The 268792-nt window shown below is 37.5% G+C and overlaps 15 protein-coding genes and 1 long non-coding RNA gene across 30 annotated transcripts; 7 read left to right on the top strand and 9 right to left on the bottom strand.

The window, feature by feature from the left end:
• Positions 1-16102: 16102 nt before the first annotated feature.
• Positions 16103-27796, bottom strand: Bsh (brain-specific homeobox). The gene is made up of 3 exons (XM_076786133.1): positions 27457-27796; positions 24541-24793; positions 16103-16602 (listed from the first exon to the last, which is right to left on the bottom strand). Exons 1-3 carry the CDS (start codon positions 27793-27795, stop codon positions 16352-16354), a joined length of 843 nt encoding a protein of 280 aa, XP_076642248.1. The 5' UTR covers position 27796; the 3' UTR covers positions 16103-16351.
• A 6610-nt stretch (positions 27797-34406) lies between these two features.
• On the bottom strand, positions 34407-42615 carry LOC143353578 (podocan-like protein 1). Of its 2 annotated transcripts, none has more exons than XM_076787019.1 (7): positions 42424-42615; positions 39050-39276; positions 38598-38869; positions 37804-38063; positions 36864-37155; positions 36604-36771; positions 34407-35959 (listed from the first exon to the last, which is right to left on the bottom strand). In XM_076787019.1, the coding sequence occupies exons 2-7, from the start codon at positions 39231-39233 to the stop codon at positions 35633-35635; spliced, it is 1503 nt and encodes a 500-aa protein (XP_076643134.1). In that variant the 5' UTR covers positions 39234-39276; positions 42424-42615; the 3' UTR covers positions 34407-35632. The 2 variants fall into 2 exon arrangements, with proteins under 2 accessions (XP_076643134.1, XP_076643135.1); XM_076787020.1 differs by lacking the exon at positions 42424-42615 and adding an exon at positions 39358-39545.
• On the top strand, positions 40331-76065 carry LOC143353580 (homeobox protein PKNOX2). Of its 6 annotated transcripts, XR_013082168.1 has the most exons (9): positions 40331-40775; positions 54158-54261; positions 55216-55522; positions 56446-56646; positions 58090-58384; positions 59628-59827; positions 60846-61204; positions 73104-73243; positions 75898-76065. XR_013082168.1 is itself a non-coding variant. In XM_076787026.1 (8 exons), the coding sequence occupies exons 2-7, from the start codon at positions 54239-54241 to the stop codon at positions 61167-61169; spliced, it is 1350 nt and encodes a 449-aa protein (XP_076643141.1). In that variant the 5' UTR covers positions 40331-40775; positions 54158-54238; the 3' UTR covers positions 61170-61204; positions 70041-70168. The 6 variants fall into 6 exon arrangements, 5 of the variants coding, with proteins under 5 accessions (XP_076643141.1, XP_076643140.1, XP_076643142.1 ...); XM_076787026.1 differs by lacking the exons at positions 73104-73243; positions 75898-76065 and adding an exon at positions 70041-70168; XM_076787025.1 differs by lacking the exons at positions 73104-73243; positions 75898-76065 and adding an exon at positions 64151-66628.
• Nct (Nicastrin) lies at positions 66793-71450 on the bottom strand. Its single transcript, XM_076787001.1, has 8 exons — positions 71266-71450; positions 70895-70993; positions 70428-70765; positions 69948-70344; positions 69326-69722; positions 68805-69250; positions 68371-68563; positions 66793-68280 (listed from the first exon to the last, which is right to left on the bottom strand). The coding sequence occupies exons 1-8, from the start codon at positions 71327-71329 to the stop codon at positions 68262-68264; spliced, it is 1953 nt and encodes a 650-aa protein (XP_076643116.1). The 5' UTR covers positions 71330-71450; the 3' UTR covers positions 66793-68261.
• A 2966-nt stretch (positions 76066-79031) lies between the features above and the next one.
• On the top strand, positions 79032-85789 carry LOC143353587 (F-box/LRR-repeat protein 3). Its single transcript, XM_076787035.1, has 5 exons — positions 79032-79097; positions 82021-82210; positions 82488-82707; positions 83738-83983; positions 84897-85789. Exons 1-5 carry the CDS (start codon positions 79047-79049, stop codon positions 85066-85068), a joined length of 879 nt encoding a protein of 292 aa, XP_076643150.1. The 5' UTR covers positions 79032-79046; the 3' UTR covers positions 85069-85789.
• On the bottom strand, positions 85560-90705 carry LOC143353585 (transmembrane protein 185B). Its single transcript, XM_076787033.1, has 6 exons — positions 90467-90705; positions 89498-89843; positions 88773-89072; positions 88572-88695; positions 88267-88491; positions 85560-88154 (listed from the first exon to the last, which is right to left on the bottom strand). The coding sequence occupies exons 1-5, from the start codon at positions 90502-90504 to the stop codon at positions 88280-88282; spliced, it is 1020 nt and encodes a 339-aa protein (XP_076643148.1). The 5' UTR covers positions 90505-90705; the 3' UTR covers positions 85560-88154; positions 88267-88279.
• Positions 90706-91538: 833 nt separating this feature from the next.
• On the top strand, positions 91539-93610 carry Rps3a (ribosomal protein S3A). Its single transcript, XM_076787036.1, has 5 exons — positions 91539-91675; positions 92169-92272; positions 92560-92882; positions 93155-93316; positions 93402-93610. The coding sequence occupies exons 1-5, from the start codon at positions 91614-91616 to the stop codon at positions 93552-93554; spliced, it is 804 nt and encodes a 267-aa protein (XP_076643151.1). The 5' UTR covers positions 91539-91613; the 3' UTR covers positions 93555-93610.
• An 83-nt stretch (positions 93611-93693) lies between these two features.
• LOC143353574 (putative fatty acyl-CoA reductase CG5065) lies at positions 93694-263874 on the bottom strand. Its single transcript, XM_076787010.1, has 10 exons — positions 263864-263874; positions 105154-105196; positions 100486-100719; positions 95598-95761; positions 95382-95517; positions 95059-95258; positions 94723-94975; positions 94454-94644; positions 94099-94356; positions 93694-94007 (listed from the first exon to the last, which is right to left on the bottom strand). Exons 3-10 carry the CDS (start codon positions 100717-100719, stop codon positions 93872-93874), a joined length of 1572 nt encoding a protein of 523 aa, XP_076643125.1. The 5' UTR covers positions 105154-105196; positions 263864-263874; the 3' UTR covers positions 93694-93871.
• LOC143353577 (putative fatty acyl-CoA reductase CG5065) lies at positions 112666-128244 on the bottom strand. Of its 2 annotated transcripts, none has more exons than XM_076787016.1 (7): positions 127687-128244; positions 124726-124934; positions 117469-117708; positions 116759-117023; positions 115017-115319; positions 113992-114199; positions 112666-113886 (listed from the first exon to the last, which is right to left on the bottom strand). In XM_076787016.1, exons 2-7 carry the CDS (start codon positions 124921-124923, stop codon positions 113583-113585), a joined length of 1518 nt encoding a protein of 505 aa, XP_076643131.1. In that variant the 5' UTR covers positions 124924-124934; positions 127687-128244; the 3' UTR covers positions 112666-113582. The 2 variants fall into 2 exon arrangements, with proteins under 2 accessions (XP_076643131.1, XP_076643132.1); XM_076787017.1 differs by having other exon boundaries at positions 127691-128244.
• On the top strand, positions 133760-138070 carry Iswi (nucleosome-remodeling ATPase imitation SWI). Its single transcript, XM_076786967.1, has one exon. It carries the CDS (start codon positions 134146-134148, stop codon positions 137176-137178), a length of 3033 nt encoding a protein of 1010 aa, XP_076643082.1. The 5' UTR covers positions 133760-134145; the 3' UTR covers positions 137179-138070.
• On the bottom strand, positions 142711-146099 carry LOC143353557 (CUE domain-containing protein 2-A). 2 transcript variants are annotated; one of them, XM_076786968.1, is made up of 5 exons: positions 145738-145895; positions 144721-144810; positions 144281-144617; positions 143956-144129; positions 142711-143246 (listed from the first exon to the last, which is right to left on the bottom strand). In XM_076786968.1, the coding sequence occupies exons 2-5, from the start codon at positions 144807-144809 to the stop codon at positions 142986-142988; spliced, it is 861 nt and encodes a 286-aa protein (XP_076643083.1). In that variant the 5' UTR covers position 144810; positions 145738-145895; the 3' UTR covers positions 142711-142985. The 2 variants fall into 2 exon arrangements, with proteins under 2 accessions (XP_076643083.1, XP_076643084.1); XM_076786969.1 differs by lacking the exon at positions 142711-143246 and adding an exon at positions 143390-143824 and having other exon boundaries at positions 145738-146099.
• LOC143353572 (uncharacterized) lies at positions 148168-164090 on the bottom strand. 3 transcript variants are annotated; one of them, XM_076787006.1, is made up of 6 exons: positions 163960-164090; positions 163295-163547; positions 163118-163222; positions 149944-150206; positions 149506-149856; positions 148168-149351 (listed from the first exon to the last, which is right to left on the bottom strand). In XM_076787006.1, exons 1-6 carry the CDS (start codon positions 164074-164076, stop codon positions 148734-148736), a joined length of 1707 nt encoding a protein of 568 aa, XP_076643121.1. In that variant the 5' UTR covers positions 164077-164090; the 3' UTR covers positions 148168-148733. The 3 variants fall into 3 exon arrangements, with proteins under 3 accessions (XP_076643121.1, XP_076643120.1, XP_076643119.1); XM_076787005.1 differs by lacking the exons at positions 163118-163222; positions 163295-163547; positions 163960-164090 and adding exons at positions 153586-154190; positions 161083-161210 and having other exon boundaries at positions 148170-149351; XM_076787004.1 differs by lacking the exons at positions 163118-163222; positions 163295-163547; positions 163960-164090 and adding an exon at positions 153586-154305 and having other exon boundaries at positions 148170-149351.
• LOC143353599 (uncharacterized) lies at positions 164055-165700 on the top strand. The gene is made up of 3 exons (XR_013082171.1): positions 164055-164182; positions 165393-165465; positions 165584-165700. It is a non-coding gene; the product is annotated as an uncharacterized LOC143353599 (long non-coding RNA).
• LOC143353575 (putative fatty acyl-CoA reductase CG5065) lies at positions 186390-253220 on the bottom strand. 4 transcript variants are annotated; one of them, XM_076787012.1, is made up of 7 exons: positions 253084-253220; positions 234053-234141; positions 196433-197229; positions 193626-193874; positions 193003-193352; positions 190411-191007; positions 186390-189771 (listed from the first exon to the last, which is right to left on the bottom strand). In XM_076787012.1, exons 3-7 carry the CDS (start codon positions 196643-196645, stop codon positions 189630-189632), a joined length of 1551 nt encoding a protein of 516 aa, XP_076643127.1. In that variant the 5' UTR covers positions 196646-197229; positions 234053-234141; positions 253084-253220; the 3' UTR covers positions 186390-189629. The 4 variants fall into 4 exon arrangements, with proteins under 4 accessions (XP_076643127.1, XP_076643126.1, XP_076643129.1 ...); XM_076787011.1 differs by lacking the exons at positions 234053-234141; positions 253084-253220 and adding exons at positions 224808-224848; positions 226353-226523; XM_076787014.1 differs by lacking the exons at positions 234053-234141; positions 253084-253220 and adding an exon at positions 226353-226523.
• LOC143353576 (putative fatty acyl-CoA reductase CG8306) lies at positions 258011-260732 on the top strand. Its single transcript, XM_076787015.1, has 7 exons — positions 258011-258354; positions 258896-259147; positions 259264-259513; positions 259601-259793; positions 259873-260112; positions 260225-260482; positions 260565-260732. The coding sequence occupies exons 1-7, from the start codon at positions 258163-258165 to the stop codon at positions 260701-260703; spliced, it is 1524 nt and encodes a 507-aa protein (XP_076643130.1). The 5' UTR covers positions 258011-258162; the 3' UTR covers positions 260704-260732.
• On the top strand, positions 261343-264348 carry LOC143353579 (uncharacterized). 2 transcript variants are annotated; one of them, XM_076787021.1, is made up of 9 exons: positions 261343-261804; positions 261889-261978; positions 262181-262316; positions 262408-262632; positions 262719-262865; positions 262939-263047; positions 263120-263278; positions 263359-263579; positions 263698-264348. In XM_076787021.1, the coding sequence occupies exons 1-9, from the start codon at positions 261710-261712 to the stop codon at positions 263971-263973; spliced, it is 1458 nt and encodes a 485-aa protein (XP_076643136.1). In that variant the 5' UTR covers positions 261343-261709; the 3' UTR covers positions 263974-264348. The 2 variants fall into 2 exon arrangements, with proteins under 2 accessions (XP_076643136.1, XP_076643137.1); XM_076787022.1 differs by having other exon boundaries at positions 261347-261804; positions 263359-263598; positions 263729-264348.
• The last annotated feature ends 4444 nt before the right edge of the window (positions 264349-268792 follow it).

Here is a 268792-nt window from a genome sequence, read left to right as displayed (position 1 = left end):
TATAGTTATTTTTAAAGCATAATGAATATTAAAAAAGAGATATATAACATATATATTAACTGATTTTAATGAAAAAAATTTAATATCTTTTAGTATTCTTTATTATGCTTCAGGGTCCCTTACCCTATAAGGTTTTTATGAACAACTGAAATGTGAAATCCAGCAGACTCGACCTGCACAACAATTATTTATTTTTGTGAGTCTGCAGACATCGAAATCCGACGATCCTGTTTTCAGATCACCCTGTACACAGTGTCGAAACATTCGCGATCTAATATTTTGCGTATTTTTTTAAACTGCAATAACAAGGTAGTGTAAACCGAAAGGAACGACCAATTACAGACACATTACTTGAGCTCTTCAAGGTATTTAAAAGTGATTAGGAGACTGTGGATTTTATGACGGATACAATTAGTACAAAAATAGCATCAACAAATTTATTTCGAAACATTTCTCACATATTCCATAAACTGATAGAGAATGATGAAAAACAGAAACAACTATCATTCAAGTAGCAATCTTAATTTCATCTTAAGTATCAAATTTGAAAAAACGTAGTGGTTTTATTACACGTTCTAGTAAGTATTCGGGCATTTATTAAAATAAACTAATGATTTAAAATTTAAATTCGATGTGTCAGGCGTTTTTTTTTTTTAAATTGCTATCGTCGAATGTTATGTTCAACATCTTTTTTTACTTATTAATAAAGTGCGAAATTGCAATTAATCGTATAATCTCTAGCCGTAAATGGCGTCTTGTTAACCACAATTATGTGCGCTCGCAATTAGTCAAAACTTAATTTTTCGAATCAGAACATACTTATACTTGCAAACTTATTTATGTTGCAACTCAATATTTATCGGTGCGTTTAATACATGCTGGTTACACTTGATAGAAACTCGAATGAAGTTTAACGCAAACTTAGTTTCGTCGACCGCCTAATGAATTTAAGAATTAGTTAACATTTTTGCTTAATTCCATTTTCATAGGTTCTCTATAAAAATGTAAATTTCTGTATAAGAATCCGCAGTCTGATTAGCAGACTGTGGGTTTTATGCATTACGACAAGAATCAGTAGATGAAATACAAAAAACATTAGAAAGATTGAAAATAGTTCAAAATATATTGTTTTTAACATCTTCGAATTATTTGAGAAAGGAGGTACATATTTGGCTTCCGTTCCGTGCAATCGATACAGATAATTTTTATTTTGCATAAAGATCCGCAGTCTGTCTAATCAGTTGCCGCCGTTTCTATCGAAATGTTTAGTAGAGCGAACCGAATGTACGTTCTTCGAGCGTTCATGAAAGGAGCAAAGAGAAAAACAAAAAAGTACGAAGATAATGTTTTTTAATAAAATGTTGATTGAGAAATGGTTACGAGTGAGAAGCGTCGAAGAGAATGAAACGTTTAGACGCAAAGTGATAATTCGTATATTAGGAGCTCGACGCCGGAACGCGGCGAGGCAATCTCGTAAGATTCGCGTTTAGCAGCGTAGTGTTAATGAATTCGGAGACAGAGAACACTTACTCCTTCGTCGAATCGACTTTTCTCGAATAGCGTTTCTCTCCTGTTCGGTGTAGTCTCCGTGATTCTTGTTGAAAACGTTCGCGAGCTATTAAAAATTGTACCGAGCCGAACGTTTCTGTAGCAGACACGAAAATCACTCTGACGATTTGCGTTCGAGGACTGCAGGTTATAGCATGAACATATTCCATGAGAAATTATGGTCCTCACTTTAAAATCCTGTAGAGAAATCGTAAATGCTTATATACAATTTTCTCTTTATTTTTACAAAGAAGAAATTAACATGTTAATTTTCACTTATTAGTTTATTCCTTTCATAAACATAAAATTCGTTGCTGAAAGAAGTCTTTGCATTGTACTAGTTACAAATAACAACGCGAGCCTTTTATTCAATTAACAGGTTAATTAAATGTTTAATTTTTCAGAAATTTAAATAAAAAGTGTACTGTTATATAGCTACTTTAAGTTTTATTGTGCTCGTTTAAGATATCTGATTTTAGAGTGAAGTGTGCAAATTGTGATATCAAGATGGCGGCCTTTCAGTTTTGGAATGCACGCCAATGTTTCGTTGATTCTTATTTTGGTTGGTTTTTTTTTACAAATATAATTTATATAAAAGACAGGTCTTCGTTATCCGTAGCTTAATATTATCCAGTGTCGCCAAATGTTAAGAATGCTTTTGGCCTCCAGGAATGCGCCATCTTGGCGAAGCAATTCCTTGCAGATAAATCGTCATCGTTGCATTTTCGGTCAGAAATAAGCGAAATATTACACGAATAATCTATAGGGCAAAGGATTAGCATCTAATAGTTTTATTCTGACAATTAAACGAATAATCCGATTTAAATGCTGTTCGAATAAGCGTATACTCGTTCGAGAACAAGCAATAGTTTACTTTGTAATTGCAATTTCCATGTTTTTTTAATCATAAAATCAACACCCAGTTTATTTACGATTACTCGTGGGCTGCGATTATGTTTTATGCGAACTCCGATTCTCATAGTGTAGTCTTACGAACGACGGGTAAACAAGAAATTTTTTATTAATATTTCGATCGAGTTCGAGACAAAGTCATCGTCCTATTTCTGAATGTTACATGCGAACATGCTGCATAAACCTCGCAGTCCACCTTCTTATCTAGACAATAACTTTTCCTATCACGTTTACGGTCGATAAGATCGAAGCGATAAGAAACATTATAAAACATCGAACAACATGCATTCCATTCCACGGCATTCTGTTTGCGCCGTTGTCGAGTGATCGATATTCAAATCGATCGTTTCGAAGTCCGCGGCGACGCTTTTTTCCGTTTCCATGAGAACCCTTCATTGATGAGCGGTGAACGACGACATGCATGCACAAGTAGCGTATCCCGTCGACGGAGTAAGAAGAAGAGGAAGAAGAAACCCGTTTAGCGATAATGAGGGAAAAGTATTTAAAAGGAAAGCGGGAGAAAGAGAGGAGAAACCTTCGATAGTCGCTTCCCCGGATCACCGTCGCGTGTAATAGAAATGGCCTAGCTAGCGGTATTTAAATAATGCCCAAACAAACGAAAATAAAGAGAAAAGAAAAGACGTGACAGACGAAGCGAACGTCTCGAGGGCGCATCTATTTAAGAGAGTACTTCTGCACAATGTAATACGCGTTAACAGTACATCTGTAGGATGTATATTTTTAATAATTTCGGATTCTCGCGGTTATACAGAATAGGATTAATAGTCGGTAGGAACCCACGATGAACGAGCGAAGTTTAACGCCTGTTAGGATTAATTACTTCCCACGTAAAGCGAACATAAAATGAATCTAGGAAATAGCAATACTGTTTCTCCGAGCGTTGTGCACCTGGACATGCATCCTTCACACCTTCACAACCCGCGTCATCCCCGCAATCTTGACCCCTTCGATTATGTTTTAGTTGTGTGTTCGCCACTTAAGACTGTTCTGTTGTCAAACAAATACTACTGTTTTGCCTACTACGATTATAATTACAATATATGGAAAATTATATGTAAACAAATATAAATACTATAAATATGGGAGAAATCATGTGAACCGTCTGCTTTTTTCTACCTGCCTTACTGTTTCACCTTTCTCTAGATCATCTCACCATGTTTAAAATGTCTTTATAAGTTTGAAGAGGTAAGGATAAATCGTTATACAGGGTGTCCCAGTATTTATGACGCAACCGTGGAGGGGGTGATTCTACGTGAATAAATATTTCTGCTTGAGGCTTTGCGTGCCTATCATCCGTGACAAGTAGAATCAGAGGGTCATGATCGCCGAATTTTCCTGAAAACGAGTTGTCAAATAAAAAAAATTCCATATTTTCGACTTATTCTCTCATCCCCTCCAAGATTGCACTATCAATACCGGGACACCCTGTATATGTGTCAGAACTGGTGCAGCGGAAAACTACTACGTCGTTTTTTATTATAATGAATCTTTTCTTGGCATCTTTGCACCTCATTTTGGAAGATTCAGACAATCATCATCGCAAAGTAGATTTCTACTTTCTTTTGAAACTGTTAAGTAGAGCGATTCTGCAGAAATTAAAATGAAATGGTTGACTGCCCAAAAAGTTCTTCAAAAATAAACGCGAGCACGTTAATTTTGTCGTCGAAAAATGGATCAAAAACGACGACATTGCTTATGAGATGACCTAATACATTCTTGCAGAGGACGAGGTTTTCCTCGGTGTGGAAGCAATTCCGGTGGTTTTCGTCTAGAAAATGTGTCGCTTACAGTCGGCCAATTGGAAGGAGCCCAGGAAAGTGTCACTCGAAGCAAGGACTGAAGGAACACGGGTAGGTACAGCAAAGAAACAGGATAGGGAAATAATGATGAACGGGAGATATGACAACGTGCCAGAAAGCACGGGTACGGCCTAATTAGTCCGGTTATTTAGTTAGTCTGCGGAGATGCGAGAAGTTTACTCGGCTGTTCGGGTGCTAGAGCCCCACTGAAGATCCGTATCTCCAGGACGTGTTTAAAAATAATTACCGCGGAAGATTCAGCGATAGTCACGGAGTCGCCCTCACCTTTGTGCTTCCTGCCCTCTGAAGTGGCCCTCGTTGCTGCGGCATAAAGGCAGCCCCGCCGAACCCCCTAACCCTCGTGCTTCATGCTAGCGCGTCTCTTCCGGCACCGCTCGAGTGGTCCTCACCTTTCAACCACTCTATCACCGCGTTTAAAGAAGTAAAGACCAAAGGTCCTTTACCGTTTTAAGAGGTTAGACCGGGCTCGAATGGAGATTTATTCGAGATGACAATGTGACGGGTCTACCCGGTTGCCTTATTAAATCGACGATATACACACCCGCCGAGGGAACCACCGCGTCCCACGTACACCAGACGACCGAACATCGAGAGGGTATTGAATAGACACCGAATCGAGCGACAAGGATACGATAAAGAACTAAAGACCAAAGGTCTTTTACAGCCCCGGAACGTCGTCGACGTCCCTTTCCCTTCGAATCGAGAACCACGGTAGACTCCCGTCCGTGTTACCAGCGGTTCGTTTAACACCGATTCCTGCAAAACGCAACTTAACCCTTACCACTCGAATGGCGACTGTAAACTAAAAATTGCTGTATCGTTATCCAAAATATTCTTTACATTATTAAACTTGTTTGTATTTATTTGCATTTAATTAATCACTGAACACTTCAGTATTGTACGAGCAAATTGCACCATTTTTGTATGTATAACATGAAAAAATATACAGGGCGAGACACTAACTATTGCCACCTACAATAACCCCGAAAGTATGATAGTAGCGGAAAAGTTTTCGAAACAAAAGATGCATGGGACAACAGGGGCCGCTTCAGTGATGTGAGGGTCACTTTTGTTTTTTTATAATAGAAAGCTATGTTTTGGTAGCTATTGTTAATATTGTTGGTGGCTATAGTTAGTGCCTCGCCTTGTATATAAGAGGAAAATATTCTAGATCGGAAGAAATGTTTCGTTTTGGAGGTAAAATAGCTTCGAGTGCAAATTGTTAACGCTTCGATTCCAATATTCAATATTATACGATCACTCGCTATGATATTCGGACACTTTTCAAAAGTGTCGATAACTTTTTAAATATTGGATTTGATTTGATTTTTTTTTTTTTTTTTTTTTGAGAGGTTAGAACAATTAGTTTACTGTGTGACGTGGAAAAGAAATTTTTAACACGTTCCAATTGGCCGGAATCGCAGAGAAAATACTAACAGTTGTTTTTTACTTTTGCGTGGGTCTATGCTGAACACTTAAAGAATACCTTTCGGAGATCTGTGTCAAGTATACAGAGTGGGGCGGAAATCGTAGTACAACCGGGCAGGGGATGATTCTACGTGTGAAAAGAAATCGAGAAAAAGGAATAACAGTTTTTCATGTGACGCCTCGTTTTCGAAAAAATCGAGTTTAACACTAGGTTTACGGGACCCATCAAAATGACGGATTCTAGTATTTTTAATTTAAAATTATGAAGATTCTAAGGTTGCATACACGAGAAATAATTTAGCAAATTGATTTCTTTGGGTATAGATTATTTAAAAAATATTTCTAAAAATGTGGATAGCACGTTCTTGGTATTTTTAAAAAGTAATGCAAAATAGTCACTTTTTGTGCTCCGTAAACCTAGTGATTCGCGTGCATATACAGGAAGTAGAATTGGTTGGTCATGATCAGACGCGTCAGACCGCCTAATAACAAATCGGGCACTTCTCGTAGTACTGTTTCGGATTTTGTTCAAATTTGGAAATATTGTAGCTCTCAATGGCACTACGATTTTCAATTAAAAAATTAAAGAATGAATTAAAAAACTCGGAACCCGTCATATTGAAGGATCTCGTACGTCTAGCGTTAAATGCAACGTACCTCCGTCCTGAAATATTAAAACAATTTAGCAAACGAAAGTCATGATCCCGTTGGATACCCTATTATACCATGTTTTATGATTTTATATTATAACAGTGTGTACAAAGTTAGTTTGACTAGTTTACATGTCCACTACGAGATCGTGAACGTCGCATACGTGTAGCGAACAGTAGCAAAATCTTGCAGTCTGAACTAAACAATCTTGCATATGTGTATCCTCTTTTCTATCTGCGTATATTTGCGTTTTAAAATGTACCAACGCGATTCTCGGGATCTCAACGCGTCGGCCTCTTTCTCCCCTCTTTTATTATTCACGAAACGTGCTTCGAGAAATATCAATAATATGTCATTTCGCGCTCGTACCCTCTTTCCTACCCCTCCGGCAACCCCTATCTGTTCTTTTCGCGAATCCGTCTCTGTCTCTCCCGGGCCGGCTCTTCGAGCAGCACGCTTTCACAGTGTGCAAATCGAATCAGAACGCCCCCGCAGGGTCGTCGACAATGTTATTTGTTAGCGGAAGTGTCGTAGTAACCGGAGGTTGAAATGAGGCCAGATTGCCCAGGGTGATCAAGTTAAACGGCACGTGGGCAGTAATGCCGTTCCTTCCACCGCGAACATCCTCCGCTCGTCGATCCTGATCCTTCTCCAGTTCTCAAGATCTCAACAAGGGTGACTCGACTACCATTGTGTCGTTCTTCCTCTTTTTCTCCCTCCTCCTCCTCCCCCCCCCCCATTCCCCTTCACACTCTTACTCCATTTCTCACTCCTTCTCTCTTTCACCTCCTTTTTCGTCGGCAGAAATAACACGTGCGATTATCCTGATTCAAATTATGCGATGCGTTCCGCATCGTCCTCCTTTGTACGGCAGAAACACCGTGCAAATCATGTTTACCTGCACGAGAAAAGAGAAACATTGAGAAAGAACACGTTCTATGCATCACTTAACTGTACTACGTATTCATAAATTACTTATTGCGTTAGGCGCACGAATTAATTGGTAACTTTCAGGCTACCGAACTTGGAGGCTACTTTGGAACGCGTTTGAATCGTTTGTAAATAATCAACAAATTCACGAGGAAACGGATACGAATTAATTTGTACATCTGATTAAAAGAATGTTTCGAGGGTTGTTGGTTTTCGACTGGGGCAAATAATATAATCAGTAGTTTTTTTTTATGTTTCGCTATCTTACCGAGATAAGAAAGTGACTTTAGAAAGAATGAATGAAAAAAACTATTAGTAAAGGGTCAGAAACTAATAATTACGGGGACACTCTTCCGCTTGATACAGTAGTTTGAACATTTTTAACATTTCTTACATTGAAGATTAACACGTTCAGTGCCAAAAATCAATCCCAGAGATTCTCACAAAATCAGTGTAATTTGATTAATGAAACCGAAACTAGAAATTTAAAATGTATTATAGGGGATGCTGTCGTAACCCTTTGGAATTCTAAAGATCCTAATAAAATTCGGTTTATCTGGATATGTCACAACAAAAATGAATTTCTAAACCTAGTCAAAAATCGCTGTCATATGTGACTGACGTGGCAGTTAACGTGTTAATTAAAGAATGTCTGGGGTAGTTATCGGTTTCTAACAGCATTGAATTATTATTATTGATACGTATAATAATAATTATATAATAATTATTATTGATGGACTTATTTTTTCAGATAATGACGAAAAATACGCTGAAGAAATGCTCGATGTAAAAAGCCTGGGGTCGTGACTCAACGAAAGAGAAAGAGATAGAGAGAGAGAGAAAAGGAGGAAAAAGAAGGAGACAATGGTATAACGTCTGATCAGAAGTGAAATGTCAAGCTAAAGAGCGGTAAAGAGGCTCAAGCGCATCGTGTTCGATGAACAGTACCCAACCGTTAGCCTAACAAGCTGTCAAGACGTCGCCGCGTGTCAATCCACGGGTCTCAGCGAACCCTCCGAATAAATCTACCCGGAGCAACCTTGCACCCCCATGCTCTGCAACCGGAACAACTATTGTCTCTAAACCGCTGCTTACAAACTTTTCACCCAACCCCCTCCCGCTTGAACGCTTTAATCTCTCGTTTTGCAATTTTTTGTTCTTCGTACAAATCGTTTACCATTCCAATCCTCGCGCCTCGATGAAAATCAACTTCGGAGGGAAGTATTAGGTCGTCCCATAAGTTCGTGCCGTTTACTCTTGTACCATTTAAATTCTAAAAAGAAAATATGTGATCACCCTTTCATTCCACAACCTCTTCTGACCTTTTTGGCAAAGACATCATACTTTTCATTAAAATACTTTTCAATGTTTCATTAAAAAAGTTTTTCATTAAAATACTTTTCAATGGTGAATAATATAAACATATCCGGACGCCCTAATATTTAAAACCTGGGCTTCAATGAAATTTAGTTTATCCTTTCTACGTTAACACTTTATCTACTTTATCTTTTTTCTCTGTTCATCTGTTGTTTTCTACATTTTCCAATAAATTATGCCTACTTGTGTCTACCACCTCGGTCAAAATGATCGGTTTTATATTTTACAATTGTTGAAACTATAAAAATTCATTTATGGAAAATAGTGGAATAAATTTCCTCGTCCAAGCATTTATTATATAGAAAATGACGGACAATCTCGATAAATTTAGGGTTGACATTTTTACAAGGCAATATTTACCAGATACTGTTCACGCTTGGTTGGTTTAGTGTTAATTCGTTGTACCGTAAACAGCATGTACACGTGTACACGCGAATTTTATCCAATTAGTTCGGATATTGGAGTTCCTAATATATTTGAATACCTAGCGGATGCTTGAGGTTATATCTGTATTGACGTGCCGAACAGTTCAGCTCGATTAGAAAGTTTCATCGACCCTTTGTGGAGACGTTCGTAGATCTTATCTGCTTGTAAAAGTAATTTGATTTGCCGGGATTACAACGCAGCCGCGGGGTTCGCAGCGCTCACTATAATTCCTCCCCTTTGATCTACCTACGACATACTGTTTCGTGTTATACACTTTACGGCTCGTAATGGATTCAGTTTAACGTTCGACTTAAATTCGTAGATCAGTTACGAAGATACGAAACTGCTCCTATTAGTCGCGATTATTCTCTGTCACTCTGTTTCCCTTTGTATCCTCCACCTATGAAATTCCGTTCGGAACTATAGAAAGATCTGCAAACTGTGTCCTCCGTTATTGGTACACTCTATTGTGTCTCAACTTTTCTTTGGACAAGCCATTCAATTTATCACGATCGAGCGACGAAGATTCCGAACAGAGTCCAATAAATATGTAGATTATTAACCAGTTAACTGCGGAATTTAATGTTAAAAGTCCCTCACGGGGCGCGGAATTAAAATCAAGCAATGACGAGTATACACGTCGAACGCAGGCCAAACGTTTCTGTTATAAATTTTACGAAAAAAGTGAAGCAAAATGAGAAAGGATTACATTTATATTCGATAAAAAATTAGCAATTCATTGTTGGAAAACTTACACATTGTCAAAGAATAATGAAATTCAAAAAGGAGTAGATTAAACAAAAAAATAATTTTAAGAAATTCAGTTGATTTCAGTAAATCATACAAAACAATTCGGAGAACGCCAGATGCATTGGAGAAAATACTCAACTTAGCTGGTAAAAATTAACATCCAATATACCAAAGAGAATAATCAAAATTTTTTAAAAGAATACATAACAGCTTTATTGGTAATATAAAGGAAACATACCACCAAATGACATTTTTATCAGAACTTGTAGAAATTTCCAGTTTTTATAGTAAAAGGGAATTTTTTATTGTACACGACTAGTATAGTAACCGCGCCACAATAGAGTTTCGGATTGACGTGTATACACGTCGTTAACTGGTTTAATTTCCTTTAAACCGAAATAAAATTTGTAGTCTATAATATATAGCCTTTGGAGAGAACATACGCATACAATAAACGTAACTTTCTTTTTTACTACGAAATTCTGAACGATTAAGAATTTCTAATCACTAATTCCCTTACATAAAAATCCCACAGGAACAGGCATTCTCCTAAACGAATTCGAATAAAATTTGTTTAAAAAATGAAGAGTAATTCTTTGCGTTGGTCTTTGTTTGTACCAGGACTGCAGTCCCTGGTGCGGATTAGTGAGTCATCGGGTCGGTTTCGGGACACGTTAAACTTATCGGCTACTGTGTAAAAGTGACTGCGGATGCGTTATCATTCAGGTGTGCCTCGTCGTTACCTGCGTCAGTCCGAGGATACACACCAGGAACAGCAGGTAGATTCGGAGCTACCCTCCGGCGTTTATTGGACTGGCAGTATCCTGTGCCGCGCATATCGGTGCCGAACCCCTATGACGGAAAATAATGAAAGTAATAGGAACACGCCCACTGCATTTAGTCCGCACACCAACCCCCTTCACCCCCCTCTACCCTCGACAGTTCCCGTCAGCTTCAACCACCCACCGTTCTACCTTCTCTGTGCTCGGTCACCGCCTTGTTCAATCTCAATCCCGTCCTAGGGTCTATTGGCCATTGTACCTGTCATTTCATTGTCCTTTATTTCATTATTTTTCCCGCATTCCAGCTCCCTTAAACCGGCACGGGGGGGCGCGCGAATCATCCCCCTTTATTTACGACACCGTAATAACAGGCGTCTTAACGAAATCTAATAAAACGTCATGAATGCACCGCCCGTGATCTCATTAGTTTACGGGGATGCCACTTGCTTTTTCCACCCCTTTCGAGCTACGCGGCGCACGACCGCCGATTCCTCTTCCTTTGCCCTTAAATCGACTCCCGTCGATCGTAATTGTTCTAATTGAGAACATTTTCCTGTTGCCGAAAGTTTTCAACCGGAACTAGACGTGCTCGGTCGACAAGTAACTTACAATCCCCGCATAACTTTTGTTTCTGCAATACTGCAGAGGTTAAATTTACACGAGTCAGCTCTACTCTTCTCCCACACAGTATTCTCTGCGTAACTATGAAAACCTCGAGTCTACCGTTTCACAGTTATAGAAGAGGTACGGCATTCTTTGTAGAGGACGATAGCAATTGAGAAAGAAAGCTCGACCGAGGTTCGAGCTCAGACTTTCAAATTCAAAAATCGAAATTCCTTATTCTCGGGTTTTCGTTCACGAAACTTCTACAGTTCTTCTTCCAATAATTTGAACAAGTTCAGAACAATTGACAACATTCTTGAATTCTTCCGATGTATTTACAATTTTCCTGATCAATTCCTTCAGTAAAATCTGTAAAATTTCAATATACAAAATAATAAAATATACGAGTATTACTGTACCAAACGCGTTTCATAAAATGATCGAGTGCATAGAAAATCACTTGGTTCACTGATGAGTAGACTGCGGATTTTATGCGTTTATGAGAAGAATGAGCGGGAGGAATGTACAATAGCAGAAAGATTAGAAGAATTGAAGGATGACGATCTGCAATTCGCAATTTTATAAAATGATTAATGAAAGAAGGTACTTGATTTCTATTTTGCGCTTAAAATTTTTATTTTGCACTAATGTGCGCAATCTACTTACGAGGAAACACCACTAGCACATTATTTTTGCAACTTAAATGTTACGTTCCGTCCAGCTAGCTCTTCGACGCACTATCGAGCCATTGGAACTGTACGAGCCGCATTAGGTGAATACATTCTTTTGCAAATGTTAATCGCTGCTGCTTATGATGTTTTGTTAACGGAGATTTTTGCTTCATTTTCAATCTTTGAATAAACTCACACGTCTGAAGAACACGACGAACACTTCGGACATTTGCAGTGTTGCATTTTCAGCAATTTCACGCGATGTCAATGTTGAGTTCGAAGCAATACGAAGTATAATAGCCATTTTATCCCGTTCTGATAATGTTGGCGGTCTCCCACAACTTTTTTTCCTTCCATAATTTGCAGATCTCTTAATAAATTATATACTACCTTGCGACTTCTTTTAGCAATCTTTGAAATTTCGGAAACAGTAACATTTTGACTTTTTCATTCAATAATCCGTGCAACTTCAGTTTGACTTAATTTTTGTTCCGCGGCCCATGTCGACGTTTAACTTTAAAACTTGACACTTGCTGTTAACTGCTTGACAACTCACGAACCATTGAAAGATATCAGCAGAAAGCACAAATGTGCTATCATTTCGCCTTGATCATTTGTATATTTCTGAAAGCTAGTGAGGTCAACCTTATTTCCTAACATGTTTCGTCTCTTCAGATCGTAACAGTTATGATATTATGTACTACATTCAGAAATACCAAGTAATTTTCAAGAAATTAAAGATAGCACGCACGTGCTATCATTTTGTCCGGGGACGATCGTCGACTCGTGTATCGCGTCTTAACCCTTTGCGCTCGGCGCAATTTTCATTCTGAAACTAAATTTTTCTTCCGTCTTAGAATATTTTCATTTTACTCATACGAAACTGATCCGATTTCCACATATAATAGTTAAACGTTTAGTAATCTATTCAATACAATTTTTGTAATGTGACAAATATTTTGTAATATTTTTCGTAATTTCTTTGAAATAATGCCACAACAATTTCTAGCGGTGCTTCCGAGTCACCACTCGAGTGCTAAGGGTTAATCTTCGAATCGGACTCTCGACGAGATAATCCAGTGTATACGAAGTACCGAAGGATGACGAATCCCGATTTTCCTCTCAAAACACTGTCATCGACCATACATTTGAGAATGTGCAACGTGATTTTGCCTCGATAATATGATTATAGACCTCTGCATCTCTCTCTCTCTCTCTCTCTCTCTCTCTCTCTATCCCCTGTTACTCTTGCTTCCTCCCTTCTCTTCTCTGTGTGCCTACGTATCTGTACGTGTACGTGTTCGTCTGTTGGACCGTCCTTTTCATCCACCCCCCAACGAATCTCGAGCGCCGCAAGGGGGATGAGAACTCGCCGACACCTCCACCCTCTCTCTATATACGGTTCTGAACCGAGAGAGAGTAGCTGCGCTCCGCTCTGATCCCTCGCAATTACTTCCCATTATCTGGGTATTAGGATTCACCCCAACTGGAAGCACGACGTGTTCCGCAGACTCCGCCTATGCCGGCGCCCGACCGAAAACGCTCTGCCCGTCATCCACCAGCATCCCCTTTCTTTGCCAGACATGATCGCGGCTCGAGACCTTCGGCAACAGGTAGCTAAAGACATCCGCGAACGATCCTTCGTTCGACGAAACATTGAAATATCGATCCTTCGATCGCCAACCCGTCGAATCCCGTTTTCGTTGACGATTTACAGTAACGTCTTCGTGTAGATACAGTGAATTCTCGATATATGTCGACAACACGGGTCTTCACAGCGTCGTGTATCGTCGTGTATCGGAAGCATACCCGAGCCTTTTTATGTTTACAGTCCTTGGCGTCCGAGGCCTCTCAGGCTTTGGGCCCGGTAGTGGGGATAATTTCACGACGTTTATCGTCCAGGCCTTGACGACATATATAGGGATTTCTTAACCCTTAACGATCCTAAAAGAAGCTATTTTTCATACGAAGAGAAACCGTGGAGTCAACATTTTTATATCGAGTATAGAAAGAAAAATATTTATGTTGTAGTGAAAATTTATTAATAGGATAACAGGACGATTTAAATTTGATTTTTGCAGCCATATTTTTTCAGCATTGGACCCAGTGAGTAAAAGTGCCATGCCGCTAATATGGCGGCATTGGTCCGTTAAGGGTTAATATAAAGATTTCTAATAGATTTCATACGATTAGACTGGGGATCTGTATGCAAAATAAAAAATTTTCGAAGTTAATTGCGGGAAACGGCAAATAAGTAAAAATGTCTTCTTTTAATAATAAGTTGAATATAACGTGATAATATTCCTAAATTCTTCTGATATCTCTACAATTTCGTATTTTATCTGTCAGTTTTTGTTACTAATGCATAAAATTCGCAGTCCACTTATAATGAACATAATGGTGCAATTTATTTGATCGTCGATACGCGGGTTTCCTTGCATTACACAATCTCGCGCATGTTATGAATGCATAAAGATCCGCAGTCTATCAATGATATTTGCGCAAGCGTTCGAAGGAGCGTAAAGCGCGAAGTATGATTCACTAATTGATCATAGATAGGGTCGTCCGGCGATGTCGGCCAGAAATTAAGCCAGGATTAACAACCCGGGTTCTTTAGCACATGCGCCACGTTGAGCCACGAAAATGTCCCAAACGACGAGCAGGAAATGTCACGCTGCCAATTAGTGGAATGGTAATGTTCCAGAGAGACACGCGCGTCGCTCCTGACCCGAGACGCTATCAAATGTCAATCGTGGCGCTTTAAACCATCAATTTAACCATAATGGAGCTGCACCAGTGGTCCAAAATGTGAAACCAGTTCGCTCGTTTTATAAACTCTTTCTTCAATCGACATAAAAATCTAGAACCTTAATATTTCAATTATTCCAATAGCTAGATTGCATGAAACTTCATGTAACAACCTTGAACAAATTATAAAATACAAGCTTTAGCGGAGCTTCTGTAAATTTCCGTTTCATTTTTAAATTACCAATTTCATTTTATTCTACTCTGAAAATGCACTTTTGTAAAAACTCGTATGATTTGTTACCGCCGCGTACTCACTTGTATAGTGAAGTTCCTAGGATAAAAAAGGCTAAAAAATCTGGTTTTAAGTGTTCAAGATAATCCTTAAAGTAAGAAGCATAAATAAATGGCCTGACAAATATTGTGTTCCACCGTCTTCATTTTATTAATCCATTATCTCAGAAGTTTTGTTACTATGGATGCACAAAGACAAACTGTGATGTGAAACCCGTAACAACAAACGTAAAAATATACTACGGATGATTTATGTTAATAATCCCCTCGAGATAAAAACGAGATAAACGTTGCCATAAAATTTGTTTCATGCCATAAATGTATGGAACCTCGACAGGATGTTGAAGATTGATTACTGAAAACAAACGGACAACAATTCGAATGAACAATTACAAAATAAACCAAACAGAATACGAACGAACGAGTTAAAAATTCGGTTCCACTTTCGTGATTCCAAATATAAAAATGAAGCGAGACTTAAAGCTGGACGGAAGTTTGACTAACAAACAATATTAAACCACGAAGGCGCAATTAAGGGGGGCAAAGAAATACACACCGTGTTACATCGTGACATTTTAATCTCAACTTGAACCACAGGCTAACTTACTACTTCGCTATAAAAAGTGACACAAAACAACACTAGCTTTAATTACGGCATTTCGCTATAAAAAGTGTCGCAGGAGATCGATCAGCGAGTCATTTACACGTTTACACTTTCTACATTCTTTTTCTCGACGGAAAAGTTTTTCCTCGAAGCTCTACCTTGCGCACCGTCCTCCATCCTTTCACCCTTACTTTTTACACAACATCGTTTAGGTACGATTAGTTCGATCACAAATGTCGAATGGCACCGAGAGAGTTCCCGGGTGTGCCGTTTCTCTCGGATTGCGAAAACAAAATGGTGGAAACGTTCCTTCTCACGCTTCCAGCCTTCGCGCGATACGACACGGGGTCCTCTAGAAATTTATCGTAATGGCGGGGACGACTTTCTTCTTCTCGATTCTGTTGCTCGAACGTCAACGTTCGTTCTTACTATTTATTGACTCGTTTCTATAGAATTTTGGAACTCGCCGTTGCCACACGAAATGAACAATCAAGAGCACAGAACCGTTTCGAGATACCCAATTACACTGCACAACGAATCTTCCCTAACACGATCTCTAGTCGTAAAATAAACTTTCCGCGCGACTCGTAATAACTGTTGAATTACCGATTTTAGCCTGCGAACCTCGAATCCTTCGGCGTGTCCTTACAGTTTCAACTCTCGTCACTTGCGTTCGTGCTTCTCCTTCTAGTCGCACTCGAACGGGTTTTACGCAATGGCTTCTTTTTGACCAGCTGTTGCGTTATGTTTTCCAGTTTTGAGAACCGCGCACGACTGACCGTGCTCATTTCAGCGATGCTGGCGTTGGATGGTTTGGCCGTGTTGCGATTGATGGGGCAGATTGACAGGATGGGGGTGCGTCATCTGATGGAAACTCGTTGGCGAACCGACGCGCCTTGAAACGTGGACGTTGCCCGTTCTCGTCGGCGACGGGGTCTCGTCGCCGAGGACGTCGATCTCGTCGTCGTCGGAGTCCACGGGAGCGTCGCTGCTCGCTCGCGATTCCCGGCCGCCGCTCAGCGAGAAATCCACCGGTCTCTCTGCGAACAGATTCGGAAAAATGTTGTTAGGGCAAAAATAACATTGCGCTTAGTGTCCCTTCTCGAGAGATTTCTCGAGAAATTTTATAATTGATTATTTCTCATTTCTCGAGAAAAGTTTCCAGTATTTCTCGAGAAATTTAAATTTAGGAAAATTCTTATGAATCTCATTTATTTTATAACATATACATTCTTAAATTCTCGTAAATTCTTATTTAAAACTTTAGAAAAACTGAATACCGAATTGAGTAATGAGTTTCTTGTTGTTATCAAAGAAGAAATATTGAGTAATGAATATTGAATTGAGTAATGAGTTTCTTGTTGTTATCAAAGAAGAAATATTGAGTAATGAATATTGAATTGAGTAATGAGTTTCTTGTTGTTATCAAAGAAGAAATTTCTAAAAGAAGAGACGAGATTGTTGTCTCCCTTATAAAATATCTGCATAATCCAGAATCTCTGCAAAAAGATTCACAAGATAAATTTTTTTTTATTTAACATCTAAGGCAGATATGTATAAAATGGCAAAACAATTTCTAAGCAGACTTTTTGGAAAATATAACAATGATTCTTACGAAAATAGTGAAACACTTTCAGATTCTCGGAACGAGGAACTATCACTGGAAAAACAGTTGGAATTAGAAATTGCAGATAGCCTTCAAGAATTTAGTGTCAAGAGTTTAGCGGCAGAAGAAAATAAATTCCGTACTCTAACAAGGGAATTCCAAAATTTTGAGTCCACTGAAAAAAGGACACCCAATCTTCAGCAACTTTTGGATGTTCTGTACACGATAAAGCCAACATCCACACAAAATGAAAGACATTTTTCTACGGCTACAGATTTTGTTACAACAAAAAAGAAGTAGATTGTCTGATTCTACATTAGACGCATTATGCTTCTTGAGAAGTCATATCAAAACAAAAGCGTAATGTTTCACTTTATAAAATTTTGGTAAAGGTTTCCCAATATTTTTTTATTTTATTAAAAATTCTCGAGAATTATCGAGAAATGTAGTCTTATTTCTCATTTCTCGAGAAATGAAAAATATTGAGAAATCAGGAACACTAATTGCGCTTCTCATCGGTTCAACCCCTAGCGATAAGTTTTGCTTTACGGTTACCGGGGTCAGAACTTCTTTGACCTTCGCCACTTAGCGGGCTGGGAACCGTAGTGGTGTAAGTCCGAATTCTGATGATTTGAGTTAATATTGTTTTTCGAATCTTCAAGGCATCGTTTATTTGCGGAGAACGTTGCTTGATGGAGAACTTCATTCTTTACCCCCGCGAAATTTTTGGATGATCGAAATAACAACGCAACATTCCTGATATTTACTTGACAACTTTGCTCACTGGATAAAGTTCGCCCTTTAACCCTTTGCACTTCTACGTCGAGGCTGAGGCGACATTTAACAGGTGTTTACAAAATACCGGAGTGCAAAGCGTTAAAATATATTAGTCCGGTTCACCTCGGTTTGATTTAATTGTTTTCCTCGCCGAATTTTCTGTGCTATTATTTATTTAAATCCTCTTAACTGTTCAATTTGTCTATTTGATAAAGATTGTCTCATTAGAGGCAGTTACTAGTGGCAGCTGTAGTCTCATAATGAAATTTTTGTGGAGAAATATTGACCTTCCTAATTTTACATGCTTCTGTCGTACTGTACAAATATTTAAGAAAATATTTTAATAAATGTAATCTGAGAGTGCCTCGTTTTCAGTCAGTAGACGCTTAAGAAATGAGTCAATTCCATTACGTTCGAGTAAAGAACTCCGGGTCGGAAATGCCGGCATCTACATATACCGCTCCGGTGAGAGAAAATTGTGCAATCCGAAAATTGTAACCGTCGATTATAAAGTAACATAGAACGTTAGTTTCGAAATCACAGCAGCGCAGGATAGTTATTTAAATAACACGAAACGCGTAAACAGGGACCCGAACGAGGGAAATTTTGCCGCAGAATCGGTTAAAGCTTACAGTGCGAGTTCTACGCAGTAATTGCAGATAGTCGGTAGAATTTTAATAGTTTCGTAAATGGAGCACGAAACTTTAAATTGAATCTTATTTGGAAACTTCAGGATCGATATAATGACCCGGACTTTCATGTATGATTCGAATAAATTGTTGGACGTACTGCTTTCTCGGCGCTACCTATTTGGTCCTTAGTAATTCTAAAAATACGGTGATTTATTGGTCAATTTTTACATTGTTAAATCGATCTTTTATCACTTGCGTAAACATCTTTACATTAGGACTCGTGAAGAAGAGATTATGGTTGTTATTAGTCTACGGATCTCAATGTACTACCACTGGGGGAAAGTATTCGATCGAAATGTTGACTGTAGGAAAGTAAAATTTCTTTTAAAGCAATAATTGATAGATATCTGCGTTCCATGAAATTATAAAAACGAGCAAACTAGAGACAGAGATTTAATAGTTTATTGAAAACAGTGAAACAAGTGAGAAACACTTCATCATTACTGTTGCTGGACCAGGTATTTGAGAAAAATGTAGAATTTTAGAAAGGTCTTAGCATGATTTTTTCGTAATTTGAGTGAACGCCTAACCCCGTGTGCTATAACATCGAGTCAGACTTTTGAAGACTTCGCACAGGATCTAACTAAATATGTCATTGATTTAAGCCAAACTAAAATTCTACTTTGTTGTCAATGTATTGCCATTGGAGAATACGTACGCATACGATAAATATAAACTTTCTTCCTCTTCGAAGAAATTCACTTCAAAGTCCGAAGGACATTATCAAAAAGTGCCGGAAAGGTAATAACTTTCTTCTAAATGAAATGAAACAAAAGAATTTCATATCAACAACATTTTTGGAGGACGCAATTTTTAAAAGGGTAAAGAATTCTAACGGAGAAACAATATAAATTGTTTAAAACTATGCTGGATGCGTTTTTTGAGAGATGAACCAAGTCGAATGAACATTGGCTCTTTCAAATTTTATAACGAATCTGATTGTTAACTTCGAAAGTGGCTTAACTCCATTTTTGGTAAGAAAACGCATATTATTCACTTAATAATAGCTATTATATTAACAGGATCCGTAAATTTAACTCTTTTAGATACACTTAAGCGGTATCCTATACGGTATATTTTTAATTCTATTGAAACACAAATCCTTAAATGTCTCAATTTAAGTATAAGTGGACTTGGGCCATTTTCAAAATAAACGGCTCACACATTACCTACTGCTAATCGAAACGAATTGGCAATTGTTTAATTGAATTGGGTCGGATATGTGCCGATATACAAGTAAAGTCCTCGACGGGCCTCGGTGGCTAGGAATCGTGAATGTAGGTCTGTCCGAGCACTTAGCCGATAATTGACTAATTTTCTCGAAGACCGAATCGAGAAGACAAGAGGTAAGACGAGGGGGTGGCGCGAGACGTCGTGGCAAGAGGGCGAAGAAGCGAAAGAGAGACAGAGAGAAGGGGTGAGAGGAGAGAGGAACGAAGGGGTGCCGTAACTCTCCAGGGTTCCTTAGACGGTATCCGTTCGAGTCTCTAGACGACGACGACGAGGACGACGACGACGGCGAGGCGGTCTCATCTTCTACGCGCTTTCCACCCCTTACAACCCCCTTCTTCCCGGCTGCCAAGGAGATGTCTACTAACTTCGTTAGCCCTTCCTACCGAACGAAGCCATCTTGGCTACCGAGACGAGGAACTTGCCGAAGGTTACGAGCAGATGCGCCGCAGCTCGGGAATTACTCGAGATCGTGTCCTCGCTGGTTACAACCGACGATCATTTACGGATGGTAGTTGAAGAAGAAGAAAGTTCAACTCCTTTGCCGGCGAGGGGAGGGGCTAGGGGAACGGGGGGGCTACAATTATTTTTGTCTTTTACTCGAACGCTTTCACTGCTGTCTTATATTAGACGTCCCGTTATTCAATGGCGTTCTTCAAACCGGCACACAGCTCTGTCGAATCCTGAGGAATGAATGAGATTTTTCTGCACGTTTCTTTTCGCGCGACGCCAACAGAGAATAGCGTGTTCGATATCTTGGAAAAATGTGGAACTATTTTTTCGATACGCTATCCTATTGGAATCTATTACTCGCGGCACTTTTTTTTTTTGAAGTTGTATTATAAGTTATCATGACAATGAAGGAACGTTGTTGGAAATAATAGTTTTGAATGGAAATAATAAAATGTGAGAATAAAGGTTTTTCGGTGATGGAATCGTATATTTTGTTTATCGATATAATAAATACGGTTTTTAGGCATCTCTGGAAAAAATGGGTGAAAAATGAAGCTGAAGAATTTAAGAATATTGTTACATTATTTTCCAGTTGTTCTTACTATTATTGAATTATTTCCATTTCTTAAGAATAAATAAATACCGAATACTATTCATTTAATGGAATTGGAACAACATTATTGTTCTACAGCAAAGGATTAAGAAACTTCGTTACAGGAAAATTTGACTTTCAAATAATATATCATTTCATTTATTCCGAAGATGATTAATTGAAACAGGTAGTATAGTTTTAATGCGAAATCGGAAATCTTTGGAAATGGAAGTCATCGATGATAATTCTATGACGTTAAAATAAAGAATTACATTACAGAATCGACATGTACATCTGGAATAAATTATTGTTTTAACATTTCTTTGAAGAACCCATATTTAGAACTTGAAGTAAATCTCTCGAGAATTTGGAAATGTCGCATTATGGTAAAAACGGTAATCGAATCACGTCGTTAAAATTCATCACGAAAATCTGTAGTAACCCAATAGCGGCGACTGATGGGATCAAGCGATTTTCTATAAAATTCTCATTCGAAGGCCGTGCTCAAAATTTAATGGTCGATTAATCCCCCAAAATACGAAGTCCATGTAAAATGATGAAATTTTGTGTGCTCGAATGATTACAAAAATTCTACTCGTCATGTGTGTTATTTTAATCATTTTCAATCACTTCAAATAAGAATAACAGTAGCAATTTGGAATGACACAATCGTAAAGTAAAATTCCAAACTTTTAAATCTTTTCGTTATGTTTCAATTATTAGTTGCATGTAAAAGTTTCAGTCTTCTTCAAAATTTTCTTTCATTTATACTTTTATTTTATTTACATGTATATTATGAGATATGTTACCAGAATAATGAAGTTAGATATTTGAAAAAACTGAAGATCATTAGTATAATTATTTATAAATCGTTATGCTTGGACGATTACAAAAAAAAAACAGCTAAAACTTTCGCATACGCCTAATATTTAATAAAATGCTAGTGTTCGGCGTTAAGTGCTGTAAATTATTTCTCATGTGATCTAACGATCGTGAGATTATTCCAATAATGAAAACGACTAAAGATCTGCGCGATTAATTATCCGACTTAAGGTGAGGTACTCGTCGCGATATTGTAAGCGATAACGCCGTTAAACCGGATACGAATTGCGGGGTATCGTACGGCAAAAAGCGATCATTATCCAGGCAACCGGTAGTTAATCATTCTAGTCCCAGGCGGGCTCGGTTATGGTCTGGTTAGTTAACTAAAGTTGCGTAATTTATTGTCAGCCGAATTTTGGTTGCATTATATGGTCCATTAGCATGATAACCTGGGGAACTATTTGACGTACACCGAAATTCCGACGCTGCTCGGCCGCGCTCCAATGCAAATTGATAATCACAATTACGAAGTTTATACTAATAACGATTTAATTGCGATACACAAGCCGCGATCTACTTTTCACAATTATTATTATATAGTCTCCCGCATCCGCTCACTCGGTGAACGATCGAACGGCCGAAAGTAAAAATGTATAAGTTGTTGATCATGCAATCGTATGTTTCTCTAACGAATGGCAGAATTTGTCTGATTAGTTTGTCAGTACAGGACGTTCGAGAAGACTGTGCCACAATCTACGGTTGTATTGTTTACAAGTACGACAAGTATTTGAGTTTCAATATGTATAAAAAACGAGTTTTTCAACGAACATTCAATGAAGAACCTTCTAATAAAATAAACCACAATTAGTAATTAATACTAATGTGGTACAGATAATTTGATTCAATATTAATTTGAAACAAGAAGTAGGCTAAAAGCATCCATTTTGCAAGGGTTGAACTATGTTCATGAACAAAAGTGTAATGAACTGAACGCCTCACAGTTGGATTATGGATAAGGAAAAACCATATTTTTGACGTAATTTACGAACATTCGAATGGAGAGAATAATTATTTAGTTTATTTTTTAACGTGCGATTTTGAAAGGCGATTTCTTCTACAACGAAATAAATGATCAAAAAATAAATGTCATACAGAAAAGATATGAAATAATTCTCGAGCAAGTACTGAAAATGTATATTTGTAATGTAGTAGATTACAGTGAATACATGGTACGAAATGATGGACATAAATTTTATTATTAATGGGTAAAATATTAATTTTAAGCTTTCGTTCGATAATCATTGTTCCGAGGGAAAATCGAACGGGGAAAAAGGTATCGCGGGCGGAGAACCAATATGAAAATTTTGCGCCCGCTTCTTTTTTTTTTGTGCCCTGTCGAAATTACAAAATATGATTTATGGATAATTGATTATGCAGGACAGATCGTGCTGTTAATCCAAGCTAATTGATGTGGAGGAACGCGCGTGGGCGCGTGTGCACGCTGTTTATCGAAAAGTCGATACACGTGTTTAGCGGTAATTACGCATTGTGACGCGGATCCGAAATTGCATAGGTTCTGCAATTGCAATTAAACGCTTGCATTACCGAGGCGACGGGCGAAAATTTTAAGCGTCATCGAGTTTATAATAGAAGGCTAACTTCCGTTTTATCAACTATTGGCTTCCTCGGAAATTACGATCGCGTGTTCCGCGTCTCTGATCGCATAACACGAAAGATTTCGTTATCATTAACTCCCGGAAGAATTTCATTGTCAATCAAGCGTAATATTATACGTTTCTACGTTATCACTGCCTCGTCACTCGCGCACGTTCGTTGCACAATTCTTTATTGAAATGTGGAAATCACTATTTAGGACTCGGTACTCGGTACTCGGTGCGAATTACTTTCAAATTTACAACATCAATTTAAAATTATACATTTCGCACTTGAGAAAATTTCGATTAAAAAGTTTCTCTAACATTTTTCATTTAAGAAATTATGGATATTTATTGCGAAGGTAATACTCAACTTCTATTAAATATTATACTACATTTCTAAGTGTAGGTGCACTTAGAAACACAATAGGTACAATAGGTACACTTTTCTTTAACTAATGACATAATTGAAACTGGAAGAATTGATCTTCTTGTTTCATTTTTAACCTCCATACGCTGCTCAGACATATTTAGTTACACTAAATATCTTTTCGTAGTTTCCATTAATTTTCATTTCACTTTTTAACTTAACCGACGCTATTTTATTTTCAATAGTACATTTTGAACAAACGCATCAGAAAATAGGTGAGTATCTTCACTCGAGAAGCGTACGGGGTTTAAAAATGGCGGCGGAGTTGGCGAGCGGCTCTCACAAAAGTGACATTAATTTCTTAAAAAGTCAGTATCGAGCATAGCTGGACATACTAAATTACTGATAAATACGCCAAATATTTTGACCCACAACTTCTCGTTTTATAATAAGCTTGGTAACACGTTAATTAGTAAATAAACGAAGCGAAGGAACACTGTACGGTAAAAGTAGCGCCGAAGAACGAGGTTCAGCGAGTAAGCGTTGCTATTTAGCTCGGTCTGGTCAGATTAAAATAGCGAATCATTACAAAAATTAATGGTACAATAAAATCATCTACGTTTTGCATGTGTTATTTTATTTCCGACTGTGAGGAGGGCGTAGGAGTCCGTTTCATAGGAATCTTTTTAAACGCGCTCGGCAATGAAAGTTTTTAATGCTTCGACGTATGTGGATACAGAAAAAAAGATGAAAAGAAGACGGCGAACAATGTTTTACTCACCGGCGGGTGACGTGACGGAAACAGATTGACCAGTACACGGCTGATTGGAATTCTGATTGCTGTTGCTGCCCGCGCTGGTGCTCAATTTCCTCAATTGTTTCTTGTGCTTCATTCGTCGGTTTTGAAACCACGTTTTCACTTGGGTCTCCGAGAGGTGAAGAGCCGCCGCAAGCTCGACCCTTTCCGGCGTGCTTAGGTACCTCTGCACCTCGAATCTTGCTTCCAAACCCGCTAATTGTTGATCGCTGAACACCTAAATACGGAACAAGGGAATAGAGCCTCGAAATAGCCGCCCTCTTAATCGTATCTTCGTTTACAATGGACAATCGTTAGAGCCTCCGAGGGAACGTCGCGTGTCTCGGCATGCAAATCTCTTCAAGGCTAACTAATTTAAGGATTTCAAATCAAGGACGAAAGCGATGGCTTCGAACTTTAAAATGCATCTAGGTTTATTGTTGTACGATTTTTTTTTAACGAATTGAGTGTTTCAATACTCTTTGGATATACCGTACTATCTGCATATTTTTAGTGAAGTATTATATTTGTTCACGGGCCAAATCGGCTGGCCATCTTTCGGGTTTTCTGACGCTTCACTGCGAAAGCATTTCGTTGACCTTTACACTCGGAACTAGTTTCACTTCGAAGACCAACAATTTAACTGAATCAGAAATTTCATCCGACCGAAAACATTTAGTAAACAAGAAAGAGTGAAATCCAGCACATTTTCTGTAATTTTTTAGCAACTTATAGGGGAAAACGGACGTAATCATGTGAAAATTATTTCGAATTACGGCGTGGTAAACTTCAGTGGCGTCTCAGAGTCGCCATTCGAGCGCAAAGGATTAACTCTCCACGAATGAGAAAAATGGAAAGAACTTTGAAAAATGAACGTGTACTGTTTTATCAGTTTTCTTTACTTCTTATTCGGTGGAGTTCATCGGTTAAGCAAATGAAGGGTTCATATGCCAATGATCACATATATAATAGACATTATTTTTATCCTCCCTTGGTTAATCTATTTAAACTATTACGGTACAACTAATCGGAAACTGTAATTAACTTTATGGTTTTTCTGAAAAAGTCGTTCTTGAGGAGAATAATGAATGAAATTCAGATTAACACATTTATGGCGTTATTCTAGTATTAAACGCTATAGTTTATGCATCTTGTATTATTAATGTTCTGAAACTAATTAAAACGAACGTTCGTTATGGTATTGTTTAAATTAAAATTAATAGAAAGGGTAAAACAGCGAGAACGGAGTACAAAAAATAGAGAAAGTTTTTTCGCAAAAAATTGTAAACGAATTATTTCGTTTGTGGAGAGAATTTTCTCGAAATTATTATTGTTATACACATCTTTGTATAATTAGCAAAGTACAATTCTTAAGAAAAGGAGAACGTATCTACGCTACGTTATTATTAAAAATCCGCTTTCCTTGAAATGGCTGTATTGCAGAACTAAATAAATCCTTATTGACGTCAGGTCATCCGTCCGCAGTTATGTCAATAACTCTTAATTTATTTATCATTGATTTTCAAGCGAGATTATAGGCGTAATTTCTGTTTGCGAGAGTGACAACCTACTAAAAATGAATTGAATAACTAACAATAAGACAAGAAACAAGAAGTTTTCAAAAGGAAGATGGCGTTATGCACACTCGAATATTCAAATCATGGCTTTATAATAAAGCTATTGATGTTAATTGGCATGTACAGCTAATATTGAATATTGAAATGATATTTAAAGCTGCTTTGCACAAATAAAAAGATAATAAGTAAAATTCAATGAAAATAAATGGTCCTTGTAGAAAAATGATCCTTTCACGTGATTTTACGTTGATGTACTTGATATAACTAGCTGTTACATTTTGACAATAAAAATTTTGTGCAACATAAAATAAAAAGAAGCTGTGCGTTTCCTAAGTATTTGAACAAATTGTTAATTTCCTTATGTCTGTTGGAAATTATTATCTCTCTCGTTTACAATAATTTCGGGCGTTAGCAGAGGACGAACATATTTTGTGCGTATCATGCAAATTTCGCCTATCTCGTTCATAGAAGCGATCAATGTTATTAGTAACGATTGTTAATAACTTGATAACGAAGTTCTCACCTTACACAATACTCCAGTTGATTTCAGAATTAATAACCCGATATTCAGTGGCATTCATTTTAATCTAAATATTTTCTTTGGATACGGCGAGTTTCATCAATATTAAAACAGTGAACAGATTAGAAGAGTCTAACCGGTAAAACAAGAAAAAACATGTAACTCCTATTCATAATTGAAAAAAATCGTAAGACGAACGGTGCACCCTTGAGACACTGACTCTGACAAGTATTTCAAAATTGATTACCCAAGGCTGAATTTTTAGGTACCAGTCACTTTCATCCTTTATCGTTTACTTTCCAGAATTCGAAAGCAGCTATGAAAAATATGAAACAGAGACAATCTAACGTTTGAAATGAGGGTATTGTTTACGTTCAAGCGAGAAAAATTGAAACTGAGTACGCTGACTATTGCAACAACGTCTGAGCAGTGTAGTATCAAAAACTTGCAGTGTCTATTTCTGAAAACTGATGCGATATTAATTGCAGTCTGTTTCTATTACAATTAGTATCACGCTTCCCAAACATATGTTTCCCTTTTCACTTCGAATATTGAAAAACTAAAATTCATAAATATCTCCATACTGTACTACGCGTATTATGGTATAATTTGTGACACCGCATAACATCGATCACACAGAAAAAAATCGGGCGTCGACCCTGAAGGGTTACTTCAAATATCGAAGACTCCGTCTAGCCTAAATCGCCAGCAAGTGACCACCCCATCGATAAACCACACAGAGAAATAGGATCATCATCCAGTGACCCACTGTTAGGCCTGTCCGAGGTGCAATAAATCGCTCACCGTTCGCGCTTTCCGTCGTCGGCAGTGCTTCAAGGCCGCGAGTTCACTGACCCCCGGCACAACCCCAACCCCCATCGCGGTGTTACCAAAAAGGGGGCCCAAGAAAAAGGCCGCGGTGGGTGGTGCCGATGGGTAACCAGGCAGTAAACTGGCGAATTGCTGGTAATGGGGGTGCTGGACTCCGTGGCTCGACGACAGGTGTTGATGATGGAGCTGATGATGCGAATGAGGGGGCACGGTGCCGCGGCTGAGGATGTCCTCGATCAGGAACGATGTCCTATTGGCTGAGGTACCATTCTGACCTGGCTGGGCCTGCTGCTGCTGACAGGTCGACTGCATCTTCACGGGACACTTGTTTTACTGCCGTCGGTGGTGGATGGTCGTTACATTCTTCAACAATCCCTTTCTATCACTCAACACGCAACACGGGTCCTCCGTTTGTATACTCTCTTCACGGTTTGGCCCCGAAAAACTTCTTCTTTTTAAATCTCTTTTTGCGTTCAAAGTTCCGAAAACGCGGTTCCCGTAACAATCTTCTCTTCGGGTAGCTGCTGTTTAGGATCAACTTGTCACTGGCGTTGCTAACTGTTCACGTAAACCACCGAAGATGTCTGTTGTTCGTCGAAGAGCATAGTTCTTCGAGCAAGAACGAAGAAGGATTAAAGCAGGTGCGTTAGGTCGCCGAAGACCGCACGGAAACGAAAAACTACCGTCGGCTACAGTCAAGTCAACGAGCTAGATTAATTGACTCCGAACTATCACGTACCCTAAGTATCTACGATTGACATAGGATCCGTCGAACTCCTCCAACGACCATGCAGCTTTCCCTAAGTTTCTCGAGCATCGTACAACAGCACGTTCGACGAAGAACGCTCCCCGATGTTCCTGCTGACATCCAATCCGTCGAACAGCTTTTAAACATTCAGATTCCCCGCACAATGTTCACGAGGCACAAGAAGAAGAGGGAAATCTCTGCCTCGTACGTTCACCAGGGATCTAGTCACGAGGAGTCCACTTGGAGGGTGCGTTTCGAGGATGCGTATCGAGCGCACTCGTTGAGATTTCAGCGAAAGAATGTCGACGGACAAGTTCCGACCGCGGTCACCAAAGGTTGATGGAGTCTGTACCGGGCCGGGAAACCGGGCCGGAAGTCGCGTTCGTCGCGACGTTCTAATTAGATCGAGCCGGGCCGGAAGAAGCGGTGGCCGAAGTAGAAAGTCCGCGGGCAAAAGTGACCGGACGGCCGTCGTTCGGCGACGTTCAGGGAGTATCGGTGCGCGAGATTCAAGGCGATTCAACAACCCCCCGTCCGCGATCATCTCCACCCTCAACCCGCTCTAACTGGCCAAGAAGAGAGTAAACCTCGGTCCGGATATACGAGCCTCGACACCCGTCGGTATTGGTCGGCGTCGCGACGCTCGTCGTCGCAACGGTTGGCCCCGCGGATCCGCCGGGGCGGCACCAAACGCGACGTTTCCATGGCCACGAGGCCGGGGGTAAGCGAATCCTCACCCTCTGGCACCCCTCCGAATTGACGATAAAGAGATTGGGTAGAGTACGTGGGAGTGAGAGAGCGAGAGAGAGAGGGAAGCGTCACAGAGAGAGAGTGAGAGAGAGAGAGAGAGAGAGAGAGAGAGAGGTGGGACGAAGAGTCAGAGGGTAAGAGAGAGAGAGAGAGGAGTCTCTTCTATATCCGCGGCTGGCCCCGTGTTATTGCGCATTCACATTGACTAGTGCACGGTAACGACGTTCATGCGTGCACTTCTGAGGTGGCTTTTCCTACCGCTTAAATTGTATTTCGTTTTTGCTACCTCCGACCGGCCGTGCTAACCCCCCTCCCCCTCCACCCGTGTAACGATTTGCAGGTATTCCTTTCTACTGGTCCTTTTGTTTGTTTCGCGACATCTCCCCCCCCCCCCCGCCCTCTCTCACCACCTTCACGCCTTGCGGGGATCTCGTCGGACACCTGACTTATCTGAGGTGGACTCTGATAGCAATATCTGGGAATCCTTCAGAAACCCAATATTCGTGATAACTATAATATAAAAGAATATAAAAGAAAAATTTGAACTGCTTAAAGATGAGAAAGTCTTACCTTAAACTGTAAAGAAAAGTATGTGGAATTGTTTTTAAGCCACAGTAACTCAAATTCAATTCTTCTAAAGACGATAAAGAGGTGATTGCCAACGTAGCACGTGAATCGATCTGCGCGAACAAGTTACGGGACAGATCAAGCACTTTTACGTATGGCGTATGCTCGAAGAAGTCCGGATGCAGGGAATGAAGGTTGTTATGAGCCAGACTCAACGTTGTTAAATTTGGCAATGGCTCGTAATACGTTACTGAGAACCTACCCTAGAAATTTGAAGAATTTTCAATTTAAAGCAAACACTTAAAACGAAACATTACACGAATTCAAGCCGGAAATAACCTCCGTAACAGATAACGAGAATGAAAGAGGACACAGTTAAAAGCTAACGTCGCCGAAAGTTTCTCTATAATTTTTCTGACAATTTCTCAAATTGAGTTACAATATACTCTGATAGCAATATCTGGGATTTCTTCACCCTATTGTTTTTGATCGCCCCGTTCCGATGGAAGCTGCCTTTCAAATGCTGCGCTTTTTTCGAATCGGTGAAACTCTCTTGAGGAAGAATAATTTGGAAGGTTTTATTGAACCATGGCTTGAGAAAAATATATTTGCAATATTATCGGTACGTGAGTGCTTTTGACGATTTCACAATAGCCAGCTGGCCAGACCCAAAACTCACCAATTTTATTTTATTTTTGAACCTACTTCTGTGAGATCGACATTGATCTTCTCATTGGTCGTACAAATAACTAATGACTCGAACTAGCTACGAGAAAATTAGGATTTAGATAGGACGTTTGTAACTCATGGGTCAAGTGGGACGCAAGCCCAGCCACGAGGGAGTTAATAGTATCGAGTACAGTGATTTCTCTATATACGTCGTCAAGGCCTGGATGATAAACATCGTGGTATTATCCCCACTACCGCGGGGAAGCTCGAGAGTCCTCGGACGCCGAGGGGTGCAAACATAACTCGTGTATGTCACCTGGACGATACACGACGCTGGCAAGACCAGTGTTGATGACGTATATCGAGAAGTCACTGTACTTATGCTTTGAGTCTGATGCACAGCTTTATTAGTGGTATTAGGGTAAATGTTAGGGTATTTCTAGCCTGAATTGCTTAAAAATAAGGGATGCCTACTAACAAACTCACATTAGAATGAACACTGACACGAGCTTTGGTCAGCCTATTCCTCACTTGCAATGTATAGCTTCGTGTGCTTGTGTAGAAAATTTAGAAAATACAGTATCATAATAAATACACTTTTTCTTAGATATTTTATTCTGACTTACAATATTTTCGTCATTTCCAGGCACGGTAGTATAGTTTTCTAGGCTCTAAGCAAATACCGTACGATAGTTTAATTACGGAACTAGACAACATCCCTAGAAGCAAATTCATTTTGACCGTGTAATAGCGATTGACTTCGCCCTAGGGGACGAGGTTGGTTCGCTTTGACGAAATTCGGGAGTATTATATCCAAAAAATTTTTCCCTCCGTCCGTATTGATTCTTCGTTCCGGCATCGAAGTGTAGGAAAGCTTTCCGCGAGTCAATACATCTGTATCGAATCTTGAAGGGGTAGAGAATGCGGATCAGGAGGAGCTGGAGCACCGGATTAGATTACTTATTGGACGATGTATACAGCACGTTCAAAATGGATGTATCGGTGCACGTCGATGTACCTCCAATCCTCCGCGTGCCTCTCATGCAGCCGAACCTTCCGATCGACAAAGTTATTATGGTATCACGAAACTACCTCCACGGGTACCGAATTTACAATAATAATAATATCAGCGCGCGCCAAAGTTCCAAGCGTGCTCCACCGATACACGCTATTTGTTTAAAAAATGTATACAAACGTACTGTTTCACAAACTTTTATGAAATCCCAGCTAGACTGTGAACGCCACGGCTCTGACAAATGGACTGCGGAATTTATGCATTTGTGAGAAAAATGTGCAATGCAATTCTGAGAAGACATTTTTAATACTAATAACTACTATTAACGCGTTGAGTGCCAAACATCAACCCCAGAGACTCCTACAAAACTCGGAGTGATTTAATTAATGAAACCAACTAGAAATTTAAAATGTATTATAGGGTATGCTGTCTTAACCCCTTTGAATTCGAAAGACTCCAATAAAATTCGGTTCATCTGGATATCTTATAATAAAAATGAATTTCTAAAACCAGTCAAAAATCACTGTCAGTCATATGCGACTGACGTGGCAGTTAACGTGTTAATACATAACACGATATTATATTGATATTATATTGTTTGTTAACAATGACAAGATCGTATTTATTTCGATTCCATTGTAATAGGTACTTCAATGAAGGAATTCTTTTTAAAAATGCCCATGAAATAATTTTTACAATTTCAGTAGTTGTAAAAGAAGAATTCCGGAACGAATCATTTTAATCTGTGTTAAATTACCAGATTGAGTTTGGAAAAAAAGTCGATTTACAAGCACAATTTTCATTTTGCATAAATATCCGCAGTCTACGTATCCGTCGCTTTTAGTGTTCGGTAAGTTGGGCGTTGGTTACGTGGCAATTAGGGGATGCAAACCAAGCGTGGAAGCTCGCTGTCGATTATCATGCCGAGGAAAAAAGGACTATCTTGCTCATTTTTGGTCTAACAAGTCCCTGGAGGGTTTATTTAGTCCCGGCTGTCGTCGGGAAGCGGTTTCTGGAACAGCGTAGGGATAGTTTCGGCAACGTTAAGCTTGCGGACGGGTTTTCGGCTTTGGCATCGACGTCGGGGTCTGCCGGTGGATTCTAGACCACCATCGAGGGAACGACGGGACGGATGAATGGACACGCGTCGGTAACACAATTACCGGGACGTTAATTTACTCAATAATCGCGGAAGCAACCCCGTCTAAATGCCGGCACGCGCCTCCTCTCCCTTCTGCCGTCACCGTAGCGGAGGCCCTCTAATACAAGGGATGAATACGGGTCCAGCTTTACGGATGATTGCATCATTATACGTGCGTTTTACTAAACAGGTTACGACGTGGACCTCTCGAATGTTTTTTCCAACTTCTCGGCGCCGTGCCGTTTCAATCGGATACAATCACGCCGATCGCGACCGGAATTATTTTAACAATAACCGAATACTTTCAGTTCGAACGTCGACCCGACCGGCTACAGTTTTTCGCAAATATTTTTCAGTCGGGATCGATTAACCGAATTTTAACCGCCGCGCCGAATGGAAATGGTTAAAAATGTGAACCTTTCCGTCCAATTTTGTAACTGCGGATTTTTATGCGAATCAAAATTATTGTCTGCGTTAATTTCTTTATTCCTTAACACTAGAACTACCGAGCAATAAATGCGACTGACGTATATTGCTTTGGAACAGTGACAAGACTGTACTCATTCAGACTTCATGCAACTTTTATTGTAATGTGTGCTTCAATGAAGAGGTTCAGTAAAAAATTTCCGATGAAAACATTTTTACAATTTCAGTAATTGTAAAAGATAAAATTAGGAACCAGTCATTTTGACTGGTCCGGTAGTTCTAGTGTTAATGGCGGTATCCCTTTGTATGTACTCTGATTTTCTTTTTAATGTTGTTCCCAACAGCGCCTACCATAATAATTCGATTCGAGAATCTTTATGTGAAATAAAAGTAGTCCGAGTCAATTGTCAGAAATAGAAATTCGATGTAAGTAAATTTTTTCTTTAAATGATTTTATCAAGTCGATAATAGTGTAGGAATATTCTGGAATTGTTCGAATATTTTTGCTGTTTTATATTTCACGTACTCACTTTTATCATAGATGCGTAAAATCCATATAACATTCATATGAAATCCACATCCATATCCTACTGATAAAATGAATAGAATTGAATTAAATGTCTGTAGAACGGATATTCGGAAAAATTTTATATTTTTGGAAGCATGTAAAATTTTATATTTTTGGAAGCATGTACACAGAGAACGTGTAACCGCATCATACTCTAATGGCCCAGGTTTGAATGCAAGTTCAGCGTAAACAATTTTCAGCTTAACATCATATTGAACAAAAGCGCCTGTTGTCAATTGAAATTAGTGTGCGTATACGTATACGCTGTATTGTAAAGAGGAATACATTGCCGGTTACATGAACGCGCTGTTTTACTTTTCGAATATGCTTTTAATAATTTCGTCTCGGGTCTCGATTATCCACTGGGTTGCAATTTATCCGATCTGTCTGTCTCCCATTTAGGCCGATTAATCGATGCACTGCTGTATATACCCTGTCAGCCAAAAGTTTGGAATCATTTGTCGATTTTGTGGAAAACTATATCGCGCAGCAATTCTCTCGTGATTCAAGGTCCATTACAGTGACAAAAGTAATTTACGATTAGACTGCGGATCTTTATGCAAAATAAGAAACGGGCATTCGATGAAAGTGTATTTCTACATTTAATAATTTTTATAAACCGCAAAGAAAGAAATACAAAAAATACAATGAAAATTATTTCGCAGATATGTCAAAGTACGGATATTCTTTTTACAAAAATGTTTATACAATGAAAGAAGGAGACCTTAATATTGTGACGTATGGTTAACATAAGCAATGATATTGAAATAAGTACTGTATGCTATCGATGTAGTTATATTTAAATAATTTATGACGAATTGATAGTGCAATTTCCAATCAGAAACCACTCAATTCATTTGATGTAATATATTAAATTTTTTAAATTTTAAACATCCACAGTGCACTCATAATCCTATCAAAGATAGTCATTATAATTTTAAACAACGTAAGAAAATGAGGACTATGGTAACTTACAAATTAATATATTCTGTTATCTACTATGAAAAATTAATGGAGAGAACGAGAAGAAGTTTAAAATGTTACTAATACGATATATATTTTAAACTAACATTTTCTTAGAAAAAAAAAAGAAATGCTAGCAATGTCTGAAAGAAAAGATAATTGTTCGTTGTATTTTATGAACAAAACGACGACCTACATCAATTTCTTGAATTGTAATACTTTTGTAGCACTTGATTTGCAATACCTTTCGAGGGACAAAAATAATCTTTAACTTTTTAAATTAAAAGTAATATTATTGTTGTCCTATAAAAATGACTCGGAACGAATTCAGTGACATGAAATGAGCTGATTTTCAAACTCAGAAACGTAGGCAATACGTAGCCTTATCAATACGAAATCAATAATAACTTACAGTTTATGTTCTCTTTAGGAAAGGTAATGCAAACTTACGAATTTAATGTAAATCGTTTGAATGTTAACTTAATTAAATAGTCGTTAGAGGATAACTACTAATCTTAAATAAAATATAATGCTGCTGCTGGTCCATGTTACCTACACCTTCACCAGTTTCCGGAGATCAGTAACGTAATCAATATTTTAAGCACGCTCTCTAAATCCTATCACGTGGACATACATAAAAGATTGAAGGTGACCGTGAAAACTTAAAGAAAGACATAGAAAAAGTCAAATGTCATCAGCTTGAGGGTCCTCCTAAGTGTCACACTTGATAAAAACAATTTTGATCGGTCCGTTAACACTAAATCCACTGAACACTAAAATTTACTATTCCACATTACCTACTTTATAAAAATAACAAGAATATATTTAGTCAGATTTTTAGCGATTTTTGTCATAACATATACTCAAATAAATAAATTTACTGCATTTATTCTGAATAATCATGAATAAAAAAAATTTGGAATCTATCATTTTGACGGAACAGATACCAGATGACTTGCTCTCATTTTTCCTTTCACAATTATTGAAATTATAAAAATGTTTGCATGAAAAATATTCGAATAGACTCTTTCATTAGCGCACATATTATAATTGTTCGAGATCAAAATAAATATGGACTTGTCATTATTATAAAGCAATACAAATCAGTCGCGTTTAGTACTTGGTAGTTCTAGAAACTGATTGACGTGATATATTAGGTGGCTCACTCTGTGCGTCGCATGCAAAGAAGTGTTTCGGACAATTTCATAACGCCGCGAAAAAAGTTAAGACAACTGTCGGTATATCTCACTCGACATTTTATATTTGTTTATCGACTAGATTCAATTAACGGGAACCAACACGTCAGATGTCTTCGTCGTTGTCAGCCCTCTTGTAGAAAGCTCGCGAGAAGCTCGCAGGGCCGTGAGAGCCGCAGAAGAAGAATCCGCGACGCCAGAGAACGAAGAGGGTTAAACAAATGGGGGTGGCGCTTAGAAGGCCGATCAACACCCCGACGAGAATCGTCGCATCTTTCTCGGGTCTTGCACCGTAGATGTCCAAACAACGAAGCTTCCTGTTGGCCAACGACGTCAAGTTCTTCCCCGCATGTTCCGGTGGCGATGAACAGGTAAGGTTGTTAACGTTCTCTCCCATTAGTCTCTTCCCTTCCTTCGGTAGCAACATTCCAATCTGCAACGAAAGATTCCAGTATGGGAATTGGGATTGCCAACTTCGAAAAATCGGTTTACACTCGAGGAGACCGTGTTCTTAAAAATTCAGGCAGAAATTCGAAGTACTTTTTTCTTCTTAATCATTTCTTTACGAAACTTTCACCAACATACTTGCGGCATTTTTCTGATTAAAATGAGCCCTAACACGTTACAATTTGGATCGCACATACTTGTTTTATTCACGATACAGTGGAACGATAATATTCGGATATCATCGGTTCGGATAATCGAGGTTCTACAAAATCCGGAATTGAACAAGCAAATATGCTGTGAACTATGTCGTGTTTGGACTCATTGGAATCAGGAAAATGTCACGAATCAATCGGTAAAGGTTCCATAGAGAAATAATTGATAACAACAAAGTTTTGTTACCGAATTAATATCGGCATACCGATACACAGGTCGCCATGTTGTCTGCGCACGATATAAGTGATACTTTAAGCCCGAAAAGTTTGTTAATGTATTTTAAAATGTTAAGAAGTAAGAGCTTCAATGTGACTCCTTTATATTTGTCCTTCGGGGACGTGTCACAGCTCCATTCCACATTTTTACAGAATTAAAATGATTCCAGACACCCTGTACATCGTGATTGCCCAAACTTACCAGATATTGATTATTGCAATCGCAGCTCCATTTGTTGTTCATCAGGTCCAATTCTTCGAGCGTATCCCATGACGCTCCCACGAGATGCACAGGCAAATATCGTAGCGCGTTATCCGATAAATCCAGTTTCTTCAGCGGGGGCCATTCGGGTTGCCCGAGTTCCTTCACCTACGATCATTTCAAATATAATAATCGCGTCAACGCCGTTTCCCGGCGGCTGATTCGAATGATTAATTTTTCATTGCAGAAGGTATATGTACCTCGACTGCAAAGGCGTATTCGTCGATTGATTCCAGTTTCGGGCAATTCTGTATGCGCAGATGTTCCAGCGACGCCAGCCCTGAAAAAGCCCCTTTTCCGATCACAGACAAATGTGGCATGCAACAAAGACTCAGCTCCTTCAGCTTAGACATGTTCGGAAACGAGTGGTTTTGATTGATAATTTGCAGCGGGTTTTCATCCAGGTAAAGATACTCCAAAGACTGTGCTTCGCCGAGATCGGCCGGGGGCTCGGCGATCTGATTGCTGCTCAAATTCAATTTCTTGAGACTCCTAAAGAAAGACAATTAATTGAGTAAACGCGACAATTAGACTGCGGGATTTTATGTGATATCAAAATTGTTTGTATTAATTGCGAGGTACAGGAGCTACATAGATTCTAATTAGTTGAAAACAGTGCAACAGTATGTTTAAAATTTTTCTAATGATTTTACTATTTCGCGTTTGATTTACTCCTTCTGGTCATAAGTGTGATATAAATATGAAATATGTAATCAAATTTTATCTGAAAAAAACTATTCGAAAACTAATTGAATTGAACTCCGTTTTGTGACTCATCGTTAATGTTATAAAAGTGTTGCACATTAGAGAGCCACTAGAATTTATCGTTATCTTCGGCGATTGGCAAATATAGTTTCCGAGTTCTCCTCCTCGCCTCGGAAATAACTATTCTATGCCCAGCAATATCTGTTCCCCTTATCAGCGCATTCGGATCTATTGAATCAGTTGTGTTATTACATTTATGTGTAAGTGACCCATTGCTTCACGTTTCAATATCAGAACTGATCGCGGAGCAGAAAAGATACTGACAAGCAGAAACCCAACATTCGTGATAACCGCATACATTGCATATTAAAAAAAAACAGACTTTTCCGAATATAAAAGAAAAATTTGTACTGCTTAAAGATGAGAAAGTCTTACCTTAAACTGTAAAGAAAAGTATGTGGAATTGTTTTTAAGCCACAGTAACTCAAATTCAATTCTTCCAAATACGATAAAGAGGTGATTGCCAACATAGCACGTGAATCGATCTGCGCGAACAAGTTATGGGACAGATCAAGCACTTTTACGTATGGCGTATGCTCGAAGAAGTCCGGATGCAGGGAATGAAGGTTGTTATGAGCCAGACTCAACGTTGTTAAATTTGGTAATGGCTCGTAATACGTTACTGAGAACCTACCCTAGAAATTTGAAGAATTTTCAATTTAATGCAAACACTTAAAACGAAACATTACATGAATTCAAGCCGGAAATAACCTCCGTAACAGATAACGAGAATGAAAGAGGACACAGTTAAAAGTTAACGTCGCCGAAAGTTTCTCTATAAATTTTCTGACAATTTCTCAAATTGAATTACAATGAAAATGTTGCTAAAGTAGATACAAGTCTCGAACTTTATTCATTGACAATTTAATTCGTTTCGTAAAATAATTTTACTGTCCCGCACGTCTAGCCCTTTCAATCATTCTTCAAAACAGTATCGCGATGGAACGATCAATTATTGAAATCACATTTGGTAATTACAACAGAAAAATGGACGAATTTCCTTCAAGGAAATTCATTATCTTACGAAGCGTGTAATAAGCTTCAAACATTTAAGATAACAACTATGACTAATAGAAGATTACGCGCAAGAACCGCAATTGTACGTTCAATCCAAGGGATTAGAAAATAATGAAATAATCGAACGAATGTTCTTGTAATTTTCAACTTACCTGAAACACGGGGGGTTGCAAATTTTCTGTGGTAAGATTGTTATGGCTCAAATCAAGCTCGGTGAGGTTGATTAACTTCATGAAGGCAGCGTCGTCGATTTTTGTGATCTGATTCGCTCGCAGGACCAATTTTTCTATTGCAACTTTCGGAAACGGCGTCACGTGCACCATCGAGTTTTCCGCGAATGACATCACCCTGATAGGGTTGCTCGGCCATTGAGAATCTTCGAAATGGCCGGTCAAGTTTCTTTTGTTGCAATCAATGACATCGCCTGTTGTTAAAGGAATAATTAGAAAATTGTTGTTCGTACTTTGTGAACTGGAATACAACTGAGTGGGATTATGTTTTAACACTAGATTTAACAAAAAATAGTGAAATAGTCACTTTTAGTAAACCTAGTGTGAACGCGTTGTTAGCGTGCCATAATCCTATCGAAACGTCCTCACAGTACCTGTACAATTACAAATGGTGCACAAACTAGGTGGTTTGGCTTCCGCAACCGGTCCAGCTGCGCGTGTCTCTTGATGCTCGACACCCGTGTACTTCGTGACAGGTTTGGTAGTGTTGGTCGGCGCATCCTCGCAATTTACAACTGAAAAAACGATTACAAACGCTAGCAACAATCGACGATCCATGTTTCACCGTGCGATAAGCAACCGTGGAACCTGACACGGAGAACTGAAAACGGATTTCTTGTATCAAACCAACTATCCCCGATAAGAACCCGGTGATAAGATACCACTAGTCGCCGTTATTCACCGCTCTAACCAAGCAAATACATTATCCTTTTGCAGTTAACTCTTTTTTTTTATGACACCGACGATGTTTTCAGAAATCATGTTTTTATACTCTCTGCAGACTGATCCTATTGTTTGTACAGAATACGACCGTAATAGTGTACACAAAAATAGTACGACTCTTCGTGTAAAAATGTTAGGTTCAACCAAAAGTTCCATGTACACATCCGTGCGTTTTTTCTGTCCTTGACCTTGAGTGACCTTGGAATAATATAGTCACTGAATTCCTAATGAAAGGGACTATCATTGTAGGTGTTTAAAAAAGGGTGGTTCCATTTAAAAAAAGTCAAGGTGACCTTGATATCTCTAAAAAATATGACATAAAAACAACATTTTTTTATGGCATCGTGTCAGCCCCATTGTACCATTCAACTTTGTCCTTACCATATTTTACGTATCTTTAGAAACAACGAAGATATTTGAGGTGCAAACGTTAGGTGACTCACCCTGTATATGTAGGCGCAGAATATTTAATAATTAGACTCCGGATGTTTATGCAAAATAAACATTTTCTTCGTTAAGTTCAACACTTGAATGGCGGGCCATTCTTGTAACTACATGGTTGATGATGTCTAGGACCGTTCACCGCTTTATTTATCAATGTTTGAAATCATTTGTGAAAGTGCTGACTGTAGATACGTTAATCTTTCTGTTATTCCTAATGCGGCAGCTGTTCATTGAATACATTCGCCAGAAATTGAATAATAATAATTAATTATTATAATTGAATAATTCAGTCTCGTGATTATAGGTTGCTTTTCGAAAAGAGACACCTGAAATACGCCTATAGGCATAACAGTTGTCCGCTCTACAACTCTGCTGCAAGTCCGAGTTAACAAGATTAGGGGGACAGCTATGACGATTGTGAGCGTGTTTCAAAAGGAGAGCATAATTTTCTCGAGAGAATTTTTTTCCCCCGATTGTTCAGTTCAAATATCGCGCACCTGTCTAAAACATGTCCGAATAGACAAGCAATTGCGTGGGTGTCGCCACCTCGTGGCGATCCTGTGTACCGACCGAGGCAAAACCTTCACGAAAAGTATTGAATCGATGACGTCACAAAAGACGTGTCAGTGGAAGGAGTAGACGGGGATTGTGGAGAAGCATGTTGAAAAATGTCCGATTACTTTAATTTATCGTGCGACGTGAACAGTGGTAAACAGACGCGATTGTGTTGAATGCAACAGTGAACTGTAGTACCAGTGTCGGTACACGAGTATAGTCGGCTCTCGTGGTGTATCACGTGGACGCGAAAAGGGACGATCGGTTTCGAACGAGTCTCGGACACGCCGACCGAAATATTTTTCGGATACATTCGAACCAGTTTTGTCGGTGTTGTTTTGCTCCCGTTGGAAACGTCCGAACCGGCCTCGCGACACGGTAAGTAAACGGAAAACGATCATCAGCGGTGGAACAGTGTCACCGGAGACAGCTGTTATCGTGCATCAGATTTTCATCGGCTAATCCCCCGTTGAGAGTCCAGTGCACCTGCGAATTTGTGAGGTTAGGTTCGTTTATTCGTTCCTGGTGCGCCGATACACGCGAAAAACTTGTTTTGTGCGCAATGCCCCCCCGTGAACGCCCATTTCTCGCGGTCTGCCTTGACAGAATTGCGGATTGATACGATCGATATTGTCAAGGGTCTTCCAGAGAGCAACTTTTTCAGATGACATCATGCGTACCATGCGATCTCTGCTCATCCCATTCCCGATGCTACTTTACCTGCATCGTCGAATATCCGGAAGACTATATTTTTCTGAAATCTTTCATGCGATGTTCGTTACCTTTTTGTAACGTCATTCACGCATCATCTTTATCGTTTGACAATTAATTATATTGTATACAATCAATAGACATTTTTAGCTTACAAGGGTAAAAGCAACCCCTCAACGCATGTACGCGATTAATTAATTCTTATGACACACTACCGACACGTAACAGCATTGTTTATTTGTACTGATTTCAATATGTGTATACGACTGTGTAAGCAGAACGTTTACATAATGCGAGTCACGTCATTTTTGTTTTTAAATAAGGAAACTGGTATTTTGATTGATCGTGAAAATCAGTATTCCGGTTAATTCAGATGCGCGTCTTATTTTCAAAGTACCTTATCACATTCTTCTGAATGCATCTTGGAACACCTAATGTACCGCATATTTTCTCCTCTTTCGTATAAGTAGATTCGCGTAATTACGTGCCGCTTCTAACCTATATGAAAATAAATTGAATTCGACGCGGGTATTGCGGGAGACCGAGAAATTAAATATTTTCCATTTATGAATGCAAAGCGTAAGGGCAATAACTGGCATAGAATGTGAAGAAAAATAATAACACGCAGAGCATGCTGGCCATATACATACCGCATGCACTGTTTCGTTTTGAATAAAGAAATCCGCAACTCAATTCAGATCGTACGCAAGGAAAATAACATATTACAACGCTTCGTTGCTTCGTAGGTAGATAATGAAGGGTGTAACGTTATAGGCAGTGTTAAATGTGATCTCATTAACGCGATGTACCGAGTCTCGGATGACTACTTTTTAATGCTTCATTACTTTTAGTTTTCTTTCGTTTATCTCTTAACCTACTACTTCAATGAACATATTAGCATAACTAATGTTTATATATTATTACATTTTTAAATTGCGAACACTTAAATTGATGTATTAATTAGATGTGTTTCAAATGATGGGTAAAGAAATGTATGATCAAGTTAATTGCAGCAATGATTATTAAAATGACCATTGTTTTATGAGAGAAAATGGTTTATGGAGCATAGCATATAATCAAATAGCAGTTGCTACGACGTAAAACCATAAAATAAAAGAAAAATATTTTGAAATATTGAAGTTGAAAAAATGAGACGATGTTCCTTCAATTAGATTTCATTAATTAATGACCGCTATACCAGTAATCATAATCGATTACTCGAGCAAGTTCTTTGAATTTCAATCTAGTACGGAATAATACGTGTTAAATAAATTACGTCAAATGCTAAACGGAAAACTTCGAAATAAGTACATACAAGCATGTCCACCGTGCGCCGAGCGAATCGATGTTTACATCATGTCAGGAAAACCGGTTGAAATCGTTCAAAGAATTTGTAGCGGAAAAAAGGATGTGATAAAATAGCCACCATTACGCGCTGCAACATGTGATCCGTGTTCCCAAAAACTTGACTAACGTTACCATTTCTGTGTCAGCCATAAAATCGCTTAAAAGATATCTATCATTTCCAGAAATTATTCTAAAATCCATATGCAACAAAATAGAACTGTTCGCCTGTCGGAACGATCTCGAATTTTCATCGACAATTTAGAATCAAATTAATTTCTTATGCACATGAATTAGGTAAGACTTTTACATCTTTGTTATTCGTACTTCGTGGCACGCATGCGTAAACTTCACTTGCGATGTCGTGCTTCGTGAACTTCTTTGTATACATTTTTCCGTATTAGATCAATGAAATATTGTTAATTAACTTTGGCTTATAGGATGTACATTTTCATAGAACTTCGTAATGACTTGGGCATAAATAAATTATTAAATAAAAGACTTCCGATAGAAATATTTACTTTTTAGAATAACATGCAAAAATAGAATTTCTTCTTCAAGTTAGAGAAATGTTCGATGCAGACATTTTCCGGCATGTATTTCTCTAATTTATGATTATGCTAACTTGGTAAATAATAATTGTTGATTATCAACAGCAATTAATTTTTCGCATCGAGTGTAACCTTTAGTATCGGATACTTTCGATAAAAATAATACATTTTGATATATCGCCTTATTTCGACCCCCACCCAGTATTCAGCAATTCCGAGAATAAATTGTTTGAAAATAAGCGATAGCTACTAACAAACTACATATTTGAAGGAGCACAATGGTGTCAGCTTACTCCTCGCTTCTAATGTGTAGGTTCATGTCCTCGTATGAAAAATGCAGAAAATGAAAAAATAGAGAGTCATTTTTACCAGGGGTAGCGGCACAGACGAGGTATAAGGATAGACCTATCATCTTATTGGACTTCATGTCTCATGTTCTGAAATATCGACTGTTCACAAAATCAGAGGTTTTTATAATTATTCGTTTATCAGTGACTATATATAGCTATTTTTAACTTGAATTCCTACCACAGAGGATGCTGTCAGCAAATTTTAGTTCGAATTAGTAATACAAGACGTGACACGAAAATGGTAATGGGATTACGTGACTCCAAAAAAGTGGGCCAGAAAAATACATTGGATGACAGGTCTATCCAATACCTCGTCTGTGGTAGCGGTTGGAAAGAAGTGTCGAGGCGGACTCGAATTTCCCGCAGAAATTTTATCGAGCACCCTATAGGTAGAGCGTTGCGCAGCAGTGAGGCATCGGCGCCGTCGGCAGCGGTGGCCTCTTGTAGTTTTTGCTACGCCCTCTTCGCATGAAAATGATTCTTCCCCGGCGTGCTGTGGTAGTAGGGATCGTCGACCATTGGTTATCGAACGTTTGACTGACAGTTCGGCTATCTCGTGTCGGGACAGCGATGAAAGGGAGAAAGAAAAACAGCTTCTGGCCTCGCATTAACGCCTGCCGACGATCCGGTGCGCTTCTCTAGCTCTCCGAGTCTCTTTTCTTCGTCGGTTTGTTGGCCCGACACGACGCCGGCTTAATACGCCGATGACTGACAGGTAGTAAACAACTCCGCTCGCCCACCGGGATACCATCTTCGTCATAATTAACTCTTTCGGTGCCAGGCCGGTATGTGCGCGCGTTAAATGTGTGTTTCTTGCGGTGAAATATTCTCGTTCAACACGTCCGTACACGCCGTTCAAACATCAACCTTCTTTCCAATATACAGTAGACCCCCGTGTAACGCGATCAAAGGAACTGTACAAAAAGACTACATACACGTATCTCGTGTGGCAGTAAACGTACAGTAAATACACAAACAAATTGTTTAAAACGACTGTAAACTTACTGCCACGGATGATGCATGTACATAGTAACTAAATAATTTTTTTGATCGCGTTGTACGGCAGTCTACTGTATAAATAAATCTACGGCGACCTCTCGTGTAACGCAATCAAGAAAATTGTTTGAAAAGACTGTACACACGTATCTCATGTGGCAGCGAATGTACAGTAGATTTATGTAGAAGATATGCATATATAGTTTCTTTTTTTTTTTTTAAACAATTTTATGATCGCGTTATACTCTCCGAGTCTGCTGTAATTTATTCAAAGAAAAAACTACGTGCGTCTTCCACAAAAATTCCGTTCTGCTAAATTGCGGAAAGTGTTCGTGCGATTCGACGTGAATTCTGCTACTGTTAAGAAAGAGGGAGTCTGTAATCACTGTTCATATAGATTTTAGAGTACGCTCGTTAAAAACAATAGTCATTTGCGTTTCGACTTGACGCACTTTTTTCTCGTGTATATTTGAACCGTTTAATGCAAAAATAAGTTAATAATATTGATTTTGTTTTCGTTATCGATAGACAAAGCTGCGACTAGAAAGTATGCATTGGTGAACGAATAGGCGACTAATTTTAATGTTGTCGACGCGTTTTCGCTTCGAATTCGACCACGACTTTTCGTTAGAATATAAATCTCGTCTGTTTGCAACCTGCTTGGCACTTGAAGGGGTTAAAGATTCGTTCCGTCTCGTATATATGATCGTAAAAGCATGCTTTATTGCTTCTTCGCCAATTACTGTATTTTATAGCTCTAAGAGTAAAACAGGATATCGGATACCTGAATGTTATACATTTTTTTGGCTGGAATAGATCATTTCAATGATTCAGCGGTACCGTCTCTGTTGCTTAATACCTGCACTTTCATTTCGTTTTTTATTACTGTTTTTTCTTTTTTATTGCAGTAGCGAAATCATTCCAAGTATATGTAAGGGACGCAATTACTGTGACGGTACCAATTACAGTGTACATTAATTATACTTATTTTGAAAGGATAATGAATATTAAAAAACGAGATATTAAATTTTTTAAATTAAAATCAGTTAAAATATATGTGTTATACATATCTTTTTTATATATTCGTTATGCTTTAAAAGTAAGTATAATTGATATAGACACAGTAATTGGTACACCTACAGTAATTGGATTCCTCATCTTATCTTTCGAAATTTTAAACGTATTCGTGTCTCGTGATGTCGAAAGTCGGTAGTTTCTTTTGACAAATTAACATGTCGTCTTCTGTCGGCTCGAGTTATCGCTTGTCCGCTCCCTGATTGCTTCTAATTGCCCGTTTCAGTGTCACAGTAATTATTTGCCCGTTACAAGAAATCGACACATTAAACGCGCGGTGCAGTAAATCGCACGAACTAAGTGCACACACAAGCGCACACTGTACCAAAGTTACCGCCAATTCGTTTCGTTTAAACGAACAGTTTCGTTTCCAATGGCACGCGACACATGACTCAACGTTGCAAATCTACTTTTACAACTAAACTCCGGATATTTTATGCAGGATGAAAGCATAAAACACAGGAACCACGTACACATTTTTTTTTTTTTTTCCTTAATGATTTTACTGAGTCGGAAACAATGCAATGGTACTTGTACATTTTTTTAACACTTCCGTATCGAGCACGAAATGTGACTGGCACATGTTGTTTTATAAAAATTGCAAGACTGAATTTATTGCGATTTTTCGCAATTTTTGTAACGATAATTATGAAATAAAAAATGTGAAATCAGACATTTGACGGGTCTGTATCAATGTTTCGCATCATAAGATATGCTAATATTAGTTTGCTATTACTAGACTGTAAATTTCATGCACTTATGACAAAAATGAGTAGATGAAATAGAAAACACTAGAGAAATTCTTAAATAATAGCATGCTTCACAGTTAATTAAAATGATTGAGAGATGAAATCAATTTTTATCGAACCCCTGTTTCTTGCCATTGATACAGAAAGTTTTGATTTTGCATGAGTATCCGCGGTCCAGTTAGTTATAATTAATTTCATAATACCCGAATACAAGCGTTTAATTTATGAACGAACAACTAAATGCTAAAATAGTGTGTTGCATTGAAATTTAATAGCGCGTCGTTACAAAATAACAATGGTTATAATGGATTTCATTGAAATTAATATTTAATCGATCCAGATTCCGTTTACGTGTCAGATAGTATCTACGAGGCACGGATAGTCGCAAATTACTAATTCAATAAATAGTACTGGACACGCGAAATCCCTATTATCTCTATAATCGAACGTAATGTAACAATATTCTTAAATTCTTCTAATGCCTTTACAGTCTTATTTGTTATTCATCCATTTCCAAAACAATTGAACTTTCCCAGTAAATTCCCCATTGTAACTGTGGCGCACAAATGGCAAAATTATTTAGAACCAAATTTGTTTACAAATGTATACTTATTGTTAATTATTCACAGAAAATGAAATTTAACAATATACCTAATACATTTAAAAAGAAAATAACAAATTTTCCACGATAGATCCTAAAGGAAAGGTATGGACACTTCTTAAAAAGTTTATAAAATTGAGAGTCGCAAAAAGTCGCACACAAAACTATGAAATTCTTAAACTATAATAAGTAACGTATCCGAATATGCATGAATCTCAGGATATATTTTGCCGTTTTTGTTTTATGTTAATTTGAAGTTTTATATGCAATTAACAAATAAAACCACCGTTGAAAATTTGTACAAAAAATAAATCTACTTTATTAAATGTATAAAGAATGCATATTCCTTGGTAAGCACTTTCCATTACACAGAATTATTATTTGCACACTCATTTACAGTTAATATAATATTTTTCGATTTTTGGCACTTTAGAGAGTGCCTCCGTGGCCAAATTTTTTCACTAAAATCTAAATTTGGTTACTAATGCATATGTAATGGTAATTAGTCACCAAAAAATTAAATTTGACAATAAAATTAATAAGTTGAAAAAAATATTATTTCTATGCATAAAAAAAATTGTTAAATGATTTTTAAATGAATAGTAATATGAATTTCCTGCTAATATGCAATTCTGCCAAAGGAAATTTTTGGTGCATCGTCAAATAAAAATTTAGTGAGATGTGCTGACTTGTCCGCACTGTGGCGTGTAGCGTCGTGAAGCAAAAGTGTAGATCGTAAAGCGTGCTAAGCTTGACGCGGAGCGCAACATCGCGAACGTTCCGTCGATTACGATATTTCGATGGACATTATAGATCACCGCGGTAGTATTTTTCTCGCGCCGGTTCTCTCTCGTCGCCTCGTTAGAGCATACGCGTTGCTTTCATGTCCGGCAACAGCTGCGTTCAAATACCATCGCGTCGCCTAAGAATTCGAAAGCGATAGAACGCGTCCGTTCGAAGGAGTAGAATGAAGAAGAGTGGTGCCGCCATACTTCCGTGCCTCGCGTTTGCCACAGCAACGCGGAAAACGGAAAAGGAGATAATAAAAAATACTGCCCATAGAGTCTCGAAAAGCAACGACATTTCTTAGCGCTGAAACTATCGAACCAGTTAAAAAATTCAGCTCCACTGTCGCGGAGTGTACTCTTCGAGGGGTCCGGGAGCTTCATCGCCAAGAAGTTATACTAATTTATTGATAAAACTCCTTTGTTCTCGATTCTTTTCTTACGATACTTTGACCAGTATGTTTGTCACATTTTTCTGTTTCAAATGAGCCCCCACTCGACGCAATTTGGATCACATTTGCTAGTCTAATTAAAGATTCGGTAGAACCTCCGTTATCCGAACCGGCTACGTTTTGCGTAAGCAGTGCAATTTAAAGCGAACAACTTAATGCGGCATTGTAGTTAAGTAACTTTTCTGTTATCTAAGCACTTTGATTAGTTCGGATAATCGAGGTTCCGTTGTATCGTCGATTAAACAAGTAATATGTGATGCAAATTGTGCCATGTCTGGCGTCATTCCGACCAGAAAAAGTATCAGGAATGTTTAGGTAAACGTTTCATAAAGAAATTGAAAATAAAAAAGTGTAATCATCGAATTAGTATCGTCTGGTGTTGATGTTTCATTTTCAATTCAAGGAATGATATCTTCGCGCTATATTTACATCATTTTGCTATATTCTGTTTCATTAAAAATCGACTTCGATGCCCTTTTTAACACCTCGGGGACACCTTTGACAGCTCGAACCGAGCCTCGATATAAGTCGTAAATTAATCTTTAAGGATCGATATCGATCGCGGCCTAGCATAGCATAGCGGATGGGAAACCGAAGACGCGTTTTTTCTCGAATATAAAATTCAAACGTTCTTAAGAACATTGGGCAATTTTTTCCGCGCAAGAATCCACCGTAAACTTTAAGATTTAAGCTTCGTCTTCACAGCAACCCTCTAAAACTCGAAGTACAATTTTCTTGGTCATATTATCAAAATTTAAATATTGATCGTTTTTCGGAAATCGTAGATTTGGTGTGCCAATACTTCTCGCGATGTTGAGAGATCGTTCCGATTTGTAAATATTGCTTCCATTGGTAATTGGAAATAATAGTAACCTCGTAAAGAGCTATGTTTATAGGAAAAATGAAACAAGCATTAAATCTAGAGGGTAACTGGACTGTCGCAAGCATGGTCGCCCACCTCAACTTTGCCTGCAGGCAAGTGACATCATCAACACTGAAAATAGTGGAAAGCGACAGGTAGTAGATACAACGCTGAATACAAGATTATGAATCATGCGATATAACAATTGAAAATCAACCCTTTAACGTTCAACTAAATTCTTAAGCGAAATTTGTCCGTAATATTGTTTACATCATTATCCCATTTACAATGTGTTTAGGTTAATTTCCATCAGAAAACCATGTCCAGCTAATTGATGATACTTCTATATCGCAATTATGACTGGTATAATTATAAAAATGTGATTCAGTAAGCAGTGACCTGCGACTTATATTGTTGTCTCTGAGATCGTTAATGGGGGTCATTGAGTTCAACCCTTCTCGGGTCGATGATCGATGTTGTCTCAGATTTTTTATTTTACCATTTAAGGTCATGCTTTTATGAGAAATTATTAACACGTTCATTGTCGTAGTGGTCACAGCTGACCAGCGAAACCTATTTATTTATTATTTCATTTCGCGAGGATCAGAAATTTTATGTTCACATACTTTCTGGATCCACTGTACGATTAGGCTTGACAATAATTGAAGATATTCGTACGGCTGGCGGATAAAAACAATATATCGTGACTTGCAACCAATGATTTTGATGAAAGATTACTTACATGTTATCTGTTCAATGTAAGCTACTTTATTAGCGACGTTATCGCTGTGACGTGCAAGTTTATACTTTCACAGAAAACTGACATATATTTGCAAATCAATTTTGTGAAAACATTTCTCATACACATCAATATACTCGTAAATTGTAACGTTTCGTTACTGTAGTTTTCCTGTCAACACAATTTCATACGGGGACCACGAATTAATCAATGACACGAACATACCGCGAGAGTTAATTGAATACAATTTACCAATACGCAAATTACCAATAGTTAGTTTAACCCTCATTTTGTATCGTTGGGCCTTTGATGATCCGCAACTGTTTCGGTTGTTGACTCTGCGGTTGCTATACAACTTCGTGATTTGCGTTCTCCTGTTTTCTCTCTGCATAAGGTATAACTTGATTTTTAAAAAGTCCATTTTTTCCATTTTATCTACAAGCCACCCAACTGTTAATAACATTTCAGAAAACAATACTCATAAGTAGACAGCGGATTTTACGACACCAGTTACGTAACCGAAATGTTACCCTACCCTTGTTAATGTTAATGTGTAACTTGCACTACCTTTGCACTCCGAGATTTTGTAAACACCTGTTAAATGTCGAGTCACACTCAACAAAGGAGTGCGAAGGGTTAAAGTTCGTTGACTCTATTAATATCATATCTTCGAACTCGAAAAGCACAGATAAAACAACAGAATCGAAAACAATGGCCAAATCAGAAAAGAATGCAGAAATTTCGATAAGCTCGCGACAGCGCAAAGCAATTCGTCACGCAAAGAATAGGAACAATTTCCTGGTTTATCCATTAATCCCTGGCATTCCACGAAGTGTCGTTTCTATATTGCTGATCTTTATGCAAAATAAAATCTTTCCACACTAATCGCCACAAACTCTCCCTAATAATTTTAATAATTTTAATAAGTCGAAAGGGGATGTACAGGCCATACGAAGTAACGTTTCCCTTTACGAAAATATTCTCCGCGGCTTTGTTAAGGAGCTATTAACGAAAAACAAGGACCCATCAGAAGGCCGCTACAGCGGACAGGTTCCTCTGATTGGTCCCTGTTTTTCGTTGATAATTGCTTAACAGGGCCGCGGAGAATATTTTCGTGAAGGAAAAAGTTACTTCAAATTAACTCAGTAACCACCCTTTTCAAGGAAGTACAATCTTTTTGGGACACCCTGTACGTATAGGCACTCTTAAATCCTCCTGAATCTTCCTGCTGTTCAAAATGTCGCCCAGTAATACGTAACATAAATCCGTAGGAACGCGATCGTTGCGTAAAAAGAGCGAATTAAAATTTCCTATGGAAACATCAATAAAGTGTTAAATTACGTAAACAGCCTATAAAAGAAACTTCCCGCCCAGGTTGCATAAAAGGGAAAACGTCCCGGAGCAATGAATGGAACGTTGAGACGTGTGTCGACTTATTGTTTCAACGAATGGCGTATGTCGGGGGGTGGACGGTGGAACGGCGGGAAAAAGAAGGGAAATTTGAACATGTTTAAGTCGATTCTATGCGTGGACACAGCTGGTGGAACGAGCCGCGCTGACCGTTCACCGTCAGCGATAATATTTTTAAATGAAAGTGGCGAGAGAGGCGACCGGCACAATAAATATCGGGTTTAACGGAAAGACGCGAGCGTGCTGGAAGCACCACTTGCAAGTAATGGGTACTCTCTCTTTCTCTCTCCGTTCCTCTCCTTCCCTTTACTTCTTCCTTCGCTCGACTCTTCTGCAAGGGTGCTACCTTCTTTCCCTTCGACGACACCCTTCGCAACCGTTCCTCCATACCTGTCTCTTCCTCTTCCGTCACGTTGTTGCACAAAGACGTCTTAGATCCGCAAATGCTGAAAATATTCATCGCATCAACCGCCCTTATCCGTCGCACGCTGCCTCGCTTAGCCGCGCATGAAAAAATCGATCTCGATCAAAAATTTTCTTCGTCGATGCACTTTATAAAATGTTCACGGGCCGACCAGTTCATAACTACAGTAATGCCTCGATATAATAATAATATTGCTTTATTCAGCCTTACAGCCAAGAATTCGACTCGGTTTACAATATCCTATAATTGCAACAAAATAAAACTATCTTATCCACGCATTCTCTCTCTCTCTCTCAGTCTCTCTATTTTTGTTGTAACTGTTGCGTGTTGATAGAATATGAAATCGTGTTGAATTGATTAATGGAATTAAAGTGTAAAGCAAAAATGGATGGAGTATCACCTGAAAATATTTTGTATACGAGTAATATTTTGTATAAGACTTCTCAATTTTACAAATTCTTCGATAATTCTGTAATGAACGAATTATTCCGAAATGGAGGAACTGTAAGCGTTACATTTCAGGAGTTTTTTAATTCATGAACAGTAATAATGTTCGTAAAACATTTACCCGAATTTTTTCGCGAATAAATTCGTCGAGATACTGCTGCAAGTTACCTAGTGTATTTATGTAAAGTTGATTAAAACAGTCTTAAATTAATCTGAAACAGAAATAGACTTTATGGTAAAATAATTTTCATTTTTATTACTTATACGTTGTTAAAGTATTTTCGGAGTGGCGTTCACAAATAACGACACACCCAGTACGTATTTCCTTTTTCTCCGTTATTAAATGAATTTGGAGATGCAAATTCGCAGCTATTACGTGAAATTATGAAGAATTACGTGCAGGGTGATTCGCAATATTCTTCATATGATCGATCGAATAATTTGTGATATTATGGTTGTCCTCGGGGAATATTTCGTACACCGAGAGCATTTGGTTGCAAAGTGTGGAAGCAACATGTAAACGTATTCGAGTGACATGGAAGGCCTACTTTGCTGGTTCTTTTTTTCTCCCCCATTACGAAAACGACATACCTCCCGTCGTTTAAGGTGGCAATCATTTTCGTTAAATGAGTTCGGTGATTGACTTCGCGAACACTGTAATCTCAGCTACTTTGCATTTATCATTACCGAACTACAGTCTAGAATTGCTACTTATTATTTAGAACCTGTTGTCTTCTTAATAAAATGTAACTTAAATACAATGTACTCTAATGCGTACAGTAGATTGCAATATGCGTGTCTAGACTGACAGTAATCGATTAATTTCCAATACATGTTTAATGCATAACACGTGGTTACAAATTCGGATGAGCTCTTCAGTTTATTTAATTTGAAAAGGGGTTAACGTTTTCTGTTTATATAGATCGAAAAATTACATTACTTTACTGCGTCTTCTTAAAATTCAATGATTGTTGATACTGTATATAATCATTTAACACTTAACGCTTTGATTGAAAATCAATTTTTGTTAGAATCTATGCAGCAAATCAAAATTTGTTACGATCCACATTTTTTTCTGAATTGAAACACGACCGCCTCCACAAAGAGAGGTTGGTGGGAGAAGCAAGCGTTTCAGGGGCCCCTACAATGTCGCCAGATCAAGACTTGTCCCCCCCACTCTAATTTCTCTAATTCTCTGGCATACATATTCCGGTACTGGCAGAGAGAGGGTAACTTACCCCTCAATTCATGCTCCCTCCCCTTATCTGGCGACACTGGGCCCCTACCGTGCCCATCACTGATCTACAAGGTGCAAAAGGGTTGATTGCTATGTTTACTGCAAGGAACGAATTGCTTTTAGGACCTATGTTAATCGGACATTTTTGACTCCCCTCGATGGGCACTGTAAAGCCTATAAGTACCTTTTTCTTTAATCACCCTCTGTAGAACATTTTTGGAAACAGTTCTCTGGGGCTATTAAAAGCTAGCATAACTCTTCGAAGCTCCGACGAAAACGCGAAATGCGAGAAGGTGGCGAAAGAAAAATTGCCTCCCGCTTTTAACGAAGTTTTCCGCAAGTCCGCGAGAAAAATTTAAGTTTTCGGGTTACCAAATTACCGTTGTCAGCGTCCGATAAGTGTGTTCGGTTGTATAGCTGCGGTTTTCGTTGGATGTCGCTGCTTTGTCACCAAGAGTGTCGCAGTACTTTATTTATTCATACCGAGGGGACGTGTATGGGGATCGGGGAAAATTCAAAAGGAACGTTCGGAATGGGAAGCAGAACTGGTGCCAGCAACAGTGCTGATGGCGTTGAGACCGTCTAACGATGACATTTAAATGCAGTGTGCCGCGCATCGTTTGGTTCTCCCTGCCATGCCGCGCCGCCGCCGCGACGATTCTCTTCTATCTCCTTCGCATTCTTTTTTCGTCTCGTTCACTCACTCGCGTCTTCTCTTCCAAAATACCTGCGAACGTATCCTTGAATAAATGATATTTCTTCGTACCGTTGATAAACGAAACCGCATTGTTCGCCGGTAACGTTAAAATCGACAAGTTCCAGCAACGTTGCTTTTTTCCTACAAGGATTCGCCGATAATTCTAGTTTCTATTTTACGAACATACAGTGGTGCGATTTTTCGGGTCCCTCGAGGAATGCACACAGCAGTATTGAGGATAAATTTTTCACAAATACGGTGCACGTCTCTTTTACGTTTATCGAGACCGTACTGTATGTTTGATTCTTCTGTTTTTTTCCTTTTGTTTCAGAGCCACGCAGTGAATAAGGTCTACCACGTAGATTAAAACGGTCATTGCATCAGAGGCCCCGTAGGATCTGGGCAACGATGGATGGTGCCAGACAGGAATGATAGGTAGATACAGGATTCTTGGAGCACGGTACATATTGGTAGTTGTGGCTGCAACTAAACCTGGCGGCAAATGATACGTCGATCACAGTGCTGCTACGAATACAGGGTTATCCACTTAACACTTTCCCAGTCGACGGCTACTTAACACCTCACCTACCGGAAACCTAATAATAAGCTTTTGAATGTCTGCGCTGCGTCGAAACGAAATTTCGAGATCTTCGTTCAAATGATAATCGTAAAGAAATTATTGAGTTATATTGCTCAGAGCGATCTGTTGGTTCCCGATCGCGAAGTGAAGGGGTTACTGCAGAAGGCAACTCCACTTTTCGATAATTTGAATGAATCACCGAAAAGCAATCAAGAGCCATGCAGTGCTCCGAACGTGATACACATTTATTATATTTTATTGGAATCGTTATTGTAATCGACAATGTAGATGGAAGTTATAATATTCTCTGTGCACCAAACATAAAAGCATGCAACGCGAATCTTTTGCGAAATCACTATACTACTTGACGGTAACTCATTCGTACATCAAGCGGAGGATCACATTCTTTTCGCGAAATCCTTGTTGTCGCAAGACCTCGAATTGCTACTGGTATCAAAAAATTGACTAGAATATTCCTTAGTTGCGAGTCACAGATTTTTTAAAAGCATTCTAGTATGCTTAACACTAGGTTTACGGGACCCGTCGAAATGACGGGTTCGAATATTTTTAATTTACGATTATTGAGATGGTGAAGATCCATCTACGTGGAATTACTCAACAAACTTATTTCCTTTGGTATATATTATTTAAAAAATGGCTGAAAACTTGGTTAGCCACATTCCTCTTATTTTTATAAAGTAATGTAAAATACTCAGTTTTAATGCTCCGTAAACCTAGTGTTAAATACATTAGTAGATCAACCAGTTATCCTGCGTGAAGATCCTGCTGAAATGAAGATGGTGTTACAGAATGCAAGAGGGTAGCACCGCCGTGGCGCTAGCGATGGTGACTCCTGGCTACGATCAGGACCCTGCGAGTGGGGCCGATTACACGACCCATCAGGATCAGGCCCAGTTCGAGGCAGACAAAAGGGCAGTTTACAAGCATCCCCTGTTCCCGCTACTCGCGTTACTTTTCGAAAGATGCGAACAGGCCACCCAAAGTTCGGACAACTCGACGTCCGAAAGCTTCAACATGGACATACAGGCCTTCGTCCAACACCAAGAAAGAGACCGAAAGCCGTTCCTGATCAATGACCCCGAAATTGACGGTTTGGTAAGTCTCTTGACCATTCGAATGTTACGGATCATCGCAAAAATCCGATCGAAAATTGCCAGTTCTTTTTTCTTTTTATCGTACACAGCGCGACAGCACTTCTTCAATTGACTATACGACGCTCTCAATAAGCCCGTGACAGCATAGATTTCAATAATTATATAGCTTCAGTAATTGCGAGAGAAAATGTCAGAAACAAGTGATTTTGACCTGACCAACGGTTTTGGTGTTAGCTCTCTGTAGCTGTGTGTAACTTCAAAGTCACAAAGGGACCCAATCACTGTAGTGATTACTATAAAATTTTGTATATTTATTTAATTTAATATTCAAGTATCAGATTACGATATGTAAAGGTCAACCCGACGTAAACAACGCGCAATCTTTGCTGAAACACGTAAGTTTTAAACTTCCACATTTCATCCGCTTCAACATGATTATTCTTGCTCAAGGTCATTTCAAGGTCAAAAAGGTGGTATCCACTAAATTCAGTTTTTTATTGTCTATCGTGCTATCGTAAAGAAAATATACTATTCCATTAAAAAAAAACATCGGTGACCTTGAAATTTCATTAAAAAACACGACATAAAAAAATTTTTTCTTCACCATTATATTGCCCCCCTGCAATAGTGTCACTTTGTCCTCTGAAGTTTTCTGATAGCACTGTAAATACGAAAGATATTTAGGTGTTCCCATTTATGTGGGACACCTTGTATATCTTTTGTTAAAATAAGTACAATTAATATAACAACAGTAATTGGGTCCCTTAACCTATAGAGGGTTGAAGGCAACGCCATCTTCGTTCGAAAACAAAGACGGCGAACGCGCTGCGCGAAACGAATGACAGTCTAGGTACACTGTGAAAAGAAAATCGATCGGTCCGCGTGGTTGATTTGTTTCTTATGCCACCGGTCTGCCCATCGTAGATGATCAAAGCGATACAGGTGCTGCGGATCCACCTACTCGAGCTGGAAAAGGTTCAGGAGCTGTGCAAGGACTTTTGCAACAGGTACATCACGTGCCTGAAGGGCAAGATGCAGAGCGAGAATCTGCTACGCAGCGATTACAGCCACCATGGACACGACATGGGTCCATCGAGTGGCAGCAATGGCAGCAGTCCTTTGCAGGTTAGATATCTTTTCATCATTAAGGCATCCTGGCCTGCTCCCCCTTACCCTGCGTAGATATCCTTTTGTTAGCGGCGCGCAAGAATCGCGAATCTTCTCTCTTAAAAACGCTACCGAGTTTTTCTCTTGACCCTCAATCCTTACTAAGGGCATATCCGATGTGTCAACGTCGAATGACCTTGACCTGGATGTGTGTTGAGAAGGTCATCGTGTTGAGTGTCACCGACTTCGAGAATTTAGCAGCAACGATCCGATCTATAGTCACGGTACATTAAAATAAGTCAGGGTCACTGAACACGATGACCTTGACAATATATATCAAGGAAAATGTTAACATTGAATGTTGGTATATCAAAAAATAGCCCCCTATTGTACCCTTGCAGCATTTAACAATTACCGCTTGCCGAGGAGCTGTAACAAAGCTGTATCCCACTAGTCGAATAACTCGTCATTAACAATATATATTCTATTTTATTGCACTTACAAATAACTTAGCATTTTTTCGAACCTCTTGACAACGGAAAGGAATGTCTTTGGATGCACTTCTGATTGGAATTGTATTATCTTGTGATTTGTATATTGTATAGTTGGTAGTTGTTGAGGTGAAAACAGTATAGTATTCTTCATCAGGGCTTTCGAACTAACCGCATGTAATATACAATAGTATTAATGGAAGAGAACCAAAAGCAAAAATACGCTTCTCCTGTGAAGTGTTATAGTCTTGAATTCTAAAGTATTTGAAAAGTGTCCTGTTTTTAAAGTTGGAAAATTTGGTTTTGATATTGTCGTAACGTGAAGTAGCTTTCATCGAGTATATGAGTAAAACACAGTTTATTTGAGATAAATCCGAATTTTTATAAATGATTGATCATTTTTGATTCGTTTGATTGCAGTGAGTATTAGAGTTGCAAAGTTATTATTAGTGCCACCTGAATGAGGCATTCTGAAAATTTTCTGCATGAATTCTCGTGAAAATCATTCTTCGAGGGAATTGTCGTTTTGTTAAAGTTTCAAAGATTCACAGTAAAATTAACCGACATATCCATGAATTTAAAAATTCTGATTTCATTAAGTGCACCGACCCCTTTCAATGTTTATATGTGTAGGTATGTTCCGTAATGTTTTGTGTATTACGTTATAAAAATTGTGTGGCACACCGAAAGAAATGACAAGTGGAACAGACGAGACTATAACCATAGAAACATATTTTCACTTTGTAGTCCTTTTCTTTGGGTGGAGGAAGATGCATTGAAAGATATACGTATGGAGTTCATGTTGCATTCGAGGGGTTTGTATTCAAGGAGTCGTTTTGAAATCTAATATTCACATGATGTGTATAGTTTAAAAAAAGAAAAAAGAACGAGCGATACTTGCGCGTCGCTCGAAATATTATAGAATCCCACCCCTGCTCTCTGACGGCTAGTTGCGACATATATTTCCCAGGTGCTGTCTTCTACAGGCAATGATGTTGAGCCGGGAGCTAACGGATTCAGAGTGAGCAGAGGCGATACCCTGTCGGAGAACGGTGGCGCGAGTCAAGTGGCCGCGCAAGAGGAAACCGGTAACGACAGGCCGCCTTCGGTGCGATCATCTTCCACTGCTCAACGTTCAAACAGATCCTCCAGCCAGGAGCATGACGATCCTCTGTCACCTTCCACGGTACACGGAAGCACACCCCTCTCTCAGATCGGGGTTCACACCTCCTGTGCACCAGTCAACGACATGTATCTTGGCCAAGGTGAGCCCTACCACCTAGCGAGTCCTCTTTTCCAATTCATGCTAATGTCTGTTTCTCGAGAGAAGATACAGTGGACCTCCATTTATTCAAATCATTCGGGAAACGAGACGATTCGAATAATAAAAGCCCCTATAGCCCCCCCCCCTTTTACATCCACCACTCCAAAAATAAAAATCATGTGCATTGATTCTAAGATATAAGAGCTACATAACATTTACTTATTTTCTGATGTTCGAAGCTATTTAAATCAATTAGATAGGTAAAAGAATCAAAGGAATAAAAATGTAATTAGGGCAGAAAATGTCCCAAGAACGCAGCAGGATTAAAATTAATTTATAAGCAAAATACACGCTATATCTATTGTTTAAAGTACTAATTTAAAATGAATCTAAATAAACAGTATTTTGTTGAAAATTTCTGTAGACACATCTCCACTTAAGTATCACTTTATTATTAATTTCTTATAAAAATATGTATTTATATGAGCATCTGCAGTCTATTAATAATTGAATTTTCGTTCAGGGTTCTGAATAAGTAAGTGGAAACAGCATTTTTATATTTGTTCTCTATGAATTCATGTCTAAAATTAAAATTAATCTTCAATTGGTAAGATGAAATAAACAAGATTTAAACCAGATTAAACAAGAATAGGCCTTATGAGCGTGAATTGAGAGACAGACTTCGTTAGGGAACAGTGATAAATTAATGAAATATAGGAATAAATAATGTGCCAGCTTTCTTTCATATTTTTGCTATTCTTGAGCAGGATTAAATTAACCAAAATTCTTTCTTACCAATTAAGGATGTAGTAAATACGGTAAAACAAGTTATTTAAAAAATTTTATTAGATATGACAGTAGTTAAAAACTGAAAATGTTCTTATAAACAATACATCAAAGAACTGTCGTTTATAGATGATATGGACTATGTGAATACCGCCGACAGAATTTATTTAGAAGAAGCTGGTTATTGGGGCCTTCTTGCATTACAAGAACGTGAGAATGAATACGTCGATGTGGGAGATCCTAGCGATGAAAAGTACTTTGGTTAGAAATAGTTGCTTATTGTTTGAGAGTTCATAGTAGTCTTCGGTTGGACATTGAGAAATGTTTAATTGAAAAAGAACTGTGAAAATTGAATAATCTGTAAGAAGAAATACAAATAGTATCGCGTTTTGAATCCCAGTAAGATATATTATTTAAACATTTGTTGGCAGCAAATATATGTTATTTAATGTGTTTAGATATCACTGTGGCGGGTTCTCCTTCTCCTGCACCCAGTGAAGATGAAGACGACGGATGTGGCACTGGCACTGCTACTTCAAATCATAGTAGTACCCACGGAGGTAGTCATAGTAGCATTAAAAAAGGAAGACAGAAGAGGGGAGTCTTACCTAAACAGGCTACTAGTATCATGCGAACCTGGCTCTTCGAACATTTAGTAGTACGTACATACTTTATCTCAGTAATCGTTATTCAATCAAGACATTCATGTCATCTTAATTAACATAATTTCTTATTCAACAGTATTCAAGATGTTTGAGGCTCATGTATCGCAGGTTTTTATAGGCTTACTAAGTTCTCCCAGCATTCGTACGGTTCAAATTTGAACAAAATGGTCAGAGATGCTATTTTAGACAATAGCAGTATACAGGGTGCCCTACCTAATTGGAGGAAATGTAAACAAAAATGTCAGAGGCAAGGCATTTCTCTCGAGATCGTCAATATTTGTTTTTTAGTGGGACAGTATATTTTTATTACCGTCACGTAATAGCGTAGATCAAGAACAAACCCAATAATATCATGACCTATATAAAATTAAGAAATAACTAAATGTAATGGCAAATGGAAACAAATTTTCAATCGTGTATTCCCTTCCGACCATTGGGACCCCAATATATTTGTGTTCTCGTGCATCTAGTATTTTCTATTATCAATAATAATTGAAGTAGTTAAGCTGTTCAAATTGCAGGTAGGGCACCCTGTAGTAATGTCTGATAGAATCTTGAATCACTGATAATATTATTGCCTGTTTATGAAAGAAGATACTCGAGATACACTCGTAGCCATAATAACAGCCTGCCAAGCTCGTATTACTTCAGACTTGCAAGTAGCAAAGACAAAAGTGGAATGGTCAGCTGTTACGATCGTGTATCTTAGGTGTCTTTTTCGGGAGGAGATCCTAGATCAGAGCTGCTCAACATGCCTATTAGCGGGCAAGGGTGACGGCCGATGCCCGTGGGCACAGCTACGGGCAAAGCTATGAGCAAGTGATTTAGCGGAGTGGGGGTAGGCCGTATCACAGCCGTAGCTGGCCACGTAGGGGCGTGGCGTCGTGTTCACCGTTCTGTGTATACCCAGGGCAAGAACCCGTACGGGCAGACGTTGAACAGCTCTGTCCTAGATTCATGTATGCCTTGTTGTTTGAAGCAATGGTAATCAAAATGATGAATATTTTGCAGCATCCTTATCCCACGGAGGATGAGAAGCGTCAGATCGCAAGTCAAACGAACTTAACATTGTTGCAAGTGAACAATTGGTTCATCAATGCACGCCGGCGAATCCTTCAGCCGATGCTCGACGGTGCCGGTGCGGATCCGGTGCAACGGGCAGGAAAACGTCACAAAGTCTCGAAGCACGTTGTACAACAACAACACGTGCAGCAACAACAAGCTGGCGGCTGGCAATCCGAAGACTCTGGGAGCGATTCAGGCTCCAGCGACGGTGAGGGGGGTGCCGATAGATCGAAAGACGGTAACGATAGTGACGAAGATGATCTTCACTGACCTCTGTCGATCATTGAAACGTCAACCTCTTTACGGTACCTTCAAATCCAGTTGCTCATTACAGTATTAAGGTATTCGAGAATAGATTTCGCTTTAACTGTCAAATACGTAATTATTCTCGCGAAAATCAAGGGTATATCGGTCGAGGTTATCACGCTCTCTTATCGGATCCAACCATATTTGATCTACTTTTACCATCGTTGGACTCGTAGATTTCTAACAGTCGTCGATTCTGTTGTTGCATCTATTTTTGCGGACCGAAAGAATTCACATGGAACCGACATTCGATGTTCACTTCAGTTAATACGCCCACGTTAGTCCCCTGTTCTTCATTTAAAAAAGAAAAAAATGAAAAAATAAGAAGGAGGCGAAGTACGATTTTCTTGAATTGTTGAGAGAACTTATTTCATGCCAAAAGAGATGTTAAGTTTTTAAATTGTTACGCCATTTGGTAGTTTTGTTGACTCTTCGATGTGTACACCACGGTCGAAACACTTTCTTCGTTTGTTTTGCTCGTTACGTTCGGATGTTTCTATTCTTCAATGTAAGAAAATTATTGATTTGTGTAACGTAAATTAGACTCGGGAAATCTCACTTCCGTCTTGACAGATTGTGTTTTTGACGTTTGTAAACGATAGTAATTCGCAAATCAAATTATTTTTTAAACTGTTGACGACTCGAACGTTTTACGTAGGAACTTCATGAAAATTACTAATTCCTACCATCTTCGAATCTTTCCTACAATGCAATCTATGACACAGAGCATTCTACTTGTTTGCATTCAACAAGTTATACTTAAGAGATTTAAAAAAAAAACAGGTTGATATTGCTGTTTGTATATTTTTATATCAGACTTTATTTCAGGCAAAGTAAATTTTGTATGAATACAGAGGAAAAGAAAACAGTGATCCATCTTATGAATTTGACAAATGCAATTTGGACGTTTGATTAAAAGATTAACGAATTTATACTGCACTTCTTAATCTGTATTCTCCGATATCACGCATAAAAAGATTGAATTAAACACGAGCACTCTTTCACGCAGGAATGTCGCATAATCTAAGTTATAAAAATGAACAGCAACGTGTGTTTAGTTCAAGGAATCTAATATTTCTAACCATGGAGTAGTAGATACATTTGTAAGAAATTCGTAGTATTTCTATAGTGCTATTGAAATCGTCCAAGTGAGACTATGTATAGTATAGTAAATCTTATTAACGACGTCGAGTGAAAGGTCGTTCTCAAACCGTTCTAATTAAAAATAAGCTACGATGATATTGTACTACACTTAACGTAATAGACAAGGTATTTTAACGATCGGTCAACGATAACGAACAAGAAAAGGTAAACGCGAAAACCAACTTTCGAATTATAATATCGGTCGCCGTGTTTCAAACGAAAATCTTATCGACAAGCTCGCACTATTTTTGGGATTGAACGAGCCTTTGTGCAACGGATGATCGATCGGTCACTAGATCATAGTAATCTCGGTCTTGTATTCTTCGTGCCATTGAAGAGCGTGGTAACTTCCGCGTTTAGTCTTTGTTCAGCTCTGCAGTGTCGTGACATAGCAAAGTGCTATCCCTCCAAGATAATAATAACAACAATAATAATAATTAAATATTAATAATACTATTACAATTAATAACAAAAACAACAACAACAACAACAATGATAATATAATACTACTTTAAATATATGATGATTATATTTTTAAACTCTAAGTGTCGTCTTTGAACGCGTGTACCGCAGTTTTAACGAGATTGCGGTACTGCTGTACATAACTATACACAGAACTGTTAGAAATAAAGGGAGAAGAATATTAGTGATTTAATCTGAGGAAGATTAACGATATACCTTTTTTCTTGTATCTGAAAATGAACTCAAATTAAAAGAGAGAGAGAGAGAGAGAGAAAAAGAAAACAAAGACAGAAAGAAAAACTTTTAAAAAAGCCCAACGACAAGCACATGCCATCTTAGGATTAAGTGTTCATACATTCGCTGTCTGCATATGATCGTTGCGTTTTACTTAAAACAAAGAAAGAAAAGAAACAAATAATCTACAGATTCGCGAGTGCTGAATACTTGGCAACTCGCATACTTTTCGACGCCATGAATCGTTAGCGGATGCGGTGTATGTTCTTTAGATTCGATAATCGTCATCGTTTTCGAACTCCGATGATCATCCGTGTAGATATAATCTATAAAAAGTTCTTCCTACGTACTTGTCTTCGATTGTCCTTGTTTCCAAGCGTTCCGTCCATCGCGCTTCGAACTGTTGAAACCTGTCCTAAAGACCGTTGACTTCACTTGGAAATGCGATTCTAAATGGACAAACGTTTCCGAGATCGATGATTAAAACAAACAAACAAAAAAAGAGTGTGTAGAATATATGCTTGGTCGGGGTCGATTTTATTCCGGCACGATCACCTTGTTTCAAGCAGCGAACTGAAAGTTTTTCGAATTTCCAACGCTTGATTAATTGTAACTATTGCACGTGTTGTAGAACTGAAAATTATATGGCATTATACAGATTGCGTAAAACTCTAGCGGCTACGGGAATACGTTGTGTTACGGGAGCGTTAAATTCGAAAAAGTTTTGGAACTTTTCGGGTATGCGAACACGAACGTGGTTACTTTTTTGCAACGAGATGCACAGGTTTCCTTAAGCACGTCGGTGTCAGTGGTTCATAGTATACAGCACTCTCACAATTTCTCTGTGTGGTCTCCACAATACTGCTAAGTATAACTTGCGACTACAGTAGAACCTCCATTATCAGATAAGCGAACGTAAGAAATTCTTATTGTCCAGAATCGGTTAAAAGTTTTTGTAACTCGGATCCGTCTGTGTCAAAAGTGTTTTTCATGTATGTATGGATATCAAAGCCAATCATTCTTTGCTCCCCACCTGTATATCTCTGCAGAGTCCAACTAGAGTTCGATTTTCCACTATCCCAAATAACGTTGATCTTTTCCAAAAGAATGTTTCAGTGAGAAGTGCAGCACTACAATAATGGAGGTTTCTTCTGTATATGGCTGAACAGACCGAAGCTAGTCCATTGATTGCAACGCATTGAGGACGAACAATTAGCACGTAACTGAATGCCATCGACTGATGAATTTGTGTTATAGATGCGCAGAATATTAGGAGGCAAGAGAGAGCGAGAAAGCATGTTAATAGAGAATCGAAATCATGCAACCGGTCCTCAATGCGCTCAGAGAAGAATGTCTCGTACAAAACAGAAGGTCGATGCTGTCGATTAGGTCACTCTCATTTTACTGGTATCCTGAATTCTTCCGGTATCGATGTACATAGCCGACTGGCACAAAGTGCTTCCATTAGTAGCTCCACGAGCTTTTTCCGGGCATCCTAGGCGAACCGATTCCAAAATCCGTTGCTGGTCGCAAAATTTTGAGGAAGTTCCGAGACGGAAGAATCGAGTTGATCGAGAGGCGTAGTAAAACGATATTATCAGTTGAAGACAGCTTTTACAGTATAGCTCCTTATACGGTGTAGTGACATAAGTGAGAAAATCGAGCGATCGTGGACGCGTGGAGAATCAACAAAATAAGCAAAAAAGAAAGAATGGCGATGGTTTGAATATACAGTGAAAAAGAAAAGAAAAAACAGCTAACATACACGGTATTGTTTACCCGCCACTTTCCGCGTTGTTTCACTTCGTGAGCAGATCGTGGCGAAATTATACAGGTCCTCGATCGCTCGTGCTGATGATTAGGTCGCTGTTTACAAGTACCAGCAATAATGTGCACTTTTCGTAAATGATATAAGACTAAGAGAATCGTCGAGTCGTATCGCGAATCACCTAGTACGGGACTATACTGTACTTTGACTAATTATAATTATAAAATAACAATAGGCTAAGAGGTAGGTTGTAAGGCTGAACCACGTATACGTATGTGCTGCGGCACCAAACGACTGTGATAACTCGGTGGGCGGTGCCCAGCCTCCTACTTCATACTTGTATACTGAAAACTATGAAATACTTAAAAGATCACACACCACACATCAGACACAGACACTCATCCACACATACATGTGTAGAAACATTTACCGAAGATGTTGAACGTATGTTTGTAGAGCTTGCATCTAAAATCTGCTAGTGGGTCCATGGGCTTTCTACATGGAACATTCTCGTTGCATTATATTCCCAACGTTTTATTTTGAGTAAAGTATAAAGCAAAAAGTTTGGTACGTTTGTAAAAAAGAACATTGATATTGAAAATATGGTCTGAAAGTGTGTCACGTTTTGTTACCTTATTAGATATCTCTTGAAATTTTTATCGGTCTTTTAACGCAAGAGTTGAAAATACATAATAGATAAAATACATGAATTATGACACTGTAATTATTAGATCTCTTTCGGTTGCGAAAACAATCTTATACACATAAATAGATGCACATTAAATAATTCTCATGTGATGACAAGAGTGTAAACAAACGTATTGCTTCGTCATATTAAATTTTCGAGAAATTTCAATGACAACTATAAAGAATCAATGTTTTCGTCCTTCCAAGTGCGTACGAGTACATGTTGGAGGATGGACCTTCAGGTAAACTGCAATACTATTCAGTATTAGCAATTTATGTGCAAGCTCTGACGAAAATATTTAAGAAGATAGGAATGGACCAAAAAATGAGGCAGTAATGCGAGTTGACTTTGGTACAAGAACCTGCTTAACATTTTGGATATTTGAATGTTTCCAATTATCACTTTTACAATTATATTTGTTAATTTCCTGTTGTTTTTCCAGTTACATCATTCGATTTTCTATTTTCAACATTGTCATTTACGTAGTTGTTTTATGACAACCTTCCTCTGCTAATTGACGTTAGCTTTACCTGTACTTCCTATGCACATCGATTGTGTTCTGAACAGACAGTTCATAAAGGATTATACAGCTAATCGCATTTTATACTCGTGAAGTGATTTATAGACATTTTAAGTTCTGTTTCACCTTCACCTTGTTATTCGTAAGCAACAAGTTGCGTTTTTATTTTGTTTGTCACTATTCTCCAGTAATTTGTTAATTTTTCTTCCTTCGTGAGTATTGTATTACTACTTGTAAATTATACAGAAGTTTCTATCAAGCATGTTACGTTTCATGTACTGTAATGTGTATTCTATCTTGCCAAGAGAACAATTTATTCTATACTTTTCCAAAAATGTTTACATATGTATATTGACAGATATTTGTACTATTTGATATTGCTAACATACACGCCCGTACGTGCATGTTCTAATATAAAAATTAACGGACTTTCGAAGGTCCATTCCTAACTTAAGTGAAATTTTAAGTCATAAACTAAACGTATTACATACCTACGTACATACTAAAAAGGAAGCATAAGTAAACAACTTGAATACTTTCTCGTGTACATCAAGGTCCTGTTAAATAAGTTGTTTATTGATAATAAATGCCATCACGCTTGCAATATGTTTTCCGACTTTTATTTTATCCTTAAGGTGCTACCTAATATTTACATACACTATTACAATTGATAATGACCTGGTTTTATTAAGACATGGAACTGGTGTAATTTGAAAAGATTATTAGTTAAGCGGGTCATTAGGCAGACTTTTAACAAATTTCATCTTCAATGTACAGTATATAATATTTTATTATCAATAATAAGGACACGTAATTTGTATATTTGACAGAACACCAGTCAATTACATCGCAAATCGCATACTTGTATCTCTTAAAAAAGTATGAAATCGCAAGTAATCACAGGTAATTGTTTATAAAAAATTCTACATTGTAATTAAGAATTGAAAAGTTCATGACATGTCTTTCTTATAACGTATTTACATCATATTTATAAAATGCGTTCAAACGGTTACAGATACAAATATATGTTTCCTAGCAATTTCCTACAGTTATCGTTTAATGCTTCATAAAATATTCTTTTTAGTCTTACTTGTCTCTTTTTCACGTCGACTTCCCTACATTAACCTTAAGATTCTTAAATTAGTTGTTAAAGATTTAATATTCAAAGCACAAGAATTAAAGGACAGAATATATCGACAACATACCATATCAATTTATACAGATTTAAACGAGTAATGCTAGTAATGAACCTAAACTGTATTTCATCTTCAACATTTTATAATGATTGAAATGGTGTTCATGAAATGAATTGCTAAATTTTGTTTACTACATGTGACAAAATGTTTCCTTAGATTACGTGTATTACAACACCGTCAACTTCACTTAACCATTTCATACAATTAGCTACCTATAGTTTTGAGAAAATCCATCAACAAGGATTCTCCAAACGAAATATCCCGCTACTACATCAATATAATTAATATATGATACAAATATAAATTGCGACAAATGCAGTAGTACAAAACTGATGGCTAAAATTATTTATTAAACTTCAACAAATATTCTAAATTTGTTGGAGCTTCTCTTAAATATATTACCAAATATGTTTAAATGACATGACATTTATAATACTAATGTTTATGAGAAAATGAATGATATGAAATTAAATAGATGTTCAAAAAATTTCATTAATTATTCAGACTACGAGCATTGTATGTATCAATTTACGTTAATCATATAAGTAAAATATGTACGTCCCGTTATTATGTACAAAAATGATTCCAACGCATTCAAATGTTCGGTAGATATTTTTTAGTGTCAATATACCCTGCTTATCACTGTGATACTGGTGTAATACTCGAAATGTTGGTTGGAATACAAAAATGTTCCACCGATTATCGTTCTCAATTCACATAGCGCACACTCAAAGAAAAGTGTGTCAGCTATATTATCATTAACAATGGAATCAGAAGAAGAAAGAACCGTCGAAGACAAAGCGAACGGATGAGATCGTTCTTAACATAATAACAGCAAGGTGCAAATGTTATATTAAATAATTGCCGAAAATCTCACGACAACAATGAAGTAAAACGACGGCGGTATTCGAATATGCATCAGTATTTTGAGGTATAAAAAATTGTCCGAGGGCGTACCACACATACATTACAGACTCGTTACTGGAACATCTTTATTCTTCAGACGATCCAACCTGGCCATTGATATGTGGTCCGCAGCTTGTTCCTAGCCATCCGTTGCTCTTCTGAAACAATTATTTTTGTGTTTACTATAACAAAAGTCTGACAATAATATAATCTCGCAGAATATATTTATTTTTATATTACTACCATACCTTGTGTTAAATAGTATGTCAGATCGAGATTCAATGAACCACACAACAATGAACGACATACCGGCTACGACACTACCAAGAATCATACTAAGCCGCTGTGTAGCTTCTGAAGGCTTCAAAAACATCCTTACGCTTAATGTTTCCCATATGGACTCTGTCCATGTGGAATAAGTTTTTAATTTCATGTTGTAACCTAGTTAGACATATCGAAATGGTAATGTTATTTATTTTAAATGACATTTATTTTAAGTCCCGTCATAGACGCGTACGCTTTGTTTTCTGTCCACAAAGCGTAGACCAAGCTCCGCGTCAATTACAAAGATGTCATGTGACGAAGAGGATTTTTTCATTGAAGTATGTGTACAGTTTGTCGCGTACGCGTTTACGAAGCGACGCTTCGTGGACAGACAGCCCATGTAGTATGAAAAACGTACCGTCGATAATGAATGCTGGACTCACGGCTGCGCTATAATTCACAGTAGAGTTAATGCATATGCCTGTGCAGTTGTAACCAGCCATCCAAATAAGATGCTTTTCATAGCAAGCAGTTTCATTCAAGTTCAATTCCTGTCTAGTTAAGAAAGCAAGCAGCTGACCCGTTAAGGTTGTGGCAGTATTTAGTACTTTGTGCACACCCACGTACAGGGGTAGAACTTGATTGATTAATTTAGCACCCGGAGGCGACGCAGCCAGGAATAATTTACACTTGGCACTTTTTAAATAGCAAAACAACATTTCAGATATATGATTTTCAATATCTTGTTGGGTGGTTGCATTTACAGGTGCAGCCGGTTTTCCAGTAACGTTTGCGTAAAGTACCTCGGCAACGCGAATTGCTACATTTGCTAACGCAGCTGTAAGGGCATTGGACAAGGAATTTCTGCAAAAAATATATTTTGTTTCATTATTGATTATAACCAATTAATCTGATACATTTTGAAAATAAGAAACATACTTGTTAAAATTAAGATTTTGAGCATCATCCAAGATTCCATTGTAGTATTTGTTTTCAAATTGTGCTCCATGGTTACTTATAACAACTGCTGGTAAATCTGGCTTTTCCTTTAAGAAGCTCTGTATTGACGTAGGTGGGACACTATCTTCCAAAACTTTTGCATCTAATGCTTCCTTGAGATTTTCTATTAGTGTACTATTTTTCCCGTTATTTGAATGAAGATATAAGCTGTCTTTACTTAATTGACCAAATTCAATGACAGATTTAATGTCATCAAACTTCATCTTTACGCCACCTAAGGCATGGAAATTACCTTCCTTCAAATCATAAATTAATCTGCTAGAACCTATATAGTCGAATGCTTCACCATTAAACAAAGAGAAAACGACGTTTGTATCTGAAACGGAAATAAAAATAATTATTACAATTAGAGGTGTATGAGAACCCGAAAATTTCGGGATTCTCAAATATATATTGGGATTCTTGAGAATATTTCAGATTCCCGAGAACATGTCCCAATCCCGAATAAAATTCTCGACATTTTCGGGTTCTCACACACCTCTCGTTACAATGTATTCATGAATATAGAATAACTGTACTTTTTAGATACTAGCATACTTACTATCTATTAATGTAGCATTTTTAAATAAGTTATTCAAGTGGTAGGCAGTGGCAAGCAGTGTTACTAATCCAGTTACTACATTTTCTGCTCCAGGAGATATTCTATCAAATAAAGAAGATGCGTCCAGTCTAGCCGTTACTAATATAATGGAATTTTTATCTTTATTTAATGGAGTTAAAGGCCAGTGTATATTTCTATCTCCTAAAGGATCACAATACAATATTGGATCAATATGTAAGTTAAAATCGTTGCGTCTAATGCAAGTTCTTGAGTCAACAGCAGCGAACATGAATGATTTCATTTCTAATGCACACAGTGATCTGTGTCGCTGAGATTCTAAATCGTGTGCATTATATTTGAAGAAGCAAGACTTTATGTCTTCGATTTTTGTTTCATTCTGAAAATGAAAAATTCCATAACATTCTGTAAATACATAACAGAAGTAATGTAATCCAAATAAAATACAAGATTATTTCTGACCTCTATATAAAACATTGGGAAGGGCCAATCTTCCATAAGCAATGAAGAACCATATGGATTCCAAGGAGAACTATCAGTGCAATTTTTGAATCCTGAGTATCTATTTGGACAAGTGTCTTCAGGAGAATACGAATTTGGATATGGTTGACTAACATTATTCGCTAATAAAACTCCATTTATGTTGTTTGTGTCCCGTAATCGAAATAAATAGTCTCTAGTGAACATAGAAAAAGGAAGGACTACTGTGTAAGGTCCAGCAGTGGCATTCTGTTCAAGCCACCTGATATCAGTTTCTTCTTCAACTAAATGAACAACTCCAATACTTCCAGATCTGCTTGCTGTAATAAACAAACATAACGTACATGCCTTTCCTATTGGAATTTCATCCATCTCAAATAGTAAAATCCATACAAAAAGTGTTTTTAATTATTTTTAAAGTATACTAAATATAAAGTACATAATCTTACAAGAACATCCAAATTGATGTGTTCCATTATGTCTACGGAAACATGCAGAAACTCCTTCGAAAGACATATAGATCATATCTTTCACTCTGATTGCAGTCACTGGAAACATAGTTTCATATTTAATTACATTAGTTTTCAAATCAATAAAAATAAATAGTTCATAAGTGTGTTAGATAAACGGAGATAAATAAAATCCGTTCCTGTATGAAGAATATCTTCGCAAATTGGAAATCAAATGATACGTAAGAGTTGCTTGGTTTATGACAAAGAACAAAATACGGTCATTAAAGAGACAAGCCGTTTATTGAAATTTGACAGACTTTCTCATTAGAAGTGGAGTTTTACAACTCATCGACGGTTTTGCAACTTACCTAAATTTATAATAACAAACATGAAAAGATATCCGAGGCAAAAGCATCTTGCCATGTTTTTCATTACGGTGGCACCTGTCAAAAGTTTCGTCTGTCAAAAGGTTTATTTTCTACGACCACCACAGCGGATGGTCTTTACGAAGGTTAGACACGATGACACAAGTGCATAGCGTGAATCAGAAAGGAATTGAATGCTTTTATTTTAGTTGTTACACTGATAGTAGCGACACCAATAAAATGCCGTCAGAGGGCTTCAAGTAGAAGCCGTTTCTTGGAAGCGCTCCAAAATATCCTAATCAGGGAATTGTCATGTCATACTACGTCATTAATACTATGTCATTAATATTTTAGATTTTATTTAGCTTGAAAAAATAGTTATTTTTAAAATTAAAATTAAAATATTTATAAAAATACATATTTTTATTTTCACAATCTATACTACAAAATAAAATATTTTTATTTCAAGAATTTGAATCATAAAATAAACCATTTCCATTGTAACAATCTGAAACACAAAATAAAATATTTTATCTTAATAATCTGGCATAAAACAAAATATTTTGATCTTACAAGCAATTTAAATTTACCGCCACAACTACTGTGGCTGTTCAACAGTCATAAGTTTGATTTCGGTTGTCTGAATCTGATATGCGTCGTCATTTAACTTCGGTATCATTTTTGGGTGTTCAGATTTTTATTTCAATCTTTACTGATTATTTAGTGGTTTCAATTATTATTATGATGTTGATTATGGAGATTTTGATACACGTATTCTAGGTTGAACAGAGTAAGCTTTCAAAATTCCTTTCTGAGTTCGACCAGAATTATTGACCTCTTCGTTACAAGGGAATAATATCTCGAATTTCATTTGTAATATTAATTTAATTCTTTCAGAGATATAATTGCTAGACATAGAAAAATGGAAAATACAAATAATACCGCATCTAACGCCCAGTATCTTCATCTTTAGCTAAACCATTCAAATCGACCGCCACACTGCAGCCAATCAGGGCCAAGAGAAATTTTTCCCTGCCTCTGCAGCATTGCGTTATGTCACCCGAATCGAGCGACGATATGGAAGGAATACTGTATCAGTCGTGGGTGTTGCTAGCGATATAAAAATTTACTTCCTCTTTAAACATTATCTTTTCATTGATTATCCCAAATCTGGGCATTCTGTGAATTTAGTTTTCAGCGGCAGTAATTCGTACCTATACAAATTGGATTAGTAAGATTAAATTAGGGGAGAAGTCATTCCTTTTCCTGCTTAGAAGTTTCGTTACCTTTTCTAAATACATGTACCGTAGTCCCATATAATAGATTAATATGTTTTCTTTTAAAATGTAGTAGTCAGCTAATCGTACAGATGTTTACTATTCATTAATCCCAGTATTACTTCAACATCTTCCGTGTGTATAGTCTGTCACAAAAGTTGCAGTGTACACATCCTTATCCTGCGTTGTTAACACTGAAATATGCGTTTATCGGTAACGTTGGACGTGACTTTCAAATGAGAACGATTTTTAAACATTCTTGTATTGGTTTTTTCATAAGTCAAAAACGAAGTAGATATGTTTCATCAAATTTTGAATTTACAATTCCGAGTAAAGGAAAGATGGCGCGCCGTAGGAACGTGTTTAATTTAATTCTACGCACGAAAGATGAACCCTGCTTCGCATTTGTGTGGACCTATTTATGTAATCTCGAATCGCGTCAGCAAAACCTTTAAAGGATGACTGATGTACATATATATCGTTTGCGTGTGTACCCAACCAATTTTTCGAGCAGAAATCTGTATCGTCGTGTTAACGAGTCTTATATAAATATATTGATTTCAGAGGTGTTTCAAATTGTACCGCTTCCGAACGCTGCTGAACGCATCTGACAATAAGCCCAATACATTTCAGTCGGTCTCAATCGCTCGAAGACGTCACTTCAATGCTAGTTCATCGTGTCACGAACCACACGTAACATTCAGGTGAAGACCTCTTCTCCGTACATTTCCTACGTTCCAGCATTCATTAATTTCCTTGTTTTTTACCAAAAAAAAATTACCTCCAATAACACCAGTTATTTCTCTCTAACCACTCGACTGCGTTTTGGTCTGAAATTAGTGAGCAACGATCAACGAGACGTCGTATACGGGGTAAATACAATGGCATGGACGTTTTATTATGTTTATCTATCGAATATCGTTGAACTTATTCTATACCGTTATATTCAATGAAATTTTCATTGCTGATTTCTTTCTTTCCCTTCTTCAAACAAATTCGTCGAGGGTTCGTTGTCATTCTGATTACATAAATCAAAAGCGATGGGGATAGAAGACACGAGGAGGAAGCTTCTTCGAATCTTAACGAAATCTTATTAATTGGCTCGGACAAGGTAAATGGCCTGGAAAAATTTTGTCGTTCAATTTTACGTAACGCTCTCCCGTAGCATCCGAACGAAATAAATAAATACATCCCTGTTTCTAGTTGTTGTCCACGAAATTGAAGGGATTAGGCGTTTTAAGTGTATCCGTTTCACAGTGGTTGCGCGTCGTTCGACGTTGGAAGGGCACCGAGCGAGCGTTTCTATGGAAATTGTTCGTTTCGCTCGAACTACACCGAGGTCTATCATACAATCGCATTTTTTGTTAAACTAAATGACTCATCCACGCCTGATACATGAGAAATTCAGTCCTGTCCCAACATTTTTCGCAGAACGGGAAGCGGAGAGAACGTCTTGTGACGGCGATGACGCATGTCGCGTCAAAGATATACAGGGTGTTTCCGATTTGGTGGCCCAGTCGGAAAAGAAGAAAGAATCTGAATGTGAAAACAAGTCGAAACGAGTCGAAAATCTGGAATCTTGAAAAAGAAGCCTGCAATTTTCCTAGTAAAACAAAACTCAAATAAAGTCAAAGTTTCGTTTCCGAGAAAATCAAATTGAAAAATCCCTTAGCACAGACGCTACATAAGGATCGGCTGGTCCGACCACGACCGGCCGATTCTACTTCGTGCAAATACTAATGTACTGAAATCTTAAAAATTTTCAAAGCCGGTTTTCTCCAAGAAACGTTTTCCATGAGGCTAGATCATGAGTTCGTTCGTGCGTAGACTGTTGCCTTGATTCCGATCCGTCTACTCATCGACAAGGGAAATGAGGAAATGTATGAACTACTACTGATAGTTCTACTACTTTGAATCATACTATGGTATGAATCCGAATAAAAGAATAAGAGAAACAACCATCTACTCGACTAGAACTTGAGATATCGGTGGCAACAGTTTATGAAAGATCTGGTTTCAGTTTGTGAAACACCCTGTATAAGATAGTCGTGCGTAAATATCTATAGAACGCGTACAGGTAGCAATAGCCGCGGCGCACGTGAGCGCGGTAACACGTGTATCAGGTAGCGTGCGACGGCGTCGTGAGCGCAGAAGGAAAACTGTAAGCCCAGTACTTGGTCGAAACCGGTTTGCAGGAACCGGCAGCGAAAATATTCGCGAACATTTTTCGCACACCGTTATCAGGGGGGTGTGCACCGATAAAATAATAGCAACTGTTTGTCCGTGGGATAGCTACTGTTCCGATGTACTGGTAAAAGGAATACTCTTTTTGTTCGTCGGGTGATCCGACACATGAACATCGGCTCGACGATTTCAACAATGCTTGCTAAGACTTGTAATTAGTCAATAGCGTCGAGGAACGAGTGTCGGGTTAGTAGCTCGATCGCCATGATTAGATTGTCCCATGTATTTCGCGTTCCCGGTGACCAATCAGAGGTTCTTGTATGAAAACCTTCTTTTCTAATTAATTAATGATTAACCCTGCAATGGTATAATGGAGTCCCTTATGAACTCCAGCAGAATGTCTGTACACTAGTTTTCTGTATTGCGCAACAACTGCAAGTATGAAGTTTCTTTAACTTCTTCGGAACATTTGGAGTTTACAGTCTTCAATTACACGCTTAAAATTATCATTAGTAAATTTTTACGGAATTTTCGGAAAACCCCAGTACGGTGCTTAGTAGTCTAAGTAAAGGGTCAATCTAGGAAATAGTTAGACTTTTAGCTTTAAATTTTGTTTTTGCTTTAACTATAAATAGTCAGACAATTTGTTCCATAGATTTTCCCAAATGTAATGAAACACATTACAATATTGCATTACATCTTTTATTGCAAATATTTCGAAAACGAGATCCGTGATGCAACTTTCTTCGATAGTTTCGAGACGAAAATGATCTGCACTGTCGTGCTGTTAATTGAATTTTTCATCGAATCCCTAGTCTTCGAAGTTAACTGTAAAGTATCCAAAATAGTATTGTTGCCGTACAGACGCCCCGCTTAATATAAAAATTATTTGTACAAGTGTTTTTAAAAATACATTTTTTGCAAGAATCATTCCCACAGCATTTACAGTTGAAGCACAGGAAATTTTTGATTTTGAGGATTTGATTCAATTTTAATGAACTAAATTCTTCAAAAATTCGGGAAACGAAGGAAAACGGTTCTCAGATTCGTATTCAGTACAGAAAAATCGATGAGAATTTTTACGAAATGGAACATAAAACATTTATAATTTGTCGGCTAATGTTATTGACATTGTTCGATCGCAGCATGGTAACGTTACGCGTGTTTGTTTCAGGTGCAACTTGAGGGGCATCCGAATCTGATGCTACTGACCAGCCATTGCGAAAGTAAATGGGTTTCGCTTCCAATAATCACGATTTTCCTCCACCTACTACTTTCGAGCATCCTGTTCGCCTGTGTCACGCGGCATACGACTACACGCCAATCGCCGTTTTGGAGGAACGGAAGATTCAGTCTCAGCCAGGGTAATAGGTAATTATCGCTTCTCATGTTTCATTTAATTAAGCGGCTAAAATATATTTTAGCCTTTATAAGAATTATTTAGCCTTTATTAAATTGTATTATCAAATATTTGAATCTCTCACTCAGATCGGTCATACTCGGTTTAATTTGCCACGTTAGCTAATGATAAACAGCTTGTAAAATATCGACACTATCATCCATGATATGATGATACTGTTCATAGAGTTACGCTTTCAAACAATTTTCAGAAATAAATTATCCATCTGTAAAATAAAAGCACAGCTTTCAAAGAATTTTCAGAAATAAATTATCCATCTGTAAAATAAAAGCACAGCTTTCAAACCATTTTCAAAGATGAGCTACTTAATTGCAAAATGAAAATACAGCTTCCAAGCTATTGTCGGGAATGAAATAATTAATTACAAAACGAAGGTATAATCTTACAAGATATTTCTAATTTGATCTTATTATTAAAAAGAAGCTAATAAATAGACAATTAAATTAAATTATTGTTTTCGCCTCTGGTCGTTTTTGCATAACGAAGGAAGGTGACCAGGACAGAATGGAATAACGGGGGAAATTTTTTCAAGTTCTTTAGAACTGAGCGTTTGGCAGGTGATGTTTAATTAGGTAGTAATTTATATCAGTTCCCTTTCTCTTCGTGATACACGTGAGTCGCAACAGAAAACACGTGAATGGTCTACTGGGAAACGGCAACGGACTCCGGCAAGTCCATGACCTCGTTTTAGAGATTACAAACGTTTTGTTAATCTCGCGAACTATTAAATAATCACGCCTTATTTCGACGCCGGCGAATAGCTCGATGAAGTTATAATGTTTCACCGGTCTGGCGTATTACGCTGTTTCGTTTAGGAACGTCTTCGGTTTCATTCCATAATGGCGTCCGTCGAATCATTAGCCTTTTCCGGCTTAACTGTTGTAAGGGGTGACCCTAAAAGTCGCGATTGAATGAGCTCTTTTCTAGCAAGCTAAAACAAAAACACATAAAGCAGAACATAGTCTATTACTGTTTCACGATATTTGAACTTGCAAATATCTTACGCGTTGACAATTTTTTATTGTAATAAGGAATTAGCTTGTAATTAATTCTCCTTTATATAATTGTTTATCTCTTTTATGTAATACAGTTACAGCGAAACTCAGGGGGATTCGATTTATGTAATATATTAATGCGGAAAGGATAAAGTGGGATTGTATAAAGTGTGTTTTGAAGATATTTTCTGTTACCTTCACGTATGCGATTGGTCTATTTTTTTAATTTAGAGAAGAACGATGGAACATTTTTTTAATTTAGAAAAGAATCCGCAATATCTGTTAGTCGCGTGTTAGTAGAGTGTAAGAAAGTTATAAAACGTAGGAATTTCGTACTCCTGTAAACGGAGTCCACGTGACCAGCGTGATCATAAACACGTGAATAGCCTAGTGTGCTTCAGGAGCGTTTGCTTAGTCCGTGACCGCTTTCTGCAACCCGGCAATCCTTTTACCGGCTTCGCATAGCTGAAAGTATACTCGCACGCTTCTCCTTAATGGGCTACATGCCTTCAGTAAAATAAAAAAAGAATCAATTTTTCTAAAATGCTATACTCAAGGTTCGTCGTCAAAATCACCGATTTGAACCACTGGAACCAATAATGACAAGAATATTGTACTAAAACACCTCTATCGTGAACTTGACAAATTAATTTTTATCGTTTCAGCAGCGGTTTTTTTTTGCTGCTAAATTGGCTAATTGGATAAAAACAACAACCTAGAAGAAGTTATCCTAGTACCGGACAAATAAGGTTTTCCTAAAATACATAAAATAATACATGTTACGTAGACTTTTTTCTTTGCATTCATAATCTTAATAATCTTAAGTATCCTACGAAAGAAACGAAATACTGAAAAAGAAACATATAACTAAGGCAAGTTGTCTTTGTCACAAGTATATCTAATTATTCAAACAATCAGGAACATGTATGCAAGCTTCATGATCCCACTCCTATCAACTCGAGAATTAAACACAGTCTTTATCGGTATACTGCAAGCTGATTGAGCGGCAACATCTGGTGAAGTGGATTTGTTTCTGCTTTCTTTGCTTTCTGAGATACATTAGGTTTATTGGACTCTTTGTGGCTATTAATTTTTTTGTTACTCTTTTACAACCAGCACAATGTGCTTTTATAATCAATTACAACAGATTGGAACCTATTATAAATACACACTCAGATTCTTTGAACCCCTCGGACCCGAGGCTTAGAAATATTTCAAAATTAATTATAGAAGATCATACTATTAGATACAACGTGCTCCCATGTATTATTGCTCGCTTTTTACAATTTGAAGATAACTAGGGAAACTATCAAAAAGTGTAAAGAGATTACTGTAACATGATATAACGTCGTTTTAATCATTAAAATCTTTCAAACAGTCCGCAGTCTGGTTGCAAGAACGATCGGCCGTCCGAGGGTTGAACCTGCGAAAACAACATGGCGTCTGATTCACCATAGCGCGTCTCGTGTACCGATCACGTGCATGCCCTAGTCGTCGGGAACTGCCGCGGGCCTACCGTGGTCCCAATCCGATCAATGCTGGCTCGTTGCACAACGATTACACATACCTTTCCAGTCGTCCTTTCGCTTTTTCTCTGCACTTCCTTCGCGAAGGCCGCGGCAGCCAATGGTCTTGCTACCAAGCTCAACCAGGGTACCCTCTCTTTCCTAGACACCGTTCGCACCCGTTCCCTTCGCGTGCCTAACTCTCGCGAAGACAGTCGCGCAGAGCCCACCGAGGCTGCCTGCTGTACTCGTTAGCGACACCCTGAACAGAAACTGTCCAAGGTGCGCGGCACTCTCGAGTCAACGCGAACTTCGTGCTTCCCGCAGGGTTCTTCACTAGTGACCGAGTTTCGCGTGCTTGCCGCACGAACACCCTGTAGACCTGGGCCCGGAAAAGCTCACGATGTGGCTCGAGTGTGTAGACGGACGGGTGACCGCAGCTTGCGATACACCGGTGATCATTTTGAAATCTGCTGGTCATACGGGCAGAGATTGGCGAACATTTGGCTGAACGGATTTATCCTTTTCACGATTTCTTGTCTTGCTCTTGTTTATATAAAACAGTGGGTGGTCAATAGACTGCGGGTTTTCTGCGTTTATGAGGAGAACGAATAGGTGAAATATGAAACAGTGAAAGGACGAAAGGGATTTAAAACTATCAGTATTATCATTGATTTATTTGGAATGATTAAAGGAGGAAATGAATTTTTATTTGGTTCCAGTACCTCGCAATTGACGCAGACAATGTTTATCCTGCACGAAGATCCACAGTCTAGTGATCCACTTAATAGGTGTACGCGAAAGTTTTAGTCCCTTTTCTCAATTTTCTGTGATTTATACTCGACATACTAGGTATGTATGTTGTCGGTCGATAACAATGTTGGTTGTTTGATAGTAAACATACAATTGCACAAAAAGGCGTAAAATTATAACTATTGTAATTATAAGTAATGTTGTTACATTACTTTCGACTTGTTCGAGTTATCCAAAGAAGCAATAAGTTCACTTCCGTCTCCTTGAATTGGCTCGAAATGTCATAATTTTGCATAAAGAACCGCGGTCTAATTATCAGTGATTATGCATGGATGGGCGAAGGCTAAAACTTTTCCGTACACTTAATATTAGAGCTGCGGTACGAAAAGTATATTGCTTAACCACTTGACGAACGATAGTGCCTGCAGCGTCGACAAATGTATTAAATTTACAAGTATCGTTACTTCATGAAAGAATAATAGAAGTTCAGTGTAGCAAGGTTTTCGTTCAACAATTGACTGTTCAATGTAAAATCGTTCACCTATGCAAAAGCGGCTTTAACAATTCAATCGTATACTCTGTATAGTAGGTATTGAAAGGAAAGGAGAGGGTTAAGGTCAGAGGGCTATTCTAGGGGATATGTACCATGATTGTAAACAAAAATTGAACTATTTTGCTGCAAATGCAGGTATAAAACATTTTGCGTGTGCCAAAGATATTAAAGTAATATTTTCTCGTTCTTGAATTCAACAATTCCACAAAGAACTCTTTCATCAGTCATATTCATGATTTCGATCGAGTACTTTGTGCTAAGGTCGAGAAACGCAATATTATGAAGGAAATTCTACTGTGTAGAAACGACAAGTTGGCTAGATAAAGGAATGGTAATCTCATTGGCTGTTACCCCTCCACTGTTCAGAGCGTGACAGTCCCACCGCCTAACTGTTCTCATCATTGGTCGAGACAACAGTGTCAAAAGTGGGATCACGCCATTCCGTTAGCTAACTTGTCGTCTCTACAGTAGTATCCATACGAACCACGCTGTACGTGCTTGCTCTTCCAAGGATCCTGAGCTAAGTGAATTATTCTGCATTATAGTAACTTGTATAAAATCACAGATTAGAAAGTCTGGCAGGCAAACTGTGGTAAACTGTGGCAATCAGTCAAAATTCTTAGTTCTTCAGTGAAATTAAACAGTCATTCTTCTGACACACGTGACGGTAACGATATGGAAAGTACACTCTGCAAGATTTTAGATTAGGCAATCAAGTATCTTGACAGTAGGGAACTGGCACTACACTGTAAAAAGCGTTTCTTTTCTATATTATATTGTTTTTTAGGTCAAACTTGAAAGGGTTCAAAATGAAAAATATTTACACTAAGCCGATTGTTGATTGAACTACTAGTGAAAGAAACTTCTGATCCTGATCGTACCAGACGGTATTATAGTCTGTATTTCGAAGAAGCAGACCTGAAGACATATTGACAATTACACTGCAAAGCTTGCTGTGCGAGCGACGTCGTTACACTGAGGCATAACGTTGCACCTAGTAATTATCTCTAGATATCTGATAAAGCAGTGATGGGCACGGTAGGGGCCCCTCAAACGCCTTCTTCCCCCACCAACCTCTGCTTCATGCAGTAACAAAGGGGACAGTGGGCGCTATGGTGGGGACGGTCTTGTCTCAATTCAGACAAAAATGTTAAATTAATGTTAATGTTAATGTTAATGTTAATGTTATTTACCTGACAGTTCTTCATGTTTGATATCTCTGACGCAATGTTGTGATACTTAAATTGATTCATGCTTCTATCTAATTGTAAAATCAAACATTAACGTACAACGTGAAGATAAGAAACAAGGATTTATTTGATGAATTTTATCTGATAGTAGCAAGCGTTAATCGACAAGCTTCGTCAACAAGCCATCACATTTTACATAATCTTAGGTTTAGGAATCTTTTAGAGTATTATTTAAATGACTAGTGTCCAAAAATGATTTAATCAAATAGAGTTTTCTGGAGTCTATTGGTACAGCTGAATATTTTCTTAAAAAATTTTTTTCTGGAGTCTATTGGTACAGCTGAATATTTTCTTAAAAAAATATATAATTTTATTATCTACGAGTTTTCAAAATATTCAGTGAAATTTCTCTTTTTCAACTTCAAACGCTTTCACAGTTTTAATGCGAGTCTCCTGTTTCACGAAATTTTAATAAAATGATAAATATCTTCCTGTGTTAGCAACTGTTTGAATTGCAAGCAAAAATGATTGGTGGACTCGCAGGTGAAATAAACCTGCACAAGAAAGCGTTGCAAATGAACCGAATAAACGGTGTCACCGCAAACTGGCCGCAGCCTGTCTCTTCTTTCAAAATGCAGACTGTACTTTACTATACCTCGTTACCTGCATGTATGCTTGTATCGAATTTCGGAGAAAATGGCAGATCAGGTGTTGTCCAGTCAATGATCGTATTGTTAACATGGTCAGACTAGGGTTTACAAATATTTTGTTCACTGATACTTTTACAAAACCTATTAACACAAAAGATCTGATTTTACAATAGAATTTAACAGTATAGTCGGTTGTTCTATCAATTTCTCCAACTTGACATTCGATGTTAGATGCTGGCATTAATGAGTACTGCGAAGCCCGGTTTGTTGGAGATCGACAATGATAAATTCAAGACCATAATGAAGATATCAAGCGAAGAAGGGATCGAGCAAAGGAAGGATCGATCCGGAAAGGACGAAGATGCTTCGAAGACACTGCAACTTCTTCGTATAAAAGGATATCCGCGATTATTACCTGAAGGTATTCTATATTTATGGAAAATAAAAATTGTCTACATCAATTTGTTCGAAAATAATCCATTGATATACTTAATTTCTTTCTTTGATAAAATCCACAGTCGCACTGTACTAATTATACCGCAAATTTTGTACATTTACGATAAAAATGAATAAGTACAAAACTTGTGAAAACATTCAAAACATTCATTGTGATTTAACTGTGGCTGTGTAATAATCGAATAAAATTCTCTAACGTATTTATTAAAGTGTAGAGATTGATTAAGTCGTTTGTATTACAGGTATCCAGGCGTTGGTCAATTATTGTCGATACCTGCGAGAATTATGTCTCTCGTATTCGTTGCTCAGCGACGAATTGTTACTAGCGCTAAGCTCCGACAAACAGATGCAATTGGAGACTTTGCGATTGGAAGTGCATCAGGAGATAAAGCCGCTTCCGCGAGTCAGCGATACAGCTTGGTGTACATTTTCGAGTCAACTGCCGAACATAAACCTTGTGTTGTGAGTGCACGTTTCCCTAAAGGATAATATTTGATAATCGTTTAGGCTCTAGATACACCATATCTGAACATTCGAGATTTCTTTTCAAAATACCAGACTGAATTAGAAGCAACCTCTCCTATATGTAGTAAAACTGCAAATCCTAATTGCTGCATTGTAAAGATCAAAATACTAAAACTTGATAAGTATTGTTACTATTATTACTATTTCTCCAGAGAATGCATGAGTCATTTTTCCGTCATAAGTAAACGATATTCAATGCTCACGTTCTCTTCAAAAATACAATATGCAGTCACAAATGTGATCTCCAGACAATAGTCCACCCATTTTCGCTTTGAATTATGATTTGTACATTATTCAAAACTCATACGTCAAAAAATACTTTACAATATCTATTAGACCGAGTCGTAAATAATTTTCTAATCAACTTATCGATAGAATAAACAACAATTATCAGAAAGCTCCAGTATGATGAGTCATCCGTAGACTGCGGATTTAATGCACTTATGGCAGCAAAGAGTAGGTGAAATATGAAACTGTAAAAGCATTAGAAGGATGGGTATGTTATATTCAAAAAATCAAAATTATTAAAAGAAGAATTCAATTTCTGTTTTACACCCTTTCCCTACAAACGATGCATTGACATTTCATTTTCCATGAAGATCCACAGTCATTAAGATGACGAATGCGTGGACTGAATACAAATTTTCTAAATCAATTGTCAGAAATAGAAATTATATATACATGTACTTTTAATAATTTTAATAAGGCGACAATAACGTAGCGATATTCTTAAATTTTTCTAATGACCTCACAAGTTTTGAATTTTATCTATTCATCTTTGTAATAAATCCGCACAACAATTTGTTTTTAAAACCGGAAATTATTGATATGTCGATTGAATAGAAAATGGATGGATTTTCAACCCGGAAGTTTGAGGTTTAACAGAATGTAATCGTGCGCTCGTGCATTGTCTTTTTAATTGACACCAGCACGTGTAACAGTGTCTTCTTTTACTAAAACGATTTAGATCGTCGTACATGACGAGCGAAGACGATCAGAGTTTGCTTCTCGCTCCCTGCGTTCCTATAACACACTTGTACTTTGGGGAGGCACCGTCTGAAGCAACATTGTTACGCATTGGTTGCGTATGTCCTCGGTTGGTCGAGCTAGTTATTGCTGCTTATGGACCAGACACACTTGACCGAGCTCTGCTGTCTGTCGCTGAAGGATGCACGAACCTAAGCGCCGTCGGTTTGGGCGATTGCGAAATCACGTATGTACAATAAACAATAGCCCCCGCTTAATGGACGCAGATTAATAGACAGGGTAGATACAGTGACTCCAGCTAATATTCGTACGCTCTTAAAAATCGCATAACTTTGTCAATATTGGACTATACTACTTGAATTTTTTTTTAGAAGTTACAACAATTGGATCACTACATAAAGTGAACAAAATTTTTTACAAAAATTGCAATTGATCGGAATTGCAGAGAAAATACTAAAAATTGTATTTTGCAACTTTTTTATGTGGACTTACATTGAAAATTTAGAAAGTACGATTTGTAGATCTGTATGAATTATACATATTCTGAGAATTTCATCAAAATCGGTCAACGTTGCAATGAGCTGCAGATGTTCGAAAATGATCACATAAATTCCCTGAGAAGGCCAAAATTCTGCGACTTTCGCCTTTAAGTTTTCATCGTTAAACGTTTGTAGCTCAGTGCAATGTTGACCGATTTAGATGAAATATTCAGAATATGTATAATTGATACAGATGTACAAAATGTACTTTTTAATATACGCCCACATAAAAAAGTTGCAAAATACAACTTTTAGTACTTTCTCTGTAATTTCGACCATTTGCAATTTTAATCAAACATTTTTCTCACGTTTTGTAGTGACCCAATTGTTCTAACTTCTCAAAAAAATTCATGTAGTATAGTCCAATATTGACAAAGTTATGCGATTTTTAGGAGCGTACGAATATTAGTTGGAGTCACTGTAGATATTATGAGTATCAATGTATCTTAGGTATTTTCATTTTAAGAAAAGATTATAGTACCGTTTCTGCTTTAATAACCCTTATTGTTTTGTTTAAATTGGTATACTTATTGCATCATATTATATGAAGTAGCTGTGAATGCGTTGGATGTTAATAGTTTTTGTTCTTCTTGACCACAGTTGTTCAGGATTGTTGGAATTCGTCACGCTTTGCGCGAAACGACTACGAATACTATACGTGTGGGAGACGTCGTTAATAGAAGACTTTGAACTGGACGTAACGGAATTATCGAAAAAGATTTCGCAGCTCCTTGGTCGAACATGGGTACCTGAATACATACCGTTGTGCTGAAAGTTTTTAGTGGTAATCAAATCAATTTGTACGATACAGTAATGGCAGACAATAGTGTTGCGCATTTGTCAGAAATGTGCGTAAGTGATAACTAGACTGTAGTCATCCATTTTGCATTTTTTACATGAATCGATTACACGAAGGACACAGAAATATAATTTTAGCTCGCGATGTAGAAATTGTATGTGTTGTAAGTTTCATAATGTCAATATTTATAAAATCGTTTGAAATCATCGTCATAAAACCCGAAATTATAGTGTACGATCGTTTTAGATAAAAATATTCATGCCCCGATTATAGTTTAGGATCGGATCGATAAGTTTCATGAGAAACAAGCACGGCGGAATATTGTAATCACATTTTGTTATTGTCTTCGTTAATTTATATGCTTATGTTAAATATATCCTGAACTGTACGAAGCATTACATTCCGTTTTACATGACTCGATGAAAAAGAACGAAAAAAGCCACGTATTGTAAAAATTGCTCGTGTCTGTTAATACCAAAAAATATAAACTTTATTAGATTATAATGGTACCTTTTTTGCGAGTGGTGTATATAAAATAAAATGATACCACTACTTATTTATCAATCGTCGCTCATGGTAGATATGTATAATATACAATAATTAATAATATAGTCAATAATGTTATTGTAATACAACAGACTATGTACATTATTTCTACATCATAACACAATAAATGATTGGATATACTTAATAATTAATGGTATCTATTAACGTTAACAATTAATGCTCTTATCGTTTAATCGTCTGTTCTTGAAAGTCGCGCAAATATTTTTTTTTTCCTTTTATATCTTGCCGATATTATTCTAAAGATGCGAAGTGCTCAGTCTTGTATCCCAGCCGAAATATCCGATCTCCTGTCTTATTAAGGCCGACCAAGAACCTAATGTTTGAAAAATTTACGCTTCGTTTACAACAAACCATGTTAACACGTTCAAAAATCAGCGTTAATTACTTTGTATCCTAAAAGTTTTAATTTTACACGCGTATGTAGCGCGCAACTTATCGAACGAATGCTTTTTTGCAGTATCATAAACATGCTCAAAGATTGGCATACATTACCAGGTACGTTGCATCTGCTCCTTCGTTCGTCGGAGATGTATTCGAAATTCTCGACGCGAATGCACATGTTATTTGATCGAATTCTAGTAAACGAGAAGTCTTCACGATCACCACAAAATTTCCGTATAAAACGTCGTGTTCAACGTAAACGTATACAATAGTACGTCAATTCAGAATCATTTCAATATCCGAACATCGTATTAAACTATCGGCTTGTTGAAAAACTCCGTTAATTTAATCGAATACGGTAAAATTAAAATTATTTGGTATATAATAACGGCGCATACTTGTTACGTTATTAATTAGGAAATGCACTAATTACTCATTGGTACCTTTAAGCAACTGACATGAGTTGTAAACGTACAAAAGAATTTAAGCCTAAACGTATCACTTAAAGTAACAGAGCCTTTTGAACATGTTTGACGCACACATCAAAATGACTATCTACTAATATCAATATATGAATATTTTAATAAAAAAATATTGCAAACATTTTAGGAACACGTACAAAAATTATTCTAATATAAATATATGGCTCTTGTTTCTAATTATGTGTCAACTTATTTGTCATGAACACAGACATAAATATGCGTAGTAAATTACAAATTATTTTAAAAAATAAGAAGATTCGAATATATGTGAAGCATTTTTACAAAAGGAAAACTGACATATAGCATTATAATTTTAGCATCGTACCCCATTTACAATCCCTTCGCTCGTTAATCGTAGTGATTCCATTTTATTCGCTACATGCATCATACAGTTAAGTCTCGTTCAATGCTGGAATTTGTATTGTAATTTCGTATTAGAAACAAGGGAAGCTGATCAAGTTAATTGTATGAATATCTGATTATGTATAATTGCCAATATGTGTGTGTATATATTGTTAAGAGCGTTCATGTGTCCTATATTATTATTTTATCTTTACGTATACGACTTAATACTTATTAATTTTAAGTCAACTAAAGATTAGATAATTATTCGTTATCCGAGACTTAACTCTGTACGTAATCAATTTGTTTAAATGTGGCCTGTACAACGTTACTTAATCCTGTAACTCGAGTGCTATTTACATTGTAAATCGGTTTAAAGTATAAGTAATTATAAATCAAACTTCGCTTTATACAGATCACGATGTGTTAAAGAGTTAAACGAAATTTTCAACACAGGTCTTAATTGCATGTAACACATGTCTAAAGTATTGTTAATTTTTAGCACCAGCTTAGGCATGTTCACCATTCTTTGTAACCACTACTTTTGGCAAAGTAACATTAATACTATCATTACGTAACTTCACTATTAACAGGCATAACAAAATAGGTCGACAATTATCTTATATCATTACGAAGGAGCAATCAAACAAATGGACGGGTCGATTACTTATTCTACACCAGAAACCTGCAATGGGTGGACTTACTGGAACTTGTCCTACTTCACTTTCGGTTCAGCATGATTCAACGACTTGTCGTTTAAACGGATAGAGTGAAATAACACAGGTTGGAGCAAATTCATGCGTTGCAGAACTCCTCTCTACATATAATTTAAGTGTTTGAATACGCATAAAAAATTGATGCAGCTTTAAGAGACATAATGATTTTCTTTTTGAGCATTGCGACTGCTAAATTTGCTCGAGGGGCCGTTCATCTAGCATCGATAATAAAATTTTTCGTTTCTTACAAGTCTCCTTAATTAATTGATCGTAAAAAATTTTGTAGAGTTTTCTCTATCAAAATCTTCACAGTTACTGTGAAAGGCTTCAGCCCCAGGAACAAAATAGGATAATATTATACTGGATAGTTCTGATTGCCTTGGCGCACAATGAGTTTAACAATAACAAGATTTTCATTACGACGTATCGTACTGAAAATAATAGTTTTCCTTTTTTCTTTTTATAATAGATTTCACTATTATACATGCACATGTCTATTATTTGTTAAGATATGGCTCTTGGTATTAACCAGTCATATCGATAAAAATATTTCAAATTCCCTGAATCAATCCTGCAAGGTGGTTGTCTCATTAGTAATTTGATAACGGAGTAGTTAGTTACATTAAACTGTGTGAATTCTTAAGACACAAATATGTGAACACATAATAATTTTTTATACAAACCTAAATAAAATAATCAATCGGGCATATCGATCGAAATTATAGGTACGACAGGTTTCGTTAGGTCGATTTTCTTAATGTGTTTCTCATTTTTATCTGAAACCATTGGTTCAGATGGTGGTTGATCCTGATCACTTCTTGGCTGGTACGAAATATTACCATATTCTTGAAGTAATGGGCATAATCCTAATAAAAAATGACAAAAATCTTTCCTAATGCCAAACCACCCTGAAATTAATTACGATGGCTGATTAATACTAATTAGTATAATCTCAAGACTTGAATAAAACTAAATTAATGTTTCTTACATCTATTTCCACCTTTTGCATCAAAAGACATAAAAATAAGTGTTACATGGGATATTAAAAGCGGCATAGCTACTGTAGTATAATTTAATGAAATATCTCCGTCTAATTTGTTTGCTAGTAACACCTGTAATCGAATAAAATTCAACATTAGCGAAATGTATCAATTGTTTCCCATTTTATTAACAGAATAATTCTTCTTACTTGGAACACTGAGATTGGAACCACAAGAAATGTGTATGCCAATGCAGAATTCAAAGATGTTCGCCTCTGTCTGGCAGTAACTTGTGGTGCTCTTAATAAAACGGCTGCAAATACTATCGCATATAGTACAGCCACTAAGGACAAGCTCAAAAGTGTCCAAACAGGCACAAACACTACTTCCCAACTCCATGTTATAAAACCATCTAGCCTCAATGCCAAGAAGATAAACTGCAGTACATTAACTGCACAGAACAGCTCAAGTTCGAACGATCGATCATGTTTTGCAGCCCAAATACATACCTGTAAACATAAAATATTCACATTTGTAGAGAATTAATTTATGATTTATCAACATGTATCACTGACTAAAAATATGAAAACTCTTAAGCCACATTTCATACAAAATTAATAGAAGAACAGTCATTCTTATCTTATGGTAATATCATGTAGTGCACCTTCCATTTCTTTGTTTCTACATGATAATTATGGAAACAAACAAGTACACTTCAACATTCAGTATAATTCATTTGTACATCTCTAAAATATAAGTAAAAATAAATATACAAATACAAACAAGAACTATGTGCATAGTTAAAAAGTTCATATAATTTTTGAATGTATTTCTTCAAGATGTTTGCATGACTTTAATCCAAAGTTCAAACTTCAATTGTAAATACTTGTTTCATACTTCTAGCCAGTGGTGTGTATAATTAAGATATACTTACTGCTATCGACACTATTGAAATGAAGATAAGTGGTATAAATACAAGTATCCAAAGGTGCCTTTCAGATTCTAATTTATCACATACTAACAATTCAAACATTAACAGGATCAAGTGTAATGCCAAAGTAATTAACATTGCCTTGTAATGTACATAGGCATCTCCTTCCAGTCTCGCGTGTGGGTGTCTCCACCAAACATAACTTCCAACGGTGGCACCCAAAATGACCATACTCTTCCAAAACCATATTGGTGTAAATACACACCAATAACTCCATTCTATGAAACCATCCAGCCGCAGAGCAAACAGGGATGTAAATATCATCAAACAGCAATGCACTAAAAATTTGCTAGAATATAAATTAAAGAAAATTAATTTTGAAATATTCTATAAAATTATAAATCATAAAGAAATTACTTCTTGAAACATGCATTCATGAAACCTTTAGAAACAAGAGTAAACAAAAACAAAAAATAAAGAAGGCCAAATTGATATCAGTATCTCCAAAAATTGTCAATTAAATTACTTAATATAGGGAAAGATAACTCCACCGATTGCACAACACACATTTTTAATGTATAAATCGATGACTCGCGACTAAGGTCAAGAACCTCGAAACAATGACAAAATTTGCTGAATAAAGAGAGATGGGCATTTGTTTAAAATAAGCATTTGACCTATTTATAAAGTATAACCCGAACTAAAATGAAGCTATTCAAAAATATTATGGATTAATTATAGACAAGTTTATCTATATATCTATTAATCTGCAACCGCTGACTTATAACAAAAAGGAGAATCTGCTTAACGATAAATGTTTCTGTGAATACAAAATAATGTTCCTTGTTGCATATTCTTTTCATATATTTTGCATAATGCTCTATATATGAGATTTCGATATCACACATTAATTCGCCGTTAATCTATATAGCTTTGAGGGAAATCCGTGTAAATTCACGCGTGTGGCTTTACCTTGGATTGAAGTCTTGAAAGAGTGTTTGCAGATTCATGACTATCAGAAACGTTTTGTAGGCCAACTACTTGACGTAAATCTTCGGGATGACCGTCGCGTATAAACGCATCCCACCGAAAATCGTTTCATTTACCGCAGAGTTTATCGCGGAAGAACACGAACAGTGAGCTCCGCATTTGCAGACGAAAAGAAAAAATAAATCCCACCGTTTCGCACGCGAAAATTCGAATTGCACTGAAAGCAGCCGAAGGCCAGCAGCTGTCGACACTCGATACGTCAAGTGCTAACTTAAACGTTAGCAGAGAACTTCGTACTTATATGAAATGCACATACGAAATGCAATGCATAAAAAGTTTAATCACTCAGCTCGTGCACGTTTTAGGTGCATCAATACCGTAACAGATTAGAGATTACGTGCAATCCAAGCACGATGTCAAAAGTAATTTCAAGAAAAAACTTTGTAACTAAAATCTTGAAAATTGACTACTTTAAAAAATGAACACAAAATGGTCAAGATTTTAGTTATAAAGTAAAAATGTAAAAATTTCAAATGAAAATTGACTACTTTAAAAAATGAACACAAAATGGTCATTTGAAATTTTTACATGAGTATACGTTTTTAAGTAATATTTCGATGTAAATCATGATTTATTATCTCTATGTAAATCTATACTTATATATAGGTATAAATCATATGATTACAGCAAATATCAGCAAGAAAATTTTATCTTTGCAAATATTCGAAACTGCATGTACATGAGATATTGGAAAGAATAGGTTTTTTTAGATTGTAATGCTTTTGAAATCTTAATAACATGTATAATATAAATGGTGCAGTAGAATTTTAATGATGAAGCTATTTGCACCGAATAATTTTTATACGGTACACTGTGTATATGTATCTTATGTATATTTGAATAAAGAAAATGAAAGGGATAAGTACGTCAAATTTTATTATGATTTGGACTTTAATTCTTGATGACTATTTAATAATCCATTCACTTTTTCAAAAGATTGTTTAAAAAGTGAATACGAGTAGAAATGCATCGACCAATCAGCATTCACGTATGTGCCGACAACTCGTAGATTGCTCTACCAGTTTCCGGTGGTGTTTGATCGTGCCTCTTTTCGTCTGTAACCTCAATCATGGCGGTGGGTAAAAATAAGGGACTATCGAAAGGAGGTAAAAAGGGAGTGAAGAAGAAGATGTAAGTAAATTATAATGTGTTTTCTTTGAACTTTAAACCCTCAATATGAGAAAAAGTTAATATTCCGCTTTCTACCTAGCGAGATGCTTTAAATTAAAACAGATTTCATACACCTGACATTTGAGTGTTTAGAACATACTCCACGATCGGTACCTTGCCTTCAATAATATTTCTTAATTCGAGTGAAAAATAAGCTAATAGCAACGTATATCTCTTTCTTAAAAAATAATTACTTATTTGAAATAATATTTTTGGTGTATATCCTCGATGTTTATGTACATGGTTAATGTGGACTCCACGTTGATAGTATTTGAATCAAAGCATTGTTAATGAATGAAATATTCAGTATGTCCCATATAAAGCGTTGCAGATAGTTAAGAATACGAATATAAATAAAATCCATGACATTTGTTTCATAATATATTTAAGTCGCCGTTCTAACCTTAAAGAGCAACATGGAGGCTTAACCTAATTGTGTTTTCCTTATATTTAGTGTTGATCCATTCACTCGTAAGGATTGGTATGATGTTAAGGCACCGTCTATGTTCACCAACCGTCATGTTGGCAAAACATTGGTTAACAGAACCCAAGGAACAAGTAAGATATTTTGAAAATTAAAAATAATATGCAACTCCAGCTCCATGAAAGTGCTCTCATCACTTTTTGTGGCGTTTTATGTTGCGAAAGAAAAATGCAGAGTCTAGACCATAGTGTTGCTTCAAAGAAACACTGAAGCTAGATGTTGCTACAAATTTTCATAGTTATAGTACAGCGAGTACTATAAGGTCTATAAGTATTGTTTTTTTATCACCCTGCATACAGGATGCAGGATATACAGGAAATTATTTTCCTTACTAATGAAATGTGTTTTGTATATTTTACAGAGATTGCGTCTGAAGGTCTGAAATACAGAGTATTCGAAGTCTCTTTAGCTGACTTGCAGAATGACGGAGATGCAGAGAGATCTTTCCGTAAATTCAGGTTGATCGCAGAAGATGTGCAACATCGTAACGTATTGACCAACTTCCACGGTATGGACTTGACCACTGACAAATTGAGGTCCATGGTTAAGAAATGGCAAACACTGATTGAAGCTAACGTTGACGTAAAAACTACCGACGGCTATCTTCTCAGAGTTTTCTGCATTGGCTTCACCAACAAAGATCAGTTGAGCACAAGGAAAACATGTTATGCACAGCATGCACAGGTTTGTAATTTTATTTACGCCGTATTGTCTACTGAATATTTGCAAATCAATAATTCATGAGAGTATAATGTGACTTTTGTGTTACACGATGTTGCAGAAAGAAATAGTGCACTTGCTTACCACATTGCTTCTGTTTTATAAGAAGTAGTGATATTGTATGTTGCAACAATTGTCTAAAATCTAAAAAAAACCTAAATCTATCTTCTTGTCTAATCCATCTCTTGTCTTGTCTATATAAAATTATTTATCAATAATTGTGATTGTGTGCTTAGGTGAAGAAAATTAGACAAAAGATGGTAGACACAATTACCAATGATGTTACGAAGAGTGACTTAAAGGGTGTTGTTAGTAAACTTCTGCCAGATGCCACAGCAAAAGATATCGAGAAGGCTTCACAAGGCATTTACCCACTTCATGATGTTTATATTCGTAAAGTATGTTTGCACATATTATTTGAACATTGTTATAAATACAGCAATAATAATAAATGTTTATAATAATAACTTTACTCTTTAACAGGTCAAAGTATTGAAGAAACCACGTTTTGAACTGAGCAAACTATTAGAACTTCACGGAGATAGTGCAGGCAGCAAGACCGAGGAAGTAGGAGAAAGTGGCTCGAAGGTCGATAGACCAGAAGGCTATGAACCACCTGTACAGGAATCTGTTTAAGGGAGTAATTCTCTTTCGATATTTGATATGAATAAAAGTCACGTTCAGTCCAGAAATTGTTGCCAGTCTTCCTTGTTTTTACCTATTTTCATGTTCCTATAGATAAAGTAACAGAGGGTCATGAAATGATTGAAAGAAATTTGATTTTAATAGTAAATATTTATTATCGAAAATATCGAATATTTTGATATAATACATCTGATTAACGCAATGAATACGAACATATTGATAATTATAAAAAAATAGAACTTTAATTTTATTTGGTTACATTACAATGTAAAGGTACTAGAAGTGTTACGAACTAACTAATGAGTGGTTTAATCTGACAATGCCCGCACCATAATCGACCAACATCCTGTCAATAGCGCCCTAAAGCTTTCGCTCCAAGATGCAAGCAAATAGATCAAGAAGACATAGAAAATGATCTTCGTGAATACATCGACCCAGTACATTCTGTAATGAAAATATAAATGTAATATCTTTTGAAGATTAGCTTTCATAGAATACATTATTTTGAGAAAAAAAAATTAAAATTGAGTCTTACATTCTTAAATGCCTTCGGGCAGCTGGTAGTGTCTCTGGTGGTTCATTTAGGATAAAAACTCTTGCAGCCCTTATACAAGCCTCGAAATATGCATCAATATCCATATCATCCCCATGTAGCTGATATTTTTCATACTCGACTGCATTAAGTCGATCTCTGATTTCGTACATATTTGAATTGTCAAAGTCCCATTGATGATTAGCGTAATACTCAAAAACTTCGAATCCTTTTTGTATACGACGTTGCACACGACACATACTGTGTACAGTAACAATTAACCATGTAAGTCGCTTAACTATAGTTAAACAAATAAGTATAAGGTTGAACGAATGATGGATATCGTAATTATACTTACATTGGTTTGTACCCTGCAAGGAAAATAAGCGCATCTATGAAGTAAGCTGGTATCATGTGGAAAAAGAACACACATATGTTGTGCATAAGTCTTGATTTTTTCATACTGCCACCGGGGTACCAAACGACATTGTTTAGGGGAACCTTTTGCGTTATTTTTCGACCACGCGCAATAATCTCTGCCCATGATATCTAAAATTTGCATACCTGGATTAATTTTGAACATTGGCAATATTCATTGGCATACCTGCAGCATCAAATTTGACCTACTTTGAATTCACTACTACTAGTTAGATTGAAAACCCGTTTCTCGTAATCTTTGAAGTAAACGAAATTCCATGAAGAAACCAAAATAGCATTTACAGCCATGTCAACCGGTAGATAATCAGCATAACTATTTTCATTGCAGTACATTGTTCGAATAACACCTTTTCCAGCTCCAATCAACAACCCTGTTGGTCCATTGATATTATCTGTCCAGCCAGGTACTGGTTCCTTCCAAACAGGTATGACTATACTTGGTCTGTGATTAAACATATAATTAAATGGTATGTACTCTAAGGTACCAATTTTTTATTTCTGCAGGGATTATTTATACAATTTTACCTCAATATAATTGCTGGAATATGCGGCATGGCTTCTTCAACGAGACCTTCGGACAAGGCTTTCGTGAATGCATATGTGTTAGGAAGGTCTCCTAGAATTTTATCAGTCATTGCTTCAACGACTTCGTCGTCCATCCACTCTACACACTTTATAATTTTGTGAGGATCTGCTGGCGGAGGATAAGGTTTTTCTCCCAAGACCTAAAACGAATTTAAGACTTGATAACAGAATCTCATAATCAATGATAAATGGCAATAATACTTAAATATATAAAAAATCAAAGAACCTCGTAATAGGCATCTATAAAGTGTGAAATTACATACTTTTTCTTCTAGATGGCAATACGCAGTGCTCATGTGAGCGAATAGCTTTAGGTTCTTCATTTCCTTGGCCAGATCTAGCATTTGTTTTGTGCCGCGAGTGTTTAAGAGTACTGCCCTTTTTAGCAGCTCGTCGAATCTAACGTAATTGTGTGATTATAATATAAATGTAGCTTACCATATAAGTCCTTCATTTAATTTACTTTGGCGCTACAATACCTTACTGTGGCGGCGCAATGATACACAATGTTAACGTTCTCACAAAGCATCTTCTTGTCTTCTTCAGAGAGTCCAAGACCAAGCATAGAGACGTCTGCATTTACAACTGTCACAGCCTTGCGAAGCTCCTCTAATCCCCTTTGCTGCTTAACTTTCTCGAAGAGCTGTAACAAGTAATTAGTAACTCATTTCATATTTATTGAAATAAAACTCTGGGCGTTTTTGGGGTTTTTTTTTGAATATGTGTTTAACGACACAATGTCTCGTTATGGTAGATTGATTTTGTTTTTTCCTTCAGCGCTTAATCACAGGGAATTCTTAAGAATAATGCTCCGTGGTTTAATTATACATAATTTTAATAATTCGTCAACTCAATTAGAGTTAACGCGACAGATTTTTTATCCATACGGTGAGACAAAAGCGGACGCGCTAGGCGTTGGAAAAAAAAATGGACGATTCTCCCTTTCAAATGACCCAGCGTGCTCGCTATTAGATGACGTTGCGTTTTAGTATAATCATTCTCGATTAAACGTTTCTGCAAACAATATACGTACTTGCGTGTCCTATATTATGAAAATGTAATTAACGATATCATTATTACAGATATTACGCCCGTGAATCTGGTGCAATAAGTACTCCGTCACGAGTAACTAATAGTTTGCGCCTGTTTACGCTAATTAATATGTTTCTGTCACGCTTTGGAAAACTGGAATTAGGTTGAATTTTTTTTTTACATTCAAGGTTTTGCTGAAAGTTCGAACTTAAATGGAACCGTATCATGTGCTACTTAGAACCTGTGTTTCGTTGCATTATGTCGTGATGGGACTATTTAAATAATTTAAAAAATACATTTGTATTTAATCTTTCTATTTTGTTCAAACAAACTCAGATAATTCACCCCTCGAGGACGAATGTCGTCATATTAGCAACATCAGATCCATGCATATCATTCTTAAAGTTGCAAACAAATAATTCAATTAGTGTAGTCGCAGTAGTGTGTTTATTTTTTCTTAGAACTGAAGAGTTTGATGTAGGATTAGGTTCCCGAAGAAAATATTTCCAATATTTGGAAAAAATCCTCATCTGCAATGGAACGGTATATTTTATTTTGCGTTCAGCGCTGACGGTCGCAAACAATTTAAAAACACTTCCGATTCGATCGTTTGTTTTTCAATTTTCCTTTTCACGAGGAAAACGGAACGCAAACACGTGAACTGACTCGACTTTCTTTCACGTGATGCAATTTGACCTCCTCTCGGGGAGAGATTTGCACCGTGCATTAGGAGTTTCAACATTATACGCAGTTCCTACGCCACTCAGTCCAAAAGTTCACGCGCTGGAAAATTGAAACTTCGATATTAAACCTTCGGGGACACAAGTTACCTTTAAAATCTCATTGATGGTCGGTTCGCCCTTCATTAGATAAAATAAAGAGCGGTAGATAAATATCAGTAAGAATATAATCAAATAATCATACAGACAATTTTGATCGTGCATACAAATCCCCAGTTTATTGACTATCGCTCACCCATCTTCTACTTTAAAAAATTATTATTAACAGTTTGCGAACGTTTGTACAAATTCCTAAGTGCAGATTTCAAGGGACTTGAAATGAACAAAATTTTATTTCGTTTGATTATGATTTCAGTAGAACGAGAACAGGATTCATTATGAATTAGACTGTGGATCTTTATTTATTCTTAGAAATCCACATTTTACTAATTATTCTCTTTAATCTCTTTATACGTTATGAGCGCATAGAGAAACGAAAGTTTCTGTAATAATTATAATAGATGATAGTAGAACGATATCAACGGCATCGTATTCGTATTGGACGAAAATTATGAAATGCAAACCACGCGAACATCTTGGCCAACCAGAGGGATTCGAAGAACTTTCCGAAGCAATTACATATTCGCGCGATCGTAACATTGCGGTCGAGTTCAGTCGTGTAAAAAGAGCAAAGTTATGAAATGTCCTGTACAATAGTCAGGCCAGACACCGTAATCGTGTTACAGCGGAATCTGGCTGTTACTAGGACAGATAAACATGACATAACTCGCCGCCACATGCGAAATAACTTTCACCAGGTAGTACTAGACAAATACTAGTCTTGATAATAATGATAATAACACTGTACCCGTACCCCCGTCCTCTACGAGCAGAAAGGCCTTGACCCTGTTTCACGGGTTTTTGCTCTTCAATATGATTATGGAACGATGCGATGTGTTTCCGTGATGGAATTTTGTTAATTTCATTTTTCCGGCAAACCGATCTTTTGTGGCAAACCTTGCAAATTTCGCTCAAATGGTCGCCTGATTGATGCAAAGACGTTTTGGATACATCATGTGGTTTTCATGGCACTGTACACATTGAAGTAAATTATTGTTTAACATTGAGATCACGTGTTACCGTAATATGTCTATTATCAGCTTAGGAACATACTCGTTATTAATCGATACGAGAATTTATTGTTAAGCAGACAGAACGGATAAGTTAACATTAGACTATCGAGCTTTTTCTTTCGCAATTATTAAAATTATAAAGATATCTTCTTGAGAAACTTTCTACTTCTTCAATCAAGCTCATATTATGTCGTATTTAGTAGTTCCATTATTAAGCAATAAACGGTATTTTTAGTCGCATCAAATTTCATTTAATTCGTATGTCAAGGGGTCAGTGTTGGAACAATGGTTTCTGGAATTCTGAAATGTTTCAGAAAACGTTATCCGTTTCGCAACTTGCGTGTACGAAGTCCATTAAGAACACAGTTTGAGCGCACTGTGTCTACCAAGTTAACAACTTGATTGTACCAGTCTGGAAATGATAATCTCCATTGGAAATGATAATCTCTAATACAGGCAATGGACAATAAACAGTTGCATTTAATAGTCTTCAACTTTCTAGTGTACTCTCGCAACGAGGTCTAACCAGAAAAACCTGAATTCAATGCAATTTTGTGCAAGTACGTATGTATGTATATTGTACAGAGCATGTCGAAACACGGAAATAATATATAGCTTGAAGAAAAAATAAATAATTCTTATATTTACTGCATTCTATTTACAATTTTTACTGGCTCGATCTTACATAAGGCTTAAAACTAAAAAGATTGAAGTTGAAACATTGATAAAAAAATGATATACCATAGTATAAAATTGTTTTATTTAGATATTAATCGGTCAGATTAAATCAAGATGGTATTTAACTGAATTAAACAAAGGTCCAAGTAGGTATAATTCCGATAAGGTATACGATAATAATTAGCGTGTCTGGATATCACTTTTTCTCGCATTAACCTTGAGACATGAAATTAATATGTCTATAAACTTCCATAAGTAGCCCTAGGTGCATAGTTTACGATGACAACAATTGATTCATGAAAAATTACTCAACGCATTGTTGGTCAATACAATGTTTATATAATTTCGCTTTCTCTAAGCGTATTTCGTGAAGTATTTGTGTTACTACGGTTTTTTCAGCCATCTTACTTTATGACGCGCATCCCCCATAAAACACCTCCCTCCCTCATTACGAGCATTTCTAGCTATAAAACAGGTAGTTAACTCAGTTGTGAAATTACAGTAAAATTTTTCTGATCTGTACAACGAAACATCATGCTATTCGAAAATATATTCACAATAATGAGAGTACCATAGCGTTTGTGAAAGTAGAACACGCGTTTTTGAGAAGCAATTTTCGTAGAATGAAGTTGAAGAGGGTTAAATGTATTTTACAGTGGTATTACTTTTACAATAAAAAGAACTTTATTAGGTATAAACTTTTCTTTTAACAGTTATGCGATGCATATTTTCTCTCCGTCCATCTTGCTGTTCTTCCTGATATTTTCTAATAGATTACGGTATAATTTCTCGTTAATGTTTATGGATTATTTTGGCTGTTCTTTCGATTTGAAGAAACTAGAGTGATTTATTTGTTGCAAGACACAATGTTACAAAAATGAAAGACTAACACGACTAATATTCGTCATTTGGTCGTTGCTAATTGGCGATGAAACGACTAATTTTAGTCATACGATCGGATATGCGTTGAATATGGGTTTCACGGCAACAGTGTGTTCATTACTGTAAATCCTTAAGAAATTGTACACTTATTTCAAATACCGACTGTAATTTCCTTTAATTGGCGAAAGGTTCGTTCAAGGAACCCGTCGGTTCGAAATCTGGAAACGCGGTTGCCTATTTTTTTTTTTCACAGTTACACAATATCCGTTGTACGACTCGATGACAGGAGGTAAGAGTCTGTGACATTCCCTTCAAATTCTAGTAGTTACCCATGTACAAATTTCCGTTTGTCATTTTTCATTGACTAGATTCGTATTGATAATAATAACGAAAAACACGGACCAACCAGAACGCGGCTTCTGCGGACGGAGTGCGGCTCGGCCAATGACAACGCCACGCTCAGCTGTAGCTGCGCTCTGATTGGTCCGTGTTTTCCGCGAATAACTCCCGAACAAAGCCGCGGAGGACATTTTTGCAAAGGAAAAAGTTACTTCTACCCTTAGCACTCGAATGGCGACTGCAAGGCGCCACTAAAAATTGCTGTATCCTTATTAAAAATATTTTTTACATTATTAAACTTGTTTGTATTTAATAAATTACTAAACATTTCAGTACTCTACGAGTAAATTGCACCATTTTCGTATGTATAGTATGAAAAAATATATTAGAGCTAAAATGGCTTCGAGTGCAAAGGGTTAAATGACGTTGGGAATCACCCCTTTCAAGGAAGTACACCATTTTCGGGACACCCTGTATGTATGCAGAGATACGTTTCTGTATTTTCTTTTCCAAAGATACGAACAGTAATTTCCATTATTCATGGAACGATCCAACGCGATTCATGAAAGGAGAAAGATAGTTACCGGCGAGTTGAAAATTTCCTCCAAACGATGCTTCGGGTTCTTCCCCTTTTTCGGTCGGACGAGCATATAAATTTGTTTGATGGAGGGCAAGCATCTGAGGAACTTCTCGACGATGACCTTTCCCAAGAAGCCGGTACCACCGGTGATCAAAATATTTTGGTCCTTGAAAACGAGCGCGACTCTATCAGGAATCTCCTCCTCCACTTTGGTTTCCGCTACGGTCTGTGACACCATCTGGAATTTCATGAAACAAATCGTTGAATTTTTTCGAAAAGTGTTTCGAACAGTTTAAGCTGAAAAAGGTGTAACGTTTGCATGATTTATCGTTCGGTATGTCTGATCTGAACTGTATAAACATAGTTCGCTGTTGAAATTATTTTCTTTTCAGCAAAATTGATTATCGAAGCATGTATATACACATAGTGTGACACATGCTCGAGCAATTGGCATTAAAACTGATCGGTTACTGTATTGGTAACTTTTTACCCTCGATTCGTGCTCCCTCCCCTCATCTGACGACACGGGATTCTACACGAGAAAATGAGTCGAAAATACAGAATAACATTTTTTCATCCGAAGCTTCGTTTTCGAGATAGTCGAATTCGATACTGCAGCGAATGCGAGCATGTTATGCGATAGGATTCGTTTGACGCGTCTGATCATGACCGACCAATTCTACTTTCAGCGTATACTAAAGCACGCGAACCCGACGGATCTCCGGAATAGTCACGTGACTTTTTAATTAATAATCTCAGCATTAATAATCTCAGCTTGAACCTTCCTCTTTCGAATGAGCCCTTTACCAGCGACAAAATATTCTGATATAAGGACGAAAACTCGAGGCACGTAAAACCATGTTTTGACGGTAATGTAGTCTCTCTACCTTATCGGGAATCTACGAAGACCGGGTCCTTTTCTCGATAGCACACATCGCTTGAAAGTTAGTTTAAAATCGCAGTTATTTTTGCATCGGTCCGATCTGTATCGTTTAAACGCGTTACGTATTCTTCGAGACTAATAAATAAGATCGATACCTCGCGACGTGATGATCTATGATTGGCTTCGCGAATTGCGTCAACCGGCAAATGTTTCGGATACACCGTGCGTAAGAACAGCGATTTTTCTCCCTTCGATCCTGTTTATATGCGGTACACGGTCCGATGCTCGACAGTATTCGTACAAAAAAAAAAAGACAAATACGACGATCAACTGGTTTTGCATGTTGGAGATCAACGCGGAAGATCGTTGTGTAGAGCTGCACGTGCATGCAGAATGCGACCGTTCCTCGTGAACTTTGCTGAATTCTACGTGACGTGCTTCTCAAATCGAAAGTAATCGGTACAGTACACCCTGTACAGTAACGTACAAAAGTCTTCGAATGTTAAACAGTCAATTTTACGTAATAGTAAATAGGAAGTCTAAACTGAAGTCTCAGTTTGATAGAACACAGGCAACCTTCGAATAAACACGGTTAAACTTTGGACTCCTGCGAGTTCCACGCCTATGCCTGGGTCATTTCTGACCCACGCCGATATATTTCACTAATTACAGTTTTATTCCGATATAAGACGATGGCTCGGGACCGGCTTTCGTCGTATTTTGGATGAAGGTACCTACGCGGCTTTGTTCTCGAGAAACAAATGCGAGAAACTGTTAACGTTGTTGAAATTTGAAAAATAGTTTCATTGAAGTACCGTCTTATTTGAGGGTTGGTCAAATTTTGATTCTGTTATGCGAATTTCTGTGTAACTCGATCACCCGTGTTATTCGAGAGTTGTCCGTAGAGTAACAGTGTAAACACCAGGTGAGGTAATAATAGTTAATATGCTTCTGCAAGCACTTTGAGTCATCTACACAAACCCATCGCACGATATGAATAAACAAACGCACTTTTTCTACTTCTCTTGGATGTTGCAAACTTGTTGTTTTGACCTTTCGGTATTTGTAGTGTTTTCCTTTGCAATGATTGTGCGTGATCTACGAAGACGTTCAACGTCATACCTTCGTATTGTTACATTGTCATTGTGTTTCATTGTGTTTGACATTTAAACTTTTCATCGCCGCGTTTTACGTTTAAACAATAGTTGAATGAAAAAGGAAAAATTAATGCGACTATTTTTTATCTATATAGATTATATTGCAATGAGATAAAATTGTGCGAGATGCGCCATGTGAGACTTCCGCCTTTTTTTTTTAAACAAGAACCTGCAATTTGCATGTGAAGGCTAACCACTTAGTTCATATAAATTTTTATATAAAGTTAAACACTCTTTCCTAGCAATCCCATCGAAATGATAAAACTTTATTATTCAGTACTTAGGGTAAGGGACCCAGTTACTGTGGGGGTATTATTGTGCCTATACTAATTATACTTATTTTTAAAGCACAATGAATATTAAAAAAGAGATATATAACGTATATTGATTTTAATGAAAAATATTTAACATCTCTCTTTTAATATTCATTATACTTTAAAAAATTAGTATAATTAATGTGGGCACAGTAATTGGCACCCCCACAGTAATATGATGGAAAGCATAAAACCGGTTAACAATTTAGTTAAACCGACATTAACGTTATCCATTTTTAAAACTTCCGCCATCTCTATGGAATATGATGCATTTACTTCACGTGAAAGTTTTTGAATAAATAATTTCAAAAATATTGCATAATCGTAAACAGCTATGTAACATAAAATTCTAGAGGAACCTATACGATGCGTAAGAGGTATGAAATACTTTCATAAAGCAGTTTCATTTTAATCGTAATTGAAATGAATTGAATAAGATTTGAAAATGAGCCACACAAATGATTAGAGAAAATGTAACATGGTGAAAAGAATTTTCGTTACTTCCAATTTATGAAAATTATTAAATATGAAATGCAATTTCTCTTTGGTTTCTGTTTCTTGCAGCAGCTGCGGTTTTTTATTTGGCATTAAGATTTGCGGTCTATTTATAATTTCTAACATTAGCTTGATGTTAAATTTAATATTTCAGTGTGAAGTAAGAACATAATACAATTTGATTTTGGACCACTTTCTCAGGACTTGAAATGCATTTAGGATGAACATTAACGAGGTCCTTAGTTACGACACTAATTAATTGTGAGTATACCAGTCGAAGTAATGAGCGTAGTTATCTTTTTTCGGGAAATGAAATTAACTTGAAGGAATCAATATTATGGTCGAGCAAATATGTATTTCGCGCGCGGGTCGCAACTTTTTACGACCACGGGGGACGCAACTACGGATCGACAAAGAAACTAGAACGACGAAAGCATAACTTAACAAATTTAAAAAGACCTTTGCAATTGAGACCGGTAGTCAAACAGCTTTCCCTATTCAGCCTCGCTCATTTCGTGTATGGTAATATTTCACATTTGCATGAATTACATCTCTGATCTTTGGTACTCTATGCTGACTACCCATCACACATAAAAAATAATATTTGATCTTCATTATCATATTTCAGTTTTATTTGACTTGCTTTCGATATTCAACATTCTGTACTCGACACGACATGTTAAATTCATTGCTGTTTAAAAAGTACAAAACAATTCCGGTTTCTCGAGAAGAATGATATTTTTCAATATTCTTCTTATATCTATAAGTTCCTCATTTAATATCAATCAGTTAAAAAATTTGTTGTTTAAATCATCAGAAATAGTTCAAATATCGCAAGTTATCGATTCGTAGACTATCCTCCACAATTATTACAATAATTTGTTACTTTTAATCTAATATTTCAAATTTTCCATTTTGTATTTGGTACTCGACTCCCGGTACACGGTAATGAATGATCAATAGCAGATAATCGATACTGAAATGACAAGAAGTATATTTTCGGTGAGAACTGCTAGAAACTATGCGGTGCAATTATCGCAGTGTAAAATCTGTGCAATGAAAACGCTACACGTTGAATCATTCCGTTACACAGCATACAACCATGGTTGTTATTACGTCCAACTATTGCCTGCTTGAGAAAGTTTAGCATCGGAGACATACTCGAAAATATATGTTCTGAATATTAAATACTTCGAATATCTCCACAGTCTCGTATTTCACCTATACATTTTTATCGTAAATAAAATCTGCAGTGTAATCATGACGAATCTGATCAACAGCTTACACTATAACATCGAGCCGGACTCGTGACTAACATTTCGAACAGAATCTATTAAATATGTGTGTTATAAATATCTGAATTGCGAGAAACTGAAGTGAAATAGAAATTGATTCTCTTTCTTAATATTTTCTTAGTATTTTCCAATTATTCTAACGTTTGTACTGTTTTAAATAACAGCTAGGGTAAGGGACCCGATTACTGTGGGGGGTACCAATTACTCTACCTATATTAATTACACTTATTTTTAAAGCACAATAACATACATATTCACTGATTTTAATGAAAAAGATTTAATATCTCTCTTTTAATAATCATTACGCTTTAAAAATAAGTATTGTTAATATAGGCACATCAATTGGCACCCCCACAGTAATCCCTTTGCCTACTCATTTTTTTGTCATAAATGCATAAAACCTAGTTACTAATCTCATGAAAATCAACTTTGTCGTTGTCCATATAGAAATTCGAATCACAAGAAATAAACAGCAAGGGGATGAATGCTCGTCCGAGCGCATACGTTAGCCCCGATGTTGTTACTTACGATAACGAGGAAGCACGTTTATGTCAGGCGACCTTTGCCTAAGCACCGACGCCTGTGTCGAGGTTCTTGAAACGATGTTCGCAGCAACAGCGAGGAATACCGATTGCCGAACACGTGGACGGTATTCGGACGCACTGAATCGATGCGAAACACGCAGTGGATCGCGTCGGGCCGCGTACGATTAAAATAATAATCGTTCGTCGGGAACGAGGTGGTCGACGACTGGGAAAAATTGTCGAAATGCAAGAACGGGTGTGCTTCAGTTCGCGTTTTATCCGAACCCGCGTATCACCGTGAACGATCGGCGAACGAAACGAAAGCGCGACTGCTGGACACAGTGACCGGCTAGAGCCGATGATCGTTCTTACGCTGCCGGCGAGCCCGAGTTGCAGACTGGGAAAGCATTTGCTATGGCCTAATATTTCCCTAGACGATCATCGTCGCCCGATGCAGCCTAGTAATCGTTTCTTCTAGCCCAACTTTCCCCCCACCTGTTCACGCTACCTGCCGGCTCGCATGAAGCAACAGCATTACGCGAAATGTCTATAGAAGTTACATAACCACCCCGACATTGAGTTACTCCACTTGGTCCTTTGTCTCTGGAGGAACTGCACAAACGTGTCCCCGGTTTTCACCCGCTGTATCATGCACGAATATCCTGGAAATATCATTGGCGATGGTCTGCGAAAGCAGCGGCTTCGAGCTTTAAAATGTATCGAATTTTATTATTGCGTTATTCTGTTCAATGTGCAACAACCTAATCCACTTGTTTCATACGCAACAACCTATATTTGACAGTGAAATCTGCAATATACATATTACCTGTTTGTTCCACTAAAATTGTTGCTCATAATAATATTAACTGGTATATGACTGGTATTGACTGGTATTGACTGGTATTTGATGGTAATCAAAATGTTTAAATAATTTATGCATCCTTGTAAACGGCTGCCGAGAAAGGTGTGCGTGACAAAATGAAACTTGAGCAACTACAGAACACTGGTCCGGCTGTTCGCAATCCCTCGTGATCTAGAAAAAAAAAAAAAATATCCCGCAAAAGCGTCTCACGGTATGATTGCAAAAAACGAACGGTCCTTTGCAGGATTGCATAATTTTAGTTGTCCGACTCTATTTCTCGCTGTCAAGAGTTACACAATTTGATATTTGTAATACATACGAGATCCTCGGCGAGTCACGTACGACTAATTTTGCAGAACTTGTTCATACGTTTTCTGTGTTTGGAATATTCGTATCGATGATGTTCCTGCAATTTCACAGTTGCGCGAAGTAACAATTTATGGCAATATAAAGTTGATCTTTGTAAAAAGAACGAATCGAAGCCCAATCCTTGGCTCCGAGCTGTAACATATGTAGATCGTGTAAGGCTATCATTTTCTTCAACGTAGAAAAATACTGCGCGTGTAAACACGGACCGCACGGAAGAGGGTTCAAGTTATATCGTGTTCAGTGGCATTTTAATCTGAAGAGTGCCACAAATAAGTAGGCGAAAGTCCCATAAAAAAATAATGAAAAATAAAGAAGTTTGTAATTGGATTCGTAGTGGTTCACACCGATATACCCGACACTTGCATGTTTACACTGCTCGGTGACGGAAGCAGCTTCGGAGGGGTTAGGCGAACTTTCTAAGATCGCGTAGCTCCATTCGGCTTAGATCAAAACTTTACTGTACTTTTAAGAATTGGAGAAAAACAATTCTGCTATAAATTTTAACTCTTCTTTTTCAGTCTCGTTAACTAAGTTATACTGATTTATTGTGCGTAATACCTTGGGGGCTTATATTTGACAATGAACAATTTTAATATTATTATCTGCACAATTTGATTTCTGATTAATTGCATTTGCAACTTTTACATGCGATTCGAATGAGAGACCAATGTCCGTACCAAAACTCTGATGTTTTTGTAATAGGATAGTTTTAAAAGTAATATGGTGTTTAAATTTGCATTACAAATGGGGGATTCTATTTTCAAAAATGTGTTCAACGACCATGTAATTTCATCTAACCTTCTGCGGACTTTATTCGATCGTTTACAAAAGATTGATCGAGGCCCGACAGTTTCTTGAAATTTAATATGTCAAGCGTGTGACAATTTCGCTGAATCAGAAAAAGACTGGCTAGTTCTCGTTATAGTCGGAGCCATTTCGAAATGATTTGGCAACCAGAACAGCAGTGGCAACCGGAAAGAATTTCATTCATAGCAAATGAGAATTTTGTCTATAAATAGAGGATAAACGTCTTCATTATGCATGCCGCCGAATCTGATTAAGCATTGAGAACCGGTCTCGTAAATCAAGTTCTAAAAGTAGAAAAATTTAAATTATAATTTTATGTCTGCAGGCTGTTATAATTCTCTGAAAAAATGTTGCGAAAGAAATGCTTCAGAAAGATTTAAATCGCTGACGTGACACCGTAATTGTAATAAAAATATTATTTTCACGAAATAATATTAAGTAAATTAATGTTGAAGGTCTTTCTAAATTAGTATCATTATTATTTTATTATTTTAGTAAATAGAAAGTGTTGATACGAAATTAATTTATACGTTTTGTAACAAAGGGTACGAATTTTTATACCAACAAAATGTTAGTCATTAATATTATTGACTATTCTATTACAAATATAGGTGACATTATTGAAAGTGTATTATTTCAGTTAAGAATAAAATGATTGTGTTATTGTTTCTTTTTTGCCTCTGTCGTAACATTTCATGGACACTTAGTAAAGTTTTTATGGACACATATGACATTTATACAAGTTTATTATGTCGAATGTATTAACATAATTTGTTTCCAAGAATCGTGACCACCATGAATTCTCATTACAATACGCGACATCTTTCAACATAGTGACATCTTTAATTCGTAGAATACTACAAATGTGTTCAATAACACAGATATTCCACCATTAAGATTCATATGCATATGTATATGAAGTCACTGTATAATACGGTGCAATATACATAACAATGTATAATGAAAGTGTATAATAAGTAAGAAGTTTTATTCCGATATAAGACGATGGCTCGGGACCGGCTTCCGCCGTATTTCGGATGAGAGTGGCTACGCAAATATAAAATAATATACCTACTATAGTGATTTTCTTATTTCGAAATAAACAGCGTCGTCTTATATCGGAATAAAATTGTACATATTGGTGATCGCTCGACCTTATCTCCACCGCTACCGTGACGGGTCACGAATGACTCCGGCATAGCATACGGAGGGTTAAATATTGTCAATTCCTCGAGAATCAGAGATTTTATGTTCAAATACTTTTCGGATCCGCTGTAAATGTTAATTGAAACATTTATCGTCTCAATGTAAACTGATCAATTTGGTCGTCCACTGTATACAACGTGCAGCTTTAACGTTGCATTTTACTTTGTCGCTGATGAATATTTTTTCAACGTGAAACGTACGAATAGTTATGAAGGTAGACGTTTGATTCATTTGATCGATGCACTGTTGTTTTCACGGTCGCGTTCTCATTACATTTGCTACGTCGAATCGATGGGTGGAACAGTAAACAGATCCTAAATGATCGAATATTCAATTTCACGAGAACAACGTGGACGCAGAGTTCTCCGAAAGAATCAGATAACCGTGAAAACCCGTCGAAGCGTCTCTGTAAATGTTTTGTTCTTACCAGGATGTAACCGAGAGTCGAGGCAACTCGACCTCTATCCAGTGACGCAATTTTTACTTTCTTGCCAGGTCTGTCGAGAAAATGTTCAAACCACTTGATTCTATCTGTGCTCACTATCTGTATCACTTCGTTAACCTTTGTTCTTGACGAGAATTAACGGGAGATTTACTACACTTTTTGGTTCAACATAGTTTCTTAATGTCTGTGAAAGTTTATGGGTCAGGTGTAGTTCCTTCACTCGAGATTTACATTTAATTATGAACATTTTTTGTGCTTCGCAACACCATATTTTTCTGACAGATTTATCGCGCGTTCCCCACGTTCAAATTTTTTTTAAATATATTACATTTTTCACATTCCAATGTGCTAATTTCACACCGGCAATGAGTAATTGTGTAGACTTGAGTTTGCGAAAGCAAATATTTAAACAAAGTATTTATTATTTATGTATGTATAGTACTGTAATAGAAAATACAGGGTTCATAAAACAGTGTTTATAGTTTACGGGACGTTCATATAATGGAGGTTCAATGATATTTTGCATTGTCCAAGAAAAATATTTAAAATTCTTTTATAATATTGTACTTACTTGAAAGGCATGATTCCTGAGATCATTTGAAGAAACTTTTTCCTTTGCGAAAATGTTCTCCGCCGCCCGAATTACCCCTTTGAAGGAAGTACAACATTTTTGGGTCACCCAGTAAACATTTAAATTGTTAAGTACTAAGAAATGCTTTTAAGCCTGAGTATTATGGACGGTAATATATCATGTGCATTTTTTAAAATAATCCTATTACATCCTGGATAAATATTTAGGCATGTTGTAACCTTTGAAATTGATAGAAATACACCTATCCCATTAAAATTGTTTGTTGACAGTACCGTCCGAAATCAGCAAATTATTACACTGAACGGGGAGTATGCCATTCAGTATTATTAACAAGTTGTTGGCATTTGATTAGAACGTTCTACCTTGTTCTACCTCGTGCAACTTTGCGGGTCGTGCAGCTTGTGATTAGCAGATGTTTCTGTCTTTATAAAATTTTTTAAAATTTTAATTGCAGCTTGTTAACGCCTGCCGCGTTTTACCAATCGATCTGACCCGTTCACATTTCGACCCGCTTAATATTACCACAATTACAGAATGTAAAAATTATATGTTGACATCTATATGATAAAAAATATGATAAAATATGATGAAAAATGGGGAATCGGTTCTGGGCGAAATTGTGGGTAACCTTGTGACCAAGTTTTTTGCAGATTTGGGAGCGCTAGGCGAGCAATAGTTCTAATACCGAAAGCCAAAGCGAGAAAGTGAGAGTGAAAACGAGAGTGCTTAGGCGAAAGAGTATGAAACGCGCCCGTACCCCCGAGCGAGAGAACGTAGAACCATGCGATTGCGACATCCTAGGATACCGTGTGGTTCTGCACACGGTTAAGAGCCGTGGTCACGCGAGACCCATTATTTGATTTCGGAAACCGCCAATTAGTACATTTCTCCATTGAACAAACTCAAACAGTCCAATGGCGTGTTCGAACTTTCATGAAATTCGCGTATACTAAACGCCTACTGTCAACAATACGTACGGGCGAACATCTAAGACTTCGCAGAGGTTTGTCAATTTTATAACGCCGCTAACAGTCGGTGAAATTGAAGAACGGAAAAGTACCCGTCGTTTGATAGCTTTGCAGCAAGCCTAACTACATTAGGCGAAGTACGGGAAGTACGTCTCACTAATATTTCCAACACAACCTTTCGACAAACAAAGTTGAGCAATTCTTTACTAGTTGAGTAAAAGTAGTTGTATTACTGAAAAATCGGTTCTCATTGGCACAGCAATCCACGGTGAAAGAATTAACGAGATCTTCACCTATATTCACAATTGTATAAATAATTCTGTGCACTTTAACGAGGAAGTAAATTTATAATATTTTTTTAATATCACATGTTTATAGATCGTAGAATGAGTTTAGGGCCATAAAATATTAACTGAAATAATTACTTCTGGCATATTCTAAAAAGAATATTATTTCAAATAATAACTCCTAACATATTTGACGAGAAATATTATGCCAAATTGCATTAAAGAGATATTTTCACTTGCTCCTGTATATGAAACTAAGAAGTAAAATAAATCTTAATAACACTTTGTCTACTGGAAACCTATTAATAAGATCTTCAATAATTAAAAAAAAATCTTCTGTTACATAATAATAGGGGTGACTTGGTAGATTCATTAAAATGTCCTTACCCATACGCCATGGACTTTCAAAAATTATGAAATGATCACCTGTAGGTAATGTGTAAAATAGTGTCTTATTTAAATATGCCTAGGCCTCTGCCTAAAAGGAAGTTGTACCAAGTTGTTAGCTTATAATCGCCGGATTTTGGACCGGTGTCTGGTCATGCTAACAAGAGTAACACAAGTATGGCCGGGGTTAAAGATCGACAACTTGGAGACCTCTTTTAAAAGAGAAGAATTTTTCCCGTGGGCATACCTCGGTCAAACGAATTATCTAAAGTCATCGGCGAGACGTGTCCATCAATGGGACACGCTCGCAAACTACTACTCTTTAGGAGCTCTTGACATCTGCTTCCCTTTCTAATTTTTCTTTTACGCAACGCGACCGCGTTGGTAAGGGAACTGCGTATTTTAAGGACATGTCGTGAAAGTATAGCAAAGAGTTCGACTTTTGGGTCTCTGACGCACAGTTCTCGCCGGTACAAATACGATATGCTTAACCCTCGGATTGCGGGGTCTATTTGGACCCGAAATAACAAATGTTCCACCTAAATTCGAATTTTCAATAAGAGGATCGACGTTGATCTCAATAAAGTACAAAACAAGGATCTGGCCAGGGACAATTATCGGCTAGAATTTAATCTAATTTTCTTTTGTCATAAATCCATAAGATCCGCAGTCTACTGATCGCTATGATAAGTTTTACCTTTTACGGTAAATCAGATAGTGGAAGTACTCAGTGAAGTAAAAATAACCAAACAACGCCCAAAATACCCTAATTTTATACGTATAATCTCGAAAGGAATATATATAGTTCATTTAGATTACTAACGCGTAGGTTATTATTGGCAAAATATTGTTTGTACCCCAAGGCGATCAACTTTCTTTCACTATAAGCGTCGCGCCATTTCAAATGTTTACACGTCGACACGAGAATTAGATTTACACTGAAAATTCGCGGGACCGTGTGCGTGTACGAGCGAGTGTCTACGATTTCGAAATTTCGAAATGTCAGTGTGCGATGACGTGATGCTTGATTGATTTGTATAATTAAGTATTATTTAAATTCCTATGGCTAGAATTGACGTGACAGGCGCCTGCCAGACTGTCTTTGTTGCCCTTTCCCATTAGCCGAAAACTGTGAAAATGCATGAATGTTGCAAGTCTTTTGATGATTTTATAATAATTGCCTCGGGCATTGCGTACTCACTGTGTATGCCTCAGTTTTTCTGTGAATTATTAGTCTGAATCACGAAAAAAAATTGAAAAAGTTGTTTTTGACAATTTTTTATTTGTGCTTGTGACGAAAATTTACATACAAATTTACAAAAATACATACTGAAAATTTCATCGAAATTGATTGAATGGTTTATGGGTTATAAACGATTAAAAATGGTGAATTAATTAATGGTGAAGAATTAGTTTGTAACACGCTACAGTAAAATAGTAAATTGTGACTTAATTGGATATTTAACTTTTTTTTTAAATCCGCGTTAAAACATTGTTATAGTTTACAATATTCGGGAAAAAGCATGTTATAATCGTTTAAAACAATAACACCCATTGAAAGTGCTATTACATTTCAAATAAATGAGCAATATGTCTGTCTTATCATTTTTATTGATCAGTATATTACTAAACGCACTCATATATACTCACTTAGTCAACACATTTATATAATATTACATCTTAGTAATCGCTTATCACACAGGTTGCGTCGCGCGAAAAGTCAACATTCTTATGATCATTAAAACAGTGTCGGCCTCTCTGAAGAAGACAGACGGCCTGCAACTAATTTATGTACTTTGGAGGTGAAGAAATCGTTAAAAAAAGTTCATTTCACGCTAAATAATAAGTGTATACAACACCATGACAATGGAGGACACCATGACTATGGTTTACACTCCATAAAAATCGTGGCAACAAGCACACGGTATACGTACACATTATCTTGAAACATTATTTACTATTGAGTTACTGATTTTTTGTAGCACACGCAATTATCCAAAGATCTAATCTCAAAAGATTCAATCTCCCCAAAGATACAAACGCATTTTTTATTAGGTGTATATATTAATTCATGACCCTGTCCTCGTGAAGTTGTTGTTCATTTACAAACAACAAAAATTGCATTCGGGAAGTGGCTTTCGGAAGAGAGCCGTGTCCAAAAAGAATTCATCACCGTTCCGGAACATTGACCAGCCCTATATAAGCACAGTTTTCCTTGACACTCGCCAGTATCAGAGTGTCTTCACCCCTGATGAAGCCAGCTGCAATGATGGCGAAACGTTGGGAACAAATTCCTTTTGGACACGGCTCTCTCCCGAAAGCCACTTCTCGTGAATACATTCCAGGCCGTGAAAGCATCGAATTTACAATGCATAAATATAATTACCAAATGCAATTTTCGTTCGAATGTCGAGAACAAGGATCAGAGAGGGAGATTAGGAGGTACACGTGACGTATTCCTAGAGAAATATTACCGTGAGGTAAAGTCAGCATATTATTTAACAATCGAGCTAAATTTCATTAATTTCGAACGTCGTAGTCGTGAGTTCCCTGGCCGGGCTTATCCAAGAATAAACGAACCACGAGAACAACAGCGTCATAACAATTTTAACGAACCAGTCCGCGTAGTACAAGTACTTGATGACTTTTCGTGCCCGCGGCAATGTCGACGGATCGTCTTTTAAGTAATGTTGTCTAGCGCCTAAAATGTAATCTACTAAATATTGTTCCCATTTGAAGCTTATCGGGTCCATTAAGAACTTGTCTCTGTCCGAAGTGTTCAGTTCGTATTGCAATTGCCTTACGCGATCATTCCTGAAAATCATATATACGTGAGTCAAATATGTTACGGAAACTTGCCAGTTGTTCGTGATTTCATAAATTGCTGAACGTATTTAAGTAGCATAGTATTTTGTTTACCGGAAGTCCCATTGTTTTGTTGTGTAATATTGTACGATTTCGAGTCCGGCACTGAGTTTTTGTTGTACGCGTACCAGAAACGGTTTGTTTCCAGATAAAACGATCACAGCGTCTAGGAAATATGCCGGTATCAACTGGAAAAGTATTAGACGTATCCAATGATAGAATTTTGAAGTGGTTGGGGATCCACCTGGATACCAGAGAATACCTAACAAAATTGTCAACGTTAATTACATTATTTAACATTACATTACTTATATTATGCGAATATCATTCTGATAAAAGAAAAAATATTGCAAACTGGTGAAATTTTACAACACAATTTCATTCAATTAAATGTGCAACATATAAATAAAAAATATGATAATTGCTATACTCTCTTCTTTAGATAATTTAATCAGGCATACAAAATTTCATGAAGTGCATTATATTTTTATAAGCGCACAGTGCATATGATTCAATTATTATTATTAGACTGCGGATTTTTATGCGAAATTTCAAGCAACAGGAGAGTAAAAAGTTCTTCCTTTCATTAATAATTATAATCAGTTGAACATAGTGTGTCTATGTTTCTAAATTCTCTTAATCATTTTAGTATTTCAGGTTGAAGCATAAAGTTCGCAGTCTAATTAATATACAAGATGCATATACATAATACGCTCGTAGTCATAATAAACGTCCACTCCACTTCTATGTTGCAGGCCTAAATTAGTAGCAGTGGAGTGGACAGGTATTATGACTATCAGCGTATTTCAGGTGTTCTCTTTTGAAAAACATGACGATAGTATATAATTAATTCTTCCGTTTACAATATCAAACTTATGATTTCGCTGAAAAAAATATCGTACAATAATCTATTTTTATTTACTCAAAACAATCTACTGGCTGTGGCAAAAAGAATTAGGCAATTGTATGTTGTATTGGGCATTTGTATGATTATCGCGTTTGTAGACTGTCGTGTCGACATTTCTTTTTTAACGAATTTCGCGGGATACGATATTAGCAAAGTTTATACTAATAACAACCTGTGAACGGGTACTTCATGGTTAATTTCCTCCCGATATCGAGAACGCTACCCCATGAGATCGCGTTCTCGGGCCCGGTGGTCACGTTCATGTAGATCGGTTCCACTGGTTTTTCGATTCCTATCTTCCACGCTAGTGCTATGGTAGCATTGATCGCCATGTCGCAGGGTATCACGCGTAACCACATTTTCTCGTTCATCAGCATGGTCCTCAATACGCCTTTGCCGGCCGCGATCATCAGACCGGTTGGTCCGTTTATGTTGTCCACCCAACCAGTCATCGGTTCCTTCACTGACGGAAGAACTGAAATTTGAGAACGTCGATTAAAGGGGAATCATGACGCTGCAAAACCGTATCTGACATTTCACGTCCGTTCGAAAAAAAAAAAAATTATGGACACAGGCGCAACGAGGTCGAGAGGGTGAAAGGGACTTCGTGAAGAAACAATGCTGAAGACAGGTGACAGCGCGATAGTGTAGGGGAGACCGGGACAAGTTGATACATTTTCAGTTTTTCATTTATACAATTGTTTGAATCAACTGGGTAAAACAAAAAGTAGGCTAAAATATGCTTTGAACTTTCCTCCTTATTATTTGACAGATGTAAGACGCATCAACTTGCCCCACCGCGTTATCATATACAAGATTTAGTATAAAATATATGGGTATACATAAATCCTACAAAGAAGTAAAATTATCTTATTTAAACAAAAGTATTACAACTACTATTCCTAATACATTTTGTTTCAAATGTATCCGGCTATGCATTGAAAAGATTTTATTAAAACCCATGCATCCTACATTTTATGGAGAAAGTATCCAAATACTTGATAATAAATAATGGATAATAGTCCACGGCCTGCAGCATTCAAAACTGGAAATTTGTGATACACGGTCTATTCGAGAACATCAATCATAAAACGCATTAGAAAGGACGCGTAAATCTGTGAGGGGCCAGGCCTTAATTCCAAAAAGAGAAATGAGGACGCTCTTAGAGCCCATAAGTAACAAAACACCATGTTAATTCTACCGTCTAAAATATTTCGAAAGAATCATTTATTATCGCTCACGTCTTGGAAAGATATCATAAATAAACCGCTGTATACCTAGTACAGTCCATAGCTTCTCTAGCATTAATCATTCGAATGAATTGCACATTTTTCGTTAGTGCACAATACAGTGCATTAGCCAGTCATTACCGTTACGTGTCAACATATTTCGTATCCGCTGCGATTTTATTTGTGCATAATGCGGCATACCAGACGCGACGCCAATGGTTCAGGAAAATTTTCTCACGACTTTTGCATACTCATCCAACTACATTAAAACAACTAGACTTCTCGCTTCTAATTTTCATAACGCCGTTCGTAGTTTCTACACAATAACAAGAGTCCAATAATAATAAAACTGTATCTTCATGCAAAATAAAAACTTTTTCAGGCAATCTTTACAAGCAGACGATAAACAAACATGTATATCTTCTTTTGACCATGTTAATTTAATCTTTACAATTTTAATGTTTGGTTGGTCATAAATGCGTAAAATCGACAGTTTAATAATGACAAATAAACTGCAAAATATAAAAGATTGTAAAATATGAGCAAACCAGCATACCGAGAAACGTTAATTGCGTTATTATTTTATGTTCGATACGAGAAATGTTAAAATACCGAGGTGGATATCGCGATGAGAGGTCAACGAACTCGTGGCAGTGGTTCTAGCGTTGCAAAAAAGAAAGTTTACCTATCGAAGGTCTGACAATGCCGACTCGTAGACCGCACCTTTGCACCAAATCTTCGCTGAGTGCTTTGGTGAAGGCATATGTGTTCGGCTGACCTTCCAATAGTTTCGGCGTCATCGCGAGGAGGACATCGTCCTTCAGATTGTTTACCATGTCTATCACTATCTCCGGCCCCACGGAAGCTGGATAATTTCTTTCCTCGAGCACGCGTTCCATGCACTGGCAGTACGTCGTCGAAACGTGAATGAATACGTCCAACTTCGACATCTGTGGAAAACATTTTAATTACTCCCCATCCTTCGTCCACCGACCGTTAACTTCGAATTTTCCTTCGATTAAGCAACCGGGCGTTTGCCTGGGAAATGTCAGATGCATTCAACTTTTATATTGCTGTTTAGGTGCGTCGTAAACGACACAAACGAAAGAGTATCGATTAGACTGCGAATTTTATTGAAAAAGTTAGTCGGTCAAATTGAAAGTATTTAAGAATGTATTTAAGATTGAATCTATCATTGTAACTAACTAACTGTTTTACTTTTCTATTTACTGTCTCTGCTCGATAAACGTCCGAAATATCTAGCCTATAATTGTCCCAGAACTATCCCCACTACGGTAGAACTTATCGGGTAGACAAATTATTAAATGTCCCTTAGTTTTCAAACGTTCAAAGGTATGTGATCCCGTAATTGGAAAGATTGGAAATAATACCTACTTGTTTTGCAAGGTCCAGAACATTCTTGGTGCCCACTGTATTTATCTGCACGGCAACCTTCAATGTCAAGTCAAATTTCACATTTGCCGCCATGTGAAAGATAACGCTGACATCCTGAAGCATTCGTTCCTTATCAGCAGTCGATAACGCGAGATCTTCCACTGTGGTGTCGCCAGGAATCAATATTATCTTCTTCAGCCTCTCCGGATACTTCTCTTTAATCCCCTTGAATGGTTCTTGCTGAAAAAATTAATTTATTTGTACTACTCTGCTGGAAGCAAAAGTGACGGCGTTACACGCATAATCGCCGTAATAATGGCCGTGATGTATTACTTCTCGCGGCGTGAACAATGCAAGAAAACGCTACAAAACGTGCACAGCGAAGTTAAAAAATGTTGATAAACGGGTCAAAGAGTATGTTTGTACACAATTCATAATTGTTCTTGTTATTACCATAAACAGCGTGGAAGTAAATGACCACAGTTCGTTAGTTAGGCTTTAAACAAATGGGCTGATTAATCCTTGGAACGTGGACGCATTTGTTGATGAGCATATCTTCCAATGCACTATAAATCTATGTATGCTAGATCATACTCCAGTCGATTGAAAGTAAACAATTCATTTTAGTAGGATTATTTATTTATCAATTTCTTCCAACCGGGAGATCAGCTCTCTAACATCAATAAACGTTAAAAGAACAGGAAGGTACTTTTATATTTCAGGTAGAAAAATGTACTTAATTTCAATGAAAATGGATAGTATTTTCATATTATTTCCACCTCGAACAATTTTCTAATCAACAAAAGACATCTTTTCCTTAAAGTCCGAATTGAAATGGGCGCTCAAAAATAAGAGGATTCTGAAAAACAGATTTCTCAGTCGTTTCACTGGAAACCGAATATGTTAGACACGTTTATGAGGCACATCGTTGGGAAGAAGAAAGATGAAGTCGAGACCTTTTCAGGCTCGTTGCAAAGCAGTCTGCCGTTCCTAATATGGAACGTGAGCGTTCGATTCACGGGAAGAAATCATGATGAAAATCTGACCTGTCGAAGAAGTCGCCTACTAGAGAAAGATCGGGCAAAAAGGGGTCTACAGTTTTTCCGACGATTTCACCTACGCGGTCCTCTATGCTAGGTAGAATCCCGCTGTAAAGAAAGTAAAAGTTAGGCGACTAATTTCGAGTGAAACGGAAGGGAGCATTTTGTCGATTGGCAACGACGCGATTTAACAATTTGTAGGCAAGCGTGGCTGTGCTTCTCTCACAGAGAACGACACCTGTTCCCTAGTGATTTTCAGTGACACTTGGAAACGGAACATGGTGAAATTATCGGTTGCATACCTTTACCATTAACGTCCCCTTCACTCGCGCTCGTGGACGCGTTACGAATCGTGACTTCTCGAATTGACTGACGTAAGTAAATAAATTCTTCACCTTTGTTGACGAATGTTCGCTCGGCTTTACGTGTTTTGCAATACGCGTCGCGTCGTTCGACAAAAGAAATGCACCACAGATCACGAGACCAAAATCGTTATTGCATATAAAATAACTATTTTATGCATCGATGAAGTAATAAGTACTGAATTGAAACTTCTCCTTGAAAAATCAGACTTGAATCATTTCAGACAGACCTTGAACGGACCTTGATAAGTAGGCTGCGGATCTTTATGCAAAGTACAAATTTTTTGCGTCGATCACAGGACACGGAAACCGTACAAAAATTTCTTTCTATCCATAACAATTTTAATAGATTGAACATAACCTAATGTCCTAACGTTCTCACAGTTTTAAATTACATCCGCTCATTCTTGTCACAAATGCATAAAATCCGTAATCTATTGGTAAGAGCCATTAGAAATTCATACTTCAATCGACGAATTCTTGATATTTAATCTTGTTTCATTTTGTCAAATTGATACTGTTTTTCTATAGACACCTTTTACAATATTTCTTTGCTCTTTCCCATTTCTGTTTCATCGTTTTGATAACTGTTACATTTACATGTAACATTTGTGTTTTAAACAAATCTCTGATTTGAATGGGTTGCGAGGAGAAAGATCGTTCTCTGCTTTATTCTAGGCAGCCTCACATTGTTACTCATCGAAGACCTTGTTTGTGCACGAGTGAAGGCGTGCGTATAAAATTCTAGTTCCTTCTATTTACTTCCTGATACGAGCGACTTAAAATTAGCCATCATAATCTGTAACTTTTTGCCTTTAATTCGTACAATAATTTATTATTTCCGCTGATTACAATTATATCCTTATTTATCATAATTACGAAGATAAAAATGACAGTACTGTGAACACGAAGTAATAATATAAGTTGCTAAAAATATTTCAGAAAGACTTGCAAATAGGGACCAGCGAGATAACAATAAATTCAAGTAAATATGTTGTATTGAAAATTTGTGAGCATAGGATAACTATAAAAAAGAATTATAAAGAGTGAAAAACTACGGAACATAGCGTATCTAGCAAACTTATAATAGACTCGCACGTAACATCCTTCTGGCTTTCCCTGTTTATCATCTCCACTGGGAATTCTAACTTCGTGGAATGTTAAATGGTTATTAAATGAATTCTAACATCATGTCTTCAGAATTGCAACTCGATGCTTCGCGACCGTGATAGCAGACAAAGTAGCACGATAGTACCGTAACCACGCGTTGAAGTCACTCGTGCGGTATGTACTTGAGATTCATACTTTGCATCATTTGTTCCATGTGCGAAGAATATCCGTGTCTATAATTTTGCGAAAAACGAATAACAATCCAGATCTTTTCCTTGCCAGCATGTTAGGCTTCCAAATTAAGTGCCATTTTATTTGTAAAAAGATTCAACGATTAAACGGAGCAGATTAAATGTTTACAGATGTTTGCTAATTCTACAAATCAGGAAATTGCAAATAAACGACACTGCAATCTTAAGAAATTATTACACAGTGAAGTTAAATTAATTAACTTGAAAGTAAAAATTTTGTGACATATAAAATTCAATGATACATTACAACAGAGCGTAAATAATTATAAACAAATTGAGAAATTTAATTTCCTCTCAGTTTTATTCTTGAATATTAGATATTTCAAATTAAATGCTATATTTAAAGAGAAAGAGATTCATTAGTACCTTGAATGAAAAATAAAGTATTTATTTAACGCGAATGGCCGCTATTAAGGTATGAAAACCACAAGAGAATGTTACAAAGTCCTTTCACTCAGTATTAAAGGATTTTTTGTTATTAAGAAACAAGATATTAGTTCCTGCTGACAAGATCAGGAAACAAGATATTGCATCGATCAACTTGAATTTTAAACTATACGTTGGGAAATAGTCATTCTATCATTTAAACAAGATAAGCTGTGTATTTCTTGTTTAACCACAAAAAGTTTCGAAAACTGAAATCAAATCGAACGTTTCGATGTCAATAGTCATCATTTCTCAAAAAATGATATTGCAGGACTCCAACAGTAATTATGAGTCTATAAAATGAGACCCAATTGGATTTTTCTAAGTCAGATGTTTAATTATAATTTAGTAATTTTTAGTATTTTGTAAGTATTGTAAATAATACTGAAAAGCTTTGACTAACACGATTAAAAGTATGATGAAAGCATATACCAAATGCCAGACTAGTTGATTTAATATTTTGTGTACGAAATGCTGGAACATCGAAGTTTCCATTGAAAAGAAAAAGAAATGTTTATATAAAGATAATAATGAAAAGGTATTCACGATTTTTGGTTTGGTCGTATCGATACTCGAAGTTCTGCGGCTGCGTTTCTTTGCGACATCGCGAGAGTGGCCATTGTTGTACGCAAGATGTAATTTATGAAATCTTTTCACTGAATTCCCAGTGTTTATGTCATCACTAGCATCACAATATGAATATTAGTATCGTAATATGTGTACAGTGTACCACTAAACATAGGTACCGTAACTTGCAATCTGACAGCTAAACTGTACACGTTTATGCAAACATACATTTCCGTATACATAGGGTAAGGAACCCAATTACTGTGGCAATTACTGATTTTAATGAAAGAAATTTAATATCACTTTTTTAGTATTCATTATGCTTTCAAAATAAGTGTAATTAATATAAACACAGTAACTGGCACCCCCACAGTAATTGGGTCTCTTATCCTATTCAATGAATGCAGAAACTATGCAAAATTTCATATTTTCAGCTGAAAATCTTAGACGATTAAAATTCAAATGAAAACGTACTCGCAAGTTTATAAAATTTGTTTTTCCATTTATTTTATTATTATTTGTATGTTTTATAAATGCACAAATCTCCACTAATATTCTGTTGTCAGAGCAAGCAGTTCTAAAAATTTTTTACAGTATATACTTTCATTTCTTGTTTTTTCCTTTCATTAGACGAAATTTTTAAAAACAAACTTACGTTGTGCACCATAATTTACCTTCGAGTACACAGAAGACAGTTGATATTCCATTATAAATAGACTGCGGATCTTTATGCATTTCTAATAAAGTTGAGTAGATAAAATTTGAAATTGTAGGAAATTTTAAAAAATTTCAAATGTCAATATACTATTTCTCATCTATTAAAATTAGCAAATGAAGAAATAATATTCTACTTAGTTTCTATTTCTTGTAGTCGAAGCAGACAATCTTTATTTGGCATAAAGATCCGCAGTCTAATTATAACAAATAACATGACTGAATGCTTGTTCCGTAACTACGCTAATTATTTATAGGAATGTCATTACAATTGATTGCCGCGGCCGTGATTAATTTTGTAATTTAATTATACACAGAAGTTTTCCGGGTGTGACAGAAAAAATACAATGAGAAAAAAAAGATTATAATCGATTTGCTGGAAAAAAACCTAGTGAAAAAGGGGATTTTCCCACAAGAAATTGTTTCTTTCTGCAATTTTCCTGTGACATTCTTGTTTCTAACGGATGCGGACATAAGGACATAGAATGCACTTTTCAGCGAGGTGTGAGAACATTTTTTCAACGAACTCGACTTTGATCTTTTCTAGATATAGTGATTCAAGTGCTATCTAAATACTTTAGCAAGCAGTTAATATCAACAATTTAGGAATCTAAGAAAATTGCATAATAAACATGAATACTTTAGCAAGCAGTTAATATCAACAATTTAGGAATCTAAGAAAATTGCATAATAAACATGAATCAGCTGGACTTCTGCAAAAGATTTTAGCAAAGTTTAAAGTAAAATATTTTTTATTTCTTGTTTAGTGATAGACTTATTCGAAAAAAGAATGTACAGTGTATTCCTTCGAAATAATTTGAATTAATTTTCAATTCATCGGACGAAATGTGATTTAGATCAGTCTGCAACAACTGTTTTCATGCTGTTTGACCTACTAACTTTTATGTAGAAATATTTGCACAAGTCTAATAACATCTAATAACAAGTAAGTGACAGTAAGTAGATGTTTACTAGAAATCCATTGAATGTAAAGGGGTAATCAGTTATGAATTTGCCGAGTATTTTACATAAACGATTGAGGCATTTCGGTACAAAATGGTGAATCCAGTGATTTGGGTTCTGAACGACACCTGAATGAATAAGCCAAATTGTCTTTTTAATCTTAGCATGATACCAAGAAATCGATGATTGCTGTGAGCGACTCCAAATGTCACTGACGGTGCACATTCGTCCAAAGACTAACAAAAATTAATGGGAAACGCAGGCCGATTTTCGAAGGATAGAAGAACCGATAACGAAGGAAGATAAATTGACGACGTCAAGGTCAGCGACAGGGGAATCCAAGAATCTATTATGGTCCCCGGTATATCGACACGAGGTGATTGCGTGCCTCCGGCCCAGAAGGTTATTACCACTTAAGAGGCACCATTAGATTTACATTTCGAGGATTTGTGTAAATAGAAAATTCATATTACGTATTTCATAAGAAATTTTCGTATTTACAACACGGCGCGGCGGTCGTGAAGTATCGTCGGGACATGATCGAGGGAGACAGGTTGGTCGGTACGAACTTAGAACCGTGAATGGTATCCGGTTCGTTCTAACGATAAATCTGTTGCATATTTTGACGCCAGTTCATGTGTAATAGTTCGCGAATCTGAATTTAAAATCGCAAAATCTGATCTGTAGCTTAAATCGCAGCATTTCTTGCTCGCGACGAAGGCTCGTTTACTATCTGATGAAACGTTTCGTGGTAAAAAGGATGTCACAAGGCTATAAATTCGTGGATTTTTTATTTCAGGATTTTTCCACCTTCCCTTGAGTGGAGTGTCGGGGAATATCGAAGATGTTGCCAAATAAACGTAAACAAAATGCACGTTTGTCGCCATTAGTTGTTTCGAGGTACAATCTGCATGGTCGTCTACAAAAATCTGCACAATTTTATACTTTATGGATTTTCTAAATATCGCGTTGTTTGTTCACACTTTCGCGATGTCGATGATAATCACTATGTATTTCCCCATGGAAACACATTCAATTTCGCAAAACGAATTGTATTATAATAAAGTGATGGTATGATGAACGCGTTGTCACACTCGAAGGTAATAAACAGTGAATAAATTTTGAAAGCATCTTTCAGCTCTCCCATGAGAACGAATTTTTCAAGGAACACCGTTCGGTTTATTCCAGCATGACTCAGGGAAAAAATGAAACAAGTTTCTCTGAGCGTGTATGGTGGATGTGCGATGCACATGTAGACGTATAATCATGGTTTCTTCTTAGGTTTAGTTTGAGGTCTGTTATTGCCTGCCACGGTGGGTTTTGATGTAAATTCTTAGAATTAGTATAATTTTGCCTTTAGGCGGTGACATTTGCACATTTGAAGAGCGCAGGGCAATAAACGGTCAGCACGATTCAGACACGACTGCCCATTTAGAGTTTTTTTTTAACAATTTAGGGAAAATGTAAATGCGTAATACGTTCATGCGTAAATTTACTATCAGACATTGAAACAAGTAACGTCTGTAAAATATTGTTTGCGAGAAATACTACTAAATCTTCATAGTTAAATTTCTTTAAATATACAAAATAGGAATGTATAATTCATTAGACATTAAGTCATAAAAATGTTACTTTAGGAGCAAGAAAAATTCATTGTTGACTTTCTATCTTTGTTAAAATGGTGGTCGTCAACACCCACTGATGATGTTATTTTTATAATATTATAATTTTATATTTATATTTGTTTACATTATTTTTATATTTTTACGATAATATTGGTACACTTTGCGGACTTTCAGTTCACAAGTGAAAGATTTTTCTTACCTGCATCATATGCACCAACCTCGTCTGCGGGTCCTGATCTTTCTTCTTTCTGATCAACACGTAAATTTTTCCAATGTTGTGGCAACTGACCAGCAACTTGTAAATTAGAACCTTTCCCATATAACCAGTGCCCCCGGTGATGAAAACATTTCGTCCATCGAACCACTCCGATATTGATTGAGGTTCCATACTCGCCATTTTTGGAAATGCTGGATCAAACGTCGTGAAAAATTAAACCAGGTGATACGAAAACGAATGACAGATGAGAAGTTCTAAGTAATCCTTCGATTATCTCATGCATTGCTATTTATCACTATTTGCATTCTCAGAACTACTTAATACAATATTGACAATTTTGTAAGTACGTGAGAATAGAACGGTGTCCAAATTTGAATTTGTAATTAATTTTAATTTTGAATTCATCACGGAATTTAAGAATTTATCATTTCACTGATGTAGTTATTAGTAAGATATTAAATGTATGTAGTTATTAAAAGATAAGAATTCAACACTGAACATAAACCAAAATCAAATTAATTTATGTAAGAACAATGATGTATAGTTTTAAAGTTAATTAAATATATTTAACAATATATGTATAAACTTTCGAGAATGTACAAATATGGTAAAGATATTATGTAATATTATCGTTGATACATGTATTCAGAATTAATTCATTGTGCTAAACATTATTAATCATTTATATTAAAACCCATAATTCTTCAGTAACGCAAGCTGAAAATGGCGATCCGTTAATTTACATCCTATTTATAGTCACTGCACTCACGGAGGACTTTTTTTTAGCTACGCAACGTTTCTTGACTTTCAACTCTATATTTGGCATATAATTTGTATATTTCTTGGGGCGATATAAAATGTCTATTGTTTGATCTTTTAAGCTTATTTTGGCAGGCTTATGGCATTATATTGAAAAAAAAATAGTAAAACTACGGTACCATACTTATCATCCTGCCAATCATCCAGCAAATCGTACAAACAAAAAACTTACTGACGATCACCGATAACCACAATGGCTGTGAATGTATTCAGCAAGCAGAGCCTTTCCGTATTATTAAACCATGGGCGTTGCTATTCATTCAATAACAAAACTACGACGCAGTTTGGAAAATTTATGCTTTGTATGTTGCAATTATTTTCCCGAAGTGCTAAGCAATACTTTCCTTATATCATTGATTACAACGATAAATAAAATAAAAAAATGTGCAATTGGCTTCGAACAGATTTGCAACTTCTGCTTTAAAAATAGTTACTTGATGATTCAGCAAGTCAGAAGTCATTAGTCCGTGATCAAATATGCACTATTTCAGTTGGCCTACTTCTGCAGGAATTATTGATCACTCTGAATTTATGAAATTATGTAACAAGAGCAGGATTGTCTTTCCAGTATGAAAATTCATAAATTTGGCGTGTTATGCGTGCGAAGCATGACATATCACAATTACACATAGGTAAATACGTTTAGTCACAGGTGTCTGCGTACACGAGCCTAAATATTTGAAATACGGAAAAACGAGTTTGAACACTTTGTATACATACATTAGCTCATTGGTCAGTTAAAAAGGTAATTATAAAGGTACACGTAGATACTTAAATTTCAAAAGCTTCTTATATTTGTTTATGAAAAATATATTCAATTCGAAACCAATTCAATTCAATTTTTTAACACAATACTCTTAAAATTAAAGACAGTTTTTCCGTAAATAAAATGATCATTTTAAGCATGCTTCGAAAGAAACAGTTTCACTGTCGTAAAACTGTGTTTTCGTTTTTCATGCAATATTGCAAGCCGTGAGAAAGCGAAAATGAATTCCCCGAGTGCTCGGTCGCCATATCCATTAAGAGTTACGGTAAATTTCACTTTCGGCGACGACATAATTGACACGATTCACGGTGCAGCGTTCCGTTGTGAGTAGTCAACCTTTAAATGCACTCGATACTTTTTTTGAAATTTTCAAATAACTGTAAACAGCACTTGTGTGCAACTTAAAAGTAATATTTAGCATGATTGAAAGATCTATTCGTCATCATAATTCATATTATATTTACAAATAACTGTAATCAACAATTGTAATGTCTAATATTTAACATTTATATTTTTGCAATGTCAAGAATCAACAAGCATAACACAAGCCATTGTGAGACAGTACTCAATGATTATCAATTCACCTGCGACCAACACATTTTGTCAGCGAATTTCAAATTTCTGTAATGTTTGCGTCCATGTTTGAGTTTTCTCTGCCATCAACGAATAGTGTGTTCGTTTACCACCCCATTTTGGCCGAACATCGCATGATATTATCTTCAATGTTTTTCTTCACTCATACAAAAAATATACACTACAATCACATCAATCAAAGTAAAATTCACGCAAGAACTACAGGACAGATAAAAATGACTTGCTTCTGTTTTCTTCCTTTCACAAATATTCGAATTACAAAAATATTTTATTACAAACACAATTTTCTTCTTCTTTTGTTGTTTAATGTTGCATCGGAATGTCATTCGCGACGACTATATCAGTATTTAGATTACTAAACACCATCTTGTGATTCCTATAAAGCAATATACCACGCATCAGTCACGTTCAGTGCTTGATAGTTTTAGCGATGAACATTTGAATGAAAACCGAAGATAGGACCTCGAAGATCACTTTTCTACCTTAAAACATTACAAGATAAACCAGTGAACAGTAACAGTACATCTCGATCGAAACACTCGACAACATTCGCAAACTAATCACGCTAAATCACAGTCCCGACGACGTGTACATAGTCAAATACCACATTCTAATCAGTCAGCAGCCAGCTTCGGCTGTCTTAGCGTGTCCCTAATCGCGATCATTAACGAAAACCATATCCAGCTTGGACAAGTGTCACAGACCAAGGACCATCGGGATTCGTGAAGTAAGAACCCGACCCATTGAGATCGAATATACTGTACCTACGTAAGGATCAGCTTAGCGATGAATGAAGGGGCCCGTACCGAGACTGCGAACGCACTGGAGACTCGCAGAGAGAAACGTTGGATCGGTTCTCGATCCTCTAACTTCACTGGGCACACTGATCGTGCGACACTAGACGACTGCCCCTAAGTCGACGTCGACCGCAAAACGGGGCAAGATCCCAAGGACGATGTGCTCTCCGGACGATGCTCTCGGACAATGATCTCGGACGTTCCACGATCGCCTCGGGACTCTCTCGTCGGTACCCGATAAGCAAACGCGCGCCTGTTTCCGACCGACTAGCTATATTAATCACGCTGGATCGCGAGAGGAACGAGCAAACCGCGGGGGAAATCCCTTCAGCGAACTATAACGAAGGTATCCCGAACACCGACTGAGCGTCTAGGCGCGATCGGTGAACACTTTATCCCCGTCGAGGTCATTTTTATACTTGTCCAGCGGCTAGTGCGCGGCGAGATGTGCTGCCGGGAGTCATTGTCTTTGCCGTCGAGGAACTCAGGGTCGTTCCCTTGTGCTCGGCTACCGTGAGTCGGGACGCGAGCCTCGCTCACTCGTCACGCGCGTCCGGTTTCTATCTTGATCCGATGGGCATTGCGCGAGCACGAGTGGAAACATTACTTTCAGCGCAATTGTTACCGTTAGTCGCGGCCGCCAATTCGCCAGCTCCGCAAGCGATGGCGCTCCGTTGTTGACGAGAGTCTATCGACGCTCAGGTACTCAGGGACCCACCTAACAAATGTTTTGGTACAGTGAAAGTATTGTATGATTATCAAAAAATTGTTGGCACGCTCGAATTTGCGCCGAACGCTAGCTCCGCGAACGATGGCGCTCCGTTTTTCAGACGTCTATCGATGCTCAGGTACTCAGGGACCCATCTACCAAAAAGTTTTGGCACAGTGAATGTCTGTTTTTCGAAAAATTGTTAGCACGCTTTGATCCTCACCGATTCGTCAGCTCCGCGAGCGATCGCACTCCGCTTTGGACCCATCTATCGATGCTCAGGTATTCGGAGACTCACCTAAAAAAAGTTTTGGTACAGTGAAAGTATTGTATAATTTTCAAAAAATTGTTGGCACGCTCGAATTTGCGCCGAACGCTAGCTCCGCGAACGATGGCGCTCCGTTTTTCAGACGTCTATCGATGCTCAGGTACTCAGGGACCCATCTACCAAAAAGTTTTGGCACAGTGAATGTCTGTTTTTCGAAAAATTGTTAGCACGCTTTGATCCTCACCGATTCGTCAGCTCCGCGAGCGATCGCACTCCGCTTTGGGCCCATCTATCGATGCTCAGGTATTCGGAGACCCACCTAAAAAAAGTTTTGGCATAGTGAAAATATGATTTTCAAAAAATTGTTGGTACGCTCGAATTTGTAAAATAATATTCATATAGTATTTTACATGTTTTTTACATGTTTCCTTCATTTCATGTAGAAAAATGCCACACTCAAAGCGTTTGACAAATGAAGAACGTAATATTGTTATTAAAATGGACAAAAACGGTAGTTTCTATCGAAAAATTGTTATACTTTTCTATAAAACAGCGGCAGCTGTTTTCAAAATAGTAGCTGCGTCCAAAAAGATTGGACGAGTTGTGGCTCTACCAAAATCGGGGCGGCCGAAAATTACCACCGACCGCGCAGACAAACGGATTGACAATATTTCAATATCAGAGTCCAAAAATAAGAGTTAAACTGTTAGTCGGACGGAAAAATGCTCCATCGACACAAACAGTAAGAAGAAGGTTGCACGCAGTAGACAGACATAGTCACGTGGCAAAAAAGTTATGTAAGGAAATAAGTTTGACAAAGCGTCTTCAATTTTGTGAAACAAATGTTTTAAAGTGGTTTGATTTTTGGAAAAAGTTATTATGCACGGATGAATTAATGATCCGTGGGGGGATGTATTTGTGGAGAAAACATGGTGAAGCATTATCATACGATTGTTATTTCGTAAAAAAGAATCGTCTAACGGTAAACATGGTCTCACAATCAGTTTAGAGCGTGAAGCCACTACTTTCACAATTCAACGTTCATTTTCTTCTAAGACGTTTTTGTATGATGCAACAGGTGGGAAATTGGAAATCCGTTCTTTTTTCTCGAGGGCGTTACAAATTGACACGACTCTAAAAACGTTAGAAAATTTTTTCCGTGGCTGAATCCACCATTAAAAATTAAAGTTTCCACGCTAGTGCGATATCTTGAATTTTAATAGACAATTGTTATTTTTTTTTTATTTCGTTTCACTAAGTTTCGAATGGAAGGTATACTGCCGTAGAGTAATATAAGGGCGTCGCAGCCATTTTCCCCAAAACCTTTTCTGAAAACCAGTGCTACCAGACAATGTCTCTGTGGGGTTATGGCTAATACACATTTTTTTTTTAATTTTACATTAAATGAAACAAAAAAGCTAATTCTCTTCAGAGCCGATTTTGAAAAACTTTACTGATCGTTTTCATGTAAATTTTTGGTAGAATTAATTTTGATTGTCGATTTACATAATTATTCGATCTGCTTATGCATTCGACCTAGATCCGTTTTAATAGCAATCCATGATGCGGTGGTTGTGCGACTTAGACGTAGACGAGGGCAACGGTAGCTTTCATGGATTCATAAAACCTTCTTTAATGACACTGATCTCAGTATTCGACGAATTTGAATTTTTCATCAGGTTCGCAACTTTGAATAAACGCTTTCATTAAATCATCGCGAGCGAAATATCTAGTTGTCTAATATTTTCGATCGTAACTTGTAGTTCTCGCAAAAATGAATTTTGAAGAAAAACGCAGATTTTCAATTTCTATTTAGCTATACTGAGATAACGGTTACGTTAAGATAAATAATAGAACTAGAAAAATCTTAAATAACTTCTGGAAATATGACAGTCAATTTGGATGACCTTCTACAAATGTAAACTAGCAAATGTTTTTCAACAAAAGTGCTATGTAATGATGGCCTCGATTTTCGATTAACAATCGTTATAGGAAAAGCTGATGTTTCACACAGTATATGAATTATTTCACTTCAAACCATAATTTACTAATTTTAACATAAAGCATTTCGTTTCGTGTAGAATGTTTTCTTCAAGTAATATTTTGTTGGCAGTTATTGAAAGATCCAAATAATGTCTCTTTGTAAGATCCAAATAATGTCTCACCTTCCTATGGAGAATCACGTTAATTGCATTTCCTTTAGAAACACTGATGATAATTATACCTATATACTTTTACTAGTTATAAAAAGGTAAAGAAAAACCTCGTTGAATGATATTGCGTCATAATCTGGCAGCGAACCATAATATAGAAGATGTGATTTATATATATTTTGTCTCGGAAATACAAACCGGTTCTCTTTCAAGATTAGTATCATTTGTATACATAATTTTGGATCCAAGATATTAATAGTTAATACTTCATTCCTTCCTTTCATTAATCACCATTCAACATTCCGTTAACACTGAGTTTACGGTGCACTAAAAGTGACTATTTTACATTACTTTATCAAAATAACAAGAATATGTATACCCACAGAAATAAATTTATTGAATAATTCCTCATGAATGCATCTTTACAATTTCAATAATTATGAATTAAAAATATTAGAACCCGTCATTTTGACAGGTCCCGTAAGCCTAGCGTTAATGATGATTACACTATTGAGATGTTGTGTTAAACCAGACAAATATTTAATTACCCCATTTTTACATTGAACGGTTTATTTTAAATATATAACAAAAATGTTGTTTTGTTACAATGCTGAAACCTTGAAGCATTTTTCTGTTTTTTTTTTGTGTGTTCCACCTTTAGCCGCAAGAACGAATGAAGAACGGAAATTTTATCCGCCGAAATGGACTTTGTCACGACTTATGGCGTCCTATGGTTTCCTGGCATGGTTCCCTAAGCAATTGTGCTTCTATGCTATGTCCCAACGTTACAAAAGATAGGTGCAGTAATTTTTCATCGTTTGCGTCTTAATATTGGAACGACTGCAATCAACTGGACACCACAGAAGAAAGTTCTTATTCCGTGGCTTCGGATCCAGGTCAGCCAAACGCCTAGGGATCTCATTGTTCGGCCTTGAATGAATGGAAGACCTTGTCGTTCCTTAGCATTTCGGAAGTCCAACCAGTCCGAGGATTTCGAAAGTGTGGAAAGTATTTTGATTGTAACGTAAATACCATACATCGACGACCTTTTACCACCATTTTTCATGGTTTATGCTAATCGCTTTGACGCGTGTCGTCTGGGTTCAGTATTGGTGCTTCGAAAAAACAATGACGAAACTTTCGTGGATCGCGTACCGTCGTTTTAATTATTTTTTGACGCGATCAAGCAGGACGTCACGCGAATTGGATTACATTACCGCGTTTGCTTACTTCCTCACTATTGTTTGATGGCGAATGTTACTTTCATAAGTGATGTTGTTTTAATTACTTTTTGACGCAACCAAGCAGGATGTAACACGTGAATCAATTAATATTGATCTGTCCGTCTACGTCATCTGTGTCGATCAACACTGATATCGAATGATTACAATTGGGTAAGGGACCCAATTACTGTGGGGATACCAATTACTGTGCCTATATTAATTATACATATCTTTAAAGCATAATGAATATTAAAAATGAGATACTAAATTTTTATCATTAAAATCAGTTAATGTATGTTATAGATATGTCACTTCTTTGATATTCATTATGCCTTAAAAATAAGTAGAATTAATATAAGCACAGTGATTAGTAACCCCCACAGTAAGTGGGTCCCTTACCCTATATGTCCGATTTTTAGAAATAAATTTTCTTTTTTTGAAGACAAACTATGCTGTTTTTACGATAAAGGAATCCGTCAGCTCATAAAACGTTGGGAGGCAGTTCTAGAAAATGGTCGTGACTATATTGATTAATTGACTGCGGATCTTTATGCAAAGTAAAAATTGTCTTTGTTAATTGCGTTGTACAGGAGCTGCATAGACATTTATTTAGTACCGTATTCATCTTAATTAGTTGAAAACATGTAACAGTATTTTAAAATTCTTTAATCCTCGGACTCCTGCGAGTTCTAAGCCTATGCCGGAGTCATTTCTGACCCACACCGATATTTCACTACAGTTTTCTTTCGGTATAAGACGATTGCTCGGGACCGGCTTTCGTCATATTTCGGATGAAAAAGAAGAGGGAACTTTCTTATTTCGGAATAAAATTTCGTCCTATATCGGAATAAAATTGTACATATTAACGGTCGGTCGAGCTTATCCCCACCGCGACGGGTCACGAATGACTCCGACATAGCATACGGAGGGGTGCGTTTACTGATTTGAATTTGACTTACTCAATTTTGTTCTAAGTGCATAAAATTCGCAGTCTATTGATTCACAAAACTGTTACTTTACAATATTACCGTTGGTGTTTTATTTTCAAATCGGATACGAACTTTTGCAATCATTTAATATTTTATTCGAAAGCTATTCGTTGCAAATACAAATGGATATTATATTATGTTTTAAGCCATTATCATGTCGATGAATCATTGGGTGCTAAGTCGGAGCTGTAAGGTAAAAGGTTGAAAATTTTGCAACAAAATCACCGCAAATCTTGAGTCCGTGGTGAGTGCTGGATCTGATCCCGACTAAACGCTCCGCTCTACCGTGGATGTGGGATCTGATCCAGGCTAGAATTTAGTGTGGGGGCAGCACTATACTGGAAGCACAAAAACCCCAGGCGTGAGCTGTTTCATATCCTCTGTCATATTGAATCACAGGCGGTAGAATTTTTTAAAAGTGTGAAACAGTATCAAAAGTGTGTTGAAATTGTATTGAATTTTAGTACATGTTGATTTTATTTGCACATAACAAAATCGTATATCTTCTTTGTTTCGTATTTATTTCAAAGCGGTCCTAGTACATTTCCACCTTATCTTTGTCTTCCAATATTATGAAATAGTTGTTTTACTGACTATCATGCCACTGATATATATACTATCAGTATATATATATTTATCAGTGTATCATACGTAAGAAGAGGATACTATATCAGTCCTGCATCACAAACTTATTAAGTCTGTGCCTGTATTCTTTGGTCGGTAAAGCAGTCGGCTTGTGCGTCGTAAGTCAACACGGTGTTCGATCTATTCTTATACCTGTTCTACATTTTTATTTAATAAACAATAATTTATATTATCGATAGGTTTTCTTCGGAATACAATTTAATCCTTTTTCTTATTGCCGCAATACGATATTCATATAGATGGCACTACTCGTATACTTTTGGAGGGATAACGCGATTCAATATGGCGGCGATTGGTGTTGTGCGTTTGTGAACGTCAGGGTGAAAACCGGTGCATAGTACACGAATAATTGTGGTTAATATACCACAGGTTTACACAGACATTAAGTTGATTAAAATATTACTAATAATAATCACAAGTAGCTCTTTAGCTGATCAAAATGTCCAAGACAGATGAGAATGCAGACACAGGAGATACAGGAGATAATTCAAATGGATCGTCGGCGGAGACCACGTCGTCCCGTGGTGGTGACTTCGAAACGAAGCTCGAAACCGATCGAAGTAAACGTTTTGATTATTTACTGAAACAAACTGAAATATTCTCTCATTTCATGACAAACAATCAGAAGGACAAAGCTGGTAGTCCTCTAAAAATCAAGGCTGGCAGGCCCAGGAAGCAACAACCAGAGATTCCAGTGAAAACCGATTCTGGTGATCACAGGCACCGTAAAACCGAACAGGAAGAAGACGAAGAGTTATTGGCTGAAAGTAATGCTAGTGTAGCGCCTACTACGCGTTTTGAATCGTCGCCACACTATATCAAATCCGGTGAGTTACGAGACTATCAAATACGTGGTTTAAATTGGATGATATCCTTGTATGAACATGGTATCAATGGTATCTTGGCGGACGAGATGGGTCTCGGTAAAACTTTGCAGACTATTTCACTGCTTGGATATATGAAACACTTCAGAAGCATTCCTGGCCCCCACATAGTTATTGTCCCGAAGTCTACTCTGGCCAATTGGATGAATGAGTTCAAAAAATGGTGTCCTACCTTACGAGCAGTCTGCCTCATAGGAGATGCAGAAACTAGGAACACTTTCATTAGAGACGTTATGATGCCTGGAGAATGGGATGTTTGTGTAACGTCCTATGAGATGGTAATTAAAGAAAAGTCAGTATTTAAGAAGTTTAACTGGCGTTACATGGTGATCGATGAAGCTCATAGAATAAAGAATGAAAAATCAAAGTTGTCGGAGATCCTAAGAGAATTTAAGACGGCTAATCGACTTCTCTTGACTGGAACTCCTTTGCAAAATAATCTCCACGAATTGTGGTCATTGCTCAATTTTCTATTGCCAGATGTATTTAATAGTTCGGACGACTTCGACTCTTGGTTTAATACTAACAGTTTCTTAGGTGATAATTCATTAGTTGAGCGACTACATGCTGTTCTTCGACCATTCCTCTTAAGACGCTTAAAATCTGAAGTAGAGAAAGGACTAAAACCAAAAAAAGAAATCAAGGTGTACATTGGACTTAGTAAGATGCAAAGAGAATGGTACACAAAGGTGTTAATGAAAGATATAGACATTGTTAACGGCGCAGGAAAGATTGAAAAAATGCGGCTACAAAATATTTTGATGCAGCTACGCAAGTGTTGTAATCATCCATATTTGTTCGACGGTGCAGAACCTGGTCCCCCATACACGACTGACGAACATCTTGTTTATAACTGTGGTAAAATGGTAATTTTGGATAAGTTACTACCAAAATTGCAGCAACAGGAGTCTCGTGTTCTTATATTTAGTCAAATGACAAGAATGTTAGACATTTTAGAAGATTACTGCCACTGGAGATGTTTTCAATATTGTCGTTTAGATGGTAATACAGCGCATGAAGATAGACAGCGTCAAATTAATGAATATAATGCACCTGAAAGTGAGAAATTCATTTTCATGCTGTCAACACGTGCTGGTGGTTTAGGTATTAATTTAGCAACCGCAGACGTAGTTATTATTTATGATTCTGATTGGAATCCACAGATGGATTTACAAGCGATGGATCGAGCCCATCGTATAGGTCAACAGAAGCAAGTTCGTGTCTTCAGATTTATTACAGAGAACACTGTAGAAGAAAAGATTGTTGAGCGTGCTGAAGTTAAACTGCGGTTAGATAAGTTAGTCATACAACAAGGGCGATTAGTCGATGCGAAGCAAACAGCACTAAACAAAGATGAAATGTTGAACATGATCAGACACGGTGCGAATGAAGTGTTTGCATCAAAAGATAGCGCTATAACGGACGAGGATATAGACACAATTCTACAGAAAGGTGAAGCCAAGACAGAAGAAATGAAACAGAAGCTGGAAAGCTTAGGCGAATCTTCTCTCCGCAACTTCACTGTAGATGCACCAACAGATTCGGTGTACCAATTCGAAGGCGAGGATTACCGTGAAAAACAGAAGATCCTTGGTCTCGGCAACTGGATAGAACCACCCAAGCGAGAACGTAAAGCCAATTACGCAGTCGATGCATACTTCAGAGAAGCTCTTCGAGTATCAGAACCGAAAGCTCCCAAGGCACCTAGACCACCGAAACAGCCCATTGTTCAAGACTTCCAGTTCTTCCCGCCACGATTATTCGAGTTACTCGATCAAGAAATTTACTACTTCCGTCAAACCGTAGGCTACAAGGTTCCAAAAAATCCTGAACTGGGGTCTGACGCAGCCAGAATTCAGAAAGAGGAGCAACGTAAAATAGACGAGGCGCAACCGTTGTCCGATGAGGAAGTCGTCGAGAAAGAGAAACTTCTCACGCAAGGTTTCACGAACTGGACGAAAAGAGACTTCAATCAGTTCATAAAGGCGAACGAGAAGTACGGTCGCGATGATATAGAAAATATCGCCAAGGAAGTAGAGGGAAAAACTCCAGAAGAGGTCATGGAGTACTCGGCGGTGTTCTGGGAACGATGCCACGAGTTGCAGGACATCGATAGGGTGATGGCGCAAATTGAACGTGGAGAGGCGAAGATACAAAGGCGAGCTGGCATCAAGAAAGCCCTGGACGCGAAGATGGCCAGATACCGGGCTCCGTTCCATCAGTTGAGGATAGCTTATGGTACCAACAAGGGGAAGAACTACACTGAAGAGGAGGATCGGTTTCTCGTCTGTATGTTACACAAATTAGGCTTCGACAAAGAGAACGTGTACGAAGAGCTTCGGGCTACGGTCAGATCGGCACCACAATTCCGTTTCGATTGGTTCGTCAAGTCTCGCACCGCTTTGGAATTACAACGACGTTGCAATACCCTGATCACTTTAATAGAACGTGAAAACCAAGAGTTGGAGGAGCGAGAGAGGCAAGAGAGGCGAAAGAAGGGTGGCAGCATAGGAGCTAAACCGGCTTCAAAGAGGAAACAAGAGAACTTACCAGCGCCTCAGGACAAACCACGAAAAAAGAAGAAGTAAGAAGGAAATCGCGAATCATTCTCCCAATAGACCTTCTCAGAGAGTACGAACTTGATTGCAACGGGCACTCTCTATTTCTTTCGATTCTTTTCATCGTTCATTTTCCTTCCAAACATTAACAGTATCATCGGATAAGTTCAAGTGAACAGTATTTCATCGCATCTTTGCTCTTGCCCCCCATTCCCTTCGAATTTCAGTATACTTATGTTTCGCCCGATTATTTTCGACATTGTTCAAAGCCAAGGCTTTGCAAAACGTGAATAAATAGTGAACAGAGAGGAAGCTTATTTATTGATACTAAGGAGAACAACGGAATGACAGTAATTTTGAAAGGTTTGTGGGCGTAGTACTGAAAGACAGTGTTTTGTATTCATATACCGAGTGACCGATTTCATCTTAAAAAACGAATATATTATATTTTAAGAACTATCTAGAATCAAAGAATTGATTGCGAAACACTGAAAGATTCTCGAAGATAACTTGTATGTGTCCTTTTAAGTGGTGTTTAGTAAACCTTTTGCAACTGAAAAATTAATAAATGTGAACTGCACACAACGTGTTTCGTGTATTTACTATATTTTCTATCGTGCTTTTCTCTAACTTGACAAAATGTACGTTTTTGTAGATAAAAGGGCCACTCGGTATACAATCATGTCAAAGTAACGTTTTTTGGCTCTGTAAAACCGAAGCGATACTTTTTGATATACTTAATCATCAAAATCATGCTCGCTCCTACTAAGTATAAATCGCACTCAGACACAACATAAACGTACCTTGAATGAATTTTACACGTTAATACTTGTAATGCAATACTGCGTCAACGATTTTATTTATTTGTTACGACTTTTAAGGCATTGTAATTCGTTTTACGAATAAAATACCGTATGCCGCATCACATGTAGTATCTGTTAATACATTAGATTATAGTTCGTACAATATCAATTAGTCGTTCGAAGTCACAGACGCCTCGATATACTATTTAATAAATTTCACATTTTATTTAACAATGACAATTGATTTTGTATTAGCTATTGATCATTACCCTCGTTTGAAATTCAAAAGTAATAAAAGGGGATAAATTGCGAAAATCAATTATTTAAGAAAATAAACAAATCTACTCTTCTTTTTTTTTTTTGTATAGTTATATATTTATTGAATTTTAGAATCCTTAGCAATGAGCAAGGAAAAAATATAAATCGGGATACTTGTTTCTAAATCGAGTCTTAGCACGTAATTATTGATAATAATTATACATATATTATATATATTAAATATATAAATAGTGAATGTATTGCTCGATAGTTACAAAAGAAAAACCCGATCGCCCAAATTAAATCGAGAATGGATAGTTTTTGATTGGCAATAGGTATTCGCCATTTTTATAAGACGCAGAGAATCATGCAAAATGAATAAATATTCGTTATTACATTGGTCACATATTTTTCAGGTGTCTCCAGCCCCCTTGTAATGAATTCAGTAAAAAAAGTTGCATATACATTGATGTACACAGCAGATAATAACTGTAAATCTCATTTGAATTATTTCAGATTAAAAATTAGACTGAGGTTGTTTATGCAATGCATACATTTATAAAATAAAGATTTAAGAGCAAGATTTGCACAGAAAAATCGTTTCACTTCTTCTAGATCTGAATGATACATTTTATTCTGCATATTTTGCACATGCATATATTTTACACATATATTACATATGCTTTGTATAATTGCAAATACATATATGCACACATACTTTGCGAGCATTTGTACCCAATTTGTAAATATCCGTAAATGTTTTATACACTTTCTATAAAAACTTACAAATCTATAGATTATTATAACCTTTTCTTCAATTCGGACAATGCGCTAATAAGTATGAATTATTATAGATTTCAATAAATACAAAATATGTAGACTTCATTACAATATGCAAAATGTACAAAATTTGAAATTTGAAAAATAAACCAATATACATATAGCGGCTCACAAAAGTATTCGTGTACATTAAAGATTAAGTTTACTCAATTTAATTTTACTGGTCTTTTAATAATAACATATAATTAAAATAAGTTCATAATCATCGTAAGTTGTAACAATATAGCACAAAAATGTTTATAAAGAATTGAATAAATTTGATCCGTCTATACAAGAATTGTTGTATCCACTGTATGCAAAATTAATTCGAATATCCAAAATGTATCGAAATATGCAAGATAAATCTAAATTTGGAGAACACATTGGAAATTTCAGAATGTTTTTAATGTTTCTTTTTTTTTCATTTTGTTTGCAGAATGTTATTTGTTACTTGTAAATATATGTATTTATATTTTTCATTTTGATATATAAAAATTCTTTATCAATTATTATACGAATCGATAACAAAGGATGAAAGGAGTGTGAACGTATTTAAAAATTTATCTAAAGGTATCTAAAAATTTAGTTTAGTATATATAAGTGCATATATCTTGCATATCTTATACATGCATAAACACCTGCAGTCTAGCTACTTATAACATTTTGGCTGTCAGAGTGGAATGACAAGTGGTGACTGTTGGTTTATATGTATATATCCTAAATCACTCAGAAGATAACCCTAAGCTAACATTATTTCCGTCTTGTATTTCTTTAATGTAGTACTTGGTTACTATTCACAGAAATAAAATATCATCACTTACATATAAAAATAATACAGATTAAACTATGAATTTGCATAAATGCAAAAGTTACCGTGGCAAATTTTACTTACAATAGTGCAACTCCAAAAAGGATAGCAGAAATAAATTGATTTACTTCTTTTTTGTTCATATACAATTCCAGTTTTTTAATTGGCAATAATGCATCCCCTTTCTTGCAAGAAGAAAGTAATAAAGTTCCTTTAAGTTATGCTTTTGTTATAATTACCACATCTTTTAATGTGAATAATGAAAAAGAAACACAATTGTGCAGAATTATCATTTTGCTTTTGTATACATTGCAGCAGAAACATAGCAATTCAATGTAATTGAAGAAAACACTTTTGATCCTTACATCATATTAATGTCATGAAAAATAGATCCTGGACAAATCTAGAAAAGTAAAATAGAACTATTTATGTAATTTTTTTAATCACTTTGTAAGGCTCCGAAGTTCATTAATATCACCACGGGATATAATATTCTAATTATACACTTTGCATTTTGTATTATCAAGGTTGCCTAGAATAATGTTGCTCTCTATTAGCAATAAAATTTTGTAAGGTCGATTGATGTGAAACGATTTGCACCAAAGGTGAAGAATATGTACAAGAAAAATTTAATAAACAATATATTTTCCACTATTTGTATACACTCTTCTAACATGTGTATCCACAATTTCTCCATTTAGTTCTTAAAACATTGTGTTAATTACTATTTGACACTGCAACAGTGGAAAATATATCATTCGATTCTTCAATTTTTAAGAATTACTTCACATTAGTCTCAAATACGTCTACGAATAATGTATTATCAATCAGAATGAGTATATCTAAAATCTCACATTGTAAGTAAAAATAAAATGAGCCACAGAACTGTTGTCTTAATCAATAGCAATTATAGATTTTGATTTACATATGAAAGAAGTTACATATAAATATCATTTAACAAATATTAATTTTTATGCGATTATAAGTTCACACTCTTAAGAGTTACACATAACACATTAATATTGCTGATTAAAATGCACATATGTTACATTAAAGGATATACAGAAAATTCGCAGGAAACTAAAGTACTCTATTTCATGGTGATTACTTACTCTATTCTTTTTATTATACTTTTTTTTCGTTTTGTCTTTTAATTTTCTCTGTAATATATTTCTATCTTATTCTATTACACATACTTTCGGAAATCTTATAGTGATGTTGTTCCATCTAAAATTAATGGGCAACTGAATACACTTAATTTATTGTGAATACAAAAATTATAATTATTAAAAATAATATGACTTGTTTCTAGTTTATATAATCACTATGGCAAGGACCGGCCCAACTGTAAGTTATCTAAATGTATTTAAATAAATTGATTCTCCTTTTTGTTGAAAGAGTGTAGTCAAACAGGTAGAAAATATATGAAAGACCATAGACATTGTGCAAGCGAGTAAAATGAAATTCAATCAGAGACTAGTGACTGATTAGTATTACAATGGGCCCAAATAAAATATGAAAATTTATATTTCCAAGTAATTACAGCTTCCCTGTAAACAGTGGTCGGCAGTTTGCAACGATTATAACAATTTGGTGTTTTCTAACGATCGATTCATGGTCTACATACGCACTCTAGTATAATTATCGAGTGCATATCACTCAATACAAGGATGTTCTAATATTTTAATGATTATATCCGTCTACATTTCAAAGGTTGCAATAATAGCAATAACAGTACTAATACTGGTAAATTATATGGCGCGGTAAGCAATTTTATCTCATTTATATACCTAGTACATACATACATATGTATGTACTATATATTTTTTTTTTGCCTACCTAATATACGTATACTAAAATTTATTATCCGAAATCTACAATTTGATAATAAATTGCAATACCAAAAGATTTAGTATGCATACAGTTTACTTCAAATATAGAAACAATGTTTCTTTTTTCTTTTTTTTTTTTACAATCAACGTAGTATTAAACTTTTGGTGAATTCTGAGTATATAATGATTATATTCTATTATATTTTAGTGCGTTTGCAAGAGATTGATTATCTTGCAAGGATATTATATATCACTTATTATTTTACCATATTTAAATGCAATCTCATTACATATATTCTAAGGAAAAGAGAAGAAAGGAGGATTTTTCATCATTTGCTTTGACAGTGATCCAAAGCAATCAATTAAATTGTCTTACTGTTATATAAAATATAAACTTTTAAGCGACATAAAGAAATGCTAACATAGTTGTGGATATAATAATAACAATAATCCAACAATGAATTAATATATACTAATAAAAAAAAGAAACAAATGAAATGAGACATAGTAGGCTTAATAAATTATTAAAAAAAAGAAAAATGTATATTATTTTGATATTGAAGAAGGAAAGGATGAATAGGTATAAAAAAAAAACGTGAAGTAATCTAATTAATATTGCATAGAAAGTGCAAACTTTAAGTCAGAAGTCAGAGTTTGCATTAGTCAGCTTTTATACTATAAATAAACATTAAACTGCCATAAACTAATAGGAATTAGTTTCCTTACATTCGTTTATGTTGCGAGAACGTAATAAAATGATCTAAAGTCCGTATATGTTACATCATAAAATAAAATGTCCACTGTGATCGCTCAAACGATTATTTACAACATCGGTGTTGCAAAGAGTAATCCAAAACGATAACTGCGTACTTATAAAAAGTAAAAGTAAAGGAGAGAAAGTTTCAACGTAAATTAAATAGTATACGTTAACAGGTACTTATACTGCGATGTAATAATAGTCGCGGGCGTATCGTCGTTTAAACAAATTTCTGTTCCTCCGTGTACAATAAACGGCACTCTGCGCAGTTTGCGATTTTAAAAAAAAATGCTACGAATCTCTTGTATCAGTTCACATTAATAAGTAATATCACGCATAAAAAGAGGATACATCTCTATGATTGATTAATAGTGACTGGACGAGACGAATTCAGTCAGAAAAAGGAACAAAAGGGAGAATATATAGCGCAGCGCATAGAAATTCAACACCCTGTCTGTATTCCTCTACAAGCAAGATAAGAGAGAATCTAAGTGAAAGCTTTAATTTGAAATCAGATGCCTCCAAGGGGGTGGATCGGGGGGTGGAGGCAAAGGGACTGGTTACGGCCGGCAATGGCTTCTTTTCCTACCACCTTCGTTACCATCTTCCTCTTCGCCACCTCGTCTAACTTCTGTATACCGTTCACCTTTCACGCTCACAATCTTGTTTTCCAGATAACGCACTAATTTTTTCGGTTCCGTTTTCGGGGCGACCGGGCGATGCTCACGCGAATCATCGTCCCTGTCGACGTAACTATATCTTGCGATGATACGGGATTTCAGTTCCTCGTCGTTCAGTTTAGCCCTGTTGCGACCGTTTGGCTGCCACAAGATAATATCATTATTTTATACCGCTCAATTAATCCCTTGTACTACAAGTTATTTTACGGTTACAGTGATTAAAACTTCTTTGTCGTTCATAATTTTTTAGAAGGAGAAAGAAGTTTATAATTATTGTATGTCTATGTACGTATTCTCTAATCGCTATATATCGACAGCAACAAAGTAGAATTTTATTTTGGTTTATAGGAAATTAATAACATACATATTTAGTAGAACCTGTTCGGAATCTTCATTGCGAGTATGACTCGATGTAATAGGGCAAGGGGTTAATCATTAATAATAATTACCATCATTGCTACTACGTATCTCCACAGATTAGTTAGAAAATATTCGCAATAGAAGTTTTCATGCAAAAGTACATAATGATTCGAAAACGAAAACAGACTTGACAATAACAAGGATTATAAATCACATTATACTCAAATTCGATAACGAAAATATGTAAAATTAATATTTTGAACTTACTTTAATTGTCTTAATTTTATTTTGATAGAAAAAATCAAATCTAAACTTCGTTTGATGAAAAGAAAGGGCCAAAACATCGTAGCTATGAAAATCTATAATTTGTTCAGGGATTCATAAGTATATATACATTAATTCTCACATAGTTTACTTTACAAAAGTAAAAACAAATTACTCTATGATGATTTAAAAAGTTTTCCATAAAATTATATAATATGATACTTACTGTTACAAATGTTAAGTTACTAGCAATGCTTTGTCCTGCTTCTTGGCGATGCAGGGCAAGTTGAGCAGCCTCTGTAATATCACCACCAGCAACCGCCAAACAATGTCTAAGCTCTGCAGGACTTGCAGCTGGGAACATTTCTTGTAATAATGCTACTTGATGCCATGATGATTCCTAAATAAAAGAATAAATTAGTATTTGAAAATATACGTTTGTATTAGTAGATAGCACTTTTAAACAGTTAATTACTTAAAATTTTGCTAAAGAATCTTTTATATAATTTAAAAAGTTTGACAAATTGCTAAGACACACAAATAAAACTCACTTCTTGAAAATATTCTCCACTGGAATCACTTCCAGCATCACTTGTTTCGGAAAGATGATGTACTCTAATTCTCTGGGTGTCAGGCGGTAATAGTGCAGTCAGACTAAGTTGACTCAAAGGATCTTGAGGTTGGCAATTTTGATTTTCTTTACTCTCTTCCCGCAACTTACTTTCAACGTCCAACAACCACTTGGACACTGCTTCCTTTTCAATTTTAGAAAACTCAGGAAGACAAGCTGATACCATTTCACAAAGTCCGTCAACATCTAAGTCTTCCTCAAGCGCACTTTCTTCTACCATACTCACCACATAACCGAGAACGATATCATCTATTAAACTGAAAAAAAGTATTTTTCTCAGTTACAATCAAAATGAAAGCGCAATCATACATTTACTTTCATTCAAATATAGGTAAGAGATAGTGTTTACTTTCTGTTTACCTCAATTGGGCAGTAGGCACCTCTTTCCTCACAAAACTAAACAATGACTTCTTTACCAATTCTTCTTTCTCATCCATTGTGCGATTCATCCTAAAATAATCATTAAAAATAATCTAGTTATTTCATCCCCTCCATAACACTCTTTCTTTTAGAAAACAATATCATTACTATGGTTGAAAAACCTTGAAATTGAACATAAAAAGTGTATTAACTCTTATTGAATAATCCTGTCATAAAACAAAACTACTGAACAATAAGATTTGTTGTAAACATAATAAAAGTTTGACTTTACTCGAATATTATTAGTCATCAATAATAGGAATAAATTTCTATTTCACTTTCGTTAATTATTTCGTCAAAGCCTAATTTCATATAAATTATTTTTGTTTAAACATTTAAATATTCTATTTTATTAGGATTAAAACTGTATTTTAAAAAAAAATTCACATGTCAAACGAGCAAGTTAAAACATATATTTTAGCAATTTTAACTACAATAGAAATAATTGCTTCCTCAATCTACTAACTACTGATTGATTAAAACGCAGTCCTCGACTACGAAGTTGTTAAAACCGTTCAATTTACTACGCAATAAATTATTCACAATTGAAATTCAAAGGCGCGCCACGTCGATATGAAAATTTTGTTTCAGAAAATTACGGTTTTATAAGCCGAAATCATGGTTTAGTGGTTTGCATTCCAGTTAGGTTAAGAGAAATAAGGTAAAACGGAGTGCAAAAAGTCTTTAACGAGGTTCGGTTTAATGAAGAATTTAATAGGTTATTCGTTCTCTGTGAACGAAAAGAAATTATTCCCCATAACGTGCTAAAAAGTGGAAAATGCGAAAGAGGGGTGTATAACATAGAAATGGAAAAGGGACAAGGAGAAATTGACAGGAAAGGTGGTAGCAGCGCCGGTCATTTCCAGCACTGAACAATCCTGTTCATCAACGGGAACAAATCACTATCGCGGACCAACGTCAATGGATTTTACTATGAAACCGCAGACAAATACGCACCTGACTTTTTTTGCGCGTTCGAAGTCCTCGGACCGTGGATATGGCTGAAAACTGATAAAAATTTCGTATACAAACAACGTTCCTCGCCTTGACAGTTCGTCAAGAGGAGGGATGAAGATAACGTGGCGCCATCAGAGTTTGCGACCCACTTCGGAATCAAATCAGCAATTTCTACAACAAAATTATATTCCTTATTTACAGAAAAGCAAATGTATATATTTGTTTAGACAGTTCTGCAATATATATTTGCACATACGTACATTATATTACGTCAAAAGAATCGTAGGCGTTGAACTTGGATCGTTATGGCAGTATCGATAATATGTAACCCTAAAATATTTGACGTACAAATATCTATTTGTGTACAGTAGAAATTGCATTTTGAGAGTGTATCATGCTGAATGAAAAGGTGTACAGGGTGTCCCAAAAATTTTGGAGTCCGTTGAAGGGGGTGATTCTATGAAACTTTTTCCTTGGCAAAAATATCATAAGCGGTTTCGTTTTCGAGTTATTAATGAGAAACACGGGCCAACCAGAGCGCGGCAGCAGCTAATGGATTCCGTTGCTGTCCCGCCGTGCTCGAATCGTGACCAAGAGAAGGGGCAGCAATTTATTTAAATAAAACTCGCATACCCAACCATAAGCGCACTTGCTGCTTCGAATTCTCTTATAAGACCGAACAATAATTGCACACATGCTGACTCGATCATGTGTAGATTCAAATTATTATCGCACGCGGCAGTGTGTACTCGTAACAGTGTGGATCCATAGAAAATTATGAAAATGTTTTAAACATTTAGGCGGACGTGTTTTAGAACAGAACCATGTCCTGACACACACTGACACGAGCTACTTTGTACACTTTCCCAATATAAATAATTGAATGTTGTAAAGAATGGGGTAGAATATACAATCTAAATGTTCTATTACGTTTGAAGATTATTATTTTCTTTTGAATGATTAAAATAAGACCAACATATTTTGCTATACATTACTGTAGCAATTTATTTATAAGACATAATTTCACATGTTACAATGTACACATACTTTCCAATCATACATGTATTTTTACAGTAAACGTAGTTTCGTAGCTAGCTTCGATTTTTAGTACGTGTCATATGCGTAGAGAGTTACTTTCACACAATTTGTATGAATGAATTCGAAGAAAATTGCGCATATAACTTTTTCCCGAAAGAAATTTACCGAATTATCTAGAAACCTAAAGTTGGAATTACAGTACAGTAGATGTCAGGTCAATGTGTCGTCGGTTTATATTTCGATAGATCGTCTTTGTAATCTTATCTAATAATAACAGAGGTTCGCGACTAATATATAAATGCATCAATTTTTCATTGATTCAATAATATGTTACGCATCAAAAACACAAGATGAAAATTACAAAACTTTTTACATGATCCATAAATACTATTGTTGTACTGTTTTCATCAAATCATACAGTAAAAATTGACTTAAATTCAACAGATACAACTTTTTTCATTTAAAAAGAACGAAAGCTCATTACACAGTGTTCATACACGAGTGATTAAATTAAAAAAAAAATGAAGCGTATAGTTTTTAGCAGAATTCGAATTAACGACTTATGTTACAAGTCACATAATTAAAATGGAGAAATCAAATTCTAATTGGTAATCTAAATCGACTTCCAAGTAACGATAATAAAGTTATTATTAAACTGCGGATTTTATGCATTTTTTGGCGTATTTAAATATACGCGATAAAATAAATTTTGTTAAATATTTAATAAGATAATAACTTTGTTTCGACCTAAAACGCCATGAATCAAGCAAAGCAATTCCATCGTTTTGCTCGTTTACAGAATTTCAAATTTACATCAGTATCCGCAGTCTAGACATTATGAAGGCATATGTGTAGGTCGATTTGTTAACAGATAATTTGTAAGTAAAAACGTAGAAGCTGTATATTGTGTACAAGCTTCCACGCGTACACACAATAAACTCGATTATAGGTACTCTGTAAATATGTACAATTAATTAGTAAAATTACGATTCGAATAATTCTAAATTTAAACCGTACTCTCTAGCGTAATCTTTCGCATGGAAATGTCAATTTCGAACAGCAAACTTGAAAAACATGCTCGAAAGATATACAATATTGCCGCTACGATTCGTACAGTGAATGGTAAAAATAGTTTTACTTTTTTTTAAATTACGTACGCTCTATTTACACTGTCACTGAAATATTTGTCATGTTTCCCTTAGAACAAATTATATCGTATTTTGTGTTTTGAATTACCAAGACCCAATGAGAGTGAAAACTAGATAGGTATGTACCTAAGAGTTCATGGCAACAATAGATTATGGAAAACAATATCACAAAAGTAGTATATTTCTTCCTTTTTTATAAACGTTCCGTTTTGAAAGGTAAATATCAAGGTCATTGCTTTTCAAAAATTATGTTTCAACCAATTTGAAGGATAAAACCTATGCTTTACAATTCTATCGCAACATTATGTTAATCTAAGAATTCTTCAAAACATTAAAGTCATAGGCAGTTTTATGTTCGTTTCTAATCTTTCAGTAAACAATTTAAGTATTAAAGGAATACTTTCATTTAGAGTGTCGAGAAATTGATTTTCTTTCGAGACTCTTTCATCAAATGTAACATTTCAACAATACGTCTTGAAGCAATATCTTATTGTAAAAGATATTGTTTTACTTTATTCATACGAAATATGAATTTGCTTGTCATCGTTGGTAAAAGTAGAAACGAGACGAACACTGTTCACGCTACAATAAAATTTATAGATCTATTATATTTATGCTTTTAACATGAAGAATGTCAAAACAATCAAGTATTTTTATTTGATAGAATTTATTCGTACTAAAAAATGCAAGGACTTATGAAATGACCTGATATACCTTTCCCACAAGAGATTCTCGGAGAGCCCTCATTTTCTGCTTGCCAAGGAAAATGCTTCCTTAAACACACTTCATTCAAACTTATTCTCTTTATTACTAAACAGGTTTCTTTTCTTTCGAAGGCTCTTCTTTCTCAACCTCACTTCTTTCACCGTCTTCAAGTTCAACGGAACCGAAATCCCTGGACTCTTCCTTACTGTCTTTAATAGAGGCCGTTTCCGTTTCCGTTTCCTCGACTATATCTTGTTCCTGTTCTAGAAAGTCTGTAGGTACAAATTCCATTTGATCCTCACTGTCGTTTATGTCGGGTGGTTCGGCTATTTCACAGAAATTGATTTCCCTTTCACCATCGGTTATTTCGTTGCCACCCGGATCATCCTCTTCGTGTAGACTCATTAGCTTTTCGAAGTTTGAAGGGTTCGAACTGTCCTCATTATTGTCGGGGAATATCGTGGGACTTAGGGGTATATCTAACGGTTCCATTTTCACTGTGGTAGTGGGCGACGTCGGGGTCACTGGCCGTTGTAAGCGTATCTTTGTGAATGGTTTTGGCTCGTTTGATTCTGTATATTGCCGTTTCTGCGCGCGTTTTGGACTAGATGGTGTAGCAACTCCGGAAGTGGAAGCTTTCTCTTTGGTCTCTGATGCGGCTCGAGGAACTGATTGAGTTGTTGCTGGCTTAGCTTGCGGGATCAGTAGTGGAGGCTTTGGATTCTAAAAAAATAGACATTCACTGTAAGACATTAATAGAACGTTTCGGGAAATGTGACACCTTGTCTGGAAAAAAACGTTTCATTTCCAATAAAAATATCTTTCGTTTCTTCGCTGTCAAGATGACATTACCTCTCATACGGTGTATATGTTTTACCTGCGAAGAAGGATTTGGACCAGCTAATCCTTTCACTTGCAGTGCTTCAGCTGCATTCAACAATTGTGGCAATTTGTCATGGGCAACGTTAACTTCGCCGCGATACATAAATTTGACTAGTGCTTCGACTTCCCAGAATTTAAGGTCTTTCATTAAAATAATCGGATGCTGACACGGGTTCTCGCGTAATAATTCTGCAAGGTAATCGCTGCACGACGATAGTATCATTTTATGACACTTTAACGAGCGACCCTCGCAGGCCAGGGTAACATCAACGAACTGCTCCGAGTCCAATAGAGATGGAAAACTGTTTTGCATGTTACTGTGATAACTATTCCATCTTAAGCAGACCTGAAATATACACGTGTTCCATGTATAACTTACTGATATAAAGATGAACGTGTAAACAGTGTTTCGTAGTACTTTCAAATAAAATACCTCTGTGGGTTGTTGATGTACAATATTATGAGGTAACCCTTGATTAGGTTGCCTGGGTGGCATTTTAATAGTTGTTGGCGCAACTTGTTTTACTTTTAAGGGTATTGTTTTTAACACAAGAGTCTTTGGTTGTCGTTGCTGCTGTTGCTGTTGTTGCTGTTGCTGTGGCATCGGCGCTGGAGCTATGTTTCTTATGTGTGGCCTTACCAAGGATTGGGTAGCTATCCTTATGGCCTTTGTAGTTGTATTAGCGGGTGGCAACACTATAAACAAAAACAACTTTCTTTACACAACGTATAAACATAAATAATAAACTAGCTACAACCATTAGTTCTTTTGGCACATATCAGTACTAGACGGTATTATAATTCTTCAGAGGATATTGCAAAGACAATAATACTAATAATAGATTCTTCTGCATTTAGAAAGATATACATTCCTTTGATCATAGACACTGATGTCGTCAAGCATACATGCAAATAAACTTTCAACAATAGTCTTTGTCGTTTCAACTTTTTTATACAAATTGATAACAAGTAGTTATAAACAAATTACGTATAACTTCGAATTGGGCGGTGTCCCCTGTTATGATCTATTTTTCGAAAGAAAACATCCGAAATACGTTCGTGATCTTAATAGCTGTTCACCCTACACCTTTCATTCGAGACTTGCAACGTAGGAGCAGAGTGGACAACTGCTATCACTACAGTGGGACTCCATTACCCGAACCCTCATTGTCAGAATGCCCAATTTACTGAACTCGTTGCCGAGCTCCCATTATGCGAACCGACTGCACGTGGCGTACTGCTTATCCGTACTCGTAGCATTCGTAAAAACAATCGCAACGAGTCTTCTGCTAGTCCTTGAAGAACCCCGCTGTCCTTGTACTTAAATAAATAAATATAAATCCAGTTATATGAACATCAGTTCTTATTGTACGAACGAAGAAGGTGAGAGTTAGTGGACTCCTATTAACCGAACCGATGGTCTTGTCCCCTAACGGTTTGGATAGATGGAGTTCTGTACGAGTGTATTTCAGGTGTCCCCTTTCGATAAACAGTTCGCGATTCACAATTAACCATTTTTGTTCACGATCCCTCTACACGTTGGACTAACTGGACCAACCTCCAAATGAACCCAGCGGCCAACGTATTCGAGTATTTTTGTCCACACGTTGGTGCATTAGATCAACATCTTTCGATTCTGGGAAGAAAAACCAACAGCAAGGCGAACGACGACCAACCTTGATCCGAGTTAGGTCTGGATTATGACCAATGTCGGTCATCGTTTGCGTTGCCGCAGTATTCGTTGGGCTACGTTCGGAAGTTGTGATAAGGTCGCCACACACAAGACAGGCAAGATTCCGAAGTTGTTTGGGCGCCTAAAATCGTCGTCCATAAGGACTGAGAGTAACCGTAGGCCACTTGAGAGGCGCTCGAGGTGCTCGCAATGAAGGCCAAGTGCAGAAAATCTTCAACGTACTCTCGAAAGGTCATCTGGAAGCAACAAAACGTTCAAAGTTATGGCCCCAACGACGTCGGAAAAGATTTCTGGCACGAAGACCATTCTTCGGCCGGCAAATTTCTAACCCCTGTTCCTGAATCTAGGCGCCCAAACAACTTCGGCACCTTGCCGGTCTTGTGTGTGGCGACCTTTAGTAGGTCGAACGTGAATAGGACGGCCATTAGATAGCCAGAGCTACACTGCACGAAATTTCTATAAAGCCACCTACATTTTGGTGTACTTTTAAAAAATATAGAGAAATTTGTTACTTTTCAAATATCTATAACATTGTATACTTGACTACTGAGTAGAGATATATACGCCACTCTCTCACAAATGTTTACGTTTTTAATTTATTTACATTTTCGTCGAAGGCCGCGGAACGGGAGTGCGAAATTTCTATAAAGCCACTTAGTTTGTGCGTAGATTTTGTGTGGATAACACGTGAGTCTCAGCAAAGGAACTTTAATTGTAATTCAGATGTGCGTATTTATACTAAAATTGATTTTTAAATTCATAAAAATTGTATATATATTATATTTGTATTTATTTTTATTAGAATGCCACGAGGCAAGTTGTTGACCAGTGAAGAGAAGGCATCCATTGATGCTTATAAAGATATGGGGTGTTCTAATCGATCAATTGCGAAAAAAATTAATAGATCGCGTACTTTAATAGATAATTATATAAATTTGGCCGAAGAATATGGTAAGAAACACCCTAGGTGGAAATAAAAATTGACAAGAAGACAATATTCATTATTGATGAGGCTGGCAGCAAGGGAAACAAAAAGTGCAGCACAACTTCGAACTGTACTACAACTACCAATAACAACGAGGCGGGTGCAGCAAATTTTAAAATGTTCAGGGCGATTTAGATGGAAAAAAATGCTCGAGAAACCAGCACTCAAAGAACGACACAACAAGCTCGTCTCGAATTTGCACAAAGACATATGTCCTGGACAAAAGAATGGAACAATATAAGTTTCTCCGATGAGAAAAAATGTAACTTAGATGGGCCAGATGGTCACAAGTACTACTGGCACGATTTAAGAAAAGATCCTAACGTAGCAATGAGTCGTAACTTTGGTGCATTCAGAGCCAATAAAAAAACCCCAATCTGTCGAATTAACCACAAAATGAATTCGTCACAATACACGAAGCTGTTGGAGATAGTCTTAATACCATTCACTGAAGAGATTGAGACTGACAATTTCATTTTTCAACAGGATAACGCCTCAGTTCATGTATCAAGAGAAACAAAGGAGTGGTTAGACAGCAGAAATATCGGGGTTTTGACATGGCCAGCTTGTTCACCAGATTTAAACCCAATTGAGAACCTTTGGGGAATACTTACAAGAAAAGTATATATGGCAATTGTAAACAGTACAACTCTGTTTCTGACCTTCGGAATGCAGTGAACGAAGCGTGGACATCGAAGCAGGAACTCTTCCTGCTTTGATTGCATCAATGCCTAATCGAATTTTCGACGTTATTCGAAAAAATGGCAATTATACTAAGTATTAATTTCGAAATTTAGAAGAAATTTTTGTTATCCCCTTAGCTTACAATGACGCCTCAGAGGCGTCGTAAGTCTATCCGGCCAAACATGAATAAGACGCCTCAGAGGCATTGAAGACGCCTAAGAGGCCTCAGAATATTACTAAATTTTCGTATTAAAATAAAAATGTTATTATTAATGTATTATTCAATTTGCAACGATAAATCTTTTTTTTTTTATTTAATAATCAACTAATCATAGGAAGTTTGCGATTTGTACAGTTTCGAACGCTCAGTCAAGCTGTGTATGTCCCTGCGCGCGACCGACCTTGGTGTCGCTTTTGGCCCGCACAGTTGGAAATAATTCCTAATGCAAGGGGTTAATATCGATGTTATCTACTTAAAAAACGTTTGGCTTTATGGAAATTTCGCAATACGATTTTCGTTAAACTATATAATTTTACGTTTTTTTTTTTTTATAAATAAAGAATATGTCTATGACTGCAAACATGTATATGGTTTCTTTTATTAATCCAAAAATGCTATGATGATCATCAGCTTCTCATTACTATCACATAATTATAAGATTTCACCAAAAAATTAGGCGGCTTTATAGACATTTCGGGCAGCGTATGATTACCGTGATAACGGCTGCCGATTAGTCTGCCGCCGTGATGCACCCTGAGATGCCGATGGAGATTCGTGGTACCGCATTGCCGAGGGTTCGCGCCGCCTCTGACTACGACCGCTCCGCAAATACGACACTGTGCACGCAGCGGGTCGTTCGCGCACAAGTCGAAGTGCGCCCAAACTGCGCTAGGGTTGGTCATGGCCCTTAGGCTGCGTGCGTGCGAGCGCACGCGGTGCGTAGCGCCCGCGTGACGGCCCTCCGACGACGGCGGCGACGGAGACGGCAGCTCGGACGCCTCGAGGTAGCAGTCCTCCTCATCCTCGGGTTCCTGCTTCATCGCGATCTCTTCGAGCCGAAGACCCTCCACGATATCCTCGGTGGACGACGTGACTGGGTTCGGCTCACTGTCACGGTCCTCGTTCATCAGACGGCGGGCTGTCAGCTTCACGGTGTCCTTACAGGCCACCAGTACAAGCCGACCCGCCGTCGCGGCCGTTGTGCTCGTTTCGGTTGCTCTGCTTTAAAACCCGACCCTACGCCGACCGTGTTGCTGTTTCGGCGATTTGAGCTCTCTCTCTTTCTCTCTCTCTCTCTCTCTCTCTCTGTCTGTCTCTCTGCGGAACGAAAACGAAAACGCGATGCTCTAAGAACGTGAGGATCAGAGCTAACCGATTTCAGCGGTCAAGAACTATCACTCGGCTACCCAGGTGTCACGTCAGTAGATCGTAGACTTTTCATTTCAAGATGCACGAATAGACCGCGAATCTACCAGCTCTGTAAACATGAAACCGGAATTTGCCCATAGGTGGTTCTAGCTGTCTATGTAGTTACCGCCAAACCGCGTCACTGACGCCATTTTCTTGTTTTGACATCTGGCAAAGATTTTCAACTCACAATCATACAAGTTTCATACAGCAGCATAGTTTTTAATAGCGTCAAACATGTCGAATTTTCTGCCTGGAAACTACGATTTGCGGACAGCATTGATTTTCTGTTTCCATTTGAAGAAAACTGCTGCAGAATCGCATCGAATGCTTGTCGAAGCTTACAGTAGAGCATGCTCTTGGTAAATCGCAGTGCTTTGAGTGGTTTAAAAAATTCAAAAATGGCGAATTTGTGTGAGAAACGAAGAACGTGGAAGACCACCGAAAAAGTTTGAAGACAGCGATTTGCAAGCATTGTTGGACGAGGATGATGCTCAAACGCAACAACAACTCGCGGATCGATTAAATGTGACACGAGAAGCCGTCTCCATACGTTTGAAAGCCATGGGAAAGATTCGGAAGATGGGAAAATGGGTTCCACATGAACCGAGTGAAAGACAGCAGGAAAACCGAAAAACCACTTGTGAAATGCTGCTTGTCAGGTACAAAAGAAAGTCATTTCTCCATCGAATTGTGACTGGCGATGAGAAGTGGATATATTTCGAGAATCCTAAGCGTAAGAGATCATGGATGACTCCAGGCGAACCCATCGCCATCGACTGCAAGGCCAAATCGCTATGGACGGAAGACAATGCTCCGTGTTTGGTGGGATCAGAAGGGTATCATCTATTATGAGCTGCTAAAACTTGGCGAAACCGTTAATACTGAACGCTACCGACAACAAATGATCGATTTGAATCAAGCTTTGCGTGAAAAACGACCGGAATATCAAAAAAGCCAACACAAAGTGATTTTACTTCAGGATAATGCACCATCACACACCGCAAAACCGGTAAAGGAAACGATTGAGGCGTTTAGTTGGGAAATACTTTCGCATGCGGCTTACTCACCAGACTTGGCTCCATCCGATTATCACTTATTTGCATCGATGGGACACGCACTATCTGAGCAGCGCTTCACATCTTATGAAAATGAACGAAAATCGCTCGATGACTGGTTTGCCTCAAAAAAGGAACAGTTTTTTTGGCGTGGCATCAACAAATTGTCACAGAGATGGGAAAAATGTGTAGCTACCGATGGGCAATACTTTGAATAAAATATTTTGTATCGTTTTCATACAACAAACGTGTCTTTTCTATACAAAGATTCCGGTTTCATATTTACATATCTGGTATACGGAAAATAAAATTTTTCCAAGTCAATTGTAAAGAACAAAAGATATTTCCATGAAATACTCATGTCCTGATCACACAGGGGTAGTTGAGATCTTATTATACAATAATGTTAGAGCGCGGATATCTGTTTGGAAATGTAGGACAAATGAACGGCGCACTTCGAAGGTCGAAGCAGCATCGCCTTTGTCGGAGCAATATATTTCTGTTGATCTTTCATTCCTAATGCGGCCCTCCTAGTCTTTTCGACTTTTTCTTTCAACTCGGTCCTCGTAGCGAGATCTTCAACTGTCTCGTGTAAGCGAGAGTGATTTTTGCTCACTCGGGTAATTAACAGCTATTATTCAACAGGTAATTTACGCAAATGAATTAGCAGCTCTAGCGAGGATCTTAATTGTCCGATTTCGATTCCAACAGATTGTGCATGATCCTAACAGTATACTGTGTGTTCGCGCTTCAGTGTGATCAAACTTATGCGGAATCAAAATTTTATCCAGCAATTGCAAGAAACAAAAGTTAAATAGGAGTTGAAGTCTCCTCCTAACGATTTTAACGAGTTCAAAATAATCTAACAGCATTCTTAAATTCTTCTGATGTTTGGTACAGTCTTCTTGTTGTTTTGATGTATTTCTTATGAACAGAATTCTACGTACGTTTATCTCCATCTCGTTCCTAGTCGAACAAGTTTTGTATTTCTTTTTTTTTTTTTAATCATTTAAGTTTAATGCATCGCGCGTACAAATTCGCGGAACAAAGTCGGACAATATCGGTCAAGTAGGATATATCGATGACGGTCTGGATTAGATCCTAAAGTGGCGTGTGTAAAACATTGCTACCCCGAAACAGTTGCAGAGAAACAGCGTGACACCTGGAAGTTCTACACAAGGCGCTTGAGGACCCGACCTAAATCGTCATCGACGATTTCCATTTGATCGGTTTTTTTTCCGTTTTGTTCCGTGAATCTGCGCGCGCGCGCGCACTTCGAAAAACGATGTCAAATTTAGTTCATATTTCACAAGCTATCGATTTTGTACTCCAATAACCAACAAAAGTTCTCTAACAAAAATAATATACATACAGTTCGCTCCAAAAAAAGAGGAAAATTTTATTGTGATATCTGTGAAATTGATAAAAATGAATTGTCTTCGCAAAAACTTATGACTTCGATATTCAGTTCTTTTTGATAATTGAGGAACGTAAATATCCGTTTACTAAATATCTAGCGAATAAGACGTAAATATTCGATCATTTTCAATACTCAAAAAAATGAGATTATGTATCGATAAGGTGTACTATAAATGTAAATCGAAATTGTGTTGCAAAGGATACTGTTGTAACTGATGAAGCAGGTATTACGATTCTAGATTATGTAAATGTAGTTAGATTTACATACTTCAGTATTATTGAACAGCTCTGTGTTTGTAATTAGTAATTTATAAGTTCGGGTTGCCTAATGCAATCAGAAGGTCGTGACCCGTTGTAAAAAGTTCGTAGTGGTTTTTATAATGGAGTTGTTCATGACTTGTTTACAAAAATTTACAGTGGAGCACTGGCAGATTTCTGTGGATTTTCGTAAATAATAATTTTAATTTTTACTTTCATGAACCATTTTGATCGATGAGTTTTTTTATTATAGATTGGAGTATTTGTATTGCTAATATTGAGTAAGACTCGCTTATTTTGACAAAATTAACGTTAAGAACGTAGGAATATCTCATAGACCGTTATGAATATGAAAAAATGGTTACTATAAATGTTATTTGGCATGAAAAAGGACTTTGCATATCGCCCAATATCTTTTCCCTATATAAAATTGTAGAAGAGATTTCAAGGTCACCTTGACTTTTTTACATGGATTGTTAAGTAAATTTTGATTCTTTTACATAGTGTTTACTAAACTGAGTGACTTTTACATAAAACATTTTCCAAATCTTGTACATATCAAATTTTTTATCAAAATTGAAACGATTAGTGTCGAAAATTATTCGCAATCGATTTAATGCAGATTATGTGGACATGTAAGGATATATCACACGTGCCACTTAAAAAAATTGAATTGACCTTGAAATGCCCCTCTACAGTTTCTGGTATAAAAACTGTAGCATATCCCTTCATAGTAAATATATTTTAAAATAACCTTCATTCTCCAGTTCTTCGAGATACTTCTGCGTTTCCGTTAAAAAAAAACTCACGGTATGTAATGCCAATCGTGTGTAATAATACACTAAATGCATATAGTGCATTCGAAAAGTCCAAAATTCCTTCTACAATCATTCTCATTGAATCAACTTAATCATAACTTTCAAAGTTCTGGCACAAATTATACCCTTGGTCAAAAAATCACACATTCGTATCCATATATACGAATAAAAATTATATTCTGAAATTAACGAAAAAAAAATGTACTAAAAATACAGAACTAGCGATTAATAGATAGAATGAACGTAAACTCGAATTCGAGTCCACTTCCGAACAAAATATACATTTCGAAATGTTTGGTCGATGTTTAATTACATTTGCCTTTCTCTTCTAACCAATTAGTGTATTCGGAAAGCTTCATAAATTGCGTGGGCGTTGAGCAATGATTAATTACTGTGTTAATTGTAATTTCGTACCCAAGGGAATATATAAACTATATTTGCAGATATCAGTTGTTAAGAATGTACTAATAAAATTGTGTTTTTGAAACCGTTAAGATTAAAGAAAAAGAGTGTACAATGTACATAATCCGGATTAAAAAAAATATATGATCAGAATATAAAATGACTAAAAGAATTTTCTTTTAGATAAAATCATACATTAAATATGAAACGTTCAACTCGATTTTCCTTGACAATTGTAAACAATACGTTCTATGCGTTCACTCGCTGATAAGTACGTTTTGATTTATGTACATATAAAATTGCAATGATTTGAATGTCGCGGGAGTTCCTTGTTAGTGAGGTTAGGGGGCGGTAGGATCGGTGTAAACACAGAATGCGAGTAAAAAAAAAGGAAAAAAAACGAACGTCATTATTTAGAATCCCCGTCATAAATTTCTGCTGGTAATTTAATTACGCTCCGATCGGAAGAACATCCATGTATAACGTTTCTGCTACATATATCGAGAGATTCGCTGCATGCCCGTCCCTAGATAACTGTGTCATGTCGTTTAACCCGTTTGAAGTGTCGACGTGAATGAAAAACTACATTCTTCTATTATTCCTGAATGAATCGATCATTTTAACTGAAAACACTCCGACTGGTCGAGTACTATACTAAAATAAATTCTCGACTAAAATAAATTTGAGAAACTTGAAAATATTTCTACTTTACCTGTTACATCGCGCTTTATCTAATTAAACTTTGAATTTTAGATATTCGTTTCTTCCTCTAAAAATTTTTGTGAACCTCGTGAAATCCGCGGTACACTAATAACCCATGATCTAAATATAACAATGTAGAACGTGATGTTAATATCAAAATATCTTAGTTTATGTATGTCTACACAATTTCACTCATAATAATAAATATATTTTAATAATGCTCCGAACGAGATCCCTAACGGCTGAAAATGTGACTAAACATCGATGACCGGGTAAACGTTTTTGACGACAAAGGCAGCCGTGTAAATCCTTCTTGAATCGATATTAGAGATTGCTCGTGAATATGCACAGTTGCCCCGATTATTTAGACGGCTTGATACACCTAAAATCGGCGTTTATAAAAAGCGCTAACGATAATCGTCCGGTGAATAGATAAAATATGTAACGCGCGGTTCTCGTGCTATCTCTTTCGCCCCGGCGAGTCTGCTTATTGCTCCCTCTCATTTTAGCATATCGTGTCATCATCCAGCAGACGACGCACGGATAAAGACCCGATTTATATACCATTCGGGAACCGTTCCGTTCGGTATAATAATACTTTAAGAATATTTCTTCCGTTTAGTTTCCGATACGTGACTGTGTCGATTTTATCTTACAGAAATCTGAACGAAATCATTCCGTGTCTGTGCGGATAATATAAATCAACCTTCATACGTATTAACGATTTAGCCGATCAGAGCGGTACGATACTGGTACGCGTACTGTGTTCCACTAATATTCGTACGCTCTTAAAAATCGCATAACTTTGTCAATATTGGACTATACTACTTGAATTTTTTTAAGAACAATTGGATCACTACATAACGTGAGAAAAATGTTTGATTAAAATTGCAATTGGTCGAAAGTGCAGAGAAAGTGCTAAAAGTCGTGTTTTGCAAGTTTTTTAGGCTTATATCAAAAATTTAAAAAGTACGTTTTGTACATCTGTATCAATTATACATATTCTGAATATTTCATCTAAATCGGTCAACATTGCACCGAGCTACAAACGTTTAACACTAGATTTACGGGACCCGCCAAAATGACGGATTCTAATATTTTTAAATTGCGAATATTGAGATTGTAAAAATGCATCCATGAGCAATTATTTAACAAATTGATTTCCTTGGGTATATATTATTTAAAAAATGGCTGCAAACTTTGATCGATACATTCATGTTATTTTTATAAAGTCATTGTGAAATATTCATTTTTAGTGCTCCGTAAACCTAGTGTTAACGATGAAAACTTCAGTTAAAGGCGAAAGTCGCAGAATTTTGGCCTTCTCAGGGAATTCCGCCCTTATGTGATCATTTTGGTACATCTGCAGCTGATTGCAACGTTGACCGATTTTGATGAAATTCTCAGAATATGTATAATTCATCTACAAATCGTACTTTCTAAATTTTCAATACAAGTCCACACAAAAAAGTTGCAAAATACAACTTTCAGTATTTTCTCTGCACTTTCGACCAATAGCAATTTTTGTAAACAATTTTTTTCACTTTATGTAGTGATCCAATTGTTCTAACCTCTCAAAAAAATTCAAGTAGTATAATCTAATATTGACAAAGTTGTGCGATTTTTAAGAGTGTACGAACATTAGTGGGAGTCACTGTGTATTACGTAGGAGTAGATCGATATGACAGTGGAAAAGTCAAAGCCATGGAAAATGGTAAACTGGCGCGAAGAAGACGCGATATTCCGACAAAAATGCCCAGGGCACGCGACGAGCGAAACGATCGAAAAATCTCTACGGAAAAGTTCTACTGTACACCTTATGCTCGGTTCTCTTTCTTCTCTTCTCCCTCCCCTGTTCCGTATTCTAAATCACCCCACTACCTTCCCTTCCCACGATCAACGCTTCTAGCTTCGCACAATCGCTCTCTCTCTCCTCCTCTCTCTTTCACTCGCACACACTCCTCGTCTCTGTCACTCTAACGGGCTAACACACTCGTGCACTCGACACACCGTCAGTCTCTCCCTCTCCTTCTTGCCTCCCCGAAGATCTCGCTGAAGCGACCGGCTATAAAATGGCAACCGTTGCGACCGAGCACGATATCGAGTGGCACACGCCACTGCTCGTTGCCCGTGTCTCTACCGTACCTCTGTACAGCTTTTTCCTTCGGTCTTTCCTTCTTCTCTTTGTCGCCGTTCCACGCAGTGTCACTTAACCGTACGCAGTCGTTCGATCTGCAGCCGCGAACCGGTTCGATTTCGTATCGTGTTCGGACTGTTCGAAGAAAGAGCTTTGGCTAGCCGTTTCGCCGAGAGCCACGCGACAGAATCGATCTGCCCTCGAGCCGTACGATCCGTGTCTCGTTCGAATGTACGTGTCGTTTTCACGTTCGAAAAAGAATACTGGCACCGATCTCGTCGCTGTCGCCGTTCGTTCCGACACGAAAACCGACACACTGACTTCCTATCGCGTATATCCAGTGCGCCCTATCTCTCTTCTCTCCCGTACAAACGTATCCCACGATTACCGGTATCGGACTCTCGGCCGTTCGTGTATCGAGCCGTGTGGGCACACAACAAGAAGGTATCGTTACGAATTTCTCCCGTTCCCGTTGGTGTGTTCTGTGTGTTCCCCGAGAGAGGTGTATATGTACCGAAGTGCTCTCCGTAACGAACGATCGAGAGACGGACGCGCTCTCTCGTATATCTCGATCGGATCGAGAGAGAGAACCGTTTGCAGAGTGCCCGAATCTGTGCCTTTTTCCACGACGCGCTCCGACGGACCTCGCTAGAACAGCGGAACGATTTTCCCCGAAGCCGAACCCGGGAGTGACTAAAATCGAAATCGGTGGACGAACAGGGGCGCGTCAGGACGCGCATGTGCGACGGCGCCGCCGGTCGTCGACGCATATTATCCGTGCCGTGTTTCGTGTTGCTATCGCGTGCGCGTTCCCGGGTCCTCTCCTCGCTAAGGAATTACTAACCGACCTGATCACGTTCGACTCGCTCCTCCGGCGAGCAACGCGAATTCTCATCGATCGGAAACCGCTCTTCTCTCGGCTCTCCGGGCTGGCTACCCTTTTTTCTTTTTCGCGCGCATCTTTAAGATCACCCGCCATCTTGGGACGCGCAACACAGAAACCAACGACGAATGTGTCGACCGTTAATCTCCTCCGCGACTCCTCGCTTCTCCTACGAGAGTTAATTCGTTACTTATCGATCGCCACTCTCGCGCTTACCCGGTCTGCGCGTCGATCGTCCGGAATAGCGCGACGCATATGTGTGTATATATATCTCTTTGTTATGAAACGCTACGCCAATCGCCATCATTGAAACGCGTCCCCGGGAAAATTGAAAAACCAGCATGAACTAGAGTCTGCCGGAGGCGTACGTGAACCCGAAAATTTTGGTACCCGAATCGGGAAAATCGGGTACCCGATATTTTCCGGTTCTCGCACACCTTTGGAGCCTACACGATTTTGGACGTGTACACGGAATCCATGAGTCGTGTACTCGCGATTTAATTAATCGTTGATTAATCAATTACGCATTTTATGCGGTTTTATCGAATTTTCTAGGCTGTCGGATTGACGGTCTATATGTTGGCAAAAACTGTACACTTACTGCCGCGAAAGATGCATTGTATACAGCTTTTTTAAACAATTTTTTTATTGTCGCCTTATACGGGAGTCTATTGTGATGCAATTGATGTTCTTATTTTGATGTTGAATTTTAATGTTCTTTTACAATATTTATTGAACGACAAGCTAATTATATGTTCTTTTATGTTATCTTATGCACGACACAACTGTACAGGTGTACATATTGTTTATATAAATGTGGGACTTAACTTGTGAAGGAATGAAATGGTAGAGAAAAGAGCATATCGCATTTCCTTTCTCTCTAATATACAACACAATCCTAACACGGTTCAATGAACATTTTATTAATTTTTATTCCTAAAATTTTTTCGTTAATAACACAAAAAATAATTTAAACGCACTATGCTGTGGACCAATATTTTCGTTATTTGTGTACAATTTGTGTTACTTTTTATTAACATCTGATTGTACCAATGTATCCTCTGAAGAATTCTTTATTATGTAATATAATTAACATTGAAAACATACAATGATTACGCTCATTATAAACTGACTAAAACGTTTAAACAAATTACACTTACCTTTTCCAGCTGTTGAACGTTTCGGTCGCGTGGTCTTTTGTTCCATTGTGGGGTCATCTTTCAGCGCCATCGGTCCGTTGATAGAATTTTTATTCTCCTGTATGTCTGTAAAATAAAGTCGATTAAAAGTCAGGAAGTAAATGAAGTTTCGGTGGAATGAAATTTAACAACACTTACTTGTTAACACGCGAGGCTTGCCAAGGGCCAAATATCGCTTTCTTGCAACCTGCGCGGCCTCAAAATCTGGCTTGTGGTTATGCTCCATACGCACTCTCGGCTTGGTGCAGGTTGTTGTCGTGATAAGGCTACCCCTGCAATACATCGTTCTACCAACGCATCTCCATCGGATGTTGTACGGCTGCTTCTTATGTAGTGTGTACATGTAGCCTCGGTGAATCAATTTTGGCCCGCCTTTGTTTGATAACACGACCTGCAATACAAGTTCATTGCTATTAACACTTTACTTACCGGCAATTTTCCCGCTTTCAAATCAGAGATCAACAGTTGAGAATTGCTCAATAAACTGTTTAAAAGCAACGATAATTTCATTCATTATTCAACAAGTTCTTAGAGTAAATGTAAAAACTTCTGAAATTATATAAAAGAAAATTCTTGAGTTTCTTTTGAAAAGTTAATATTTTTGTCAATTTGTAACGGTGAAAATGTTACGGAATTTTCGGCTAATGTTTATTAGCGCAACATAACATTCAATTGATAGTAATTGATATAGCCCTTTTATTTTTATTTGGGGTTTTTCTTTTTAGATATTTCAAAGGTGATTTAGAGGATCGAATGTTTTCGTTAAATGTTTGTAAGCTTCGAGGATCTTCTCTTTCTCACACCTCAGCCACGTTCGAATCATCGTCGCCGGAATTCTCAATCGGAAGGCCGAACGATGTGGACGCTTCTTCCTCGTCCTTTATTTTGCTTTCACACACGTTTTTCGAACGCCGTGACATCTTGTTGTCTATGTTTCTATTTTCTTTTCCGACTGTAAACACGCCGAGCTTCACTGGAGCATGCTTGTACCTGCTACGACCTGTAACGTCAACACGATGAAAAAAGGTGAATTACGAAATACACATTACACTACATACAAAAAATCGTTTTAATTCCTCAAAAAATTTCTATAAGGAACAATAAATTTACGATACATACTAACAAAAATTTAACAATTATTTAAAATCATGGTAATCAAAAATAATAGATTTTTCATTTATGCAACGTTTTATTAAAACGTCAGAAGCTATATTTTAAGCGTGATGAGTACAATTGAATCGAAAGATGGCTATGTGATTTAGACAAGTTTAATGTAACTTAAATGTTCAGATCAGTATAATTTTCTGTAATAAAGAAAATCACTTTAGTTGTTTTAACATTAGTTAATTGATGATAACAAGATGATTCGTTGATTAGAGGTTCGCGCAATCTGCGTATCCTGAGCGATATATGCTCGCCATGATTTTCGCAATTGCATCTGTCTGCCGGGCTTCTATTACTGTGAAATCGCTTAAACGTCTCCGTACCTATGCATGGTCCAAAAATAGCATGGTACGGAGAGATGAACAGCGGGTCTATAGAACCACAGAAATCGTGCGTGCTAGAAATTTCAGTGTGCCTGGTAATTCCGTCACAAAACAATTTTCTATCGCATTTTTCTTGTACAAAATGAAATATCATTTTGCAATATAACAAATAGAAAATGAAACGAAATATCCATAAAGGGCCAGTCTACTCGACGTAAATAAGAATATTATTAATCTACAACAAATCCGTTATATTATTTCCAGAAGAAGCAATATATTTATCAATTTTATATAAAAAATAATCCGTATCACTTTCTGCTTTACGAAGATCGCGTTGTTATTTATGTAACGTTAAATAACAACATTGTCTATGGAAATGTAAAGTAACGAAAATACAATCGTCTAGTATATGTGCAGAGATATTAATCGTGTAATTAACATTTTGATCCCATGTGTGTTATTATTAATTAATGACACTCACCCGTGCGTATTATTTACGAACATGTATATTTGAAAATAATTAGTTATAATCAATATAGTTTTACATCCTTACGATTATTTTTATCTCTGCATGAAAAAAAATACCGATACAATAGCTACCAAGGTATTAAGTAATTTCCCAAAGTATCAACTTTCTTGCTATTTTAAATTCAACATGTGCACACGTATATTTAAAGACTAACAATAATATATGCACCGAGTAACGATTTCATATAAACATAAACGTATCATCTAATTTATCTTTTCAGTTCTCTACTTCCGTGTCAATCAATTTATAAGTCCATTCTTATCGGACCACCGACCGCAATTAAAGAAAAGCAGGTAAGAAAGTACACCAATACTCACGTGTTATTGACACACAAGTCTATTCTCCGAATTTGCTGGAACGAACTAATACAGTTACATTACATACGGGTAAAAATTGTAATTTTTAAAAAAGAAAAAGAAGAGCCAGGCAGAACGATCTCGAGCGACGATCGAGAGAACGTAACCGCGGATGTCGGTTTTCTCAGTCGAGATGTATCGATATCCAGCGGCAGTCGTAAGTAAAAGCCACGGACAGGTTATAGCCGTTTTCGTCGGGACTGTCGAATGGCCAACAAAAATGGCGAAACGCGGATGATCGGGTCTTGCGCAATAAACACGAAGCGTGGAATATGGCACCGGACAAGCGCAATCAATGAACGGCACTATGGCAGTTATGGCACCGTGGTACGGACCGTGTTCATGCTTACGGCGCAACGGATCGTTTTCTCGCTTTTACCATTCAAGCGGAAGCGGCGCGCGATATGAGCTTTCTCCATAGCTTCCTAAAGTTTCAAGATCTTATCGTTGACTTAGTCATTCATTGTTTTCAAATACGCACCGATCGCATGATCGCGTGTCCACGGAAACGGAGAATGGTCACACGCTTTTGCCTCGATCAAAACAAACGCGTAAACATTGTTGTGCACCGAATGTTTATAAGCGTTCACTTCTAATGCCGTCGTGCGATCGATCGTCCTTTCCACGAAGTTGCACGATAAGCATTTCAAATTGAAAATAGTTTAAGCAAAAAGACAATTGTACAACTCTATATGTAACGTTTAAGTTCAAAACTATTGTATGAAACGTTGTATCCTTATTAAAATGTATAAGAGTATGAAAGACTTCCCTGGAATGTGTAAAATGAGTTGATACATTCACCGATCAATAGTAAAATAAAAGAGTATAATAAAAACAAACGAAATTTTTTATTATTTTTATGCATGCGGTGGAAGAAACTTGCCATTTTTAAACATAGAAAGTAATATATTTTGGTAGAAATACAATGACAACCTCTATCCCTATTGAAACTAAAGAAATGATTTCTATCATTGGTAAAGTGGCTTCTAGTAATTTATGATAAAAATAATACACCACGCTTTCTTTAAACTAAAAAGAAGTTTACCTTTCTTGGATTATTCTAACAATTATTTTTTCGCTACCAATCAATGCTTCAATTCACAGTGTTTCAATTCACGTGATCTTATTTGGCTCCAATTCGATTGCTTCTTCACGCCATCTATCAAGAACGAAAATGACTTGTACGATTCGACCACAGACGTAAAATCGTTATAGATAACCCATGCAGCATAATTTTATGTTTACGGTTCTAATTTACCGACACTGTAAAACATGTCCGATTATGTTGGTTTTTCAAAATAGTTTCTAAATTTGTAAATTCTTATAGATATTTCATGTATAGTAATTATTTAATTATCGAGGATGAAGGGGGCTTAGGACTAATTTATCATTTTGGTGTCGTGTTCAATGTTACGGGTAACTTACATATGTAGATTTATAAGTAAGAATCAAGTATCTGTATATTTAATTTCAAATTAATGTAATTTGGTGCACAGAGCACAGACTCTAGAGCCCCCTTACCATTTTTATGTCAGATCCTACCGTATCGGTCGGAACTAATATTGTGGAACCAATATCACAGACGAGATGTAGGAGTACGCCAGTCACATTATACTGTTTCGTGTCGCACGATATGAAATACCGAATAATCTTAATTAGAAATCTTAATGAGAATCGAGTATCTTGTATACTTCGAATAATCATGCATAAAAGTTACTTTGACATGCTTTAAGATAAGCTCAAGACAAGCTTTAAAAGTTACTCTGTATCTCGAGTACTATTAGCCACTTTCACTAAAAAGATTAGGTGGCAAGATAGCCAAGAGGGTATTCGACAGCATCATTGGTAAGAGGAATTCTTACAATCGTTAAACAAGCAGAGACAATATATTTATCAGTGTATATTTATCCATGGTTCAAAAGTTATTCTGTACCTTGAGTTCTATCATCTATCTTCACTAAAAAATTAGGTGACAAGATGGTCAAGGCAGTGCTCGTCGACATCATTGGCGAAAGGAATTGTTATAAACATTAAACAGCCAGAAACAATAAATTTATCAGTAAAATGTGCACGATAAAATAATGCGTACGAATATTCATGATTTAAAAGTTATTCTCTATCTCGAGTTCTATAATTTATTTTTACTAAATAATTAGATGGCAAGATGGTCAAGGGAGTGCTCGTCGACATCATTGGCGAAAGGAATTGTTATAAACATTTATATTATAACAGGAGGTAAGGTTTATACAAACGGCGAGATGATAAGGCGGTAAATCAAGCGAGCGAAGGACGATGGGCAGCGGATTTGATATTTCAGAATTTTGGAAACGATGGCCTCGAGACAAGTATGACAACACACGTAAACAAAAGGTTTTCGTTCACCCGAGGCCGGCCTCGAGCTCGACCAGCTGAGCTATTGTCAACGCCGGGACACGGTCGCACCGAGGCAGTTCTTATATGGATGCCATAAATTTTTTTTTGGTAATCCACATAAGAACTGTGGTGGCCCGAAATGGTTTTTGCGTTACCGGAGTTACCTGTACGATAAATTAATGCGTACGAATATTCATGGCTTAAAAGTTATTCTATATCCGGTTTCTATAATTTATTTTTACTAAATAATTAGTTAGCATGATGGTCAAGGGATTGCTGGTTGATACCATTACCAAAAGAAATTGTTATAAACATTAAACAGTCAGAAATAATAAATTTTACAGTGAATTGCGTACATAAATTAATGCGTACGAATATTCATGGCTTAAAAGTTATTTTATATCTCGGTTTCTATCATTTATTTTTACTAAATAATTAGTTAGCAAGATGGTCAAGGGATTGCTTGTTGATACCATTACCAAAAGAAATTGTTATAAACATTAAACAGTCAGAAATAATAAATTTTACAGTGAATTGCGTACGATAAATTAATACGCACGAATATTCATGGCTTAAAAGTTATTCTATATCTCGGTTTCTATAATTTATTTTTACTAAATTGTTAGTTTTATTTTGAATAATGTTAGTTTTACATATTGGATACATATAAAGAAAAATAAATACGCGCGCGTCGTACAAGAGACAAACGAAAAAGACACACACTCTCTGAATACAGCGGTCAAAAACAAAAGAAACTAGAACGAAAGAAGGTCCACGAATTTTCTGGAATGGCGCATAATTTGAACATTCCAACACTCCCCCTAATTCGTGGGCCGACGCAGAATAATTCTATTCGCAAGGTACATGTCTTACAAATAAGCTTTAAGCTCTCAATTACATAGTTTCAACAATTCAACGCATTTTACATGTTTCAGTTTTGGCAGTGATTTCGTCAGTATATCAGCTGCCATGTCATTCGTAGGTTTATATTCAACCTTAATATGCCCTTGTTCCTGGGCCTCTCTAGAAAAATGAAATCGTATGTCGATGTGTTTACTTCTAGCATGATATATATTATTCGTACACAACGCGATTGCACTTTGATTGTCGCAATATACTTGTGTCTCTTTGGAAACAAATTTGGACTGCTTCATATGCTTCAATAACTCTCGCAAGTATACAATCTCTTTCGTTACTTCCGAGAGGGCTATGTATTCCGATTCCATGGTGGAAAGCGCGACACATTTTTGCTTTTTCGTCGCCCAGCTTATCGGTGCTCCACCCAAAAACGTCACAAATCCGGAACTCGAATGTCTATCCTCAAGATTTCCACCCCAATCAGAATCTACATACGCTTGTAATAACTTATTTGTCTTTTCGTACTTAATACTATAATCACATGTCCCTCGCAGATATCTTAATACGTGCTTTGCCATTTTCCAGTGTATAATTCTTGAGTTTTCGCAAAAACGACATAGAAAATTTACCGCAAACATTATATCTGGTCTAGTTGTATTTGCTAAATACAATAAGCTTCCCACTAATTGCCGATATGGTTTTTCTTTCATTTCGTCGATTTCCGAATCTGTTGGTGGTTTCAAATCTTTTACCTGTTGGTTCACATTAGCTTCTAGAGGTGTATTCGCAGTTTTACAATTTTTCATATTAAATCGCTCAAGTAAATCTTCTATATACAAACTTTGATTTAACTTTATCTTACCCTTTTGACCTTGTCTTTCAACGCGAATGCCTAAGATATTTGATACTGGCCCTAAATCATTCATGGCGAATTGCTTCTTTAGTAAGTCTTTTACAACTTTTAACTTCTTAAAATCAGCAGAGGCTATTAGCAAGTCGTCTACGTAGATTATTATTATAACATCACTTCCATTTGAGTTATCAACGTATACACACGGATTTATTTCGGACTTAATAAAGTTAATACTTATCATATACTTATTTAATTTACTATACCATTCGCGACCTGCCTGTTTTAATCCATACAATGATTTCTGTAACTTACATACTTTATCTTCTTGTCCTTTCCTTACAAATAATATTGGCTGTTCCATGTATATCTCATCGGACAACTCAGCCTGCGTATAGGCCGAAACGACATCCATATGATGGACAAACATTTCATTTTCAACACTTATAGCCAAAAGTGCTCTCAACATCTCAAATCTTGCTACAGGCGCAAACGTCTCGTCATAATCCTGTCCTGGTATTTGTTGGTCTCCGCGTGCAACTAACCTGGCTTTAAATTTTTGAATACTTCCATCCTGGTTTCGCTTTATCCTGTAAACCCATTTATTCTTTATAACCTTTTTATTCGACGGTCTACTTACCAAACTCCAGGTATTGTTGCCCTTTAGAGTGTTGAACTCAGACTCCATAGCTTCTAGTCAGAATGATTTTTCTGACGAGCGCATCGCCTCCTCAACCGTTTTCGGTACTTTGCATTCGTGACATTTTGCAACATTAGCGCTATGATACAATTTTCGCGGTCTACCACGCCGTCCGGTTCTTTCCAATTTCGGTCGTCCGCAACCTCTGTTTCGTGGGGTAGGTTCCAACATTTGATTAATTTCCTGTTCTTCTCTTGCTGTTTCTTCCTCTTCTTCTTGAGAATCTTCAGGATCATCTTTATAGTTGTCTTCATTTATCATTTCATGCTGCTCTTCTTCCTTGTCCAGGTCCTCATACATGGGCTCTTTCGAATTCTCAATCATATCGTAGGTCAAATGTTCCAGTTCAGATTCTGGTTGCTTCTCCTTTTCGAAGTTCGTTGATTCTGGAATTTCTTCTATGAAACGTACATCTCTTCGTTTCACTACTTGGTTTGTTCCCTTTTTCCATAATCTATAAGCTTTTGCTTCCTGAGAATATCCGACTAAAATGTATTCTTCTCCTCTTGCTGCGAACTTGTTTCCTCTGTTATTTTTATTGAGTGCAATAGTTCGGCTTCCGAATGTTCTAAAATATCCTACGTATGGCTTCCTTTTGGTCCATATTTCAATAGGAGTTGCATCGTTTAACGCCTTGGTTGGGCATCTATTCCTAATGTATGCGGCTGCGCACACCGCCTCAGCCCACAACTCGTATGGTAAATTAGATTGCAACAACATACAACGCGCCATTTCTACTAGCGTCTGATTTGCGCGCTCAGCCACGCCGTTTTGTTGCGGTGTGTATTCCACACTCAACTCTCTTTGAATACCTTCTTGTTTTAAAAACTCATTGAAATTGCGAGATAGGTATTCTTTGGCATTGTCACTTCGAATCTTCTTTATTTGACGCCCTGTCTGCTTTTCAACGCGAGCTTTATACTCTTTAAATGCTTCGAAGATGTCAGACTTTTTCTTCAAAATTGCTACCTCAATGTATCTACTTTTGTCGTCAATAAAGGTTGCAAAGTATTTCGCTCCCCCTAGCGAACAGGTTTTAAATGGCCCACAAATATCGGTATGTATTAAATCTAAGACGTCGTTTTCTCTTCTTGTTGATTGCCTGAAAGGTTGCTGATGAATTTTTGCCTTCATGCATACTTCACATACTGGGTTTTCATTTTTCAAACACAATTCGTCTCTCAGTCCATCTACAATTTCTTTCTTTTTAAGTTTTCTTAAATCCTCGAAATTCAAGTGGCCCATTCTTTGATGCCATTTCATTAGATTCTTATTGCACTGTTGAGAGATCATAGCCGATTGCACTTGCTGTTCTTTTATCACATACAAGCCATCTTCCATCGTTGCTTTCATTACTGTTGATCCATCTTTGCGTCTCACGAGTGCATGATTTTCATAAAACACCACAGAATATCCATTGCTTGTAATACTCGACACAGATAATAAGTTGCTTTTAAATTCTGGAACATACATTGCTTGCTGTAATTTGATACTTTTTGTTTCTTTGGGAGTTTTTATATTTATGTTTATTTCTCCCTGTCCCTGCGAATTAATGCTATCTTCTGCTGCTGTATAAATTCTCGTTTTCTCATTGTTGTCCAGATTGTGGAACTTCTTTTCATCGTAGCACATATGTGTACTTGCTCCGCTATCCAAGCACCAAACTCCTGCTCTTCGTGTGGTAGTGCTGAAAGCAGTGGCTGTAAATGCATCCTGTGTCATTCTCTTATTTCCTAATTTTGCTTTTGATCTGCAATTTCTAGCAATGTGTCCTACTTTACCACATGTAAAACACTTAACTTCAAACTTCTTTCCTTGTTCATTGTGTGTAGTGCTTTTGTGTGTACCTTTCTTATATGAATTACCTCTACTCGACAGTAGTGCTTCTTCTGCGCCTCCTTCGTGTTCCCTTGTATTCTCAGCTCGTCTTGACTCCTCTTCGAGTATCTTGTTTCTTAATTCTTCTAAGGGTGGCATTTGCTCTCTTGATTCAATTGCTATACACAAAGTTTCATATTCATGAGGCAATGAATTCAACAACCAAATAGATAATAGATTTTCTGGCAATTTTAGCTCACATTCCTCTAGTTGTTCCGCTATGTTCATAAATTCATTTATGAACTGTGTCATGCTTTGATTTGAAGCTTTCTTTAGACGGTACAACTGCTTAAACAAAACGCATTGCCTCATTGGGCTTTTAGATTCATATTTTTCTTTCAATACTTGCCATGCATCTGCAGAGGTTTCTGCCCTTTTGACATAGTTGTATTGGTCAGGTTGTACGCTGAGGATAATCGAATCCAGAGCTTTCTCATCGTTTATAGTCCATGCCTGGTAGTTCTCTGCAGGTTTTGTAACGCTTCCATCTACGTACCCCCATAATCCATTGTAGCGAAGTATGCTCTTCATTTGGATTTTCCATGTATCGTAATTTGCAGAATTTAATTTCTGAACTTGGTCTACCTTAGCAATATTCATTCTCGATTCTTTTTGTCGAACACGTGGCACGTAGGATAACCTTACTTTTTTTTCGGTCACTATTCGCACATTTAATTACTCATATGTACTACCTGACTTTGAGTCTTCAGGGTCTCCTGGGCCCATAACCTGTTAGTTTTATTTTGAATAATGTTAGTTTTACATATTGGATACATATAAAGAAAAATAAATACGCGCGCGTCGTACAAGAGACAAACGAAAAAGACACACACTCTCTGAATACAGCGGTCAAAAACAAAAGAAACTAGAACGAAAGAAGGTCCACGAATTTTCTGGAATGGCGCATAATTTGAACATTCCAACATAAATAATTAGTTAGCAAGATGGTCAAGGGATTGCTGGTTGATACCATTACCAAAAGAAATTGTTACAAACATTAAACAGTCAGAAATAATCAATTTTACAGTGAATTGCGTACGATAAATTACTGCGTGCGAATATTCGTAAATTAAAAGTTACTCTGTATTTAGAGTTCTATAATTTATTTTTACTAAATAATTAAATGGCAAGATGGTCAAGGGAGTACTTATCGACATCATTGGCGAAAAGAATTGTTATAAACATTAAACAGTCAGAAATAATAAATTTTACAGTGAATTACGTACGATAAATTACTGCGTGCGAATATTCGTAAATTAATAGTTACTCTGTATTTCTAGTTCTATAATTTATTTTTACTAAAAAATTAAATGGCAAGATGGTCAAGGGATTGCTTGTTGATACCATTACCAAAAGAAATTGTTATAAACATTAAACAGTCAGAAATAATAAATTTATCAGTGAAATGTGTTCGATAAATTAATACGTGCGAATATTCATGGTTCAAAAGTTACTCTGTATCTCGAGTTCTATTAGGTATTTTTACTAAAAAATTAGATGGCAAGATGGTCAAGGAATTGCTTGTTGATACCATTACCAAAAGAAATTGTTATAAACATTAAGCAGCCAGAAATAACAAATTTATCAATAATTACTATCGCGGCGATCGAAGTCTGGCGAAGTTAGTTTGGGGTGGGGGAGTTGCGCACCGCGCACCGCGCACCCCACCACGGCGTCCGCGCTCAGTCAGTCAGTCGTGGTGTGCACTCAGGACGGAACGGGAGGGCTCCGGGACCAGAAGGACGAAGGACCTTGCAGTTGACCAGAGGTTCTCCAGGGCTGCCCTGGCCCACCCTGACCACCCTGGCCTACCCTCACCTACCTTCGAGTGGACCAGGGATCCTCCAGAGCTGCAGTGGACATCACTGGTCAACCCTGGTCCACCTTAAGCTGGTTCGCGGTCGGACAGCGGTTCCTGGAAGCCGTCTCCGCTCACCTTGGTCAACTTTCAACAGCTGGTAAGTGACAATACAAATATACATTTTCTATTTTGGTATACGTGTTTATTCAATGAAAGCCGTCAATTACACTGTCCAACACCAAAAAAATTTTGCAATACCTGTTGGGTGATTCTTATACACTTTGTCATCCTAAAACCGAATCTGAAAGTAGAATTGCTCCATCACGCAACGTTTTCGAAAAATTTTGGTTTTTGTAAAAATGCCCGATTTTGATACGAAACGACGTGTTACGCAAAAACTAAACACGCGAGAAAGTTCAAATTTGAGTCAAGAGATAGAGGGGACTCTCCTCTACATATTCATATAGTCAATTATATTTTTACGTACTTCCTAATAGTTGTAAATGGTTGTTAAAGTTTGAAAATGTGCCGACGCGGGTACTTTGTACGCTCTATTTTTGTATTTATGTGAAAAATCCTTTATCTAGCAGGAATTTACTATACAGGAATGCATTCTACAGACATTTCTGGTAAAGAAACCATTCACGAAAAGTATTTGGTTCCCTTAATGTACGAGAAGGATCAGAAAATGTTAATTGACAGCGTGTGCGCGACGTGTTCGCGCCAGACGGCCATTGCAGCCTTTTCGCGACTCGCCAGGGCCGTCGCTATGCGTAGTCGACGTTGGTACCACTCAAGTATGTCTTTGCTTACTATGCTTAATTAAATACATTTTTGGGTGTGATTATAACTCGTGAATATAACTCGTGAAATGTGAATATAACTCGTATTTTTATAATCTTTTGTAATGATTGGCACCCAAAAATGTATTTAATTAAGCATAGTAAGCAAAGACATACTTGAGTGGTACCAACGTCGACTACGCATAGCGACGGCCCTGGCGAGTCGCGAAAAGGCTGCAATGGCCGTCTGGCGCGAACGCGTCGCGCACACGCTGTCAATTAACATTTTCTGATCCTTCTCGTACATTAAGGGAACCAAATACTTTTCGTGAATGGTTTCTTTACCAGAAATGTCTGTAGAATGCATTCCTGTATAGTAAATTCCTGCTAGATAAAGGATTTTTCACATAAATACAAAAATAGAGCGTACAAAGTACCCGCGTCGGCACATTTTCAAACTTTAACAACCATTTACAACTATTAGGAAGTACGTAAAAATATAATTGACTATATGAATATGTAGAGGAGAGTCCCCTCTATCTCTTGACTCAAATTTGAACTTTCTCGCGTGTTTAGTTTTTGCGTAACACGTCGTTTCGTATCAAAATCGGGCATTTTTACAAAAACCAAAATTTTTCGAAAACGTTGCGTGATGGAGCAATTCTACTTTCAGATTCGGTTTTAGGATGACAAAGTGTATAAGAATCACCCAACAGGTATTGCAAAACTCGAAAAAAGTTTAATTTTGTTGGACAGTGTTATTATTTCTGTATTTTTAATTCGAATTTGCTTCGGAATTTTTCACAAGTTTCTTTTCTTGAAATTACGTTATATTATATTTTTGACATAAAATTGGTATTTTGAAATTTTATTATATTATATTATATTATATTTTTGACATAAAATTGGTATTTTGAAATTTTATTATATTATATTATATTTTTGACATAAAATTGGTATTTTGAAATTTTATTATATTATATTATATTTTTGAAATAAATTTGGTATTTTGAAATTATATTATATTTTTTACATAAACTTCGTACTCTGAAATATTATATTTTTAACATAAAATTGGTATTCCTCCGAACGGAGGTCCCTAAGGGGCTCACTCACGGGCCGGGCCCGTGGGTGAGTACGGGTATTAACGAACTCGGGGCGACCCGAGCTTGTAGGTCGTTGCGTCCCAATTTCGTTCGATTTATTTTTGCTTCGGATTGTCCATCTTTTCGATCGAATATTTATTTCTAAACTTTCGAAAGTCCTCCTTGTAAAATTTGTGTTTATGGTTTAAAATTGGTATTCCTCCGAACGGAGGTCCCTCATGGGCTCACTCACGCATGCGGCCGTGAGTGAGTACGGGTATTAGCGAACCCGGGGCGACCCAAGCTTGTAGGTTGTTGCGTTCTAATTTCGCTATATTTATTCTTGATTAAAATTGTTCAACTTTCAAATTAAAAATTATTTCTGAACTTTCAAGAGTTCTTCTTCTAAAATTTATTTATCTGATTTAAAATTGGTATTCCTCCGAACGGAGGTCCCTCAGGGGGCTCACTCACGGATGGGGCCGTGGGTGAGTACGGGTATTGGCAAACCTGGGGCGACCCTAGCCTTTATGTTGTTGCGTCCCAATTTCGTTTGATTTATTTTCGATTGGAATGGTTCATCTTTCCGATTGAAATTTATTTCTGAACTTTCAAAAGTTCTTATTCTAAAATTTATATATCTGGTTTTAAATTGGTATTCCTCCGAACGGAGGTCCCTCAGGGACTCACTGCTGTGGGTGAGTACGGGTATTGGCGAACCCGGGGCGCCCCGAAGCGCCACCTCAGTAGATGGAAGTTCTGACTTCATCTACTCTTAGTTTCTTGTCGGGTAGGCCGTACTTGTGTACGGGGTTTGTTTGGCTCTCGTGAGCCTGTTAGATTTGCACTCTTGTGCATGTTAGGTAGGCCGTACTTGTGTACGGGGTTAGCTTGGCTCTCGTGAGCTGGTGTTAGGTTTGGCTCTCGTGAGCTGGTAGATTTGCACTCGTGTGCATGTTAGGTAGGCCGCACTCGTGTGCGGGGTTAGCTTGGCTCTCGTGAGCTGGTAGATCTGCACTCTTGTGCATATTAGGTAGGCCGTACTCGTGTACGGGGTCATCATTTCTTCATCGAATACTTCGGTGTTCCTTCATTTTGTGTCTAATTATTATTAGTCTGTTTTAGTTGAATTACAACAGTTCAGCATGTTCATCGTCGAACGAAAAAAAGGAATCGTATGAAGACTCCTCGTTATTAATAAGTTAGTATTAGTTGTCGAGCAATTATTGTGTTCGATTTATTTTGTTAGTTTCGCTTGTTGATTTGGGTCACAGCCTTCTGCTGTGACCAGTTGGTAGCGTCACTCTCGAACCAGAGGCTACTACTCTGGTTCGCTTCTTTCATTTTTCTTTCTCGTAAATCTGAGCCTTCTGCTCCATTTTTATTTTCTCTGGAATTGTTCAGAGACTTGTCAGATTTAGTTTTTTTTTGGCTCACAATAATTGCTCGATTCGATTGCGTGCGTTAGTTATTAAGCTTGTTTATCAGTATTGTATAAATGTCGAGTAATTATTGCCGTAACTTCAGTTTGCTCGGTTCGATTTTTGATTCCGACACAGCCTTATGCTGTGTCGGACCTTGCTTGTATGTACCAGACCGGTTGGTACCGGTGCTCGGCGTAGATCCATTGAGAGGGATGGTTGAGAGACCTGTTCACTCGTGTAAAATCCTCTCTGCTGTAAGGCCACCCGAGTCGCCTCAACGCTAGTCGTTGCCTGGCGACAGGTGGGTGGGGGAAATGGGTATCGTTTGAACGCTTCTCTCGGCCATCGCTCTTCGTGAGGACACGTCGGGTATCGGTGCTGGCTGGAGTTGGTTCTGCAAGCATTGTACGCGTCGCGTCACCCTCGAACCAGAGCCTTCTGCTCTGGTTCGGTTTTGTTTCTCTCTTCGAAAGAATCAGAGCCTTCTGCCTGATTCGTTCTTCACCCACCGTGGATCGGAGACTTCTTCTCCGACTCACACATTTTTTATCCGCAATAATTACTCGACATACGTTGCGAAATTTAGTTTGTAAAACTCGAAAGCGTCGTTGTAAGAAAGGGAGTCAGAAGGAAGCGTATTGAATTCCTTCTGGCTTCCTTTCGGGTCTCTCGTGCAGCAACCTCCTCGTGGTGAGACCCGGGCAATCGATAATATTCTCTATTTGTTAGATCTTCTATTATCTTGCAAATAAAGAATAATATCCAGCTAATGGCTGCTCATTTATAATTTGCGATAACATTGTGAAATAAAATTTAAGACGTACTGATAATAAAAACTTGTGTATTTAATTGAATTGTGTGTCTGAATTTATTTTAAACCTGCATGGGGTGGGCCAAGGGTCCTTCCTGCTTTCCTTCGCGCTTTCCTTGTTTACCTTTGGCCCACCTACGCCTTCTTGGCACCTCCTATTAATTATTAATCGAAACACACACTTCTTGTTTCGGAATACTTTTTCATTCAATAAACATCGTACATTTTTTCTGGATTTCTAATTGAAATTTGCTTCTGAACTTTTTAAAAGTTCTGTTTCTTAAAATTGCTATGACCCTAACCTTTATGTCGTTGCGTCCCCATTTCGTTTGATTTATTTCCTATTGGAATTGTTCATGTTTCCAATTGAAATTTATTTCTGAACTTTCAAAAGTTCTTATTCTAAAATTTATATATCTGGTTTTAAGTTGGTATTCCTCCGAACGGAGGTCCCTCAGGGACTCACTGCTGTGGGTGAGTACGGGTATTGGCGAACCCGGGGCGCCCCGAAGCGCCACCTCAGTAGATGGAAGTTCTGACTTCATCTACTCTTAGTTTCTTGTCGGGTAGGCCGTACTTGTGTACGGGGTTTGTTTGGCTCTCGTGAGCCTGTTAGATTTGCACTCTTGTGCATGTTAGGTAGGCCGTACTCGTGTACGGGGTTAGTTTGACTCTCGTGAGCCGGGTAGATTCGCACTCTTGTGCATGTTAGGTAGGCCGCACTCGTGTGCGGGGTTAGCTTGGCTCTCGTGAGCTGGTCTTAGGTTGGCTCTCGTGAGCTGGTTAGATTCGCACTCTTGTGCATGTCAGGTAGGCCGTACTCGTGTACGGGGTCATCGTTTTGTCTTTATTTCATCGTCTTCTTATCCTTCGTTGTTCCTCCATTGTTTTGTGTCTAATCATTACTAATCTGTTTCAGATTGAGTACAACAGTTGCAGAAATTTATCATCGAACGAAGACAACGCATCGTACGAAGACTCGTTTCTTCTTCGATTACTTCTTTGTTCCTCCATTTTGTGTCTAATTATTATTAATCTGTTTCAGTTAAATCGCAACAGTTCAGCATGATCATCGTCGAACGAAGACAACGAATAGTAAGAAGACTTCACAGTATTTATAAGTTCGTATTAGTAATCGAGCAATTATTGTGTTAGATTCACTTTGTTAGTTTCGCTTGTTGATTTGGGTCACAGCCTTCTGCTGTGACCAGTTGGTAACGTCACCCTCGAACCAGAGGCTACTACTCTGGTTCGCTTCTTTCATTTTTCTTTCTCGTAAATCTGAGCCTTCTGCTCCATTTTTATTTTCTCTGGAATTGTTCAGAGACTTGTCAGATTTAGTTTTTATTTGGCTCACAATAATTGCTCGATTCGAGTGCGTGCGTTAGTTATTAAGCTTGTTTATTAGTATTGTATAAATGTCGAGTAATTATTGCCGTAACTTCACTTTGCTCGGTTCGATTTTTGATTCCGACACAGCCTTATGCTGTGTCGGACCTTGCTTGTATGTACCAGACCGGTTGGTACCGGTGCTCGGCGTAGATCCATTGAGAGGGATGTTCGAGAGACCTGTTCACTCGTGTAAAATCCTCCCTGCCGTAAGTCCACCCGAGTCGCCTCAACGCTAGTCGTTGCCTGGCGACAGGTGGGTGGGGGAAACTTAGGGTATCGTTTGAACGCTTCTCTCGGCCATCGCTCTTCGTGAGGACACGTCGGGTACCGGTGATGGCTGGAGTTGGTTCTGCAAGCATTGTACGCGTCGCGTCACCCTCGATCCAGAGCCTTCTGCTCTGGTTCGGTATTGTTTCTCTCTTTGAAAGAATCAGAGCCTTCTGCCTGATTCGTTTTTAATCTCCCGTGAATCGGAGACTTCTTCTCCGACTCACACCTTTTTCTCCGCAATAATTACTCGACATACGCTGCGAAATTTAGTTTGTAAGACTCGAAATCGTCGTTGTAAGAAAGGGAGTCAGAAGGAATCTATTGAATTCGTTCTGGCTTCCTTTCGGGTCTCTTGTGCAGCAACCTCCCCGTGGTGAGACCCGGGCAATCGGTAATATTCTCTATTTGTTAGATCTTCTATTATCTTACAAATAGAGAATAATATCGAGCTAATAGCTGCTCATTTATAATTTGCGATAACATTGTGAAATAAAATTTAAGACGTACTGATAATAAAAACTTGTGTATTTAATTGAATTGTGTCATGTATTATTTTAAACTTGCATGGGGTGGGCCAAGGGTCCTTCCTGCCTTCCCTCTCGCTTTCCTTGTTTACCCTTGGCCCACCTACGGCTTCTTGGCAGCTCCTTTTAATTATTAATCGAAACACACACTTCTTGTTGCGGAATACTTTTTTATTCAATAAACATCGTACATTTTTTCTGGATTTCTAATCGAGATTTGCTTCTGAACTTTTTAAAAGTTCCCTTTCTTAAAATTGCTATGTTTGGCTTAAAATTGGTATTCCTCCGAACGGAGGTCCCTCAGGAGCTCACTCACCCTTTATGTCGTTGCGTCCCAATTTCGTTTGATTTATTTTCGATTGGAATGGTTCATCTTTCCAATTGAAATTTATTTCTGAACTTTCAAAAGTTCTTATTCTAAAATTTATATATCTGGTTTTAAATTGGTATTCCTCCGAACGGAGGTCCCTCAGGGACTCACTGCTGTGGGTGAGTACGGGTATTGGCGAACCCGGGGCGCCCCGAAGCGCCACCTCAGTAGATGGAAGTTCTGACTTCATCTACTCTTAGTTTCTTGTCGGTTAGGCCGTACTTGTGTACGGGGTTGATTTGGCTCTCGTGAGCCGGTTAGATTTCGCACTCTTGTGCGTGATAGGTAGGCCGTACTCGTGTACGGGGCTAGCTTGGCTCTCGTGAGCTGGCATTAGGTTTGGCTCTCGTGAGCTGGCATTAGGTTTGGCTCTCGTGAGCTGGTTAGATTTCGCACTCTCGTGCGTGATAGGTAGGCCGTACTCGTGTACGGGGCTAGCTTGGCTCTCGTGAGCTGGCATTAGGTTTGGCTCTCGTGAGCTGGTAGTTTCGCACTCTTGTGCATGTAGGTAGGCCGCACTCGTGTGCGGGGTTAGCTTGGCTCTCGTGAGCTGGTCTTAGGTTGGCTCTCGTGAGCTGGTATTAGGTTTGGCTCTCGTGAGCTGGTTAGATTTCGCACTCTCGTGCATGTTAGGTAGGCCGCACTCGTGTGCGGGGTTAGCTTGGCTCTCGTGAGCTGGTCTTAGGTTGGCTCTCGTGAGCTGGTAGTTTCGCACTCTTGTGCATGTAGGTAGGCCGCACTCGTGTGCGGGGTTAGCTTGGCTCTCGTGAGCTGGTCTTAGGATTGCTCTCGTGAGCTGGTAGTTTCGCACTTTTGTGCATGTTAGGTAGGCCGTACTCGTGTACGGGGTTAGCTTGGCTCTCGTGAGCTGGTTAGATTTCGCACTCTTGTGTTTGTCTTCTTTTCATCGTCTTCTATTTTGGTTACTCGATTGTATTGTGTCTAATTATTATTAGTCTGTTTCAGATAAATTTATCGTCGAATGAAGGCACCGCATCGACGGAAGACTTCACATTATTTTTAAGTTAGTATTAGTTGTCGAGCAATTATTGTGTTAGATTCAGTTTGTTAAATTCGCTTGTTGATTTGGGTCACAGCCTTCTGCTGTTACCAGTCGGTAGTGACCAGAGCATTCTGCTCTGGTTCGCTTCTTTCATTTTTCTTTTTAGTAAATCTCAGCCTTCTGCTTTGATTTTTTTATTGTTGCCTCGCGACTCAGAGCCTTCTGCTCCATTTTCATATTGTCTCATATTATTCAGAGACTTGCCTCATTTAGTTTTCTTTTCTTCCCACAATAATTGCTCGACTGATGTGCGTGAGTTAGTTATTAAGACTATTTATCGTCGTTGTAATTATGTCGAGTAATTATTGCCGTAACTTGACTTTGCTCGGTTCGATTTTTGACTCCGACACAGCAGAAGGCTGTGTCGGACCTTGCTTGTATGTACCAGACCGGTTGGTACCGGTGCTCGGCGTAGATCCATTGAGAGGGATGTTCGAGAGACCTGTTCACTCGTGTAAAATCCTCCCTGCCGTAAGTCCACCCGAGTCGCCTCAACGCTAGTCGTTGCCTGGCGACAGGTGGGTGGGGGAAATGGGTATCGTTTGAACGCTTCTCTCGGCCATCGCTCTTCGTGAGGACACGTCGGGTATCGGTGCTGGCTGGAGTTGGTTCTGCAAGCATTGTACGCGTCGCGTCACCCTCGAACCAGAGCCTTCTGCTCTGGTTCGGTTTTGTTTCTCTCACTGAAAGAATCAGAGCCTTCTGCCTGATTCGGTTTTGATACCTCGTGGATCGGAGACTTCTTTTCCGATTTACACCTTTTGCCCCGCAATAATTACTCGACATACGCTAAATGGTAAAGTGACCTTTTCCGTCGGTGGAAAAGTAATCTTTCCCATTTAGCGATCTTCGAAATTTAGTTTATAAGATAGTAAATCGTCGTTGTAAGAAAGGGAGTCAGAAGGAATCTATTGAATTCGTTCTGGCTTCCTTTCGGGTCTCTTGTGCAGCAACCTCCTCGTGGTGAGACCTGGGCAATCGGTATTATTCTCTATTTGTAAGAATTTCGTGTATCTTACAAATAGAGAATAATACCGAGCTAATAGCTGCTCATTTATAATTTCCGATAACATTGTGAAATAGAATTTAAGAATTACCAATTATAAAAACTTGTGTATTTAATCGAATTGTGTCTGAATTTACTTTAAGATTGCTCGGGGTGGGCCAAGGTGGGCCTTCAATGCTTCCCTTGTTTTCCCCGGATCCACCCTTATCCTCTTGGCAACTCGTTTCAATTATTAACCGAAATACTCAGTTTTTGTTTCGGATTACCTTCGGGTTACGGATTACCTCATTCAATGAACATCGTACATTTTTTTGTTGATTTCTTATCGAAATTTACTTCTGAACTTTCGAAGGTTCCGATTCTAAAATATATTTTTTGCTGATAGTTGTCATTCCTCCGATCTGTGGTCCCTCCGAGGACCCGAGGTACTCGAAGCGCCTAAAGGTCATTGCGTCCACATTTCAATAGCTTTAAGTTCTATTTGGGTTCTTCATCTTGCCCTTGTCGAATTCTTGAAATTTCTCTGGTTGGTTTAAGCCGGTAGTTAGGCCGTACCTGTGTACGAGGTTCATTAGTCGCATTTTTATCATTTATTATAGGTGTATGGTCCAAGGTTCTCGTGGATCTAGTTGCAACATTTATCGTTCGTCAGCGTAGAGGGCGTAAGAAATCTAGTTGTTGTTAACGATGTCGGTATTTCAGATCGTGAGACAGGAAAGCCCATATGGTGATTGTTCTACTCCTACATCACGTCTGCGGTATTAGCAAGCACTGAATATTCTTTATACTTTATTTCTACTAGGGGTGTTTAAATCGTAGGTCGCATCCAAGTTTAATTTGGCGAAGCAGAAGGGCACGCTTCACGAGATTTACCGAGAAAATTGTATTTGAATATCATGTCCACTTCGCGTTAACGTATAAAGAAGAAGATGAGTGGTCGAGAGTGTAGCGGTGAGAACCTTGTAATCAGTAGGTTGTTGGTTCGAGTCTCGCTTTGGGATATTGTTTTTTCTTTTTAATAGATACCTACCTCATTTTAAGCTTAAAATAACAGTTATTTTACCGCGGAGAAGAAACAACCTCATTTTACATTCTTTGCATTCATAATCGAATTAACAATTAGAGATTAATCGTTATTTCTAATATGTTCCTACATTACATTTTATCGAACTCTGTTACAAACGTTTAAAACTTAAAATTGTCTGAAATTGATACATTTTCCACAATTTAAAAATATACAATGGGAAAAAATCGCAACATATTTTTATTATACTGGAAGGTTGAATTTGTCTCTGTTTTGCGATTCAGTAATTTGAATCAGCGAGTTGCGTAAGCCAAAGTAGTTTCCGCTGCTCTATAGCGTCCCACGAGTCGGGATATGTACGTTAAGAAACAATCACTGTATTTTAAAACGTGATTTTACCCCCTCCCCCGTTTTTCTTATTGTAATTTATATTAATTGCACGTTTCAAAGGGCATGGTAAAAGATTCATTTGCGATGGTTCATTGTTTTTAATGCAATTTATAAGTAGTACAGTATAATGTTAATTAAATTGATTATATTAAATATTGTTTCCTTGTATGCATTGTGTAACCGAATAACGATACAGACGAGACTAGCAGGTGGTGACCTTCAGTAGCGCTACCCCTTTTCTTTCAGTTTTTTCTTTTATCCCTAGCGCTAAATAATAATTAGTTTATCATTTCTTTTAATCGACTCCCTTCAACTTGTTCTCTGTCTCCGCTCCTTATCTCTCTCGTTCACTCTCTCTCTCTCCCTCTCTTTCGCTCTCTCTCTCTCTCTCTCTCTCTCTCTCTCTCTCTCTCTCTCGCTCGCACACTTCCTTTGCGGGTGCTCTCTTATTGTGTATTGGCAGCGTTTGATGGATTGCGAAATAATAGTCAAAGGAAGCCCATTCGAATTCAGAATAGACGATCGATTGAGTTATGGGAAACCGTGTTTTATGCTCCTGAGAAAATGACAAATTATAGTTGATTGAAGAATGGTTCACGACTTAATCATCTTAAAGGCACAGGCAACGTGTAGCATAAAAACGCATTAATATACTGATCAGCACTCGGATCATATGTCAAAAAGCGAAGATACTTTCCGAATAATCGAACCCTCCATTGGCCATTTGAATTTTCAAAAATCGTTCAATTGCGTTAAAGATATAACTATCGCCAGTGCAAGACCACGTGACTATTTCCAGAGTCGTAGCATAGCGGCCAAATAGCCGCCGGATACGAGAATCTATTCATTTTCCATCCAAAATTGATATTACATCAATTTTCCCCAACCATTGTGCTAATACTTAAAAAGAAAGTATAATTATAAAAACGGTTAGTCGTTCGAATTTTTAAGGGTTTGGTATGGTGTTCCATTTGGAAGATTGGACGACAAGGGCTTTGTGCTGAGGCTTATTTTAAGAAGAGAGCCCACCAGATGACGGTCTCAGCCACCAATGGTGTTGTGACGAAGTCTATCTTTAACATGAATGTACAATACGCACCGAAATCACTCAATATAATTTGAATATAATTAACGATTTAAAAGTCATGACAATTTTACTGACACACCGTCTGTACCTGATTATGTATAACGTTTCCGTTTGCTTGTTGCACATAAAATTACTGATTTTATTCTCAATTTGCTGTCAAAACAGAAGACAACAATTCTGTTGATTCTGTTGAAAAATCTGTTCAAGAAGTGAAATTTAAATTCACTAAAAAATCCGAGAACTTCAGGTGCAACGAAGTAATGTTGATACGTTAAGAATTTTGAAAAATACATTTACCAAAGTAAGATAGAATTATGCCAATATCGGTTGTCGAAAATGTAACGCGCTACAAAGGGGAAACTTTGAGTCACACATTTGCAAAATTCAACCGCGAAATCAACATCAGCGAGAACATATCCATCACAGAGACACTTATAAATGTACAGGGACACTGAAAAACATTACACATTAATCACTTAGCCGGCTTTCCACGTTTCATTGCATATGACTAGTGACATTAAAAATGTTGCTTCGTGTAGGCATACACTGGTATCGTATTGAAAGAAAAAGTCACCTTGACTAATCCTTCCAGGTGTGTACAAACTGTGTTGACAAAGTATACAGAGTGCTCTACTTATCTTGACCATGGTGAGCAAATATGGGAAAGTGTTAAGAAGAATGCACACAATGTCATGGACGCCAGAAATCAAAGAACCTATGTTTTAATATTTTAGTAGCCTTTCGTATATTCTCGCAGTAGTCAAGAAAAGTCGAACGTACTGTAATGTTGAAAATTCCTTTCTTGAATACCTTGCGAATGGTCAAGTTAAATGAAATTACTTTGTATAGGCTACATTACATTGCTTGATTCAGTTGGTTCATATATTATATTCTCGGATCACTGAAATCATGAGTCAATTTTTATAAGACTGCGGAGTTTATGCATTTATAGAGTATGTCTGTTTGTGTGAGTATTTGCAGTATAGAACAAAATGCATGTCCCAATAAAGGTTTAATGAAGTATACCGTTTATTTGTGACTAGCCAAATTCTATAATGGAAAAAGTGCAAAGGTGTGCAAATTATTAGAACTAATACAGTTTCCTTATAATTCGACAGTGTTCAAATTATAATGGAAGAGAATATGATACATTATAAATTGTAGATTTCTTTAGTCGTGAATTAGAAGCGATAGTAAGGAAATATGTTTCTCCATCTTTATCTCTTCGTAAAATACACAGTTGTTCTTCTTTATATAGATCGTTTTCCTAGTTTCAGTGAATTCATTTGAATTTTATTATTATCTTACATTAAATTCCTAAGCATTAGACAACAAACGCTTAGTACAATAATTTGGCACACCTCTGTGAATTTCGCGTCTTCATCAAGTAATCTAAAGCAACATAACGTTCCGCAGTCCGACTATCAGATAAAAGAAGATTGAGACCTGTACCATAAATTTTCGTAGATAACTACAAGTAAGAAGCTTCTCATGTTCGAGCGTCAAGATTTTGGAGATTTCAAGGATCTTTGGATATGTGATCCGATATTGATGTCTTTCTCAATGAACATTTGGAATGTGTACTGTACATAGGACACTGCGATATATATATATATATACAGGGTGTCCCAGTATTGATGGTACAACCGTGGAGGGGGTGATTCGACATGAAAAAATTCAGGCAAAAATATAGAATAAATTTTTTTCATTTGACGCCTCGTTATCGAGAAAATCGAGTTTCATATTCAAAGCTTCAACTGAAGAACTTTATTCCGTATTTTTGTCTTGTTTTCTCATGTGAAATCACCCCCTCTACGGTTGCACCATCAATACCGGGACATCCTGTATGAAAACATGCGTTGGACAAACTCTAATGCACACGAATGAGTCACGAAAATGGATGCACGAATTATATTATATAAAATCGTTTTCCTCGTTAATATCAATAACTCGTATTTACAAATTTGTCTCCTCTTCGCCTAACGATTCTAAGTTTCGGCCAATCTCGTCATTTTGGTCGATGAGCCGCCTACTAACAATTACATTACGTGCGAAGAACTTGACCGGAAGATAAAGATAAGTTGCCAATGCCTTCAAAATTTCTGCGTCAGTAACTCCATGACCATTATACGCGTAAGATACGTAGTGATATTTTCCTCTCATCTTACTTTTACGTCGAACGTTTTAACGTCCACAATTCAAGAATGACTCTATTTACGACTTTTTGCCTTACGGTGGCAGTTTTTGAAAAACATTAAATGCAGGCAATGTGCTTCCAGTGTGTTTGCATCGCCATAGTTATCCATTAGAAATGGCGGGTACACTGAGACATTCCTTTTAATTTGGTTTCAGTTTCACCAACAACAAACCAACCATCGATGCAATATCAATTACATAATCTAGAACTAAAGATACCATTGAAATAAAGGAAGCAAAATTCACGGCAACTATGACACGCAGATAAAGTAAAATTTTTAATTATTACACACCGTACTTAAATTCAAGATACTCGCTACACTGGTTTTCTGGACATCTCTCCTTTATACAAATTTCTTATCTATACGGCCAGCTTAAATAATAACGATTACACAATAAAAATAACAATTTGGAAATTCGATTCGTCGATGGTGAAACCGAACAAATTGAACATACATACACACATTCTATACAGAAACACAGTTGAATATCCGTCTATGTATCTCACGTCGCAATGTAAGTGAACGAAAAAAAAAAAAAATTCCAGATAGCGACAAACACAAAGGCACGACGAATTTGTAACTCCTCTAGCCGGCATTTCAATTTTCCAAACGATCCTTTCGAGTCTCGAAAACGGACACACTACTTCTTCTCCCCCTGGGTAAATCTGTACCCGTGGTTTCGAAACTAATTTGCGTTCACTAGGAAATTGTCACTGGGATTTAAAGACTGTTCAGAGACAGACTCGGAAGGATTCGTTCTCGGGGCAACATTTAATCCTTTGCCTGTCCATCTGTATGCATACGTTGTATACGTTATATGAAATCGTGAAAAAATTCACTCTCAAAAGCCATCGTTTCCTCTCCAGAACCCCACTTCTCGAAAGGATTAAAGTGCCTCGAGCACGTGGTTTACGGCATCGCTTAACTTATTCCATAAAAATTATGAAAAAGGGAAGGAAGTTAGCGGGCATTAAAATTTTTGGCCATGTTAAAATACATTTACATACACATAAATATATATCTATATAATATATATTATATTATACATAATATAAAATATATTATATATATACTATATTATATATATTATATATATATACTTTTATAATACCGCATTCGATTTATTTCTACAATTAATATTAAACCTGGGTTTACCATGTTTCTCGTTTGGCAAAAACAAAGCAGTAGGACACGTACTTACGTTTTCGGCAACGAAATACGGTAAAATCGTGTGGACGATAATAGATTCAAGGAAATCGTTTTAAAGCATTGGAACGCCACACAAATCACATTATTTTCGGAGAAAGAGCGGAAGAAATTTCGAACGTAGAAAACGCTGGTTCCATTTTCGTTCGTCAAGCTAGGATGCTACACAAAATCATTTACAAAAGAAGCTCAATGAAATGTCCGATATTGCGAATCACAAGGTAGTTGTCGAACATATTCGAGCACTATTCGAGTTGCCGGCTCAACGGAGTTCGCTTTTTCGTACTGGTACCGCAAAACAATACCGAGACGAACGTCAAGGACGTCCGAGGACAATGATCGCTCACCCAGAGATTAACTTGATCGAATATCCCTAACGTCGCGTCGTTACAAATTGACGATATGCGAAAAATCGATGTTCGTGAACAAAACGCCTTGGTGCGGCATCGAAAAACGCGTCACATAAGAAATCGGTCGTTAAAAACGTGTTTTCTTTCTGTTTCGTCTCTACTCCCCGAACGCTCTCGCGAACAAGATGGCGACCCAAATTCATCGCGAAAAGAAAGAAAGATCCTTTTTTTTTATTTCTGTCCAAGGACAAATTCATCAAGTAACAAAGGATTTTTACAATCAACGTTTCGGAAGCTTGTCGGGTACACAATTTTTTGTTTCTCTGTTTTTTCCTTTCAACTTTTTCGATTCTTCTGCTTTGTCTTGTTCATCCTCCTTTTTTTCGTTCTTTCTTAAAACGTTTTACTCTTTTTTTTCTTTACTTTAAACAACCGATACACCTTTTGCGGAATTACACCTCTACCGAACGCTAATTTATTTACGAACAAATAGAAACATCAAAAAGGCCAACCCATGGGATGTGTGAACATAGCGATTTATCGTCGGGAACGCCGAGCAGTGAATGTCGAAGGACAATCCGCACCTTTAAATTATGCTTTACGATTAACTTGTGTTTCTTAAGACGCTTCTCGCGATCCTTGGCAACAGTTCTGAGCCGTCAAACAATCATACGGCACATGCGTAACACGATAGACAGCAGTGAAAAACATGCAGTTCGGGTCGCGGAACTGCGCAAAAACAGGAAACGCAGCACTAACAACAGCATTCCGAATTGAATGGTTTTGTGAATCCAATATAACCTGGAACAGAAAAATCAACAATAAAGCATCCTGCATGGTGATACACTTTTCTGGAATATCATTCTATTCTCAAGCCTTTTGCCTGCTACACTTTCTACTTTCTTGGACCGAGTTAGATCCTCTAACTTTTTCACAAATAATATAAACGATCAATATACCCTTTATTGAATTGATTATGCTCCCTACCATCGTCTATCTCTATCGTACTACCAGGTTGTTGCATATCAAATATTTATCAGTAATGTTAAAGAAACATGATTGTCTAAATAAAACTTGTTTGAATCGCGAGCTTCTGGATTCTACTACGGTAGAAATCCTCGTTGTTCACGTTCTTCATTTACATTTTGAACGAATATCGTCAATATATAAGAAGAATACATTTAAAATAAAAATAAGACAGAAGATAGAACCTTTAAAGATCAGCTTTGCATCTTAAAGTACATAGGGTTTATGCAATAAACTTTTAGACTATAGTGCTATCTCTAGATCAAAGAGCTTCACAACATATACACGTTAAAGTCAGACAATTCATATGCAAGAACCTAACAGTATCTAAAACGAAGCGCAGTATTAGAACAGTTGTTTAAATATTCATCTAATGGATCCTACATGAGCTTTCGTGGAAGCATGGTCGCTTACTTTTTAACATGTGAACGAGCGGCTGGTAGCGTGTCCGGGCTCTCCTTCAGAATGAAGTGTCGAATTCCAAGTATATAGTGTTCTAAATAGGACGGCCAGTCAATTTGCCGGACGTCGAACATGAAGATTTGTCGGTCCTCAAGGCTAAGCTGTTCACCTAATCGTCTCACGTTATCATCTCTAAAGTTCCATTGTTGCGTGCTGAAGTACTCCAGGCATTTGGCCGCTTTGTTGAGTTTGGTTTGTATGCCGACCATCACGGTCGGCTTGCCCTTCAGTCGCAGGAAAAAGTCTAAAATGTGTGCCGGCAGCATGTGCTGGAAGACCGAGCATATATTGTTCATTATAACGGAGTTGCGGCACTGACCGCCGGGATACCAGATCGCATCGTTCGGTGGGTGCATCCGCGTGTATTTGAAGACCAGATCGACGAACTGTTTCCAAGTGATCGGGTTCTGTTGACCCGTACAACAATTGTAGACCGGGATCGATTTCGTGCGATTCGTCGCGGTCCTCCATGCCGCGCAGATCATCAAGTTGATCACTATGTCGACCGGCACCAAGTCCGCGACACAGTCCTCGCAGCACAGCATACTCCTGCAAACGATCATACGTCGATATTAACTCTTTTGGGGACTTCAGGTTTCGCAATCCAACCCTTTCTTTGAGATAAACATTTTTTAAAATGATTATTATGCTTCCGAATAATGGCTGTGAAGCCAAAAGGAAGAGTTAGATCGGTACTTCAGTTAATTGTCCTTCATCAGTTGATCTGAAAGGACATCGAGTGGTTTCACCATAAGCTATCAAGTCTTAAAAGGTTCTACTAAAAGGTAATTTCTGTTAACTAGAAACGACAAGATAAATCGTCAATGGAAAGTGCTCCTGCTGCACACAAGACGAGTTAACTCGCCTTGAAATTTAAGGGACACACGTATCGAATGTCGATACATCATCTTTTTTTTTTTATTTTCACTCTATTGATACGTTAGCTTCCGATACTTCTCGGCTTTCTTTCGCCTCGAATCGATGACACCGTGTGTTACTGTCCCCATTTATTTCAAATCTATCGACATAACTTGCGCGCGGCGCATACAACACGCCGAAAATTATAATTCGCCTCGTTTTATGTCTCGCATAAACGAGATTTCGCTTCCGAAAATGCTGGGTGTAAATTTTGATATGTAGTCAAAACTATATGTTAGTCTAGAGTCCTCTAATAGAACTGGAAAAAACACAAAACGTGTTTCATGACACGACATTGTCAAATCATCTATTTATTTTCTGAACAATAACTCTCTAAGGTTTCTATTGCTGTAATGAATAGAATTTAATTATACAAAACGGAAATCAAATCAGGAAAAGAAATGTTTTCACAAATCTCTGCACCTACAAGATGTCAAGAAATAAGAAAAGACAAGATTTTTGCAAATATTTACGGCCACAAAAAACCGATTCACCTTTAATTATATCGTTAATTATATCAGTCTATAAACAGGTTAGTTATGTGTCTCTCTTTGATAGCCTCGGGGCTCTATCGGTTTGCATCTTAAATTCATAAAATCATAAGTTTGCATCTCATGTATAACTGACACAGATCTAAAAAACGTTTTTTTCTTAACTTTCGATATAAGCCCACATAAAAAAGTTGTAAACAACAACTTTTCGTATTTTTTCTGTAATTCCGACCGATTGCAATTTTTTCAAAATTCAGTGAACTAATGGCTCTGACTTCTAAAAAACAAAACAAAAGAAAATCCAACTCGTATGGTCCTGTAAAAAGTGTGCCAATCCTTTTTTTACCCACTTTACAATGCTGAGAAGGAGCGTTCAGTTCGTTACGTGCGTTCGTTGTGTTTACATCAGCTAATGCTATTAGGTTTAGGATACCATAAACTTGTCGCTCTTAATGTGTAATCATAATAATTACCCTTTATTATCTCCCACGTAACTTCATTGAAAAATTGAATTCTGACTAATTACCACCAGTGGCTAAACCACGGGACCTGACACTGGCAAAAAAAATGATTCGAACAAAAGTTAATCGATATTCAGTCGTCTATAAACCACCCCAAGAGCAAATGATTACAAAACATTTTTTTTTAATGAAGAATTATCGTCACCTTAATTTTTTAAATGCCACTATTTTGTTATTACGTATTGTAGCTGACGTCAAGACCAATCCAAAAACTCATTTTACTATGGCCGTAACTCTTAACCCTTAGCACTCGAATGGCGACTGTAAGGCGCCACTAAAAATTTCTGTATCATTATTCAAAATATTGTTTACATTATTAAATTTGTTTGTACTTCATAAATTACTGAACACCTCAGTATTGTACGAGTAAGTTGCACCATTTTCGCGTGTACAACATGAAATAAAATATATAGAAGGGAAATATTCCAGGTCGAAAGTAATGTTTCGTTTTGGAGCTAAAACAGCTTCGAGTGCAAACGGTTAAAATAATGCTGAAAATTGTTTTGACCCGGTAGATCGGCATTTTCGCCCACTAATGGCGTCCTGGGAGAGAACAAAAAATGGTACCGGTTGAGCAATACTCGAGAATCAACCTGTCGTCGGGTTCATCGTACCTGAAGAAACCTTTGCCAGCGGCGGCAATAATTCCGGTCGGTCCGTTCCAGTTGTCCACCCATCCAGCTACCGGCTCCTTAAGCGAAGACAACACGATAGATGGTCGCACAATCGCGACCGGCAAATAACCGGATTCCGACTGCAACAGCCTCTCGGTCATGGCTTTGGTGAACGTGTAAGTGTTCGGTCGGTTGCCGATCAGAGTCGGTGTAATGTCATCAACCATCCTGGCATCCATGACCTTCGTCAAAGCGATCACATGTTCGGGTTCGGCCGAGACTGGATAGATCTCCTCGGCAACGTCCCTGCGGTCGCAATTGCAGTACGCCGTCGACACGTGGATCAGCGCCTTCAAAATAACAATTAATTAGTCGGAGGCCACCTTTTGAACGAACGGTATCGACGCTTAATCGGGTAGTCAATGTGACTAATGTAAATTGCTTTATAATAGTGACAAGATTTAACGGATTCGGAACTCGATACAAGTTGTATTGTTCGGATGAGAACACGTTTTTCTAATTTCAGTAATTCTGGAAGAAAAACACTCGGGAACTAGTCATTTCGACTCGTCCGAGTTTGATAGTCCAAAGGTAATCGAAGACGAAGGGAGTGTGAATCTTACCTCCAAGTTGTCCATGCGATGGCACAGATTTAAGAGTTGTTTAGTGCCGACCATGTTGATGGTAACAGAAAGCTTGAGTGCTTCGTCGAATTTGACAGTGGCAGCGGAGTGGAAAACGACTGACACGTATCGTATCAGCGTATTCTGATCGGCCTCCGAGATTCCCAATTCGTGCTCCGTCACATCCCCGCAAACAGGAATGATTTTCGACAGTTCGTGCGGAGCGTCCCGTCGCAACTTCTCGAACAGCTGATCAAATCAAAACACATTGAAGAACGTCAAGGGCAGGTTCGCGATTTTATTTTGCTGACTCTTGCACGCGACAAAATATTTAATCCCAATGGCTAGAGGAGTTTGACCGTTCGTCATCGGATCCCGGACTTCTATCCGTCTTCGTACCACCCTTAACACGTTAAGCGCCATCACCCTCAGAATCATCAACCCCAGAAACTCTTACAAAATCAGAGTAGTTTACTTAATGAAACCAAAACTAGAAATTCAAAATGTATTATAGAGGACGTTGCCTTAACGCGTTAAGCGCCAAACATCAACCCCAGAAATTCTTACAAAATCAGAGTAGTTTACTTAATGAAACCAAAACTAGAAATTTAAAATGTATTATAGGGGACGTTGCCTTAACGCGTTAAGCGGCAAACATCAACCCTACAAATTCTTACAAAATCAGAGTAGTTTAATTGATGAAACCAAAACTAGAAATTCAAAATGTATTATAGAGGACGTTGCCTTAACAATTTAAGCGGCAAACATCAACCCCAGAAATTCTTACAAAATCAGAGTAGTTTACTTAATGAAACCAAAACTAGAAATTTAAAATGTATTATAGGGGACGTTGCTTCAACACGTTAAGCGCCAAACATCAACCCCAGAAACTCTTACAAAATCAGAGTAGTTTACTTAATGAAACCAAAACTAGAAATTTAAAATGTATTATAGGGGACGTTGCCTTAACACGTTAAGCGCCAAACATCAACCCTACAAATTCTTACAAAATCAGAGTAGTTTAATTGATGAAACCAAAACTAGAAATTCAAAATGTATTATAGAGGACGTTGCCTTAACAATTTAAGCGGCAAACATCAACCCCAGAAATTCTTACAAAATCAGAGTAGTTTACTTAATGAAACCAAAACTAGAAATTTAAAATGTATTATAGGGGACGTTGCTTCAACACGTTAAGCGCCAAACATCAACCCCAGAAACTCTTACAAAATCAGAGTAGTTTACTTAATGAAACCAAAACTAGAAATTCAAAATGTATTATAGAGGACGTTGCCTTAACGCGTTAAGCGCCAAACATCAACCCCAGAAATTCTTACAAAATCAGAGTAGTTTACTTAATGAAACCAAAACTAGAAATTTAAAATGTATTATAGGGGACGTTGCCTTAACGCGTTAAGCGGCAAACATCAACCCTACAAATTCTTACAAAATCAGAGTAGTTTAATTGATGAAACCAAAACTAGAAATTCAAAATGTATTATAGAGGACGTTGCCTTAACAATTTAAGCGGCAAACATCAACCCCAGAAATTCTTACAAAATCAGAGTAGTTTACTTAATGAAACCAAAACTAGAAATTTAAAATGTATTATAGGGGACGTTGCTTCAACACGTTAAGCGCCAAACATCAACCCCAGAAACTCTTACAAAATCAGAGTAGTTTACTTAATGAAACCAAAACTAGAAATTTAAAATGTATTATAGGGGACGTTGCCTTAACACGTTAAGCGCCAAACATCAACCCTACAAATTCTTACAAAATCAGAGTAGTTTAATTGATGAAACCAAAACTAGAAATTCAAAATGTATTATAGAGGACGTTGCCTTAACAATTTAAGCGGCAAACATCAACCCCAGAAATTCTTACAAAATCAGAGTAGTTTACTTAATGAAACCAAAACTAGAAATTTAAAATGTATTATAGGGGACGTTGCTTCAACACGTTAAGCGCCAAACATCAACCCCAGAAACTCTTACAAAATCAGAGTAGTTTACTTAATGAAACCAAAACTAGAAATTTAAAATGTATTATAGGGGACGTTGCTTCAACACGTTAAGCGCCAAACATCAACCCCAGAAATTCTTACAAAATCAGAGTAGTTTACTTAATGAAACCAAAACTAGAAATTTAAAATGTATTATAGGGGACGTTGCCTTAACACGTTAAGCGGCAAACATCAACCCTACAAATTCTTACAAAATCAGAGTAGTTTAATTGATGAAACCAAAACTAGAAATTCAAAATGTATTATAGAGGACGTTGCCTTAACAATTTAAGCGGCAAACATCAACCCCAGAAATTCTTACAAAATCAGAGTAGTTTACTTAATGAAACCAAAACTAGAAAGTTAAAATGTATTATAGGGGACGTTGCTTCAACACGTTAAGCGCCAAACATCAACCCCAGAAACTCTTACAAAATCAGAGTAGTTTACTTAATGAAACCAAAACTAGAAATTTAAAATGTATTATAGGGCACGTTGCCTTAACATGTTAAGCGCCAAACATCAACCCCAGAAATTCTTACAAAATCAGAGTAGTTTAATTGATGAAACCAAAACTAGAAATTTAAAATGTATTATAGGGGACGTTGCCTTAACCCTTTCGAATTCGAAGGATTCCAATAAAATTTGGTTTACCTGGATATCACACAATAAAAATGGGTTTCTAAGCCCAGTCAAAAATCACTGTCAGTCATATGCGACTGACGTGGCTGTTAACGTGTCAAATTTTCAGAGAACAAAGAAACGTTGATCGCGTGATTAAAAATAGGAAAAGGTGTCTTACCGGTGCATTCAACAGTTCTTGCAGCCTCTGTTGAACGTCCTGGCCCTTCTTGGCTCTCATCAGCAAATAAATATTCTTGATACCGGGACATGATCTGAGTAGCTTCTCGACGAGTACTTTTCCCATGAAACCAGTGCCGCCGGTGATGAAGATAGACCTGTCCCTGTAGAAGTCCCTCACGGACGTGGATGGGGTGGCAGTCATTGTGCTCATTTTGGCGTTCTTTTTGTTTCTTCTTTTCTCTTCTAGCGAAACGAAATGATCCTTAATCACTTTCCTTTCCGTAACGAGAGGGCCTGGAAAGCTTTCGCGCGCTATCGAACAGTCTGCTTTCCACTTTCTATCTTTCCCCTTTTCTTCCTTGAAAGCTTCTCCTTCTTCAAGATCAGAGAATAGCCACTTCCGGTTACTCGGCGCGTCCTCTTCGGCTTTTTCTTTGGTCTCGATACGATCTCTCTTTTATCTTTGCGCTTCTTTTCTCGCTACTTTCTCCTCTTCGACTTCTTCCCTTGTTGTGTGTTCTTTTTGCTCTGCTCCCTTTTTTCTCTCTCTCTCTCTCTCTCTCTCTCTCTCTCTCTCTCTCTCTCTCGCTCTCTCTCTCTCAGCTCTTCTATCTCGTTCGAACTGTACAGCGGAAGAGACTCTCTCACTCAGAGATGGGGAAACAGACTTTTCGAAAGACGCAACGAAAACTGGCACACGTTCACGCCGTTCCGGGTTTTTCCAAGCGGGCTACGAATGGATTTAATTTCTGCTGGATTCATTTCGTGCCTCCTGCGACCGCTGCTATTACTCAGCTGGAAACAGAGGAAAAAGAGAACCGGGATTAGTGTCGTCACCGAAATGTCGTGAATTTTTCCCTTTTAGAAAGATTAGGCTGCGGATATCGGATATCAGCTTACACCTTTTATCGAACGAATTACGAGAACGAGAACTCGAATTCCTTCGTTGTATCGCACGATTTTATTCGAATCAAGACGGAGCAGAAATGTTATCAATCTTCACGATCAAATCTCCAGTAACGATCTGTATTCCTGATTGATTTGTCACCGTCATTGTTATTACTATTAAACGCTTATTATGCGGTAAAGTGGTTACAGTGTGATAATATATAAAATCGTTTCTGTCGAGTTGTCTCTTGATGGAATGATTGCTGAACATTTACAATTTTTAATCCAACGTCATGCTGCAATTATTAAAGTGGGACGTGTACAACGGTGCGTTAAAAAGTTTGTAGGATATGTCAGAGTTTGTTTAAAAAAAGTCTGGTAAATAAGCTGCAAATTATACGACAACTATTCACACAACTATCAGGAAACATGTTGTTTTTTGCACATATTTATCAACTTTTGCACAGTTTTTAAGCAATTACGAAATTTGCATGATAATGTAAGTTTAACATATTCGTATTTCAATGTTTATAGTATGTTTTTATTAACAAACGAGAAAGAGTGGTCTTACAATTCTCGTGAATATTAATGCCCGACAATTTTTTTGCTAATTTGAGAAAATTATATATTCGATTAATTTCTCGCATAACATTTATATAATTATTTATGTATACAATGTACACATCTATGCAAGCTGTTTGCTTTTATAAAAACTTGAGGCAAAGTCCAGCTTACCCCAACTTCACGAAGACAAGCGTTTACATACACAGATGCCAGCGGAGTAATATACTACTTGCCGAAAAGCATGAATGAAGTGCGGAAGTGATGTAACGGTGTTACTGTGCGTTTATGCAATGCTCACTTTTTTTCTACAAAAACTTCTGATGCTTGACATCAAATAGAAAGTTTGCTTTCGTTTTCATGAATCTCAATATATTCAAGCTGACATAACTATTCTGCGAAATATCGTACGAACAATTGTTTCATTGTCGAGCGGCCAACTAAAATTCTTATTAACACTTAAGTGCACCATTAGAATCGACGCGGCCCCACTCAAATTTACGTTAATAATCATTTATTGCGTAACTATTAGTAATATAACTATTCGCCAATTTAGATGAAACTTTACTTTATCTTTGCGCAAAATAAAAATGTTCCAAAGAAACAAGATACACGAAGCGAAACAGTTTTTTACTTGTTACTGAATTTACTAATTGATTCAATCGACGGATCATCCGACGTTATAGGATTTAAACGTCCTTTCGTTCCCACGAAAGATTAATTACCCAGGATCAATGAAACACATCAAAGTATAAACCAGCACATCTCGAACACCGTCAATTTTATTTGCAAAATTATCCTTTCCGTTTTATCGCTTCGGATGCATCACGAACACTGTGGACTCACGTGAACGCGAGTTTCGCCGAACCCAAGGTGATTCTGGTGAACTCAAGGTGATCGGTACGGCACATGATGAATGACATTAAAAAAAATTCAGAATATTATCCACACACGTGAAGGATAAGTTCTTCAACTACTAGAACTACCGAACCACTCGAAATGCATGATTTCCTGTTTCGCGATTAATCAAACTATGAAAATGTCTCCACGAGAATAATATATCTCTTCTTTGTGTTACCATAAAAATCGTCTGAAACCGGAATAAATTCAACCATGTTGTTGTTATAAAGGGATACGTGTAAGTCACGTTCAGGGCTCGGTAGTTCTAGCGTTAAGAAGCATAGTAGCGTAAATCAATTCGTGAATTCATTCTTTCCGGTACACTCACTGAGCCACGAGAACAGGTGTCCCTTGGCTTCGCACGTGATCGGCGCTAATTTGAAATTATAATTCTCAAACGCGATGGAGCATCTGGATGACAGGCCAAGGCTTCCGATGGAGGCCAATCGAGTTTCCGAACGGCGAAAACAGTTTCGCTCGGGACCGAGGCGGCGTTGGATCGGCGTAACGAACCGTCAACGAGAATCCCGATTCCGGACGAGATCGGTAGCATCGTTTGCCAATGGGAAACAAAAACCGAAACGCACTGGTCCCGGAAAATCGGCGGCGACGACGACGTTTCGCCGCGGAACAGCGCACCGTTGCGTTTCCGTCCACGCGCGGACACGTTTCGCGTGATAAGAACCGCCGAACGATATCAACCGGCTTCCTTATCTCGCGCCGTGTGTAGTCCCATTCGATAGTAAATTTTCTGAATATAATATCGCGCGAGTGGGAGAAGTCTATAGTCGCGAGCTCGGCGTCGCGCCTCACGGGGGGCCATTATTTCTATCAAATAGGTGCAATCAATTCGAGAATTTTCGTGTCTTTCGCCCGCAACCGTTCGCTTTGTAATTAACCGTTTGACTGCCAAACTAGAAACCCAAAAAATTCCACAAAAACAAAGTATCGACGCTGATCGGGTAGTCAATGTGACTAATGTAAATTACTTTATAATAGTGACAAAGTAAGTTATTTGATGAGATAAAAATTGAACAAAATTAAATCCTTCATCTTTCTTGCATTTTACAGATCCTAATTAAATTTCATGTGAGTAAAAATTCATTTTAAGACCTAGAAAAATAATTTCGTCATCCACATATGGGTGACGCGGCAGTCAACGTGTCAATAGAGAGTTAATAGCAACAAACTGGAGAGGAAGAGAAATATTTTACTTGCCAAGTTCAATTGGTTGAAAATAATGCAACGGTATTTTTGAGGAGTGATTAGGACCGACTTGGACAATTTTTATTCTGCACAGTGATCATTTCAAACTTTGCTTTCTGGTATTTGAAAAACGAGCACAGTCGATGCTTTTAAAGCTTTTATGGTGCATCGCACACATACTGCGAAGTGAAGATACTATCCACCGATCGTAGACTACGATGTTTTTCCAAGCTCCCCCCTTGTAACATTTGCTTCCTATTTTCAGTAATCTCGTATCTTCCTCATTGATGACATCATCTTTCGACTTCCATTCGATTATACTCCCCGACCCTCTCTCCCTCGCTACCAATTCCCACGTTAAGCTCTCCCGCAATCATGATAATACCATCACTTTTCCTCTTCATCTCGGTAAGTAGTCATTTGTCTCGTTCAAACTATTTCTTTGTAAATTACTCTAATCGTGCATATTTCTCCATCTATTTTCAGTGTCGACGCATTTGTATCCAGTATTTCTGTTACTCACCGATCCGTAAACATTTTAATCCTCCTATGTTCGCCAGAATAGAAATTCATTTTTTATCTCTGAGATAATGTACAAAAATGGGTTAAGGGCTCGGTCTTCGTAGATTCGCGATAAGGTAGAGTGACTACCTTACCGTCCAAAAAATGGTTTATATGTCTCACGTCCTTATATGAGTGTATACTATGTTACACTGAGTTAGGGCTCGTTCGAAAGAGGAAGAGATTATGCAGATATTTGGTATTATAAACGTTAGAGGTAGGCCAAAAATTGACGATGCGCATGCCGTGGAATCCAAGCATTTTTATGCCATTGTATGAGTTTTCTGGATGAAATCGAGAGCAGCCAAATTGAGCTATATTTTGTCGCGATTCTCTGCGAAATAAAGCGAAAAACTTGAAGCACGTTTCTGGCGTCAGAATTCATAATTTAACACGTTCAATGCCATGTCACCTATGTGTGGGCGACGGAATTATTTGTCCAGGTTTTGAAATCAATTTTTACGTTAATATATCAATTCTACCAAATTTGATTAGGATCCGTAAAATGCAAGAAAGTTGGAGGACTGCTCGATATCATATACATTCAATTTTTTTCAATTTTTATTTCATCAAATAATTTACTTTGATTTGACGGAATTTTTGAGGTTTCCAGTTTGGCAGTCAAAGTGTTAATCTGTGACAAGTTTAGTCACAGAGTTAAGACTCATCGGATCAAGACCAAGACGGATCTTAGGTCTGTGGATGGAAATTATTAATTAAAAAGTCACGTGACTATCCCGGGCCCTTAGAGTCTTTACCTAACCATTTTTTAGCAGTGTTGATTTTTCCACTTGCGCTCTGTCGGTTACATCAATAAAGCTGTCGATATTCTCAATCTATCGCATCCGTTTATATTTCTAGTAAATAAATATACCCATCAACGATCGATTAAAATTCTTTGCACTTTTCATTTGCGTTATCATTCCTGAACGCATATCTCACCGGCATTTTCTGCTGTTCATCTTTTTCTACTTTCTCATATCAATAAATTGTGATTTCATTTTTCACCGATCTGATTCAATTTCAATTCCAGTTCGTTTGTACTTGCTTTCCCGATTCCCATTATATTTACTATTTTTTACAGCCCACTGCCAGTTCGATTGTTTAATGTTTGCTGATCCCTTGTACACCATTTGTCCCTTCACCAATTTCCTAGAAGATAGGACAATTCACAAATCGTTGAAAGAAATACGGACCAAACAGAAGGGGAAACGAGGCGGGGAAAAAAGATAATGATACGGAAGCCAATATTGGACGTAGTTCCCGTAAATATGATCCTTAAAACGCGAGTGGACGTATGATGTAAGTATCGATACAAAGGTCGACATGAATTATGCGGCCGACCTGGTATGTCGCGAACGGAAACCAAGCGTCAGCGCAGCGGCGCAAAGAGAATACTATTCTTCGTCATTGTGCAGCTTCTTCGCATTACCCTGTCGCGCTTTTGCGCGGCGAAGGTTCTCGGGGCATAATCGGTTAACGTAAGTGCTCCTAATTCGCATAATCGAAGCGACTAATGTCAGAGGAGAACGCAATCTCGCCTCGTTCCGAGGAAATCAGATGCAACCTCCGCTCGCCTAACAAGGAACACGACTCTCATTAACATCGAACTCTCATCGATCAGCGTCCCGCGAAAAATAGGACGGCGGCAGCCTAATTCGAGACCACCAGCTTATGCTACAGAACTCGCAGACCCCGTGCGTATCTTTGTGCAGAATTAGAAATTTTCGCATCGATTGCGAGACACGGGAGTTGCATCGACGTTTATTTCTTCTCCTGACGATTTCAATTAATTGGAAATAATATAATCGTATTGTTAAAAAATACACTTTCACTGCTTTTGGCGAACCGTCGCAATGTCGGCTTTCAGCTGTACTAGATTCAATGAGAAGAGCAACGCCGATTTCGAAGATTGCGCAAATAAATAACAAAAATAAATAACAAAAAATTTTAATCGGCCCGTTTAATCGAAACGGTTTCAAGCTCCGGTTTCTGCTTCTCTGTCGATCGGCAGTTTTTAGTTACATTTTCGTCGGAAGATACCGAGTAGGCGGGTACCGAAGATCCGATGAATGATAAAGTTCTGTGAAGGCTTTGCGTTATCGGGAGCATCGGTTACCACCTGGTGTAATTACCTCTGAATCAAGTGTGGGGACGAGCACGTTATCAATTCCCCGGGCTGAGTTACGAGAAGCGTGACGTAACTTGTGTAAATTCGAGGCACCGGGACGCGAGGCACATCGATTTTCTACCGGTTTTAGAACACGATGGATAGAAATTGATCATCGGACTGTGAATTTTATCCAATTATAGCATAATCCGAGCTGCGATACACAACAAACGAACTGCCCCGGCGAATTCCAGCCGAGCGCCACCCGTTTCCATAATGTTCTTATTCGATCAATTTGATAAACTCTGTTCGAACACTTTAATTCACCAGCGACGAGCTCCGACAATCTTCTCGATCAACTTACTTAACCTTCTAATCAGGGACGACAAGTTAAATCGCCATTCGTGTTTGCTATCACGAATTTTTGTGAGAAATAAAAATTGTACGAGTGCAAGACACGGAAGCGACACTTAGTCATTAGTTCATTAGTAAAGATAAAAAAGAACAGAGAGATGAACAGAGACAAAATTTCAAGTGGATATGTGTTGAGTATTGAAGATGTACGTTGACATAAGCGTTCAGAACTGTACTTTTGTGCGAATGTCGTTCAAAGATTTTGACAAAAATTCAGAATTCGCATGCGAAGTTCTTTGAGTTGCGAAGTGTTGACTATCAAACCATATCTATATAGGAAATTCAACGATATCACGATCTTATTTTTCGCCGAAATCGTAATTTTTATTTCTTCACCTTATCGAGTTGAAAATAATCGATGGACTTAAGCAAAACTTGCTTTACTTAATATTATCGGAACGAATTAATACCCAGAGTGCTTCTCAGAATTGGCCTTCAGAATTTGGAAAATTTATCAGATCTTTTTATCAGAATTTGAACAGGCGACTAACATCAAAATTTCGGGAAATAAGTAAATGCATACTTTCGAGAAAATGAAAATGTAACAAATTAGTAACGAGATAAGCGGCACGTATTTTAGAAAAGATGTTTGGAGCTCAGAAAGTTCGTCTGTAATAAGAATAGTATCGATAAATTTTCCGTGAATTAATATTGTAAGAAGAATTGACTGACTGCTGCAACAAGCTTCCGAGGAACTTATGACAAAAATATTCCGTAGAAGTAGTTTCTATCGAACAGTCATCTAATTTTAGGATCCAAGTTAGGATCAAAAGCTGAGGTAATCTTGGCAGTAGACTTTTGCCAACGCCTTTTATTTCGGCGTACTCAAGGCGAGGCAGTTTACTAAACAGAGATACCATTATTATATTATATGGCACATTTTCGCAAGACCGATATATTCGAAGACTTGCAAGGAAAGACCACCGCTTCTAATAAAACTACCTGAGAATAAATTAACTAACCTACCGAAGGAATTTTTCCCTCGTTTCAATAATTCTCAGTAATAAAATCCTTCGAAGAGGATAAAATACTAACTCTTCCCAATATAGTATTAATACATATTAACGCAATGCATAAAATGCATTTGCAGTATGGAATACTGCAACTAATTTTCTAACGAAATTGTCACAGTTCAAACATCCGCTCGAGAATGGGAATTCACTGTACGTTCATTGATTAAAATCCGGCTGGACGTTACCGTGATGTTGCGTATGGATTAAAAATTGAAATTCCACGCAAAAGTACATTAATATTTAATAAGTATGACGGAAGTACTGTTGGTTCAATGTTCAGAGTCCTCGTAAAACGTATAACTTGCAACAGAAAAAGGAAAATCGTTACAGGTGTCTAACCCGGTTCGGTAGCGGCTCGTTGCGAGCTGCGATGGAAATTATAATGATCAAAGAAATTGCTTCCGAGCAAGGCCACGCGAGGGACTTTTTGTATCCGATAGAACGGAACACATACGAAGAGACCGAAGCTGCCCATATATCCCCCCCCCCCCTCTTTCTCTTCTGAGCACCGTTTTTCCCGATTCCCTCAAATCTCTGAACCTAATTGCTCACTTGCTTTTCACCTGGCATTTTAGCCTCCACTCGGGGTAATTGCATTATTAACGGTATTTAGCGAGCAACTCCAAAGAAGTTCACTCTCCTCCGGGAACAATGGAGTCGAACACGAGCACGAGAGTAACGACATTCTTCACGGAATCCCGATGCGAATTTTTCTTAATTAATTGTACTTATTTTTCAAGCATAATGAATATTAAATTTTTCTCGTTAAAATCAGTTACGTCATATGTCTCTTTTTTAATATGCATAAAAATAAGTATAATTACACGACGTATAAAATCTCGCTGCCTCCATTCACATTTCGTTTCGCTGAAAGGTTAACCAGTTAACTGTGGAATTTAATTTGAAAAATCCCTGAGGGCGCGGAATTAAAATCAAGCAATGATGGAATAGACACGTCGAATGCAGGCGAAATGCCGCTATTATAAATTTTTTCGAAAAAAGGAAAGCAAAATGAGAAAGAATTACATTTTTATTCGACAAGAAATTAACAATTCATTAACGTTAACCGCACCGCAATAGAATTTTGGATGACGTGTATAGACGTCAAACGCGCTTAACTGGTTGATCATAAACATACCGAATGAATTTATTATCCAGATTACAAGAATGCATTTATGGAGATACCAATTGGTTATTATTGTAGAGTGTATGTAAGTCAATTTATCGATTAAACTCTCATGAAGGCAGTTTTACGTCCTGGACAGCTGTGAAAGAGGAAGTATGGAACAGGACGTTTCGATTCGTCTAGTAGTTATGGTGTTAGTTAATGAGCAAGCGATCAACTGCTTATGAGTGGCAGAGTATATCCCATAAAACAGGATGCTAACATGCTCGACACTGCGTTATGCAAGTCACTTCACGAGGATCAAAAGCAAACCAAGTTCTGCTGCGCCCAATTCATTCACAAGCCTTTCTCTAAGCCGTCGGTAACTTTCTCAGAGATCAGGAAAAGTGCAGCGGTAGAAAGTGCTTTCGGTAAAATTGACACTTTTTCGAAAACATCAGCGTTTTCGTTCACAGCAAATTTCTGGACATGTGTAACAGTAAAACGTTCTGTGCATTGTGTAAAATAACCGTTTTATTTCAGTAAGTTAAAAATTAGACGAAGCCACGTTGACTACCGTCGACAGTTTTCATTCTATATTATATAATTTTTTGAAGAATTTTTGTATCCTACGATTGCTTCAACTTTACGACAAGGGTATATACTATCATCGAATTTGCACACGTGTGAAGTATCTATGCAAATTTTTCGTAGTTTCCTACTTTGAATTTTAAAATACACAAACTTCAGTTCTGTTGGCAAGATGACTGCAAATTCCAAGTGTAAGGCAAAAGAAACGTGGAATATCCGACACCTGACTTTTCAGTGACGTCATCGTAGTCACTTATGATTGATAATGCGAAACGAGTGAAAACGCTTGTGACAAATCAATTTCGCTTGAACGCAACATATATCCTAACACAAATAACTCGGTGAGCATTCAAAGCGAAATTTACTTTAACACATTTTCGTAATTTCTTTCTACCAAAAAATGAACAATTGAAGTATTTCTTATATCATATATTATGTTATCGTTGACCATTTATATCAGTGTGCATAATATCGATTGATATTCGGAGAGATTTCATATTGAATATCCACGAACGTGGATATTATTCATAATAAAGACGTTAAAACATTTGTCGAACCAAGATGGACAGCAACGCACGACGAACGTTTCGAAGGAAACACTTTCGAGACATCAATACCGTTATTGGATACTTTTAAAGTAAAAGTATTTGAGAAAATTGCCAGATAGAACCGGGAATTCCGCAAAGTGGGTTAAACGAAGCGAGATGGACGTGGTTAATCAAATTCTTCCACCTTAAACTACGTTAACAGCGGATCTTATGCATTTATGAAAAAATTCTGACAAACGTAGAACGATAGAAAAGTCAAATGAATTTTTGAAGCAGACGATTCACGAAAGAAATAAGTTTCTATGCACTTCCTGTCTCTTGCAGATCGATGCATCTTGAATTTTAAACGAAACAAATAAATATTTTGAAGGAAAAAACAGCCAGATTGTAGCTTAAGGTGAACACTTTATCATCAAGTAACCAAAAATTGTTATTAATATATTTATCAAAAAGGTTATATCGCATAAAAGTCCACAGTTTACTTACAGCGGATCCAAGAGGTACATATGTGAACTCTAAGTTTCCGATTCTCGAGAAATCGGTCAATATTTGAGCTATGATAATTTCGTTAAAAAGAAATTGCATTCTACAGCACGAAGCCTTCTAGCATTTGTGCACGATCTGGTAGGTGAAAAACCGGGGTCACAAAATGCTACAAATTGTTTCACGCGAAACGTTGGAATTAAACTGCACTGGGGCGTGTGCGTGCGATCGGTTTCGATGATGGCGAGATGAAAGGTGTGACACACACCGGTTAGTCGAGAAAATCGCTAGGTGAAACCACGAATTCCGTAGAACGGGTTGTACGGGGCGGATAAAATTCGGCGGGCAAGTGAACGTGTTAACTATGCGATGCTGATAAACGCAACTTCGGAAACGCTAGGTGCGCAGAGAGAAGCGGCTCCGACGGGATTCTAGGTCAGCGTCCCGGCCTCGAAACGGTCACGAGAATCCGCACCCGTTCCTCGGCCTCGGCGGACGAAGGAACAAGGAAGAAAAGAGAGGAACGCCGGCCGACCCCGTTACATGAAAACCCGTTATGCGACGAACAACGACCGCGACCGACTGACTGACAGAAATCTTCTTTTCCTTTCCGTTTCCCCGCCGCCTCTCGCCAGAACACCGCATCGACTTGCCTTGCATTGCCTTTTCTTACTGTCGCCCATCGTTCACTGCCCACCCCTTTCGTCCCAGCTCTCCTATCACCTCCTGTCGCATTTTATTCCATCATTTCAACTCATTCGACCCCCTTCCCCCTTTTACACCATACCCATTTCACGGTGGCTCTAAGGGAGAACACAGCTGATTAATTCTCTGCAACACCCGTGTCTGGAAATAATCAAAGTGGGTCGACAATTTTTGATTGCAAGATGTAAGCACAGTAAGATTCTTTTTCTTTTGATCTCTTCCCCTATTCTGTAGCACGGGTTTTAAGCTGGCTCCAGAATTTAAGGGAGAACCTGGCTGATTAATTGTATTCAACACTCATTTCTGAAAATGATGGCTACAGGTAGGTCGAAAATTTTTGTGCTGAATGAGAATCGTCTGCATCGATTGCAAGATGTAGGCAGTAATTGCGAGTTAGATAGTTTTTATCGCATCGTTAACAGTCGCTCGACCCTCTTTCCCTTTTCTGTAACACGGGTTTCAAGCTGGATCCGGAATTTAAGGGAGAACCTAGTCGATTAATTCCATTCAACACTCATTTCCGAAAATAATGGCTATAGGAAGGTCGAAAATTTTTGTGCTGAATGAGAATCGTCTGCATCGATTGCAAGATGTAAGCAGTGATTGCGAGTTAGATTCTTTTTCTTTTTATCGCATCGTTAACAGTCGCTCGACCCTCTTTCCCTTTTCTGTAGCACGGGTTTTAACCCTTTGCACTCGAGTGGTGACTCTGAAGCACCACTAGAAATTATTGTGGTATTATTTCAAAGAAATTACGAGAAATTTTACAAAATATTTGTTACATTACAAAATTTGTATTTAAGAGATTACTAAACATTTAAATATTATATGTGCAAATCGGATCGGTTTCGTATGAATAAAATGAAAATATTCTAAGACGGAAGAAAACTTTAGTTTTAGAATGAAAATAGCGCCGAGTGCAAAGGGTTAAGCTAGCTCCGGAATTTATGGGAGAACCTAGCTGATTAATTCCATTCAACACTCATTTCCGAAAATAATGGCTATAGGAAGGTCGAAAATTTTTGTGCTGAATGAGAATCGTCAGCATCGATTGCAAGATGTAAGCAGTGATTGCGAGTTAGATTCTTTTTCTTTTTATCGCATCGTTAACAGTCTCGCTCGACCCTCTTTCCCTTTTCTGTAGCACGGGTTTTAAGCTGGCTCCGGAATTTAAGGGGGACCCTAGTTGATTAATTCTATTCAACACTCATTTCTGAAAATAATGGCTACAGGTAGGGCCTTGCAAGTTGTACGAGAAAATTAGGTTTCTCTTGTCACTTTTTCTTTCACGATTAGAAGTCATTCGACCTTCTTTTCCTGTAAGAGCTTCCAAGTGCTTTAAAAAGACGTCGCGAATATTACCTAATTTTCAGTGTTTGAAACGGTGCACGAAATGCTTGAGCGCAAACAATTGTAACGTTTAGTTTTGTAATGTCGATTCACTTTGCATGACCGATTTATGATCGTGTTACGAATTGTGGACATACGGTGGGTACGGTTAGATTAAATTGCAAACATTGTAACATTGGAGTGTTAGAATTCACTACGGTGAGATTAATGCTTGTAGATAACTCGTGGTTTAGCGTAAGTACGTCCTTCCTCAAGCACAAGTTGTGTGGAATTTTATTTCTGAGTTATTTCTATTCAAATTTACCGTAACATGAACTATTAAAGTGCTCCTCAGATTAGATCATTTAAAAAGTTCATAGGGACAGTTATTATTACTGGTTTTATTCTTGTTTATCGTATGTCCTTCCGCTATTAGAAGAAACATAATCTTCATCCTGTTTTACTTTTCGTTTTTCTTCTCCCGTCTTGCACGCACACTCGAGTTGTCTTATTTGATACATGTATTAATGTTATTACGATTTTAATTAATCTTATCGTTCGTTGAAATATGCGGAAGATTTTGTTCGTTTAAACATCTAATTATTGAACAGTGGATTTTTATGCAAAATGGTTCGCATTGATTTCAAACTATAGGAACAACATGGGCGTTCAGTTCTTTTCTAAATAATTGCAACAAACTGGAAACGATACAACAGTATTTTGAAATTCTTCAGTTTTGACTATGTTGAATTTCATCCACCGATTTTTGCCATAAACTGCCTGTTTAGGACTTCGTTTATGCACTACTTGTCGTAAATTTTATATGAACTTATAAGCAGCATTTACTCCTACAGTTATATAATAATATGTTAATGTCATACTATATAGATTGTAAGCGATAAAGATGAACGCTGTTTTTCATCATATTCTCTTTCGCAATTGATAGTCGTTCAACTTTCGCTTCACATTTTCGGTTTTCTCCTATAAAAATACTTAGATTCTTATATAACAGCTGGGCTACGAATTTGTATAGTAATTCGTGATTCCGCGTTATCTCGAAATTCTTTTTAATAATTCAATTAAACTTCCAAATGTCAGGATTCATTCCGACACTCTCATATTTCGAAATTTGTTTTCGCGTATAATATTCGAATTTACTTGTATGGGATATTTATACAAATTCACAGATCAATTTCCATCAAAATGAATTGAGAAGACTGTTTTCAGTATATTACGTTACTACGTTAAACAGATTATACCAAACTGGAGTTTCAACATTTGTGTAATTTACTGCATTTATTTTAATATAAGCATCTCAACGAAATAATTAATGTTAACAAGGCTGCAACGCGGAATCAAGCGAATATATCATAGTTTAATTCGATTAATTCCATCGACCTTTTCAAGCTTCAGTAAAATGCCGTTAATTTAACATTTTAACGAAATAACAGAGTTCAGTTATGCAAAACAGTTGTGCAGCGTTAACAGTATTCTTCTAGATTGACTAATACATTTTTATCCAGCGATCAGAAATCCCGAGACTCATTTTCAAGAAAAAGTAAACATTTAAAACCTGACGAACAAAGATTGCATAAACAAATTCCTCCGAGGATGAAGCGTTTACGAGAAAGTGAAAGGTGTAAAATTTTTTTCGGCGGTTTGCATTCAAGAAAGAAAAAAAAGAAAAGAATCCTAAAATATTTGGTAACGTCCCGGCAAGAAGAATGTTCTTCCTCGTTTACGACCGCCGTTTAAAGTTCAATTGTCAACGAAAAACCGTAAGGTCGATCACCTAGCAGGTACAATCACCGACAAAACAAGGAAATGCATTTAATCTGTTACTCGTTTTTTAGTCGCACAGTTCAGATCACGTTCGTTTCGCTCGCGGATTCCAGCATCGATTATTTCGGATCTGTAACAACTGCGAAACAATGGCACCGGACGGGAACTTTCTTCGCAAAGCTGACAAAGGAGCCATAACAAGGTAACAAGAGGATGTAATTTAATAGCGGTGCTCGCGAGATTGCACGGTGCGCCGACATGTGTAATCGGAAAGAATGCGCGGACGTGGACGTCGCTTTGTCGGTGATTAGAGAGAAAACTTGGGTTGCAACAGTGAAAGTTTACTTAACCGCGTATGCAAACTCCGGCCGGCCGGAGCTAGACGTGTACCAACCTTGCACAATCCATTTAGAGCCGCGCGGGAAAACTCGAAATTAATCGTTCATTTCAAAACCGTGGAAGTAATTAAAGTAGGACCTCGACTATCCGAACCCCCGATGTCCAAAGTTTTCAGTATCCCAACACGCTTCACATTTAAATAGCCGTGTCTCGGGCAGAGCTGGTCAGCATGCCAATTAGCGGGCAAGGGCGCCCGCCGATGCCCGTGGGCCCGAGTTACCAGACCAAGACTTGTTCCCCCACTCCAATTTCCCCTTCCACCGCGCTATTCCCCACGCTGCGACCCGGTCACGTGACGCGTTCCGTCTCTGTCGCGCATACTCCGGTACTGGCAGAGAGAGAGAGGGCAATTGGGCCCCTTACCCTAAGCGTGAAATACTGTTAGAGTTGTGTTCTGGAATTGCACAATCCTTTTTATGGAAACTGGGCAAATTAAATAACGATTTGCGAATACTAATTTCACTGGACAGGTCACCCTATACAGAGTTTTTCATGGGAACCTAACGGATGTTACATTATGTTTGCCGTGTGATAATACGTTTTCGATCATTGTGCTTGTCATTTGTCAACTGCCGGTCGTTATCGGTCAAGCCGTGAATAGACTGCGGATTTTACGCGTCTATGACTGATACGAGTATGCGACGTGTTGGAGAGATTAGAGGATAATGTGGTTATTATCGTCTGCAGTTTTTGCGCGTTTAGTACGACAGCGCTAAACACACGAGAGTATAAAAATTAAAGAAAATACAATATTCTCCGCGGCTTTGTTGAGGAGTTATTAACGAAAGCCACAGACCAATCAGAGCGCGGGAGCAGCGGACGGATTCCGGCTCGGCGACGGGCCCCGCTGAGCGTGGCGTTGTCATTGGCCGTGCCGGAATAAGGCCGCTATAGCTGCGCTCCGATTGGTCCGTGTTTCTCGCGAATAACTCCTGAACAAAGCCGCGGAGAACATTTTCGCAAAGGAAAAAGTTACTTCAAATGACCTCGGGCATCACCTTCTCCGCGTAAGTACATTTTTGGGATGTTGTAGCAAGTTCTCGTGCATAATGACAGAACCCGAAATACTTTGTACCACGAAGGATTAATACACTGGCTGTCGTGGCGGTCGTAATTGTGTGAAATGCAACGGGAAACGGCTGCAACGTCGAAGTTGCATCGCGGACCCCATCGACGATGAATTATTGCAGTTAACGGAACGCAAGCCAACGAAACTTCGGCGGCTCGAGTGATGTTCGTTGCCAATTGCCCGGACCCCGGGCTCTATCATTCGACGATCCGAAATAAATTCCTGTTTCTCTGCTCTCCGTTTCGCTATCATCTCGAGGATCAATACAAACTGGTGTTACGTAGCTATCGGTGTTCAAGTGTCTGCCTGGCCGCCGGCCAAGAAACATATTTTCGGCGGCGACTGCCGCGAGCATTAAACGCGTCTCATTCGTCGAGTTTTCCCTGGGGAAGGGATTCAGTTTCTCCCGAAAGGTGACTCAGTGAATAACCAATCCCCGGACCGCACCGCACCGCACCGTCCAAATTAACGGCGACGCGTATCGAATATTCATTCCGGCGGAGGTTCCCTTTGAAAACGAATAGAAACGTTCTTGAACGTACCCGGCGAACAGACGATTCGACCGCATCGTTCGCTCCGAGAGACGAATTAAACTGTTTCACCGTATATTTCACTGTTTTATTATTGTAGGTCGTTACGGTGAATGCAGCGGCGCTGGTGCATCATCGCGCCGGTAACAATGTTCGTTTGTAATCATTAAGTCCAGTCAGAGAACTCGACGTTCCATATCTGTGCCGGCTCTGCACGCTTTATGTACAGTCCCGGAAGATCATTTAGAATTTTTGTATGCAACACATAATATCATAATTGTTATGACGCGCAGAGACGAAACCTCTTTGCAAATAAGGTTGACCTCGCTAGCTTTCTGAGCAAGTGGAAGAAATATAGAAATGCTGAGGGCGAAGTGATAGCGCACAGTTACAAAATTTGTACATATATTTCCACAGAAAAGAAAGTTACGTGATAATTAACAGCAAATTAATAATGGGTGTATCCGCCTTTATTTTCTACTACTTCCAGCATCCGATTTGGTAAGGATTTATATAGCTTTTTAATTGTATCTTGCGACAAATTACCCCATTTTACCTTAAGATAGATTAGATTTTTACATTTTACCTTAAATTCTACTTTGCGACTTCTTGTAACAATCTTTGAAATGTCGGAAACAGTAACAGTTTGACTTTTTCATTCAATAATGCTTGCAATTTCTTTATTATAATCCTTACAATTTCTCAAGTTTAACTTTGAAACTTGACACTTGCTGTTATCTGCTTGGCAACTCGCAAACTATTGAAAGATATCAGCACAAAGCACAAGTGTGCTATCATTTCGCCATAAGCATTTGTATATTTCTTCTGCTTGCCAGAAAGCTAGCGAGGTCAACCTTATTTACTAACATGTTTTCTCTCCAGATCATAACAATTATGATATTATGTACTAAATTCAGAAATACTAAGTAATCTTCAAGAAATGCACGTGCTATCATTTTGTCCTGGACTGTACCATTCGCTCGTTTTATGATTCTGGCCATTGTAATATTTCTAGAATTTTTATAGTTGAAACATTTCTGTATTTCGTGGTTTAAAATATTGAATAATTTCGCTATTGCTTCTCTACTTCCCATTCTTTTGGAAAAGATATTGTAGCGTACTGAAAACTAATAATAAAAGGAACTACAAAGTGTCGAAACAATTTCTGTCTCGTATCTCCACTGAAGTTCTTGTTTGGCGCTATTAGTTCATTGTTGTACTACACTTTCTCATTGTCTATGGCAACAGTTACTTCTGACTCAACCCAGTCCATAAGCTCGCACGCCGGCAAGGATACTAGCACACAGCTGTGTCAATGCTGCTTCGATAACCCTCGCTTGTTGATTTTAATTGTTTATGTTCTTAAACGTCGACCAAACGTATCTAACGCGGTGCTCAATTCAACAAGCTGTTCTTGACTGGAAATACAGGCTAGAGGTCCTTTCCATTTTTGCAAAAGTGCAATGCGATAGAGCGGAATGTTGTGTACGTGCAAAAGCTAACAATGACTCATTTTCTATGTTTTTTTTTTACAACGTTTATCTATCTGTAAATTAAGATACACTTCCAATTTCCAAAGATAAAGAAATACTGATAAAATATTAAACAGAGCAAATTTTCAAACGCCCCATACTGAAATCGATATAGAAGTCAACAGTTTCTTCTCGTATTTACATAAATAAATCAAGTGATCATTAGACTGTGGATTTTGTGCATTTACGACAAAACTGGGGCAGATTTTTATAAAAAAGTGAAAACATCAGAAGAATCTAACCTCTTACAATTATTAAAATAGAAAATACTTTCCATTTAACTTCTGGTTGTTGTAATTAAATTCGAACATTTCTATTTCGCGTAAAAATCGAATCGGACGTTCATATGCAACGACCTAATAGTATCTCGAAAGAGCAACACTCGATTCTCTTTAGCAGTTTTACTCGGCGCAAACGAATCAGAAGTTCGATCGGATAATTAAACTTCACGATACGAGACGACATTGGACGCGAATGCGTCGAGTTTATCGCGAGTTCGCGACCAGTTATAGATCGTGATTTAATTAAGCTCGGCAAAGCGATAGGCCAAAGAAGGAAATTGACTTTGAAGGGAAATTTGTGCTTCGTTACTCGATCGGATGTAACCTCGATCGCGTTCTCCGTTCATTTCGACTGTTATAATTGCGCTGCGGGATATTCCGGCAGATTTCAATCCTCGTTAACCGGTTGATCGAAAAGAAGATCAAACCGGAATAATGTACACGCACAAACGAAGATTCCATAGGAAATCATTAGCACACTGGTGCGCCGCGGCAAACCGGTTGCGGAGCACTGATCTACATCAATAGTTTTATTGTAATTTATGTATTTGCAAGCTTTTACTTGTGTGCCGCGGAATTGTCTGCCTATAGACTGTAGAAAATGAAGAGATCGTAATTATCTTTTAACATTTCACCTTCCGAAAACATGAAAAATCTCGCAATAGTTATGATCAGACCACGGATCTTCATGCAAAATCAAAACTTTCTTCGTCGACTGCAGCTGACAGAAATTTCTTTCTCTCTTCAGTGATTTTAACGAGTTGAAGGTACCGTTAATTTTCAACTACTCGATTCAGTTATAATCTGAATAATACTTGTGATCGATGACCCGACATCCCCAAAAAAAGTTCAACATCTGGAAAGCCCATATTTCAGACGGCACAAAGACCGCGCACATCAACTCTCAGTTCCGAGCAAATATGCGCAGCACTCGATTAAGCCAGAAAATCTCATAAGTGTTTCAATTATGCAAAGCGATCTAAGATCTGCTACAACTGGAGCGTCTCGTATTAGCGACGCTCGAGTAATTCTCTAATTAATCGGAGCCGCGTGGATCAAACTCGATTCTTCGTCTGTGGGAACACCGTGTGTGCTCGTCGACGAAAGACTCGCCTAATCGAGTCGCGGAGCAGGCAGACTCCGAAGGCACGAACAGAGACCGGCCGAATAAGAACAGTTAGCCGAATTCGTAGGATCGATTCGTCTGTGCGTAACAGTATAGTGAAATCATTGGGATTCGGAACAGTGTCTCGTTTGAATCATATCAGAGGCACGCTCTTCCTGCCGATCATTCTCGCATTACAATTCGGAAGTCGTCGTCCCCGTGACACACTTCATGCGATCTGCGTATATGTACGTTCGCCGACAACCGAGCAAATATTCTTCGGATACAGAAGCTCGTCGCACGCGGTCGTAATCAGGTTACGATTTTATGCGTTTATGGCACCAACTGCCACGAATTATACAAGACTGACACATTAATTCCCCCTACGAAATGAAACTCAGCCGCCCTGTGAATTCTGCACCTTGCAATCCAGTAGCAACAATATTAATGTCATCTCTCATTTATAACACCCTTTTTAACAACGCGAAGTACCAATTTTTCTGATCAAGAAAAGAATGGCTTCCTTTGAACGTTAAACCGGTTTCAATATTTGTTTAAAAGTCGGTGCGCGACCAATAAACAAATGTCTTCTTCTAGTTTATCTACACATGTCAAAAAAGTTCGTTCACGTTTTGTCAATAGTGTTCTCCAGAAAAATTCTAGATCCCATCTTCAAGGTTCTGCCTAATTCGACGTTCTGATTACTTTGAGTTGCGAACCGCTATTGCGCATCATTTTAATCAATATTTCTATTACGTACAGCAAAGAGTTTTAACTTGAAAGAGAATTTATTTATCTTCGTTTGCGTTATGAGTGAAAGATGTATTGATACTGATCACCCTCAATGAAATAATTAATTGAATCGACATGAATGATTCATAAGGAAAGATTAGACACTAATTGATCGGATGTATCGCGTAACGAGCTGGATGTAAATATCTCGCCGTCTAATTTTCGCGTATGCATGAAATACGCAGAATAACAATTTGTAAAACAACTGTAAGATTAAATACGACGTTTGTCGATCTTTCGCGATGCTTGTCCTTGATCGAATAATTTACATGGTAGCGCGTCGTGCGTGAAGACGAGACGACAAGACGACGCGACGCGAAGCGACGTGGTACCGTTTCGAAACTGATCGCGGACAATTACAGTCACGGAGGGAATTCGCACTTGCAAAATTGCAAAATGCGCCACCAAACTCGTCCGGATCTCTTACGTCACCACGCACCTCGCACATAAATCGGTCGGCCGCTATTCGAGCATCGAATCAAGGGGATGATGATGATAATGATGATGATGATGATGATGATGATGACGAGGCGATTCGGAGTTTCATCCGTCGAATGAATATTATGAAGAAAACCCGATGAGACGCGTTGTGGCTTGCTTGTTAACCTTTGGTTGGCCGGGATTTTTGTATCTCGGTTTTGGCACGCTTACATCGACTTTTGGTGAATGATAATTGGACACGAAAAATTTGAAAATGACAAGAGCAACGCCAGCAGTAAGAAGTATGATTGCCTGGCACGGATCGGTTCATACAGTTCCAGTAAGCCAAGTGAAAAATTAGTACAGTGCATGGAGTGTAACGAAGAATGTATTAAATGATCTATACGTTTGCGGTAATTACGAAAATAATTCTTCGCAGAATTTCATAAATATATTTCTTAAGCTTCATTCTGTATGAAGATTGTTGCTCGGGGCATACACAGAACGGCGAGCACGAAGCCACGCCCCTGCGGGCAAGACTTGTTCCCCCACTCTAATTTCCCCTTTCACCGCGCTATCCCCCACCCTTTCGCCGCGGCCCGGTCACGTGACGTGTTTCGTCTCTGTCGTGCTTACTTCGGTAGTGGCGGAGAGGGGGTAGCTTTTTCCCCTCAATTCGTGCTCCCTCCCCTCGTCTGGCTGTGCCCACTGCTCTAGATAATGTGAGATAATGTTAATAATTACTGGACCGCGGACTTTATACTTTTAAATTCTCAGATTAGAGATATATATTTAACTCCAATTGCAGTTGACTACTGTATAAAACTGCATAAAAATTGGTACATGCATAGAAAATCACAAATTCCATAAGAATACTGTAGCTTGCACGTGAATTCAAGTCAGAAATCAAGGAAACAAATTTTTCAAGTCGATTTCCTCGGAAGTATCGATATTCGCTGCACGCAAGGAAAGTTTCAGATTATTGTGAAATTGATTCGAACGTCGAAGGTCCGGGAAATCTTGGCAAATTCGAAAGGGCACGCCCATAACGACCCTAAAAGTCTTGCAAATTTCAGAAGTCTTGAAAAGTTCGAAAAGTCTTGAAGGACTAAACCAGTTAAGAAATACTCGTGTTGGACCACGGTCCGCGCGTGTACGTGCGAGATCAATACTTTCGTCGAAAGCTTGAAAAACTTTCAAGACTTTTCGGTCTTTCGAGGCGATTACATTTATTAGGGCTCTGTTAAATCTCTCGAAACTTTCCGAGGTTTTCGAGAATATCCGAGGTCGAATAATTATCGAGATAATCCGAGACTTAGTTGGTCTGAACCGCTTTGGAAGCTCGCGAGAGAAAGTTCATCGTTAGCGTAAATGTTAATGCTGAAGACGAAGGGGCAGGTCTTGCTCGTCAATGGAACTCGTTATTGAGGACGAGCCCGATGAAGAATTCAAGTATCGATCTATCGGATAGACGTTAATGAAACGGATGCACTGTGACAAGCGCCGAGACCAGTGGCCATTTTTAATCACCGAAACAAGTCAACTCGTGAATGACTAAACAGAATTACTGACGATATGATCTTTTATCCTTCATTCAAGGAGTTACAAACTAGGATTCTTTTTCTTCTTGATTCAACGAACAACTCCGTCCATTGTGTTACAATTAGACTGCGGACATGTTTGCAAAATAAAAATAATAATTTTTAACAACTGCGAACAGTTAAGCATTCAGTGAAGAGGCTAGACGGGCTCTTGTTGCAAACGAATTACAAGCAAGAAATAATTCATTGGAACTCTAGAGAAATCACAGAAAAATTGCATTCCAGAAAAAGATTATGAAATTATAAACGTAGCGTGGGCTTATAATTTGTAGAAACATTCATGACAATGGCACAGTTAGAGTTACAACGAATAAACAATTAATCGAGACCTTAAAGAAATTGCTGTATACGAAGGAAAGAAGCTAAATAAATTTAAGAATGAGATTACAAGATTGCATAGAGAAAGGTTCACGAAGGTGGATAAATTGCGCGAGGCTCGCAAGAAGCATGGAAACTTGCTTTCTAAGGAGAGTAGTTTTCACGGCGGAAAAACTTGTGAACGCTGCGCAACTCTCCCCTAAAGCTGACATAATTTCGGTTCGCAAGGATTTCCGTAACATCCGCGAACGAGAGCGAGCACTGCCACGGAGAGCATCATCGGACTTCCTCGAGTAGCGCTCGCAAGAAAAAAAGAGAAAAAAAGGAAAAAAGGTTCTTTCCCCGCCGTGAATTGCAGATAATGGCCGTGCGAAAGAACAAAACGATCGATGCCTGGCCTGACGAAACACGCTCGGCGAAAACCCGCCGTGAGCTCTGCGTAAGAGATCTTCCGAGAACATAACGTTCCGCAAACAGAAGCCTCGTTTTCTCGCAGTCTTGAAAACACCGGCAGAAACAAAGGGAACGCGCGCAAATTGTTCGATCCTCCTTTTTCACCCCTGGTCAATGTCTTCGGCAGTCTTTGCGCTGCCGGTATCGGTTTCATCAGCACTTTCGCCTACGTTTGTTTGCAGGATCGTCATTAGTACACTGCGGACGTGGTTCTAAATTTGTCAACTTGAAATTATTGTGTTTGTAATTTATGCTTTTGGACATATACTGTCAAAGAAATCGGTGGAAATCTGAATAAATACATCTCGTTTATGAAGTGGTATAAAATGGTCGGTATCAGTGCTTCGTACGTCTAGTATACGAATAAATATAATAATTATGTAGATAAATCAATTGTAACTGACTTTTGTAACTGTCTTTTCTGCCTGTCAAGTCTTATACTCGGAGAGACATTAGTGACTTGCAAAAAGGAGAAATGTATTTTAATTTGTTTGTGAACGATCGACGAGTTCGCAGAGAAAATGCTACGAATTTGTACTATACTCTTAAATTCTGTTATAGTCTTTTATAGTCTTGATCGGTAGTCGGATGATTATACACCGCATTTTTCCACTGGTTCGTGGAGCGATATCCATTGAACCGTGTGTTTGAACGATCACTTAACCGGGAAAATTCCTCGCATTTGCACTTATCGTTGGCGGACCTTGAGCTTGCGTTTCGTCGTCATCGGAGGAAATAAAATTTTATTTTTCGAATTTTTCTTCGGGTCTGTAGGAGTTAGGAGAATCCGTAGATTCCTATGCGGTTATTAGGGGGGAAGTGTACTCGTGGCTGGATCCACGAAAAAAATTTGTTATTCGTTCGGTTAGTTTAATTTGCTGGGAACTTTTTGCAACTGGGAATAATTGTCCGCTACCATCGAATGGTTTGCCATTATTTTTTCTTAATTTAACAAGTAATTCTTTCACTTTACCGAAGGGCTAGGCCGTCTCCCACCGTAGCGCCCATGTGCCGAGTAAAAGAGCCTTAGTAAACGTAGGTCGAAAGGTCAACCGTTTCTGAGACATAAACATTTTTGTTTGCTAACATTCATTTACTGGCCTTTTAATATTTACAGAAGATCTTCCACGTGTCGTCCCCCCTCCTTCGAAGCACCACCGACTGATTCCGGATGACATCGACACGTGAATGAGGACATTCAGAACGTGGTTTATAAACACTGAAGTAAGCGTTGTTTGCGATGAAAGTAAGTTAATCATAACGCTAGCAAACGACAATGTCTCAGAAACACGGTTGACCTTTTCACTCATGATTGCTAAGGCTTTTTTACTCAGCACAGTGTGTTCTATGTATCACATAAGTTTTAAATGGTTTCTTTTTTTTTTTGGACATCCTGTGTCTTCGGAGAACTAGTGGTCACTAAAAAAATGTGATTGGTTAAACTGTAAATTACGTGATTGCCCGATATAAGAAAATCCCCGTAAGCAACTTCCCGGTTCAACTTTGTACCCTGTAACTTTGTAATTTCTTGTACGCGTTGTACACGTACCAGATTTCTATCATAGGATGACTATACAATTGCGAATTGTCGATTTTAATGACACGGAAAATGATCGACAAGTAACATTAGGAGCCTATAACCATTCCAGTAGACAATTAGTAATTACCATTGGCGATGGAGCGTCGCGAGCCGTGAACGATCCATGTGATCATGCGCGCTGCTGACGCGTTAGAATTTAGAATGTGTGGGATCGATGGCCGAGGTAGCCAGGATCAAGAGGCGATCCTTGAATTTTAACGGGAGAGGAAGACCATAAATTTTCTTGTCCCGTCGGCCAACACGTGCACAGGACCACGGTTTTATTGACAGTTACTTTCATCCTCTGTCGCTTTTAACAACCGTCTATCCTTTTCAACGCTAAAAAACCACCGACACGATCGAAATCATTTCTCAATGGGCGCTATTCTGGTCTTTCATTTTCATTTTTTGATCCGTCAAATGAACGTGGTTCTGGCCGATCTTGTTCCTCGCTTTTGTGCCATAAAACAGCGCAAAAAAATCGTACATCAATTTTTAAAGAGTCCTACGAAAGGGAAAGGACAGTTCCGTTGATAAGAACAATTTTTGAAAGTTTTTGGAGACGTTCGAACTTGCAGGATTTTCGTGGAAAAATGCTGTTACGTCGCGTAAAAATATCTTAGAGGAAAATGAACGTCGCTTTGCGAGAGGCTTTAAGGTTTAAAATGAGTCCAGGCTTAGGGTTGTCCTATTCGTTTTTACGAAATGATCACAATTTCAATATCGACAATTTTTCAAAAATCGGAAATGTTTAAATGAACACCTGTGATCCATTTATATACTTACATAACTATAATCGCACTTCTTTTACTTTTTATATCGCGTATTGGCAAGTTCTTATAAAAAAAATCGACGTGGATAACGTGGATAGACAAAAAACAGCACGTTAAGAATTCTTTCCCATACTTATTTATCGTCGGTTCGTTATGTAGAACATATTCAATCCGTGCATTCGAATCCCGCGTTAGAAGTTTTTTGTTTAAAACCCCTGTAATCTTTTGCGAGATGTCAGGCTCTATGATATTACTCTGTCAGTCTTCGACACAATGAGTGATCATTATATCTACAAACTACTGTCACAGGTATCCATTATTCGAAATGTATGCGTCGCTTTTGTTCGTTTCTTCTTATTCCATCATGGCAATCGTTCTCCACGTCCGAAGCACGTTATATTCGTTTTGTGTCTACTCCAGACACCATTCAAAAACCGTGGAGCTAGAGATTTTTGCTGGTCAAGGCCGTGTAAGATCATCGTATGCCAACTGACGTATTTATTTTGGTCATATGAAAAGATTATACCTCGGAGCTGGACCTAGACCCAGATCCCGAAACAACTTGATTAGAATTGCAAAAATTTGTGCGATAGTAATGTGTCAGGAAAGCTGACATGAATGATCTTTGTTGTGCGCAGCCTTGAAACTTTGGGATACCCTAAAAATTCGGAGTATAGTTACAACACGAACTTTCTAATTCTAGTTGAAAAGTTACTCTGAACAGTTTTATGAGTCTTCTATCACTTTTTATGAGTATTTTTATAAAGAAACATTTCACTTAGAAACCTCTTATAAATGTCATCGCGATTTAGGTGTTACACGACCAATTAATTTTGGACTGAACAGAAAAGTAAGATAAAATATAATAAAATAATAATAATAATAATATTTTTGTACGATTTTTAGAAGAAACAATTACGCTGTTCTGATTGCAAATCAAAATCAATAGACCAATTTCCATGTTGCTATGTAAAAATGTTAGTTTCTATATTTCTCTACGATTACAAGATCGAATAAAAAATACGAACACACGAAAACATACTTTCTTTTTTAAGAATAATTTCTTTTTTTTTAGACGTGCAAAATTTTTAAAATGACTCTCACGAGGCTGCAAAAAACCTCTAAAATAATCATTCACAAAATTACATAAGAAAAATTTCTTGTATTCGCAGACCTAAGGTATACGTCAAAAAATTGCGGACTCAAAAAATGTTTTTTCATTACTTGATCAGTCCCATAAAGACGATTAAAATTCCCGACCCGAGAAAGTGCAATGTCCCCTTAACGCCAGTTGCCGTGCCTCGCAATAAGAATAAATCGCGGCAGGAATTTGCATAAAAAAATCCATTTGCAGTCTATTATTAATCGATCATGAGCACCATCGTTGACCGGAAGTTGTGACGTAAACGTTCGCGGAAACGGGAAATTAGTTTGCCATATTGTAATCGGTCGTATTAGCGTGTAATTAATTCGACCGCGATTTATTCGCCGGTTCATCCGTAGCGAGCATGCGTCGATCCAGTGATCGAGCCGTATCAATGCCGTGGCCAATGACCCTTAAGAGAGCCCCGGTGTCGGCGGCCGCAGTCATCAAGCGGCAGCCACTGCGATGAAATTTCCTCCTTAACCGCGCGATTAGGCCAGTCGTCATGGATTAAATTCGCGGGTACTGCCTTTTTTTTCTCTCGGTTTCTTATTCCAGTAAAGTGCGTTTCCGCAGAGATGTCCGCTCTACGTGCATGATCCACCTTATCCCGTCACGTTGCTACAAATTTCCGGCTCGGAGGAGAGTCCTCGTGTTCGAGAATGCGCACGATGCACGAAGCCTCGTGAACACTCGAGAAACCTTGCTTGGTAACTCGAGATTCGGGCCGAACAGACTAAAGGATAATTGTAGCACAATTTAATGACGGGAATTTCTTCAGCGCCGTCCTCGCGAACGTGTTCGTGTTAACCAGGAACTGCGACTCGCAACTACCTTCGAAACGTCCGAGTAATTCTCTTCGCTGGCTCTTCTTTCGCTGAAAAGCTTGCCAAACGAGTCTTTCCCATTTTCCTGAATCGTTTAACTCTTATTGCATCTAGGCTACAAATCTCTAGGCGAAACAGACATCGTCTACGTTAAACCCTTTGGCATGCAACATCGAGTCGGACTCGATGATGGAGATTTCAGGCAAAATCTGCCGAATATGAAGGCCACCAGTGTTTAAAAAATCGAAAAATTGAAAGAGCTCTTACAAATTTTGCAAATTTTTTCCGTTTCTAATACTGTGTACCGGCGAAAATAATGAAATTCTGAAGCTGGTTGCCGCAAACTTGTATCGCTAAAGCAAGGATTAATTAATTTATTAAATCACTTAATAATTTTAATTTCAATCCATTAATGCGCCTAATGTTGCCGCATTCAGAAACAAAAATTGCAGGACGTGAATTCACGTCAGCGGCAGTCGGGAATAGAATTTAAAATTACGTGAATTCGCGTCAACGGTCGCGAATGCGTTAATAAGTTGGAACTTCTTTTGGGTTTTTCTAGAAATGGTATTTTCCCACCTGGCCGACAAAAAATCTCTTGAACCCTACGACCGACTTGCTTCAAATTTTAAATTAATATTTTTCGTTTTATGAAAATGTAGAATACTTTTCGAGTTATGAATGATTAAAGGAGCACCGTTTGACGTTCACGCATTCAACTATAAAATACCAAGTTATAATAAACTGTATGAATCAACTTTTATTGAATAGTTTCTCTGGAGCTATTCAATTTTTTTTTTTTTTTTATTTAGTATCATACGAATAATAAGAAATTGGAACATTCCTAACAAAATAATGGGAAATGCATTAGGCGTTAGTTCTCCAACGAATATGTGGTTTAGTTAGTGCCAGAATATTATTAATACAAGTCATGTAAGGAATAGTTTAGTAGCCGAGTGATGCAACAAACGTTTCCAGTGTACCGTGCGCAGTAGTGCACATGAAAGTTGCACTATTTGAAAAGCATCAACACTTAGAGTAATTCGTACACGAGCTGCCACTGTCTCGATTGCAATATCATTACATCAGATTGTGCACAACCATTGAAAAACTGCGCTAAAATAATTTATTTTAGTTACGTATGTGTGTTTAAATATCTTTTAGAAAGCTGCACAATTAAAGAGCGCTATAATCTCAATTTAGCGCAGCGATGACTAATGCAATTGCATCGCTTCTTGAAAATATGATTTTCTAAATATTTCAATCAATTAAAAATGTGATATCGTATTCTTTTAAGGAAAGTCTTTGTCGCGAACATTATATTTATAGTAAATAAATTAATTCTTTCGCTTACCCATTCCGTGACAATCGAAGATTAGGTTTGCACTTGTCAGCCTGGCCATGGAAAACGAACAAAAAACAGAATGCACACGTCAGAGTCACTATTAAATATCCAATACCATATAAGGGAGAAGCTAAACGTTTATCGCGATTTACAAAACTACGTTCATTTTATGAATTTAATTAATGAAAAATTAGAAATCATACTCCTACGATATATATTATTATCTAGCTGATATAATACTATTAGAGATTCCAGAATCACAAGGTTTTCTTTTAAATTTAGATAAATATATTATATTTTCTGAAACTGAACGATGTACATTCACCATCGTAAAAATATTATTTTGAACCCCAAAAGGAGCTGAACGAATCTGTCCAGTTCGATTTCATTCTGCAATTTACGTTTTCTCTGGACTAAATTTTTTTTATGTATAACCAACTATAATTCGACGCTTAAATGCCGAGTAGAGCCCCAGTCGAATTCTTTAGCACGCTAACAGTCGTCCTGCTTTTATTGCAAATAAAATTTTGCCGGTGGTATTTATGCTAATGCGCGAAGTAGCTAAACTACCAAACTGGCCCGAGTTCTTGGCTCCAAAGAGGATATAAAAACTTTACTGTGAGTAGGAAGACCTGTATAAAAAGGTCGTTCTGTACGACGAAAAAGTAGTTAAATCCATTGGAAGATAAAGAGTGATAACGATAAACGTATAATCACTCTGATAAATATGAAAATTATTAAATTTCGCAACGTTCACAGAAGAATGCCCCCTCAAAGGGCAACACAAGCTAGTCACTTTTAGTGCTCGGTAGTTCTAGCGTTAATCGAGCCGTTCACAAGCCAAATCGATTAACCACTGTTCCAGTTTTTGACACTGTAAGTACTGTCAAAGTATATGATTTTTACATTTCACATTTAGAATAAGTTTCGTCATTAACTGTTTCAATGCCACGGGTCTTCGCAAAAATCCGATCGAAAATTGCCAACGGTGACACCCATACATAGGCGACGGAATCGTTTGTCCATATTTAAAAATTAAGATCTAGAAAGTGCAAATTTAAAGGACAATTATCTTTTCAGTAGATATTTTATTATATCATTTAATTTTGGATTTACAGAATTTTTGATTTTTGCGATTGTCAGTGTCGAGCACAGAACGGGATCACGCCGCTTGTTTCCGAAACGGTTAATTAGCTATTCCATCGATTTCCTCTACTTTTTATTTCGGGAGGAGGCTAATCGATTTGGCAAATGATCAAAACTGGCAACGTCCAACCGAAGCACTTTCGAGATATTTATGAATTTCAGTTTTTCAGTATTCGAGAGCGTACTTTCTAATAGTAATTGATAATAATACCGTCACTCTATGGATCATCGAGTGAATTCGCGAGATCAAGAGCACCAAAGCGATCTCGTGGAGCGTAACCGGACCGATCGGAGATAAAACGATGCCACAAGATAAACCAACAACACTGTACGCGATCTCGCGGTGCGCGGGTAAGTGTCTTCGCGGCCACCGTGTCCGTCGGAAAAAAGTGTGTTTCTTCAACTCACCGGGACAATGACGTGTCTTATAATATCCGGGCGCGGTAAAATCTCAGGGTTGTGTTGCGTTTTGTCGTTTCGCACGATCGTCCCAGACAAAACTCTGTTTTCAGGCCTGAGTGGCGAGCGTCGACGCGAACGGGAACGCGTGTAGAGGATTACTAAGGGGATGATATGTGGGCCAGCCACTTGTAAGAGCCAGCGAACTAACGAAAGGTAGGACTGAGCGTACCTGGGACCAACCGGAGTTCCTTATACCTGACCGCGTGAGAGGCCGGGACAGGTTCCCCCACCAAACCCGGGCCCCACCGATTACTATGCTATTGACTCATCTACACGTCGTGTGCACGCCAACAGGAGACAACAAACACTCTCCGTGCACGATCCTGCGATGAACTTTGAGACGGGAAACGAAAGATGACGTACCGTGCCCTCCCGAGCCGCAAATCATCCGTCGCCGACCGCGTCCAACAAGATCAAAACACTCGGTTCGGACTCCTCTGTTGGTTTGACACTTTAGGGTAAAGTAGCCTAATATGAAATCCATTTTCTTTTTTTATAAATCATAACTCTCGATTAACCCCGCGAACCCTACACCACTGGGCTGCACTGACTGTCAGAAATATTTGAAAATAGATCACAGACGGTCGGGTTATTTCAGATTTTTTCGTGAAGTTATTTTCTTAATTTTTTGGTAAACATGTTACCGTAAACAACCAGTGAAATCTAGATAAATTCAATTCTGTTGTTATCGTAAAGGAGTTAGTCTCGTTAAGAGCTTGACAGTTCTGGTGTTAATAATGAAATGGGCCCACTGGTAAACATCCCATAAATCTGATCCATTGTTCACACAGAAAATAGATATGGTTGTTTACGTTGATTATATTTAGCTTGGAAATTGGCAAAATAACGAATGCTTAAAGCACATACGTCGAAATTTCATACTTTCTTCGGTAATTTTTTAATAAAAATAGTACGATAATGGACAATAAATTGTCGTAGATTTGAAGCTTCAATCCTCCTCTTTACGATCAATATTTGATTATGATTGATAATGATTAGAGCTTGCATTAACACATTCGCGACCGGCAAATTTTTTCCGTTTCTAACACTGAGTACCGGATAACAATGACCAAATAATGAAATAATGAATAAATTCTAACAATTTCTAACAATGAGTACCAAATAATGAAATTCTGAAGTTGGTTGCCGCAAACTTGTATCGCTAAAGCAAGGATTAATTAATTTATTAAATTACTTAATAATTTAAATTTAAATCCATTACTGCGCCTAATGTTTGCGCATTCAGAAACAAAAATTGCAGGACGTGAATTCACGTCAGCGGCAATCGGAAACAGAATTTAAAATGACGTGAATTCACGTCAGCGGCAATCAGGAATACAATTTAAAATTACGTGAATTCACGTCAGCGGTCGGGAATGTGTTCAAAATCTGGCATAAGATTAAACTTACATTGCACAAACAAATTTACCACGGGATAATTAAACCACCTGTAAATACAAATTATGTACTGATCTCGCGATAACAATGTTTACTTAGAATACGTTTAAATGCGACAGACATCTATGAATTTATAATAGAATCAGTATACGATAAACTTCAATGTGAAGAGAGCATCATAAATGTTATTTGCTCGTTTCGTGCTAATTATGTTAATTTTTTGAAAGGTGTTCATTTAATGGACAGGTCACCGAATGCATTTGATGCGACAATAAATATACAAGACATTGTCTGAAAGTACACTTGCCACCGCAAAAGATACCGACATACTTTTTAAACAACTTTTTTATCGCATTATGTAGGAGTCTACTGCTTATTGTTATTTCTGAAGAACGAAAGAGCCATTAACAATGGGACAGAATGTTCTCACTTGCTCGCATTAAATAATATTCGTAAATAGTTCTCCCTAGTCCAGTTGCTATTGTAGATTCAATATTTGTCGAGTTATTTAATTTTCAAGCCGTAGAAAACGTGCTAAAAACATATGCGAAATGATCACGACTTGGCGTTTGTTTGACTACAAAATCGTTTGACCCCAAACGAAATGACGAAACAATTCAGAAGATTATTTACTTGTTCCAATAAAATGAGGTACAAGGTTGATGTTGAGCGAACCCGAAGAACCATAATATTCTTGCAATATGTGAGCAGAAACCCACGCGCGACGTCCTTTCTGAATACTTCCGTCTGAAGAAGAGAGGAACACAGTATAGTGATTTTGTTCTCATCTGTCTGCTTATACTGTTACTCCTCCTCCGTTTCTTCGTCGTAACTGAAGTACAAATAATATCACGAAAGTTTCACGTGCGAAATTTGAAAGAACCTACAACAGTCTCTCCTTAGCAATAGAACTATCCCTCCTTGGAAATTGCAGATTTTTTAAATTTATTAAACAATTTGTCGAAGGAAAGTACGCGGACTTTAGGAATATCATGATGTGCCACATAACACCAGCAATGAAACGCGGAGTTAAAAGAAATTGAGAGAAAGAGGAAAGTGACACAAAGTCATCAAGTAGATTAGTCGGGCTTAACTTCAATTTGACAACCCAGAAATTTTTAACTTTTTTAAATATAATTCTGTAGATTTTGACGAGAAAATGACAAGAATCCAAGTTTTAATGTTAGGAATTCACCGGTTCAAAAGTTATGCGTGGGTAAAGTTCAGGGATTTTAAGCGTTTCTTCCGGGAAACGCAATTTCTGGGTTGCCAAGGTGAAGTTTAACCTTTAATCGAACTAATTTGTCAACAAATTCACACGGTCATTTAAATGTGTCGCAAAACTGAAAGTTGAACACGACTATGAATAAAAACAGTTATGACGTCACCTGGATAAGTGTTCCAAACGCTGTGGTTTTATGTAGGACAGTCGGTATAACCATACACTTCAGTATCAAGTCAACTTAACGGTAGTGGCTATCCAAGTGTTGGACACTCTCTGGCTACCACGAATCAATGAAATAATAGGAATTAACCTGTAATTGTCCTCTGTAAAAGTTTTTCTAATATTTTTTATTCAATTGCTACGTAACTACAATTTAGTTGCTATTTAACACTAGCAACAACAGAACCCGTCAACCCGAAACAACTGAAAAAGTTTCATGGAAATCCTCCATCGGCATTTCACGGGAAAAATCCATTTTGTAAGCAGATGCATTTGTTTAAACTTCGAACTATGTCCGCAGAAACATGCACTAGGTACGAAAGTAAACAGGATAGTCGTGATGCAATGCACTATATTGTTTCCGGTAATTATCGATGGTTCGTTAATAATTACTTCAATAGAGTCGCTACCTGCATGCGAAAATTCCTTTCCACTATGTACAGAACGCTTTCATAATTAAAAAATAATCTTCACTTCAAGTCCGAAGCGTACTATTACTACATTCTGCTTTTAATGTTTGTAATTATATCCGTGTATATGTTGAACTCCGGCTAGTTAAATTGAGTCTAATAAATATAATAGTAATACGTAATTGTTACATTTGTTGACTAATTATAAGATCCTAGAATTACTGACACAATAATATTAGCTTCAATCAAAAAACATTTGAATAAGTGTCTTTAAATTTACAAAGAGTACATTTATTAATTAATTTTTATTTGTGCTGATATGAAAAAACGTTCTCCTCAAAACATGCTGGTAGGATTTCAAAGATGTTTAAAAAATCCAAATAAAATCAAGTGTTAAATAATTATGGTTTCCGAAATATCCTCTCGCCCTCATATTTAAAAATTGATTTGACCCCTCAAACGCAAATGATGCGAACCCCGTTTTCCCCCGAGAAATGATTGTTCATACTCGACGATCGGTTCCTAAAGGCATCGATAAACACCGCGGTGAGTCATTTCTCGACGCGAAATTCACTGTCACTGTTTTGTCGCAACATGACCGATCAATTAGTGATGTTTTCCCAGCGGCAACAAGCCGAAACACGCCGCGAATCGAACAATGGAGAAGGACCGAGACTTTTCAGAAATTTCACGCTTAGCCGGGGTGCGAATTGTTTCTGCGGAAACCCGGTGCGAGTACCTCGAACCTGATGACGCATCACAATCGCGCACGCATCGCAAGAACTGCCGGAGAGAATGTAAACACGACGATTAACGTTCGCTAATGAACATCTAATTTCCGTACAATGGGCAATTATCCTATTGAGGCATCGCGTGGAGATAGCTCAGCGGTGAAAGCGAATCTAACCACGATTGTGCCGATTCTAAACGCGATTCGCAACAGTACGAACTTTTCAACCCTTTATTCGAACGCTACACACTTCTAGGCCTACGCCGGAGTCATTTCTGACCCGCGCCGATATTTCACTGCAGTTTTCTTTCGTTCGATACAGGGAGATGGCTCGGGACCGGCTTTCCTCGTATTTCGAACGAAGAAGAATATGTCGCCATCTTTCATTTTCTTACTAACTTTAATATAAACACATTTTGAAATCGCTGTTTTGCATTTGATCCAATCGTTTTTGTCACAAATGCATAAAAGCCGCGGTCTAGTTGTCGTCGCGTGGTTAGTGACGCTGTTACGGTGTGTTGTTATCAATAAACAAATTCGAGTTAGAGTAGCGAGTGACCCGTCGTGAATTTGTAACGTTGACTTCGACGGTCGACCGAGAATCGCATTGCGCGGGGGAATCGGTCGAGTTGATTCGACGGAACATGCCACGAGCTGATTATGCTTGCACTTATCCGAGGTAAATCCTTCACGCTAATCCGGATCAAGCCATATAAATACCAAAATCTTGAAGTCTTTTAGAAATTCAGTCTTTTAGAAGTGGAAAGCCGAAATTGGTATACGCAAAATGAATTAGCATAAAAACACATCGAACGTAGAACAGATTGGCAATGCATCGACGATGAACCTGACCACATTCATATTCCGGTCATGGTGAGTTATAAAATGTTGCGTTGTGCAAGCTGTCGATACGTTTTCGGCGGATTGCATACTGGAAGGAACGTTTAGTAACCCGTGCCATTGTACTGGATACCTTGATCCCTTTTACCTACGTGTGTAACACGGACAACGTACAATTGGTCGCATAATCACGCGTTACGTATAATTAGAATTAAGTAACTTCGTCTGCAAAGAAGTGTAATATATCAATAGCCTGGTATACGTTGTTTCATAAAAGTGCACAGCTGAATTTATTTAGAATTTTCGCTTTTTTTTGTAACAATATGCTGGTATGAAGAAATTTATCTAATAATTTCTAGTGGAAGTATGTTTGTAATTTCAATAATTATGGAGTAAATAATGTGAATCCGGTCATTTAACCGGTTGTGTTTAAAGTTTAAGTAAAGTTCAACTAGAAGCACACACAGTCGTCTGTAGCTACTTCATCATTATCTGTACTGCTCTTGTACATTATACATACCATTTAGTCTTCCATTGTTTGTCTATTTCTTCCACGTGATTTTTTCTTTATGTCTGTAAAAACCTTTTTACTATCGTTTGCATTTAGAAGCTTAAGACTATGTAAACAGGTTAAACAATACTGTTTTCAGTCGATCAACTGAATGCGAAAAGCAAACTGTGAAAAACAAGGTAAAGGATTCTAAGAACGAATTCTGAGGATAAAAATTCCAACAATTGCACGTTTAACTAAACAATTGCAACTCTTCAAACAGTCGTAAATGAACTTATGTGCTTCGCACCTCTATAACCGTCAGCAAAAATGCAAATTTTGAATTAGTCCCTATTCATTCAGCGAATTCAGTCGAAATGTATTCCTCAACTAATCACAATGCAAATAATAAATACGACGTGCGCATTTAGGTAATCTATTCGAACGTGAAACCTAAAGACACACGTGCACAAATTTCGTTGTGGTAGAAACTAATTTTCCACAACGAATCGCCATCGACTCTCTTACTCTGCATGCTAATCCAATGTCAAAACTTTTTTATCTCTAATGATACTTTTATGAAACGTTTACCAACATATTGGCGATAATTTTCCAATTAAAAGGATACCAAACACGAGACAATTTGAATCATATTTACTCGTTTAATCCACGATATAGTAAAACCTCGATTATCCGAACTAATCGAGGTTCTACTGTATTGTAAATTTAAAAAAAAGTTCAAAAGAAAAATAATTGCACATCTCTTTCGCAAATACCGAGACGTAACTGCACTGGACCCGAAAGGGGCGTGCATTTAACGAACCAGTGACCGACATGTCACATCCGGAGCTCCCTAACGCGCAGCAATTATGTTCTAATGGCTTGATATCAAGCGGCAATATACCTTTGAAAAACGCATCGTAAATTTCACTAAACGAAAATGTCACAACAATAGTGTGTTATCGATATGTTACGCCCTTCCGTTTGTTTTTTAATTTATCATTTGCTTTACGCACGATATCGTTATGCGTGTCAACGTTCAGAATTTATTTGTATAATTAGCATTGAAAGAAATATTCGACGCTATAAATTGAAAAAATGAATCGATAAAGCAATAATTAGAATCAACTGAGAATGAATTATCATTACTAAGTAAGCCGATACTTCCCGGAACTCGTATGTACCGTGTGTCGCGAAAAGAATCGTCGGAGTCCCGTGACGTGCAGTCCGCGTCTCATACGAAGATGCTCGGAAGAAATGCGAAAAGAATGCGTCGCAAAGAAGCCGCCTGATTGGTCAGATGCACACAGTTCGGTCAGGCGCGTTCCCGCTATTCGCTGAGAGAATTACCACTACATTGGACCGCACTGTATCGTCATTGGTGTTTCTAGATCACAGTAATATTCGGACACTTTTGAAAGGACGGCAAATTTCTTTAAGATTGAACCGTACGACTTAGATTTTTTTTTTTTTTTTGAGAATTTAGAACAATTAGTTTAGTACATGGCGTGAACAAATTTTAAAGCAATTTACCGGAATTACAGAGAGAATAGTTATTGTTTGCAACTTTTTGATGTGGGCCTATGTACATTTTGTAGATCTGTATCAATTATGCATATTCTGAAAATTTAGTAAATTAGTTGAGCAGTAAATTAATTGTTCTAACATCTCAAATGAATCATCCCAGTCGTGTGGTCGAATATTACAAAAGTTAACGTCCTTCTAAAACCGTCCGAATATGTATTACTGTGAGTCAGTGTAGGTGCCATGCAAGGTGAAGTAAAAATAAATATACTGAAGCGTCATGAATGGTGTTTCCCGAGGTTCGCGTAAACGAAACGTCACCGAAACAATAATCAAGGTATGTATGTATTGTGACGTCCGTTTACTCGTGTTTATTGAAGCACTATAACTGTTTCGGGAAACTCGCATTTACCGGGTGATACAAAAACAATCGTTCAAGGACTATGAGGTTTTTAATATTACTATGCACACGGTATTGAAAACTTCGGATTTTATGCATTTATGACGAAAGAATTGAATGATGTTGTTATATTATTCCCATTAACGTCTGCTTCTGACGAAACTATAAATTGCATTTCGATTTGGTAGAAATAAAAACCATTCATATTTGCTGTTCGAAATCATCGTCGTGAATTTAACTATATAATACATTGCAAAAGGTTAAAACGTTCACATACACACGGCGCCTCGAGAATCTTCACTCATCAACCTTACGCGCAATAACAAACTTAGAAGTTAATATGCAATGGTCAGCAGCGGTCACCAACGATGAAAAAAAGCAGTTATACATTAAGAGTACGTTCCACTCACTTCGAGGATCAAAAAAGGTCATAGGTCGTCCGCCCGGAAGCTCCTCCTGCCCAAGTCATACACGTCTTCCTCCTTTGATGAACTTTTGCCTAGAAAGATGGAAGAACACGTTTTATGGCGGATTTTGTTGCTTCCGTTCCGCTATCAGATAAACAAACAACGTCAATCATATTCAGACACCGGTTAAGGAGATATTGTGATTTTCCATTTCCATTAAATCGAGGTTTTTAACACTTTCTTTGGAAGACAATTTCTTTTTCAAAACATGGCCTATAAAAGGCCTATATTTAGTTAAAAAAGATAACTTGTGGACTTCAGATACTCCCAACATGTGTGCAAAATCCTAATACAGAAAGTTTAATAGTTCGTCTGATAGACTCCTAAAAATTGGGGAAAGTGATCTCGAAAATTTAAAATACGGTAGAACCTCGTTCGTTGCACAGTAGCGATTCCCACCACGAGCTGTTGGAAGGTTCTGGGACTCGTGGTGGGGATTATGGTGGCTACATAATATCTGAAGCAGCTTAGGGAGTGGGGAGATGCGAAGTGAGGAAGTGGAAAAGCAGATCCCACGATTGGTTGCCTGTTTCGTTGCACGATCTTCGACTTATATAGATATACCATCCTTTATTGTGGTTTTAATGCAATTGTGGCTTAAGTAACCGCGATTAGCCACTTCTCCCGTAACCTACGCCGGTCAATTCGCGCGAATGATGATCCGTCGTTCGGAACGGTCAAATCACTCGGCTAATTACGTTCCGCACGTGCGATTACCTAAACGACCGGGCAGTTCGTTACTCCCGAACGGAAAAGCCACTCGACCACCTTGATCTGAATGCTTCGAAATGTAGTAACCCGACAGAGAAAAGGTACGTAAATTATAAAAGCCAGTACACTATATCGCCGACAGTGCTCCATGAACGAAGTTTAACGCAATGTCCCCGCGAACTATAATTCCACTCGGTCATGTGGTATGTTAAGTGCTCTTTCATAACATTCTGCGATGTTAGAAGTGTTCTAACGAGGGCCGAGTCGGTTTTTGAAGGGCGCAGAGTTGACGAATTCTCGCTGTTATGCTCATCCGTACACAAAACAATGAATAGTATCTCCGTAACAGTCGTATATTGTAATCATACTCTTCGCTTGCATTTAGGTGCGCCTCGCCGATACTCGACCCCTCGCCCGTTCCCCCAGTGGTGGGGATAAAATTTTCACAGTTACGGTAGACACCGGTGCGACACTTACGGAGATAATATACTGTAAAAGGAATGTAACGCTAGGTTTGCTGGTGAAACTTTTATGCAGTGGCAACAAATAACAAACAAATTTTCATGAAAAAAATGTTCAGTTTATTTGGTAGATACATGAAACCATAAAAATATGACAAAATAAAATGTGCTGCGTACAAAAATCAGTGAATAAGAAACATTAAAATTTTCAGTATAAACATTTCTGAAACAACAAAAATATGACAATGAATTTTTGAAACGCGCTGTTTGAAAAGATTCAAGTGCTACAAGCAGAATTCAAAAAAATATGTCGCTTTAGATTGCTGACGCGTTGCTTAGACAATAACGAAAATAACAAAAATCGCTGTCCTAATAGCAACTAGTGGCAACCAAGTTTTCTTTTTACATTAAAGCTAACGCTTCGACCCTTACAATATTAGTTAAAAGAACGCTGAACTCTGTCGAACAAGTTTCAAAAAGAAAAATAAAGATAAGAATATCCGCTGTGTAATGGCGATTACGGTTCTGACAGTGTTCACACTCGTTCATACTACGAACAATAACATTTTCAAATATAATAAGCTATCACAGCTGAACTTAAATCGGTACAATTACGAATTAAATGCAAGGACAATGTCAAATAAAATAATCAACTACTAATCTATTCGACTTCTAAATAGAACGGTAACCAGCTTACATAAAGAACTATTTCGACGGTGGTTTAGGTTTCCATGTTAGGTTGAATTTTGACTCAAAAGAGTAACGGCAATACATATGTGAATTGGATGTAAACTGTTCCGGGCGCGTTACGTTACGTAATTTCTCGCATTGAGTTATCAAGGTGTTTTTCATATAGACAATGTGATTGGAATTGTCCAGATGATCGAGCACACCGAAAATTGCAGCAACTAAGGGAAAAATATCAAACTCATCTACATTAATCCACACCTCGTCGCGTGGAAACCTATTGTACTTCGAAAATGGTGCTTTCCTAAATATCGTTTCCCGACTATTTTTTAACAAATCTTTATTAGAAGCGTTAAATAACTGAGTTTCTAAAAGCCACGATATAAATGTCCCGTATGGGCACCAATAACAATGCTGCAACATCATAAGATTGGTGGGATAATAAGAGTACTCTCCAAGTTCTTCGACACCTCCATTCGGTTTGTAAGGTTGTAATCTCATTTCCGCCATCTTCTAGCTACTCCAGAGGTAGAAGATTTGCCAGTCTAATTCTTCTGATCCGTTACAAGCTGCAAACCCGACTGCAAACCAGATAGATCACTCAAATACGTTTATGCCGAAATGATCGTCGCGTCAGATCCTGTCTTCCCAAACGCTGCCTCCTCTACTGTATCCCAACTTAAACCGTATACAAACTCTTCAACTTCCCTCGACCGCCCAATTGAACCGACTCTACGGATTTCTGAAGTAGACGATCTAAATGCACTAAAAATACTAGTAGAGTAGACTGAGATTAAACGATTTTTAACGCAATTGATGATAGCACGATGATGATATACGATGTTGATTTTATAGCACGATAAAATAGCAATAGAGAAAACAATTCATTATTACATGGTATGCTACTATTAAGACCATATAACCTTCGTTTCTACCATTACCCATATATCATCTTTCCACTTACCAAATAGTTACAAGTGATTTAGGTGGCAGATTTGTCAGCTCAATTACCCTGTATGCATACAACGACTCAATTCGATTCTACAAAGCTTACAAATGGAAACATTATATTTAATATCTACTTTATTTTAGGTTATATATGGGTATAAATATTATTGTATACAGTGTACATATTGTTCTATATGATTTCATATTATGTTACTTTATTTCGTATTATATTTTAAGAATTTATCTAAGGATAATGATAATTACGTGAGTTAGTGAAGAAGCGAAACGCGAAAATGGAACAACCTTGTAAACCCGAAGGGAAAATAATAAAACAATACTGCTACTACTACTGTTACTGCTACTACTACTACTACCATACAAAGCACACAGAACTACAGTGCACGCAATTCTTATAAGAACACTATGCTTCACGAAGAAATATTAGTGTATTTCGTGAAGCTTTATTAGTTGTACACTTGGAACTTCACGTAACTGTAATTAGTGTTCCTTCTCGAGAAATTTTATAATTGATTATTTCTCAATTCCAGTATTTCTCGAGAAATTTAAATCTAGGAAAATTCTTATGAATCTCATTTATTTTATAACATATTTTCGGAAATGAATTTTCAGTTAACTCAAGTTGCATATTACTAATCAATCGCGTACGTATAAGCATATCTACAGGCAGCATATCAATGCCTACGTATGCATGTTTGCAATGTGAAAATTTATAATAATTGTCTTCAGCAACTTTTGGATGTTCTGTATACGATAAAGCCAACATCCACACAAAATGAAAGATATTTTTCTGCGGCTACAGATTTTGTTATAAAAAAAAAAAGAAGTCGATTGTCTGATTCTACATGTTAAGAAGTTATTTCAAAACAAAAGCGTAATGTTTCACCTTATAAAAGTTTGGTTTTAGATAAATAAATTTATCGGTTATATTTAGCGTCTATTTTTTCCTTGTTTTTAAAGTTATGTACATATTGAACAGGAATAAACACTGAATTAAAGTTTTTTGCCCTTTCGGTAAATAGTATTAACGATATTCCAAATATTATAAGTTTCCCAATATTTTTTTATTTTATTAAAAATTCTCGAGAATTTTCGAGAAATATAGTCTTATTTCTCATTTCTCGAGAAATGAAAAGTGTTGAGAAATCCGGAATACTACTACAATACGCTTATTATGGGACGATCTGAGTCGTTAAATTTCGTGTCTTCTGTTGGTAATCACATAATTATCACCGGTTGGTCGAGGTCGATGCTAATGTTCTATAGAGACAGTAATGTTTACTTGTAATTAGTTCTACTTATAGTACCATTTCGCAGTGCAAATGTCGCTCTATATACTGGTAGGTATTCTTATACTTTTACTGTTAATGTGTGCTCAATTCAAATTACTAATATAAAGATGGACAGAATGCAAATTCACAAAATTTTCTTGTACGTGTATCCTTGTATTCATACGCTTGTAAGTACTTGTACATGTGCTATCATTTTGTCCATGAGTGTACCCTTCACAGAGCTAATAGCAAAAATCGAAGAAGAAGCGATTTGAAATTTTATTTTTCGATTCGACACGCCTTACGACTGTTTGAGAACCAAAAATAGAATCAAATTGATTTAATTAGCCAAAACCATGTGACCTTCGAACGTGACCGCCAGTGATCTTCTGCGTATTTTAACATGTGAATATTGCCGATCGATTCACTTTGTATGACGTCACCAGTGCCTTCTTTTTTTGGCGCATTTACGAAACTTTTCTCAGTAGCTATCAAAAAACCATCGGTATAGGTGCCCGTAGCGCGTTTAAACTGGTTCTAGTGGCGTCGCAATGAAACGTTTCAGATCAAAGTTCATCGTTGTCGAATAAAAGATTCACTGGCGAAGGATAAATTTTGTAAGCATTGTTTTTTCAAAAGGAAAAAGTTTCGAGTCGTTTCGCGTTTTCTACGTGGGACGGTTAATGCAAAAATGGGGCAAATCAAAGTAGTTAACCGCAAGATAATAAGGAATTCGGTGTAAAACTTCTGTAAATAATGTTACCGGTTATTTTTCATTATTTTTTTAAGGAACATTCACCAACTTATTTCTGGCATTTTTCGGATTAAAACGACGCTAAACACGATATCATTTCAACTGTATTTAATTGACTACTTTACTACTTTACTATACTTGACTACGGATTTTATGCGTTCATGAGAAAAGTGGGTGGTCGCAATTTAAAACAGTAAAATAAGATTTAGAGAATTTAGGAACACCAATGTAATATTTTCAACTTACTAAAATGATTAAAGAAAGAAAGCACCTTTTCAGTTAGCCCTTGTTTCTTACAATTAATGCACAACATTCTTCTTTTACGTGCAGAACCGCAGCTAATTAGCTTAGATAATTAACTTCGTGTCATTCTCGTTTCGCGGCGTTCGCTCGCAAAGATTTCGCAACTCTAACGTTTTATGAATTTGGCTTATTTATGATGATACCGACCTCTTTGAAACGGCGAGGCTATGGGACAGGACAGATTGTATCGAAACCTGTTTATCGGTGTCTAAAGATATTTAAATGTGAGATATTTCTGAAGAAAAACTCAGTCGACAAGTTGAGAAACTGACTCGCGTCGCAGATTTTGTTGGGGATTTTTGTCTACTAAACTACTACTGTCTACTCACTCTTTGGTTTTACCTTTTGGTTATAGACAAGTGCACTCTCTTCCGTGGTCACTTTCAATGTCATACAAAACCCGCGAACGACGCTTCCGCGACGACCCGCGATTCGCTTCTTTTTCGGTTCTTCCCACTCCTCACTCATTCCATCTCTCTGTCATACTATTCTCAATTGTTTCTTCACGCATACATACACACGCACGCACGCAATAAAAACAATCGCACACACAGATTTCTCACTAGCCGATGACAAAAATCGTTGCGCCATTTGTATCTTTCTTGCGCTTCACTTAGCAAATTAAATTAACCCTTTGCACTCGGCGCTATTTTCAATCTAAAACTAAACTTTTCTTCCGTCTTACAATATTTTCATTTTATTCATACGAAACTGATCCGATTTCTACATGTAATATTTAAATGTTTAGTAATCTATTAAATACAAATTTTGTAATATTTTCTCTAATTTCTTTGAAATAATGCCACAACAATTTCTAGTGGTGTTTCAGAGTCACCACTCGAGTGCAAAGGGTTAACTCTAGCATCCGGCGAATTAGTTTGGCCGAGTGACGCGACTAAGGAATTGTAACGGTTTGTAAAGCGAAAAAAAAAAGTGTACAGTATTTCTGTAAGTATCGGAAATATAACAAAACCTTTCCTATTTAAATTTTTTCGATTGCAATTTCTTGTAGCTGGTATTGAACACTTCCTGAATATGCACGGAAACTTCGGAAATTAACAACGGGACAACGACTTCTGCAAAATACATGTTTAGGTAGTGTTTTACAAACGTCTCGATGTTATCTACAAACACGCGCAACAAAAAGTATAGTGCTCCATTTAAAAATTTAAATGTGACCATCGCAGGACGCACCGGCGCTATCTCAAGGTCAAACAGTTATCGTCACGATATGTCCCCCACGATATCATACAACTTTCATCTGGCAGATTTTTTCATATCTCTGATACTTATAGAAATAATCACGTGCCGACATTTAAAACGGACATACTGTATGTAATGTATATGTGTACATAGAAAGCACATGTATATAGAGATCGTCGCTTTCACAGGTGGTTCATTGATCAGTGAAAAGCGTCGCCAAGCAGGTCAACCGTGTATTGGTTTATTAGAGCGAGATCAAAAATAGGGACGGATTCCGAGAGCACAGAAGACAACGAACCGATCAACGTTCCCAGCGAAAGGTGTGAACGTTTGATTAATTCTGGTAACTCTGCGAGCTACTTGCGTCGATATATACAGTGACAAAATGTCTAAACTATATATTCATAAAGTTTGTTCCTCCGCTATAAAGTCAATTGTACATTAGCTTGCAGTTTATTTATTTTAACCACGGCGCACCAAAAAATCTCAGAAAATTCATGAACAATACTTCAGTATATACGCTGATACTCTAATAATATAAATAATATCAAACTCCAATGTTAAATCTGAATTTTTTTGATATGTTACCACCAGGATTTTCAACTTGAGAATCCGAGTTAATTTCGAAAAACGATTTTTATAGAAACCCTATTGTGCACTCAATAACAATATACGATCACTGTTTTTCAAATCTTCACGAATGTTGCTAAACGTAAATATTCCTTGCAGAAACGACTCAGTAGTTCCCCTGAGATTCGTAGATTGTTAAAGATCAAAACGTCTGATTCGTAAAATTAAGACAGAGACCTTATCACTACAATTACCGATTGCGAATGGTCTCAATTAGACTCATGCATGAGATGACAAACAATTGGTGAACAGATCGCGGTTATTCGCAAACTTCGACGAAGTTGTTATGGCAGATGGCACTCGGGTCTCCAGTAAGATAATTCGACGTCATCGGTCGTCAGTGTGGATATTTGTAATAAACTTGTTGGAAATAAAGCGTTTGTCTCATTTTTGAGCGTTCATCTATGTTTGTTGAGAAGGAATATTTGCTTATCTTTATAAAAATAAAGTGTCTTTCTTCGTAATCACTTTTTTAAATAGCGTTAACTATCTTCTTACAACGTTATAACTACAAGTATAGTCGATGGTGTTTCGAATCATTTCCTGCTTTAGTTATCAATTTTTTTAAACATATTTGTGAAGATCGCAGAGTAGGGTAAGGTCGCGCCATTGACGCACTGTGTAGCGATCGGGTCAGGTTGGGATCCAGAAAGTTCGGGTGTAAACATCAAAAAATAAAATGTAAGAAACGACATATTTGAGTTTTTCGTCATCTTCTCAAAAAGGTAGAAAAATACAATAAAATCAATACTTGCGAATATGAATTTCATTCGATTCCTTTACGTCTGGATAAAACGCAACGAGGCGTTGGTAAACATATTAATTGAAGTAATATCGATTTGCATCTGCAATAACCATCCTGCGAAAAGAAACGAATTAAAATATGCCTTTATTCAAATTTTTACCGTGCAAATAGAAAAAACATTGCTCTGTGATTAAAGCAATCGAATCGAACGAATATTTATGAGATCACCGATGTAACAATTTTATGAAGAATTCATGACACGATCGTCACACTTCAGAGATCATTTGATCATCTGCATCATCATCGTAAAACAGGATTCTTCTAGAAGCATGTGCGACGAACATGACCGATTGTGCGTCCGATCGCAATTTTCGTAGCGTTGAAAAAAAAAGACATTATCACCCATCTTTGATTCATTCGACCATTTATAGTGACAAGGTTCAAAAGATTTGCTGAGTTTTATGATTAAATTAGGGGAAGTTGCCAGATGAGCGAGGGTGACGTAAATTAATTTATTATTATTCATCACATGCGAGATTTAGCAATAAATATGATATTTACAGTCTGCTTCTACAATACATCCGTTTTTCCTTTCATGGCACTGTGTTCTTCTGGACCCTCCTAATTAAATTAATAATAGGACCATATACCGTTTTTAAAATTGCCTCTTTTATTTTTCTCCTGTTCATATTACACGTCCTTCAGTCTTCGGATTTCGAAATCATTTTTGTACACATCCACTACAAGTTTCGATTTGCTCGTCGATTTTCAGAAAATTTTATTGCGCGCCGTATTGCCTCCTGACTCAAAGGGTAAGGTCGCGCGGATCAAAGAATAGCACCTCCTGGCCGATATATGTCCGTGGCTAGACCCGTGTTTTGGACATATATCGAGTAAACCTCTCTTTGGAGACAATTGTGACTCAATTGTGACGAAAGTGCCCATCCCTGGTTTACAGTGTGACAATGGCAACGAAACGAAAACGTGTGGTGCCGTGTTTTATCCTAATCTTTACATGGAAAGCATTATTTAATGATTCATCAATTGTGTCTCGAATAGCAAGCCTGATCAATTTTGAAGAATCTCGAATTTCCATATTTATCCCACAAATTCCATTGGAAAGCAATTTATATGTTTAAAGAATAGCAAATAACGCGTTATAATGTTTCCATAATTAGCTGAGGTACATTATTAGCAAGTCAGACTGATTTAGTAGTCAAATATATGTGAAATTTCGGGCGCGTTCTCGTCGAAACGACATTTTTCGAGTTGAATGAACCCGATGTTGCGTGAATCGATTGTCTAATTTACATAAAAATTTGCAGACATTTTGATGAAGATGTCCCTAATATTTTCTGCACTGAAGTCCGAAGCCTTTTTTTTCGAATTCATATTTTTGTAGGATCCATGTTTTTCGTTATTTGTTACTCAAACGTAGGAACCAAAGGCAACGAGTTCGAAAAACGAAAGATTAAAATTGACTATAATAAAGACAAAAGTTACTACGTTTATGAATCTTTCATTTGCAATTATATGCAATAAGGAAGTAAATTTTTGTTTTAGTGTGAAAGGAGTATAGCGTGTACACATAAATTAAAGGACTCGAATGTGGTTCGAATTGAGCAACAATAGAATTTATCAAAGCATCCAATATTAACATGATGATATACTGACAGTTTCATCATTCGTCAGAGCATCCAATGTCCAAAGTCCTCGGAAAGCTGTACAAATCGTACATAATAGAAGAATAATCTATTACCGGTTGAAAGTTTGGATTTACTTTGAGAATTGACGGAAACAAAGATGTGCATGTTAAATCAACAAACTTAAGTAACTACAAAGAATGACATTAATTTATAAGAGGCAAGAACTAAGAGTGCCGATGAGCGTTTCCAAAAATATTAGCTTTGAGTCAGGAGGCAATACGGCGCGCAATAAAATTTTCTGAAAATCGACGAGCAAATCGAAACTTGTAGTGGATGTGTACAAAAATGATTTCGAAATCCGAAGACTGAAGGACGTGTAATATGAACAGGAGAAAAATAAAAGAGGCAATTTTAAAAACGGTATATGGTCCTATTATTAATTTAATTAGGAGGGTCCAGAAGAACACAGTGCCATGAAAGGAAAAACGGATGTATTGTAGAAGCAGACTGTAAATATCATATTTATTGCTAAATCTCGCATGTGATGAATAATAATAAATTAATTTACGTCACCCTCGCTCATCTGGCAACTTCCCCTAATTTAATCATAAAACTCAGCAAATCTTTTGAACCTTGTCACTATAAATGGTCGAATGAATCAAAGATGGGTGATAATGTCTTTTTTTCTCAACGCTACGAAAATTGCGATCGGACGCACAATCGGTCATGTTCGTCGCACATGCTTCTAGAAGAATCCTGTTTTACGATGATGATGCAGATGATCAAATGATCTCTGAAGTGTGACGATCGTGTCATGAATTCTTCATAAAATTGTTACATCGGTGATCTCATAAATATTCGTTCGATTCGATTGCTTTAATCACAGAGCAATGTTTTTTCTATTTGCACGGTAAAAATTTGAATAAAGGCATATTTTAATTCGTTTCTTTTCGCAGGATGGTTATTGCAGATGCAAATCGATATTACTTCAATTAATATGTTTACCAACGCCTCGTTGCGTTTTATCCAGACGTAAAGGAATCGAATGAAATTCATATTCGCAAGTATTGATTTTATTGTATTTTTCTACCTTTTTGAGAAGATGACGAAAAACTCAAATATGTCGTTTCTTACATTTTATTTTTTGATGTTTACACCCGAACTTTCTGGATCCCAACCTGACCCGATCGCTACACAGTGCGTCAATGTCGCAAAAAACTGGACAAAATTCACGTCTACATTAATTATACATTAATTACGAACATGGCGGTTCTAGAGATTTTTGGCTCGTGGAATCTAATTCTAGTATTATTTACTAGAATAATATAAAAACTACAATAAAAAACTGTGAGAACATTAGAACAATTGAACAATGTTGATGTATTATTTTCAACTTATTTATATTATTAAATAGAGGAATAGGATATGTTCATGTAATTTGTGTTCTTTACAACCAACTCAGAAAATTTGTATTTTCCATTAGAATCCGCAGTCTACTTAGATTATTATTACTGCCAGTTCATAAAGATTCAATAACTTTCCGATGTTTTTCAGGCGGAAATTGCTTTTTTCCTCCGATAATAAAAAAGAAAAAATATTCTGGACTCTGTCATAAGGAAATCCTAAGTTCTAAAAACTACAGTAATTAACTTGCTTTTTGCTTGGTATTTAATGAAATGGATCAATTAGAAATACAAAATATATAGAGATGTAATCACGTTTATGTTTATGTTTCCATAAATTTGACAACAAGTGCGCGAGTTATCAGAGGTGCAATAGCATTTCCAAGAAAACGCATTCCTGACACTGCTTGCAGCAAAATTAACTCACTGAAAAACATTTTCAAGCATATGAATGTAGAACACGGTCTTACTTTTGAACATAAAATCTAATATGGAAATATGTATTATGCCAGGGGACAAAACGTTTGTTTGTTCCACGGAATAATGGTACGGTTCAGCTATTATTGAGCTCGATCTATACAGGCTCAGTCATGCAACTGGGACAGTGTATATGTAGCTCACTTTCCGTTAAAATTTAGGGTAATGTCCGTGGAAAAAGGTTAAGTAGTTTAGGCGGCTCTAATTTTCCGTGACCATAATTTTCCTATTGACGCAACACCTAACTTTTCATTTCAACAGAACCACGTATTTCTTCGACCAATAAGTAGGTTAATTCTTCCGGAGTGTAGTTAGATTTCTTGTTAGAACCAGAGTTGTGCAGTAATCGATTATTTTATGATAACTTTTGATTACGAAAAGGTTTCATAGCAATCATTGATAAATCAATCGTTACTATAATATATCTGCAACCGTAGAAAGAGCGATTACATTATCTTTTACTAAAATCAACTTTTCATTCCCCTATTAACTTATCAATACCTTACTAAACGTAGAGTGAATTTTACATTTTACAAACAATGACACTCGTATTCATTAGAGTCTCATTAAAAGTATATGCATACTGAAAAAATGCATAACGAAGTAATAACTGACACACTGACGCACTGACTGCGGGAAAACAATTATGTTCCGTCACAAGACGAAACAAACATCTGGGTGGCAGACTTCGGCCTACCTCCAGTCTACCACGTTTGTAATGCACTAGCATTTATGGTAGCGGCCCGGGACAAAATTTACAACACCCTACCGGGCCCAGGTTTATAACACCTTTCCGGACCCATCGAGTGAGGGTACCACGCGGCCACCTCGGCACAAGGTCACCCTCCCTCTGGCAATGGTAGGCGTCAACCAATCACGAACAAATTAGAAGACAGAGATTCTTAGAACCCACCCACACCGAGAGACTAGCTGCAAGGAGACAAGAGACGACAAGACCAGTCAACCAAGTAGCCTCGAATAAACCACTACTCCTCCGAGCAACCGTAGAGTCGTAGTCCACCACCAAATCCGCGTACTTCTTTTTATTTCTTCGGCTCTGTTAATGTCAGAGTCGAAAGTGCAAACCGACACACACAAGAGTGTTCCTTGCACCAGCTGCACCACTCAAAAGGTGCACGACTAAACAAATTATGTAAAATAAGTCAATCAAGAACTATCTACGTCAAACATGCGTGTATAGAGAGCTAAAAAGAAATTACACATTGTAATTTAGTAATTATACTTTCGCGATACTTCCGTGTAGTTTTTATTCTGAATAATTTATGGCAATCGCACAATATACACCGTGGAATCTCGAATTAATGGTGGAGAGAGATATTGAAATTTTTCAAGGTGATGCAACAAGAGATTGTAGAAATAGGAATGCAAGTGGTCAACAAAATTTTCTAAATATTTTACAATTAATACTGCGACTGCAATTAGAGCCATGATTAGAAATAACTTAAAGGCCGCAGACTGTTTTCAACGAAAGAAATGCTTCCTGTTGATTACAGTTTGCGGTTTCGTTGGCGACAAAACTGATAACACGCGGATCGAATTTCGAAAGATAAAAATGTACTAAGACAGGTCAAATAGAATAGCAGACCGACGACAATTTTATGCAGTGAAAATATTGTCGCTGGCTGGGGAGCTTAATTATGCTTCCAGTAGACTGCAGGACCAATTCGATCGAGTGTGTGCAGCACATATTGGTAACCAATATATTAACGGTTTTAAAGCTAGCATATAAAAGGTTTAAGAAATGTTTGTTATGTGACGTCATTTCACTTTTTCTCTTTTTTTAATGAAAACGTGTCTTTCAATTCCCCCTCAATCAAGTAATTTCTATTCACTTTTATATGGTACGTACTTTCCAACAACAATACTCTTGTCCGTTTATTATAAAAAGTGACATCCCTTGAAACGGACATTTTGCATTCTTTCTGTTTTCAATGTTACTTGACGTGTGTCTAAATACACGTGTACCATTTCACGTGTAATACTCCACCTGTATTTAGTTACCCGTGCGTTATTATATCCTTATTTTAATTCGTGTAATTTTGGAAACATTGATATTAATGAGGACGTATTAATGCACGTGAGGCTAAATACACATGAACCAGCACACGCGAAATAGCACACATGAAACAGTACGCGTGTGTTTAAATACACATGTGCTTCACTTACACGTTCAAAACCACGATCTCTAATTAAGACATTATAACATTATTCTGAGAAACTTTATATTCACAATAGAACTCGAAGAAATAAAAGTGGGGTACAATTCTAGTCCCTTTAGTATAATATTGATTCCACCGCACCAAAAGTAGAAATAACTGTACCGAATCTTACAATGTTGTATTTAAGAAGTGCTTGGTAAATTTTAGACGTTGCAAATGTAACATTTCTCGATTTAATTATGCAGCAATGTAGGTACGAACGAGCAAAAAAACTTCTGAGATATTGACCCAGTATAAATCATTCGAACAGAAAAAAAAACAGTATTCGATTTCCGGTAACGCATCTCATTGAGCATTAGAAGAGGCGTTTATCACGATACGTAGTAGCACGATAGAACGGCATGCACTTATCATATAAACTATTGAACGCCGATAAATAAATCAGCCCGGGAATCGTCTCTGTCTGGAGACTAATTTATTTAGCATAATCCCAAATATATTAGCTAATCGCTCGGAATCTCCTGTGCGACGCTCAGTTCTGCGGGAATAATTTATGGGTGTTGCGAACACCGCACGTGTATTTTTGATGCCCTCGGTTCCAAGAAATTCGGAGATGCTCGGCGAAAAAAAAAAACAATTTCGCTGGAATTTTAAGGACGGCCAGAAATTCTTAGGTTCCATTCTCTTTCCACCGTAAAACAAACAACTTCATTCTAAACTCGAATCCTTGCGTCCCGTCGTACGCATCTTCACTCTCCTTTCGAGCTTCATTTACGATGTGCGTCCTTGCGCCTACTACGCCCGTTGGACAACGGAGACACGCTGGTATATTAATTAGGAATTTAGCTCGTCGATCCTTCTGAGAAGTCGCGCGAGCAAATATTAAAGTGAGTACTCGGTTTTTACACCATGACCTACTGCATTTACGTGGCTATCATGCGTCAACTAACCCAGACGCGCGGGATATCTCCTGCAGTGTAGATTAACCTTCGTCTAAACAAGTGTGCGAAATTATAATATAAAAAGGTTAATACGTTTTCTGGAAATAATCTTTGACTACATTAATGAATTGTGCTTTTTCAAATTGCATTTGCGCGCATGGTTTCCGGGAGAAGCGCTATCTCGGTGTAACCGATCCATTCTTTGTCGACGCGTTGAACTTTTGCGATCTGTATGGTCACGGTACGGAGTGTAAATTATCTCGCAGATTCAAGTTACGTTCCTGGTACAGATGAATCAAGGATACGGCCGAATGTATTTGCAGTTGCATCGGCGTTTGTGCGACTTAAAAATAAAAACAGGCTTGGCGATGTTATTACCATCGGTCAATTTTATATAACGAATGTGTCATATTTACACAAAAGTCTTGCACGTGAAGATGTACTGCGTATCGCCGGGGGTCAATCAAATTTCCGCATAACATAGTCAACGAGGAAAGTGCAGATTTTATGCATTTGTGACAACAAGGATTTTCTAACTTGAGACAATAGAAAGATGAAAAGAATTCGAGAGTATTAGTATATTACTTTCGACCTGTTAACATTTAAAAAAAAAAAAAGAAAAACGTTTCTAAGTGACTCCTGTGTCTTGCAACAGATGCAGAACATTGCGACTATGAATGAAAATGTACGATTTTCGAACGCAAGTGTTCTGAAACGTTTTGATGAAGAAAAAAAATGCTATTATAGCCTACAGGTTTATTACTAAAAATAAAATGAAAATGTTCCGCATCAGTTACAAAGTACTGGGAACAAATAAAAATTAATAAGACGGCCTCGAAAACCGGAATGCCTCGTTAATTGGACGAGGGGATTCCCAGAGTCTTTTGAATAGTAAATTGGGCTTTTTTTTATTATAATGAAATTGAAAAAGGTCGGGAGAGCGTAGGTAAGATTCAATTTGATTCTTCGCCCGGAAGCTTTATCCGGAGTCGGTAAATCCGTGGTACGTGATCAATACGACGCGCGTTGCTTCCGCGTTCGTCCGTTCCGCGTAAAAGGGTTGCCCTCGCGACAAGGGTCCCCCCGGTGCACGTTCGACTTACGTGAAACCTTTGAATTCCCTCCTTCGTTTTACCGACGCTAAAAGCGTTCTAAAGACATGCGACGGAACAATCGACATGCTAGTACCATTATTTTTTCATATTAGCGCCGTAGAACCTGCATTATCCGAATTAGCACATTCGCCATCGCACGAACGTTCTTACGTCTCGCGGAAGTACTGTAAGGCCTCGATAGGCTGACCTGTCCAGTGAATGAACATTTAGGCTGCTGCTTGTCTGTTGCACAGTAGATCCAATCAATATTTGGCCCAATAGATTGCGATGAAAATTCATTTTCAAGTTTCATAAAAATATATATGACTGGACTGCGGATCTTGAAGTAAAATAAAAATTGTCGGCATTAATTGCATAAAATCGTAACCGTGTACAATTATTTTTTCTCTTCTAACACGTTGAACGCCACGTCAGCCATATGTGGCCGACGGAATTATTTGTGCAGGTTTTAAAATGAATTTTTACGTTGATATATTCATTGTACTAAACTTAATTAGGATCTGTAACATACAAGAAAGTTGGAGGATTACTCAGTATCGTACATTTAATTTTTTGCAATTTTTATTTCATTAAATAACTTACTTTGATTTTATGGAATTTTTGAGGTTTCTAGTTTGGCGTTCAAAGTGTTAACAACCTTAATAAGTTGAAGGCAATGTATTGATATCCTTAAATCCATTTGATTTGGATCGAATCAATTCATTTTTGTCATAAATGCATAAAATCCGCAGTCTATATGTGACTGACGTGGCAGACGAAATGTTAACAAATAACATTGGGAAATATTGAAACTAACGGTGCCCGTTTTGTACGTTTTACCAGCGGTAGAAAAAAAATTTGCTCACAATATAAAATAATTAGGTCAATGTTCCGATGACATAAATTGCGCAAAATTCGATAAGAATTTTAATCGGATAAGATTATTTTTATAATTGGGCAACATTAATTTATGCTTTACGCTACCGAAGTCATTACGAGAATCAAGTGAGCGATTAAATGTTCATTACACTTCGACATTGGACTATGCAGATCATTGCAAATATAAAATAAATAAATTATAAATTGTTGCCTCTTTTCACTCGATATTTGCTGGTCCTTTTTCCATTGATCAGACAGAATTATGTTGTTTTCTAAAAATACTGTTTTCTGTACAAACTGACTTTTCTTTAATAATTATACAGTGTATGTTATATATGTAAATATAATTATGTAATCCATGGAATTAATGACACTGAAGATTAACGGTACAATTTGCAAATCAATGTTACTGTTTTTTTTAAATTAGTGTTGCCGATACTTTTAATTAGCAATTACGTAAAGAAGAGTAACTAATTGGCCAAGAGTCGTCGGCAATGCATTTAAACGCGATAGGTTTACATGCATTGTCATTTGAATGTAATTATGAGTGGAATTCATTAACCCTCATACGCTCCTAAAAAATAGTTAAATCAATGACATTTTTTCTTCAAACTTTAAATCAACAAATTATGTTTCACTTATAACGTCACATTTTAAAGAAATGTATCTCATAGCACAGATAAAGACAGATCGATCGTTTCACAGTACATAAAAAGGAAATGAATGAATTTTGCCGAGGAACCTATGAGAGTTCAAATTAAATTAATTCACTCGCAAACATCATTTATAAAATAATGTTCACAATCATCTTGCAAAGTTTACGCGACCGTAAAAGCGTCCCAAAAATGGATGCAATCGAAACAGATGCATTCGGAGGAACAATACAAAAATTCGAAACTTTCAAGAACAGTGTGCGTTTGAACAACCATTCGTTGCCTTACATTCTGCGGCATTACATTATGCGGTATCTATGTAGCTACACATACCCTGGAACGTAGATTATAAAATTGCGAAATGACGTAACCTCCTAAGACAGGTCTAAACCAGACCTGCATAGCACCTACACGTGAAAGGTACACAAAATCGGAAAAACTCACCGCGAAAATTCTGTTCGCATAAATTCCATTATAGCATTCGACCTTCCACGATCGAGGATAACCGACGTGAGAATTCTTCTCTCCCGTCATCATAGTTACCATATTTATTTCACTATCCAAACACCAGCAAGATATGTCGCTAGAACGCAACCATTCGATTGCCGGTTCAAACACGGAAGAATAATAGGTAGATAAAAGTGCGTCAACCAGTTTTTGCACCCACATTCAGAGCCATCTAACCACCCCTTACGCGTATCGCATTGACGAAGTTTGAAGAAAAAAAAAAAGAAACTAGATTGGCCACCATTGGCTACACCAAACGCAAAGAAACGAACAAAAACCTATCGACTATTATTAAATATCTAATACATTATTCACAGTAAATCAGACACCGATAGTCGTACTCGAGACCGGATAGAACACGGATAATGCTCGAACAAGAGAGACGTCAACGCGGCTCTATCCATACACTCCGTGGATACATCTATTTGAGATATATATTCTAATTCGCGAAATGTTTCAGGTAGAGGCAATCCACTGTGTTACCGACATATCTCTCTCTCTTAGAGAGACGGCGAGTTTTTGACATAGGGGAATGCGTGCCAATTTCGTAGAGCATTCTTCCGTAGAGTGAGAGAAAGAGAGAGAAGAAATTCTAATTAAGAGAATAGCCGGGACACCCACGCGTACGAAGAAGAAAACGTCTCGCACGATTATGCGTGTACGTGTTCATAAGGAGGAACATATCAGGAGAAATCAAGGAGATATACGAGTCACGACTATTTTACACGATGAACCGGCATGCAGGTCGTGTGTTGCGCACGCCAAGAAGCGCGCGCGCATACACGGCCACCACGAAGCTTTACGCAGCCACACACGGATACACACGTACCGTGAACACACTTGCACTGGCCCGAGACAATGCGTCAAAGGAGGCAGTAATCATCGGTTTTGATGTAGGATCAGAGGGGTAGAAGTGTTCACAGTGACAAGGCGGAAAACAGGCGTCGCGCACGAGAGGCCAGACCCAATTAGAACGGGTGTTCGGGAATGGATCCGTCGGGTAGCGAATAAAAGGGGGATCACTTCCGAGATGAATTCTCGCTGATATTTTTCACAGGCACGGCGGGAAAATAGTCCGGCCAATATCGCGTATGATCGTAGAATTATGCGAACGGTCGGCCGACAAAGGTTTCTGTTATGAAATCGAAAAGCAACAGATATACACGGCATAATAACCCAAGCGACGGAGTCAGCCGTGCCACTCGACCGTTCGATTTTTCCGTGCCAACCTCAATATCCCCACTATGAATTTCCGCGACACGATCACTACCCTAATCGTCGGGAAACCGATGATTCGACGAACGTGTCGGCGGCGCAATTAATTACTCGGTTATTCGCGAAACAGAACGGCACAGAGAGGTTCCACGCACACCCACGACATCGTGAATGCACGATAGCAGTAGGCGCGGCTTTTCACCCCGTACCGAGAGAAAACGGTTTCGTGTCACTGATTTCCCACGTACCTACGTTATCCAAATGTGTCCTCCTCGTCGATGATCCTCGTGCTGTCCACGTATGAAATCCACGCGACCAATTTAACACATAATCGCGAACTTCTCGCGTTCTCGGCACTTTTCAGCTCGTGCTTGTCGCACGCCAACCGAGTCCGCCATCTTGGGGCAACCGCCAAATCCCCCCAGGCAAGACAATTGCTTCCCATGAAAAGTCACTAGCAACCGTTCGTCCTTTTCTTTCCTTTTCGCCGTGCTTTCACCCCTTCCGATGCAGCCGAGCACGTTTTACTTTATTCTACTCGTATCCCCGTGATGCGAAAGATTACTTTCGGAATTGTCTTTTCTACTATAACGTTTCTCCAGGTTTTATCGGAATGTTAACTTCAAGTTAACGCGTTTGTTTATCACATGTACATAATCCGAAATTGAATTACAAACAAAATCGTTTGTTCATTTTATTATACTTGTGAGCTATTGGTGAATATAATTTGGTGTGAGTAGTAATGTCATTGGCAATGAAACAAAGAATATTACTTGAATTTGTCTTTGGTAATAAATACAATGTTTTCTTGTTTTAAATTCACTAGAGTCCTCGAATTGTGATTACTTTTTTATACTTTTCCATTATATTCTATACAAAATATAAATTCCATTACATATGTTCTATCCCATAGACTTATTCATAATGATAAGTAAAATCGATTTTATTAGATTCAAATTATTCAATTTCGAATTTTGCATGTAGTTGATTATATTGATACGTATCACTGAAAAGAGATCAATTTGTATTGCTACGTCCCGTTCTTAATCAAATTTTAAATATGAATTGTAATTACTGTAATATAATCATTTAGTTTAGTCATTTTTGTATTGTCAAAGATTGCAATTAAAAACCGATTGTCGTAACATTCAAGGATTTGATAACTGTGACTAATTGTTTGCGGTTTAAATTGCTGCATGCACGTAGTAGTTAGAATGTAAATACTGGAAAATGCATATTCTACACTGGAACTTTACTACTTCCACTAAAAATTCATTGTCGAGGAATGAATATAGAAGTAACTTGTTGAAGTTGAAGTTACAATAGTGAATAATACGTGATATACGTAACTTCAAGTAGAAAAACGTGAAAACGAATCTTGCGGAACTGACACACTAGGGAGTTGCACGGGATATCAATCTGTAAGGGGCATAAACAAATTTACAAAAAGCTAAAACCTACTACTTTATATTCTATTTAAATTATTATACACAACTTAGAAAATAGATATTAAGGCGTGTAAAATATGTTTAAGCATAATCACTTTATTAATTTGAATGTACAAATCACTTTTAATAATCATAAATAATTCACCTAGATAAGCAACATAGACTTAAAATGTACTAGATCAGTCATTCAATGAGATTTTTTAGCTACGATTGAACTTGCATCATTCTAGTTCTACGTACAACATTATCCACGGTCCACATTGCGATTGTTAGCAAGAATAGAATATTCATATAGTCTATTCGTACTATAGGTATTTGTATATATATATATATATATATACATACACATAGTGATGTAGATATGCTTACGTACGTAAGTGTCTACATCTGCTTAGCATTCTTATAGCTTGTTTTACTAGCAAAACAGCTACATTTACACAAATTTATAGATTTATATAATAAATCTATGACAAATTCAAGTTTTTGCATTTCATATGTCTGTGCTCTGAAGATAAAGTAGATTTCTCTTTAGATAAAATCACTACAAATTCATCAAATCTAAATACTAGTTCTGAAGCTATGTTCATTCTATACTAACTTCTACACGCATGTGCACTGTCTGTAGATAAATGCGCACTAGAAATTGATTTTCGAAAATTGACAGAGTTCCAGCTTTGCAAAAATCCGTACTGTTTTCTTTATTTGTACCTGAATTTAAGCATTCATATGTCATAATAGTCTGTTTTTTATCTATACACGAATAATATGTAGTATGAAATAATACATTTCCGTAACATGATTTGAATTGTGACTTGATCCAAGGGCGTATAATGATATCCGTAGATACGAATGAGATGATGAAGCTGTTTCATAATTCTACAACAAGAGATGTTTTACATGTTCAAAGTTCATAGGGTATAATTATCTACAGTCTTTATGATGTCTCCTTTGACCTGCAATGAAGCCAGAGTTTTTGGTTTCAGTCCCAGTAAGCAAACTGCCGCCGCAGATTGGCGGCAGACTACCACGCACTAATTCCATATCCATCTGTTTCAGATACCTGTCTTGTTTTCCCTTTTTCCTCAAGCCACACCAGGAATACATGCCTAGAATGAATAAGCATTTTATAACGAACGATTATGTAAATTAGTTTCTATTTACTAACGTTTAAGTCATTTTAAGCAAAAAAATTTTAATATAAAAGTCAAATACCTATCTTGCATGCGGATGACGTTTTTATCGATTTATGTCAAAACAAGAAAAACCTGTATATCTGATTAAGCAAGATTAATATTTTCAATGAAAAAGCTGCACTAGATGAAAACGTTTACTAAAGAATATCTGTGAAATATTTTCATACGTTCAAATCCAGCAGCGATCGCAATATTTTCCGTTGCTAAAAATATAAAATTCTTATGTGAAACTGCGCAGAAACCATTCTTGTAAACCAATCTTGTGAAAGGATAGCCTAGAAAGTTAAGAATCGCCAAGCGTATTGTCGCACGTTCTGTATTTACAGAAGACTGCTGTACGTAAGACTAATTTTCTGCTAAATTGAGAAATGCTAATTGCAGCCGCTCGGTTCGAAACACCCAGCGTGCGTCATTTGAACATTTTCTATCTCACGTTGTGCCATTACCATCCGTATTTTAGATACATATTTTGCCGGAATGTAGCCATTTTCTTACTGTTTGATATAAATAAAAAAAAAAACGAGTTTTTTAATATATTTGTAAAACGTATTCTTGAATCATGAATAATAATATCTGGCTATTTGAGAATCACTGCTGAACATGTTCTTCCTTCATTTTCGTCATCATCGCACTTTGTTCCACGTCCACTTGTTTCACGGATGGAAGTATGTACATTCGCGTGTGCTTCAAATATTGCGCAATTTTTTCTACTGGATCGTGCGGATTTTACAAGGATGGCCTGATCAAACAATCAGAAAATTATATATACTGTAACCAACAGAAATTTAATTATTGACGCAACGCGTAAACGTCATTTAAATTTGACACTTATATTTTTTTCCTCATACTACCAATATTGTTGTAAAAGTATATATATATATATATATATAAAATGTGCAATAAATAAAATACATAAAATGTATTTGAGTTATTTATGTTGTTAACAAATTTTACAGATTATCTGGATTTCCGGTCATCCGGATCGGGCCCAGTCCGGTTTGAGCTGGATAAACGGGGTTCCACTGTACATCCTTTGACAGTAAGAAGAACACTTACAAATGCAGGGTATCAGTCAAGAGTTGTCAGACAAAAACCATATAAGACAAAGTTGACCAGACAAGAAGATTAAAACAATTCTGTAGATGCAGCTGTTGCACTTAATCATAAAGATCATTTAAATATTTCATAACAAACTTTTTGAAAACCTGACCAAGTAAATTTGTAAAGAAACGATTGTCTTGGATAAACTAGATCTCCAACACAATACTGATATTTGTCAGTAAATCATTTTTCTGGAATTAGTAGACTTGAATTCAATTGAATATTTTTACATTTACGCAAAAAAATTAACATAAGATCAGAAAACAGTATTTTTGGAAGATAAATGCATTCAGCATTCAATCGATTGAAATTAGTAACGTAGGACAATAAAAGAAAAAAAAAATATTTAAAATAAATATGTTAAATGAATCATTATTTTGTTTCGATGAAAATAACTTACAATATATAGAATTACTGTATATTTAGTTGCAAATTTTAAAATTGCATCTTAAAAAGAGGATAAAATAAAATTTTGTATTTTGTAATAGATTTTCACGTGATTCTACGGTAAAACGTCTGTATTCGTTCAACACAGTGGACATATAGTTAAGAATCTAAGTAGGGCAAAGGTTACTAGTTAGATATCGGCGTTTCTTATGACATCGGAAGTGGTCGCATAAGCAAGGTTTACATTATAACATTTTTATTAGTTCAACTTGTAAAATGTTGAAGATAACTTTACAAATGAATTGCGCAACATTTATTACTATGGTAGCATATAACTTTCACAACTTTCACAGAAGTGTTGAAAAGCTTCAGTGAAATTCGATTCCATGTCAAATTTGATATCAAATTCGATATCAGAAAATCGATACAATTTACCGATTTTTTACGATCGATTTTTGATATTATAATTACGATATTTAGAATTTTGCAACCTATCCTGTTATCACATAAATTCAATATTCGCATACATAGCATGAATCTATCGTCCACTTTTTAAATATATGAATGTTGCATTACTACCTAAAACAAAAAAGGTAGCTGTATACACAATTATTAATATTTGGTTTGAGTGGAAACATTAAATATTATCAGGCTGTGCATTCTTTTAAAAAAGAGAAGCTCGTTAAAAATTGCTAAAGAAAATCTATGACAGATAAATTTTGAAAAATTCTTTAGCGCTAAACAGAAAGATGACAAGTATTTGCTTACGATAGTGTGTGTGAGTATGGCGCTATGCTAATGATGGTCACGTGATCGAGAGGTGCACAACTTTACAATACTATATCTTATGTTCAATACTTGTACTTATGATATATTAACGGTTATGGTGTTTTATACTAACGCACGGATTTACATTGTGCATTACTTACTGATTGAAAACTTTCCGTAAGTTTTTCCTCCGAACGTTTCCACCAAGTGTTAATGTGTAGGTATGTAGGTGTCACAGTCTTCTGGAGAACGTCCTCTCGAGTACTCAGTATTGCTCAGTATACAACGAACGTGCGACCTGCTGCGTGCTCCGCCGCCAGTTATTTCATGTCTACGAAATACATATTATCGATAGCTGTATTAACGACAAAAAAGTATTAACTTACTGTAAGATTCAAAGTGAAGTGTTGCAAAATATTCACGAATTACAATGGTGTCGGACGTAACGAGATTCTACAGCGACAAAACGATTTTTCTCACCGGCGGTACTGGATTCCTCGGGCTATGTCTGATCGAGAAATTCTTACGAACAATCCCAGACGTGAAGAATATTTATTTACTATTACGGCCGAAAAAGGGTAAACAAATGAAGGAGAGGTTGGAAGAGGTTAAGAAAAGTTCGGTACGATTGAACAATATTCAAAATGCAATTGTTGTGCTTTCATGAAATACTTCTTCATTTTGAACCTATGATATTTGAATATGATTTAAGAGTTTATTCAGTAAAAATTAGCATTGTTCACCTTTTACGCTTTTTTGTCGGCAAATATTCCGTTGCAAGATTTCGACAATCTTTGCTGCCGGTGCACGTTCTCGAATAAATGATTCATAATCGTCTTTTCAATTTCAATGCGAATAAATAACAGTTACTTCAAGGTTTCTTTTACTTTCATTTATATAGCAGTACTTACAGCGGTTAGCAGGTCTTCGCCACGGAAAGAATGTAACGCCGGTCATTGACACTTACAAAGCAGTAATCAGAAATTCTAGACGTTCGCAATGCTCATTTTCGTGCATAAAGATGTTAGATTTACGATTATAACGGTTCAGTTTCGATTTATCTGAAATTCTTTAATATATTTCGTTATATCTCCTCATCTTCATTTTCGAAAAATATAAATTGACTGAAATGTATTTTTTTTAATGCTACTTTGCGATTTTAGGTATTTAATAGACTGAAGGAAGAAAACAAGGCAGATCTTCTTGATAAATTAATTCCTGTTGCCGGTGATGTGGGGGAAGAAAATTTGGGACTGTCATCTGTGGATAGGTTGACCTTGGTCGAAGAAGTTCAAATTGTTTTCCACTCTGCAGCAACGCTAGATTTTGAAGCAGACTTGAAGAGTACTACTAACTGTAACGTGCTGGGAACACGCAGAGTTGTTGAACTTTGCCAAGAAATGAGAGACTTGAAGGTGAACTGCTTCATGTTTATTAAATGATTTGTTTTCCTGATCTGTTTGATGGTTTCTGTAATGTTAAATAGCATGACTTATATAACTGAATAATTTTTCTTTTATGTATCCCTTAGGCAATGATACATGTTTCTAGTGCCTATGTTAACTCATATTTACTGGAAGCAGAGGAAATTGTCTATCCTCCTCCATATGATGTAAATGAATTACTCAGATTGGTCAAATCACTGGATGATGCCGCTCTAAAGACAGAAACTGCAAATATACTAAAAGATCATCCAAACCCTTACACGTTCACGAAACATTTAGCTGAACACGAGGTTAAAAACGGACGCATTCCAGCTGCTATTGTACGTCCTTCAATGAGTACGTACATTGTAACAAGAATATTTTTGTATAAATTATTGACTAACATTGAGTTGCATAAATCATTAATGTGTTATGCATACACAGTTCTTGCTGCATGGAAAGAACCAGTTCCTGGATGGACAGTATCCAAAAATGGCCCACAAGGATTTTTGATGGGTGCTAGCAAAGGCATAGTGAGAAGATTACCAGTTGCAAAAAATTTGATTTATGATTACATTCCAGTAGATATTGTTGTAAACAATCTTATTGTGGGAGCCTATGCAGTTTACCGAGATGGGTAAAATGAAATTTTACTAACTGAAATAAAGTTTAGTATATTGCATACAACATATTAATAATATATTTTGCTATTACAGTGGAAAAGAGTTGAAAGTGTATCATTGTACAAGTAGTACATGTAATCCTTTTAGATGGACTGATGTAGAACACAAAGTAAATGTGTACTTGCATAAGTACCCACTAGTAAGTGCAGTGTGGTATCCACACCTGAAACTGCTATCATCAATATTTTTATTCAGACTTTCTGCAATCTTCATGCATTTCATACCTGCATATATTTTGGATACAGTTACTAAGTTAGCAGGAGGAAGACCAATGTATGTTAACAACTACAAATGAAATACTTTAAACGTTATTTAATGTCAGCTGAAACTCAGTACATATTGCGTGCAGAATACTTAATCAAATTAACATAAAATTCATTTTCAGATTGGTAAAATTGCACACTAATGTCAATAATTCCTTGGATCGTTTGAGAAAATTTATTTTCACCGAATGGAAGTATCCCAACCCTGGCCAGATTGAGTTACATAAGTCCTTATCAGACGAAGATAAACAGTCGTTTAACCTAGATATTAAATCGTTGGTATGGGTGGAATTTTTCGCCGATTTGACACAAGGTGTCAGAACGTATCTGAACCACGAGCCTCCAAAAACATTGAGTAAAGCACGCTCCAAAGACAAAACGTGAGTATGATTGTAAATAAAAGAGAATAATCTATATATATATTGGTAATGAATTATACATACAAGCTTCTGAAATTTTCAGATTAATGGTGACTCACTTGGGTTTACAAGCTGCTCTTTTGGGACTAGTTTGGTGGTTGGTGAAAATGATATTTGCCAGTACTTGGACTAAGACAGGCTTCGTTGTACCATTAGTTTATATCATGTTTGATATGTTGTAAAGATCATATATTACATATTTCTTCACTAATTTAAACTCGTAAAGTATTGAAAAGAACTTTCTACTCTTAAGCATACGTTACGCGTTCAGACCGCTTTTTCGTTTAATCTGAACGGAGTTAATTCACTGAGGGCACAATGGCATTTATGTATCCATACATTTTCATCCTCTTCCGTTATATTCTCCTGACGGTATTGGGAAATAACATAATTTAAGTATTATGCTTTAATACTTATATTTTGGATATTTTCATATTATTCTTTGTAATAAAGAAATATAGAAACTTGAGTAAAACAGTGTTGCAATTTGTTGCAATTTGTCCCGTCTTCTCGTCGACAAGGAATACTATGTATGTACTCATAAAAGGTTCGAACTATATATACATACAAATACGTTTTTGAACCTGCTCACACAGATAACTAAATCTGACATGGCAGAATACCGGCAGAGTGATTGGAGATTACCAACCGAGTCAAACGGTTGGTATCTTATACGCCATCTATCGCCGATTTTAGCACAGACGGTATGTATCTCGTGGTAAAGTGATTCGCATGATAGCTTACCGATAGCAGAGAAAATTATTGTTTCTTACCCTTGGAGACTTAGTGAACGTTAGTGGAGGTTCTTTAACAATACGTTGGTAGTAAAGTGGTGCTAGTATCAACTTGTGCCTCCGTTTACCACCATATTTGTAGGTTATGTATCATTTCAATTTTCCGGCTAACGTGTATATGTTGAATGTCAACGGTGAAATACAAAAATTTCAAAGCTAGAGAAACAAATCAATTTTTTCTGATTTTAAGTGTGCTGCATGAGGAGGTAAACAGATTTAATGATACGTGTCTCTGTATAAATATATATTTTCCGCACACTAGTTATACGCACCACTGAAAATTACAAAACTAGGAAGGTGGTTATACAGAAACTGACGACATCGATATTATTATAGAGCTGAACTAGTTAACAGTGTTTAAAACGTAGTGTGCAAAGTCTACCTTTTCGTTGTGATGAATTTAAGTCGGTGTATTTATATATTGTTTCCTGTCTTCGTTATTATTTTAAGTGTTAGTTGTGAAGATGAAAATTATTTTGAAAATCTGTCGTAAGTACTATTTATAAACCATACGTTATGTTTTTTAATCGTAGGAAATTATGTATTATCGTTATTATTATTAACATTTCATAGGGATCCTGACGATATGGTAGATCCACATTCTTTTTACTATGATAAGCACAGCAAAAAGATGGTTGATGATGTAGGAAGCGGTATAAAAAGGTATGTATGGACTGTATGTACCTATTCTAGATTATTTTGTAATTTTTCAATCAATTTTAAATTACTTCATTTAAAATACACGTTTTAAAATGTATTATTTAACTTACATTGCATAAAGACATATATGCATTACATTTCATTTGTCAGTTTTATATGATAAAACAATAATGTTTATAAATATTATAACAATTTACATTTTTAGCAAAGATTCAACAATGGAATACAGTGAAATTAAGAAAGAACGTAAATATGAAAAACAAGTAGATAACTATGAGAGCCATGAAGCTATCTTTTATAAGCGTCTTATTAATTTATTATTACTAAATATGAATGTAAAGGTACTAGCAAAATTTGTCATCAATTTTAAATATAATATCAAAATAGGTGACTAAATTTACTAGGACTTAACATTTTGATTTATGGTAATAGGAAGAGGATGATATATTATTAGTAGGAACATTAGAATTTGAGATGTCTCATGCACAAATGAAAATTTTACAAAACTTCCAAACACAAAAAGTTTCTTTAAGAGAGGTTGATGAAATATTGAGTACTACAATAAAGAAACCCTACCGCAACATGTTTGATGTCACGGAGTTTTTCAATATATTATTCCGAACATTTGTAATAACACTTAGAACTGTAGAAAATCATGTAAGCAAGTATATACTCAACTTGTCTTTCTATTCACATTTAAATATGTAAACTTGTATAATATTTTACAATGCTTAATACTTCAGCCTGATGCAGTAATACTTGTAGTTGTAATGCTAATGTTTGGGCTAATGTTGAGAATGATTAAACAAGGACGAGGATTTCCAATGTTCATTATAATACAAGTCATATTCATACTGAGTTTCTTTATGACGTGGTGGCATCTTATACAAGTGAGTTTAATGTACGAGCAGGAAACAAAACTGTAGAAACTCATTACTAAACTTTGATTAAATGTTTCAAAAGGAGGCAGAAATCAAATCTATGGCAGAACAAATGAAATTTTCGAATATACCAATATCATGCCAGCCAGATAAAATGAGCACGTGGGACAAATTTGTTTCATTTCTAAATTGTGAGTAGATTAAAATCGTATAAAATGTAATAGAGAACACTTATAATCAATATTATTTGTGGCATATTACAGTTAATGATGATTGCGAAAAATATCATCAAGCAATGATGTCTAATCCAAAACTAAAAGTTACTCCTGCACATGCATTATCACACCTTCTTACTACAGTTATTCTTAATCCAATCGTTCATATGGGAACTGTTGTTTCCGGTTTTATAAATAATGCAACAGGTAAACATTGTAATTGGAGCTTCAGGGAACTTGAAAAGTTCCAATTCTTTATTCCGATCCACTTTCATTATATTTTTCAGATGGTCTACCATGGTTTTATGGGTGGATGGTTAAGTTAATGCTCTTCTTTAGTATAGCTATAGTTATAATTTTATCACCGATCTGTCTGTCCGGCGCATCTATTAATCTAGGCGTGGGGCCTTTATTGAGATTCGGAATTGATTACCACAGAAACCATAGAAAAGGTAATTCAATACAATATGAAAACAAACGACAACCTGTGCAAGATATAGTTCCTCAGGTAATGTATTGTTCCTTAAGTATAGCTATTGCTGTTTCAAAACTCACGCGACAGCGTTATCTACTTCTCTGTGTGTACAATTGATTAGAAGAAAAGCTACAATTAATATTTTTCTTAGGTGCAAGGCGTCAATGCACCGGCCAAGGTAGAAACGCCGGCCATAGCGGCTGCACCGGTCGCAGAGCAATTGAAACAAATAGAATCTTCTGAAGCTAAAGTCCAAACAGATAATAGTTTGAAAGAAAGCGATACAAGGAAAGAAGATAAAGATTTATCTGGCGGCGATTCTCGAAAGATTATTGAATTTTTGAAAAATGATGTAGAAGAGTCTAAGCAGTGTGACAAAATTAGTGAAACCGTCACTGTCAAGCACGACGGAAGTGGAGATAATTGAAATTATTTATTTTACGATACTTTTGTACTAATACTTCTTTATACATATATAATCGATTGCACACAGTAATATATGAATTATGTGTTTCACACACGTCAAAGTTAGTAATTCATATTCGCATCGAAGCAAGTTTTTCAAATACAGTGAATACGTATTTGTATCTTTAACGCTTGTTTTGCATTATCATTCAAACATTTGTTGCTTGTTTTACTCTATTTGTTGTATAATGTTAATTGTGTAAAGATAATGTTATTGCATACTGCCACAACTGGTTGCAAAGCGATGAACTAAACAGTATTAAAGTAAATTAATCTGTATTAAGGTAATTACCATTTTTAAATTTGTAACTATTAATTTAAAAACATATTTTTTTTTACAAAATTGTAGTGCAATTTATTAGACATCCATACGAGAATTCACTGAACACATCTGTGCCTTCCTAATTGTCCAAAATAGCCTATTCCAATTTCTTTATCCTGTGCGACCTGAGAGAAAGAGTGAGACAGAGAGATATTTCAAACTCTGAAATCTTTATATATAAATTTTTAGATAACATTCAACATTGAATAGATTACTAATGCAGGAGTATCAACAAGCATGAAAATTAGACCGCAACTGCAGAATACAAAATAATCTTATTCGGACATTTCATGAAAAACTCGAGCCTCTCGAGTTTATTCCTTGAAAATTTGTTCACAAAAGCTAGAAATTGTAACACAGCTAGTCACAATAAACAATACAAATTTAGAAAATGGAATAATACTCGACTCGTCTATATTTAACGAAAAAATTCATATTGGAACAAACGTCTCATATCAGTTCACTGGAAAATTGATTTGCTTTCGAAAAAGGAGATTCTTTTTTTAATCGTGCCGCTTGTGTACGGCTACGTTACATGCGGCTCGAAATAAAGGTGGACCTATCGACGCAGCATGGAGATGCAACGGTTCGCTACACGTGGCTATTGGCTGGCTATAAAAAAAAAACGAGTCGGAGGAGTTGGGCAACCAAAACATTTAAAATGGTTCGATCGGACGGAACAGCGGTACGAGAACTTTTTCAAATTGTTCACAGGCCCATAAACGGCAGGCGTGTGTAGAGCGAAAAGAGAAGGATACGTATTTAGGGTAGGGGGTTGGGTTCATAGGACCATAGATGCATTACATGCTCGAGATGATGCCTAAGAGAGGTGGTGTGGCGGTGTACGTAAATACCAACATGTTCAACCCTTAGTTCTGCTTCCGCAAACCACCGTTTCTCCGTCCTGTATTATACTTGCCCCAGAAAGTTTGCACGTTTCGTATAAACGTTCGCCAGCGCAAACGGTAAACACCTCTGCACATTTTTCCGCACGTTGGAACTCCAATTTTCCAATTTCAGTACGTGTGCGCAAAATTGTCACAGTGTCCGACACATTGAGACATCATTTCACCTCCTTTTTTCCGAGATAAAATATTCACGATTTGTTCTCAGATATTCGAAGACATCTTTTTGAAAGGCTGTGTTTCGTGCAATTTATAGGAACATTTTAAAAACAATTCGTTGCTCCATGTCGCAATGAAAGAATTGGACAGTGTAACATTCTACTAGGCTGCGGATTTTACGAGTTTGTGACAAAAATTGGCAGATCAAATGCAAAACGGTAGAAACATTTAAAGAATTTAAATATACTGTTGCATTCTTCCGGACTCATTAAAATTTTTGAAAAAGAAAATAGATGTCTATGCAACTCCAATATCCGAGAATTAATCTAGACAATTTTTATTCTGTTTAAAAATCCACAGGTCTATAACATAATACCTCCAGCGTCAAAAATCCATTTTCAAAAATTTGTAACGTTCATCCATCTACTGGACACTCGGTCAATTATCATTGGATGGAGCACGTCAAGGGGATGAAAGTCTATAAATGGAAAAAGCAGGGACAGCTGGAATTTCGCAGATTCCAGTTACAGCCACGAATGCGGACTATTTTTTTTCCCCCGATTGTTTCAATGGCTATGGATAGCGTTAGGAACGTCAGACGATCGGTCGGAATGTCTGCAAGGAATCTGCGAACTTTTGACGACTTCGTCGAACTTCACTGCACCGTGGTTAATCCGTTTCCGCGGTGCCTAAAGCATGCACGATCGTGGATGCGCCGGTGAGCATCGAGGAAGCTATCAAAATAACGAACCTATCTGATTTCAAAGTGCCTTACTCGCGCGTGGCTGGGTCGAAAACGAGCTAGGATCGGCCCTGTGCACGTGCATCCCGGTTCCTTTTCACCTGAACCCCTAACTTCCCTTTCCCTGCATCTGCGCTTCATTGATGTCGGTGGGCTGGCCGTTAGTTAGCGGTAAGCCACGAAAAACTCGGAAGAAGTTCGTGGAAGCGTAGGGGTGCGTGTCGCGGGTTTTCGGGGGTGCTCTTCAGCAGCATCCTCTGCGGAGGATCCTCTTCAAAAACGTTCCCCTCCGGTGCGCTTGAATACGATCATCGATCCGCCGTCTGCCGAGACACCATGACCGTCGCAGAAATAACACACCGGTTCGGTAGATCGATCAATCCCGGCTCGGTATCGGAGTATCGTCGGGGCCTTCCCGAATTGTCTTCAACTTTTTCTTTATTCGGCCCTCCACCGTGCATCGGGAAAAGTTGGACGAGAGCGATCGTCTCTATCGTCCCTGTGTCTCGGACACGGAGAAGATTTTCCGGAAAAGTTATCGATAATTCATTTTAAGTGGTACATTACAATTGAAACTCTACGGCAAAGTTTCCGCGCGAGGGAGAGACAAAAGTTCCGGGGCCACTGGAACTCTTCAATAAAGCGAAATACATAATGCATGCCTGGCCGGGACATAATTAAGCGAGTGCCGAAGTTTCCACCGATCTCACTTTGCTCCTCCGCCCGAGACGGTCCGGGAGAGCCGTGTTTCGATCGGTGTAATCTCATTTTTTCGCGTAAACCACTCGCTATCGGCGACCGAGTGTCGCCGACTCGATATTGTCGTCCATGAAACCCGCGGACGATAACGTATGCCCGTGTCCCTGTGATTATTCATGGGACCCGAGCCCCCGGGGAACGCGGGTGCGCGCAAACAATCGGCCAGCGACACGCGATGATACTAATACCGGTTCTTGCGCGGCTTTGATCGTTAGTCTGTAAATTTTCGTACCTCCGTGCCGGCCGGCCGACCCTGGATCCACTAACTCACCAGAAGGTCTGGATACACCGGGAAACGGATGATAGGTGTAACGATCGGTTACTGCCAGTAAACGTTTCGCTGTTCACCAGAATTGCTGAATGTAAACTGTCTATTACCGACGCGCAGGACCCGATCCTGCACGTTCCTGTCGGGTGCGCATTTATCAGCGCTATGCACCACGCCTAGACTGACAGAACAACCACGATATAGATTTCCCTGAAACTTTGCCCACTCGTTCGCTCATCCGCCCGCGAAACCGCAGCCGACATTGCTTAGTCTCGGTTTGATTAACTCTCAACTCCTTCGCCGTGCCATTCAAACATTCTGTTCGAAAAAGAAAAGGTTGAAACGTTTCTGCGTTTTCTTGAAGAACGTGGTCTCATATACAGCGTGCCCCACGAGTTATGTCCACTTGAATATAAACTAACAAATGGTTTTTAAGTCAATGGTGTAGTCAAAGTGGGGGCGCAGAGAAGATATACCAGGTATGTAAATATGAAACCGGAATTTTTGTATGGAAAAGACACGTTTATTGTATGAAAACGATACAAAATATTTTATTCAAAGTATTGCCCATTGGTAGCTACAAATTTTTCCCACCTCTCTGACAGTTTGTGGATGCCACGCCAAAAAAAAACTGTTCCTTTTTTGAGGGAAACCAGTCATCGAGCCATTTTCGTACATTTTCGTAAAATGTGAAGCGCTGCTCAGCAAGTGCGTGTCCCATCGATGCGAATAAGTGATAATCGGATGGAGCCAAGTCTGGTGAGTAAGCCGCATGCGAAAGTATTTCCCAACTAAACGCCTCAATCGTTTCCTTTACCGGTTTTGCTGTGTGTGATGGTGCATTATCATGAAGTAAAATCACTTTGTATTGTCTTTTTTGATATTCCGGTCGTTTTTCACGCAAAGCTTGATTCAAATCGATCATTTGTTGTCGGTAGCATTCAGTATTAACGATTTCGCTAGGTTTTAGGAGCTCATAATAGATGATACCCTTCTGATCCCACCAAACACGGAGCATTGTCTTCCGTCCATAGCGATTTGGCCTTGCAGTCGATGGCGATGGTTCGCCTGGAGTCATCCATGATCTCTTACGCTTAGGATTCTCGAAATATATCCACTTCTCATCGCCAGTCACAATTCGATGGAGAAATGACTTTCTTTTGTACCTAGCGAGCAGCATTTCACAAGTGGTTTTTAGGTTTTCCTGCTGTCTTTCACTCGGTTCATGTGGAAACCATTTTCCCAACTTCCGAACCTTTCCCATGGCTTTCAAACGTATGGAGATGGCTTCCCGTGTCACATTTAATCGATCCGCGAGTTGTTGTTGCGTTTGAGCATCATCCTCGTCCAACAATGCTTGCAAATCGCTGTCTTCAAACTTTTTCGGTGGTCTTCCACGTTCTTCGTTTCTCACACAAATTCGCCATTTTTGAATTTTTTAAACCACTCAAAGCACTGCGATTTACCAAGAGCATGCTCTACTGTAAGCTTCGACAAGCATTCGATGCGATTCTGCAGCAGTTTTCTTCAAATGGAAACAGAAAATCAATGCTGTCCGCAAATCGTAGTTTCCAGGCAGAAAATTCGACATGTTTGACGCTATTAAAAACTATGCTGCTGTATGAA

The sequence above is a fragment of the Halictus rubicundus genome, chromosome 4 (assembly GCF_050948215.1).
Source record: "Halictus rubicundus isolate RS-2024b chromosome 4, iyHalRubi1_principal, whole genome shotgun sequence".
NCBI classification, from domain to species: domain Eukaryota; kingdom Metazoa; phylum Arthropoda; class Insecta; order Hymenoptera; family Halictidae; genus Halictus; species Halictus rubicundus.
This window is presented reverse-complemented; position numbering and strand designations above follow the sequence as displayed.

What these genes read in the sequence shown, in the direction of transcription:
- Bsh (XM_076786133.1), bottom strand. Translation starts at nt 27,795, where the DNA reads ATGCAGTCGACCTGTCAGCAGCAGCAGGCCCAGCCAGGTCAGAATGGT. An exon ending in GACGACGGAAAGCGCGAACG is followed by an intron (nt 24,794 to 27,456) that starts GTGAGCGATTTA and finishes TTCCGTATTTAG; the next exon opens with GTGTTCAGCGATCAACAATT. An exon ending in TTCCGTCACGTCACCCGCCG is followed by an intron (nt 16,603 to 24,540) that starts GTGAGTAAAACA and finishes ATCTGTTCGCAG; the next exon opens with AGAGACCGGTGGATTTCTCG.
- LOC143353578 (XM_076787019.1), bottom strand. Translation starts at nt 39,233, where the DNA reads ATGGATCGTCGATTGTTGCTAGCGTTTGTAATCGTTTTTTCAGTTGTA. An exon ending in CACCATTTGTAATTGTACAG is followed by an intron (nt 38,870 to 39,049) that starts GTACTGTGAGGA and finishes CTTTAACAACAG; the next exon opens with GCGATGTCATTGATTGCAAC. An exon ending in TGCAACCCCCCGTGTTTCAG is followed by an intron (nt 38,064 to 38,597) that starts GTAAGTTGAAAA and finishes TCAAATTTCTAG; the next exon opens with GGTAGGTTCTCAGTAACGTA.
- LOC143353576 (XM_076787015.1), top strand. Translation starts at nt 258,163, where the DNA reads ATGGTGTCGGACGTAACGAGATTCTACAGCGACAAAACGATTTTTCTC. An exon ending in AAGAGGTTAAGAAAAGTTCG is followed by an intron (nt 258,355 to 258,895) that starts GTACGATTGAAC and finishes TTGCGATTTTAG; the next exon opens with GTATTTAATAGACTGAAGGA. An exon ending in TATTGTACGTCCTTCAATGA is followed by an intron (nt 259,514 to 259,600) that starts GTACGTACATTG and finishes ATGCATACACAG; the next exon opens with TTCTTGCTGCATGGAAAGAA.
- LOC143353577 (XM_076787016.1), bottom strand. Translation starts at nt 124,923, where the DNA reads ATGGCGAGTATGGAACCTCAATCAATATCGGAGTGGTTCGATGGACGA. An exon ending in TTCTGGACCTTGCAAAACAA is followed by an intron (nt 117,024 to 117,468) that starts GTAGGTATTATT and finishes TGTTTTCCACAG; the next exon opens with ATGTCGAAGTTGGACGTATT. An exon ending in ACAAAACAATGGGACTTCCG is followed by an intron (nt 113,887 to 113,991) that starts GTAAACAAAATA and finishes TATGATTTTCAG; the next exon opens with GAATGATCGCGTAAGGCAAT.
- LOC143353580 (XM_076787027.1), top strand. Translation starts at nt 54,239, where the DNA reads ATGGTGCCAGACAGGAATGATAG. An exon ending in ACCCCGAAATTGACGGTTTG is followed by an intron (nt 55,523 to 56,445) that starts GTAAGTCTCTTG and finishes TGCCCATCGTAG; the next exon opens with ATGATCAAAGCGATACAGGT. An exon ending in ATGGCAGCAGTCCTTTGCAG is followed by an intron (nt 56,647 to 58,089) that starts GTTAGATATCTT and finishes TATATTTCCCAG; the next exon opens with GTGCTGTCTTCTACAGGCAA.
- Iswi (XM_076786967.1), top strand. Translation starts at nt 134,146, where the DNA reads ATGTCCAAGACAGATGAGAATGCAGACACAGGAGATACAGGAGATAAT.
- LOC143353579 (XM_076787021.1), top strand. Translation starts at nt 261,710, where the DNA reads ATGAATTTAAGTCGGTGTATTTATATATTGTTTCCTGTCTTCGTTATT. An exon ending in GTAGGAAGCGGTATAAAAAG is followed by an intron (nt 261,979 to 262,180) that starts GTATGTATGGAC and finishes TTACATTTTTAG; the next exon opens with CAAAGATTCAACAATGGAAT. An exon ending in ATTTGTTTCATTTCTAAATT is followed by an intron (nt 263,048 to 263,119) that starts GTGAGTAGATTA and finishes GGCATATTACAG; the next exon opens with TTAATGATGATTGCGAAAAA.
- LOC143353587 (XM_076787035.1), top strand. Translation starts at nt 79,047, where the DNA reads ATGTGGCTCGAGTGTGTAGACGGACGGGTGACCGCAGCTTGCGATACA. An exon ending in TCCGCGATTATTACCTGAAG is followed by an intron (nt 82,211 to 82,487) that starts GTATTCTATATT and finishes TTTGTATTACAG; the next exon opens with GTATCCAGGCGTTGGTCAAT. An exon ending in CCGAACATAAACCTTGTGTT is followed by an intron (nt 82,708 to 83,737) that starts GTGAGTGCACGT and finishes AAAACGATTTAG; the next exon opens with ATCGTCGTACATGACGAGCG.
- LOC143353575 (XM_076787012.1), bottom strand. Translation starts at nt 196,645, where the DNA reads ATGAGCACAATGACTGCCACCCCATCCACGTCCGTGAGGGACTTCTAC. An exon ending in AAGAACTGTTGAATGCACCG is followed by an intron (nt 193,875 to 196,432) that starts GTAAGACACCTT and finishes TGATTTGATCAG; the next exon opens with CTGTTCGAGAAGTTGCGACG. An exon ending in GCTCGTTCACATGTTAAAAA is followed by an intron (nt 189,772 to 190,410) that starts GTAAGCGACCAT and finishes TTTCTGTTCCAG; the next exon opens with GTTATATTGGATTCACAAAA.
- LOC143353585 (XM_076787033.1), bottom strand. Translation starts at nt 90,504, where the DNA reads ATGAATCTGCAAACACTCTTTCAAGACTTCAATCCAAG. An exon ending in TTTCAATAGTGTCGATAGCA is followed by an intron (nt 89,073 to 89,497) that starts GTAAGTATATCT and finishes TTATGTTTACAG; the next exon opens with GTATGTATTTGGGCTGCAAA. An exon ending in TGCAAAAGGTGGAAATAGAT is followed by an intron (nt 88,492 to 88,571) that starts GTAAGAAACATT and finishes AATTAATTTCAG; the next exon opens with GGTGGTTTGGCATTAGGAAA.
- LOC143353574 (XM_076787010.1), bottom strand. Translation starts at nt 100,719, where the DNA reads ATGGTGTCACAGACCGTAGCGGAAACCAAAGTGGAGGAGGAGATTCCT. An exon ending in CATTGCGCCGCCACAGTAAG is followed by an intron (nt 95,518 to 95,597) that starts GTATTGTAGCGC and finishes CAATTACGTTAG; the next exon opens with ATTCGACGAGCTGCTAAAAA. An exon ending in ATTCCAGCAATTATATTGAG is followed by an intron (nt 94,976 to 95,058) that starts GTAAAATTGTAT and finishes GTTTAATCACAG; the next exon opens with ACCAAGTATAGTCATACCTG.
- LOC143353557 (XM_076786968.1), bottom strand. Translation starts at nt 144,809, where the DNA reads ATGAATCGCACAATGGATGAGAAAGAAGAATTGGTAAAGAAGTCATTG. An exon ending in GTGCCTACTGCCCAATTGAG is followed by an intron (nt 144,618 to 144,720) that starts GTAAACAGAAAG and finishes ACTTTTTTTCAG; the next exon opens with TTTAATAGATGATATCGTTC. An exon ending in GTGGAGAATATTTTCAAGAA is followed by an intron (nt 144,130 to 144,280) that starts GTGAGTTTTATT and finishes TCTTTTATTTAG; the next exon opens with GAATCATCATGGCATCAAGT.
- Rps3a (XM_076787036.1), top strand. Translation starts at nt 91,614, where the DNA reads ATGGCGGTGGGTAAAAATAAGGGACTATCGAAAGGAGGTAAAAAGGGA. An exon ending in GTTATGCACAGCATGCACAG is followed by an intron (nt 92,883 to 93,154) that starts GTTTGTAATTTT and finishes TTGTGTGCTTAG; the next exon opens with GTGAAGAAAATTAGACAAAA. An exon ending in ATGATGTTTATATTCGTAAA is followed by an intron (nt 93,317 to 93,401) that starts GTATGTTTGCAC and finishes ACTCTTTAACAG; the next exon opens with GTCAAAGTATTGAAGAAACC.
- Nct (XM_076787001.1), bottom strand. Translation starts at nt 71,329, where the DNA reads ATGAAAAACATGGCAAGATGCTTTTGCCTCGGATATCTTTTCATGTTT. An exon ending in GTTTGTTATTATAAATTTAG is followed by an intron (nt 70,994 to 71,265) that starts GTAAGTTGCAAA and finishes CTATGTTTCCAG; the next exon opens with TGACTGCAATCAGAGTGAAA. An exon ending in TCCCAATGTTTTATATAGAG is followed by an intron (nt 70,345 to 70,427) that starts GTCAGAAATAAT and finishes TTTCATTTTCAG; the next exon opens with AATGAAACAAAAATCGAAGA.
- LOC143353572 (XM_076787006.1), bottom strand. Translation starts at nt 164,076, where the DNA reads ATGTCACGGCGTTCGAAAAACGTGTGTGAAAGCAAAATAAAGGACGAG. An exon ending in ATGATTCGAACGTGGCTGAG is followed by an intron (nt 163,548 to 163,959) that starts GTGTGAGAAAGA and finishes CTTGTATTGCAG; the next exon opens with GTCGTGTTATCAAACAAAGG. An exon ending in CAAGCCTCGCGTGTTAACAA is followed by an intron (nt 163,223 to 163,294) that starts GTAAGTGTTGTT and finishes TTTATTTTACAG; the next exon opens with ACATACAGGAGAATAAAAAT.